The sequence below is a fragment of the Pagrus major genome, chromosome 13 (genome assembly GCF_040436345.1).
Source record: "Pagrus major chromosome 13, Pma_NU_1.0".
Lineage (NCBI taxonomy): Eukaryota > Metazoa > Chordata > Actinopteri > Spariformes > Sparidae > Pagrus > Pagrus major.
In genome coordinates, this window is record NC_133227.1 from 12,993,964 (window position 1) to 13,281,971 (window position 288,008).

General features: G+C 40.2%; 9 protein-coding genes and 1 pseudogene across 11 annotated transcripts; 3 read left to right on the forward strand and 7 right to left on the reverse strand.

Moving 5' to 3' along the window:
• Positions 1-8,771: 8,771 nt before the first annotated feature.
• slc37a4b (solute carrier family 37 member 4b) lies at positions 8,772-21,932 on the forward strand. The gene is made up of 10 exons (XM_073479550.1): positions 8,772-8,861; positions 9,764-10,233; positions 12,368-12,600; positions 15,563-15,809; positions 18,482-18,634; positions 18,723-18,808; positions 18,898-19,008; positions 19,111-19,176; positions 20,363-20,501; positions 20,604-21,932. Exons 2-10 carry the CDS (start codon positions 10,086-10,088, stop codon positions 20,768-20,770), a joined length of 1,350 nt encoding a protein of 449 aa, XP_073335651.1. The 5' UTR covers positions 8,772-8,861; positions 9,764-10,085; the 3' UTR covers positions 20,771-21,932.
• Positions 21,933-25,784: 3,852 nt separating this feature from the next.
• hmgn1b (high mobility group nucleosome binding domain 1b) lies at positions 25,785-29,112 on the reverse strand. The gene is made up of 6 exons (XM_073479348.1): positions 28,937-29,112; positions 27,429-27,452; positions 27,221-27,250; positions 27,093-27,131; positions 26,896-27,003; positions 25,785-26,804 (listed from the first exon to the last, which is right to left on the reverse strand). The coding sequence occupies exons 1-6, from the start codon at positions 28,952-28,954 to the stop codon at positions 26,757-26,759; spliced, it is 267 nt and encodes an 88-aa protein (XP_073335449.1). The 5' UTR covers positions 28,955-29,112; the 3' UTR covers positions 25,785-26,756.
• Positions 29,113-44,538: 15,426 nt separating this feature from the next.
• Positions 44,539-52,285, forward strand: igsf5a (immunoglobulin superfamily, member 5a). Its single transcript, XM_073479676.1, has 8 exons — positions 44,539-44,557; positions 45,421-45,732; positions 48,715-49,005; positions 50,428-50,547; positions 50,846-50,870; positions 51,018-51,103; positions 51,217-51,257; positions 52,193-52,285. Exons 1-8 carry the CDS (start codon positions 44,539-44,541, stop codon positions 52,283-52,285), a joined length of 987 nt encoding a protein of 328 aa, XP_073335777.1.
• A 14,691-nt stretch (positions 52,286-66,976) lies between these two features.
• On the forward strand, positions 66,977-94,939 carry pcp4a (Purkinje cell protein 4a). Its single transcript, XM_073480139.1, has 3 exons — positions 66,977-67,035; positions 87,532-87,583; positions 94,735-94,939. Exons 1-3 carry the CDS (start codon positions 67,027-67,029, stop codon positions 94,863-94,865), a joined length of 192 nt encoding a protein of 63 aa, XP_073336240.1. The 5' UTR covers positions 66,977-67,026; the 3' UTR covers positions 94,866-94,939.
• Positions 94,940-101,935: 6,996 nt separating this feature from the next.
• dscama (Down syndrome cell adhesion molecule a) lies at positions 101,936-172,296 on the reverse strand. Of its 3 annotated transcripts, none has more exons than XM_073479559.1 (31): positions 172,176-172,296; positions 135,976-136,122; positions 134,504-134,782; positions 134,000-134,275; positions 133,212-133,508; positions 131,579-131,854; positions 129,918-130,196; positions 129,391-129,510; positions 126,924-127,103; positions 118,085-118,281; positions 117,582-117,678; positions 117,293-117,421; positions 116,880-117,047; positions 116,167-116,237; positions 114,923-115,166; positions 114,371-114,517; positions 111,605-111,760; positions 111,026-111,159; positions 110,110-110,263; positions 109,186-109,303; positions 108,918-109,081; positions 108,428-108,526; positions 108,130-108,318; positions 107,407-107,697; positions 106,331-106,507; positions 106,211-106,241; positions 105,981-106,096; positions 105,705-105,854; positions 104,503-104,700; positions 104,035-104,337; positions 101,936-102,990 (listed from the first exon to the last, which is right to left on the reverse strand). In XM_073479559.1, exons 1-31 carry the CDS (start codon positions 172,279-172,281, stop codon positions 102,611-102,613), a joined length of 5,673 nt encoding a protein of 1,890 aa, XP_073335660.1. In that variant the 5' UTR covers positions 172,282-172,296; the 3' UTR covers positions 101,936-102,610. The 3 variants fall into 3 exon arrangements, with proteins under 3 accessions (XP_073335660.1, XP_073335661.1, XP_073335659.1); XM_073479560.1 differs by having other exon boundaries at positions 101,936-102,896; positions 104,022-104,337; XM_073479558.1 differs by having other exon boundaries at positions 105,696-105,854.
• Positions 172,297-225,263: 52,967 nt separating this feature from the next.
• On the reverse strand, positions 225,264-235,798 carry tmprss2 (transmembrane serine protease 2). The gene is made up of 14 exons (XM_073478966.1): positions 235,655-235,798; positions 235,197-235,231; positions 233,714-233,912; positions 232,247-232,339; positions 232,006-232,122; positions 231,770-231,899; positions 229,703-229,819; positions 229,525-229,565; positions 229,246-229,414; positions 228,802-228,974; positions 228,297-228,392; positions 227,966-228,108; positions 226,182-226,334; positions 225,264-225,512 (listed from the first exon to the last, which is right to left on the reverse strand). Exons 2-14 carry the CDS (start codon positions 235,209-235,211, stop codon positions 225,504-225,506), a joined length of 1,455 nt encoding a protein of 484 aa, XP_073335067.1. The 5' UTR covers positions 235,212-235,231; positions 235,655-235,798; the 3' UTR covers positions 225,264-225,503.
• Positions 235,799-238,325: 2,527 nt separating this feature from the next.
• On the reverse strand, positions 238,326-247,391 carry acat1 (acetyl-CoA acetyltransferase 1). Its single transcript, XM_073479538.1, has 12 exons — positions 247,284-247,391; positions 246,609-246,656; positions 246,393-246,510; positions 246,106-246,201; positions 245,489-245,589; positions 243,706-243,849; positions 243,323-243,473; positions 243,143-243,238; positions 242,855-242,968; positions 242,313-242,377; positions 241,051-241,208; positions 238,326-238,715 (listed from the first exon to the last, which is right to left on the reverse strand). The coding sequence occupies exons 1-12, from the start codon at positions 247,332-247,334 to the stop codon at positions 238,595-238,597; spliced, it is 1,263 nt and encodes a 420-aa protein (XP_073335639.1). The 5' UTR covers positions 247,335-247,391; the 3' UTR covers positions 238,326-238,594.
• A 2,312-nt stretch (positions 247,392-249,703) lies between these two features.
• LOC141007326 (matrix metalloproteinase-20-like) lies at positions 249,704-265,924 on the reverse strand. The gene is made up of 19 exons (XM_073479677.1): positions 265,826-265,924; positions 265,463-265,704; positions 265,229-265,377; positions 264,021-264,149; positions 262,904-263,068; positions 262,446-262,614; positions 262,176-262,309; positions 261,934-262,096; positions 255,605-255,708; positions 253,240-253,292; positions 251,681-251,928; positions 251,402-251,550; positions 251,199-251,324; positions 250,947-251,108; positions 250,671-250,842; positions 250,375-250,505; positions 250,093-250,252; positions 249,895-249,998; positions 249,704-249,807 (listed from the first exon to the last, which is right to left on the reverse strand). The coding sequence occupies exons 1-19, from the start codon at positions 265,922-265,924 to the stop codon at positions 249,704-249,706; spliced, it is 2,763 nt and encodes a 920-aa protein (XP_073335778.1).
• LOC141007203 (collagenase 3-like) lies at positions 255,774-258,652 on the reverse strand (annotated as a pseudogene).
• A 7,134-nt stretch (positions 265,925-273,058) lies between the features above and the next one.
• On the reverse strand, positions 273,059-275,640 carry LOC141007186 (collagenase 3-like). The gene is made up of 10 exons (XM_073479537.1): positions 275,542-275,640; positions 275,099-275,346; positions 274,862-275,010; positions 274,548-274,676; positions 274,263-274,424; positions 274,015-274,144; positions 273,794-273,927; positions 273,531-273,690; positions 273,313-273,416; positions 273,059-273,214 (listed from the first exon to the last, which is right to left on the reverse strand). The coding sequence occupies exons 1-10, from the start codon at positions 275,638-275,640 to the stop codon at positions 273,105-273,107; spliced, it is 1,425 nt and encodes a 474-aa protein (XP_073335638.1). The 3' UTR covers positions 273,059-273,104.
• Positions 275,641-288,008: the final 12,368 nt, after the last annotated feature.

Below are 288,008 nucleotides of genomic sequence, written 5' to 3' on the forward strand. Positions count from 1 at the left end.
ACCAACCACCAAAGAGTAAGGGGAAAAACAAAGGCTGAAGTAACATGGATGATGAGAGACAGGTGTGGGGGGGAAATCAGGGAGCACAGGAGGGACACAGAACACCAGGAACACTGGTGAGTGACAATGAGACACAAGAGGATATAACTACAAAATAAAACAGGAAATAACTAACCAAAAACTAAAATCATGACAAGGTGTGTATTCTTACAGAACACATGATATTAAGATAACAAACAAACAAACTCATTAATATTTATTATTTCTCGTTTGTATTTGTATATGTTTGGTATTGAGGCAATCAAAAAAGTAATGGAAAGTAATCAAGTTACATTACTTTAATATTATGATACTTTGATTATGTTACTGACTACATTTTTTAACAGGTAATTAGTAACTGTATCGGAATAAATTAACCCTTCCAACCCTGGGAGCGAAACATAAAATTACATATAAGCTATTTGTTAAGTGTGTAAGAGTGTGTGTGTGTATATATATATATATATATATATATATATATATATATATATATATATATATATATATATATATATATATATATATGTGTGTGTGTGTGTGTGTGTGTGTGGGTATGTATATGTATATATGTGTGGGTATACGGTATGTATGTGTGTATATCTGTGTGTTTTTTTCTTGTCTCTAATAAAAGTTCAAATCAATGAAATCAGATTTTTTTAAAAACTCTTTGCTAGTGTGGGTATAACATTATCTCACAAATTGTTTTCTAACAGGAGTGCTAATTACCTCAAGTCATATCATTACAGTTAGATCATTACATGTAATAGTGCTGCCCAAGACACACAGGGATGTTAATGATCATTACAGTAAATATGCACATTACATACATGCTGCATTAGCATACTTAGTGCCATTATTCTGGAGGTCCCAGCGAACATCTGGCACATCCATTGTACCTCACTAATGAAAGGAACCAATAGCCTCATGGTCGCACTTTAACAGAAAAGCAGCAGTGCCATCTAGTGGACACACTCAAAACAACTGAGGAGAAAATATACTAAATACATTAAATTAAAATAGAAACACTCTCTTTTCTAACAGGCACTGACAACATACAGTCAGAGTGTTGAGACATGTCCAAGATAAATCCACTGGAATGAGTATGAATGCTGGATTATGAGATGGATTTTCAGTCAATTGTTACAGTTCCATCTTTACCTCCATTATGTGCATATGTTGTGGTTCAGCCTGCGGCCCCTGTGGTCCTCATTAGGAGGCAGCAGCTGCATGCTGGCTGGGACATTCATAGATGGAGAGGTTAATCTGATGATCCTCAGTATGGATACTTGGGCAAATTCAGCTCATTCTGCCTCAGGTTTATGAACCAAACTGAGTTGGAGATGGGGAGATGTGCAGCCTAAACTGACCACATGAGTGTAGATGGCTGTCAGCAAAATTCAGGGGAAATCATTAAGAAAAGAAAAACAAGGAGACGATAGCTACACACAACTGAACGCGGCCATTTTGAAATCCTAGTGTCAGCAAAGCAATTGTCTTGGGGCCAGGATATCACTGTCAGAAAAGGTTAAAGTTTCTACATCTGTACATATTAGAATGTTTAAATGACAAACAGACCTGTAATTCCATTACTTTTGTAATTATGTGTCAGCTCATTTCAGCCCAGTGTCAGAATAAAATATTAGCATTTAATGTTAATGGTTGTGGTGTTATAGCAAGACGAGAACGCTGTCAAGCCATAAACAATACAATTGTGGCAACAGGACCAGGTAAGCCAAACCATGATCATTTCCTGAGCCTAAGCAGGCGCTTTTTGTACCTAAACCTTATAAGACCATAAGCCCTGTGTTGTCACATAATAAATTGAAAATTGAACCTAAATAAACATAAAGAAATGTTAACTTTCATCATATCCATCGTTTGCTGAAATGTACACTGCAAACATTTATCCAATTGGGTTGCTCACTTTCTGTTTCTTCCAGAATCTTACTGGTTTTGACCTCAAACAGTCAATGAAATGAAACCATGTGAGGAGTTAGGAGGGAAATGTGTCTTTCAATGTGAATTTATATTTCAAATCAAATGCTGGTTGAATTTGATGATTTTGTTCATTTTAAAATTTTTACTGATATATTTTACTACATATATATATATATATATATATATATATATATATATATATATATATATATATATATATATATATATATATATATATATATATATATATATATATATATATAGGCTTCAAAGAAATAGTTTAAAACAGAATCTAACATGAGACATCCATACATCCATAAAGTATAGAGAAAAAATGTCTGTAAAAATACTCACTGAGAATATCTCAAAGGTAACAGAACAGCCCCAACTCATAACATCACATTAAGCAGTAGTTCAACATTTAGACCCCTGGGAAACAAGGTCTGTAAAGTGAAAATCCAACAAGCCTCACATTTTTTTAAAAGCAGGTGATGATCACCCCCTCTAGGTGGCAGACTAACTTTTTCAATGCCACAAAACTGTAAGGTGGAAATGTCATGTTTTTCATAATTAAAGTGTATAGCAATGGGATAATCGCAGCCATTTCTATGTATGGTGCTTTTGTGTTCACTTATGCATTGTTTCAACTTCCTAGTGGTTGTACCCACGTACATTAATCGCGCACCTGATGACACTGTTTGATTGAAAACGATTTGTTTGTGTGAGGATGAGAAAAGCTATTGGTTTTATAGGTGTTGCTGCACTCTTGTTGTGCACTCTAATGCCAGCACAAAGAGCATTTTGATTAAACCATCAAAATGTTAATGAAACAATTCAGTTTCTTTGTATATTCCTGTGTCTGGTACACTACAGCCGACACAGATACTGATACCAATTCCAGAGTTCAAGTCCAGTTAAACGTGACTTATGTCAGTACCAGCTTTACCAGTACTCGATTGGATTGGTCCCAACTCTAAAGGAAAATTCAGTCGTTATCTACACGGCCCCATGCTGATGGAAAGACAGGTGAAGTTTCGTAGTCCACAAAACATATCTGGACTTCACAACATAACAGTGTTGCAGCATTTTCCTAAACAACCGAAATAGACTGAGACTTGTTTTAAAACGTAGAAAAACAATTGAAAAGAAAACAGAAAATTGGCTCCATACAGCTTGATCAGCGTAATCCAAGTCTCTGGAGGCCCCCGAGATCCCAAATTGATGTGAAAAGCAATAATTTACAGCCTTTTTTAAGATGACATCTTCACTGCAGCTGCTAAGCAAAAAGAATTGGCGTGCACCCTGTCTGAAGTGGATGTAAAAGCTAGACCATGCATCGAGGTTGTAAATAACATCTTTTCAAATCAATTAGGAATCTCGGGGGACTCCAGAGATTACGCCAGTGGTGGGGTTAGCAGATATTGACTGATTTTTCATTTTTGGGTAAACTTAACTTTTCAGGCTGCTGATATTTCACCATGGTCCAAACCAGAAAATCCTCAAACTTTAGTTCAAGGAAAGAATATTTTTAAGGTTGGATGGGTGCTTGGTTAGTAATAACACCCATATAGAGGCCCAGTCCTTAACTGCCACAGCCATTTCAGTTCCTTTTGTCCTGCCAGCTGAGTAAAGTGGGAAACTCCACATACAGGGCTACACTAATGCACACCTTATGAATGAATGAATGAATGAATGAATGAATGAACCTAATGTGGGACATTTTTTGCATTTCAGATTTCTTGAATAAGTTGCTATGTGAACCCAATACATTAAATCCACACCCAGTATCTTTTCACTTTCTGAAATCCCTATAATGTGCCCTAATCAAACCAAAAGAGATATCACACTCAAAAAATAAATAGTAGACATAGCAGTACTCTAAGTCTGTATTTTCTAACATGGGACAGTCCTGTCAGAAACATGGGACACTGAAAAGTTTATGTTACAAGGCCTCAAAAATCTCTCAGGTCAATCACACTTGAGGTTGAATATGTAATCCAATGTTCAGTTATTGTAACACTTACAATGTTACTGCTGTTACAAAAACCTACCAAGCATACATGCAACGACAAAAAAATCTAACATTTTAAGAGAGATGAAGCCCCCCAATAATTGAATATCATTTGCTCCTCACCATATGTATCTAAATAATGCAACAGAAGACTAAACTCCTGTAAATAACCATTGTTGTTTCACAATTCATGCCCCCCACATTAGGTAAATCATACTGTCCCACTTCTTAAAACATGTTTCCTCAACCGGGACAATGGGAATTTTGATTAGAATTACATATATATATGTATATATATATATATATATATATATATATATATATATATATATATATATATATATATATATATATATATATATATGTATAGTATATTTAATATATTATATTCTAATATTTTGTTATGAACAAACATGTCATAAACACATCCTAATACAAACTAGCAGCATTGTTTTATGTATAAGACATTTCTAGCCTAGCCTTAACATTAAATTTGTCTGAGCACTGTGTCACTGACCTCTGGGGGGGTCTTCAAATGGGGTGCTTCCAGTTTGAAGACTGCTCTGCCCTCATCTATGACTGGACGTTTGAGAAGTCTTGTTCTTTTTGATCTATTCTTATAACATGACAACACAGAGTTTTACTGACTTTCATTTCTTTAAGGAAGACTTCCACCCACCAGAGGGGGGCAGTAGTGAGCACTGTGAGCTAATGTTGAGATTTTATTGTATTCAATCTGTGTCTCTGTGTTGGCCCAATTGTTCTCGGTGGCCACGGTGATGGTAACCAGGGTGGTTTTGGTAATGGACTGTTTTTAATTTATTTAATTTTAGATTTAATTTAAAAGTGATTTTGCTGAGGCTCACCTCACATTATCATGCTTCTCTCCCAAAACAGTAACTGCTATCACTCAAATAAACAATAAAATATTTTTTTAATATTATAATATCTATTCATTGGATCTTCTCTAAGAATATTTGTTCAGTTTCATGGTATTTTTTTATTGCTATCATAAAAATGACAATATACACGTACACAAATTATTTACAGTTAAATGAATAATATAAATATTTGTGTTGGTATACATCACCCAGTGTTTTTCAGCTTTATTTGGTGTGTAAAATAGATGTATTCTGCCTGATAACGAGAGTATTAATTATACAAAGACACTGTATAAGACATGCACTTTTCCAACTATGTCATGTGTGTTGGGTGTACTGATAACATTAAAGGTGCAATTCGTAAGATAGTTGACTGTTGAGTCTCACTCCGAGGTCAACCTGACTGAGCACCAGTATTTGACGACCTGGGAATGAGACTCAACAGTCAACTATCTTTTTCCAGAATCACTTTTTGTACCTTTAAAAGCAGTGGAGGACGAAGTGCTCAGACTTCTTACTTAAGTCATAAAATTAAAACAATTTTTCATGGTGGAGTATAAATTGAAGGGTCTCACAGCCTGAAGAAAGAAACTGCACTAAAACAGTTTTTTTTTTGTTACATCATTGTAAGTAAAAGTAAAAGCTCCTTGTAGCTGTTTTAGGCAGAAGTATAGAAGTTATATCAGCAGAATCTACTTGGAAAAGTTCTTGTTCTGCAGTAAAATGTGGCCTGTGACTGACACACGATTCTATGTGACATTATCATATTGTTAATGTTGATGCATCAAGCAGAGTTCCCAACCTGAAGGGTCAGGACCCTCCCAAGGGTCAACAGATGGGTCATCAGATGAGTGTTGGAGTAAGGAAGAAGAAAACTAACTTTTCTCTAATGTCACTGGTTTTGGCCTCAAACAGTCAATGAAATGAAACCATGTGAGGAGTTTGGAGGGAAATGTCTCTCTCAATGTGAATATATAGGCTATTCCAAATGAAATGCTGGTTGAATTTGATGATTTTGTTCATCTTAAAAAGTACAGTTTTTTGTACTTACATAAAATGACATGACTGCCAACAACTCCGTGAAAAGTTCAGAGGAGCTGCTCAACATAAAATCATCAAGCAAAAAATAACGGCGCAGAAAAGAGCATGTTTCTTCACTTCAGATTTTCCAAACTTACCTACTAAAAAATAGGATATGAAAATAAAGATACACCCCCAGGCGCATTTAGGCTGAACTGACACACATTTTTACTCCGTGCGGTTTTAATCCTTGAAATCCAATGTCTTTTTGTGAAGGGAACTCTGGGCTGTCTTCTGGTGTCGCCTGGGTGAACTCTGTCTGTGCGCACGGCTTTGGTGTCTTGGTGACTTGCAGTGCGTCAAAAAGTGTTGAAAATTGTTTTAAGTTAAAAGTTACAAAATGAACAAAGAGGAGATTCTGAACGAGCAGGTAGAAAATTTCACTGCTGAGAAGGCCCAATATGAAAGTCTGAATAAGGAAAAGCAAGCAGAGATTCAACAGCTGAGAGCAGCGGTGTATGACCTTGAGCATCGTGCAGAGCAGGCTCAGCAAGCACACAGCAGTAAGGTGGCTGAACTTGAACTCCTTGAACGGACGACGCAGACTGAGAATAAAAACTTTTTTGCAGCAGTGCGGGAACTGCGGGACCTTGAGAACTCGCCGAACATGCAGAATAAGTACGTTACTGAGAAGATGGCCCTCCTTGAATCTACCATGGACAAAAAAGAGGCAGAGAATGAAAATCTGGGGGCAGAAGTTCATCATCTGCAGGTAAATCAGAAGAAAACATGAGTGGGACCAGAACCTGACTGCTGAGGTGGCCCACCTTAAAACTCTGACGTACAAAAAACAAGGAGAGATCGAAAGACTGAGGGTGGCATTGCAGTCTTCGGAACAAAGAGAATATTCTGAATGAGGACGTCAACTATCTCACTGCTGAGGGGGTCCAACTTAAAGGTCTAAAAGAGACAAACCAGAAATAGATTAAACAGCTGACGGCTACAGTGCGTGCTCTTAAGGAAAGTGAAGACTTTCTTAAGCAGCAGCATGACAGCACAGCCGATGAGCTGTCTCAACATGAGTCTCTGACAGAGAGACAAACGAAAAGAACAAAATCCTGAAAACAGCTGTACAAGATCTTCAGCGCCTACTGAACGTGGCTGAGCAACAAGTCTTTGATAAAGATGAGCCCATAAAAAAGCAAGACCGTGCAATTGAGTACAATCAGCAACTGGTAGAGGAACTTCACACCGACCCAGCTGGGAAGCTGAGAGATGACAACCTCCTGGAGGGTCAAGCTGCAGAACCCCGAGCTGCTGAGGTTCAGACCAGTAGTTTGTGGCACCGCTGTGTTAAAGGTCAACTGAAAATAGGATTGAAAGTTGGCCTCAGCGCTGCAGGTACACTTATTTCTGTGGGTATCCTGGCCACCTCACTGACTTACGACATGTTCATGGACCCTCTGCAGCGCTACTGCAACCCACAGCCTGTAGTACCTTGTCCCATTTAGACAGGACTAACTGCATAACCAGGACAATTTTCAACTGAAGAAACAGAAGAAGAAGTGGAGAGTAGGTCAGCTTCAAATCAGAACAACTCAAGCTGTCACATATGCCATCATACATCAACACCAAGGACCTCTCTATTGTGGACAGCCAGTAAATACCATGACAAGCTAACCATGCATTTTGGCTTGTCATGGTATTTACACTTAATATTTATGTCGGGCATGGTGGTGGTCACCTCCCACAGCAGCACACATATATCTCGCAGACGTCGGTGTAGTATGACGAGAAGAAGATGAGATGTTGACAAAAATGCAGATGTCTCTCCGATGTCTTGCCAATTAGAAATGCTCCCCATACTATGTCTTTCTGACGATACTACCATCCCAGATAGCAAGATTTTACAAGGCACATCCATGGACGTGTCTTGTGTGGGCCAGATCTGGGCCACAACAATTTGCTATCTGGTATTTGTCTTGCCGACATCTCCAAGCTGTATGTGTGCTATTTGTGCGGAGTTAATATGTCCTCCCCATGCCTGTGTGGTTTACACCGGGTGCTCCGGTTTCTCCAACAACTTCAAAAACATCAACAAGCAATTGTTAAATGTATGGATTTAATTTTTAAAAAAATAAAATTCCTGCAAATACAGCTTTATTTTTATAGTGTGTAGTAGTTGTACAGTAATACATGTAAAATGTAGGACATTGTCTTTCTTGAGGTGGGAACAAATTTTGCCCCTCAAGTGGTATTTCATTTTTTGCACATTGTCAACATGGTCTGTCAAATATCCTGGTCAAGAGGGACATACAATTCATTCAATAAAAACTAATTGGCAAAAACAACTTTGAGCCTATGCTAGCTCTTTGAAGCTGTACTTAGGCACATCTGTATATTACACAAACTTATCCCTCTCAGAATGACAAGGCTAATATGCTGATGCAAAGTTAAGTTTATCATGTTCAACGGCTAACTTTAATAACTAGAGAAGGCAAGAAGAACTTGCGGTTGCCTCCAGCATTCACAACCACTAAAGGACTCCATGTTGTCTGTGTCCTGAGAATTGCACACTTACACAATGGTATTACAAATTAATTATGGATTTTAGTGGCGTGAGAATTGACCTGCTATCACATTGAGCACATGACTCAGTAGTTGTTTGGGATGCATTCTGGACTCGTGGTGCAGTGACTGAAGCTGTGGCCCGCAGCAGACAGTAGCCCCATTCACACTGGTGCGGCTTTACGTCGGAGCTGCTCGGTTCGGTGTGAACAAACAAAGGCGGAGGAATGGCGGGCCTTCGCTGCGCCGATAACGCGGCGAGTGAAAAGGACCTGTGTGTTTCTGCCGCGGCGGCTCATTGGCTCTCCTCAGTCGCGGGGACGCGCTCAGGAGCTGCAGATTCATGAACGCGCGTCGTCCTGCTGCTGCATGGATGGGATCAGCGAGAGGGTCGCGAATGAAAGGTAACCAGCTTTACGGGCATTTCCTCAGTCAGTGTAGGAGTGAGAGGCTAAAGGGCGGTGTATGAGACGACGCAGAGCATCGCTGCGTCCTGCTTTCTGCCGGCTGTCTGCTGAAATAGGCCTGAGGAACAGTGAAATAACGTCCCGCGGACCGCCCCACAAATCAGTCCGCCACGAGTACAAGGGTATCTTAAAGTTAGCAAGAATGCTTCTGCTTCGTGATTGTTTAAGTCCATTTTTCATCTGTAGTGTCGCTGTATACACTGTCTGTCACAGCCTCTGTCAAAGTGGCAGCTCGGTGAGTTGAAGCGGGTTCAAACGGTCAAGCTAGGATATCGTTTATCGTTAAAAAGCTAGCGTTAACACGAACGCAGCATCAATGTTTGTGGCTTATGAAAGGATACTAAAGGTTAGCGGTCATGTAAGGTTCCCAGTGTGTGACACAGGATATTTCTTGAGTAGTTGACCGCAGACAAACAAGCCAGTTAAAGGGACAACTTTGATATTCAATGACCAGCTACTGGATAAGCTGAGCTGCAGGTCAATAAATTTACTTTGTCAAGGACAACCTCACAACCATTCACAGGGTCTTTAACTTTTAAAAAAAGGCAGCTCCATACACCATATTGTCATGAGAAGAAAGTTTGTAATGTGTAATTATAAAGACTCAAGTTACATACAACATTAAACCCTTTCATTTCATCACGTCTCTCTGTAAAGCACCTGATAAGTGGTGTGTCTGAACAGAAAAACATTAAATGATCTTGTCCCTGCCCATTAAGCTCAATCAAACTAACTGTCCTTAAGTTGTCCTTAAAGTGCTAATAGCTGCAGTCCAAGAATAACCAGCGGCAATTACTTCTAATTTAAGTCTCATTTTGTCATGTTGTTTTCATTTTCAGGCCGGTGTAAGGTTTCACTCCTCTGCCCAGGCTTCTACAAGCAGCAGCCTCACAGATAGACAGAACCACAAGCCTGCAAGAGGAGCACTGTGAGGACTGCTTCTCCTTTCAGCCAATGCCGCGTCTTGTTTCTTATCTCCACTATCTTGGTGCAAACAAGTAGTTGATGGCGTTGATGACAGTCCCACACCGGCTTCTGTTAACAGCACAGCTCTCAGCTTGATTGGCTGTAATCTAGATGCCAGAGGACCCAAATACAAGACTCCACTGAAGAAAAGACTTGTTTTTTCCTCGTCTGTGTCCGTTTTTGTTCGGTGTAATCATGGGGGCCACAGGCTACGGCTACTATCGTGCAGCCATCTTCTTCAGCATGTTCATTGGCTACTCGCTGTACTTCTTTAACAGGAAGACCTTCTCCTTCGTCATGCCCTCTGTGATGGAGGAGATTGAACTGGACAAGGATGACTTGGGTAAGACAGTAGCATTAATGGAGAATTTTCTTTTGTCTGGTTTAAGCAATATTTCATTAAAGGACAAGTTCACCCAAAAAATTCAAATTCAGTCATCATCTTTGAACCCCTGTGCCGACGGAAAGTTGGATGAAGTTGTGTAGTCCGCAAAACTTTTCTGGAGCTTCACAGCAAAACAGCATTGCAGTATTCTCCTAAGTAACTGAAATAGATGGGGAAAAACAACTGAAAAAAAACCTAAATGGCTCCATACAGCTTGTCCTGTGTAATCAAAGTCTCTGGAAGCCTTGAGGTCCCAAATTGATTTGAAAAGACGTTAATTACACCCTCAACGTGTGGTCGAGTTTATGCACAGACTGCAGACGAGGTGCGCGCTAACACTTTAAGTTTAGCAGCTACAGAGAAGATTGCAGCTTTAAAAAGACTGTCAACATTCCAGAGACTTGGGCTACGCTGGATGACCTGTATGAAGCCATTTTCTGTTTTTTATAGTTGCTTTTTTTTGTGTCTTGAAACAAGTCCCCATCTGCTTCAGTTGTTTAGGAGAATGCTGCAACAGTTTTGCTGTGACGCTCCAGAAATGTTTTGTGAACTAGTTCACCTGACTTTACATCAGCAAGAGAGGGAGTAGATAATGACTGAATTTTAATTTTTGGGTGAACGTCTTAAGCAATGATTAGGTCCGTAATGGTGTTATTGTTCAGTATAAACATTGTGCAATAATTCCCAAATCTTGCTTATTTAGTTGCCAAACATACACAGTGTAATTGTAGTAACATGCATTGTAGCAAACTGAAAACAGTTGGATACAGATAAATCTGCTTCCAGTCTGTTCAAGGTTATTCACTTAGAGTTGTATCATTCTTTGAAGTGCTGAATTGTCAGCTTCACTATTACCCTGCTTCACCCACCCCACCCCCTTTCTCCTGACAGCACATGAAATGTATTACTGTCTAATACAGCATTTTGCAATGTGAAGTATCTGTTCTCATAGCCAACTATGAAAGAGGTCTCTAGCACCACACTTAACCTCAATGAATAGCTGTAACGCTTATAAATAGCTTAACAGAACTGATGAACTGTGGAGGGTGTACTGAATATTAAACTAGATGCAATCCACCATTAAAGAGCACACTGCTGGGCTTCTGCATTAAACTACTTTGGCACAGTGGTGCTTTGAGCTAAATGCTAACATCAGCAGTGACACTCACGGTTATAATGCTAACCGTTGCTAGTTTGCAAAGTTCAGCTGAGGATATTAAAGAAACTTGGGGCAGGATTTGTAAAAAAATAAACATGCATTTTAAGTTTTTTAATGCTAATGGGTGATGAAGCGTTCAAAACCAAAAAGAATGAGCCCACCCATGTATCTCTCCATTGCCTTGAACAGGCTATGTGCTGCATAATGTACTGCAATTCGGTGTCCGAATTTCCCGCGCAGTCTTGCGGACATGACGTCGGATGACACTGAATGCGTGTCCTTGGATACCGGAAGAAGACAAGCGCGGTGGACCCAAACTAGTGTTTGGGTAGTAATGGATTCTGCTACGGCCAGCAAACGACCCACCACCACACAAAGTCCACTAAAAAGTCATACTAAGAAGAAAACGAAGGTTTTATCAGCGACATGTCGTGAGTCGAAATGAAATTACGACCAACGGGAGCATCTGCGGGGAGTTTCAGCACGACAACGACGTCATTGATGGATCGGCGAATTAAGACATTATCGCCGAGCTCACAAATTGCAAAAAATGCAAAATATCGGCCGATCCGATATAGCCGATCAGATCAGCGGAAAGTCTACTACAGAAGTGTTTCTACCGTAGACTAGAACAGACAAACCAAGCACTGGCTTGAGAGAGGGCCTGTCATGTATTCAGTGCATACCATATGGGAGAGTGATCAGTTGGTTGCAAAATGCAACCTCAAATGCCACTACATCCTACACACTGGACCTTTAATCACGGATGTCAATCTCATGGTGGGGTTATCGGAAAGGTCAGGGGATCACCAATGTCAGTAGAATTTGTCCTTTGGGTACTGTAAATTTCTGATGTTATTTTCTTGGCAGTGAGATGACTTGCATGAACTGACATGAACTGCTTCAGTAGTAACCCTCCTGGTGTCTGTGCAGGTATGATCACCAGCAGCCAGACCATGGCCTACGCCATCAGTAAGTTCATCAGCGGCGTGCTGTCGGATCGGATCAGCGCCCGCTGGCTTTTCTCCATTGGCCTCTTGTTGGTGGGGGGCATCAACGTAGCCTTCTCCTGGTCCTCCACTGTGTCCATGTTCTCACTGCTCTGGTTCGTCAATGGCTTGGGACAAGGCTGTGGCTGGCCCCCATGTGGGAAGGTGCTGCGCAAGGTAATAGCCAACGCATGCTACACAGATCTCTTATTGAGTGTATTTGTAATGTTCAGAGCCAAAGGAAGTCCCTGTCTCAACATTCAAGCTATCCATGACGCCTGTGATAATTCTTGGCAGCAAGTGAAAGGGTGTAACCCCCAGAGTGAGAGCCACCTGCTGCCAGACGTGTTGTCTTTACTGTTGGGGAGAGCACGCACCTGTCTGTTGGTTGTTGGAAGTGCTTGGAGAAATCCTGTTCATTGCTGTCAGACCATACTGACCTTTGGGCCAGAGGTAGCACTGCCTGGTTTGTCTGCTTGTCCAAGTCTGAATTGATTATATTGGCAGTCACAGCAGTTTGAGAAATGACAGTAACTATCTGCACAGCCTCATTCACAGATAGCTTTCATTAAAGTCTGCTGAATGGTATGCATTATAGGCAAGACTTTGGGAGTAATTGCTGTTTGAACAAAACATAAAGCATTCTACAAGTCTATGGCATAGAATAGAATAGAATAAACTTTTGGTCTCATCTCATGTCAACAACATAAAAACAGAACTAATGTCTCTCACGCTACAACAGTCAATGCATTCATGCCCAGGGTTTACAGCCTAGATGCTCATATGTAAAGATCCCCTCAAGACAAGTTTTATGATGTATTTAAATCACTCTACTTAATAATTTGTTTCTGACAACTTTTTTCCACAGAAAGTTCCATTATCTAATTAAAGTCCTCAAAATTACATCTCTTCTTTCTGTTGTTGAATATCCTTAATCTATGATTATGCAAATAATTGTGATATGGAAAGTCAATTTTCAAGTCTGGTGTATGTGCGCTGGAGGCTTCAAGTTTCCACATCCCACTTGTGTATGCTGAATATTGGACCAGGATTGGCTTCCAAACTATTTGTGATGTCACAAATAATGCTTGTGATTTTCAGTAAGCACAGAGAACATTTTACACTTGAATTTACACTAGGCCTCTGGTGTCAAACTCAACACAGATGTCCTTTTACACAGTGAAGCTCAAACATCCTGTTGGAACAAGAGGAAAAAACACATTTTTTGACTGGAGGGGGTCTTTAAGTTTATTGTGGTTTGTTGACACATAATATGTATTTAGCAGTAGAAGAGCTCTTGTAGATTTTTCTCTTTGCTCTGCATATTTATTTTATAGTGCAGCCTTGAGGAGAGCAACTGAAACTCAGAGTGGAGGGATCAACAGGTCTTTCCTGTGTACAGCTGTGCTGCAAAGATCACCTAATGGCTTTTGTTGGCGGCCTACTATCTTCCCTGCTGTTTTGTGCTACTGCATATGTGGAGAAAATAATACAAAGCCTTTTATGTTTCCAGAAGAAGCTGCATATAATCCGATAAATTCTCTCCAGTGATGTCACTCAGTGTCTAAATTGCATTATTGGTAATGTAGGCTCCAGTTTTTGAAAAGGAAGAAAAATGTCCTGACAAATGAGTGACATCACTGGAGGTTATTTATTTAAAGCTTTACACTACTTTTTCCACATATGCAGTAGTATTCCCCAAGACCATGAAACACATTTTAATTTGTAAAATGGGTGGAGTTACCCTTTAACAATCCTACTCTGCTTGTTCTTATCTAATAAAATTATTGCCCCTGCCCCTACTAGACAAAGACATTAAAAACAAGGTGCTCTCTACTAAGATGACATACACTTTTTCCAAAACATCATAACTGACCCAAAACCTCTTTTAGTTTGCTAGTTAAAAACAGTCACTAAAAACTAGCTTTCTTATTTAAAAAACTCAACATTATTTGTGAAAGTCAGTTTGTTCCAGATACTAAGAACAGTTGAATGTTTGGTCACACAGTATCAGTATGGAGTCTAATAAGTTCCTTTTTTTCCCCAACATTAATGACAATGAGCTGGACTTACACCATTCTTCTAGCTTGGAAACCTGAACAACATATGCAGAAACATCAGACATTTTATGGAAAAGACCCTGCAAAGCCATGTCATCAGCATATTTAAACTGTCATTTCTTTGGTGTACACAGAGAATAGACTGGAGATCAAACATGCTATATCTTCATCTGTCCTCAGAGACAACTTAAGGCTTGAGAGAAGCTGCCTGAGAAGTAGCAGTGTTCAAAGGTTGGGAATAAATAGGCTTTGGCAGTTGTTCCGCATGCTGAAGGGGATCAGATTACAGGAGAATGTATTTATAGAAGATCCTCAGCAGATCGTTCCAAAAGAAGTACAACTTGGACCAAAGGTGTCTTCCTTCTCCAGTGAGAGCGAACATCTTTAAAATCTCCAAGTCTGCACCATTTTGCTCCAACTGTAGAGCTCCTGTCCCCCAGCTGAGTCAACATCCACACACTGTGGATCAACATGGTGTTAAATCAGCCTGAGGGCAGCCTTAAGTGTTTGCCCAGTGGATTATCACGTTACTGGTCATTCTGTTGCGCTGTGTGAGGAATGCTTCTGGCAACACTCGGCTGTATTACAGCATGAGGGCGTGTGGTGCTGGTGCCATTTCTGCGGAAGCAGTAAAACGAGAGAAGAATCTGAACAGTGTTGCACTTTGGAAAAAGAATGTGCTGTAAATGCAGAAGTCTGTTTTATTATTAGGTCGGACTGTCGTAATGTTTCTGCTAGTTTGTCCCTCCCTAAATTGCCTCTTAAAGTGAAGCAGCATGTTTTTGACCTTGGCCTGTTCGTTGCTTCAGAAAAGTGGACTAACCGTACACTATGTCATTTTTTGGTATCTATTTTGGGTATATTCTTGAACATAGGACTTCCAGATGGTCAGCGTGTTGTTTTTGTTCTCACCCAACCATAACTCAAACTACAAGTCTGTTTGTTCTTGTATACAGGCTTTTAAAAAAGTTGCATAGTGCAACTTTAAGTATGCATTCTTTACATTTACCTGCATTATAGGAGTTTGTAAATGTTGACTCCTCTGTGCTTTGTCTTCTCCTGTGTCTCTTCTCCATCAGTGGTTCGAGCCCTCCCAGTTTGGAACATGGTGGTCTGTGCTGTCCTGCAGTATGAACCTGGCCGGGAGTCTGGGTCCAATCCTGGTCACAGTGCTCCTGCAGTATTACGACTGGAGGACTATCATGACCATGTCGGGCATCGTTTGTGCTAGCTTCTCAATTGTATGTCTGGTGTTTGTAAAGAACGAGCCAAAGGATGTGGGCCTGCCCAGCATCGAGGCTGCAGCCAAGAAGGGGGCGAAAGGAGGTAAGTAAAGAAGATGGTTACTTCAAAGCATGTCAATCACATGGTGCCAAGTTAGCTCCATTTTGGTTGTAGCATCCCAGCAGTGGGTCTGTCCCAACACTCAAACCCACAGGTGCCAAGTTGTATGATGAAGTTCTGGTTACTGCACCAGTATCCAGGTACTTGTTCAGACTGCAGTGTTTGGAGGTTTATCACAGCTCACTGGGACACACTTGATTAAAGAGGATATCCCACAGATACATGGCTGAATGGAGCTTGTTTTTTTGTTTTTTTTAGTTTTCACAAAATCAACAAATAAGTAGGGTTGACTGTTACAGAGTTAGAGCTACAATCAGATGACTGATGAAAATGAAAACACCCAGTCATGATCTGGGAGTAGTCTCATACAATTAACATTGGTTATCCAGGAGCAGGTTGGCCTAATGTACAAGAGAGAAACAAAACAGTTATCTTTAACAGTTTCTGTCTAGTATCATTGATAAAAGGAAATGCTTTTTGATCAGAGCTGAAATGATTAATCCATTAATCAGGTAGACGATAGACAGAAAACTAATCAGCAACTTGTCTAATAGCGCTGGGGTCCAAGCAAAAATGGCAACATTCAAACCAGCACTCTGGTTCCAGCTTCTCAAATGTGAATATTTTCTGCCTCTCATTCAAGTTATAGTTAATTGCATCCCTATGCTTAATATTTACTCTTAACTGCACAGTGTTTGAACATGAAACACTATGCAGTGACACTATGAACAATGAATATTAATATCCAGGCAGAATCCAGCATGTCGTGCGCTTCTTCATCCAACAACTGGACTGGTGTTGTACAGCTGACTGTGTGGGTATTGGGGCAGAGGCAGTAGCATGCGGGATTAAGATAGCTTGGAATTCATATTAGTGTTCATACTTTGTGTTAACTAAGTGGTAAAAATATATTTTTTATACTCAGCTTGGGCTGATCTTACAGAATGTAAGCATATCAGAAAACTACAGCTTAGATAAAGGTCATCTTTATACAGGACTGGACTTCAGTTGTGTTTCCCAAACATACATTAGTACATTATACATATCAAATGTATTTTTTCCCAGTCGTTTTAATGTTGCAGCCACATACCATACAGCCACCACATACTATCAAATATGTGGTTGCAGTTTTATGATGAATTCCTAAAATTTCATGTGTTTATTTATCCCTCTAAAGCTATTCTTTAGGATACCAACTTTTTTTATTGCAAAAATGTGTTGAAGAACTTCGCAGACATGTCCTTGCTTCTGTTGAATTGTAAACTCTACTTTAAACTACAGCCCCGGAGCTAACCACACCACTTTTAACAGTAATTATGACTCATTATTGACTATTCCTGTTTCTACCCTCATGGCTGTTGAGGAATTTGCCTAGTCAAGCACAGAGAGACTCAGAAAAGGCTTCTCCCCTCAAACCACCATGATGAAGAATTGTGTCCGGAGCATCTTTCCCCGACCATGTACAGTCTTCTTTTATTCTAAAATCTGCCTACAATTGATACATATGTACATTTTACATTTACTGTAAAAAAAAAAAACATTTACTGTAATGGAAATTACACTCAACCATTTTTATACTAATATTACACAAATATATATATATATATATATATATATATATATATATATATATAAATATTTTTTTTAATCTTTTATATCTATTTATATCCTTATACTTCTCATATTCTTTTTGTATTTCTTGGCTGGATATGGACTAAAAGTCAATTTTAATTTGGACCTGAATCAATATTTCAATGCACCTGATCAGATCATTGAGTGACACACTGCTATCATATCACCTCTAACACACCCTTTAGCTTCTCAAAGCTAGAGTTAGCAAGGATGGTATGAGAGGTAGAGGCTAGCGTGAAAAAAGGCATGTTCAAAACTAGCAGATGCAAATAAAGGTTTAGAAAGAAAACTGTTTAAGCATGAGTGAACAGAAAAATACATGTTCATTTTACCCTGGGAAAGCACAAGACCAATTTGTTTAATTTGCAGTCAAACTGTGGTCAATTTGAAGTGTGTTAAAGACTACTATGGCATTACAGGTGCCCATTTTCAAAGTTTTTGTACAGTAAAGACCTGGAAAACTCCACCAGCTGAAATTGTCACATGAAGCTACCAGCAGAATAAATATAAAATCAAGGAATCAACATTGTCTCATGAACTCTTGGATCGCTGTCTCTGTCTGTGTGTTGTGCACATAGTTGTGAGGTTTTTGGAACTTAAATGTCAGTTTCTTAATCCTTCCTTCCTCGACCTGTGATTCTGTTGAATTTGGCAAATGGACCTGAAGACTTGAGTTCCCATTCTCTAAAGTATGCCACGCTGCATTTTACTGCATATATAGTAAATATGAGTAAACAACTCTTTTTAAACTTCTGTCTGTAGACTGTTGTCACCAGAAGATGGCAGTGTGGATTTTTAACAAAACGTTGTGACTGTCTAAGACTGGAAATTTCAGAACTGAAATAAACAGTAGTATATGTAGTATAAATAGTTGTATACCATGACCAGATATTACTGATTAGATGGGACACCATGTGATTGACATGCTGTATAGAATAGGCAATTAAAATAGTTTGATTACCCACTCATACTAGTGCACTTACTAGTGTATTTACATTGACTCATTGCTGATGTCTCCTCAGGCAACAGTGAGAGCACCCTGAGTGAGTTCCTCCTCTCTCCTTTCCTGTGGGTGCTGTCTCTGGGCTACCTGGTGGTGTTTGGGGTGAAGACGGCTGCCACTGACTGGGGACAGCTGTTCCTCATGCAGGAGAAAGGCCAGACTGTTCTCATGGGTATGTATTTTAATAATTTCCATTACCTCGCACTCGTTTTCACTTAATCTGACAGGTCAGGGGTGCTCACAACAGCTGTGTTGTACAGGTAGTACCTACATGAGTGCCTTGGAGGTCGGAGGTTTTGTGGGCAGTCTCGCATCAGGCTTCATCACTGACAGAGCTGTAGCTCGGGTGAGTAACACAAAGGGACCAATTAAGCATAAATGACTTGGATTATTAGAGGTTAGTATTAAAAACATCTTCTCTTTGACTTCCTCCAGAAAGGATTGGGCACCCATGGCAACCCTCGCCATGGTCTGCTCATTCTCATGATGGCCGGAATGTATGTGTCCATGTACCTCTTCAGAGTCACCATCACACCTGAAATCTCGGTAATAATTTCAATTTAATTTCTGTCATTACTGTGTAAAATGCTTGAAATGTACATGTTGCCAGTATTGGAGATATCATGAGAGCTTTTTTTCTCTCTTCAGGAGGCTCCTCTTTGGGCTCAGGTCCTTCATCCTGTCTCTGTCCTCACTGGCGTGTCAGAAAAAGAGGTATACTCACACATTTTATGAGGTTCATGGCAGGTTTCTAGACTAACTTCATACACTGATTGCTCTGGTGCGCTTAACTTTTTTTTGTAGATGCACCAGCACATAATTAGGTGCACCCAATACATTTTAAATACATTTCTGAACACATAATGTGAATAAATGTGCAGATAAATGCTTTTCTTAATTTAAATCACAGCACACAACAAGAAATTGTTAACCTCAACTGTTTAAACAACAGCACTTTGTAACTTTTTAAAGTAGACATATTATGCTCATTTTCAGGTTCATCGTTTTATTTTGGGATTCTACTAGAATAGGTTTACTTGATTTAAAGCTCAAAAAACACATTCCCCCTCTTGTCTGAAATGCTCTGTTGTAGCTCCTGTCTCTCTAAGGACCCCCCTCCTGAATACCCAGTCTCCCCTGATTGGTCAGCTCACACATGCCTGGCCCAGCACCACAAACAACAGTAGAGCAGCTGTGCTAAATGCTAAATCAGTTTTTACGTGCCAAACTAGCCATTAGACATAAACTATGCAACTGTCTGAATCTGACATAGTCAGCACTGTGACCAGGACTGGACCCAAAGTCACGGAATCAAGGCCAGGCCTACTGACGGGGCGCTTCAGGAGCAGTGTTTTCTGTGGGAGAGAGGAGCTTCTGTTGATGCAGACTTTGGGCTTTTTAACTTTCAAGATCTTTTTCATGCATAAGAACACATAATATAAAATACTGAAGGAAAGGAAAAAAACAAAAAGTATAATAGGTCTCTTTTAAGGTGCTTGAGAAACTTAAAAAAAGTACATCTCAAATATGATTGGGTTCTTATAAAATGAATCAGTTAAGTTTTTCCTCTAACAGAACAGAATGACAGCTGACTCATATGAATGTGGGTCAGTCCATATTACATGTCTGATGTCTCATGAATGAATTGACTGTATCCTGAATATCCTTTTAAAAATATGATAATTTGGTCATTGGTTGCCTTTCCAGCCTATGTCAAGACTCACTCCCTCTTGTCCCTTCCCATGGCCTTCCATGCCAGACCGTTACCAGAACAAACACTGCGGATTAGACATCAGGTGGAACGGTTACCTCCTCTGATGAGGTCGGGTTGAAAAACTACTGTACTGAAAGTTAGAAAGGCTTAGAACCCTGTTTCACATTTTCATCTTGTCATACACAGATCTGGATCCTCTTCCTCGGTGCTATGTTTGGATTTTCTTCTTACGGACCAATTTCCTTGTTTGGGGTGATAGCCAGTGAAAGTGCTCCTTCAAATTTCTGTGGAACGTCTCATGCTGTTGTAGCCCTGATGGCTAATGGTAAGCTGCACATCCACATGACCAGCAGAAACATGCATCAGTCACTGTAGTATTCCAGTGTTGACTCATTCATGTGGCTAAACACACTTACTTTTGTTACAGTGGGGGCTTTTATGGCTGGTCTTCCCTTCAGCACTATTGCCAAAAAACACAGCTGGGACATGGCTTTCTGGATAGCCGAAGTGACAATGGGCGTCGCCACCATTGGCTTCTTCCTGCTACGCAACATGCGCACCAAAATGGGACGGATCGCCAAGAAAATGGACTAATGTATCTTCCTGAAATGAGCCAACTGTTGATGTCCTGTTCTGTGACAAGATGGACTGTGAACCATCGACACCCTTGTATACAGAACACTGCACATTATTACAACTCCAGTTAGACCAAACAAAACCAGTCAAGTTGAGTGTGAGGCATTCACCATCACATACTTTCGTCACATGCTATACTGAGTTTGTCCACACATTCACCAGCGCAGAGATAAATTAGAAGATAACTGGTCATCACAAGCTAACGCTTTAGTGCTTCCACATAATCCTAAAGGCTGATTTCATGTTGACACATTTAATTTGCTTTTTTACGACAGCTGGATGCTAAAAAGGACCTGGACATGAAAATATGTAAAGGTTGGATGATTTTTGTCAAGAAACGTTAATGTGTGCCGTTCATTGCATACATTGCCTTCACTGGAGGTCAGTTACACTGATCGGCCACAACATTAACTAACAGGTGAAATGAATAACAGATGATCTTGTTACAGTGCAATGTTCTGCTGGGAAACCTGCAGGGAGTGCTGTTGCCTTGAGAGGGAGTACTTCTGCAAGTGTTTGTTTGGGGCCAGGGCCAAAGGTTTCACAGCAGAACTTTGCATTGTAACGACATGATCAGTGTTATTCACTTCACCTGTCTGTCCCTTTAATGTTGTTACTGTTCAGTGTATATTTAACTTATTGAATGTGCACTAATGGACCTGTATATTCTAGGCTACTGCTAGTCTAGGAATTTGCACAAATGTGGTAGCATGTGTCAGTCATTTCACTAATACCTCAAGTGTTTGTAGAAATGTCAAAAGGTTCATCATGTCACTGAAATGTAGTAATCAGAGATCATGTTATTTTTATACACAGTTCTATGGTACATGATAGAGAATATAACTGGTGCAGACTTCTTCAGCCACGTCAGCTTTTGTGATCTGACACGTTTTTAAGGGTCAACAACAAACCTTTGCTACAGGGGTTTTGTCACTGCCAATGTAGCTGTGTACAGCAATTATGACACTGGATTATATTGTTACCTTTCTCATCTCTAAAATCTGTGAGTTTTGACAACTCCAATATGTCTACAATCAGTTCTATGTTGGAAAATTTAACTGGAATTGCATAATGAACCTGAAATGGTTAAAGACATCTAAGAAATGTGAAGACTACTTTGTTTGGTTTGTTTTTATCTGTAAAAAGGAAAAAAAAAACTGGAAGTGCCCAAAAATCCATTTGCACTAAAGATGCTTAAACTGTCCTTAAACTTACCACAGGGAACTTTTAACTGGTTGTGAAACCATCTCAGTTTAATACTGATGCCTCTATATGACAAACATAAGAAAACAAAACCATCAGAGAAAAGACAAGTTCTTACCAGTTATTATAGTTATTCTTAATTCTTGTCACCAGGTTGGATAAGTCATAACATTTCAACTTTTTTTGGTGGAGTGCTGAGGATGAATTGATGATTCTCACAGCCTGAGAAAAGAAGCTGCTCTGTAGTCTGGTGGTACGTACAGGCTTTGGTCCACAGGGTTCACCAGAATCAACAAAAAATGAGAAAAATTCCTTTCAGCTGCTTTACCTTTCCCTTCTGCCATCTGGAAGGAGAGCACGCGAAAGGGTGAGAGCCCTTTGTCTCATGGAGACACAAGGCTTCTACAAGCTGGAAGGAGTACAGAAGAGGACAAGGAGCTGCCTACCACCTGGAAGGCTCCCAGTGGTAGAGGGAAGGAGAGATTTCAGTTACCTGGAGACATCGTCTCTCTTGAATCCTTTGACCTGGAAGTGGATACGTCTCCGTCTCCTGTAGATGTCCACCTTTTTATGTGAGAGGAGTCAGAGCAGTCCACGGAAAGATTTAATTCTCCTTCGTTTAGGATGAAGAGATAGAAATACAGGAGCTCTAGGAGAAAGAGAGTAAGAATGGTCCAATGATTTGTCCAGAAGTGGGCCATGACATCAGAGAAGTGGGAGAGGAAGGAGAGGGAAAGACAGGAGAAGGAAGAGAAACAGAAATACAAGAGGGAGAAGGAGTTGTCAGTGTCCATCGAGGAGGACAATCTGCCATCATCAGAATGTGAATCAGAATGGGCACTTCAGATTCTTTAAGATGAGGTGTTTTGTTTTAAATAAGCAGATTAATGACTTTACATCACTAGCACAAAGTTATAGTAACACTTACAGAAAAACATGACTTTATTAGGGATAAAATCCAGTCCTCAATCTGTACAAAAGTATATTCTGAAGTTCAGTTAAAGCTGATGTGAGGCTTCAGAAGTCTGATAAATCAAGTGTGTATCTTCCACTTACAATCTTTTTAGCACAAAACTCCCTCTGTGCCGTCAGGCACACAAAGACTGATGAAGATGAAGATGAAGATGATATGAATCATATGTTAAAGCCTTCAGTAACAAGATTTTAACCCAGCTCATCAGCTGGCAGGTTCTCCAGCACCAAAACACCAAATGAGGGAAAATATTTTGGAAGACTTGTGAGTTGACAGACTTGAAGAATCTCTGACGAACAGCACTGAAGCTGTTCTGGAGGCTCAAAGTGGTCAAACTACAACCCTCTCTGCTGGTTTTTCATTTAATTAGATATTACATGAGAAACATTTCCTCTTCTCTGATCTGCAAGGTGACCAAAAAGAGTCATAACAGGCCTCAGTGTCCAGGGGAGGTCACTTACTTATATATATTTGACCTGGGTATACATTAAGAGCCAGGATGGAAGATTATTGTAATGTTTTATTAAAGTTAAAGGAGCAATATCACAAGGTATAAATACTGGATTACAATTAAAAGTTATTATTATTATTATTATTATTATTATTATTATTATATTATAAAAGTATTATTAGTAATATGTACTTCAGTCTCTAAATAAAAGTATTCATTATGCATAAAGTCTTGTTCTAGAGTGTAAAAGATGATAAATAACATTTAGATAGTGAATCAACATGTAAGCAGCATTCTGATGTTGTAGCTGCTGAACTCAGTTAAAGCACGTTCCTGCCACCATCTGGTGTGGAGAGTTTTACAAAAGTTACTGTACATACAGCAGCATATTGATATTGTACCTTCTTTATACACTAATGGATAGTTTAATCTAACAATACATCATATTTTATACCTTTATCATGTGTCAACAAAATGAATGTAGTCAAGTAGCGAGTATAAAGTGGAAATATTTAGCTAAATAACTAAATGTTTACCTGAGTACAGTACTTGAGTCAGTGATGTACTGGGGCTGAAATTCAGCCCTCAGCTCTTATGTTTGCACCTTTATTTTTAAAAGGTCATTTTAACAGTGACACAGTTTTTGTGGTATAAAGAGAATCTGATGCTGCTGAAGATCTTCAAGACACAAAACAAGACCAGGTCAGACAGGTGGAGATGAGATGGACCAGAGTCACAGTATACTGCCAGCTACTGCTAACTCACCAACACGTGTACATGTACACTCAGTATACTCAGTGCTTTTCACTACAAAGCAGTACCATTAAAATAATATATACATATATATACATATATATATAGCCTATAGAAAACTGCACACAGCACAAATGTGGGCCTTTACATGAACATCCTTCACATGTGAAAGTGAACTTGAAAACTGTCTTTTTAAAAACCCTGGACCAGACTGCATACAGGAGGTTTATATAATACATAATGTACACTGAATGTCGGGGTACAGTGTTACATTTAGCTGCTCCTGCTCACCAGGACGGTGCGGTGGTCAGGTGAATCTTCTGCCCGCCTCCAAACTTCCACTGCAGCCAATCACAGCAGAGCCGGAAGTGAACGTGTTGCCGCTCCTGAATCGAAGATACGTGGGAGCGCGCGATTTTATGTTTGTTTACAAACAGAAGCTGAATCTGATTCTGTGAAAAGTGTCGTGACTCATCGTGATGTCGTGACTCATCGTGATGTTGTGGTGAGGGAAACAGCAGCTGATGGAGCAGCGGTCCAACAGAAGAAGCTGTCCATGGTGCTGAAGCTGTATGATCAGCTTGTTAAAGCATCATTATCAGACTGTGTTGGTGCTGAGAGGAACATCTGGATCCCGAAGGTTTTGCAGGAGTTCAACGGTCAGTCGTGTTTCTTCAGGATCATGCTTTGACTAAACTGTAGCTGTTCTGCTGCCAGTGTTGTATAAAGTACTCAGAGTCATACTGGAGTAAAAGTGAAGGTACTACATTGGTAAAAGTGAAAGTCACCCATACCAGTGTTACTTGAGTAGAAATCTTATATATCCTATATTAATTGTACTCAAGTATCAAAAGTACAAGTAAAAGTACATTATACATATATTTACATGTATGTATACACTGTGTACTAGGAGTCGACTCGGACTATTATTAGATCCAATAGTCAGCGTTTTTGTGATTTTTGGAATCAGTGTTTTTCTTACTTTTTTATCAGGTTGCTGATAAAATATAGTTATAAATGCACTACTGTGGCTCTGAAGCAGCCTGTAATCTGCACAGAAACTAATAACGAAAGGTATCAAATAAATGTTGTAGAGTAAAAGTACAATATATAGTAAAAAAAAAAGAAAAAAAAGCAGAAAATGGAAATAAGTACCTCAAAATTGTAGATGAGTAAATGTACTTAGTTACTGTCTATTGCACTTTTTTAGCCAGACCATGGACTGAGCTGCATCTGCTGTCTTTGAACCCGTCTTTTTCACCTGTTTAATATCTATTATAGCTGGACAATAAGTAGAAAGAGAGTAAGCATAAGAGGTGTTTACTGTCACACTCTCCAGTGTGTTATTTTAAGTCTCTTTTCCATAATGGCCTTCTCAAACTGTGACTGATCAGTCAGTGACCTATCACTTATATATAATATCACTATCAAAGTGACATTTTTTCTGCTAGTATTTTTCATGAAGCCTCATTAGCAAGACTACTTTTCCCTTTAACATTTTTAAAGCTTTGTCTGTCAGGCAACAGGTCATGTTTCTACACTCTTCTGTCAGCAACCTTAATAATGAACCAACTCTTCAGAATGAAACAGCGTAACAACTACCAACCAAGTTTTATTGGTTTGTTGAGAACAATCATTACACAGGTACATCTATAAACAAATGAAAAGAAAAACTGCACACTTGTACTTGATACAGATACCTAAAACTCACAGGAATATTGCTACTGCTGGTATGCATTTGACATCTCAAATAAATGTACAGTTTGTCTGTTGGCCTTTAAGAAGCCCGTCTCAACAGTTTATTTTTTTATGGTTACACACCTCATTAGCTTGGCTAAGAAAACAAATTCCATTTTTACCATCCTTACAATGTACCATTACACACTGCATATAGAAAGATTGAAAACCTTTTTCACAGCAGCTATACAAATTTATTGCGATGCTATCACAGAACAGAGATACAACCAACACACGCGATGCACAGTTGTGATAGGGAGAGCTCCAGTACGAGGAATTTTAGCTTTATTGATCAGATTGGTTAAGAAAACTGCATGAGTACAAGAGTTAACATATAGGAACAAAGCTTACAAACATTCTAAAACACTGTTCGTCATTATAAACAATAAAACAATGAGTTGCCCTGTGACTTTGTCCATTCCCACCCCAGCACAGATTACATACACTGTCCCTTATAAAGCATATGGAATGTAATCCACGCAGGCAAGCTCTTCCGGTTGTTGCCCCAGCTCCTGTGAACGTCGTGCTTGCGTGTCGACACAGTAACCTGCCCCACGTCCCTCCCCTTCTTTACATTTAAAACTGAAATTGAAATCCACCGACAGTAACAACAATGACCGCATTTATTTCATGGCGATGCAAAATTGTGGGATGTGATGAAATTCCCGTCTCCAAATTGACTTTTTTCTTTCATTAAAAAAAAGTGTTCTCTACAATCAAACTACTAAAAAACCTGTATTTAGAAAATAGTTGATAAAAATATTCCCCTGAATTGTACAAGAAAAGAGGTACAGGGAGCACTGGTAAAAGACGTGGTTGAAGAGATGTTATTCTGCTGCCTCGTCTTTTTGTTCAGCTTCGTCTGTAGCTGGTGCCTGGAAGACAACATTTGAGAGTGTCAAAGTCCCATCACCAAGAAGAAAGAACTTAATTTCACATGTTTATATATGTAACCGTAGCTCTCACCTCTTCCTCAGCTTTGGCTTCGCCATTCTCTGCAGGGGCCTCTGGTGCTTTCTCCTCAGGCTTGGCCTTCTCCACCTCCTTGGCTTTCTTAGGCTTTGCAGGTGCCTTCTGCAAAAAAACAACATTAGCCACATTAGTCACTCTTTCAACATTTGAGTTTCAGAAATGAGTCTAATCAGAAGTAAATAAGACTCCACCTTTGGCTTGGGTTTGGCCTCTGCCTTAGTTGGAGGTTTCTGTGGAGACAAAGCATTTATGTCACCTTTAAGAACGCAGATAACAGCACACATATTGTCTGAGACAGTCTGAGCTTGTTTGTACTTACGTCTTTCAACCTGAGAGATCTCCTCTTGGGCTGCAGAGAGAGGGAACAGACAGGTTGATTACTTTTATCAGCCGATGGCTCTCAGTACAGGGCTGTTACTGACCCCTAGTGGGTGTCTGGACTAACTGTTTTATTATTTTGAATTAGAAGAAAACACAGATTCTTAAAAAAATAAATAAAAATAAATGTTAGTTAGATTATTACTTACAACGGCGTCACCTTGAGAATCTGTCTGTAAGGGAACAGAAGAAAGACAAATTAGGTTATGGAAATTGTCTGCATCTTATTGTGGCTGTGATGGCTGGGGGGGACTGTATGGTCTTTAAGTATTACTTATGTAACTGTGAAGTGGGCGTTTCCAGGTTGAATATTAGCCTATGGCTGCACATCCAGCTTCATACATGTTTTAGTTGAGACCAAGCACTCTGATTGGCTAAAATGTGTCCTACAAGCATACACAATAGAGCTCATAATCTGGGGGGAAAACCTCGATGCATATTAACCTCATCAAGGCTGAGTGAGACGCACTCAGCAGGCTGCATGTTTACAGTCATGTCAATTAGGACTGTCACGTGTTGCCTTGCAGCAAATCAAAACGAATCCTACGTTTGTTGGCAGGAGAATAATAAAACAAGGAAAAAGTGTCCTTTGACATGCACGTAGTTTATCTGGTGTCATGTGATCGAGCTCTCCCACCTCCTGCAAGTGCTCTGCCTACTGTAAAACTCCGGTGGAGGAGGGGGCGGACTCCGCCTCCTCCCGACACATCCATTCATTGGTAATAAATGGGATTGCCTGTGTACGGAGAAAACCGAGCAGTGTAGCGAGTGTTCCCGCCATGAATTTGAAAAGAGTCACTCCGAGATGCTCAGCGACTCTGTCGATCTGGTAGCAGAATCTACTAGAACCCCCAGCAACAAGAGCAGCGCTTCGCTGACGGAGGCTCGCCATTGCATAACCTACGACTGGCCTGAGCCGACAATACACAGAAGACACTCCGCTAACACGACTAATGCATTTCCACCCGGGGGAGATAACGACGGCCATGTCTTAATGAAAAACACACATGCACGCTCGGTTAATGATAAAGCGTCGTTATAAAATCGCATTAAAAGTGTTTATGTCCCACATGGAAGCCAGAAACAAAACGTAGCGCCAGCCCAGAATATAACAACACAACAGTGCAGCCAAACTCCCACCGAACAACATGCTTTTACATTTTACACTTTGTCTATGTCGGCCCCATTTTCGCTCACAGAAACTTTAGTATCCAGCGTGACGACCCCCATAGGAAACAATCAATATGCCGCCAACTTTCTCTGCAGAAAAGCGATCCATCGACAGAGAAAACGACCCCGCTTTGTCCTGCACTGCAAATCCATGTATTTACACACTGTTACAACTGTGCATGTCGCTACAATGCGGTAAAAAAAGCAGAAGATAATAACCCAGCACACGGAGAATGTTTGGCACAAAGATAATCTCTGCACGAGAGAGAGATAACACCAAGAATCAGCCACTTCACAAAATCATAACAGAGCCGACACACCAACTAACTGTCCGCTGCACGGACAGATACTGTTGACATTCACTCGGAACAGAAAGCGGACATTGGTATCAACATCCGAACAACTTAACAAGCCCAATTTCACAAACTGCAGTTGGGGGTTATAAATGCTGTATTACTGAATGCATGAAAGATGTCGGTCTACTCACACTGCTCCTTTTAGGCATGGTTGGTTTGTGTGGGGTGTTTTTTTTGAAAAAAGAAAAAAAGAGCTAAATGTTACTCAATACAGGAGAAAATACAGTGGTATATTCAAGATAAAGCTGTGCCAGTACAGTCTAACACGGCGCAGCGAGACGTTAATGTTCCATTGGAAGAAAAACTAGCTGAAACCGGATTGGATTCTCCCCCTCCCTCCCTATTAAAACCGTTATAGTTCCTGAGTGATTGACTGGGCTTTGTCCCGCCTCTGCTGCACGCTGATTGGACGACACACTGGTCAGCAACACGATTTCAAATCTGGGCTTCTACCTGTGTGGATACGTCACACGTCAGTCAACAAATATGGCGAGCTATTTGTCTGTCTGTGCAGCCATCTGGTATAACAAGGCAAAAAATGTCTTTAAATCTGCTTTCACCTCGCTCGGAACGGCTTTAACTCCACAGCAAAATGCTACACTTCAACATGTCCGAGCACTGAATCTGATATATGCGAAAAGCAGACACGTTCTGCGCTCGAAACACGAGTGATAAACAGAAAATGTGGCATGTGTATTGGTAAAAGATTGAGAGAGGGGTGTGTGCTCCCCCGACCGAGTCTTTTGTATTTTAGCTTGGGAAAATGGCGACAGGATAGTTGTGAGTACAGGTCCTAGCATGTGTGTGTGCCCCTGTGCGACCTCCTCGCGGTGTTGTCACCGTCCACTTGCTTCATTGTGAGCGTGCAGCCCAAACAGGACTCCTCGGCGGCGGCGCTCCAGCTTTCTGTGTGCTGAAGTCATTTCAGACATTTGAGCACGGAGACATTCATTCATTTCCCCTGAGTGAAGGATACAGACACTACCCTGACTGTCGTCTCCCCCACTGTCCTCATCAAAATAAAACAATGAGTGTTGTGTGAATTATTCATGTCTACTGCCGAAGAGAAGAGACGATAAATTCTCCATCTTTTACAATTTATTTTGTATATACTGATTTATATTTTTAAAAAAATCGTTAGGCTGTTATGTTAATTTAATCCCTTTCTATGAGGATTGTAGGGGGTGTAGCTCACAAAAGTAGCCTACCTGTATTTTGAAGGAGATATTTACTCACTAAGCACATCATTTTGTTAATAATTTTCTCTAAAATTTCATATTGCAGGATCAATTTGCCTTAGGACTCGTTTTTAATATTACTCAGCTCTTTTGGAGTGTATTTCTAGTATGCTAGATGAGAAAAGTGCACCATAGACAGTAGTTTTTTATCCAACCTGGGTTGACATTTTGGATATGATTATGATAATGACGATTGCAAGAAAATTTCAACCTGCAAAATTATCATAGATAAAACCTTTCTTATGTCCTTATCTGAATGGATTTATAAATGATTCCTCTCTGTGTTCTGGACACTCCAACATCCTGTTTCAGCAGGAAATACACCACATAAAAGAGGCAACATGCTCTCAAAAATGAGCTTCACAAAGTTCATCTACTTGCACTTCAAATAAGGTGAGAAAAAAGGAGGATGTGCCCGAGCAGACTTAATTTTCTACGGCTCCAACACCACAAATCTTTCTGAATTCAAAGTTGCTAGGTATCCTGCTGACTGGATGAGGTGATATTTAAAACAACTAAAGGTGGCTGCAACATTAATTGTGTTGTACTAGAAGATATATAATATCCACCAAATATTTGCTTTTTTTCAAGGTACTCACCTCGTAAAAGACACAATCACTATAGTGTAATAAGACGTTTTTATTTTCGCTCTCACAAAAAAATCATGTTTTTACAATTGCATTTGCCTGTAACACTGTCACCTCCAACGTGATTGGTTATAGGCCAAATATTTTTCACGGTATTCCATTTGGTGATATATCCGTCTTATCTTCAGGCCTTCTTCTTGTTTTAAGGTTTTTATCACTGGGACACAGCAATTCACAGTGAACTGGCATTTCCCGCAGGACCACATTCTATAGCAGTTTGACAACACACTCGTTACTTACATCTGAATGAGAAAAATCATTCCTTTGAGGACAACAATCTAAACATCTTGGCCAGAGAAGACACATGGTTTGAAAGAGGAGTAAAAGAATCCATCTTTATGAAATTGGAACGGCCGTCTTTGAACATAGGAGGAGGCCTACAACATTACTTATCACCCACCTACAATGCAGTACTGAGTTCCCTCCCCAGACAGCTTAACAACCATTCACACCTGGGCTCACCTAGCCTTAGAAACCCACATGAAGGCTGGTTTGGTCAACGACCCACAAGTGGCTCTAACGACTCTGAAACTCAGAGCTCACATGTGTCCTTAACGACTCTGTAAGAACACTCCCACGCAGAGTTTAAAAGTCTGCATCTCCCCTCCAGTCAGTTAGAACTAAAGAAGCCTCTTGGATGAGAGGTGAGACGTCTTGAAGAAACTGAAACATGTCCAGTTGCCTATCATACAGTACTTAGAATTACCATGACCTGGATGACTGAGAACCTTCATCAACACACCAAATTTAAGTTTGTGTGGAGACTCTCTCCAACCCTGTTTGTCACATTTTACTGCTAACAAATGCTTGAATACATGCAGGTCACATCTCAGGTACTGGGCTTGTGGTGCAGGCCATGAAGTAATCTAAACACAAAGTTTCATCAGATATTGGAGAGAAATCTGAACATGTCTGCTTTCATGGCAGCTTGTATGTTTGTGCATTGTAAGTATTTTTGCTGTACTTTAGGAAAAGCCAAAGACACATTTCTGCTGAGGTGGCCGATAAAGTCAATCTAATCTGATGTTCTGCTAAACAACACTTTATAATTTTGCTACAGCAGGTTTAACGACATATCTTTGATTAATTTACTTTCAGAGCCACACACCCATTATCTGAGGCCTTAATTCAATTTAATCAGATATGAAATTATATTGAACAAATTATGTTGTACAAAGGAGGTTCCTGAAAAGCAGCCACACATCTAAACTTAAATGTTTACACACAGAAGACTAGGTTAAGGATTTCTTTGGAAACAGAAGTATATGAATATATACTTCTGTTTCTGTTGCTGCCCTTATGCAAATATCTCATAAGTTAACCTGAATTCTTATAAAGGCGAGGAGAAAAAAAAAGAAGAGGATGAAATAGCGACACAGACCAGACGTAATGAGAAAATCCATTGATCTTTTAAAAGCGGGTTTCAAAATTTGCACCCGACTCAAGCGGCCCACCCCCTATTTGACACCCTATAGATTCAATCACTTTGTCCAAAAGGTTTCTGTCTGCTCCCTGGGGCCGAAGAGGTGTAAACAATTAGTCACATACTGATGCTTGCCAGTGTTATTATGGTAATGCCATCAGGAGGTTACACCCTACTGGCCCACTTGACAAAAGATTGGGAGAGGCATCAGGTACCTGTATCTGTTGTTGCCACTCAAAACAACCACTTGTATTCAACAGTTTGCAACAGAGTAACTAGTGTCAACCTTAATAACAACAACAACCAGTTCTCCTGGGTGTTTCTCATCTTTGTTTTGACTAATTAACTCAGGCAAGTATCGACAAACACAGCATTTCTACTCTGTCTTACCTTGTTTAGAGCTTCAGGGTTTACAGAGCTGGGGCCCTGCATGCCCTTCACATGTCATATTCCTAATTAACTCTTAAAATACACGAGCTTTCCTTTATGGCACAGATCTGCTAAGTTGTAATTGGTTAATATAGGTATGAGACAGAAATAATCGCCAGGCCCATGAATAATGTATATTGTCTGGTAAACACGAAGGGCCTTGTAGGATTGGTTATGACAAAGCACTGTAATAAACAGTTTTATTGAAAACACAGGTCGTCATATTTCTTGCGTAAGTACCACAGACATTGGAACATTTTAAACATTGTGTGTTGGTCCAATTCACTTGGCAACACACTCAACTCTTATTGAAACAAATACAATCTCTGCATGCATTTTAGTCTCACTTACTTACTTACTGTGTAAGAAGTATGCCAACATCCCTGCTTTGGTTTCCTGTTGTCAGTGTAATGTTATCCATTCAACTCATGAGCAGAGAAGGAACATCTAATACCAGGGGTGCACTAACTTTTATAACTGAGTCTTGATGGTGGACCACAGGCCAGAAGCAAGCACCTATTGTATTGTATTGTATTGTATTGTATTGCCTTGCCTTGCCTTGCCTTGCCTTGCCTTGCCTTGCCTTGCCTTGCCTTGCCTTGCCTTGCCTTGCATTGTATTGTATTGTAGATGTAAAATGGTACTATATGAAAGCCCTAAGAGGCAAGTGAGAATAAAAAATTCTGTTGATTCATTTTCTAAGTGTAATCTAATTGTTTTCTCTCCTATGTTTATGGCTTACAAGTTCCTTCATTTTGTTTTCACTTGCCTCTAAGGGCTTCCATAGTCCTCACAAAAACAGTATTATGTCAGTATAAACAGATACATATAACTTTGACCTGCGGGCCCCACTTTGGCAGACCTGACTGATACACACAGCAGTGCAATCTTGGCTAACTGAGAGCATTTAATCAATAACCATACATGAATACTTGTACTTGGGTATCTCCACTTTATTCACTTTATACTCTTCACTTATACTTTATTCACTCCACCACCTTTTAGAGAGAGAAATACTGTGCTCTTTACTATACCATATTTATTTGAAAGCTATACTTGCTAGAAGAGGTGGACTGCTATATCAGTTGGCTTGATATTATTGGCTGACATTGGCCTATCACAGAAATATGTTATCAGCATATACAGTATGTGGTCCATTATGAGCCGATATGAAAACATATTATTTCACAGGACATCATGCAGAAAAAGATGCTTGGGGTATTTATATTATTAATATGAATATTATTAATTTCCAGCTAGATTTACTGTTTCAGTGCACTGATGTGATTTTTGGACAATAAAGTAAATTGTTGAATTGTAAAATGTCCTGCCTCATTACAAACATATTGTGGTCACAAGTGTTCTACAACATTTGAGGAATAATTGAAATACAGTGTGTTTTTGTGTATATATTCTATGTAAATACAGTACATTATAACAGAATATCTGCAATTTTCACAAATATCCAGTGTCGGTCGGCCTCCACTTGTTAGTTACTTTACAGAGTAAGACTTTAGATACAGAATATATGATCAGCTAAAATATAATGCATTGTCATAGATGTAAAGACCCAAAAATATATAAAGTGAAAATTAGTTTAAATGTGGTTGATTAAATCCACTTTAATCAACGGCACCATAAATACACATAAAGACATCCATAATGGTGATACAATAATTTAATATACATCATTATATAACACTATGGAAGTGATAATTCTGCACAATGAGTATTTTTACTTTTACTCTATGCATTAAAACAGTGCTTTTATCATGTTGAAAGGCAGGACTTGTACTGGAGTATTGTTACATTGTTGTATTTCTTTATTTTTACTTCTCCCACTGATTGCATAGAAATGTACAATGATATATCATCTGTTCTTTGAAAGATAATTTCTTTAATATGGTACAAAAAAGTTTCAACAGTATGTGTAAACATGTGTGACAAGGAGCTGAGCTAGCCCACCACATAGAAAGAAAAAACGATACAGAAATGTCTGGATTTGAAGTACAACTGCAATCTTTTGATCATCTTTGTGTTAAAAATTCAAAACTAAGGAAGAGGGTGCAGCAGGGTTGATTTAAACCAGCTAAAACATCAATATCATTTGATTATGGAGGTCCCTTCACCATTGAACTGAACAGTAACTTGCAAGACTGTTGAGCTGATTTCTCTTGTATAACTGGCTTTGCAAGGCGTAAAAATCAGCACATCGTAAAAGAATGTCCTGCAGGGAGTCTCTCTCTCAAGATACTGTATATACATGACAGAGGGAGGGGAAAAAAACGAAGGAAGGGCAGAGGGAGAGGGACAGGCGTTAGGTAGATCTCAGATAACAATGCTGTTGTTGTGTTGAGTATGGAGGAGCCCTTCCACCACAGCTGCTGCCTGTTGCTGTCCTTTCCCTCCTTTTTACTTGCTCTTATTTTCCCTCTGACAGACGCTGGGGGGAGAGAAGAACGCCACCGAGGAGAGGACTGTTGCTACAACAACTGCTCATTCTTAACTAAAATTGTGGTTTTATGTCACAGAAAGTGATAGTATCAAAGTATTGGCACAAGTAATCAATACATTTGACTTATTGAAAGAATAAATGGAGCAGTGAGTTGTCTCAGAGGTAACTGGAACAGAGACATTGGCATAATCCCCAGGGAAGGGAGACAGGATGAAGGTAAAGGTGACCTCATGTAAAGCCTCTTTGACGGAGGGCATCATGTTCATTTATCTTCTTCACTCTCTCTCTCTCCCTCCTCTCTCTCTCTCTCTCTCTCTCTCTCTCTCTCTCTCACACACACACACACACACACACACACACATGCGCCACTTGTCAGAAGCTGCTGGTTGAGTCATGTAGACCAGTAACAGGTGAGACTGGACAGCTGTTTCGTGCATTAACACACTCTCTTCACTGGGAAAGACACCACAGTGGTGTAGTGTGTACTGTGGGCAGGTAGATGGAGATGGCTGTGAATGGATCAGATGGATGTAAGGAAAGTCTGAGTGTCTCTCCATCTCCCCCTCTCCCTTGCTAAGTGGATTTCTCCCATGCAGCGAATGTAGCCTTCCCATATGGAGCGGTGGCTAAAGCCAGATTACACCCGTGTGTGTGTGAGAGGGGCTCCAGCACGACCACAGTTCACAGCATGGACTCAGACGAACACTATACCTCGGCTCTACACAGCAACTGTGTCAGTAATCAGTTGATTTAAACTGATGAGTTCAAACAAGAAATGAAATACAGCATTAATCACATTGTCTGAGGGGCAAATCTTTCATAAAATAAGATCTTGTGTTTGTTTGTCCACTCAGCAGTGAAAGGAATGTGTTGCAGCCCGAGGAGGGGAGTGCCCATGACCTGCCTTTAACACAGTCGTTTACATGTGAGAGAGGGCGGAGGCTCGCCCCAGTGGCAACATGGCCTAATAAGCTCAGTAACAATAAACCTTAGTCGGCTTGAACCATTGATTAGCCAACAGCTGACACAACACAAACAAATCCCATAATAGCAATTAATGCATGCTCGGAAGGCGGGCCCTTTTTTCTTAGGACTTGCATTGCATTGTAGGGTCATATCTTATTCTTTCAGATAAGGGGGCAATTGAATGGAACTAATGTGTTGTTGCAAACAATGAGATGAAACAATAGGATGGTTAGATGCCCGAGAAGATGAGCACGTGTAATGGGTTATTTACTGATGATCTCTGACACGGTGACTCTGGTGGCAGAAGAGGCCTCCCAATAACTTCCAATTGCAGGCCATATGCAGGGGATCAGAGGGACTGCTGTGGCTGACCCTCCCCCACTATCTACTTCCTGTTTTTCATGGTTGTCTGCTCGCTTCTGCCTATACAATACCAGCTGTGTCTGGAGACATTCCAGCTCCTACTATACGGCTGCTCTCATAAAACCATGACTGTTGGTGGAGAGACAGATCGCATTGCATCTTCTCCGCTGCATCATATGAGATGTGCTAATCAGGAGGCGTTTCACTAAAGGCCTTTTGAAAGCTTTAGATTTCAATTAGTTCTACAGACTCAGTAGGCTTTTTGTTATACCAGGCTGTATACAGTACATATATTGTTTTTTTTGTCACACCAGGAAAATAGATACTGCAAACTAGTCGCATAAAAAATGTGCGATATAAAATGTGTTTTAGCAACGTTACAGTGTACCATAGAGCAGACCTGTGGGCTGAATGTGGCCCTTTAATACACTCACTACGGCCCTTTGATCATTTTGTTTGTGGGCTAATTACCACACTCATTAGTTGTGTCTTTTGCTTGGCACAATTTTTAATTTTTTTTAAATTTTAACCCAGGCTGTTTAAGCAGAGGGAATTTATGAGAATCAAACAACCTACAAACCTACTTCGGAGATTAAATGGCTTCATTGTATATTTCCTGTACTTTTGTAAATATGTTTCTTTATCAATCATCAAACTTATTTAAAAAAATGAGAAAAAGTAATAAGTGCTTTTTTAACACACTTAAATAATAATAATAAAAAAATTAATTAAATTAAATTTAAATTTAAATTAAAAAGTCTGGCCCCTCTGAGATCTGGCCCCTCTGAGATCTGGCCCTTCTATAAAAGTAGCTGAAAAGGTCTCCCATACAGCAAGTTGTTATAGAACTACATATTCAAAAATATATATTAACTCTTAAGGTTTTTGTTTTTTTTTTACATTTGGAAACATCAGGTAAAACAAAAAAATAATACATTTATTTTGATTGACAAGAAACACTCTGCTACTTACTGTATGAATCAGACATACAGTAAGAAGCAGAAAGTAACAAAATACATTTATTCAAGCATTGTACTTAACTCGAGTATTTTCACTTAAAGGGGCACTATGAAGTTTAGCAGAAGAAATTTAAATTTAAACTATTTACAATATTAATGAGGTTATAATACAAACTCAGAAATATATATTTTTCCCATAAGTGAATAAACAAGCTGTTCTCGGAGGAAAATAAGGTCCCAGAACATTGTTTGAAGCTAGAAAGGTGCGGGGTCCGCCACATATAAACAAAGTAAAACAGTATAAATTGTGTTGTCTTTTAATGTCAGTTTGTTTATTCAGTTAATTCAGCCAGGGAAAACAAAGAGAGTTTGTTTATTTAGTTTGTTAAAGCAGAACAAATCAGTCAGTGATCTTCTCATTGACATTTCTTCCCCAAAACTACATAATGCACCTTTAATGCTCCTTTGAAATGTCTACTTTTGATACTAAATTCATTTTTTGTTGATAATTCTGTATTTTGCACAAGTGAACATTGTAATTTACTTTGGCACCATACAACCATTAAGTTTCACAAAACCATCACATGGTCAGCTTGTTAGGGTTCATAAACAAACAAATGCAATACAATGAAAATGCAAAAGTGTAAAGTCGTAAAATTTATATTTCTGCATGAATTTGCATTTGCATTTTGTGTAAGTAGATCATGATCTTACAGTGACCTCTAGTGGTCAAGGTGGAAAACATCACTCAATCAGTAACAGCTTCTTATGAGATTTTATGCAGCTCAACTTGCAAACTGTGTCAGACCTACAGCTATATTCTTTAAATAGACGAGCAGCTTGAGTTACACACTCCAGATGACCTTGGGTGGAGCCATCCCACTGACACTCATCAAAATTTATCACAGGTCCACAGGCCACTCCCCAGTAGGAGTGTGAACCCTTGTCACACATAAACCTTCATTCATCAACCTGCTGCAGGGCCAGAGGACGACCTGGAGACCTGCAATTCCAGTCGATTGGCAATGATGTTGAAGTAAAAAGGGGGAATAAACAGCCTGCAAAGAAAAGACAATTATATTTTCAGAGAGTTTTTTAAGCCCCCCTTTTTCCACCAACTAAAATTATTTGCAGTAGATTGACTATCTGCTCATTGTATGGCAGATAATACTAGTATATTATAAATAATTAAAAGTATTTTTAAATAAGGGCTGTTTTTTCTATTTACAAAAGGTTCTCCAGTTTGGTAGAAAGTTCTGTATTTAAGGTGCGGACGGAGGATACTGAAACAATGAATGAAACACATAATAATCACATTCTAGACACTTTCTAAATACACGAGAAACCAAGATACACCCTCTTCTCTCTTTCCTCTCCACGGGGAGGTCAAAGGTCAGGTCACTGACAGGATTCCCTTATAGTGATTATGCCTTTGACACTATAAATAAGCCTGATTTGAGGCTTCTTTCCTGGGAGCTTATCCACTTTTTCTCTTGTGTGAGAAGCTTAAGTCAGTGTCAAATCACCTCCATCAACATGACTGATGTGTGTTTACCGGCTGTTAAATACAACTGTGGACAAATCCTCCAGAACAAATAAACACCCTGCAAACTACATTTCCCTCAAGTGTGAGCAGTGAAACGTTGCAGGTGTCAAATTTTAAAGAGCTCTTTAAAGAACTCTGTGGAGAAGAGGTCAGTTTACTTGTGGGTGGGGATTTTTTTTATCCTTTTGGGTCAGCTGGAGGATTACGTGCTCCTCTAAAGGTTGAGTGAATTCTCTGAAAGTCATTTGATAATGGCTGAAACAAGGATGTTACTGAGAGTTCCTTAAAAATAGTTACCGTGTGACAATTATAGATCATATTATTAAATTATTTTCAGGCTTACATTAATATCTGAGCAGAATTCTAACATTGTAGGTCAAGCTGGAGCTAATTTTAACTGTATTGTTTGGTGGTTTCAACTGAAAGAATGCATCATATTTTATATATTGATCCTATGTTTTATGTGGAAAATATTAATCCGCAAAGTAACTAGTAACTATAGCTGTTGAACAAATGTAGTGGAGTAAAAGGTCTGAAATTTAGAGTGATAAAATAGCATTAAATGAAAATATTCAAGTGAAGTATCAATACTTAAATGCTTAAATGTAGTATTCAAGCAGTAAATATATTTAATAAACTACAGCTGTCAGATCTCTGAAAAGATCATGTTTGGCTTAAAATACCATCACAGCTGGAGATGTCCTGTCTTTTATTAAAAAATATCAGTTTTTGTCATCACAAACAAAACTGAAAACTGTCCCGAGGTCTCCTTAAAAATGTCCAGTGATGTCTCCCCTGCAAATGTTTAAACACTGTCTCAAACCACGGTCACCAGCAGCCTTCTCTGCAACTGCAACTCCACCACCATCCCCTCCACCTTCCAATATGAAAGTCAGGTAATAAACATGTAATGTGAATGTGATATGACACATTATGTTGCGCAGGCTATGACAGGTACAAATGTAAACACATCAGAAACGTTAACTGCCTGGTGACTGGGCTGGATTGGTACTAAAACACATTGTGTGTGTCTTTGAGGCCTGTCACACGTCATAAAACATCACTGCCTTCACAGGCACATTACTCTGGGTTTTTTTTGTGTGTGCGTAACTGCCATTACCTGTTGACCAGTGGAATAGCATGAAACAATCGGCACAAGTCTGTATTCCTGTGTGTTGTCTGTGTGCTCACATGTACTGACCAAAAGGGGACTCACATATAAAAACATTGCTCCTGCTTCATTGCACTACAAGTGCTACTAACCTCACAGGGGCAGATTTTATGACCAAATGAGCAACAGTCAACGTATTAAAAGAAACACCTAAGATATTATTTATTTAGAGTTTAAAGGTGCTATACACAACATTCAACGACATCTAGGACATCATGTAATATTATGCACCCATCAAGTTACTTGCACATAGTGGAGAAGAAAAGCTAGCTCATAGTCAAGTTGGATCCCTTCAGCAACCCGTAGCTCACAGCTCACATGCAATAACATGCATGCACGGCCCGGCTAGCAAAACAAAGACCAGAGAAGTTCAGATTTCATCATACACACAGTGGCAGTGTGACTTCATTCTCTGCTCAGGACATCTTCACTCCACTATATCTTTACACAGCAAACAGTCGTTTGTTGCAGTAGTCATGTTTTAAATCTAATATTCAGAACCTTTAACACTGAGATACTATGTGGCTGTGGATGTTCAATTCTGATTGGTGCACAGACCGAGATGACATCACCTTTTCCTAACTGAGTCTCATTAACTTCAAACCAGTGAGATAAGCACAAAGAAGAACAAACATATCTGATGTGAAATGACCCAAACTGTTGACCTTGATGGAAATCATCATGTTCATGTGGGACCCCATCGCTCATAGTAAGAAGCTGGTTGAGAAATATGTGTTCAGGCCAGTTAAGTATGTGATAGAGATCTTTTTCTGCTCTTTTCAGATGTCTTTTTGTCCTTTATTTCACATTTTAGTTGGTTTAGTTTTTCTTCTTGTTTACTTTCTCTCTCAACAGCAAACTGGAGTGGACTGTTTATCTGATCAGAAAAAGACTTTAAATTATGGAATAATCAAGTGAAGAAGGAGGATCAAGGAAATTTTGCTTCTCCAATGCATAAAAAACAAAATAGATAAGAGTACTTCACCAAGAACATCAGGCAATGAAAACTGACTGACTCACAAACAACACTATGTGCCATCACATCTTGATAAGACACAACTACCTCAGACGTCAGCCTCACACCCACAGCCGAGCGGCTGCCTGGGACATTATTACTGACTGGCTGTACACTGAGGTGATAACTAAGGGCTGGGCTTCAATGAGCAGACCTGAACCTTGCTCCCTGTGAGGGTTTCGCAGCCTCAGGTGGAGTCCTGCTGCTCACCTGCTGTTTCAGGAAATGAAGCTCTGATCTGTTCCACACAGCACAGCGGGAGCTCTCACACAGTAAGTTTATTTCACTGAAGATGCTCTTACCTCTGAAGATTATTTAGCTATGAAGGCAGGGATTTGATCCACTGAGACAATTTGAAAGAGTCATGTGTTTTGGTATTAACTATAACTTTGGAAAAGTATGGAAAAGCTATAAAAGTATGGACGGTATCAAAACAGGAAGTAACAAAAGGAGAAGGCATAAAAATAGACGATGTAGACTTTCCTAATCCTTGTGATTCATTTAGTGTCAATTAAAGGGGCACGATGTAGTCTTGGAAAAAAATTCTGAAACTTAGAAAGGTAATATTTACAAAATTGATAACGTAATAACAGAAATATGTATTATTTCCACAACGGAATAAAGGAAAATAAGAGGATAATAAGGAAAATAAGCTAGAAAGATGGCAGGGTCCAGCAAATATAAATAAAGTAAAACGATATAAAAACAGAGTACAATTTGTGTATCCTGAAAACGAAGACAGTTTGATTATTTGGTTTGTTTAAGCAATGAAGATTTTTCTCTTTTGATTAAAATGTTTTCTCAAAAACTACATAGTGCACCTTTAATGATGGAGTGTTAAAAACCTCTACAGTCAGTCATTAACACTGTTCATGCCCCGTCAGAAATGTCGTGTTGTGTCATCTATTTGAGGATGAAAGGGGGGGGGGGCTGTGGCTCAGGGGTAGAGCCAGCGTCTTGTTATCGGAAGGTCACTGGTTTGATTCCCCTAGTCTGCATGTCAAAGTGTCCTTGGGCAAGATACTGAACCCCAAAACTGCTCCTGATGTGCTGGTCGGCACCTTGCATGGCAGCCACCGCCATCAGTGTATGTATGTATGAAAGTAAGTTGCTTTGGACAAAAGCGTCTGCTAAATGCCCTAAATGTAAATGTAATGAACTCTCCACTACAGCTTTCATTTATTTTGACATCTAGTCTTGTACCTGCAAAATCATCATAAAGTCTAATATCAAATGCCTACCAACTGCTTTAATTCAAACCAAGATATATAGCATGTATACAAATATTGTTTTCGCTTCAGTGACCAAATGCATTGAACCTGTTCTGAACATTTTAGAGGACAATTCATTTGCTGCAAATTCCCACAGTTGTCTCTCTCTCATCTTTCAGGAGAACAACACTAGCATGACTATTTCCTGGAAAGCATGGGCTGACCTCTTCTTCATCTGTTTATCGATCTGTGCAACTGGAGGTCAGTATTCATTTTTCAAATAATCATTTTAAGTCTGTATAAACATGCTGAACTGTAAGGACAGAAAACAGGAAACTAAACATCAGAGTAATATTTCTCTGGGTTGTTTCTGTGTGTTGTCAAATACTGAAGTTTTGGCTTAAAGCTGGCTGTGCTGGTTAGCCTTTTTCCTGCGTAGTGTTTATGAAAATTGAATGCATGTATTTAAAGGTGCACTATGTAGTTTGGAGAAAAAGTCAACAGCAGAAAGTTTATATTTACAATATTAATGAGGTAATAATACAAACTTACTTGATATATTTCCTCAAGGGGAATAAGGTCACAAAACATTATTTGACTCTCTTTTCTGCCCCCAAACTGCATACTGCACCTTTAATTTGTTATTGAGACAAAATTTAATTTGTTGATGAGTTGTTGCAGGGTCTTAAAGGTGAAGCAGACCATTCTGGACAAAGATAGTTGACTGCTGAATCTGTCCCAACTGTTCCAGTGGCTTGGTCCGAATACCAACCCAAAGCATGGAGATTTGGTGACTCAACAATCAACGATCTTTCTCCAGAATGTATTACCTTTAATGATAATAGCTTTAAAATACCTCTGAGGAAATGGTGTGATAGACTGGATTAAGCTTTAATAAGCCTCACGGGGGAAATTGTATTGCTGAAATCTCTTGTATCCATGACTGATGTGAAAGAATCAACTGAACCAATAACTTAAGGGAAGTCCAAATGTGATTTCAGCAACATCAGCTACTTTTAAAGCATTTTGTCAGCCCCACTTATTTTTCAACTTATACTAATGTGAATGATTTTATATGACTCATCAAATCAGCTGTGACTGTGACCTCAGGGTAGAGTAATACTTTCTGAACAGCCAAGCAGGTCAGACAGGTTTTCTTTTAATGGTGATTAATCATTACCAGGGTGTGCGTTGAAGAAAAAAAGCTGAACTTATCCAAACTGTCGTACATCTAATCAGTCATTCTAATCAAGATGTAAACAGTCTTGCTCATTTCAGACATTTAACTGTTTGAGAGACAGAGGAACACTTTTACCGTCTGCTCACTCCTCAAGAATGTAACAATGGCAGGAAAACATCCAAGTAAATGTTCACGAACTCTGCCTCAACTTTAATGCTCGACCTGAAGGATCAGTCCAGATAAATGTTGTGTTTGAGTTTCAGTCTTGTCAAAAACCAACAAAACAAAACCAGTGTCCTTTGTGATGCGTATGTACCCTGAGCAAACTGGAACATGTCTCAAGCACTGATTTGAACAAAGAGCTTTATGTGCACATTTTTACTTTATTTTCTCACATCGCATTCCATTGCATGATTTCCCAATGCTGTTGCTTCACCTTTGCAATGATGGAGAATTATTACACAAACATCTGAAGTAGCTAACTGAAATCTAACTTTGATGGCACTAAAAAGTATTTTTAATTACTTTTTTAAAGTTATTTTTTAAGCAATTCAATCCAGTAATTGTATACTTATGTTTATTTAATGTACAACTGTCTGAATGTAAAATTCTCACCACAAATTCACTGACCTTCAAGGAACAGTTCACCCAAAAATGAAAATTCGGACATCATCCACTCACTCCCATACTGATGTAAAGTCAGGTTAAGTTTCATAGTCCACAAAACATTTCTGGAGCTTCACAGCAAAACAGCATGGCAGCATTCTCCTAAACAACTGAAGTAAACGGGTACTTATCAAAACCTTAACAAAATGCTACAAAAAACCCATAAAAAAACATAAAATGGCTCATCTGGTGTCACTCATTTCTCTGGAAAGATCCTAATTGATTTGAAAAGACATTATTTACACCCTTTTTTAGGACGAAATCTTCACTGTAACTGCTAAGCTAAAAGCGTTAGCTCGCATCCCGTCTGAAGTGGGTGCACAAGCTCGACTGCACTCCGAGGGTCTAAATAACGTCTTTTCAAATCAATTTGAGACAAAAAAAAAAGCAAGTCCCCGTCTACCTCGGTTGACTAAGAGAATGTTGTAATACTGTTTTGCTGTGAAGTTCCAGAAACTACAAAAATGTCCCATCAGCATGAGGGTGAGTTGAATTAATGACTTTTGAAATGAATTTTCATTTTGTGAATTTATCCTTTAAAGTCCTTATATACTGTGACCAACAACGATCAACAATAGAGTATCACACGATCAAACAAGTATTCCACAACTAAATTAAAAACTACATGATCCATTTCCATTATTCCTTCTTTCAATGTTTTAATTATAGAAAATAAAAGGCACACTGATTATTATGAGTTAAAATAAAATAAATGTATTCATCTGTATGTTTTGTATATGTAATATATATGTAACATTTACCAGCTAATATTCATATCCCTGTGTATTTACATCTTGCTGTACTTCCTCAAATAGAACATGAGTAGGCACAATACATCAAACAAAAAGAGTAACAGCATATCGTACTCTCACAGATACCAGCCAACTAAATACACCAGATTTTTCTTTCGTCAAAATCCATGCATTGTTCCTTGAGAAATTGTGTAATGTGTTAAAACACCCTATCTGGCAATGTTATAAAAAAGTTCCTGGATCGGATCCAAGTTTAGTGGAAATCTGTTCAATAGTTTTGTTTTTTGTAATTCTGATGGCAAACAAACCAACCAACCAACAAACAGACATAACCTTATGAAACATAACCTCCTTGGCAGAGGTAGTGACAGCTGCTCCAAATGCTCAGTAGAGTTTATTTAAACCAAATCAAATCCTTCTGTAGCTCCTCCACACAAGAACATGGACAGGTGGCACATTGCAGCTGAGCATACTCTTGAAATAAAGCGGTCCGTGTGGTAATAACAAAATCCAGACTGTTTTCTCTATTTCTTCTTCAAAATGTTATAGCTCGTCTCTCATACCAGCCTGACATGTTGTCTCTTTTCTGTTAAGTGGTGTCACAAACGTTCAATCTGGAGCCGGTGAGTTCAACTGTGCTACAAGGTTCTAACGTGACATTCAACTCCACTGTGGAAGGAGATTGGCAGATCATGACCTGGTTTGTTGGAGAGATTCTGGTCCTCACTATCAATAACAAAGGTGACGTAACACCATTCGAAAACTATTCTGCTGGGTTCTGCTCCGCTGGTGACAGCAGATGTGTGGCGTTCACCATCCATTATGTCAGCCGCATACAGAACGGGACCATCAGATGCACCGTGCAGGGGCTGTTTGGATCAAAGACAGCAAATCTTTATGTACAAGGTAAGATGATAAACATCTATCAGGCTGTAATTATCATATGTTTTTAATGAATATGGACAGTTTGGTATTTGGAAAAGACACATACGGCTTTGTAGCCGTCCTCTGACCTTTGACCTCAGTGTGGAGGAAAAAACCCAGAAGAGGAAGATCACCTTGAGGGTTTAAGTTATGCTGAGCTGTACAACATCCTTCTTACAGAGCTCATTGTTAAAAATAAATAAATAAATCGTCTCACTGTTTCTACATCCACACCATAAAAGGCTCTCGGTCTGGTTGTGAGGGAGGTGTAATGACAAGTGTGTACTCTGGAGGGCAGCAGAGGGCATTCATCTGTCTTTTCAGCAGCCTCTGGTGACAACATCTAATGACATCTGATGAAAAACATGACCAAAAATGCTTTCAAGAAGGAATAAAACAGGGAAAAAATACTATTACTGTCACACCAAACACAGCGGATGACAGTATTTTAAATGTGCTATCCACTGTTGATAGCATGATTCTAGCAGATAGCCAGTCGAGGGCTCATTATCTCCGCACATCTCCAAAGGGAAGCTGTGTTACATGGAGAGACGTTGCTAATTTCTGTCAACTCACAGTGACTTTCATCGTTACTGAAACAAGATGTGGAAATATGCAAGAAGCATTACTTTATGAGGGTCTTTATGTGTGGGTGTGTGGAAAAACAACCAGCTCGGAGTTTGACAACCTTTTGTTGAGGGAGAAAGAGTAAGTACTGTTGCTTCTATAAAGAGAGAAGTTGTTCTGCTGGTGAGCGAGGACAACTGGAAATGGAATTCATACAAATACAGAATAATGAAAGAACATCAAAGAAATACGTATGTTTTCGTCATTATAAAAGCAGCCACAGAAATAATTCAGAGTATGTTTTTGTCTTAACTTGGTCCTGAGTTTTATGTTGAAAGACTCACGTGTCATGTTTTGCTCTACATTTCTTGTCTTTGTCTGTTTCTGATAGTAAAAGACAGGGCAGGTACTTTAAAAAAATGTTTGCAGGTGATTGGAAAAACCATCTGTCTGTCATCGTCTATCACAGACTAACCTCGACCAATCAGATTAACAGTAGGAGAGCACTACCACCTGTGGAACCCATCAGTGAATCAAACTTGCTCAGGCCAGTTGAGGAGGAGTGAAAACATCTTTTCCTTTAAGAAAACCCTTCAGTGTCATTTTGTATTCTTTTAATGAAATAAACTCTTCTGATGCTAGACTAACCTCTTGAGGAGCCCCCATGACATTGATGCTTCTCTCGCTGGGCGTCACACATAAATCACATCCAGTAGTTCCTCATAGGATGCTGAACATAGTTCAATGCAGGTGTTCGGCCAAGTTTTGTAAGATCTTGTGAGCTTGTGAATCCGTCTTACCTCTCAAAGAAATTGTTTAATATTAATTGTAATCACTGGACAAATTAAAACTTTGACCTGATGGTGGAGAAAGCCACAAGATCATAAATAATGGGGATTTAAATAAGTTATTACAATAAATCCAGATTTCAAGGCAACTCATCCAACAGCTGTTAAAACATTTCACTCAAACCACAGATGTCAACATGCTGCTGGTGCTCAAGGAAAAGTCTGACAATCATCAAAGTCATTAGGATTCCTCGTCTGGCAACATGTCTGCTCAAGATTTTGTGCCAATCCATCCACTAATCGTTGAATGTTGTTCCCTGGATATGTGAAAAGTTTCACTAGCTGGTGGCACCATGTAAAAAGTCAGGGGATCACCAACACGTGGAAATGTAGTGAAGCATCAGAGTATGAACATAGATGTGTACATGTGTTGTAGGATGCTGTAGTTAACATGTTGACATCATGTAGCGTCATGAATATGCAAATGACTGTAGGGGTGCTTATTGTTTTGCAGACACTTGCTTATAAATGTAGAAGAAGTGGGGCATGTTTGACATCATAAACGGGGATGTGGGGCCAGAGAGATAATCTCTGACATGAGTGTTTTGATCAGTGTGACTCCCCCTGAAACTAAACTGGGGAACATTTTGTTGTAATCGCCACAAGGAACACTTCCCCCTGTCAGCTCAACCCTGACCTCTATTCTTCAGTAGCTTCGACCTCGCCCTCTGGATCAGACCTGAGGACATACCCAATAAATACTTGTCACTAATTGACTAGCCTCAAAACAAAGCCCTACACTGCAGTATAAAGTCAATCTGACAAAATGCTCTATACAACTAAACGTGACTGTAACCTGAAGTTAATCTCACAGTGAAACATCTGGGCTCCACTCTGTGGCTGTGAATGGATATTGATTCTTACAGTGTTGGATCTCTATCTCATGCTGCTGATTAGGACTTCCATGATTGCAGTCATGTTCTCCTTGAATGTAACAAAACCTACAGCCAAAGATAATAAATCCAGCTGATCAACCTGCCAGCTGAACACATTGATTGCTCCTCCGTAAGGGGAAATGCATGTTTAAAGGGACAGTTTGTAAGATATGGCCAGAATTTTAGTTTGAAAGATTACAAAAATGAACTAATATTATCAACAGGGTGTTAAAGACAACAGTGTTGACGTTATCAAATGTACTGTGTTGTTGATATGTCTACTGAAGTTAGCATGCTAACCAGCAAGCCTGTCTCGTAATACCACTTGTTTCAGCTGGGAGTTGACACTCATTAGTCTAATAAGTAAGCAACATAAACTCAAGGTCAAGAAAGAAATATTTTGTACACCTAGATTCCTTGTTATAAAGAAAAATGTGACCATATACCGTCTAAATTCAAGTTTCTCTTTTTAACAAATTAAGATGAGCTTACCATGTGCTTCAAGATGTTTTTATTTTCAGCAATTGACTGATCATTGCCCAATGTTAGCATGGAGCACTGAGGCTAAGAACCAAATAAGTTAATGACCAATAAGCTGACGACCAGGTCCGAATGTTAAAAACATGCCATATTCTTGACTTAACCTCTCCTGCGTCTCTGTCTTTATTTCACAGAGGTCGGTACGATCAGCATCATGGGTGGGAACATGACGGTGCAGCAGGACCAGCAGGTGGAGTTTCAGTGTGTGACATCTGCTTGGTACCCCACACCTATTGTCAGCTGGACCCGCAATGGTGAAGCTGTGAACAGCAGCCTGTACAACACCACCAGCACGACTGATGGAAGTTACTCCAACTCCACCAGTGTTCTGAATTTCCAGGCGGTCAGGAACACCACGGTGGAGTGTTTGGCGACTGTGTCGACTTTACCACAGCCACAATCCAGCTCTGTGTTCCTGGTGGTTGGTAAGAAGTTCACAACTTTTTTCTCTTGATGTGTCTGGCACAGCCTCCTCCAAGCCTCTCTGCTCTGAGTAAACTGAGTATTGGACAAATGAAAATGTCGACCTGATGATGGTGCTAGATCAATAGTTAAGGGACGATCAAAACTATTACAATTCATCTTGAGTGGAACATGAATCAGTGTTCCAGAAGTCACAGCAATTCATCAAACTATGGAGGGCCGCAAGTGCCACGGAAATAGTGATAAAGTATTGAATTAATCAATGAAAAAATAAGTAATACATTTGTTTACAAATTAATTTATGTTTATTGATATTTAAATGTTCTTAACCACATATATCTCAACTACACACCAATATCAGGCCAAGCAAAAGCAAAAACATAAGTTGTTTTCAGGTATTTTTAATGGTATTTTAGAATTTGTAATATATAATGATTCAAAAAAAATGTTTATGGCTCATCCTGCACTCAGGGGCGTGTACTAATTTTGCTTCCAATAAACACTTTCAGAATACAATGTTGTAACTAATTATATACAAAAAGAAGAAGAAAAGAAAATAACTTTACAGCTTGTACAAAAACCCAACTCTTGAAGCTGGATCATGTTTAGGGAGAAACTATTTTTGGGTTTTCTTCTGATGTCTTGCTGCTAGCTGACAGCTAACTACTGCTAACCAGCAGCCGCCCAAAGGACACCTCTAAGGCTGTGTGTAGTCTCCATGTCCTGCATAATTGCGGTATAATCTGATAATATCAGGCTTTAATTGAATAAAAAACCCATTTAACACACACTCTATAGAAATGACATTAACTGCATTAACAATGAGTGTACAGTTTCAGCCAGGATGTACACACAGATAGCATGGATAACATGGGAGCAAAAGTGTCCTGCAGCAAACTGCAGTCTAGGGAGGAAAGAGAAGGACAACTGTGATGCATATAAAAAATATGTTTTACGGTGTATTTGGACACAGCCTGGATGGGAGACATACTGTGTGTTAATGATAAGGGGTTATGGCGGATGAGAGAAAGCTTTGGATAAGCAGCTCCAGCGGTTTTTCTGCAACCGCAAGGTGCAAACCACAGTATGGCCCATGTGAGATATGTCAGACTGAATGTGTTTTTCTCTCTCATTAGCATCCTCTATTCAGGCTGTAATGATGGAGTAATGACCCTCCTCCACACATTTACCATTCAAACAAAATGTATTAGAGAAAAAAGAAATGTTAGTGTATGTGCAACTCAGGCTTTCCAGTGCTTTTAGTGTACTCGCACTGTGTTTTTATAACTTTAAAGTCGATATTGTGCTTCTCCCCTCCACTGGGTTGTGTTTAGTATTTTTAATTTGACAGTTTCATTTTACATTAACGAGCTTTTAGGTCTTCAGACTCCCACTCTTAATTGTGGTCCTTCCTCCTGCAACAGTGCCCATACCCCCTGACTGGACTGTGCTGATAGCTGTGGTCGTGTCCATTGGAGGTTTTGCTCTGCTGGTTTTGCTCATCATTGGAATCATCTACTGCTACAAACACAGGAAAGAGAAACGTACGTTCTTCATCATATAAGTCCAACACAACCTTCATATATGACCTCTAAAACAGATGACAAGGAGCAGAATTGTTGAGCTCAGTGATGTACAGTACTTTTTTAAACTGGTAGAGCCGGGGAACAGATTTTTGAGAGCAGCTTGAGTCACAGTTGCTGTTTTATAGTGTTTTTTAAAGATGAATTTATAGTTATCCTTTTTTTTTTTACAAGTACAGAAATCAAACCACTGATATATCATCCTTGGTTAATAGTTGTTATACATTAATGCATTTTTCATCTTACAATTCCTCTTCAGAATCCAACTACCAAGATGAAATGAGGTAAGAAATGATAAACACAGATATATTTCATTACTTTCTTACCTTATACCACTACAACAGCATGTACTTCCATATGTTTCTACACACAGCATACATATACTGCTGCATGTTTTAAATATACTCTGTTATCGTTCATGTTTGTAGCAGGAGAGTGAGGACACAGAGCGAGATAAGCGGTGCTGGACAGAGACAGGGTCAGGTGAACACAGGATATGTGCTGGAGGGTCAAACAAGTAAGAATGATAAAAACACACACAAGCTTTCAATGAAAATCTTTCACAAATCAGCACTCTATCACCAGATACTACCGAGCTGTAACTAGCTATTATCTTGTCTCTGTTCACAGGTGTGGCTCCCAGTGATATCACTGACAGTGGCTTTTCCCAGGTAAATGGCTCCAATATTCTTGTGGTAGGGTTTTGATGTTGGTCAATAGTAGACAATGATAAGCATGAGAAGATGTTAGCATGCGGTGGTGCATAGACTATTTTAAGTCAGGGGGGGTCAAAATAAAGAGCCACCTCTGTGACACAGATGTTGTGTTTGGTGGACTCAACATTGATGTGAAGGAAACAAAGAGCAACGATCCATGGATGTAAAATAAGAACTGGATAGAGCATCAGAGCCCTGTTCATCCCTATGAAAGTTGCTCAGTGGTGCATGAAGGCAAAAAAGTTTGTCTCCCAAGTAATAAATTAGCTGGATTTTGCATCGCCTCCACATTGTGCATCCTATTGAGGGTGCAACTTCCAGTTTAGCCCCCTGCTAACTTGAATGGGGACAAAATGATTTAATCCTGCAGCTCTTTCTAGACTTTCTAAATGTTGCCAGACTGAATGGATCAAACTCTGACGGTGAAGCAATTCATTTTGTGAGGGTAGTGACGCTGTATCCACTGTTTTACTGCCACCTGACTTATATAGATCACTTTGCATGGCTCTTAGAAATGAAATAAAAACATTACCAGCCATGTGAATTTATTATCTTCAATCTTAAAGATGCTAATCATCTTATGTGTCATTTATCAGGCATGGTGCAATTCATTGCTTGATCACTTAGTTAATTTGTGTAATAAATGCGGTGCCTCTGAGACAAATATATTATTTAAGTCCACAATTACAGCCTAGTAATCCCACAATAATTGCCTTTTCAGTGGAGCAGCGCAGTTAAATAGTTTATGAGTTATATAAACTTTGTTTTGAAATAGCAGGGAAGCCAAGAAAAATATGAGTCTGTATTATTTTAACTGCAAATCTTATCTATCATTAAGAAGCAAATTAGAAAATTATTTATGTCAAATCTGTTTTGCTTTTGATTTTCAGATGCCTGATGTTTTGAACGGCAGCCAGGCAGAAAATTATCCCGACACAGTGGATCTGGGCTTTAAGAAACACAGACATGTCACCATTGTGTAAGGGCCAAGAAGTGTGCTAATGTTTACGAGTGTGTAAGAAACATGCATGGCACCTTGAAGCCTGACTTTGGTTTCTAATGACTGGAAAAAATGTGCGAGGAAGAAGAAAAAGTAAATCTGCCAGAGAGTGATGTGCTGCAGTAACGTGGAGGCTGTTGGCAGAGGAGACGTACTGGCCATTTTGTTCACCGCCTGTTGTATAAAGCTGTGTCAGCAGATTATAAATCATAGGAAATATATTAAAAACACCATTAATTAGCTATAAAAAAACTGCATGTTATTTATGAATATGTGTTATAAAGGGCTACAGTAAAGACTTGCTGTATTTGCAGCAGCAGACCGAGAGGGAGCAAAAGTAACAACGTCTATACAGCAACCAACTCTTCTGGTTGTTCTCATATGGTAGATCAACAAGAGAGAGACTTTATTTTTGTTTAATGGCTGTGTTTATGTGTGCATATATTGTTATTGAAGCATCTGTAATTCATATGTTATATGTATAAGGGTCATCTTAAACCTTGTCTGTTCTCCTACATCTGTAAATATCACAGAATTAAATCCTCCTCAGACTGTAGATGGCTGCTCTCTGATCCTATGACCTGATGAAATAATGAATTAAGCCTTTCAAATATAGCAACATTTAATTTATACATTTAGCATGTATAAATTGTTAGCCTGTAATGAGATTAATTTTCTTTTGTAAATATATTCTTCTGTTGAAATGACAGGCTGTTAACTTTTACTTTTACAATCTTTTTCACACGTTTAGCTCACCCATAAAGTGTTGAAATGGAAATATACTGTATGTTTTTCCTTGTCATCATACTTTTTTGTATTTTCTTCTTCTTCTTTATTTTCTGGAGATATTTAAGTTATATTTAATGTACTTGCAATTAGCAACAACATAAGTTATATTTTTATGAGCCAGATATTTTTATTTGCCTGTTTTTCACCAATAAAGATAGGTGAAGTTGAATCATGTCAAATACCTTTCGATTTGATTCCTGGTATCAAAATTATGTGGAAAAAGTGGCTTCATCTGTCTTTGTATGTTGTGCGGTTCAGGAACTATGAAAGTTTTTCCGCACTCGTGTGGACATCAATTCAAGATGGCTTCCAAACGAACCCTATGGCCATTAGTTGACATCGGCAACCAGCAAAATTCTCCACACCATTAGAGTCCTAAAAACACAGGTTACCAAAGAATGTCATGCGGGCACATGGGAACCTATTTCTCCTGCTGGACTGGAGTGGATAATGGATGGAGCATTTGACAGTGAGAAGGACATTAAAGTGAAATCTAATATTTGGATTTCCACTGTGGAAAATCCTCTGCTCCCCTGACACATTAAAACCTTTATGACCCACCTGAGATGTACCAGAGACTGAATGTTTCTATCAAATCAAGTGAGATGAAATGAGCCGTTCACACTTAGCTTCACACCAGGAAATAGTAATTTTCACAAAGGTAATGTAGCTACTTTCATTAAATACTATATGACCTAACTCCATTTTTTCAGATTTCCCCTTTTTAAACTGACTGAGACAGGAGGAACCAAACCCACTGCTGAACTGATGGTGGCACTGAGGAATAAGTTTGTTGTTTTCCAACCACATTTATAAAATCAGATCAAAAGGACAATATTAAGACATTTTCCTGAAGAATTTTAATTCTGATCAGAGGTGAGATGTATGAGAATCAAATCAGAATATTTCGAATACTTTTTTCTTTTCCCCCCTCCAGTCTTTGTTTCATCTGAATAACTGGATTATTTTATTCTTCAGGAGTCTAAAATATTCAGATAACACTCAAAAATTGGTCTGGGAGTTCCCAGACCAATTGTGGAGTTGTGCAGCTGATAATGCAGGGTCACATAAAGACAATTCGTCAATTTAAGGAGTCACAAACCAAGAGGGTTGAGAATCACTGATGTAGCATATCCACCACTGATATGCATTCTTTCCTCTCTAATGTACTTTAGTGGGTCAGATCAGTCTGACCACTCAGCATGGTTGTGCTGCTGAGCTGGCTGAACTCAGATGACCTTTACTTGGCGAGGAAACAAACTAAAGCTGGACTTGTTGGCCAGGATGCATCAAAAGGAAGAAAACGCACCAGAGTTGAGCTTAAAGATCAGATAGAAGCTGGTGATTGCTTACTGCGGATCAATTAGGTGATAACATGATGTTCGCTGTGCTGCAGCAGAGTTCAAGAGTCCCAGGTCTAATTAAAGGTTTAATTTACTTTGTGATTGGTTTTAATGCGACAAGTCTGAGTGGACTTTGTGAAAGAATATGCCAGGTTAAACAAGTAGCAGCCTTGAGGCTCATGTTCATCCAGTCAGCAGACTCATGAGTTCCCTGCAATCATGGACAAATTCATGCACTGGAAAACTTCCCAAGGCTCCCCATGAACACAGGTTCCTGCTGACTTTTATGGCAGTCCTGAGAGGCAAGTGAGAAAATAAATTCTGATGGTCCATTTTTTAAGTCTGATGTAAATTTGTTTTCTCTCCTGTGTGTTTATGACTTCAGGAAAGGGTCAAAATTTCCTTTTTTTTCATCTGTGAAAAAGGGTGAGAAAAAGGTTTTATCACGTTAGATTTATCAGTATAATTGTTTGTGTTTGTGGTAATACTCATTTCAGCCACAAGAGGCTGATGTTCAGCACTACCACATCTTCTAAATAGGACTAAAAGTATTTATGTTGTATTTATGTAACATTGCTGTCTTGACGTTCTTTTGGCTAGTAACGTATTTAAATCTGTGCTGTTGTTATCTGATCTGTACTTCCTGCCTCATCACTTCCCTACTGGGCATGTGCAACTCAAAACAGAGATGAGGAGGCGAGATGGCTGACAGACTTTATCAGCATCATCAGCTCAGGAAAAAACAGATTGTGTTTAAATCAAAAAATATTTTTTCAAAACAAGTTTGAACTCTCAGTGGATGCAGTCTGATGAGGTACAGTGTATAATATGAATATATACTGGGACATATATACAGTATACATCACATCTACATATACACTATATATGTGTTTTACATACTCTATCACATAGATATAGAAACATAGATATCTCATTGGCTAATACTCTAGGACAGACACGACACACCCCATAAGATAGTTAACCCTAACCAAGTAGTTTTGATGCCTAAACCAGAACAAACTGTGACCGTTTTGAGGGGTACCATGTAGTAGACGTGTCCTGCAGCACTGTGTATCTGCAGTCAGTCGTATTTGGCTATATATAACTTTGTGTTTCTGCTGTGTGGCTGTTTCGTGCTGAGTATGAGTGTACAGTCAGAAACAATGGTGATGAAAAGGTCGTGTACAATAAACAGTGAACTAATAAATGCAACTCAGTCACCACAATAAATGTTGGCCATGCTTTTAGTTTCATATGTTGAAACTTTCTTGATGTTGCAACTTTTTATGTGTTTATGTAACGTTTTCAGGTTAGGTTTCTGGTCTGGTTAGGTTTAGGCACAAAAGCCACTTGGTTAGGGTTAGAAAAAGTTAATGTCCTGGCTTAAGATACCTGACTTTGTTGCCACTAACACGACTGGAAAACGTCCTGACGTCTCGTGTTTTAGCTCTTGAATGTTGAAACACAGTCTTGAACCGTGATCTCTCACTTGGCAGCCTCTCGCCCAGCTGTCACACCACCACCACAATGCCCTCCCCCACCTGACATGAAAGTCAGCTCAAATACACTGTGTGAATGGGGCTACTGAATGTGATATGACATGTATTGTAGAAATGTTGATGTGATATGTACTATATGTATCCGCGGTTTGCAGAAACATACACTACCGTATATCCTGAAACGTGTCATAGAGCTGAGGGGAAAACCTCTCTGTAGGTTTGTCAGTATGAGCGACCTCTTTCACATACAACATATGCATCTGATCCATTGTCTTATACTGTAGCCTACTAACACAGCAACCTGCTGTGGCTGTGTTAGCAGTGGCAGAAAGTGGATATAGGAACAGCAGACTCATACAGTGAGCTGTTCTGCAGACATGTCGTACTGTCATTCAGTTTAGTGTCTCTGTGTTTGGACAAATGATGGGAAGAGTGCCGTGGCTGTGTGAGCCTGACATGCTGACAGAGTGTCTTCAAGGGGGGTGAGGCTCCACTCCTACAGCCTGCAGTAAGAACCCCTCACGTCTGGGAAACACAACACTAAATCCGATTACCTGCTGTGTTTATGTTTCCATATTGGAAATCACATTAGTGCCAGTAATGTTCGCTTCAATTTAGCTTCTTTGACAGCACATAGGATCCTCTCTTTTTTTATCCTCCAAGAGACTAAAATTGTTTAATATTAGTTTAGTTGGCTGTTCAGGTTTTATGTGAAGTGAAAGCAGTCCAGCTTTCAGCATTGTAACAAACAGCTCTCTCTTGGCTCTACTAAATATTGATACTTACTGAAGCATCAGGCTGGCAGTGGCTGAAAGAGTTAATGAATAGGACTAATAAAATTAATTAATAGAGCTGTGGTAATGACTATTGATAAGCCATATATAGTGTGCCTTGTCAAGTCATGCTGGCTTTCAGGGCCCTTCCCTAAGCAGTTTTACTGTTACATAAGTAATGTCTAGCAAATTAATCTCCCAAAGCAGACTTCAATCTTCAAATTGGCTCTGTGCAGTAAGAGGGGATGGCACACATGCCTCCTGCTGGCATAAGCCACGGCCTGGCAGAACATAATGGAAAGTAAAGTGCTTTATGTGACCAGACAAGCTCAAATTGTGAAATATTGGCGCCTTCTGATTATTTTATCTAAGTAAAAGCAGCAAAAGCACCTTCAAAACCAGTGTCACAGCTTTACACCATTTATTTGGCAAGACTTGTTCTTTTCTTCCTTCATGCACGTTAGATTATTTGTCTTTATTCAAAAATTTAAAGATATAATGTCTAAGAATTCTACATTAAAATGTCTAAAAACAAACAGACGATTTGTTTTATTTTGTAGAGTAATGTACTAACATTAACCTACGTGTTTTCAACCATGTTCTAACCCAGAGAAATCCACAAGTTTACTTTTTTAGTTAGTTTACTTTTTTATAGAGAGACCCCCTAGTGGCAGAAATGACATATGTTCAACAAAGATTAAAATATTTTTACATTGAGAGTGTGATTTATGAAAAGAAATCCTACAAAATAAAATCCTCATCAGTGATTTTATTTTGTAGGATTTCTTTTCATAAATCACACTGCTGCGATGATTTCTAGGAAATGCCAATGTGCAACACACATCAATGTTGGTTGGTGGAAGTTGCTATGGTGATGTTTCTACTTTCTCAGGCTGCTCAAGGATTTGTCTCTGGGAGCATGAATTGCAGGGTTGCACTGGTGAAATGTTAGCAGTAGTAATACATGTACATAGCTCCAGCAGAAATGTAGTGTGGAGAATTTGGAAAATCAGAATGGACTGCAGCACTGATCAAACAGGGATCTGACACATGTTTTGTTTGTTAGTGAAAAACCATCAGAAAGACTGTTGAATACCTTTCTTTCATTTATATTTTTTCCAGGTGGAATTTAAAGCTACTGCAAGGATGTGCTGATTTATTATATTAGCAATGCAAATGGGACTGATTTAGACCATACCTCATACAGTATGATGCACTAATCACAACTGTCACAGAAATTGTTAAAAGACGCTTCTTTAGAGAGACAATACCAAAAATAGAAGGTCTTAAGGTAGCAGCTATTATCTATAAATGCCTCAGCAACATCATAAGAGGCAGAATGAAGCTGGTGACTGTCAGACTGAGGCAGAGGGAGGCTTGCCATGCATTTAGTAATGGATAACCCTGAATTCTGCAAACAGAGAACATAGCTGAGTGCTCACTCCGTCAGATTGTCAATATGTCTTCATGAGATGGAGACAGAGTAGGTTTGGAGTTTGGAAAGAGTTTGCAGATTTGATCCCTGTAAAGCCAATACGCTCATCAACTGCGAGGCCCTGGGTGCAGTCCAAACTCACTTTACATTCCAGCAGTCACAAAATAACAAACACATTTCCCATAAAACCGGCTGCAGATTAGATGAGTTTATATTGAAAATGTGTTTGTTTTGATCTGCTTTCAAGAAGGTTTGGGAGCACATTCATATGTCACTATATCTGCCGCATGTTTACATTCCTATCACAATACAGCAACTGACCCTACCAAGGTCTCGTCCATGTACCTCGGCCAACTGTCTCATTCACTGTTAAACATATATGTGCTGTGTGCTTGGTTCGTCTATATTGAAAAGAAAAACATGTTAACAAGATGGTAAAAAGAGACAACCTGACACCCTGACAGTGTGGAGGGCATTGTGTTTATTCCGGTCCCGAAGACAAACTTTGTCCGATGTAAAGAATGGATTAGGCTGCGTGGTAGACCTCACAACACCATCACCAGAGACCCCTCGCTTGTTCTTCACAACACGTCACATTGCGCAAAGTCGCATCTTGGGTTAGCCAATGCGAGCATAACGCTAGCTAACTGGCTACATGTATTTAAACATGTTTGTGATATCAACAGAAGAGTGGAAAGCAAGATACAGGCAAGCAGAAATGAATACGAAGGGCTACACACTACACTTATTGACGCACCCTGCTCTATTCAGGCATGCACCTAATCCGACAGTACACTTAAGGCTTAAGGGACAGCTCCTGTGGCTGAAATGGTATTGCCAAATCTCTACTATCAAACACATTTCTATTGTCGCATGGTATTGCCCAACCCTACTTCAACCACATTTCCAATTCCCCAAGCCCATTTTATTTTATTCTTCACCTCATGCCCTCTGACTTTTCTTCTTTCATTCCAGATCCTGACCCTCCCATCTGCCCTGTAACCACCTCATTCCCATCAGCTGAGCTTCCCTGCCCATCTCCCCACCCTGCACTTCATTCTCTCAACAGCCCCTCATAGATATAATGACCCAGATCCATTGTGCTTCTGCCAGTTCTTCAGTGTTGCTCTGTTGTTTCATGTGCTTGCTTTCAAGCCTGTTACATGCACCTTTAGACTACCAGTTCGCTGAAACCCTGTCACCTCTACCTGCCTTCCTGCCTCATTGTTCTTTAACCTTATTTTTGTGAATACATCATTGATCCACACCAGCTCTGCCTTTATTGTCTGCATTCACACGCTCCTCTTCCTAAAGCCATGACACAATGTAGAGGTGATGTCGAGCGAAGATGGAGGAGACACTTGCCGGTGGGATGAGGTGTAACCTTAAACTAAGCATGGATCTGTCAGAACGATCAAGATTTATTGTGTCATTAACAAGAGATAATGACGCCACAGAGGAAAAACTATACCAGCGACCACCTTCTGGCTGCTCTGCTGTTTGTTAAATTGCCTACATTTTTTGGTATTTGCTCATTCAGTTAAGCATAATGTATTGAATTCCGCTACTTAGGGCGAAGACTGTAGTCGCAATATTAAATGATTTAGGATTATTTGGGGAAATATGCTGTCTACCCAAGTCAAAATGTTTTGAGTAATTTTCTATAATGGAGTGTACTTCATAATAACCCTACTATTATACATACTACAAGGATCACAGAAGAGTCACAAAATGACTGGGGGAACATGGTGCCATCATTCTGAGAGAACTTGTTCTGGTACATATTCAGTATTTCTGTGAGTACCTTTGGAGCAGACAGAGAATAAGCTAAACGATGCTTAAGCTGGTTGAAAAGCCGTCACAGCAGAAAAAGAAACTTGCTCTTCTGTGCAGGTATCTGGGTTCCAGGGATACCACCATACTTCTCTGATGTGACGGAGAATATGATGCAAATCTGCAGTGCTGTTTCCATCGCCTCCTTGAGTGTATGACCACGTGGCCAGAGTTTCTGCAATTACAGCACATTTCAGAGGCATTCAATATTATGGGACCTCGGACTTCCAGGAGTTCTTGGATGCATTGGTGGGAGTCATATCCCCAGCTGCAAGCCCCCAGATGCATATGATATCTCAACAGGAAGCTGTTACACAGTGTCATCCAACAGAGAACATGGAGAGAAAATCTGAAATTCATCAACATCAGTGTTGGTTGCCTTGTATGCGTGCATGATGCTGATGCATTCCACAAGTCCAGTCTGTTCATCGGAGGCTTGGGTCTTACATTGAGTGGTGAATTTCAGATCTAAGGAGATGCTGCAAATCAAGTGCAACTCTGGCTTCTTGCTCCATAACATAACCAGCTATAACGTCACCCTTGCATCAAAGCATCAGGTCATTGAGCGAGCCTTTGGTCTCTTGAAGAAAAGGTTCCCAGGATTGAGGTTGGGCATCGACATTGCAGGCATGGATGAAATGAATGCGATAATCGTATATGTCTGTGTCCTCTACAATATCGGCATCCGAGGAAACAACCCCAACCTTGAAGATCAGGATGCTTTGTTTGAGAAGGATGACACACGTGCTCATACAAGGCCAAGATCTGTTGATCCACAGTCTAGGCAGCATAAACGCCATCTTATCACAAATTCCTTTTAACCTAAAGGGCCCTGGCACACCAAGCCAATGGTGAACCGTCAGCCAATGTCGGAGCCGTCTGTGAGCATCTGTGGCCCTCGTTGTTGCTGTGTGTCCTACACCAGTGCCACTAGTCGGCCCTTGCAGGCAGCTCTTTGGCTAATTGAGCATGTAGAATCGTCAGTGAGTGAAATCACTGTGATTGGCTGTGAATCAGTGCACAAGAAGATAAACAGGAAAAGAAGGGAAAGCCCCTTATATAATAACCAGGATTTCACCAATTAAGCGTGTTTTTTCTCTATTTGCCTCTCACCAGTGCCATTTGCAAATTTACATCAGACATGTTCTTGATTAGAAGTTGCTACATTAGCGAGAGTGGTGTCTAAAAACTTAATATCGGAATATCCCACATGACTTAATCTGAAAATGCTATTTTTGGAACAAAGCTTAATTCAGAATATTCAAACTGAATATGCTGTTTACATGACCCGAAAAACACTGTCACATTCAGAATGATGATTGATTAGCGTGCATGTAGACATGTCAGTGTGGCAGACAGTCTTCACAGCAACTCTATGATCTTGTTTGTTGTTGCCACTGTAATTGCTCTAATGTATCAAAAATAAATGTGATATTAAATGCTGGTGTATGGCACTTTAATGAGACCTCACTTATTAAAATAAGACAACAGTGACTAATGTTCTTCAGTTGCCTATCTACAGGCTGGAGCCCTGACTCATTACAGTAGATCCCTGTCAGCCTCGCAGTGCCCCCTTGTTTACATCATTATTTTGTATTCTTATCCATCGCTGCTCTTTTAATGACCGCCTCGATCAATGAGCTGCAAATGAAAACGTGTCCGAGCAGTTTAAAGCAGTCCTTTGATTGCCTTTGATTCTTGCCAGCAGCAATAATGACTCTGTGCGCGCAGAATTGGATGTGTGTTTACCATAATTGTGTTCACAATGCAGCAAAAATAGATATCAGCCTGGTTCCAGACCTTGTATTGCTGCCCACACCCAAGACTTTTTCAATTACGTGAAAACAGCAATTCAGTCTCATTATCAGGCCAACTACATACTATAGAGTTGATTACTAACCATGGTCATTTTACAAAACTGTTCAGCAAGATATATTTCTATGACCAATCCCATCCTCTGCTGCATTTAATCATCCTTTAGAACGACCAATTACATCTGTGTAACAGTGGACACATCTTCTCTGACAATCAAGGATTGACTGTATCCATTCATTTCATGATGTGACCGAACAATGTCTGATCATCCAGCACAATAGATGCATTAAAGATATCCTATACTATTCAGATTTTTTTGATTGCAGTTTGAAAAAACAAACCATTCGAAGCTGGCCCCTCTTTCCTGGCTCAGCTAAACCAAGAAAGCAGCTGGGGTCAAGTGAGCTACAGTGTAAATGTGACTTCATCCTGTCTACTGATTACCTCTCTGCTCTGTGTGTGTGTGTGTGTGTGTGTGTACACCCGCCCTCGGTCAAACAGACAGAGATCTACAGCTAATGACACAGAGAAAAGTAGAGAGATGAGACAGTAATGTAACCTGGTCACTACATTTTTAAGACTTGCACTGTTATTGGCTGGAGGCTACACACCTAATGCCCACAGGGTGACGCCCAGAAACATCCCAAACACAGCATAGTACTAAGACTGGGCTCAGACTACAGGACTTTTAAAATCCTAAAGACTGTGAAATTGGGTTGCATCAAGCACATAAGGAGAATCTTCACAGATGATCTTATCTCAAACATGCAAACACTACAAGACTTGAAAGTAATGCCGCATCACACACTACAGGATATTATTAAGAGTATCGTGCCAGAGGGGAACAATGCAGCACTTCACATGATCTCTCTCACATGATCTCAAATGTAAACAAACAGAGACAACTTGCAGTAGTAGGTCTAACGTTAATACTTTGCAGTGAGAAATAAAAAAGCAGTAGAAACGAGTCTGGATGATAAAATCATCGGGGAGATGCTTTCATCCTAGGCAGTCAATTCTTCAATGAGAACATGAGGGGAGATTTAATTGTCGGTTTTATTACCCGTCAACAGTAGTATGCTTGCTAAAGTTAGCCTCAAGGGCTAGGGCTGTTCACTGTTGCTGGGCAACATTGGCAGCTGCTCCAGGATATCTCTCTCATTGACCGTTGTGAAAATACAATCGCAGTCGTCCAGATTTTGAATCCTAAATATCAAACACGTTTGATATCATATTGTGTTATTAAACACAATATCAGTCAAACACATTTGATGTTTATCAAGCAGCCCCGATGAGTCTGGAGTAGTTTGGGAGGTTTCAGGCTGGATCTATAAACCCCTCACATTAACAGATAATCTGGGCCAACCTTCAAGAGCGACCAATCGCTCTGACCAGATTGATCCTCCGATTGTTGGGAGGGGCGAATCGGGGTTAAATCCGCCCGATACTCCTGTAGTCTGAGCCCAGCTTAAGAAAATAAGAAAATACAGGCAGAGGGCAGGCTCTCTGTGGATACAGACACTGCCACACACTTCTTGTGGGTTAAAAGTGGAGAGTTGAGAGGGGTTATTTTTAAGGGGGGTCTATACATTGTTTTTTTGTTTAGTTTTTGCTGAAAATCCTGCATAGTATTCCTTTAAAAAGACTTTAGGTAATTTCCATTATTGTAAATGCAACACTGTACCACCACTCAAAAACCTTAAACCTGCAATAATGACTTTTTGTCCACTTACAGGCAGCAGAACATGTTAGCATGTTAACAGAACATTGACATATTGTCACCTTTTATGAACTTTAATGTTCATGTAGATGCTCTGTCTTCTTCTTCAGAAATTCAAAACCGGTACCGGAAATATTTTTTTAAACCGTCAGTAATAATTTCTGCATAAGTCGCCTTTTGTGCAGACTCCAGTTTGTCTTATACACCTTATCTGAACTGCATATAATGCATTTAGGTTGACATGGCAAACTTGTTAGCATACGGTTACCTATCAAGCACACACAGAACAACGTTAGTATTTATCTGGTGTCATGTTTCTGGCCTCCTGATAAATGAAAGTCCAATATTCAATCTCCTCATGACCCTGTTTTTGTCTCCACTTACTCCTAAGAGAAATATCGGAATCTTTCGTGGGTATGAAGACATGAAATACAATCCAGGAAGTCCAGCTTTAAATAACAGATCTGTACATTTGAAGACTTAGCTGCTACATGCTCCACTATGTTCACCAGTTAGTTGGTAGATAGTGAACAGTGGGTTTTAGAGCTCTTTCACTGAAAACAGGTGACGCTATGAGAGTAGTGAAAGCAAACACCAGAAAAACCAAAACAATGAACTGAAAGAGGCTAAAACGCTCCGCTGAGTTAAAGATAACTGCAGTCAGGTGATGTGTTTGTCATTTGATCCACTGTTATTCTAAAAATATGGATTGTAGCGGCTTTAGATATCTAGGCAATACACTTCTCAGTGATAAACTGGAACACAAAAAATACAGACTTCCTTTATCCCTCTGCAGTCAGACAGTGCAGTGATTGATGAAAACATCAACAGTATATTCCTCTATGGCATGCAGACATGAACAGTATCAATATTTGCATTTAAAGGCAGTAGAAACTAGAGAGAGTGTGGTCATATCCAGTAATCCTGGAGCCTTTCTTCTCTTTGAAGCATTACACAAAAATACCCTGAGCAGCTTTAAATAGAATAATGCGCTTTGACAAGCAATAAGTTGAAAGATTTAAAACCAAAATAATATTACACTGTTTTTTTTGTTGTTTTGTTTTGCTGTGGGTATACTTTGAATGAATGTTCTGGCTGCCACCTCCCAGCCTCCTGCTGCAACACTAATTAGAGAATGAAATGAGAGTTGCCTGTACAACATGTATCATGTGAAAACTGATAAATGTGTGTAACTTATTTTTTCAATTCTACGATAATGATGTGAGCTCCTGACCAAACTTAAGTGCTGCTCAAGACTGAAGCTGTAACTCAAGTAGCTGATGGCATTCTGTGTCTGTGAGCAATCCAAATAAATCAATGCTCAGAGTGACGGGTGATCAATTAGCCCCAAATGTGGATCCTCAGGGACACTGGCTCAGTTGGAGCTCTAAGCAGCAGAACACTCTGATTAAAATGTGACAGATTTAGAGTATGCCAAACACAGCTTGATTAATGATCAATGATAAATGATTAATGACTGTTCACAAACACATGCACATGTGTTGAAAGATATGGGGTTCTACGAAAAGCAAGATTTAGCTGTTCAATACAACACAGTGTTTGACACTTGTCAGGGATTAACAACCTGTTGGACCCTCTAGTACTAAATCCACTTGTCACCTTATGGGTCACACTAAAAATGTATTTCAACCAGATGGGCGTGGTTTTGCAGGACGTTGCACTGCACGCTTCTGCAAGGTCTGCGGCCGATTTTACATTGTTTTTCAATAATTGGTGTATTTGACCTCACATCTATCTATCATCTATCACACATGTACATGGAATGTGATCGTCTATGAAGTTTTCTGCCGGAATGTCTTTAGGAAGTCTGGTGACAGAGTGTAAAGATGGAGAAAGACTTCATACATAGCAATCAGTGCTGGATTAATGGATCTTGCACTTGAGTATCTCGTGAACAAGCAGGGTTTGAGATTTTTTATTGACTTTTATCAACTTTGTGAATTTTTACAGAGCTCTGGAAGGGACATGAGGAAAAAAAAGTCGGGGGAGATAATAGCAAAGTTAGAGTCTCTGCTAATACAGGGGATTGTGACCTGTAGTTTCCCCAGTAAACACACCAACCTCTTAGGCAGTCGCAATCCCTCCTAACCGACCTGCTGTTGGTCTTCTTGGGTTATATTTCTCCTTTAGAGCCGCTCGATGCTGCCAGAGTGTGTCTGGACTGAAGAGACCTGTCTGAACAGTGGGCAGCCTGGTGGTAAACCACACCTTGCAGAAACCAAGCAACATTAGAACTGCTGTGCTCTGCTGTGCTTTGTTTTACAAACCAGACGCAACCAAAACACAACCAGAGAATTCAGTCAGATACAGTTGAAATCCACCATGATGAAATATCTGCAGGAGCTCTTCTATGCAGCTGTTATTGATTGTTTCACTGTAAGCTTCTGACGAGGTAACCAATCACAAGTACAGTCACAGTTTGGTTAGGCTTAGGCAACAAAACTACCTGGTTAGGTTTCACGTTGGTAACTAACAGTGATGATCACAAGAAATAGAATATCCTCTCTGTTTGAGGTTACAAGTGACAGGACACCCAATGTGAGCCTATGAGAACACACATGAGGCACTTAACACTCAGGATTTAAGGTGCACATTTTTAAGGAGGGGATAACCATTTCAGTTTCACAGTATCGTTGTATACAGAATGAAAACAGAAGGGGTTTTTTGTTTGAACAAATGCTTCATCATAATATCACAAAATATTATGTCCTGACAGACATGAAACTTGATATAAATTTGAAATATTTACATTTCTAATAACAATAATATGGTAGAATTAGACAAGCAAATAACCATCAATTTACCACGGTATGCCTTAAAACCTGTACACTGCTGCAGTCCTAGTTATATTTATACTTAATTTAGATCATTTTTTTGTTGATCAGTTCCAATGCTCAATGCTAAATATACCCAGTGTGATTCACGGCTCTAAAACATCCACAGAAGTCCAAGTGAGGGTGAATACAAATATATATACCTGTAGCCTTTAGTGTGGGGGCTGTCCGCATGTACGTAGATGTCCAGAAACAGCAATAGATGATTCATTTAGTATAGAAGAGGATGTCTTTCAAAAACATAAAGCCTCAGGCTGTGGTGGTGCTCCAATGTGTTGTTCATTTTAATGTGTGTGCAGATTGTTCAAAATATATTACACATCCAGTGGTCAATATGTCAAGATAAATGTTTTTGTTATTGGGGATGTAGACTGTTTCGTGATTTTGCTTGAATTTTCATCACCCCCTGCGTCCACCTGACAGCAGCAACTGAAAACAAGCCAAACACGTGTCAGATTATTGAAAATATGAAGGCAGGTCCTCAGTGTGGAGCTGAGGACGAGGAGACCCGTGCCTATTGGTTTCATGGAAATGTGCTGAGGAGAGCCCGTGCTATAAAAGCGGCGCGTGTGTGAGCGGAGCGTCTCGTGGAGAGGAGTGTACCAGCTGGCCGGCGCGCATCACACATCACCGGGATCCACACAGACGCACGCAGCGCAGCCATGAGTGAGGTAGGTGCTACTTAAGCGGGCTGCAAACCTCCTTTTTTCTGCTTCGTGCGATCCTTCAGCATCACAGCAACTGCTTTAAAACAAGTCTGATCTTTCAGCGCTCTGTAAAGTTGACAGACCTGTGTGTGCGTCTGGAGGTGGACACATTTGCGACGCACAAGTGGGCTTAAAAAAATGTTGGATGAATTCGCTTCAAAATGTCGCGCTTTGTCCAAAAACCTGAACTTTAATTAGCTTCAGCTTTGACTTTTCATGCTTGAATGTTGCATGCTTCTGTGTGAGAGCTTTGATTTTGGATTCAATGTACTGTTTATTTCTAATAATAATAATAATAATAATAATAATAATAATAATAATAATAATAATAACAACAACAGGTTTTCTAATATTTTTCTGCACCTGGACACTGGACCACAAAATCAAACCTGACAGTTTCTGGCTGAGCACAAGACAATTCTTCCATGTGTCTGTCTGGCTGTGATGTGACTGATGTGCTGACTGGCCAACATACATTAAAGACGCTGACGTTTTTAGGGCAGGGTGTAAAATGAGCAGCAACATCTGAGATTCAAATCTCAAACTTCAGATGACAGCATGTGTGACAGTCCATGAGGCTGTAAATACACCCTTGTTGGTAAATATGGCTTAACGTGGCTTAACTTTGACATTTCAAACTAAAGCTCAATCCAGCATGAACACGTGCTGGATGAGGCAGAGGCACCGTTGACCTGCACGGTTAGTCCATGCATCATTTCACGAGGCTGAGGCATTACAACTTGTAGGTGGACTCGAGAGGGGAGATGAGTCCGTGATAATGTCAGAGCGGAGATTGAGGGACCCCTGCAAGAGTCCTCTCTGGAAGAAGACGGTTCACTGGCAACCAGCACATCCTATAGTCAATGAATTATTCAGCTCTTGCTGCTAACCAGGAGAAATAGTACATTCTCACAGTGTGCATGGGGGAACACTGGCTCCAGTGAGACCTTATCATGAGTTTGTCCACCCAAAGCAACTGGACTGACTCGAGGCTGATCATGCATATACTCTGTTTCCTTACTGTTTCCTTACTCTGTTGCACATGTTGATGGGTGGTGTCCAGTCATGGTAGCTACTGTACATATCGTCTCCTCAAGCTGTTGGAGCTCTTTGAAATACAAGAAAACAAATTGCTGTAATTACTAGAGCCCGACCCATACTGGATTTTTGAGGCTAATGCCAACACCAGTATTAAGGAGTAAAATAATCCTGATATTTATGTATGGGCCGGTATATATTAAACACATATCTAGTAATAATTACTTCAGAATCTTAATCAGCACTCCTCTAGCATGTACACTGCTGTGAACACCAGCTGCCACTTCAGTCCTTGTGAATCTTTTATCACCAACTCGTGATGTCTTTTTGTACACGCTCACACACACGATACACCCGTGTTGCCGACTCCTCTCCTACCCTCTCGTGTACAGCTCAGAGAGTGAAGTTAGCGTCTTATAAATAAGACATTACACACAGGAAAACTCCGGAAATTCAGCTGCATCTCATGCCCATAAAAAAGCCAGGGCCGAGACGAGGGTACGTCGCTGACTGAATGAATAATTCAATAAAAATCAATGGCAGCCTCCATCTACCTCCACACTCCACTGCTCTTACCTTTATTCTCTATTCTAATTGGCACTCTCACCAGTAGGAGAGGAGATTTACATTTCTATTGAATCATTATGATGTGTCCAGTTTGGACCGTTTTATAGAAGAGAGAGAAATCTTGCTTAATTACTGCTCACCGTCTGCCTTCAGAGCCTGAGGAATTATAAAGTGTCTCTGTCTAATAAATATACAGCAGCTTGTTTCTCCAGGGGCAATAATATCATCTCAGGCAGTATATTATTTATACTTGCTTTAATAAAACCCATAAAGCCACGTTTCACCGTAACTGCATTACAACAATACACTTAATTCATCAGCCAGAGAGTGCTGGCACAAAAAATCAAACATTAGACTGTATTGAAATTGTTTGGCTTGGCAGTATTTTAAAAATCAGTATTATTGTCAAATGAATTGTTACATTGTGGAGGATTAATGTGAAGAAATGATGCCACAACAGAGTGTGTAGTGTTAGTGCTGCAGCTGATTCATCCTCAGCTGTGCTCATAAACATCAGGCAGTTTGAGGTTCCTGTGGTGAAAGTAGCTTAAACGTGTGGTCTGTCACCATAGTGATGAACAATTCTGCACTTTGAAGCTGCACTATCTAGCAAATCATGACTACAGTGCATGGAGACTGAAATCAACAGCAAATTTGGCGACGTGCGCTCGGTTTCTAGCAGGAACCGTCTCATGCAGGCTGCATTTCAACACATATATCGTGTTAATCTAAAATGACCTATTGATCTAGATATTTCTTAAAATCAAATCATTTTACATTTTTGGCTGATTGTGATTTACAATGGTATATTATGATCATCATTCATAAACAGGTTGTTTTAATAAGTATTCCATCAGTGGAAGCTTCAGTTTGAGTTATTTTTAGAGGTTTTTATTTAGACAAGAAGCATTTTTCTTATGTAAGTGTAACCCACTGTCATTAGTGTCATTAGTTGTGCTGTTGGGCTTACATGATGATCTGGAGACTTACTCCTCCTCTGTTTAAGCCTCAGGTTGTTCAACAAAACTTTAATTAGATGGCACTTACTGGAGAGGCTTCAGCCAACTGTGCGCAGTTGCCAAGATACATCCGTTCCACTTTTCAGATTTTCTGCAAACAATAATGATTTCCTCCATACCCCATTACCTGTTAGTTTCACACCGGGAGATGTTTCACACCAGGAGATGTACCCAAACAGCAGCCCGGTGGCTCAGGCGACAGTGATGACAGAGGAGGTTAGGAGCATCAAAAGGTTGTCATATTCACCTACAGCCACAAAGCATCTTTTAATTGACTTTAAATGATATACTGTGGCTGCCAAAGAACAGCTGCTTCACTTCTGAAATGTTGAAGATGGTACAAGCCAAGATTGTATTTTATTCATATTTACTGATAATATCTTCTAAATATGGCTCCTTGTAACCTGTCAATGCACCACATGAAACACAAACAGGGGGAGGTCATCTCTAATTCACATGACGTCCCCTGGTGACACTAGTCCTGTGTGAATAGGTCTTCAGGTTACCTTGCATGATGATGACACATTGAGCGGTTGATGATGTTTCACATTGTTACACACATAATTCGCATGGTTCACACTAAAATGTTAAACACTAAACATGCTGATCAAATGCAAAATGTACCTTGCCAGGCAGCTGGATCACAAGATCTCGCGACCCATCTTGCCAGGCTTCAAGCTATGTGGTTGTGCCCGACCACACGGTGGGTCGACCAATCAGCCACCTATGAGGAACTACTGGTAGCTACAGGCGTTGCTTAGTTGTGACAAACAGCAAGAGAAGCGACTGGTTACTGCAAATATGTTGCAACAACAATTTGTGATTTCTGAATTCAGTTATTTATATTTTTAATCAACTACTCTGTCCTGGCAATAAGATTTGGTTCCCATCAGTGAGAGCAGTGGGCTGTGAGGTCTCTGTCGGTCAGTCGTAGTCAAATCACTGTGGTCCCTGGGAGGGTGAGCAGCAGTGCAGCCTGTAGGGGCCACTAGCAGGGCTTTTAGCCTCTTATCTAGATTGTATGTTAAAGTTTGTCTTCTGACTGTTGCAAGTTTAAAGTGGTGACTTTACAATGACCCTGTTTCCACACCCAGTAATTAATTAAAGCTGGGGTTGGTAAGATTAGAGAAGAAACCAGCAAGAGCAAGCAAAATTTTGAAAGTACCCAACTGAAAAATCCCCCCCTCCCTCTAGGCCTTCCTCCAGGACTCGACCACACAGAGACAGACTGCAGGCTGTCAAGCAGTGAGGAGCTATGGGTTAGTGGCTAGTTCACTAAGTTCAACAAGCTCTCTTAGCTTTTTAAATCTAATAAATACATAAATTAACAACTCTGTTAAATGCTACAGTCATATAAACACAAGCAAAATAAACAACATGAATGCACCGCAGTCTGAAAAGACTGCGTGGCCCCGTGGTTACTGCTAACTGTTGTTGTTGTGTGCTGTGTGCTAACTGTGTACTGTGATCACACCGATCACATCGCTAACTGTGTCTCATTCACATGTAAGGAAACACTTAACATTATCAAATTTAATGTAGAAAATAATAATTTAGTGAGGAGGGAGTTTGAAATGTCACTGTTACAGCCCTGAAAGGGTGAGCAGCCATTTTCTTTTGCACTGTTTTGTCCTGTTTATCCCGGGGAGTTTAATGAATGTCTTTTTGTGTGTTTGTGTCAGCGCTTTTTGAGGACAGATTCTTTTGTTTGTTTTGGCCTTCATCACCCTTAAATGATATTGCTTCAATTTATTGTCTCAAATTTCTCTTGTTTTTGTAGTAATAAATGATTTATGGATTATGATGTACAATCATATCCGATTGGAAGATGGCCAGAACTACCAAAATAAGAGTCGTGTTGTGTTAAATTGGATTTATCCCTGCACTTTCAGATTTTTGACATTTTAGAACCCTTCGTTCCATTAGTATAACTGGGTGTTATTGGACAGTATTTGGTGTCAAATTGTGTCTCACATGAAAGCTTTTAGTGAACAACCCCAGCTGCTAAAAGCTGATGCAAATAACACTCTGGACAGGGGTGGAAATATGATTTTCTTGTAATTTCTCTGTAATTCAGTTGCAGGTTAATTGCAGCACACTGTGCTTAAGTGCTGCTTGACATTAGATTTAGTAGGATTCGACTGGCCCCTTGATGTCAAGTCATTTTTATGGCGTTGAATCACTTTGTTGTATGTGTGCATGTTGGTGGGGGCTGTACAGCACATGAAGAATAAAACGGCAACGCCTCAGTCATCTGAATTAAGTCTGTTCAATGTAAGTATTGATGGATTGCCATAGGCAGTATTAAAGAGGATATCTGGTGTTAGTGACGAACTGTCCTTCAATCAATGGATCAACGTTTAAGTGGTCTCTTGCTGTGTTCACCTAGCCCATACTTTAATTACAGTGAGAGTGGTGGCTGTGGTGACTACTTGGCAAAGCCATTTGTTTCATCATCCAAAGTGGACTAGAGGCCTTTTTATTAAATTAATGAGACAAGAGTGTTAAAAGTTGCTGATCAGTGTAAAAAGGACAACAAGCTGAGTTGGAGAAAAGTGGCTGGGGATGGATTTTCTTGAAAACTCCCTTTTGCTGACTTAAGGCTGATGAAGTGATTGAGATCCGGACCAAAGTGGTGATTAGAAAGAAAAATCCTCTGCTACGCTGCAGGAAAAGTGTCACTTGACACATGTTGATTTAGTGTGATTCTTTTCACACTTATTGACCTGAAATATCAACACATTTTAATCTTCAATGCTCCGTGATTTGTTGCGAGGCATGTAGATTGACCCTAATCCCGCTTTAAACAATGAATAGAGATTACATTGAAATAATCTGTAATCCACCTAAACTGTCAGCAGGATTTGTTGGTGGTGCGTTCACTTGCTGTACCCCGGCCTCAGGGGTAATCCTGGCTTCTGCTGGGTTTTGCAGAGAGAAAATGACAAACATCAGTGAGTGAGGGATGAATGGTCAACACAGGAGAAGATATAGCAGATCACACTTAACCTGCCAAGACGGGATCAGTTCTATAGTAGCATTATCAGCTTTTGCGTAGAAGCTCAGAGATAGGTTTAGCATGAGGCTCTCAATATGTCACACATATAATTTCCCAGGGGAATTGCACATCTCACCGAGAGGGAGCTGTTAACATTCACATATGCCTAACACAGTAATACACCCGAGACCAGCACCTGATTCAATATGGTCTATAGCATAGAGTCACCTTAAGGGAATACAAGCAAAATAAGTAAAGTAAGTAAAAGCATGTGTCTCTTGTTAATTAGTCTGTTTCTTATTGCACTTTAGGATTAAAACAATGTTTAAACATCGTTTTAAAGCTGTATTAAAGGAACAGTTCATCCATAAATAAAAACAAATATATATATTAAATATATACTCAATATGTATTTACCCTCATGCTCATGATGGAAAGTCGATTTTGGAGTCCACAAATAACACCTGGAGCTTCCCAGCAAAACATCGCTGCAGCATTCTCCTAAACAACTGAAGTAGATGGGGACTTATTTTTATAAGGTAAAAAAGAAAAAAGAAGAAAAAAAAACACAATATGGTTCCATAAAGCTTATCTGGTGTAATTCAAGTCTCTGGAAGCCCTGAGATCCCGATATCGATTTGAAAAGATTTTATTTACATCCTTGAGGCACGGTTGAACATGTGCACCCACTTTAAGGCACTTTTAGCTTAGCAGCTATAGGTGTAAATAACATCTTTTCAAATCAATGTGGGATCTCAGGGCTTAGATAATGCTGGATGAGCTGTATGGAGTCATTTTATGTGGTTGGGGTTATTTTTCAGTTGATGTTGAAAAGAATACTGCAACGCTTTTCTGCTGTGAAGCTCCAGAAAGTGTTGTGGACTGCAAAACTTCCCCTGACTTTCCAACGGCATAGGGATGAGTAGGTAATGACAGAATTTTCATTTTTGGGTGAACCGAGCCAGCTAATGAGAGCAGTGATCCAACAGAAACAACACACGATGTATCTGAATAAAAAGACCTCCTCATCATTACCTGTTTGAATCGACATCCGTTTCTGTCTTTGTCACTGAAATGGTTTGCCACACCTCTCAGTCACTCACTGTCCTCCATCTGTGAGCAGGTACAAACAGAAGCTGCATCTTTGAGTGTTCTTTAATTCCACTGGGTATTGTTGGACCTGGGGAACAGGATGGAACATAAGCTGTATCTGAGATCCCTGCAGATATAGTTCTTTTGTGCAGAATAGCAGTAAAAATGTTGCTTATCCCCCTTTTTCATTTTGCCTTCAGAGTGTTTACAGCTGCTTTTTGAAAGTAAGACTACTCTATACAGTTGGCTGCGTGCTGCTGGGTGGCCCAACTCTGCCTAATGCATGCTAATGTTCTGTGGGAAAAGCATGCTGCTTTGCCATTAGTTCTACTTGAATAACTCCAGCTGGAAGGCAAACTGTACCTTCTTTATAGTGTAATGATGCTGTTGTACATGTTTAGGTGAGTGAAAGTGAAAAAGTGAAAGTGAAAATAATCACTCGCCCCTATTGGTATCTAGCCATGCAATTAGTTTTGGTTTAATTCTGTATATCTCTTTGACTTCTACCTCCACACCTATACATTAAAGGTCAGTGAGAGAATATGTGTTTTGTACTTTGGCTGATGTGATCAAACATTGCTTTCTGCAATGATCCTCCATCCTTGATACAGTCCATGATCATCTTATTTAATAAATAAACCATGAGTTGAACTACACCAGTAAGTATCTAAATTAAATTCTAGGGAAAAGCGTCTCGTTAATTTTTTTAACTGTGCTTTATCTTGCTGCTAAAGGATTGTGCAAAGGCCTAGAGAAACTAAGATGGTGGTCAAATGACCAACACCTACCCATCCTCTTACATCCCTATGCCAAAGCAAGTATGTAATCATCTATAACACTGAAACTTATTTTAATCTTACCATATTAAAGGCTGTAAATGAACTTAATTAGTACAAAGCCCTTTTCACAATATTTAAACATAGAAATTGTTCCTGCTAGAGGCAGAGTGTAATGATAATGTTAAAGCTAACTATCAGTCATTTCAGCTTCATTATATTTGCTCCCCTTGTTTTCACTCCTTTTTACCCCCTTTTCTAGAAAACTGTCCTCCTGATTTATACGACCAATTAAACTGAAGTCTGGGGAGTAACTGACTCACTTTAATTAGTGAACACGTCAGCATCAGATAAAGATGAATAAGGAAGTCAGCCAGCTTTCTAACTTTTCTGTCTAAAACAACAGCCTTAATGAGAAGAGGAAACTATACGACTGCCACATGAACATTTCATACATCAGGTTTTGCTGGGAACACAATTTTAAGCTGGACATCTCAAATATTATCTGAAGTGTCAGCCTGGTCTCACCAAATGGTGCAAGACATGCAAAGTTAATTCAGGTATTTAACTTCTATCACATACGTAACATAAGTTATGTCAAGTATGTAATGTAAGTACTTATTTTTTTGAAACATTTTTTTTCAAAACCTAACCATGTGCATTTGGTGCCTAAACCAAACTGAACAGCAACCATTTCACAACATTGACCATGTGTTTATTATTGTTACCATGACGACAACAGCGTCAAATGATGAAGGTCGCCTGCCTTCATTTTTTTCCAGCACGTCCACAAGTCATAAAATGCTAACAGTGTTAAATGACACGTGAAAAGCTTAAAATGCATGACATGACACATAATGTCACATTGAGAGTGTTTGATGAATTCAGTCCAGTGAGTTGGGCTTTGCTTTCTTTGTTTTCTATGATATTGGCATTAACGCAGTAGATGAAAGAATTAACTGCTTTGTTGTGAATTAATGAGTTGGAAACAGAAGAGGGTGTGAATCCAGTGTGACATCACAGAACTTCAACTTCAACATTACAGCTGTTGCCATCTTGTTTGTTTTTTTAGCCAAAGTGACCATCTAGTGACATCAGTCAGGTAAAGCTTTTCATTTGTGCCATGGATCGAATCACCGTGATGTTATACTAACATCAACAGTCACTTCCAGGTGACAACTAGCGGTTGCTACTAGCTACTTTGGGGTAAACTCAAACTGTCATTTTCTTTAGTCTGCGGCCCAACAGGTAAATTAGGTCTCCAAACTAATTAGTTAGTCAATTTGTTGTTTTTAATGAGGTATGAAAGCATCAAACATGCATTTTAGATGAATGAGATGTATACATTTTGTAATTGCGTCATGAAAAAAGCTAGTGCATGATGCAGAGGTTTTCTACCCAGAAGGTATTGTGAACAAACATTGTGATTCATTCTCTACTTTATGACCAAATACCTGCAAATTTAGTGACATTACATCATCCTCAGCTTTACTTTGTTCTAAATTAAGTTTGAATGCTAACATGCTAAACTAAGATCTTAGACATAGTGAACATTATAATACCTTCTAAGCACCAGCATGTGGGCATTTTGATGGTAGCTGCCAGCATTGTCATTGTGAGTATGCCAGCATGCTGATGTCGACCTCTTCACACTGACACACCGACATCTTCGGGTTCTCTCCCAGTCTTCTGCTGCTACGTCGGGGTCACTCATCCTCCAGAGCCTCTTTTTGTGTGTGTCTCTAGGCTCGTTAGGTGGAGCAAACAGGCCGGCTGTTAGCTGCCCAGAGACACTGCAGCTGTGACAGCCAACATGTTGGTGTGTTTACCGGCAGGGAAACTACCACTCACAATCCGCTGTATAAGCTCCACCGCTGACATACAGTTAGGAAATAATAACGTGTCAGTGACAGAGATTTTTGTGGCCCTGGTAATCTGCTGGACAACAAGGGGGAGGGAGATCAGTGGGACCCACGACTAAGTGTGTGTTCTCAGCTGTTGTCCCATATCACACCCCCCTGGGTGCCCTGGTGGTCCCGCTGTATGACCAGAGGGAAGGAGGGGTTACTGTATTGTTTCGCAACTGTATATAGTCAAAACATCAATCAATCAATCAATCATTATTTGTATAAGGCCAATTCACAACAAAAGTAATCTCATAACACTTTCCAAATTGAGCAGGTTAAATACTTGGTTAATTTCTTTACAGGGACCCAACATTTGCCCCATGAGCAAGCACTTGGCGATAGTGGCAGGAGGAAACTGCCTTTTAACAGGCAGAAACCTTGGAGCAGAACTGGACTCAATGGTGGGCGGCCATCTGCCTCGACATTCATTGCCAAAGACAATTCGCGGCTACTTTTATTTTACTGTGGAAGGAAAGCAGAGGTGCATCAAGTAAAAAGTAAAAACAAATTATGTACCATGTATAATAATTGCTGAATACATCACATTTATTATTAAAGGACATTGGTCAAGTCATCTTTTTCTTTGTTTTTTAGTACTGTGATAAATATCGTATCATGGACTAAATATCGTAAATATCGAGTTTTTGATATTGTTACATCCCTATATTACCATTTGTCTGGTGATGACTGGGTAAACAGTAGAAATGGAGCATTCACGTTAACAAGTAGTCCATGAAGGTACACTTGCATGTATGTTGTCCAATGCAGTGCCTTGCTGGATGATGTCACTGGTTGTGGTAAAAGCTGAGCCAGTTTCAACTTCTTGCCGTGTAACCATACCCTGTTTGGAAGGACTTAGGTTGACACCCATGCTGTACCACTAGACTGGCTCCATTCAAATATATGAAAGCGCTTCATTTTTTCAAAGTTTGCATGTGTTTGAACAAGGGCTTTTTTTTAAACAAATTAAAAAAGCTCTATTTTGAACTTGGTTGTGCTGTAAATATCTCACTGTGATGTCACATCTTTTACCCTGTTACATCATCAAAGAAAAGCAGGTTGCTGTTCATCTCCAAACGATGTTGTTCAGCTGTTTTGAAATCATTAGGTTGTTTTCATGGAAAACTCATTCTGAACCCAGTGTGTAGTCCATCATTGTTGCATCATGTTGCTTGTTCAGTCAATCATTCCTCAGCGGTGTCACTCTTGCATGCTGTCATCCCGTTTACAGTGTGGTGATGGGGAAGCTGCTCAGGAGTTGTAATGGCGCTGCGATGAGCTGTCTGTGACCTAGTTTTGCTGTCTCCTCGTTAAATTGTTAATAGATCCTGAGTGCAGCATGGAGTCTCTCTGGGGAGCCCAAGCTGCCATAAGAACCAAAAATAGCCCCCCACACACTGAGAAGGTGATTTATTTATTTTACCAATTCCCTCCCTGGCCACGCCAAGCCTTCATGCCAACTTAGTGTTTCCTAAACTCAGTCAATGAGAGAAGCACATCAGAAAGAAGTGATGAACACAATAAATCTTTAGAAACTGCACCAATACAACTCATCCTGACTGTGGGGGTAAATGTGCTGGTACTGAAAATCAGCTGCCACAGACAGACAGCTGTATATAATTCATTTGTATGGAGGCAATGTGCACCAGTAGCAGTGAGCTATACCCACATGTAGCAAACCGGTTATATGGATCAATTTAGCGGTTTATAGTTGAACAAAAAGTATTTCAAATGTCTGTCACTATGAGGTTTGGCAATAACATTTGTCTGTTTTCTTGTGTTTCTGGGTCCAGACCAATATGGGCTTTAAGGGCTGGTACTGGTGTTTTGGACACTGTCTGTGACAGTAGCTACATGTCATGTATCTAAACATGCCGCCATTAGAAAGAAATTACTCTAATGCATTCCTGGATTCTGATCCAGTAGCTCAAGGGAGAACAACATAATAATTTTGAGTGTTTATCAAGCTTTGTACATTGTTAGTCAACCGTAACAGACCAGAGCCATATGTGGCACATACTCTGTGCAGAAGGACATCATCATTAGCGATGTAATTATCATCATTGCCATCCATTTGTCAAGCTCTGTCTGTCTCCAGCATATGGGACTGAGAGCAGGCAAACACTGCAGCTTTTCCTCGGGGACTGTGACAGCACGCCATCTCTGCACAAGCTGCACACAAGCCCTGCTCAAACACCAGCCAGCAACACTGCTAGGTTCGGTTCAGTTCGCCACATTACTGGCACTGAAGGCATGTGAGACTCATGATCTCCTTATATCCAGCTTCCTAATGAGGAGCTGTGCTGTCAGGCATGGCTGAAAGAGAAAAGAAATAATATGAATGTATAATCACTATTACAGTAAATGTCAGAACGTGAACTGTAGACAGGGACATACACTGTCTGTCACTGACTGTCTACAGTCAGTGAGCCCAACTCACCACAAGGGAAAGAGTCAAAGCAAGATATATCTCTTTAATTCTTGCTTTCTACAATATCTCAGTATGGCTTAATGTTTGGGTCAACACGCTACTAAAGTAACGCGTTACAGTTATACGATAGTAAGCCATCTGCAACCCATTTAAACTAGCTCAATAAGTGTCTCATAAAGATGTTCGTGTTTTAACTTTTGTCAATATGGACGTGCTATACATGGTTAGATTGGAATTCAGTGGTGAAGTTCATTAAACAGAAACCATAAGAACCGACGAATAATTCGTTTAGAAGCATGGTAAACAAAAGACAAAAATAGTGGTGGCTCCTACCTTTGAAGAGGTCAGGAAGTCCGAATTTGCGTCCATTTCTCGAACATTTATATTCCTTTAGTCCACAAGAGTCCACTCATAAGAATCAAAGAGGAGGTTTCATCAAATAAATCCAAGTTGAATATTGTCTTGTGAAGTCCATCACACCCCATCTTCCAGCTGCGTTCATCAAACAAAAACAGAACTTCTTTCGACAGGAGACATATTTTCTGTTCTTCCTGCCCGGTGTTGTTCGGTATGTTTGTTTTCTTAATGTTGCTGCCTACAACATGAAAGTGTCTCTACCTTTCTCTGTCTAGTTGTCACCCAGGACAGCCCCTGCAGGACTGCAAGCTCCCAGCCTGATTTACCTCCACACCTGCCCTGCACCAGCCTCATTAGCCCTGCCCTGTTCCCACTGCTCCCCAGCCTATCAGCTCCTGTCCTGTTCTCCTGTTTCCTCACCTCGTTCCGCTCACCCGCACATCATCCCTTCGTCAATTTAGTTTGTATTTAAGTCCAGTTTTTAGGTCATCTGTTCACCTGTTGCTGACATTCATTTTGAATAAGGCTGCGGTCACACATATGCAAATGCAGGTGGCTGCCGTTGCTGAATGTGGGCAGTGCAGGATGGGAGACACACAGAACTCTGCTGGTTTGTGGGTCAAGCACACACACATCTGTGCTATTGGTTGTGGCTGCAATTCCTCCGTCAAAGTTTAGTTTAACATTTGAATGCAAAGGTTTTTGTCCCTTCACGTGCATAGAATAGGAGTGAACAGGAGGAATGTTTGATTAGCGTATGTGACTGTAGCCTAAAAGTTCTGCCATTGGGTCCACCTTTTACACTCTCAGTGTGACAAAACGCTTTGATTGCCTGTGTGTTATCAGCAGCCTGTATAAGTAGCAGCTGCTTGGATTCAAACTGGAACAAAAATCCAATACCACTCTGATATTAGTGTCTTTGTATGGATAACCCATTCATAGACATAGGATTTTACTGCAATGCTGCACAGCAAAAGCTTCTATAGAAAGGATGGATGAACGCTTTTGCTTGAGGCCAATTTCCATTTAGCTGACCCCAAATGACGGCACGAGGTTCAAGGACCCAGAATACCCAGAACTCATGTGTCAAAGTCAGTAAAGTTATTCTGAATGGCAGATGGATGTATGTGGTCTTAATGAAAGTTCAGTCATTTTTAGATTGTTGGTGCGTTGACATGTCTCTGGATTCAGCACTCATCCACTGTTCTGGCTAAAGACGTGACCGGAGACATGGCCCAAATAAAATCTAACCTAGCTAACCATAGCTGAATACTGAACTATAAGATGGCCTCCCTGTGGATGTAGCTTGCTGTGACACTGATGATCACCACACTAGTAACTTTGCTCTCTGAGACAGATTTATACCGTCATTCATCACATCTGCAGCACTGAGAAGATTTACTGCCATACCCTGGAAATAATTTGGAGGAAGCCTTGATGGATGTGAATCTCTGTTGGAGTCCCACTGGTTGATTGAGGCTGGTACAATGGTGATGTTTTTACATAAAATGCTCCTCAGTGCAGCTTCAACACATGGATAGTTCTGGCAGGTCATTACATCACACATCTTTTAACCCTGTGTGAACCCAGCGGGCTCCTACTGGCTGTTCCAAAGCCCAGATTAAAAATATTTGGCACCCAATTGGCTGCTCCCAAATGTAGATTAAAAAAAGTCCCCTGCCATCGGTGACCTGCCTGAGAGGCTTAGCCTGGCCAAATCTCATCTTGCAAATCACCCTTCACAACTCTTTTATAGGGGCGCACTTCTGTGTAATCACTTAGTTTCACCAAACTTCTTCTAACCGCTGCTTTGTAAAGCATTTTTACAAAGCATTTCTAATTGTGGTGTCTCTAAAAGCGCTCTGAACTTTCTTCTCCTCCTTCTTTTCTTCAGTCTGTCTAATTATATACCGACAAAGCTCCTGTGGCACCTGCTCCTTTGCCAGTGTTAATCATCATGATAGCAGGCCTCTCAGCTGGGCGTCCCTCGCCAGCTTCTGTGTTACGTGTGATCCATTAAATGAGGCAGAGATGGGTTGAAGTCAAGGTCACGGCTGACAGGTGTGAGGGTTAATGAAAAGTGGACAGCCGCAGACAGGGAGGAGTTACAGATGTGCTACACTGGCAGTTCATGTGTGAGTGTATCAGTCTGAATCATTCTCTCAGTTGTTCAACCTGTTCTTACTCACCCAAACACTCCTGCGTCTTCACTTGTACTGGAGTTTTGCAGGCACCAGATTGGATAAGTAATTCTGTTATAATCTGCAATGTAAGGCCGGTGGCACATTGACTTCAGTATAGTATAGAATTGTGTATGATAAATAGTTTAGAGAATATTATACAAGATAAAACTGACACAATGGCGGGACTTAAACAACAAGTCTGTCTGCTACTTCAACACCTTAGATTTATCAGTACACTGCACGGTTTGGCTACTGATGTTTCAGAGCCATGATCGGGGCCATGGATTCTAATTTCACAAACTTCAGTCAGATAAGAGATCAATGAGCCAGGCAGACTACACTTAACATACTCAACTGAACAACATGTATGCCCCTGCACTCGTGAACTAGCTAATTCCACTGAACTGATTGAGTTAACTGAATCACTAGTATCCGATTAGGGTTGTGCATCTTCAACACTGAGGCGATACGATACGCATCTCGATACACTGCCAACGATACGATACATTAAAGATTCATATGAGACAACCACCAATAAGATACGATACGATTCTCCCACCTACTGCGATACAGTACGATTTGATTTAACACAATGCGATACGATACGATGCGATATGATATGATGCGATGCAGAAGAATATTGTACAATGGAATACAAAGTGGTACAAATAGTTCATGTTCGTTCTTTATTTCTACAGTGTGCTTCACACTTTTAACAGGGACAATTGGACAATTCCTTAAACTCAAAGCAGTGGTGCCTTTTGGCAGTTACAAGCTGCTGAATGAATGCAAAAGTTGTACAGATTGCTGTACAGTTAAACAGATTACTCTCCATTTCTACAGTTTGCTTCACACTACAGGAAGGACAGCTCAGCCCTAAACAGAAACTGCTCTTCCTATGAGCAATTACGATAAATAACAAAACATTTTCACACAGGTACACATTACAACTTCCTCCAAGAGCAAAATGATTGAAAACGATGAACTAAGGCCATATTGGCAGTAACAGTCCCCATCTCGCAGTATAGGCTACTTAATTCAAATTCAAAAATCACTGAAAAATGTTGGTGGAGTTTGGCCTGTAATGGGGCGATCATTGAGATGGTTGGGTGTCTTTCCTCACTGAGGAGTGTGGTGGCCACTTTAAGAGGGGACAGAAGTTTGATTAGTTCTTGGATCAGTGTCATGTCCTCCTCAGTCAAGCTGGCTGCAGCCAGGCCTTCTCCCTTCTTTATCCTCCAGAGACAGCAAGGCGTTCAACAAGGCAGGTTGTTGTTCCCAGAAACGCTCCAACATGTCCAAGGAGCTATTCCATCTCGTGGAAACATCATGGATCAGCTTGTGGTTGGGCAGGTGTAACTGGGCTTGTATCTCACGCAAAATTTCAGTTGCTTGTGGGCTTTTGTGAATAAAAGTAATCACCTTCCTCACTTTCACTAAAAGCTCAGACACTCACGACGTACATGGGGCTCTAGCTGTGCACCAGTTCCAGCCAGTATCATATTTTTTTGCATTATCTGTGACTAACGCTGGATTCTTATCTCGGATGTTCCACTCAGAGCAAACATCCTGCAGTAAAGCTGCTAGATTAATTCCTGTGTGAGACTGGTTGAAAACTCTTGTTTGTAAAATTTGACTTTGCAAGTCCCACTCATTATCAATGTAGTGTACTGTTACAGTGATGTAGGAGTCAGTGGCGCGAGATGTCCAACCATCAGCTGTAATCGCAACTCTCTGTGCTTTGCTCAGAGACTCGGCCACCTCTCGTCTTACTTTGTCGTATAACCGGGACATGACTCTGGCTGAATTGGCTGATGACGGCCGTGGTGATGAGAACGCAAACAAGCACTTGGTCCTTCTTCTAAATTAGTTTATTTTAAGTATAGATACGAGTCGGTTTTTATCGATGCAGAGATTTTATACACGATATACAAGATTTTTAACCGATGCACACTTTTGTCATCAATGCAACCGCATCTTAAATGTTCATACTGATGTACCGATACGAATCGGTGAATCTTACCATCCCCATATCCAATCATTGAAAATCTTTCTTCAAAAGCTTCCAAATCATTCAGCACTGGACCAAAGCACAGACTGCATAGTCCAACTCACTGAGCTGAAGTACGGCTTATTAAAACTCTGTTCAGCTCACGAACGAGTGAACTGAGACAGGAGAACTTAGTTGGATAAAAATGCCGTTCATACTCCAAGACTTACAGACACGAGTGGGAGAGGGGCTGGCTTGAGTGACTCAGCATCTTATTAAGGGCTCATGTTCACTGCGTAGTATGTCCAGTGAATGCACTGAACATGCACTGTTCCCTCACAGTGCGTAATCCCACTTACTGAACTGAAACATGGCTGAATGTCCAGTTCATCTCACTAACGAGTGAACTGAGAGCAGAGAATTTAGCTGGATAAAGATAGCGTTTGCAAACTGAAAGCTGAAGTCCTGACCTATTATGTATCTGGTTCTGAATCTTACTTGATACTTGGGGGGGAGGTGGGTATGTGTACTGTGAAGTACGTTCAGTAAGAACATGCAGTGTTCCTTCAGAGTGAAAGTATCTGAGACAGTCTCAGGCACAGTGTATCACTGTTGACTCACAGCAAGAACGTCCTGGGTTCAAATCCTTTGCTAGGGCAGGGCCTTCCTGTGTGGCCTTTGCACGTTCTGTCCATGCATGCTTGGGTTTCCTCTGGGTACTCTGGTTTCCCCCACCATCAAAACATGGACCTATGGTTGATTCTCCAGTCAGTGCCCTCAACCATGGCACTGGCTGGCTGCTCCCTCAGGATGGGTTAAATGCAGAGTACCAGTTTCACCATGTTGTACATTGTGTGATATGTGACATTAATAAGGATTCTCCTTGTTCTCCTTCTTTTTTTATACTGCACATATTGTAAACTGTGATATTGCATTCAGTGAGTTCAATTAATGTACCCTTATAGCTGTCCTCTTTTCAAAACAGGAACATATGTGTGTGCACGCTACGTTAACTGCTAGCCTATGCATATAATATCAGTCTAGATAATGCCATCTGGAGTGCAATCCATGACCAACATTGTTGAATCATTACAGCTAAAGGTTAGCAAGCCCATATCAGTTGTGTATTTGCTGTCATGTACACACCCCATTCCACCTGTGAGCGAAAAACAGTAGCTGAGCGTACATCTCTGCATGTTCTCTAACAACTGACTAAGACCGCATCTGAACAGACTAATGAACAGATCTTTTCAGGAAGTGATTCAATTAAGTTCCTTCCCCAAGAAGTTTGAACAAAATGTTTGTGAACAGCGACAGTAGAGCTAACTCAGCATAGTTTCTGTTCACACCAGACAGGTAAGGCTGAAACAGCAAAACCCCCGAGTGTACTGAATTGAGCAAGGGTACATTTTATTGTTTTGAATTCAACTTTTTCTTTTCAAGAGGGAGAAAAAGAGAAATAGAGAAATAAATAATAGAAAATAGGAAGAAATAGCATCCACAGTACATACACTGCAGCATTGTTTTACATTTTATTGCATAACATAGATAATATTGCTGACTGGACAGTGAAAAATGTTTACCTCAGCTTTATCAACACTGAAACAACCTTCCTGCCAGGAGGAAACACCTCAAACACGGTGAAGATTTGTCTTCCTACAGTTTGATTTGAAGTGAAGAGGCAAACATCGGCATCGCTGCACACGCTCCACTACTGTTTTCTCTTTTGTCGCTCAGTATTCCTCGTCCTTTGTTAAAAAATGCCGCTGGCAAACAGAGCGACAGTAACTCCTCAGCTGCTAAAAGTGAGCAAGTGATGGGAATCAAGCAGCGTCAAGCTTGAGCAAAGACTGAGATGGGCTGTGACAAACATCTCATTTGAAAGTCACTTATTGCTTTTGAAATTCCTCATATGAATTTCTATGCAAATACTCTGTTCTTCTTCTCTGCTTGCTCCTATTTGGGAGACAAAGAATGTGCTGAAATCAGTGAGATGGGACCTCCACTGGGGGGAAAAATTGAGCCGAAGAGGGAGTAGTGAGAAAGCACGGAGAGTTATCCCCATGCACTTTAGTACTGGACTTGTTATGCAAGCTCCGACTGTATCCAGGCAGAAAGAGAGAGAGAAGGAGAGGGAGGGAGGAGGGTGGTGATGATCTAAGTACTGTAGAGAGGAGAAAGGAAGAGAAGCAGAGGATTCACTTCCTCTGTGTTTATATAAGAATGTAGTTACATTATTGTTGCCCCTCCATCACCTCCACCCTCATCGCATCTGTTGGCTTTTCTGAAAGACTGGGTAAAAAAAGAAAGCATTACACCATCACAGGTGGCAACAGTGGTTCATGACTGAGTCCCTGCCAGCTGCAGGGCTGCTGTCCAGTCGCTGACTCCTGACCTCAGTCCTCACTGTAATCTGAAAATCAAAGATTAGAGGAGATTAGATTTGCAAACACCAACGTATTTTACAGCATCAACAACAGGCGTTTTACAGGCTTTATTACATGAACGCTGCATAAATACAGACCAAATGTTCCTCCTTAGACTCCATATGACTTTTAGTCACAGCTAGAGACAAAAATAATCTTACTCAGGATACTTTTATCACAACGCAGCCTCCCACCGCAGACACAAATAGCACCCACACCTCCTCTTAGTGCGATCAGGGAGATTTTTTAACTCTCTCCTGAAGTCTATGAATATTTTCTCGCTGTAATGTGACCTAATATGGAAGAAGTGTCACTCTTTGAACTCGGACTAGCTCCTCTCATATCTGTTGGTGGCTCCACAGCCGTAGTCCATCTGCTTAAAGTGTAAGAAGGGCAGTTGAGGCCAAAGGCTAAAGCAGGAGAGGCAACAAGGGAGGAAAAGGAGAGGAGAAACGGATAAATGAGAGAGAAAGAAAAAAGAGTGAAAAGGCAGAATCAAGCATCAGAAAGTTCAGCCTGCAGCTGGTTATTGATTTGAGCTTGTAGCTCATTTGTCTTGATTTCTCCATATTACACTGCATCTTCCAACTGCGACGAGACGATCACTCAAACGTTATTGCTGCCCTGCTCACAGACGTCCGCTCTGGCTGCCACTGAATGCTCGCTTGAGTCCTGGTGGGTGGAGGTGTGATGTATGGTGCCATCACTGTGTGGCACCGGTCCTGCCCCTCTGAATACCACAGCACAGCCAAGCAGATGAGAGTCAGCGTGGCTCTGGGAATCCCAGCGGCATTGACTCACTTTGAGTTCTGTGTGTAAACAGAAAGACAGATGGCCACGCTGCCAAACAAGTTTCTCTTCCACTGGCTCTCGTGACGGCACATGGGGACATGGGAGGAAGACGGAGGATTTCTTCTGCCAGTTTTATGTTGCTTTGTTCCCATACATCAAAACTGCTCTGGCATTTCAAAATTCAATAAAAGCACGGGACTAATAATTCAGGCTGAGTTTTGTAAGATGGAGAGATGTCTCTGCTGTGAAATACAATCACTTCACACTGATAACCTTCAGTTGTATGAATCATATTCTTGTATTGTTAAACACATTGATCTGAAAAAACAGGAGGCTAAATACATAATTGGTTAATGCGATCCACAGACTAAAGCTCAGTGTGCAAAACGATCTTTCTTCAAGCAAACGAATTTAAGATCTCAGTGACGAAACTGCAGCAAACCTTCTCACACAAGCGTAACGTCTTTGCATGTGGAGGCTCTTCTTTTCAGAGCTGAGAGCATCTTGTAATGTTGCAGAGCAGCAGCAGCCTGTCATGGGGGGAACAGTCGGGAGCTGTTAGAGCAGGCGAGCATGCCTCTTCTGCAGAAACATGGATTATAGATCAACGCATCTCATCCCAGTTGCCCTCACACAGAGCAGAGGCTGTCCTCGAACATGTTCACTGTGAGGACGACTTCCTGCTGTATGATGCCTTCACTCGCAATTAAAGATCTTGGACATTAAAATGTTTAACTTCCAAATGAGCATTTTGTGGAGTGAAGAGCAAATATTCTATAAAAATAGGAGGAAAGTTTTCAGAATTCCCATAATCACATGTGGTGTGTAACAACAATTAATGATTCATTAATTCAGTGAGGGTTTTTTCTGTGTTTCCTTTGCAGAGACAAGCATCTGGAGCGACGACTGGAAGCAGCAAACCATCTGCTGGCCAAGGTATTTACTCACCATCATGATCAGTCTGAAAAGTACAAAAGCAGAAGTACGATGCAGAATATTACTGACGTGTTGTTTTCACTAACGCTTGTGTGGCGCATACAGCGTTTAGATGACACAGTAACAGGACAAAGACAGTTTTGCTCTTTGGTTACAATGGAAAGTGTGATTTTCAGTTATCATCATGATTGTTTCAGATGTATTTAAAATGTTCTACAGATCAGTTGATTTCACAGCTAAGGACCCATTTTAGATGTTAAATCTAGGGTTGGTAAGTTATTCTGGAAGCACTTTTTGTTATATTTGCAGAAAATCTCTCAACATCCCAACAGCAATCAATAATTCAAATGCTGTAACAAATAAAAATTCAGTAACTGTGGCTGTTTCAGGCCTCTAATAAGCCCATCCAGTCATCTTACTTGGCTGTCTGTCTGCCTACGCACCAAACGATTGTAATATAATAGGATCTATTTTGAATCTAAATTTCACATTCCTCCTTCTCATGAGGTTTTAAATATCAGAGGAAATTTGCTTTGGTTTAAAAGACCTTTTTAAATAAATACATTTTAATTATCAAGTTTATTTGAAGCAGTTTTTAATTCACTCTAAACCACTTTGTCTGTTTCTGTCTTGACAGAAACTTGTAAAAAAGAAAGAAAGAAAGAAAGAAAGAAAGAAAGAAAGAAAGAAAGAAAGAAAGAAAGAAAGAAAGAAAGGAAAGTTTGGTTCCATTGATTGCACTGATTGGATTAAATTTCACACATTAAATCCATAAGATCTTTTGGACTATTTTAAACAGCCATTGTTTTAATTAGGTTGCTCCTGCTTATAATGATTACAATTAAAACATGTTTTGATTATGAATGTATATATCATGACAACAATTTTGTAATTGTTTTGTTTACTATTTATAATGTTTTTGTTTTTTTTGTTATTTTGTTGTGTTTTGTGTGCACCATCTAATATTTGGTAAACAGCCATGATGTTTCAGGACCCTCTTGAAACTGAGATGATGCATCATCGTGTTTGTTCAGTTTGTTGAAACAGTCCACTTATCATACTTACATTTTCCAAAATGTCTTAATATGCCAAGATTTTCTGTATCACAGTAAGATCAGAGAGAATTTAACACAATCGTTGATTTGTATATGTCTCTTTTCTGCCTTTGCGTTTGCTTTTGCAACACACCACATTGTTTCTGGCAATAAAAAGGTTTCCTCTGCCATGGTAACAATTCACAGGAAGACCTACTTTGCAAACTGGGCCATGGTATTGTTGGCATAATAATGTAATTCAAATCCCTTGAGTTATAAATGGTAAAATTGGGCTCACAGTACTTAGCAGGATCCTTTGAAATTCATAAATGGTGTTAAGTGCAGAACTGTCATCTTGGCAAAACGAGAGTGTGCAAGAACAAAGGCCTGTTTCTAATCAAGCTCAGATTTTTTCATGACCTCAGCTCAGGTGAGACGAATGTGAATGTGAATGTGTCTGACATTTCCACTCTGCTCTGCAGAATTAACAGATGCTAACTGAGCTTTGAAAAGAGCTGATATGTCATCATGAATATACGTTTAGCAGGTTGTATCGTGTTACTGGGTTCGCTAGTTTCAACATGCAAGCAGATACTGCAGATCTTGTAAGTGCTTTTTGCACATTTACAAAATTAGGTTTCATGGCAGCAGATGATACAATACACCGAGGAATCACTGAATGAAATCTCCTCCACTGCTTGAAGTCAACCTTCTCCTAACACAATGGATGCAGCAGGTTAATAGAAGCCCATTCAGTGCTAAATGGCTCCACAAGCAGCCCTGTGTACCTGGAGACCATGTGTCACCTCTGCTCCGTCTCTGGGGCTGCTGATAACACTGTTCCCCGTGTTGAAATGGATTTCTGTCCCAACTTGTGGGATGATGAAGTGCACTGCAGCTCAGCTCAGTCCGGAGGGAAACATCCCGCCACTAATCGGGAGGATTTTAGGCAGCTTAATTGAATTTGATACAGGCGTGAATTGCATTCATTTGACATTTGTCCATTTTTTACACATTTTTCTTCACTCCATTGTTTTTGATTTAGGAGAGTTACTGAAGTCTGATTCGCTCTAATGAATGGACGGTTTAGGAAAGGCACTTTATAAAAACACAACCTTAATTCTATTCATATTCTATTTATATAGTGCTTTACACATTATCTCATAATCAACCCTCATAGCTTAGAATACAAGAGGAAAAGGGGAAGAAGTGGGTGATGGGAAAATGTATCCCTTGTACAATACAAATGTTAAAAAGGCCACATTTAGTGTGTGTAATACACAGAAACATTTCTTTGGATTAGGCAACTTGCCCTATTTTGGCACTTAGTCTTTCCAATTAAAAATATTGTGTTTCAAAACTGTATAGTAACAAATTATATTTTGTGTAAATATATTGTGTACCCATGCTGCTGAATGAAACATTTGGTACCTACTGTTGGGTCTAAGGATAGATGAGGCCAGCCACATGTCACTTTCCTGTCGCCAGGACGACCACGCCTCCCTTTGGGTGAAAACAAAACGCTGTGAAAGTGCTGCGGCCAAATTGAAAAACAGCGAGTAGCGACATGCCTAAAAGCCACTGTGATGCATTTTTCATGTCAAGCAATAAAAAATCCCAAAGGTTATGATTTTATTGACTTCCCAAAAGAATGAAAGTCAGTAGAAAGAGAAGAGATCTGTGGCTTTAGGCCATCCACAGAGAGGAGGAAAATGGTAAACTATGAGACCCGGCCAGTCCATACGTGCCCGTCTGTGCCAAACACCTCATCACAGGTTAGTTAATGATGTTACTGAGTAAATGACATGTGACTGTAGATCGAAGCAAATCAAAAAAGAGCCTTTGTAAAGTTTTAACTACAGTTTTTACCATGAAAAAATAAGGCCTGACCATAAAAACACCTGCTTTTATAAGGAGTTTGGTTTAACAGTCTGTCCGCTCGACAGACAGCTAGGAGCAGAGGCTGTTTTAATGTTAATAATACACATGAATTGAGCTGACCTACATTCTAATAATGAATCTTGTAAACAGCATAAAGTAACATTGGAGGTGGAGCTCAAACCGACCTGTTTTCACCTCCCTCGCAGCTCGGAGTAAACAGTCACGTTATTCAATACAGACGGCTGTCAAAAACAGAGACAGTGGTTCTGCTTTTGCCACAGCCATGTGAGTAGTTTACAATAAAGTCTCATTGGGCAGGTTATAAAACAAATGATGTTATTGTAATTTCAACACTATTAACCTAGTTATCCCATTTCTCCTGCTTTGTCAGCCAGCAGCATTATAACTGTACCCTGTAGTTAAGTACTCAGTAGTCTGACTTGCTGGATGTAGACTGTTGGTATAAAGTCTCTCCCCTCCTTCATTCCTCTGTCTGCGTGTTCACTGTTTTCAAAATCCCACCACTACATGTAACAGCAACAGTTCCTCCAAGCTAGCAACATACACACTGAAACTAACAAGTTACTCTCACACTAACCTGTTTGCTAATGGCACAAACATAAAACAAGTTAGCTGCTGTTACCTTCGGTTACCACGGTCGCTGCATCCTGGGTCGAACGTTGCCTCAGATGATTGTGATTGGTTTAAAGACATACAAACAAGCCAGAGCTTTTCTTTCCCCTATACCAGAGGGATAATTGGTGCAGCCAGACCTTTCTCCAGCGCTGACACTGCTGTGGAGACGGGTCTGACTATACAAGACTAAAGCCGTTTTTTTCCACCAGCACTTTTTGGCCACGCCAAGTCAGACCGAGCTGCGTGGATTAACTTTTCCATCATGAGCCCTGCTCGTGATAGACCTGCACCATGGAGTCATGTTAGTGACTGCTGGTGAAAAACACAACGTTTCCTGTAATGCTGCTTCATAATAAAAGCTTTTAAATTACAAAATAACGGGGGCTTTTATTGTGAAGAAGTTATAGGAAATGAAACATGTTAGCCACTTTGTTAGCAGTAGTACTGCAGGGATTTAGACAAGAACGTCATTATTTGAAGACACACCTTCAAGCAGGTGGACCAGTTGTGGTGAAAATGCAAAATCCCTGCCGCGCCAAGTCAAACTGAGTAGAGCCAGGCCGGCAGATGTAATGAAAAAATGCCATAAGTACTCAAAGTATGCAATGTAAACTAGAAGCAATGGGGATACACCAGCTGCTATGCCAGTCAACAAGTCCTCATTCTGAGCCATGACTACTATATTTTGATCTCATCTGCACATTTGGAAAGCCGTGTACTGTTGTGACACTATCATGACGACAAAGATCTGTCCACAAACAGAAATCAACCACCTGGCAAAATACTCACAACTGCTTCTGTGTTAGTTCCTGCTACAAAAGATACACACACACACACACACACACACACACACACACACACACACACACACACACACACACACACACACACACACACACACACACACACACACACACACACACACACACAAACACACACACACACTCATAAGGTGAAAACCTTACCAGCCGATGCTGTCGCAGCTGGTAAACATACCTTTTTGGCTGTCATGACCTGGTGGGATTGACTGAAAGGGCATCATGTCTGTATGAAAATCAATACCTTCACCTTTTCCTATAGACACAGTACCTTACACACACTCCCTCTGAGGGAGAAAAGTCTTCTTTTTTCCATACTTTGTTCATATATTAGAGTCTGAGCTGTGGTTCAGTTTTCACAGGTCACCTTTAGGAGATTTGGTTGCTCAGTGTTCTTTAGACTGTGCCTTCATCAATCATTGTCCATATACTCTTTGTCCATATACTCTTAGGTTGCTTTAAATCTCACAGGAACCAATTTGAACGTGACCTTTCACAAACCCTTTTATGGAAATAATCCCATCATCCATTGTGTCAATTTGATTCATTCATGCAGCAGCACAACACATTACTGAGACTGTGATGTGCTCGGCTTATAGAGTCTTACGTCCTCTGTGGTGTAAAGGGCATCGACCCCGTGGAGCAGGTGTGATTCAGAGAAGGAAGCTGTGTGTGTGTGCGTGTGTGTGCGTGTGTGTGTGTGTGTGTGTGTGTGTGTGTGTGTGTGGAGAGGTTTGTGTGGCCTCTGCAATCATGAAATATGAATTTATTTTCGTTGTCACATGTGTCATCCAAGGGCTCCAAGGTCAACAAAAGGTTCCAGCTAAACGTAAGTAGGCCATTTGGAAAAGTCTCCATTTATGCCAGCGTGCACACCTTTCACTGCAGGTCAGCACAGTCACGCACGGAGCACCTCCCTGCATGACAACTATGCTGCTTGAATAAACAACCGACTGTGCCACATCCCATAAACCTGGACCTGTTCACTTGCTTTAATGACACATCTGCTTTATGTGAGTTTGAGCATTCAGCGCTGACCTCAGTCTTCACTGTTTTCTTTATTTGGGCTCCTCAGCACAGAGAATGTGGCTTTGCTTTGTATGAAAATGTCTTTGTGATATTAAATATTTAAATCAGCAGCGTTTCTTTTGCTTTCACTGAAGCATGTCTCATCCTCTTCTCACAGGAGGGTAAAAAGGATGGTATACAGTATGGATATTAAAAAAGAAGTTTGATTATAAGTCTGGAAAACATCCTTATTTATAGATGGGTTATTAGAGGAGTTTGTCCTCCGGCATAAAAGACCACCGTCTTCTCTATCAGACAGGTGGTGTGTCTGATGTGTGCAAAAAATATTAGTTATGATCGGCCACTGTGTAGGAGACCGGAGGGTTCCCAGGGTAAGGCTCAGGGAACCAGCTGTGTACTGCTTTTTCATAGAAGTAAGGATATGCATTTACTAAACCAACCAGTTAGTCTTCATCCTTGAGGTCGTTTCTTCTGACCACCCCCTCCGTTAACGTTAAGCTGTGCCCCTGAGCTTTTCTGTGGGAATCACCCGCAGCTGTGTCCCATGCAGTTTTTTTTTTCCCCAGGGTTGGTAAGTCATGACGTGCCCTACTCTGCCTCTGATTGGCTAGTACTCGTTGCCTTCATTGGTTGGGTGGTCAGGTTTAGACACGAGGACAGAGATGGTTAGGGTTAGTGTAAGAATATCAGAGGCGTTGCAATGGCATGGTGCACCTGGCATGCACTTATCTCTTGCACCACCCGTTTTGTTTTTCTAACAGCTTCTAGAAGCTGATAAAATTGTAACTTTTCAGCACTGTGCGTGGAGTCACATCGCTTTCTCCATGAATTTAACTTGACTGACTCATTGTGCATGCAGCCCTGCTCCTCAGGCACGACATGCTTCTTTGCCCAAAACCCACATTTCCAAGGCGTTATTGAAGCAACCGTGGACGAGTGTTTGTGTGATCGTGTTCCATCCTTATCGCATCCTGGAGTCCCGCCGGTATTCGTGACATTTAAAAAAATGAAATATTGATATCGTGTTAAAAATAGACATATGATTATATCGTGTAAATAACTCAGCACCTCTTAAAATATTCATTTTACCATAAAAAGACAAATCTCAGCAAACAAAGTTAAGATCAGTTTTAACTGAGAGCATGTTTTTTCAAAATGTCTCTATATATCACAATGATATGGTTATTGTGAATTCTTTTGGCCATGATAATTGTCCAGGGAAAATTGGATACTAGATTGGAACTATTGTCACCTCTCATATTTGCTAGATAGCACTTAACATAAAGGTAAAAGATAAAGGTTCATTTATTGTCTTTTTACAACACCAGGGTTGTAAAATGAGACTGAGTTTATTCCCTTTATGAGACATAAGAGAATAAAAGGACAGAAAAACTAAATATTTTATACAGTGGAGTGTTGAGGATGAGTTCAGGAGTCTCACAGCCTGAGGAATGAAGCTGCTCTGTAGTCTGGTGGTCTGGCAGCAGACACTTCTGTACTGGGTGAACAGACTGCGGCTGTGTTGTACAGCACTGGGATGAAAACAATACACCATCAGCCAATGGGCATTAGATGTGCCATCTGGGCAACTTGAGGAGCATCTACAATCTGTCCAGACTGTGTTCATCATGAACAGATTGTGCATTGATTATGAACAAGAAATTCAAAAAATCCCATCTCCTGGAGATTCATACAGCTACTGAGACACATTAATCCTTCTATATTCTCACCATTCTGCCTCTCCTCTGTCTAGATGACAAGAAGAACAACCTCCCCCCGGACTTCGACATTGACATGGAGAACCCGGAGACGGAGAAGGCAGCCGTGGCCATCCAGTCGCAGTTCAGGAAATTCCAGAAAAAGAAGCAGGATGGAAAGTCTTAGAGCGGCAGCCGTCAGCTGCGTCCTCACCTGATGTGGGCCTGGTCTTGCATGTCAATCAAACTGCACCGTCATGAACTGAGAAGGAAGGGAGGGGGTGGGATTCCTGAAGGTGGGGGTCGGGGGTGGGGTGGTTTCTGGGGCTAAATGGTATCTTTGTGAAAGTGTGTGTGTAATTACTAACGTATAATGACTATTATATACATTATCAAATTCTGGGTGTAAGTATTTAAATCTTTCCTATGATTTTGCTATTTGTGTTTTTTACTTCAATGACACCTCACAGTGTAGCTGCAGTGGAGCTTACAGTTGAGTAGTTTTTCTGATGTCACACTCAGTGTAATATACCCATGTTACACCCAAAACTATGAGTCCTCTCATTAATGTCAAACAGTGATTATCTTTGATTCAGGGGGGAATATAAAGCCACATGCATTGCTGTGATTAACATTTTAACCTGGGTCATGATTTCATCAACAGTAAGGCATCATAATCAGAGGTTTCTCAGCTCTATTGGAGGTCTGTTAATGGCGTCTCCCTCTGGCTGGGTAAAACGATCCCGTACAGTTGCCAGTGCTGTCACGCTGTATCACTGTTGCTTTTAAAATCAAATCAATGTCTAATTTGTACTTCGCCGTCGGAGGTCTGCCCTCCGTCATGTCCTCTCATCTGCTGACATGAACCTCTCTGAGTTGTGTGTCTTTGTAAAGATGTAGGTGCCGTGCTGTGATTCGATTCCACTTGTGTTTCTTTCCTTGTTCTTGTTCAAACGTGATTTCAATAATGTCATTGTTCAGTTGGCTCACACATGTATTCTGTGGAAGCACACACGATTATGCATGCAAGCTTGCACAGAGGAACACATACAAACACACATGCACACACAGACACAGAGAAATGAATAAAGACATTGAAAAAAGTGTGCAAGTTAATTTACTTTCTATTATTTGGAATTGATCTGGTTAGCAGATGTGGCTACAATGAGACCTATTAACCACTGGACTATACAAGGTGTGTGCAGTGTGTAAAATGGATTTATTATGAATTATTTTTTATTACAACAACAAAAAAAAAAGAAAGAAAAGTTCTAACAAAAGGCGGACTAAGCATCTTGGAATATCAAATTGGAAATAGAGAACTTTTCAGCTTTCACCTCCTCCCTGGTGTTTCCCTGTGGTATTACTGTTGGGTTAGTAACTACCATTAGCAGCCTGAATACTTTCCAAAGCAAAAAACAACCATAAGATTCCCAAACTTGACCAAGAAACCCTGATCTCAGTCCTGTGAAAAGGCATCGTTAAACATCCAGGTGTATTAAGACGTAGGCAGGTTGTGTGACTTACTGATCTGGTAGAAAGAATGCTGATATTGAGCTGTCTCAAGTACTGGTGGTACGAGGAAACACATATCAGTGAGGGAACAGACTTTGACACAACACCGATGCCCTCCATTGAGTGAATGCCTACCCGTTCACTCTTGTTTTTCCTCGGTTTCTATCACTCTCCCTCTTCCCCTTCTTTGCCTCCTCCATCAGCGGGGTATTTTTCTTTTGTAGTGTAGAGTTTCCACATTATTTCCAGTTGTTCCACCGTTACCTGGGGACAGTGACCGGGTAAAACAATGTTTCTTCCTGTTTTGGTTGTGCAATGGCAGACGTGCTCCCTTCGTGCCCTAGACCGACCTACTTTTTTTATGGGAAAAATCCATCCCTGTTACAAACTTAATGGCATAGTGATAACAAGGTTTATAGGGAACCAATCTGTACACGGATGGTGTCATTACACTGTGCAATCAGTATTTACTTCAGAATGATAAGTTAAAGTTAAATAAGTAAAAGTTGTCTATTACCAGTTAACCGATGTGATCTTGACCAATGAAATCTATCAGTGCTGCACAGGATCACCACACACTTTAGTCAGTACAGTTACAGGATCCTGATGCATGTACTGATGGTTTTCATGCCGCTTTACAGCAAACTGCATATATATTACACATTAAGTGATTTTGATTGATTAGAAAAAAAATCTGCAGTAGTGTATTAAAATGTGTGTCTGATCTGCTGCCCCCACATGTTTGGTTCAGTTTGGGCTAATACAACATTTGGTTAAAGGGTAACTGTTCTTTTTCCAACTCCTGTGATTACATGTCTTGGGTGTGCTACTATTTGTATATTTTCTGATAAATCTCCTCCAGTGATGTCACTCAGGGGCTAAGTTGCACTGTGGGTAATGTAGGCGTGGGGTTTTGAAGAGACAAAGAATGTGTGGAAGTAAAGGTGATATCTCTGGTTCTGCTGTATCAGTTTTGATCATTTGTTCTTGAAAACAGCCATGTTTTCAGCTGCGTGGCAATTCATTTTTCAAATCATAGGAGATAGGAGAAATGTCTCAACTCACTCATCCCTCCTTCAGTTTTATCAAAAAATTCAAAAACACCAAATTTGGAGATTCATGTTTTTCACTGGACAGTGACGATATGCAGTAGCACTCCCCAAGACCTGTAAACACACTTCAATGTGTAGAATTGGTGGAGTTACCCTTTAAGGTTAGGAAAAAACTGTGTTCAGTCTAGCTTTGACTGGTTTCTGTTGAGCTTGGTACGCTCAGCCACACTCTGACCTCCTGTGCATTATACAGTCACAACATCAAATGACTTCATGCTTCATTACTGAACCTAAATACATTTAAACCAATAACCAACCGACGCTGTCATCATTCTGGAGGGATGAAATATTATCGTTTTGAATTTCACATGATTATTTTTACATCCATGTTTGCTTATTGTCAAGTCGGCGGTTTCAGAGCGTCCCACAAGGACCTGAGTCTGGTTTCACATAGATAGACCTTAACTGTGACTTGGACCGAACCAATTATCAGACTTCTGTTCAGATAGATGTCGACAATTACTGCGCAAAGCCGTCTAGTTCTTGTCTATTTTAAGCAGGACTGATTTACTCTGAATTCTGGGTAAAAATGCAGACCATTACCTTTGTCAAACCACTCAGCTCCAGTCAGTCCAACAGAAAATGTTTGCCCTCTGACTGAAAAACAGTTATAATATTTTACTAGGAAAAATTCAGCGAAGAGTGTAAGAATACAGAACAGTGTCAGTAGTGTAAAATGTGAGTGCAGTGCAGAGCTGTAGCAGAGCTGCGCTGCTGTGGCCTCTTAATGTGGCAGCACTCGGGGCTTCTGCTACTGTAACTCGTCAGTCAGACAGACAAATGCAAAGGACTGATGATGTCCTCACTGCTGTACTGTGTGTTTCCAACAGGTCACCGCACACTCTCTCTTCTCTTTACTCTCTCTACAGCAAACTACAAACCACCTGCTGCCACCTGTCAGCAGCTGTCACTAATTCATTGCCATGGAAACGTGGCTCTCATTTCTGAGAAAATAATCTAAGAGTAAAATGAAGACCTAACCCTACAGAGCAGTCTAAATCATCTCTGTGAAACTGACCACAGAACATACAGAGGAATGCTTCAGAGGCATCTCCTGGGCTCTCTAGGCTCTTCTGCCAGCTATGGAGCTGTAGGGAGGAGTGACACAAAAACAGCTGCCACTTAAAGAACAATATCCAACAAAAAACAAAATGGCAGACTGGTTGCTCTTTGTAATACAGTGTAGAGAAACATTTTGTCGGTGCTCTTGGAAAACAGGCAAAAGAGTGCTTCGAAAACAAGAGGTATCCAGTGACCCGAAGGAAGGAAATATTTAAAAAAAAAAGCCTTTATTAAAGCAGCTAAATCCTTCAAATGCAAATGATTAAGGAGTGTTTCAACATTTGATGAGCTCTGTTGACTCACCTGATTAGTTTCTCTCAGTCTTAAAGATGCTAATGCTTTGTATTAGTAATATTTCTGCATTTATAACCAGACTGAATTTGTTGAACAGGTCATACTATACGTCACTGTAGAGATTACTCAGTGCTTCTTCAGATAAAATCTAGAGGAGCTCACTGAAGTCCTTACCCATGAAATGGATCTGAGAGGAGAAAACGTGTCTTTAAATCCAACAAATGAATCATAAACAACTGTCGGCTCCAAACTGTTCATGAAGGTGCAGTGCTCATTGGTCCCGTTCTGCACTGGGACATGTTTATTACTTTACATTTTCAGAATCATTTCCCCGGCGCTGCCTGCGACAGCTTCATATTTCTCAGGCTGATCAGAGGGAAGAATTCGGGTTCGCCTGCAACTTATTTATGACAGCAGTTATGAAGCACCGAGTGTGGCAGCAAGTTAATCTCCGTTTCCACGCTTAATTTGTTGTGGACTTGAGAGCTGGATGGCAGATACAGTTATCATGCTGAGTAATACGCCCTCCTGCCAACCCCCTGTCCTGTGATATAAGACCATGGAAGCAATTTAGCAGGCGAGACGTGTGAGGCTCAGGCAGGAGATCAGAGTGGCACGTTGGAGAAGCTTCAATTACTAAAGCAGTTAGGAAGGAAATTCTTTATAACCATCAAAATTATATGACTTCACTTTACAGCTATGATAAGATTTAAATGAATATTTATAAGCACCTGCAGTGATTTCGAGAGGTGCTGACATTTTTAATTCACACTGACTTTATTAAAGGAGAGATTTACCCTCAGACTCTCTCATACTGATGGATTTAATCAACCTGTAATGTTCAGCAGTTTGTAATCGTAACTTAATCCTGCCCATGATTGCCTACATTTCCCAGAATGCCTTGTGACTGCTATGCTATAAATGGCAGCGGCTAAGTGTTGTCACTTGAAGAGGTTGTGGGTTTGTGGATATGAGATGTCATCTTACTGACTGGCAGGTGGATCTCTCACATGTCTTTAATTCCACGGTACATACTACTAAATTGTATAGACTGTATACTAATCTTTACAGTGTGCCAGACAAAAGCAGTCAAACTAAGATGCTTTATGATGCTCCTGCTGCTTCAACTTAACAAAGATCTGTGAGAAGCTGCTCCATTCCTATGCGCCAGCCCAATCACCAGGATAAAATGTTGGCATTGTGCATTTCTGCAAACCATGGATACGTCAGATTTGTACGTTTCATACATATCAGCATTTCTACATTGTGCGTCATATCATGTTCAGATTACATGTACATGAGCTGACTTTCATAGCAGGAGGAGGGATGGTGGTGGTGTAAGAGTTCGGTAAGATGGCTGCCGAGTCTGTTTGAGACCATTTCCAGATCAATGCTTGCATTCAGTTTAACTGACGGAACCAAGTTGTTTTGAATATTTTGCAGGCATCTTTGTGGCAACAAAAACTGATATTTTTAATAAAACATCGGTCTGCATTCTGATTTGTTATCTATACATCATTTTTATCACTTCTTCAGTGTGAACACACCACATACTCCACACTCCTTAGAATTAGTGTATAGCTACACCCCTGATAATACAACTTGTCTCTAGTTGCATTGCATTCTGGTCTTTTGAGGCTTTGTTTATGGGGAAACGGATTTCTCACATCTCCTTGCTGATGAATTCTCAGTGTGTTACAGCTGACAGAAAAATTAAACTTGATGGTTGATGATGTGAAAAATGTTTTCCAATGATCTGGGTAGTTTTTACTCTTCACCACTTCTGCAGTCCAGGAAAATACTAGTAATTCACACATTTTCCTCACCTGCTTTCTTTGGGTTAAGAGGGCTGCAGTTCATCTCAACATGCATTGGGAAGATGAAGGTCACAAACTGAAACGTGTTGGTGTGACAGTGAAGTTCAGGAAATCCCTACTTTGCGTCTTCAAGAAATGATTGTTGGTAGGCGAAAAAAAAAAAAGTAAAACACCGCCAAACAGCAAAATGGCCCAGAAATGCAAACTGCATGTGTCTGTGCAAGTGTTTCTCAAATGTTTAAACGATCTGGGATGAAACTTGATGGGAGAGGATGGATCAGTGAGTAATGCAACTCTTTTACAACACTGCCACCTGCAGGATCACAGAAAATGATCTGAGTGACCAGCATATTGACAAGCTTTAAGGCATCTTACGGCTGTTACGATGAAAATAAGGCGAGGATTTGGGCTCTCGTGCTGAAATTCACGACCCAAACATCCAGAGAGCAGAGCCTCCCCCTGCTCTGCATGCGTCTGCTTCATCTCCACACCACCATCAGTCACTCATGTCAAACCCGTGGAGGACACTTTGGGGAACAGCCATTTTATTAATCAAATTGGAACTTTGTGTTAGTTTCTCTTTATTCCAGTGCCACCATGGTGAACACTCATGTTAAAAATAAAAAGTGACATTTTTTTTTGTTAAAATGTATAATCATAATGAAGACAGTTCAATCATAGAAACTAATCATAGAAACTGACATAATGACCTCACAGCATTTTGGATCAAACTCTTCTCCCTTCAGGCTAACTCAAAGAAACAGAAAGAACAGAAATGGGCCAGGGTAGACAGGAACAAAAAACAGCTTCTTACGTATATCCACATTTTTTTTTAGATATTTCCCATAGACATTATAGGTTTGGTTTGAAGGGGGGATTCTGCTGGATTGTCTCACGTTTTTTTTTCCCTGTAGAGGAGCATCGCTGCAATGCAGCAACAGTAAATCTACTGAGGAGAGTGAGAGCCCTGAAGACTCTACCTAGTGCACTGAGAGTAGGGGGATCTATCTGGACACACTTGAGTTGGGGTGTTGTGAAGTGCAAACCATTAGTTCTCTAAACCCTCCCTATTCTAGCTAACATCATTTACCACCCTGGCAAACAAGCAGTGGTAAACTACACCTGAATACATAGCTGGAGAGTGTCCGGCCCTGTAAGTATACTCACATAGTTATTTTTCATCATTACAGTACAGTATAGAGCAATAGTTTTCATATACTTTTCATATCTTTTTTTCATATTGCACCATCAGAGAATGGGACACAGAGAAAGATCAACAGAGACTCCATTTCCTAATTAAAACGAGATATGTGCAAACATGACTAAGGACTTTATTAACCAAATCAATTCTTCCCTGTAATATCCACAAATAAAAGTGATTTCTCTTTTTATATATATATTTATAGTAATAAGAATAATAAATCTTCACATTGGATCATTTCATAGTGTGACAAAATGCTCGACTGGGCTGTCCAGCCACGATCGTAATCCTCATTGTCTTTTAATTGGTCAGTCCCCATGCATCCATAGGAAATAGATTTTTTTTTTCTTCAAAAAAAGTAACAATTTGAGAGCAGCTGAAAAGTTTGGACTGGTGTCAATTGCTTTCATTCCAAGATTTCTCCCAAGTTTCATTCAGTGTTTCACAAGGATATTCCATAGGAAAAAAATGACTCCAAATCGTCATCTTCCACTCCAGAAAAAAAAGATGTCCGGTTCTTATGAAAACATCGTAGCAATGGTGATAATAGATCATTTGGTAATCAATAATTAATGATCATTAATAGCTGACAACTAACAATTAATAATCACTGATTAATTATAAAGAATTAACAATAATCAAGAATAAATAATGCTCCCTCGTTACTCAATTAGTTTGGCAAAGCTCCGGCTGGAGTCGTTTCCGATGAGTGAATTTTTTCTCAAGTGAAAAATAAAGAAAAAAAAAAAGAAATACAAACAAGAGATAAAAGAAAGCTCTAAAATAAATAAAAGGAGATTAGTAAAAGTGACCCCGCCCTTAGAGGGGGGGACGTATATACAGAACTGCGTGGTGAAAGTCAGTTTACTGCACTTGAGTGTTAAGTCCAGTGTTAGAGTGAGTTCTAGTCCCGCCCTAGGTGCCCCTGCTGTTATACCAGCGTGTAGGACTTTGCGTAGGGGTTGCTGCTCTGTTTGAGATGTCCTCGCGAGTCCAGCAGGGACTCCTGGGAGGTGCTGAGCTTGGCGGCCTGGGCCAGCTCTGAGCCCTCTCTGTGTGGGAGCGTGGCTGCAGTGCCAGGTTGCCACTGGGCCACTGGGTCCCTGCTGGCCTGAGGGGCCTCTGTGGGCGTTGGGGGGGCCATGCGAGAGGGCCGCTTCAGAGAGCGACTCTTCTGGGGCTCCAGACAGGCCTGGCCCATGGCCGCTCTCTCCCCACTAGCTGTCCCCCTGGATGACCCCGAGCAGGACATGCCTCGGTTTAACAGGAAGTCCATGCGCAGGTACGGAGGAAGGTGAACCAACTCGCCCCCTGCAGGACAACACACACACGTCAGTGTTAGATCAAGAGAAAACATGCAGACACTCCTGCTCAACATCAACATCACCTGACCTCCTCAACTTATTTTATTCATGAACTGTTTCTTTTGATCAGCAAGAACTGAAGAACTCCATGTGTTGGTTTCAGCAGATCTTGTTTGAGGCTTTGTCCTCCGTCTATTGACTCACCTTTATATGTGATGAAAACAGAGCTACGTCAGCTTATCAAAGCAATAAATCAGTAGGGTTTATTCAGTATGATCACACACACATGCAGACTGGCTCTGACACTGGCCTCATCTAATTTCATGGTCTTACCCTTCATCCCTTGTCACTCCTGACTACAATTGAACTATTACATAACTATTAGACTAGACTATTTTTTCAAAATTAATATCACTGCACAGCACGGATGTTGTGCATTATTTCAATCCTATCAAGCCTGATTTTCAATATGTCTCAGATGTCTTAGTGTGCACACAATATATTTACACGTATCAAAACTACCACTTGTTAACAGCAGATCTGAATTATTTAGGTGAATTATGTTGAGGTGGTTTTCTGGATGCAGTGTCTCATTAAGAGCTGTTAGCATCTCCACAAAGTGAGGCTCATTTAGATGTAAAACCTCAATCATACATGTTGGTAAAAGTAATCAAATTTACTCTCATTCTGTTTCAACACTGCAGCCACAGTTTCCTACTTTAGTTTCGTAAGAGAGTTCTCATGAATTTTTAGGCAGCCGTGTGAAATATTAATCGTCTAATATCTGAGAATGTCCTATTTTATGTTACTCAGATTGAATTTCTGACTTAATGGTTCCCCAGTTTCTCCCCTGAAGACTTTAAGTCTAACCTAACTGATACAATCACCAACTTGAATACATATTGGACTCACGGTGGTATTAGTTCATGGTTGGATATCAATATTAGACAGGAAGTTAAAATTAAGGTATTAGTGTAATATAATAAAAGGTTAGCATGTCGTCTGGGTTCAGCCTGAGACAGCTCTGTGGCCTCTGACAGCGTGGTCTCACCCGGTCTGTGGGCCTTGGGTACGGCCATGTTCATGACCCGGCTGACGTCCTGAGGCTTGGGCGGGGAAGCAGTGAAGCGGCAGATGCCCGATTCGGAGGGTGTGCTGGAGGTCAGGCTGTCGGTGTAGTCGTTGGTGCCTGCTGTCATCTGCTCTGAGGAAGTGTCAGAGATGAAGCATTCGGTGATGGTGAATTTGGCGTGGCGCAGCTGCTCCTCCATCTTGGCGTGCTCGTAGGCTCTGGCGAGCTCCTCGTAGGTGGAGGACGCGCTCTCTGTTGACACCATACTGCTCCGCGCTCGGTCTGGACACGGGCCGGGGTTAGTGGAGGAATTAGTGTAAGAGTTAGTGGCAGAATTGTTGGGATGTTACTTTGTTAAAGTTGTCAGAAAACTGATTTGTTGTTAGAGATGACGAGTAGCATTATAGTGTACATTTTAAAACAGCTGTATCCAGATGTGTTGCTTACCTGTATCCTGAGATGGGCTGACACTGTAGCTGTCACTTTCTTTGTCCACAGAGCCTGCGACTCTGGGTGTGGGCAGCCTCCAGTCAGTGCTGAGAGTGTGGGAGGAGACAGGGGGGTGTGGGCGGTTCAGGGTCCACTGGCTGGCGTAGCGGTTGCGAGCAGCTGGGCCGGCTTTGGCTGTGCGGCGGGCTGTAGGGTCTGAGGATGAGGAGGACACAGGGTGTTTATGCAGGTCGTAGGAAGGACATGACTGAACTCAACGAAATGGTCATGGTAGTCATGGTAATAGTAACTAATTCCTTGCATCCATTATCAGTTGCAACCAAAATGTCCAAAACCTGCATCTTTCTTTTCAGGATACACAGGCTCCATTTGCAACTTCTTATCAGACATATTCTTGATTAGAAGTGGCTATATCATTGAGGGTTTTGTGAAAATGGTAGGAAAACACTACTTTCATAACAACAGTTTGAATATTCAGTCTTGGATGCACAACTCATGAGCTAGTTGACCATTAGCTGTAGTCTTCTCAGGGGAGTTTCTGACCTCTAGTAGTGCTACGGACAAACAAAAGGGTCCCTGTTTGATTTGTTATATGCACAAAGTCTCACTCGTACTAACACTTGCACACAGGTGACATGATACACAGTCCTGCCAATGATTTCACACTATTCCACTGATATACAGGTGGTAGTAATGTGCTAAGATATACAGCAATGTCCAAGATTAAGGAGTAAAGACGACTGAAAGCTAGTGAACAATGCAGGATTAAAATATTCATCTTTGTAAATGTTTTAGAACAAGTACAGTCTGGTTAGTTCAGATTATATATGTACATATAACAATATCCCAAATCAACACAGAATGTAAACATAACTTTTGTTTGTTTACAAGAAAGCTCCACAGAACACCTTTTAAGTACAAGATCATGAGGGTGTGCTGGATCTATGTTACAGTGAAAAGAGTGTGCCATGTGAGTGAGGTGGTGCCTGGAGTAGCCTGAACTAGCTCGCAGACTTTGTTTAATTTCATTCTAAAGCACTCAGCATACAGTGGAGGTAAACAAAAAGCACATTAATGGAGGAAAATCACAAATGAATAAAAGGAATAATGCTTGGGAAAAGAAGATAGCTGTGAAAACAGAACCAAATGTTTATTTAATGTATTATGAAGTTAAAAAAAAGCGTCCGTACTGGACTTACTGGTTCCTGGTCTGGCATCGGACACATCTACCAGAGGACCGGTGGCTTGGGACAGGGACTGGTAGTGGACTGTGTGTGTGACTGTGGACGACTTCTGTTTCTGGGTCTCCCCGAAGTCGTTATCAGTCAGTAACACAGTGGACCTGTCGTCTGTGGGACAGCAACAAAAACGAGCTCAGCACTTTAATAAGCATTTGCTGTATTCATTACAAAACAAAACAAACAAACAAGAGCAGCTCCCTCCGTAGCAGCAGTACACACCAGTGGTGAGCTTACCAACAGTCTCCATGGTGTCTCTCTCCTCGATGAGGAGCTGGGCTCTGGGGATGTCAATGTGCATGCGGAGCGTCTGTTGCTGTTTGTTAATTGGCTCTGCTGGACGAGTGTTTTTACTGAGGAGCACAAAACAAAAGAGAACTTCATTATCTCAAACTCCTGTCATAATAAACTTTCCTCTGACAACAATGCTGTGTGCATACTGAGATGAAGTTGTTGAACATTCTTACCTCATGAGCATCTCAGCCAAACTTTTTGCATCTGGAAAACAAACAGAAAACTTCCTTTAACTTGCTGAAGATAAGAGAATAGAGTCTTAACTGTCATGTTTGATGATTTTCTCATCTCACCTCGGAGCCTCTTCAGCCTCTGCTCTCTCCTCCTCCTCCTCAGCACCAGCAGCCCAATGAAAATTACAACAATGCCCACCAACACACAGGAAATGGTCACCATCATCTTCAAACCTTCACCGCCACCAGAGTTGTCCTCACTCACATTGGGTGCCTTCACCAGAGGTGCGATGGTACCTGTGCAGAAGTCATATGATATGAGTTATACTGTTGCTCAACCCAGATGGGCTTTAAGACATAATTTACATGACAGAAAACAATCGTCAGTGTTGTTGTAGGAATCACAAAAACAAAACCATTTGATTTATGTTGCTGAATGATATCTACTGAATCACCATTAAGATATAGTGCAAAAGTTGATGAAGACCGCCAGCAGCTCCGAGTTAAGAGTTTAACATTTGATTCCAATCAGGCTGCTGCACTCTGTTAATACCTGCACTTGACCTTTTGCAGAATTGGTGGTTGTACCTGGTTCCCAATCTGCCAAAGTGTACTTAAATGCCAATGAACTCATCCTTCATAACTAAATGCTTAGCCTGAGTTTCTTCTCAACAGCTGCAGGATGCTGATGAAGGAGGAAGTGACGTGGTTGGTCTTCAGAACCGCTTATGGCAGAATACCACTGAGCTCCCAGGGCGCAATATGAGCTGGCTGTGCCCTTTATCTCAGAGGACATCATGAAATTATTCTACTCATGTGGTGGCATTCAGTAGGCTTGTGATGGAGTGTTATAAGCAGCAACACACAGACCAGTTACAGCCACCGGAGTCAGCATGAAATGTGTCTTTTATTGTCGAATTCAATCACCTCCACCTCCGGAAAGAGTGATTTATTTCTCTTTGTTTCAAACTTCTACTGTTAGCCAGACTCAGTATGCTGAAAGCGTAGGTCTTTTATCACAGATTCTCTACTTATTCAACAGTCAGAGTTTCAGTGTTCACATCATACTATGTCTGGAGCAGCCGGTGAATCATACAGGCACAGTTTCAGCAAGCCATGACAGACATTTCAAAAACTCCATCCCCTGCAAAGAAAGAGTAGGCAACAGTTCTGTTCCCTGCTGTTGTGTTACTCACTGCCATCATAGCTGAGCGTTGCGAACTTGACTCTCTTCTCAGCGTAGCCGGCGCTGTTGTAGACCTTCATCTGCAGCTCGTACCAGGTGGCCTCCTGCAGGTCATACAGGATGTAGCTCTTGGTGAGGGAGGTGCGCTGTGCCGTGGTCCATGTGGGTGATTCTACAGGCCGATACTCCAAGGTGAAGGAGGTGATAGGGCAGCCACCGTTATTCCAGCCGTTCAAGTTGAGTTTGACCCGGGTGGCGTTGATGCTGGTGAAAAGCTCCTGTTCTTTAGAGTACTGAGGTTCTGCAGAGGGAGGGGAAGGAACGTCTCAGTGTGTTGACAATTAACCTTTGCCGGAAGTTAAAACTTGCAGGCTCCAACTAACAATTATTTTCATTATCAATGAATCGTACAATTGTTTACTTAATCGCTTGATCTAAAAAAAGTTGTAAAGAGTTGTAAAATGTCATGTAATTTGTGATTTTAACAAGTTACATTTTGCAGTGTACTGGTTCATTTAATAACCAGTTACATTTTTGTATATATAATCAGTTAATTGATGGCAACAAATATAACTTCTTAAGTGTGCAAGTGTGCTATCATTAGACTCATTAGACTCCAAATGAAAAAATAATGAAATATTTTGATGGGGCAGTGACTTCAGTTAAAAAACTCATCATAATCTAAATGATCAACTATAATATTATGCACAACTAAAAAGAAAACTGTGTATACCTTTCCCATGAGTCTTTGCTTCAATGATCTCACTAATGCGTCCTGGCCCCACTGCATTCTGGGCTGTGAGTGTGAACTTGTACCAGGTGCCACACTTAAGATTCTCCAGCCGATAGGAGCGCTCACTGGGACTGATGGCGAAGTTCCCCCACTGCTCGCTGTTATCCTCAGAGTACTGCAGAATGTAGCCTGGGGAAGAACACGTGACTGTGAATAGAGAGCCCTTCTGCTACTATTGAGAAGGAAAACAGAAAAAAAACAACAGAAACAAAAACAGTGAAACAAAAGACAGTCTGACCTCTTATGGAGCTGCCTCCGTTGTCTCCAGGGATCCAGGAGAGGGTTATTGAGGTGGTGGTGGTCTTGGTCACTGTGAGACGAGGCTGGTCAGGTGGAACTGAAGGAAAGAAAACAGACGAAGCCCACCAATAATGAATTAAAAGGACAAGTCACAGGAGAGAAGATGTTTATAATCAAGACATTTATTTCTATCAGACAAAGAGTGTTTCCTACTGTTACAATATGTGTAAAATTATAAGTGCTATATCGTAGGCAACTGGACTTGTTTCAGTTTCTTCACCTCCCATCCAAGAGGCTTCTTCAGTCTTCAAGAAACTGAAAGTCCAACTGCCTACGATATAGCACTTAGAATTACCATGACCTGGATGACTGAGAACCTTCATCAACAATGTGTTAAAAGCATAACCTGTGTGTTTAAATTCTCATGGGGACTAGTTGTTTAGAGCTGGTACAGAAACGCTGTACTTTCCACTTGTTTTATTTCTTACCTTGAACCTGCAGGTTGAGGACGATCTTGTCCGACCCAAAGCTGTTACTGGCCACACAAGTGTAGTTCCCAGAATCCTCTGCTTTCACCGTGCGAATAACAAGGCTGCCGTTACCGTGGACACTGCGCCGGCTGTCAATCACAACAGGCGCTGGGGTTCCATTGCTGAAACACACATGTAAGAATTAGCGTTATGTTTTCAGCGTCAGCTGCTGTTGGAGACGGTATGAACAACATCTGCTGTATGTTTGTATTTGTACTGTACTCACATCTCCTTCAGCCACTTGATGGTCGGCGATGGATCACCCACTGCTTTACAAGGCAGCACAATGTCTCTCATCCAGGGGGTCGTTACTGTTCTGTTGAAGGTCAGGATCCGAGCCGGAGCTGCAAAAATACACACATGCCACATCAGCCAACAGAGGAGATGCAGTAACACATGGGTGTGTTGTTGTTTGCGTAATAATTTCAGAAGACTTTCACTATTGTTGTCCTTTCATTTCCTCGCTAACCCCTCAGCTCTGAGTCTGGGCTAGATGCTAAGGGGCTACAATCTGATGGTGTTTCTCTCTCTATCTAAGCATTGGAGCAGGGAAGAGAGAACATCCATCACCTGGACATTAGACAGGACTCTGGGTCCTGACTCCAGACACCATGGAGTCTATCAGTGTATGCAATCAGCTTATCAGCTCTCACCAACCATGTTAAGTGTTGACAGGGCCAAACACAGGCTAATTCACATTCAACTGATGCTTCCCCACCCGTTGTCTAGTAAGGAGACACCAGGAATGACTACTGACTACTTTTTCGTGAAACCACATGGGTCGAGTGAGTTGGGGTAAAAAGGTGAAGCAGTGTAATCCACATCGAGGGATCCTGTTTGCATTTCAATTTACAGTACATTGGACTAAACTGACTTTGAAGAAGTTATTAAAAGTTAGCAACTGGACCTACTGCAATAACATGGTATACTCTGAATTGTAAAATGTCCTTCCTCATTGCTGTACAGAACTTGTGCTTCAACCTGAAGGAGTCCAAAAATTATGCATCCTATCTTGCACTTGTAGTCCCGCCAGGACGAGGACACCATCTACATCTTTTGTAGGCCGACAGAAGTTTTTTATTTACCAGTAAATCAGGCAGATTAAATGTGGAACACAGTACTGTTTCTACCAAAGACCAGCTCCACCTACCCTCAGCCATGGGCTTGACAGTGATGATTTCACTGGCGTTTCCACGGCCTGCAGCGGTGACGGCCACCACCCAGATACTGTATTGACGGTTCCTGCTCAGGTTGGGGATGCGGTAGAAGAAAACATCTGGGGCTGCCTCAAACTCACTGCTCACCTGGAGGAGGAAAGACATTTAGGACTGTCAGAACATTTTTTATCTTGTTTTCCATCAACATTTAATACTGACTTATAGGGTAATTCCAGTACTTTAAAATCTGGGCTGTATGTTGACATATTTTGGTGTTACAAAAAGGTTTTAGAAGCAGTCCTGCAGATCTCCTCAGTCGGCAGCTATGAGATGGGCTGAAATGGCTGAAATGTAATCTTTGTGTGTAACTGCGCCCATCAAAAGTACAGCCACTTGTTGTTGCCAGAGACAAGCTCAGATTGTTATTCTAAGTGTCTGACAACATTACTGAAAGGATCCCTGTGGAGACAAACTTTTTAGATCCTTTTTGTTTAACCAGAAACAACCTGGTGTTAGTTCTGTGTAGGCTCCTCCTGAATAGTAACTCCTTTACATCACACATAGCCTTTCCACCAATTTAAACATTTTGATTATAGATGCTTTAAGTTGCTTTTATTTTTAGGAAAATACTTTTCATTAGGAACAAACAGCCTCAGCACTGGTATGGAGGTCAGAAAGTGTTAAGACAGACTAACACATTGTTGATTCTGGCCCTTTTATGGGATTAGTTGACAATAAGAAAAATATAGAAGCCTTATCCTTGAAGTTATTTTAGTTACTAAGTCACATGGCCAGATGGCCCACATGATCAGTTTAACTTCACCCAATATTAAATGCTTAATTTATCACAGGAACTTTAATGATTAAAAATACTGACTGTCTCATTTCATATATTTTTAAACATGTTACCGTGGGGTGTGGGTTTGAGCAGAAAACGGTGTATTTCCTGATGATGCCGTTCACTTTGAGAGGAGGAAGCCAGGACACAAACACCACAGAGTTTGATGCAGCTGCTGCCTTCACACCCGCCGGAGGACCAGGGACTAAAAGGAACAGATGAGCCAGTTGATATATTTCACACATTAAGCTAATATTATTACTCAGAAGATCTTTATGGGGCTTTTTACACTGATTGTAAAGCAAGATAACAGATGGCCGAATGTCATATTCTACAGGACTTCCTGCTACATACAAGAGTTACGGCTCTCCACTTAATAAGCATATTTAAGACCCTGCTGCCTCCTTACCTCATTTTTACCACAGGGGTTCATTCACTGCTACAAAGTATTCTCAGTTTAGTAAAACTGATCTAATCTCCATGTAATATAAATATCAGACTGACATACTGCAATTCCTTGAGGCCCTACAGCAGCGAGTTAAACTTACACTTCAGCACAAGTATGAGCATATCTGTAAAACAGCCTGGGTGAGATACAAGTGAAATGTGACAGCTGCCTCTTATTTGGAGAGGTGACTTAATCTTCCTACCATCTTCCTTGGTGCGGGTGTAAATCTGTTCACTGCGAACACCGTCTCCAGCTCTGGTGAAGGCCAGCACCTGGATGCTGTAGTTTGTGTACTTCTCCAGTCCATCCAGCTCCAGAGAGGGCTTCGAGGTTGTGACATTCCTGATCTCTCCGAGCTCTGATAGATGGAGAACAGTAGAGGGAGGAGGAATAAAGTTACATTTAGTGAGGACACCTCAGGTCAAAGATGTTTTCCAATGCAGGTCTCTTACTGTAAATACTCCGGTGATGTGACAAGCTGCCACCGATCCAAACATGTGACTATTATATTATACAGCAGATCACATACATTAAAGTAGATGTCAGTCCCTGGGGTGTCATAGCACAGCCTTGGATATAATGTCATATTCAATCACAAAGCTTAAACAACCCTGCACCCAAGGTCTGCTGGGGTAGCAGGTCCTGACTGGCACCCTGCTGTCCTCAGCTGTTAGGGTTTGAATTATTGATGTCTTATATTATATTCCTTTTTTAACAATGTGTTCTTCTCCCTCCTTTCTCTATTTTCACTTCTCTCTGGAGATCTACGAGACCAGCTGCATCTCCTCTTCTCTTGCTTTTAATGAGCAATTAAAATGACTGGAATACCCATCGCACTTGCAGACATTTACTGTACAGTAAATGTGTTTCATGCATGGTTGTGTGTGTTTATGTGTGTGTGTCATGATATCCAGTTATACAGCCCAGATACAAAAATAAAACAACCTTTTAAAATCTGAAACCATTAGTTGATTAAAGGTCCAAGAAACTCTCCTGAATTTGAGGTTTTCTGGTATGTTGTATTGACACCAACCCCTAGAAATGTCACCAATTGCTGTTTATGACTTCAATGTTGTTAACTCAACTTACATTTTTTATTATCTTTATTTCCTGGTATAGATGCTTGGTTAAAAAAACAAGGGATATTACTATATGGGCTAAGGAACACTTGTAAAATGCTGTCTGTAAACAAAGTTTGTTTGCAAATTACTGCATTCTGGTGTTTTTTATGTATTACACAGCATCCAAACTTTTTCAGAATCAAGGTTCCAACAGTGAAATGAACATGTTACATACATGATTTACTGTCCCAGCTGTTAACCAGCTTGTTGTATTGGTAACTCATCTCTCTCTGCACCGGTACACACAAAATACAATGCAGCATTTGTTTTGTCATTTTTTGGTTGGTGGCTCATCCCAGTCAACAACATAGTTTATGACTGTGAGATTGTTCTGTTTACTTGACACTTGCACCTGAACTTCCACGAGAAAAATCCTTAAAAGCACTGAGGATTTTTTGTTGTTTCTGGATGAAATTTCTGGCCTGTGTCTCCCTCTGCTGGTCAATGACAATACATTCTCTCATACTGAAGAACATTATCACAGATGAACAGCTTCAATCCAAATGATACAAGTGTGTAATGTGGACCACTATATATATTTATCTACAACAACATGCCTCAAATCCTCTACAAATCATGACATTTAAATTGAACTTTGAGCATTGGCCCATGGAGCCACAGACTGTTACCATGCAAACTAATCCTGGCTGTCAGGTCCTGAGTGTTCATGTTCTATAGGCAGGCCAACATGATGTGACAGTGCAGGGGTCAAAGGTAATCGTGCTGTCACAACCCATCCCTCTGACACAAACCCAGCATTTGACAATGGCCTGGCATGCTGTCTGACTTCCACAGGACCAAGCAGAATTTTGGCCAGTGGTGGAGGTTACTCAAATACCCACAATGCACCTGGGTAACTATAAGCTATATCTTACTCTTTAGCATCAATATCAATCTTCATTACTTGATTCATTATATACAGTAAACACAGCATTACACAGCCTTTTACATTCAGCACAGGTTACTGGATAAATAAATACTGGATCACATCAAGACTGGAGTATGTAAACAGATACTATTTTCACGTAATTCTAATCAACATATTTAAAGGTAAGACTGTGGGAAAACTGCAATTGTTTTCTAAATTTATTAGTAATAAAATAATGACTGAAGTGCTGGTCAGAAAACTACTGCCCTTAAGTGAAGAGTAAATGTAAACATTCTAAATGGGATATGAATCCTGGTCCCTAACCCGCTCAGCCACGACAACTGACTCTGAATGTTAAAATGACAGCCCTGGGACAACATTAATTGTGATGTTCTAGGAACTACAGAAACACAGTGATATCAGAGTCACCATAATATATTATCATTCATGCTTTTCTCTATCTACTTTTTTTTTTTTATGTAGCAGTTTGATTGGCCGAATTGTTTTCATTTTGTATCCTATTTTACAGAATCTTTGTGATGTCTTAAATTCAGTTTGTTATTATAAAATATGAATAATTTGTCAAAGTAAAGTTTTTTTTATATTTATATTTTGGCCCTTCCAATATGCATGGAGTGTCCCCTATATATGAGTATAAGATAGTGTTGTCCAGCTCTGCTCTGATTGGTCCAGGGTAGACTCTTAATGGGGCCCTGTGGAGTTTTCTTATAAACAAACAATAGTAATGTTTACATTCAGTGACTCATCTTTACATCTAATAAATGTGTTGAAAGCATTTATTCCTCAGAAATAATTTGCAAAGCCGATCTAAATCCAGATCAACAAGCAGCTTTCCTAAATGCTTTGTTGTAAAGTGAAGATTCCTGGGGACTATGTCATAAATACTATGCACATATTAAGTTTCATATATACATATAGAGTTAATGTCTTTAAGAAGTGTACAGATATAAATGTGTACCTCCATCAGGCAGGTTGGCCCAGTAGATGACCCTAAAACCCAACAGGTTGCCATTCAGAGCGTCTTTCGGAGGAGTCAGCCAGGACAGAGAGATGACCTCTGGAGACGTAGCAGTGGCCTGGACGTTCTCTGGAGGACGACTTGGCACTGAGAGGGAAGAGCCAGGACACAGAGTATGAAAAGAGTGAACTCTCACTAGAAATAATCAGACTGACACCATGTACAGTAGCAGCACCCTCTGATCTCCACTAGGTTGTGATATAAGCTCACAAATCTCTCACACTGAGCTGAGTGCCTCTTTGAGAACAGCACATTTACAGCTGTGGTTAGCAATACCACAGTTGGATTTATTTACAGACAGGTGTAACAAAAATGTAAATATATTAAACATATCACAGCCAACATTTGTGTAGAATCCTGTGTTGGTTTTTCCAGTATCCCCTACTGTTCTTCACTCATGTTTTCTTTGTATAGTTTTATTCAGAATATTCTGCCCATCATCAGGACTCCACTGAGTTAGACATCATACTTGAGCTTCATCTCATGTCTTACCATCCTCCAGTGTGGTAGCAGCCACCTCTGTGGAAGAGGGCCCTGTCCCAGCGCTGTTGCTGGCTTGTACTACGACTCCATACTGGGTGAACTTCTTCAGGTTGTCCAGAACAAGGTTCTCTGCGTTATCTCCTGTGGTCTCCACGCTGATCACACTGAATTGGTAGTTTCCACCAGAGCTGTACTCCCTGTAGCCCACCTGGTAGCCCCTAATGGCTCCATTCTGTAGGTGCTTCTTGGGCGCCTGGCAAAGGAAAGACAGGGGTTATTCGAGACAATGGTGATGAATGTCCCTGCGTTTTTCTACTTGTGTGCAAAGTAGCACATCTGAGTAAAGAGGAAATGTGGTAAAAGACACCAATTTGCACACTTTTAACATAGTTATGTTGTTCTCTTCCCCTGAGTGCCCTTCAAGGTCCAGATTAGGTATCCTCTTTTGTTTTTCACCCATGCCCTTGACATCATGGTGCCACATATGCAAATGTATTCCTGATAGTGCTGAATGAGGACCTTGTCAACACTTAGAACAGTAGGACAATATATGAATAGCATTATAATCCTCATATAATGATTAATCAACAGTAACACAGCTGGCATCCAAGCTGAGGCATTCATACAGCAGCCAACACCATCCTCTTCTTTGGCTGCATGGTTTCTCTACTTATGAAAACATAAGTAAAGAGGAAGTAAAATTATATTACAAGTCATCGTATGTGGTGTCTATTTAGATGCATTCTGGTGCCATGTGTGAAATGAGTATGTTTCCCTTGGATTTACACACTCTGGAAGACAAGATTCAAGGTTTAAGAAGACCAAAACGTGCAAATGATGGAAAAAATAACCTGTTATCTCACCTAAACCACCAGACATGAAATGAAAGACTGATAATGGTCACAAATATTGTAGCTACACACACACACAGTTATTTTAACACCTTTACTATTGAGGAACAGCCAGCTGAGCACACATGCTGTTTTCCTGTAATATCCTGTTTTACATTCATAAAGTCAAACAGTCACACCTGGGAGCTGACCAGTACAGCTGAGCAGCTCAACTGGAGCAGCACCAGGTTAAATGTTTAGTTCAAAGACTCATTGACTTAGTTAACTAACTTGAACTGAATTTAAAACGGCATTTGAAAGAATAATCTTTCAGCCACAACTCATCGCTCAGCTCTGTCATCCAGGATTGTACCTATCTGAACTACACACTCCATTCATCGATAAGGAGTCGGAGTAACTTACCCGCCAAGTGACTCGAATGCTCTGAGAAGAGAGGGCTTCCAGCTGCACCTCCTGAGGTGGTCCATCAGGAGCTGAGATCACATCACCAACATGTCAACATCATAAAACTGTACACATCCAACAACTGTCTCAAACATATTTACAAGATACAACATACATTTACTGCTGCACAAAACTCTACTCAGCAAATGTCAAGATGTGAGTCTGAGTGTGGATGTGGTGGTTGTTTTTATAGGTGGCCGCTGAAGGTGAGGAGAAGTGCTCTGTGGGGGGTGGCAGGGATAGGAGATGAAGGGACGGGGGGCTAATTTGCAGAGGGGGTCCAGCCTCAGTCTATTGATCGTAGTGTGACATTTACTACTGAGGCCGCTAATTGAAAAGTTCTGCTTTTAGTGTGGGGTCAGCGTGTGTTCAATAATGCAACAGAGCCAATGGTGCTGATGTCACCGGGCTGTTAATGAATTGACTCAGTCGGCCCTTTACTTCCTTATGCCTCTTGTCTTTCACTCACGTCTGACTGTTGTCTTTCTCACTGTTTTGTTGGGTCACAGTAACAAATTGATTTACTCTTGTTACCATTACTGTATATTATGTGTTGCATCAAAATAAAGGGTGTGTCTCTAACGTTTGCTCCTGATTTAGTTCTTTACAGAATACACAGCAGACTATATACACATTGGTGGGAGGGTGGAAAAAGAAAAGTTCATTCTCACCTGCTTCATCAGTGGTGATGGTGAGCTCATTGCTGGCCTCGCTTTTACCGATCAGGTTCTTGGCAAACATGCGGATGTTGTAGGTGGAGGAGGGGTGCAGGTCGATGATAGTGGCCTGGTTGAGCTGAGGTGAGACATCTTTGGTCTTCTGAGCAGTATCCCAGGAGGCTGTAGAGGGGAGAGGCCGAGGTTTATTGGGGTTGCAGAAGTCAAGGGAGAGGTCAAATCTAGCTAAGTGCATTAGGACAGGCTATATTACATTAAAGCTCTGAAGCAAAGTGACTTCAGCAATAATTCATCAACCAAAACACATAATTCTCCACACATTTCATCCAAAGCTAAATGTGAAGTAGTTGTTTTGCTCAGAATATGACCATACCATCTCATTTTAGATATACATGTGGCTCTTGTACCTGACTTGTTCTTGCTCTCAATATCGAAGCCTGTTATTGGGCTGTTGCCATCAAAACCCATAGTCCAACGCAGTGCAATGGTCCTGTCCTTCACTTCTCTGATCTCCACCTCTGGGGGGTCTGGGGGCTCTACGATGCACAAAGATGACAAACACTTTTATTTTGGTGCAACTGAAGAGAAGGTTAAATAGCAATTTGCTATTATCTGTAATTGGTATGAAGGTTGAAAATGTACATCAAGGCATTAGTTTATTTTTTCTTTGAGCAGTTGAAGTGACTGCAGGTATACCTTGCACTGTGAGCTGTATGATTCCTCTGTCTTCACCGAAGGAGTTGATGGCATGGCAGGAGAAGAAGCCGGAGTCCTCCCTCACTGTGGGCATGATCTGATGGATGCACAAGAATGAGATGAGTTTAGAAATAACTGATGCAAAATATTAAATGCATTTGGATTTCCACTGGTCCATTGGTGAAATTGATGTTAAAAGAATAATGCCAATATCTGTTATCTTAGAGACTTTCCCTCTAGTTACGGTTCCCAAAACTTTTTGGCTTGGGACCCATAAAGCAGCGTATACTTATAACCCATCATCACAGGTCATGGTCAGAGTGTAGACATGAGTGGTAAACAGTTTTGTGTCATGAGAAGGATTTTACAGTCCAGAGATTTTTCAATGAAAAGAGCAAAAAGTAGTAAAACATCAGAATACAAGACAAAACCTTTAAGTATGATACTGCCTCATATATAAAACCAACTTGAATGTTACACTTCCAAGTAGCACAGCTTCCTACCTGCAGGGTGGAGATGACTTCATCGCCCACCTCCTTGACAGAAACCACGTAGCGGCTGGTCTCGGGGTTGATGATGCGTTCCTCCTTCTCCCAGCGCACCATGATGGGTTTCTCACCGTGGGCTGTGCAGCTCATCTTCTTCTCTTCACCCTGCGTGGCCAGCGTGGTGTTGGGGTAGGACGTGATCATGGCAGGAACTGGTGTGGAAATAAGATGGAGAAAAAGAGAACAATATATCTTGTTATATTTATTGTCCAGATGAAACATACTGGTGTTTGATTTGAGTTACAAATCAAACACCAGTGTTTTTATTCCCAAGTTTTATTCCCAGTGTCACCCCTATTTCATAATTTTACGTTTCATGACAGTGGGTTTTGTCACCGGCTACCGACCCCCTCAAATCTCAGAAATCTTTTTTAGCCAGCTCAATAACTGCTGCCAGATGTAGCCAGCTAGCCCCTGTTAGTGAGAGTAATAACACTGTCAGAGTACTGAATCAGTAAACTACAGGGTGCTGCAGCAACTAAACATTTACAGTTTAAACACAGTAACTAACCTCTTCTTTTATTTAACTTAGAAGTGCTACCTCCCCTGCCAGCTAACTAGTTAAGCACATTGGTAAGCTTACTCAAGATCAATGTAAGGAGCCAGCAAGTTACTGAGAAGGGCAGAAAGCATGTGATTGGCTGAAAGGTGAAAGGGAACAATGTCATAATGAAAAATAGACTTTTAAAAAAAGTGTAGAATTTCTATTATGAAACAAACCTGAAAACCAATAAAGCTCCAATAATTCAGAATCAAAATAACAGAATTTATTGGTTAATATTGTTTCAGTTTTATTATTTATGCATATGATATGAGCCTTTAAGGGCTCTGTCAAGATCATTATTGTACAAGAACATTATTGTACTACCAGTTAAGCTTTGTTTAAGTATGCTGAATAACCAAAAAGCAATCCTCATTTGTGATATTTTGTCAAGTTCAATTCAGTTGTTAAGTTGAGCTATTTATCTAGCTGTGATACAAAAAAGCTTACTATCTGCCATTTGTAATATAAAAAACAAACAAACATTTGAACACGTTGTATAGCAACTTAGTGGAAAACAAACCTTCTGTACATTTGGCACTGACAGTATTCACAGAACATACAGCTTCCCTCTAATGTTGTGCTGAAGGCAACAAGCAGCCTTGGCGTGTATCTTGTATCTGAGGCTCCTAAATGGTACAGCGATGCTCTAACAACACTCTGAAGACACAACACTAAACGCACACTAACGACATACATGCCTCATTACACCCACAGCAGAGTGTATAACAACCCTCTGCTCCCAGATGCTCACACACACACTCACACCCACGTACACACACAGGCTTGTGCATGCAGACAGATGTGTGTGCTTGCTCTCGCACTCACACACACAAACACACTAAGCGTGACCTCAGTGATGTGATGGGAAGTGTCAGGCAAGAGGTTGCAAACATTTAAGCCTCATCTCTTATTCACTCTGCAGCCATTTGGGGCTTGGCTACAGAAAAGAACGCTGATTTATTTTGCATGACAAGTATGAATTTTTTGTGAGACACACTTGGAAAAGTGGGGGGGAAAAATATAACTGCTCAGTCTTTATTTAAAACGTTATCGTTTCAGTGCACAGCCACTTTCATTTTGCCGTGTAAGAGGCTCAGAGGTGGCACAGGGCAATGTTGTTGACACTCCTGTGCAGAGGGAGATACTGTGCTAGGTGACAAAAGCAAGGGCGGTGAAAAGATCAAGACAGCTCTGCCCGTTAGGTGTGTAGAGGATGTCTGAACTGTAAACACTAAAGACATATCAGCATCCTGGATCTCGAGGGGAAGTTCAATATATTACAGTATATCTGTATTGAAAAGCACATTTTTACAGCTCCCAATTCTCTTTTTTTTTTATATCACAGGCAACAGATGTTATTGATATGCTGGACTGATGTGGCTTAGATGCAAAGTAAACATTTTAATAATACTGCACTGATCATAAAACTACTTTTTCATATTACTGATTCATATTACTGTGAATGTGTACTGAAGTTTTTAAATGGAAATCATTAGAATATCTGAATATTAGAATATTGAATGCACAAAATTCATCGGGTATATTGATATTTGGAATTTTAAATTATTGACTCTACAATGTTGTTGATAAATATATAAATAGAGCCAATTATATAAAGCCAAACTGCTTTCACTGACTTTAAGGACTGCACCTTTAAAGTTGGTTTGCAATCCCCCAATAAATACAGAGAAGAAGAACAACAACAACAAGCTGCACGCTGTTGTCGCAGTCATGACTGTCAAAGAAAGCGGAAACACAAAACCAAACAAATACTCAACAATAGGAGGGTCTTTACAACATGAAGAGGGCTCAGAGACAAGGCGTGTTTGTGTGAGTGTGTTTGTACATGCATCAGTTCGTGTCTATGTATATGCATGTGTGTGCGTTTGTGTGTGCAGGCAGCCCAGCTGAGCCAGCCCTGAGGCACACTCTGTGGCCCTGTAATTGTTGTGTTGATGTATTTCTTTAATATCCAGTGGAACTATGGGAACAGGACTGCAGGGAGGAGTGAAGAGAGAAATACAAAGAAAGAGAAAGAGAGGAGGTGACGGAGGAAAAGGGAGTCCCCTGTCTCATTAGGCATCAACTCCCCTGATATCTAATTTAACCTTTGAACACAACACACAGCAAACAGGGTTCAGCTGTTGGACAGAAGAAGGTGATTTAATCTTAAATCTTATCTTACATTAGCTCAATCACTGTGAGTCACTTTGAATCATCTCTAGTTCATCTGATCATGGAAATCTTTGTTTATGTTCCTTGCTGGATTTCACTGTTTTACTAATAACTTGCTGTATGCACATTATGCAGGTTTATAGGACATGAAGGTGACATGGGACATGGTTCAAATGAAGCATTAAAACATGGCTAAGTAGTGCTAACTGTCCTTCACACACAGAAACAGGAACAACAATACTCTTTAGAAAACAAATGGATTTGATGTGGAGGAAGAACAGTGTGTGTGCCAGTGTGCTGCAATTCCAAACTATTTCTCAATCTAAGATCATTCCTAGAAATCTGGTGCTGTGTCTGAATAGGTAATATTAATAATACATAAATAAATAACAGAAAACATCAGCATTACAGTTTTTGGAAAACCAAAGAAAAGCAGGCAGAGTGTAGTGTATGTTTACTGCACAGTACAATGTGTCTTTTATGTGAAGGTGAGGAGAGCCCTGTTCCTCCACAGCAACCCAGAGGGCAGTGATGATACGCTTAAGCCTGCAGGGGATTGTGGGGGATAGGCTGGCTGCTGATAGGCTACTCCCGTGAGACAAAAGCCCCCTCTCCCTCCCTTCTCCCAGGCTCCCTTTCACCTGGCCAGGTTACCATGCCAACCAGCATCGGACAGTCTCTCCTCTCCTCTTCTCTCCCCACCTCGCCTCCCTCCTCCCTCTCCTCCTTCCTCTCTCTCTCCAGTCTCTACTCTTAGAAAAAGGGCCATTTCTAGTATCCAGGAATAGAACATGGACCTGCCATTGATTTTCACAGGAGTATGATGATGATTACACAATCACGCCCTGAATGTCGCAATGCAGGGCCAAAAAAGAGATACAAACAGAAAATGTTTCTAGCGCTTCTAACTGGTGTTGTTATTGATGTGGAGAACAGAAGTATCCAAATGCAAGAGTCAGGAAATTTATAATAACATAAGAGTATAGCAGACTACTACTTCAGTGTGAGGCTATTCATCTATGATCAAAGAAAGAAAGCAGTGAAAATTTCAACAAGAAGTGAGAGGTGATGAAAAGGGATTACATGTTTTTTTTTATTTAAGGCAGATACATTTTTATTAACAAAAAGGACTGAAACATCCAGCTCCATTTTCAAAGTCAGACAAAAAGATTTACTTAAAGAAAATGATTGATGATGATGATCATAGTCTATAAATGAGGTTATGTGGACTCTGTTTGCAATGCACTACTCTAAATGCTGGACTCTGGATTTCTTCTTGAAGGACTCGGGTCAGATTTTCTTCAACAGTCCAAAGAATGTGACTATATGCACATTCTCGACTTCTTCGTCTCAGTGCCTCTCTCCGCCCCATTAACAGAGAGCAACAGTAGCTATCGTTAATATAGAAATGGAGTCTGCTAACATAAACTATGGACTGGCTTCCAGCACAACACAGAAGTTCTACAGGGCTCCTTTAAAATGATGTCCTTTCTCTTGGGTTTTTATGTTGATGAAGTGTGAATTTCTCTTTTCTCTCTTTACTTGATACTTCAATCAGCAATTGTAATGTCAGCTGTCTAACTTTTTCATCTATTTATCATAAATAAAACCATTGCTGCTGCTCACAGTGTTAAACCTTATACCTACAGTACACCAGTGGATTTCTGGGCTTGTCATAGTTGTATCCAGTAAATTATTTTTCATTTTTCCAAATTTTTTTAAGTGCTAAAAAATTTAATTAAAAAAACCTTCTGTTGTGTTATCTTGTTTGCAGATGAGCTGGCCTCATCACAGTATCACCCATGTTGAGCGCACTAGGATGCTAGTCTACATTTCACCCCACACTGTGTCACTGCTGCTGCAGCCACAGGGCGCCCCAGCTCAATGGGGCCATGAGGGCCAGACAAGAGAGGGCTAGCTGGGATGCATATAGCTCCCTGCCCTGGAGGCACACTGTAAGTGGGCGCTGGGGAAGAGACAGCGTGGATGGGGGGAAGGGGAGAGCTCTGTGGCGAAAGCACAAAGATGACTGGTTCACTGGCCGCCTGCAATGTACTGAAATAATTCCCTTAGCTGCACAATTGGCTTGGACATGGAGCATGATACCAAATGTATGCCTGCAGACTGGGCGGGCTTCTGTGCAGAGGAGGGAGGGAGGGAGGGAAGGAGGGAGGGAAGGGGCCTGGATGCAGATGAGTAAATAAGATGAAAGAAATAGAGATCAGAGGAAGAGAGGACTTCCTTATGGTTGTCTGAGGGACGCTGTGCTTGGGAGACTGCTCAGTGACCACAAGACCATTTACCACTTCTGTTCAGTGAAGCCTCATTAAGTGCTCTGCCCTCATCACTATGTCTGCCGACATTATGATGTCTAATAGGCTTGATTGGTCTTAATTGGCCCTGATAAACATTGAGTGGCTGTTGACTGACTCTGATAGCATCCGCTGTGGATTGGTAATGAATTGACTGAATTGCATCTGTTTTGGAGGTAGGGATGCTTGACTGGAAATTGCATGAAAACCATTTGTTTAAGCCTCCACCTGCAACCAGTGCCATGACAGTGATTACTACTCCTATAAAGAAGCTTGTGAAAGAAAAATAAACATTAACACAAGTGCATCTACGCACGCTCACACATGCAGACGCACACAACTTAATCCTGGTGCAGTGAGTGCAAGCAATTTCTGCCGGCTGTTAGTGCAGTGGCGGTGTTCATACAGGATGATGCATGGTGTATTATGACGAGACATTAGCCTATGCACAGACACTCATAACAATGAAAGTGCCAAGCTAGGACATCACAATAGCTGCAATTCATTTCCCGGGGAGTCCACCACAATAGCCTGGCAGAATGGGATCTATCTAAACCACTGCATTAGCCGCCCGGCCCATTATTCTTTCGTAATGGCTGCACTGTGCTGCACTGTATCTCTGCCTTTACATCCTGTCTTTGCATTAGCGTGTGCTGAGCCTTGCGTGCAAATGTCTTTGTGTGTGCTTATGAGCTTGTTTGCTCACCTGTGTCACACGTATGACTTGATTGCACACTGACCATGCATGTGTGTATACTATACATCTCAGAGTTCTGATTGAATCTATTGATTTTCCACAGTTTGTTTACTGATACATCAAGCCACACTAGGACAGCCAATAATACACAGCGAAGATCATACTATCCATCACGTGAGGACATCAGCATGTGTCAGCTTGTGTGCCTCCCTAATTGGCTCCTAAGCCTCTTAAGTAGCTGCCGCTGCTCAAGTGGTGTAGGCCGGCCTGGATAAACAACATAAAAGCAGCACAGAGTGTACAGAACATCACAGAGTCCAACAGTACTGAGCATTACAGCCTCGGACGTTAGAGTGGACCGCACAGGCTCAACACTACTCTGCCTATTAAGCACATGGAGAGGCTTTAAGGGTTAGTGAGCTGGTTTTCTGCACTCACACACACACACACACACACACACACACACACACACACACACACACACACACACGGGGGATAGGATGAGGTGTGGCTCCCCTGGCGCCCAGGGAGATTCAGGTTACTACAGAGAGCAAAGACACACAAATCAGGACAGAACAACTATCACAACAACAGCCTGTCACTACAGGAGCAGAGTGTGCACCTGAGGGACTGCTGACACACACACACACGTGCACGCATGTGTGCACACACACACGAAGACATAAAAGACAAAGATCAATAATCAGTTGTTTAAAATCTTGCAGTGTGTTTGTTTTTCCATGATCATATGTCTTTAATGACCTGGATAATATAAGTCTGTCATACCAGTGAAGCCAGTTCATAAATTCTCTGAGATGTTTCTTTCTCAAAATTACAATGCAGTTGCAGTTGACCACACCTAAATATGGAGAGCTTTTCATAATGTCAAAACCCAAATACTGTATGTCCTTATAAAGTAAATGTTGTTTTTTTGTTGTGATGGTTGCAGCTTTATTCTGAGCAGGATACAGAGACATTTTGCCATAAGCCATCCACTTGTTGTAGCCGTCAGTGGAGTTTGGATTTTCATTGTCAAATCAACAGTGACATAAGACCTACAGTATGAGAGTTCAATCACCTGTAGTACGATGATAGACTCCAGTAAGCTCCTTCCATATGAGGCTTTTCTGAGAAATCTGATTTTCTGATTGGCCTGTAGACCTTTAATAGTGTTGTCATGATCTTTTAGAAATTTGAAAACATTAAAAAATTGTAAAATAACCTGATGAAGTACTATGTATCAAAAGGTTAAAGGTTAAATAATTTTTTTTTAAAATATTGTGATAAAGATTATTTTACAATCCACACAATACTGTTTTAAATGTAAATACATTAAAGTAATGCATTAAGAAGCTTTCTCTGCAGTTGAGAAATGAAGAACTTGAAGAGTGAGAACCTCTTTTTCTAGTTGAAGGCAAGGATTAGAAGAATTTTAGAACATGAAGAACGGTACTGTAGCATCCTGCACTGTATTACAAAAACATCTTCAAAGGGATATCTCCAAAGATAATTGATTGTAAATCACACTTGAATGACATAAGGGACTGTACTGAGAGTTAGTGCCTCTGTGTCTTTGTGCATGTATGTTTGTCTGTGAGAGAGCATGATAGGTTGGAGTCAGGCAGGAGGGGTCACGAAGGAGCAGTAGCCTATTTGGCTGTGGCTGGCAGACAGTGAGACACTCAGCAGGGAGTACTCTGCTCTGGCTTGATAAGAGCCACGGGGGCATAAGCCTCATCTAGCAGTGACTGATCAAAATGAGCACCCAGCCACAGAGGACTGGCTAGAGATCACACACACGCACATCCACAATCACGAGCACAAGCTCAAACTCACACAACTGTATTACTGTTGTGGAATTCAGATATACATTATTTGTGACAATGTGTTGTTTGTGCCACAGCAGAAGTCTGTAGACTGTCAAATCCCTGCTTTTAGAAACTCCATCTTAGGAAAGCTGCTGTGAATTAAATCATGTATTGGATTTTCATGATTTATTTACTGTTCATTCAACCTGAAGAGGGCAGTATTCCTGTTAAAAAAACTATTACAACAAAAACACTTAGTAGTAAGTAAACATTGAAATGTGTCAGAATTTCATGAATTAAAAGAGAAACTCTGCAAAAGTAGTGCTTGATTTCTGTATCATGTATGTAATGATTGTGTTGCTTGTACAGGACACACCTAAATATTATAAACTTTAAAGTCATTTGTTTGTCCTGGTCATGATCTCTGATTGGTTCAAAAGCTGTGTTACATGTATGTGTTACATGTATGTGTGAGCATGATGGGTGTAAGCCTTTGATAACATTATGGTAGTCAGAATATGGCGGCTCAACAAATATGATATTGATCAGGCATGAAGGGAAGGATTCACAAGCGAGCATAAAAAGTGTCTGTATCTCTTGCAAACATAAAGGTAGGATAATCTATTTGGGCTGTAGGAGAGAAACAGAAACAGACTTAATAAAGGAAATAATAAGACAGATATAAGGCAGAGAAACAGACATGGATAACCTATTCCAACTCCAACCCCCTTTCTCTGTCAGTCAGCCTTCTTTTCCACATGGAAGCTCCTGCCTGCATGCAGAATTCAGGGCTTAATGGAGGGGAGTTAAGTCCTTGGCCACACAGCGGATAAATGCTGTACTTTTTCCAAGAGATGCAGTGGCAGTGGCTGTGTGCGTTGCTTTCATGGGATTCATTCAGGCACAAAGCACAGAGCAAATACCATGGCGATATGTTGCTGGTGGCCTGACTGTCACAGACAAAGCCGACTCCAGTTCAACTCACTTAACCTTTGTGCTTTATGTTAAACTTTTCACTTGAATGTTACCAGCAGCACTGAGCATGACCAGTTAGAGTATAATAAGGAGATTTGACTCAATAAAATCAAGTGTGACTTATAATTGTTTGTAATAATTGTGACTGTAAATTAATAATTTACTACATACATAACCCTAAACAGTGATAATCTAATGCTGACACTAATGTCTGCAGCCCCTTGGAAGCAAATTTTAAATTTACGGTCTTAGGTTTTAGATGATGTTTTCCCACGTGACTTACTTTTGACATTGAGATACATGGACTTGCTGACATCAGCTCCTACGTCGTTGCTGACTCTACACAGGTAGAAGCCACTGTCTTCTTCCAGCACATGCTTGATGAACAGAGAACCATTGACCAGCACCTCGATCCGAAAGCCTGAGTTGAGGGCGATGGGTTTGAACTGAGGGACCCCGGCGCCTGTCAGAGAGCACAGAGTGAGATGTTAATCAGGGCCAATATACATTCACTGACCATCTTTTACTCCATTATCACAGAAATGTCTGAAATTTTCGAACAACATTGGAATGTGATCATATCAGGGTTGCAAAATGCTATTTATCGACCTGTGGTGCGGCATTGTGAGAAAATGGAAATAATTTACACCTTTATCATTTGAACACAATATACAACTCACTGTACCTGTCTGATCTAGCCCACAGTTGATATACTGTATGTGAATTCTTAGTTTCTATGGTTAAACCTCCTGTATTATTAAAAGTTAAAATTATTTAAATTATTTAAAGCAACAACAGGGAACTTTTTTGTTGTATCTGGTGGACCCTGTGGAAAAAGCGGTATGACAACCACTGCCTAGTGTTTACAGATCTTGATCTGGCTAGCACTGCAAACATGGAAGTGAATGAGAGAAAGTAACACATTTTTAATCCTTTTTTTCTTCAAACACTGATGCATAGCAATGAGGTAATGTATCTATATGTGACTTTGTAAGATTGACTGTAAAATAACAATGGTAAAACAAAGTAAACTTTGTCTTAGGAACATCACCGTTCATACACGTACATGTAATCTTACAGCAAACAGATTTGGTTTCTCAGTAATATGACTTTTGTTGAGCGAAAACTAAAATTATCAACATTCCCTAGTCATGTTATGTCTACATGATAAGCCAATATGCCATAATGATAAGCCAAGAGCTTAGCTTGATAGCAAGGCCAATATAAAATGTTTTGTTATAGGCCAGTTGTTCTGCTGATGTCTGTTAATACAGTAAGTATCTACCGTACCACTACAGACCAGCTTCTGTCTTTAGGCTGAGACTCCTCAATTCATCCTTAGCGTTCTGCTCCTCATTAGTTTTAATTTTCAGAATCAGACCCAGTGACAGGCATAAAGATTAACCATAAAGGAATAGCCAGTCTTCTCGCTGATAGTCTGATTTGCTTATGTAGTTCACCAAGAGGCAGGGGTACTAAATTGAGCCTGTTTGATAACCAGCTGAAAACTCCTTATAGTACGTTTAATCAGTTTGTTTATTTTGATGCTGACAAACTTTTGTAGTGTATTGTTTTCTATTTATTTGTGGTGATCGAGAGGTACATGGATACTCAAAAGTTAACAAGACTCACACCCATACAGCAATTTGAGGCCGTTATCAGACGCAGTGGTGCTTTAAACTTAATGCTAATGTCAGCATGCTCACAATGACAATTCTTACATGTGGATGCTTGGCAAGTATATATTAGTTTATCATTTTAGCATTAGCTAATTAGAACAGCAGAGGCTGATGGGAATGTCATTAGTATTGGTGGTCATATACCAAATTACAGGACAAACTGAAATTTTGAAATGATGATTGAGCTGGATGAAGTTGGAGGATCGCCAGAGTTGTTTCAATTCATCCTGAGGAAAAAATGAATGTCAGTCCATCCATTGGAATTTCACTTAAAATCAAATATTAGCAAAACCAAAAAATAATCATGATGGTGTCATCAGAGGAAAAGTTAGAGGATCACACATGTCATTAGAAAGCATCATCTGGGAACCAAGAAAGTCACTATCAAATCTTATGCCAATCTGCACTGAAGATGTTGACATATTTCATAGCATAAGTGAACATTTTGACCTGCTGGTGGAGCAAGAGGAAACATCAATATGATTCATCCTCTTGGTACCATGAATATCTTTATCACATTTTATGCTAATATGAGCCTCTGTCATATAATGTACTGTAATACTGTAAGACCTGACAATAATGAAAGTAATGGATATTCATGTCACTACCGATGTAACACGTTTGTATTCAAAAGACACTGTTATTCTGTCCAGTCACGATGAGATAATGTAAGTTTAGTGGTTACATAATCGTCAACCTATTTCCTACTTCCAGAGAAAAATAAAGCTCTTCCTTGAGCTGCTGCTGTTTCTTATCTTACAGTGCGTTGGACTTGAGGTGGGTGGTATTATGCATACAACCTCAAGGCTGTGGACATTCTGTTTGCTGTGTTGGCATTTGTAAAAAGATCATCTACCGCAGAGAATAAAGTTGCCGGAGGACAAAAAATCTTAACATACAATTCAGCATGATTGTCAAAAGAACAGACAGGCAAGTTATCCAGTTAAAGGTCTTTGCAAACTTGTGGAACCAAACCTGGAAGGAACAGTTGTTTATACTACAGTATCTAATACGTGTCTGTATATGGCATACATGTACATGTTTATTAACATGTGTGTCATGTGTGTTTACCTTTAGAGTACTCCCACTGGATGGTAGGAACAGGATAGCCTTCAGCTGAGCAGTTCAGTATTACTGCCTTTCCATAGATGCCATCCTGGTCCTTAGGTTGCACCACAAATTTGGGAGGAACTGCAAGTCAAGCAGCCATTAGATTAAGTTTCTCATATCAAATACATGTTTACTGCACAACAACTCACTGTGAAAGAATTCTCTCAAGAAATTTCTCATCTATCACTCTTCAGTCAGTGAGGAGTGTACATTTTGGTTCATAGTATTTTTCTTCTTCAAGTCAAAATCAAAGATCAATATTACCTTAAAAAATAACAGCTGGGTGAACAACTTCTAGTTATTTAAATATCTGACACTTACACTGATCAATATTCTACATGTTATCAGCACTAATCCAGTTTTCTCCCAAAAACTTTTGATAGCAATTGACTGAACACATACTTTTTTAAAGCATTCATACTCCTTTCCTTTTTCTATCTCCACCACCACCTCCAAACCATTTCTTTCAGCCGTCTCCTCCTCCTCACCTCGGACAATGAGCTGGCTCTGGTGCTCCACGGCCGCAGCCTGGTTGCGTGCGATGCAGGTATAGTTGCCGTTGTGCATCAGCGTGAGGTTGGAGATACGCAGGGAGCTGGTGAAGTCTATGTTGTCTATGGTGACGCCCAGGCTGGCTGGGATTGGCCGACCATCCTTCTGCCAGGTGATGAAGACGGGTTGGTCGCCGGACATGACCACACAAGGGATGAAGACTCGCTGGCCGATGGAAAACCGAGGGAACTCAAATGGGTGGATGGTAGGTGGGACTGAGAAAGAGACATGCAAATTCATTTTCATTTACACGTTTATGATTTACGTTCAACAACATCAAATGTTGCTCACAATTCACATACATATAAAAAACAACAGGTTTATAAATGTCATGGTTGAGCTACTTCATAAAGCACTCCCAGAGCAACTCATTATACATAATTCTCTCTTTATCACCTTGTTCAGTATTAATACATTATGCTGTGATTCTGCAGGAATGACAGAAATATTTTATTAACTCTCCCAAAGTAGAGCGGCTGAATTCTCTCTCAAACAACATGCATATAACATTCTCCCTCACTCTCTTTCTCTCTCTCTGGGGACACTGTAGCCATCGTGAGAACCAGATGCTTTGGAAAATTAATGATTTAAAATAACATTGGAATAAGCGGCACTTCAGCGCTTATTTAATTCACAACAAAATAGGCATAATAGGCTCCTGGGGATTCCCTCTCGGCAGCGGTGGAATGCTAAGCAGCCGAGAGGCAAATTAGCCGAGGCGGAATGGCGGCATAGCTTTGTCTACGCTGTGTGATTTCCCCCTCACACACTCCTTAGCACGTCAGGACCCGCCAGAGAGAGAGAGAGGAGGGGGAGTTGGCCCATCCGACATTTCAAATTATGCAGCGTCATTGAAGAAAGAGAGCCATCTGAGGTTATCATAATGTGGCTCAGCTCAGCACCGCTACATATTCAGATGAGGCCCAGATAAGCTGGCTGGGATGATGGAGATGGTGCTTTGCTATCAGTGATGTGAGTGTGTGTTTTTTTTATAGATTGTGATATACAAATATTCCTCTGCATATCTGTGTTTTCTGCGACAGGGAAAAGTAGATACTAAGGTGATGCTTTAATGTATCTTTTAAATGTGATGTACAGCATGTACGCCAGATGGAAAGACACAGGGTCAGTGCGCAGAGTGACAAAGTGTTTTTGTGTTAGTATTCACAGACTGAGAGATTAATGATGGAGCACACATGAGTGTACTCAACAAACACTGGTGTATGACACAGTGAAGGTACATCTCAAGTAACTGGCCTAAACAGCTTATTTGACACTTTAGATTGGTAATAATACTGACAGAGTACCCATGATGACAGACAGCTACAGCAACTAAATCTTATGCTATTTTTCCAAAAATTAAGTCCAGGCCATGAAGTCAGTGTTTTTCCTCAGTTTGTGGAGGTGCACATATTTGACTGAGTTTGGAGGTCCACTCCCAAGAAGTTTCTACTTTTTTCGATAAAGAAAATATGCTCTCCACATTGACTTTACATTAATTTCTCTTAGGTGGTGCCAAAAACAGCTTGTGTGACTTGCCTGAGCCTTACAATGGTAAGGAACTGTAAGTGAAGACAGATAGCCCTGAGGTTCATACCTTTCACAGTAACATAGACGCTCTGGTGTGTGGAGAGCTGGGGCTGCACCAGCACATTACACGTGTACTCTCCTTCATCCACATCCTTCTGCACATCAAACAGCTTCAGGGTGCCGTTGTTCTCGAAGGCCCGCTGCCGGTGGTTGTATGGCAGCAAATTGGAGTCCTTGTACCACTTGATGGAGTAGTATGGGTAGCCAATGACACGGCAGTGGATGTACATGTCCCGGCCAGCGATGGCAGTGAGGTTTTTCATTGGTCTGATGCTGGCAGGCCCTTGAAGGACACATTGGAGAGACAACTCTCTTAAAATGATTTTGAGGCAGGGGGGGTGGAATAAAAGATAGCTGTGCTGTGTTGTGTGTGTTTTTGAGACACCACAAAGTTTACATGCCTTGATTCATTCTGATAGTAAGAAATCAAACATTACCAAGATTTATTTGGAAGTTTATTTGGAATTGCCTGACTAAGACATCCTTGTATACACTCAAGAACGGCATCCAAGCAACTCAAAAAAGCAAATCAGGCTCAGAATCATTACCAGTGGACCCATTCTGCTCTATTTCCCTCATATCAAATGTGCTTTCTGCCTTGTCAGAACCAGGGACTCATGTACCCTTCTATTTCAGACTGTAGTGAATATTACCTATCGCTCCCACCTCTTTGGTGCCGACTGTGATTGCCTCTGACAAGCATTAGAGTGGAATGTTCCCTTTCTCCACTCATGAAGCTATTATCAAAACCATTACTCATGTTGCCGGCTTTCACGCACACTTGTGAAAAACCAACAGAATAACCAATAGGCTTCCATAGCTCAGTGTCTATCAGGGAAATGGACTATTAGGCTTCTCTTTAAAGCACTGTAGAAGACAGTTTAACTAGGCTCTGTAGTGTACTTTGAGCACAAGCATATCCTGGGTTGCTACTCTCTTTAGCACGATTAAGGAGCCAACGATGTGAGAAACAGTCATTACACTTTCTCCGCAATGGCACCTGTGGAGATTTATCTTCATTGCTTGGCTGCATTCGGCATCCATGGACCCTCGCTTAAGGGCTAGAGGATCGCCCTATTTAGCCTCACAACATGCAAGAATGAACACAATCAAGTTAAACCAATCAGTGTACAGAAAGTGCCCTTCCCTCTCTGCAATACAGAAATACTAATAGCCTTGCACCAAGCATGGAAAGCTTGAGCGCTCCCGTATTACTGCTACATGACAACAATAATCCAGCCAACCATGTCCCTGTAGAGAGCAGATAGCACTACAGTCATACACTGGTAACAACACTAAATCACCCTAATGGCGTCCCAGTATAAAGCTATCAGCAGGTGCTGGCTAAGAAGCAGGGCAATAGAAAAATTAACACCAATGACTGATGATAGGAAGTGCTACTACAGGAGTGTCCCATTCTGAGGCTACAAAAGCAGGTTTTTGAATGTTAGAGATACTTGCAACACATCTGATGTCTACAATTGAAAACCTCTTGACAAACTTAGTCAGGCATTCTTTCAGCATCTGCACATCCAGACGCTTTAAACATAGCCAATTAAAAATCTATCAAAACAGAACAAATCAAGACATGCTGATGTGTGTATGTGATGGTGTGTTGGAAGAGTTGATCTGACAAGCACCTCTTACGTTTATTCGCGCCTGGTAGGAAACTGTCCCAGCCGAGTTGTTGCAGATGCAGCGATACACCCCTCCGTCAGGCACCTGGGTCTGGCTGATGTTCAGATGGCTGACCACATGGCCCTCTGTGTTGGTGTAGTGGGAGATGCGGTGGCGGCTGTCCCGTACCACGGGCTCGTCATCCAAAGTCCACGTTACCCGGGGCTCCGGCGTGCCTTTCACAGTGCACGACAGCGACACAAACTCGTTGATGTTGTAGACCTTCTCGCTGAATGAAGCCAGGATCTTGGGGGTTCCATCTGGGCAGCAGAAGGAGAAACACAAGGTGAGGTACATTTTATTAGTTTAGTCATGATAGATGATTAGAAAAACATATCTGAGGATTTTTTTAAACGAGAATCTATTCAGAATCGAGACTGATTTGCTTTCTCACTGTAATTCTTTCATGCCTGCTGTATTAAAAGCAAATTAATACAGCTCCTTTCTCTGGCTCCACAACCTCATTGATTATCAATACTCTCCTTATATTGGTGTGGTCATGGGAGGCAGACACTGCAGCAACCCAGCTTGTGTAACAGTAAGCAAGCCTCTCAGAGAAAATCTAATAAAGATAAGCTGTACTGCAGCACTCTATACTACATACACCGTCTAGTTTTGAACATGAACACAGACACACAGTTTGGATTCACATGTGCACACATATACCTGTGCACATAAAAGAAAGACAATACATTCAGTTACTGAATGATCCCACCCACACGCCTCCAGTAAGATCACTGTGAATTCTGACCTTCCAATATGACTTGAACAAAGTCCTGGGCAGACATCTTGCCATGTCTGGCGAAGCACTGATAGGCTCCTCCGTCGCTCTTGGCCATACCAGCCATGACCAGGTTCTCCCTGTTTTGGCCCGTCATGCGAACGCTGTTACTCGGGTAGATGAGCTCCCCGTTGCGGTACCAGGACAGCTGGTACTCCTCGGACCCGGTTACGCTGCAGGCCAGTGAAACCTGGCTTCCCACGCTGCCCTTCACCTTCCGTGGGCTCACTACGACCTTCAGGGGCTCTGCAGGTTGGAGAGGTAAGAGTTCATCAGCTGCTTCTAATAGAAGACTGTTTTCTTTAGTTGTACCATGGCATTATTGTTATTTTGCCAGTGAAAGATAAACAAATGCTATAAGGAGCTGAATCTGAAGCAGCATCTTTAGATTCCTAGCTTGTTCCTGTTTTGAGGCACTATAAACACTGATAAAAATCAACCCATATGACTTACCACCAGCCCATGAGCACTGACCTTTGACCAGCAGCCTGCCAACCACCTCAGCATTGCCATATCCATTCCACACCTCACACACGTATGTCCCTGTGTCGCTGGACTGGGCTCTCTCTATCAGCAGGCCTGTCACACTCTGTCTGAAGCGTGTGTCGGGCTCCAGCGGCCGGTTGTCCTTCAGCCAGCGGTATTTGGGTGCGGGGTGACCAGAGGCCTTGCAGGGCAACTCCACTCGGTGAGATGCCATCACCTCACGACGCTCAAAGCTGTCCAGGATGTGGGGCGCTGAGTTGGTGGGGTCTGCAGGGGGGATATGGGGTATAGTAGGAGGTTATTTTGATGAATTCTGATACATACCATGTAACACAAAGAGTTTAAAGTGGGATGGGTGTGTGGAATATATTTTTTTTATTTATTCCCTTAATACTGGTCTCTGGCATAAGGCTAATATTTTGTTGTGAAGGATCTATTGTGTTTGCCTAATGTTTGATGGTTATCATGGTGGCATGGAGTGGGTGAACTTGTACACACGCTTGTTCCACAACCTATGGAGTGCTAAAAGTCCCTTTAAAACTGTTGAAAGATACCACAAAATACCACATAATTACTCTATCACACAAATCTTTGTTTATCAAAAAGTTTATCAGTAAAGTTTATCACTACAGATAATGTTGAGTGACTGACAGCTGATAGATCATAAAAAGATGGTCAAAATTGAAGCAGCAGAGGCCAAGATATCTTGACTTTTAGACTTGAGTATGGTTCAAGCACCAAAAACAGTAGATGCTACAATTCCTATAATGCAACTCAATGTGTCTTTGGTTGAGATCCATCTTGCTTGGTACATAACGCAGACTTTCTATTAAAAACAAGCTCTTAGCCAGAGTTGGCTGGCTCAATCTGAGATGACCCTGATGACACCAGCAGGGTTACATTTTTACGTTCCCATCACAGCTACAGAACATATTATACAACTGTTTGACATGTTGAGTTTTACTCCTCTTGACGAATAAAATGATCTTCATCTTTAAAATCAGAGTGTCTCTTCATGGTTTAAGGAGAGAAGGGCATTTTCTGTCCTGAAGCCCTCTCCCTAACCAGTGTTGGCACAGATCTAATGACCTTTATCACATGTCATCCCCTCTTTAATTCATGTGTTATTTCCTGTCAGTCTCTGTTCTTCTCAAATTATCCGGATCTTTTCTAACAAGTAAAAATTTATTTCCATATGGTCTGCTGTCATTTTGCATACACTGTTTTTGAAACCAACTAAAATTAACAGTTACGCTCAAAATTAAATGAAATACAAGAGAACAAGGTTTCATACATATTACAGTTTGGTGTCATTTTTATGGTTCACATTAGCTGGTTTATTTGTGTCATTTATAGTCAAGTATAATATCATCTACTTCATAAATGGTATATGGCAGGGTGTTACATAATACTGTTGCTGCTGCATGATTTTCACACTGGATATTCTGTTGTTCTCTTACCTGAGACAATGAGGCGGGCGCTATTGCTCTGTCGGGTCTCTCCTGTGTACCGATGGCGTGTCATACACCTGTAGTTGTACAGCCCGTCTTCCATTTGCACATCCAGGATATACAGGGCTCCCGTGGATGTGATGAGAAACCGTGACACTGCAAATAAATAAATAAAAACTATTAAGTCACAGCACATTATTGATGTATCTTACAATTTTAAACAGTTACAGTTAAGGTCTTAATGGAACCATTTTAAAGTGACAGCTCCTCTGAACAGTCTACTACCTAAGGGCCAATCAGCACCAAATATGTCACCTTTATACTGTAGGACCTGTAAATACTGAACGTTGCCTCTGGTCAGTCAGTATAATGTTGAACACTCTTGAAAAGCATGTCTGTGAGAACACGTAAGGCCTGCAGACTCAACCTGCTCAAAAGAGTGCAGGAGCCATCAGCTCATTTCATTACTCCCCTCTCAGCTTGACTGTCTGGTGCAAGAAGAGTTTCATACAAACAAATGAAGTGCAGTCTGAATGGTTTTTTTGTTTTTTTTACAACACAATCCCCACTACAGACATTCTGATTGACAAAAAGTGACATATTGCCTTCTACTGGTGAAGCCACTCAGTAACCGAACAGTAACACAAACATCACCTTGTTTTTACCCACAACACTGGACCCCCACAACCAATCAGTGTAATCCTGAATATGCCCAGTTGGATCAAATACACTACAGTCTCTATGTTTTGCCAAAATCTAACTAGCAGTGTCGGGAACAGTGTGTGTGACACATGAAAGGAACAAACAAAGGATGAATTGCCTCCGGATTTCATCACAGGAGACAACTAGCATTTTACTGTATAACAAATAATATTCTGCAGTCCTACAGTATGAGAAGAGACCAAACTGTGAGTATTCATTCATATGCACTGGAATCACTAACTTACACATTCTAAAAGAAGAAAATACAGAAAAATCCAATTTTGAAGTCTCTTAGCAAATATTTGCAAGTCAAGTGAGGCACGCAGCTCTGTGATTGTAGTCACCAAACATCTGCTGCAGCCCATTTAGCTCAGCACAGCTCTGAGGCGCTGTGACAAGGCTGTGTGTTGTGTAGCGGTGTAACACAGCTCGTTATCATGTAGCTCATCGCTCTCTTCTCTCTCTCTCTCTGGGGGGAAACTCTCTGTCTCTCTCTCTCTCAGTTTCTCTTTCTTTCTCTGCTCCAGACTAAAGCGCAGGGAGCCAGGGATCACAGAGCGCTTTGATAAGCCATGGCTGTGCAGGTCGGATGTGCTAATATCATGCTGATGTTATGCTAATTTGTGTGAACACATGGAAGTAGAGAGAGGTAGTCAGTGTTTATGAGGAGTGATGTGTGCTGTAGCCGGTGGCTGCCAGGATATTTCATGTCACCGATGATGGAGAAGCCTATCTGGGCCTTGGATCAAATGGGGCTGCCGTACATTGGGGAATTCTGGCAATATTGGTAGAGATATCATAATGCAGACTTTATGGGGTGTTGAATTACTCTCATTTAGTCCTGTCATGACAGTTTAACACAGATTAATACTACTGGTACAGATGCTTGCATATTGCATGCTAAAGTAATGACAAGAGGTGTAAAAGTGGAACCTGTGATCACTGTGTTAACAGTCTTATCTGCAACAACCCCAACAATAAATCTTTAATTACTGCAAACATCATTAAAATTACATTTGCTTTTTACAGGCCTGGTAAGACTTGAAAAAAAATCTTTGAACGTCTTATAATCACACGCTGTGGATGCAGTGAATGACTGAATGTTTGAAAACAAAAATGACTTCCAACATGTTTACAGATTATAGTAACGGTGCAATAATAAAGGGATGAATGAGAGGATGGAGAGAAATGGGTGGAGAAAACAGAGGAGAGGGAGGAATACACAGACGAGGGTAGTGAGAATGCTATTGTGAGCAAGTGATGACCTAGTTAGAAATGAGAGACCATGGACTTGATATCCTGGAGGAGCTTTTCAACTTGTGGTCAAGATGCTCTAGTGTGCCTATGACCAACAACCAGCAGTAAAATGAGGGGGGCAGGAGAGGTAGTATTCACACATATGTGTGTCTGTAGTCCTTAATCATACAACAAAGACAAGCCGGGGAATATTCTGAAATTTGAATTTTGCTGGTAGCAAATGCAGTTCATTTTCAAGGAAGGAGACAATTCAGAGAAAGCAGATATCAAAGGAAAAAGGGAGAGCAAACTCCTTTTTGCATCTTCTTCCCCCTGCTTTCCCTCTGAAAGTTGTCTGGCATCAAAAATTGACAAGGCAGGCTTATGAATGAGAGGAATGAGCTTTCATTAGAACAGACTGCCTGTCACTGTGACAAAAAGCCAGGGTTGGGAGAGAGGGGAGTATGCCTGTGTTTTGAATGTACGTTATGTGTTTTAAGTGTGTGTGTGTGTGTGTGTGTGTGTGTGTGTGTGTGTGTGTGTGTGTGTGTGTGTGTGCGTGTGTGCGTGCGTGTGCATGTGCTTGTCTCTTATCTCCTAGCAAATCAAACTGGCTCTGGATTATAAGTGAATTTCTCACTGAGTAGAATGGGGATCATTTAGAGGATTGTATGTTTGATATTGAAAACACTACAGTTTCCAATATCTGATACCGCAGTATGCATGACCCCAGAAGTTACCTAAAAGTAAAGTAGCATCTTGTTAATGTGTTTCTGCTTCCCCTGGACAGATAATGTACATCATTATAAGCATTTGAACCTGAACTACTACCACAACTTCATAAAAAATTAGAAATTTGAAGAGCTTCTAGGTAAACTGCTGACCACTGCAGTGCCTGCAGTGACAAATGTAGAAGTTTGGAAAAGACAAATAAGATGAATGCCAGTAATAAGAGTTGTAACACTCGTAGCTTCTGCACCTTACAGTTTCCAAACACAGCTGAGCACCGTTGGAGCTGGAGGTAAATTAATAGGTAAGAATGTTTTAACCATTGCAATGAGAACAGAAGGTGGTTGGTATTAAAGGTGCAATATGTAAGAATTTGTAAGGACCAACAATTAACAGAATGCAGAGAAATAACAGTTTTGATGTTAGGACGTCTGTGTATTGTTGCAGAGATATTTACTGTGGTTAGCATGCTAACCTGCTAGCCCTGGCCCCTCAAAAGCCAAAGCGACTCAATTAGCGGTGTATAAACCAACACTCCCCTGATGCTTCGAGCTCCCAGTCCGACCGAGTTAACGTGTACTCTGGTGATATGATGCCCTGTATTGGTTTGGAGTCAGAATTCAACGTGTTGCCAATTCTTACATATTGCACCTTTAATTTTAAAAATATAAAAATGTCCTTGGTTATTGTTTTTGATCACATTCTTGATTCTTGGTTGGATTCCATTTCTTTCATCATGCTCACTACCATCAAACAGAATTGAGCGTCTCTTATAGAGCTGCAGGCATACATTGCTGTACTGTATGTGCATGTCCTTGTAAGCTGAGGGCATTTCTGTGTGTTCTCGTACCACTGCAGTTATCTCAAATCCCACTGGCTTGTGTGTCTGCATATTAAAGTCTTTGTGTGTGTGAACGCATGTGTGAGTGTGAATGTGTTTATGCAGCATACAGCTGCATGGAGGAATGGTCAATAATAACGATCGAAGGCGCTCCACTACGCTTTTCCCCGCTCTTCTCTGCTCCACCTACTGCATACTAACAGTGCCTGAGAGACAGCCTCCACTGTTCTTGCAGTGTGTGTGTGTGTATTAACATGCTAGACATATGCGCATGCATTTGTGTCCACACCTGGGTGTATTAGTGTATATTTCTCAAACTATGGCTTCACTTCACTCCAGGTGGCTTGCTGGACTATCAGTCGTCTCCTCTTCCCGTCCTCGGCCCGCCCAGCTGCTTTGGCATCGACGGTGCCACAAACACAAGTCTCTTTCTGTGGATCCACACTCAATAGCTTCAATTAATCCCCATATAAGCCACACTGAGCCTGCGAGTAGACTCTTTGTTCATTCAAATTGAGAGGCCTTGCAGTTTTTCACTGAAAACTAAATTGCTCATGAGACATATAATAGTGACAATGAGATAAGGCTGAATCTTGGCCACATTACAACACCATTGTTACACTTTTCACCAAGGATAGCACTGGCGTGGATGTGTTGTCACTGGACACACAGGTTAACTTAACGTGTGACAAGGACTAAGAGAGAAGGATTTCCAATAAGGTGGAAGACAATGACACGCGATGACATAGTTGAGCACTTTGACCTACGCTTGCTGAGTGACCATCTGCCTCAAAACAGGTGAAAGAGTTACCTCGGCTGCCTCAGTCATTTCAATATTCTATAATTGAGACATGAGTGGAGGAGAGATGAGATGGGAGGAGGGAGAGAAGAGATAGAGAGAGAAAATAAAGGATCAAGAGGGAAAGAGCACCTCTGGGATACAACCACTCTCTATCATCTAAAATGACTTACAAATTAGCTTACAGCTATGCGCTCCCAGTGAAGGGAAAAAAGACAGAACTTTCATATGCTAATTCAGATCATGGCTAGGCAGAGCAATTATCAAAAAAATGTCAGCCCTGTCTGTCTGACAGATCTCAACAGGAACCTCTCTGTTTCTTACACTGTCTGTCTGTTCATCAAATATGCTGTTTGAAAAGCAAGCACTGCACATACCACAATGGAAAGATATTGTGACATGATCCAAACACTGACTCGAGAATATCTATGTAGATCTTTGCAGCTTTGCATGCAGCACAATCCTCTAAGTATATTATTTTTCCAAGACAGAATTTTGTTGAAAACATAGGAACATTAGTAGAGAGCCCATTTCCCTACCCCTGACTCCTTTTGTTAACTGAGAAAAAAAGAAGAGACCAATCAGTTTCTCTTATGACCTTGAACAACCTGCAATCCTCCGACTCTGAAAAACTTTGAATGGTCTGACCTATCAACACCAACAGTCTGGATGCCACTTACGGGCAACCCGTGGAGTCAGCTAAACAATGCAGATAAAAATTGCTTCCTCATCACTCTGCTGGCAGTGTCCCCACTGTGCAACTGTCTTGGAGTGTATTAGCAAGTGGAGTGAGGTCCCTGGAGACAGCCAGGGCCTACGGTGTCACCGTAACCTTGGCCACTCAAAGTCATACAGCCTGACACAAAAAAGTCTAACCCATGCTGCTTGTACAGCTGCACACTAACAAACCAACACCTATCTGCATCTAGAACTCATTTAAAAAATCTTCTTCAGGTGGTGAATAAATAGAAAAAATGAGCGTGTATTGCATAGATTTGAAGAGAGATTATGACTGTTCTTGTGATCACACTGAAGAACAAATATATAAATACAAAAAAATATGACAAGCAGATGTTAACAGTTAAAATGATTTGGAAACATTAAACAGTTTACATTCTTTTTGTAAATGGCCTTCCACACCAAGAAGATCACTATAGCCAGAACTATAATGATAATGATTTCAGCATTCACACCAATGAAAAATACGATTCTGTAAACAGTAGCACCAAGCAAGCACTGAGCGCTTCAGCTGTGTCGGCAGCTTAGGAAAATAGATACTGATGAGCTGTGACAGACACCCCCCCCACAAAAAAAACCAAAAGGGTAAGGTTTTACGAAAAATTTCAAAGATGACACAGATGAAGAGAATCCAGCACTCTGTTAGTCGACATCAATTATCCTGGCAATCATCAAGAGGACATCAATAAGGACAAAACGAGACCCCATCAGCACCAAAGACTGTGTGGCAGTATGTCTCAGGAAAAAATGACGTGCTGTTATGTGTAATTTGCATTTGCCTAATATACCTTTATTTAAGCGTTTAATGAGTGAAAAAAATGTTTTTTAATTGCCAGTTGCCAATTGAGTTATTGAGTTATAAAACAATATTATAAGCACTCCTGCAAAATTATTTTAGGGGAAAATGTCCCCAAAATTAAACTAGTTGAAGGCCCTGTAAAATGAGATGGATTTTGATTGGCTGTCTGTGTTTCTATCGCTCAACAAATTGCTATCGTTATAGTTATTGTTCTTGGTGTGATCAGCCCTTAAGAGTTAAAATTTCACCAAATTATTTCTTGCATCGCTCCATCTATGAGAAGCACTGCCAAATTTAATTCCCATTAAGTAACAATAAAATTTAGCAAAGACGATCTCGAACAATCTGAGACTGCAGCCATAATAGTGCCATATGCGACGCCACATTGTTCCCCACTATGAAAATGTCACACAGTGACTGGCGCCAGAATTGCCGGTGCAGTCTGTGAGTAATAATGAGTGTATGATGAGCCCAGGAGGGCCTGTGTTGTAATTAGGCCTGGTCAGAGTTATTGGCAGAGTGACTCCAGTTTGATCAGGCTGGGATAAGCATCTCTATAGAGAGGGGGATCCCACCAATTTAGAGCCCCTCTAATAAAAATCATTTGTCATTCTTTCAGGAGCCACACTGACAGCTGCTGCGGTTGCCATGGCAACTCACTGGCCACCATTCGCTTAGCAAGCAATATTCCCAGTACTGTAAATGGTGGAGAGGTGGAAACACACACACGTATACTGTCCAGTCAAATGTTTCTATGCTTAGACACACAATAGAAAGAGATATTTTAATCCTCATATCTGTCTCACTTTAAGGGTTATTTTTTTATTTTAGTTATTAATACACATAATTAAATGTTGCAGGAATTTAACTGATTTTCCAACTTATTCTTTATAATCATTCATACACATAACATGTATGTGTTTTACTTTGTTTGTTTAAGCCTCTCAAATGTACCAAATTGCTGCTTTTCTTTCTCATTTATGATATTAAACTGAATATTCTACTGCATTTGACTTTTTTAGACCAAACAATGAATCCATAAATCGAGAAAATGATTAGCAGATTAATTAGGGATGAAAATAATTGTTATTTGCATCCATAGTGAAGATTGATATATATTAAGAATTGTGTAAAAATGACAACATGTAGTCTATTATAGTCCATAAATTAAGGTTAAGAAGGTGCAGCTTTCTATTTCTGAGACAAGCTGCTACTGATCCCATAGACACCAGACTCAACTGAACATTACTGTAAACACATCGCACCTTAAAACTGCACACAGAGATATAAAAAGGCATACATGACCATGAAAAAGGGTAAAACTCTCTCTCCCTTCTATAAGGAGTTTGGAGTATATTGGGACCCCATAAGTACACAAATACAGAACTACAGAAACACACACACAAACCAAGCAACTGGCCTAATTTCTCATCACACCTGGACTACAAACTCGAAGCAGCCTATCTGGGTCTAGACCCTCTCTGCTCACTACAGAGTTGAGTCAGACTAGAAGGCTGAGCATTTTTATTGCCGCTCCTAATCAGCGGCAGCATCCCTCTGCTCATTAACTAGACACACGCTAGCCTGAGGCTAACGGCCTCATATGTCAACCACAGATAAAGATGTCATCTTCTGCTTGACTGAATAAACCGCTATTAAAACTAGATGCAAATGGACGCTGAACGATATTCAAATCAGGAGGCAACAGGGAAGCTTAAACCCTGAGGCACTTGGCCTCAACGTTGCCCCACATTCCTCTGTCATGTTGAAAGGAAGAGAGATTTTAGATACTGTCTGTCTTCACAGTGATGTTCTGCAAGACATCTGAGATTGAGACATGAAACAATATAAAAATAAGTAAAAAAAGAAAGTAATGGTACATGATGGATAGTTCAGACGGCAAATGTTCACTAATACAAGGTTTAAGGTTGAGCATTTTAAGAATGTCACCTCTAATAGTATTAGATGTAGTTTTTTTCAGGTAAATTAAAACTACATTTTGGACATATCAGGGGCAACTGCCATGTCAGTTTAATATGAGAGTCAGAGTGTTGGCTGTGATTGTCCACCTCATGGTTTACAATTTACAATAAAAAAGGTTCAAAATCGATCCAGCAGAACCAAAAATATTTTACTTTTTTCTTCTGCGCATTCAGTAACAGCTAATGTAGCCTTGAGCTGCTAGCCTCAAGTAAAGTTGAGAGGTGGGCTACAGAGGTCGGGTGAATTCACTTCTTTCTAACTCCTCAGCCTCAACCAATGCTGACTCAAGTGACATCACAGTTTATCAGATTCTCACTAGAGCCACAAAAGGCCTTCTCCATTTTTTTTCCTACTATGCAAAACTTTGGAATCTCCCTTTAAAGTCATTGTCAGCATCTCTGTCCATTATGAAGCACTGCTCCTATGTTCAGCGAACTGCAGGCACAACTGGTGTAGACAGACCAATGAAACTCTATCTCATCTAATCTAAACAGAATCAAACAATGGGCAGTGTAAGAATGGAGTTTATTTGCACAGGACTTATTTGTCAGACAGTGACACAGTCTGACAGGATGTCTCTATTCTCCAGCAGACTGTTTGGAGGCAGCTGTGTGAGCACTTTTTTCTACCAGACAAATGTTTGTCTGCTGAATCAAAAGTGAGGAGGGAAATCTCCACCACAATAGCTTTCAAATCTGTGCCTGTGTGTTTCTATCTGCGGTGTGTGTAATGCTGCATGTGCGGCGTAATTAGCCAGTACTGGAGTCGAGCTATTAAACCCCTGATGGGTATGTGTTTACAATGCTATCATTGGCCTCTCTCTGGCCAACACTAAATGAGCCAGTGTTGAGCCTCAGCTGTATAATCATGAATATTCATCTCTGTCTGTGAGAACCTCTGTGTGTGTGTGATGCACTGGCAGGCATGAAGGAAGCTATTAGTATCTACTCCATCACAATCCGTCACTTTGTCTGGATAATAAGTCAAGCTGACAACAATTCTACTGATGGCCAAACCCAAACAGAACAGGCTTTGTTTTGGAAGCAAAGGAAGAGCCGAGCCTGTTTCCAGTCCTGCAGCTTTTCACTTCAAAGAGCAATGTGGCAGGTCAAGGTTATCTTAGTGGGTCCCGTACAATTGTTTGTTTACACACACACACACACACACACACACACACTTCATACTCCAGTTTTCACTTATTCTTGACGAAAGCTCAGAATTGAAGAAAAAACGGAAAAGCTTGAATTCCCTTTGTGCCACCTGGGCAAGGAGGTCCATAATACCTCTGACACACATTCAGAAATAATTTTTGTGCACACACGAGGGCCATTTTCAATGCAAAGTAATGTGGGTTTCATGCAAATGGGCACATCTCAACCTGCTTGTTAATTATATTTCCTAAGTGAGAACAAGACAACCCTTCAAGCCCTTGCTAAACTGTGATAACCTGAGTGTAAAAGAGTTACTCCCACAGTGCCATTCCCCTGAGACTTCATTGCACCACATTCCCGTTTATGGAAAAGGACTTAAATACAGTGCTCATTGGTGTTTCATGGTAATTTGTGGTGGCAAGTGGAGCAGGCGATGCCGCTCTGTGAGTAAAGCAGAGGGGGCAAGAGGAGGATTAGATAATCAAACAGTGTGCCACTTTAAATAATCTCTGGCTCCTCTGGGGGAGGTGAGACTTAAAGCCGGAGCCCTTCTGATTTAATTGTCTGATTTCCCCGTCATTACAGTTGAGGGCCTCAGTAATTCAGGCTTATTAAATATTCAGGAGCCACACTGAGGAGGGGAGAGAAGGACAGAGCGGCGGGAAAAAGATGAAGGTAGAGAGGAGTGAGAGAAAGAGAGTGGGAGGAAGTCGTGGCAAGATGAGGCATATGTGCACTGCTTTACACAGACGAAGGCGCTGAGAGACTTTGATCCCCACTGTGAAGAAAAAAAACTCTTTTAATGTATGAAGAAAGTCTGTGCTGGGAACAGTTTTGCAAGTGATAACTGGATGTTCTCACATCACAGGTGGCATGGTGCTACTGAACTGTCTCAAATGATGGTGTTGTTTTAACTCTACATACAGTAAACCAGTAACATCTATGCAGAGATGCCAGGTTTGTTTGTTTCCTGTAGTAAAAATAAAAAGTAGGCTACCTGTGTAGCCATATGTTTATTAACTCAAATGAAAAATAATAATAATACATTTAATTTCCATCACTCTCGCCTCCTCTTGTTCAAGTGTGGATCAGGATTTATTATTGTATGGGTTGTTATGACAAGGACATTATTTAAAGTAACTGTTTTGTTGAATCAAACTCATGCAATTGCATAGACAAATACACTTACACAACTTTAGTCAACTGAGGAAAATGTAAACCCACAAAAATGACCAAATTAGCAGCTGAAGTTCAAATACCTCAGTGAATGATTAAAACTGTGTTGCAGGTCTCCAATCTTTCATTTTTGACTTGTTGTCACTTCATTTCTTTTGGATGACTGAGCTCAATAATCAACAAAGCAAAACCAAAACTTGCTGATATAAAAACTATTTTAGTCAAATTGCAAAGTAAAAAGGGAAAACTTTATAATATATATATATACTTTATATGTAATAACCATCAATAATAAATGGTTAATTTATGGTTAATTAAACTTTGGTTAATAGTTATTCCACTGTACACAAACAATGAAATGCTTTATAAATCCTTTATTAAGCAATTGTTTATTGTAAAGTTGAAAATGAGGTTTGTATTACTTTGTAAATGGTTAATAAGGACTGTGAAGTTCATCTGTAAATATCATTTCGATGACCGTTATAAAGATGCAACTGATGTTGACAAACCTGTATAATGTCTTAGTAAATGGGGTGTAAAACATTTCATTGTTTGTTAACGGTCAAATAACTATTAACTAAAGTTTAATTAACTATAAAATATGTTGATGAAGGTTTTAACTATAAAATAGCATTTATTAATGATAGATGTTATTATGATATGTTGTAGATTTAGGACTCAGGTTTAAGTTTACAAAATAAATCCCCCCAAAAAAGTCCTGTTTTAGGAGAGTTACAAAAGCAAAATGCACAGAGCAACAGTTGTGTAGAATCAAACCCATGTAATCATGTAGACAAATACACTTACACAACTTTGATCAACTGAGAAAAAATGGAAACACACACAAATAAATGACCAAATTAGCAATAATAGAAAAATGCCTCAGTAAAAGATTCAATCTATGCTCTTGAAAGTGGAGCTCTCCATGGTGCTGAACCACACTGTTAACCAACACACTAAACTGGCCAAAATACACAACTGGTTTGACTAAAGTTACACCTTAAAAAGAAATTAATCAATGAGTGTAGAGGGGATATAAAGACAGAGAAATAGACAGTTAGAAGTCAATTATAAACATTTTCATTCATAAATTTGTATCAAACTGACAGCCCTCATCTATTAATGGATGAACAGTTATTTTTCTTACTAATAGCCTAGGCTAAATTCAAAAAGAAATCCTGACAGGTTCAGACCACTCTGACATGTTGTGAGTATGACGGTCTATAAATGAAAAGACTGAAACCACATTATAGTGATTATGTAGACGAAAGTGAAGAGACAGAGTGCTGCTCTCTAATGAGTCACCCTGTGTGATCATGGCCTGGAGCTGCAGCCTCCATCCACAACATTACACAAAGTACATCTTGACATGACATTTACTTTAGTGTTCAGTTTCATCAGATTTTTCATAAAATGATCATCAGAGTCTGTCAATAGAGCGAGATAATTTCATTAATCTACGACACAAATGAGCTGTTTTAAGGCTTTTCTTGAATGCAGAGACATTATCCTGACCTAATATTCCAGTGCATCCAATTGTGATATTGTCTCATTTATTAAAACCCTTAAAGTGACATAAAAAATACTGACGACAAGTGACATCATCCAAAAAATCTATCCACAAAAAGAGGTCTTTTAACTGAATCGCCTGATTGGACCTTGTGGGGGTGTGCACAGACTGCATGTGATTGACACCTCTCACTCTCCTGTTAATTTTGCTGTAGGATAAGTTACAACTTTCTCCTTCTTATTAGTACACAGTGTTTCATATCCTCATGTAAACCCCAACATACTGCTGCTTTGTATAACTCCCACCTGCAGGTCTCAAACACCTGTGTGTGTATGCAGGCCAGGCATATTCTGTAATTAAACATCATATTTAATAAGTGATCATATATTGTACATGTGTCATAAATGGCTATAATCAGTATTTCTGGCTGTGTTTTGCTGCTTTGTGTCGCTTGCCTGCATGGCTACATGTAATGAGTAGTGCATCTTGTTGCTGTATTACACTACTAATGTTGTGCTGCTTCCTGTTTCTTTGCATGGCTTCTGCACAGACTTGAGTCTACTCTGTTGTTGTATTCTGTATCACTTCATTGGGATCAAAACATCTGGCCAAAGGACTGCAGTTGAAAATTTGCCAGCTGGGTTACATTTACAGAAATGTTGATCAGTGTGCATTGCCCTTATAAATAAACAAAATGGAATGAAACTGTTGTCAGACAAATCTTATGAAGTAAGAAGTTCAATACTTCCCTCTGAAATTCAGTGAAGTAGAATTACAAAATAACGTAAAATGAAAATAAAGTACAAGTATTTCAAAACTTAGTACATTATTAAAATCACACTTTCTAGCTCTTTGTACTATAGTTGATTATTAATTTGAGCTGTGAAAAGAGAGATCTGAATTTAACTATACTATTAATTTTATTACTGATATTGATAGGTAGTCTAGCTTTTTTAAATACCGTTGAGTGGTTTCATTTACTATACAACAATTCACTGTATTTTACATACTCATTATGTATTTTTACATTTTTAATCTGCAAATTAAGCTGGCAGATAAATGGAGTAAAAATTACCCACTGAAAGGTAGTGGAGTTGAAGTACAAAGTGGCAGAAAATTAAAGTACTCAAGAAATGTATTTAATTAAGGAACCTCAGTTACTATACTTCTGATACATTCCAGGTGAATAATAATAAAATGCAAACCCCTATAAAAAAGGGTTAGGGTCCAAAAAAAGTGTCCAAACCCCTTAAAATAACAACTATATAATAATAATAATAATAATAATAATAATAATCCATTTCACACTTTACTATCACTGTGACAAATATGCAAAGTGAAGAGCACGACAGAGAGAAGACGGACTAAACTCCATCTCACCTCATAACAGCTGATTATCAAGCCTATTATATTGTTTATACAAAGTGCTGCCTACTTTACCTGCTTCAACATGTTTCTGATTAGTGAAGATAAACCTGTAGTTGTACAGACAGACATTATTCATGATGATCTGCTGGAACAGTATAATTTTGTATACCTGTTAGAGTGATTATGGTTGCAGATATAAACACATTATGAATCTTCTCTAATGTGTTCTCCATGAACACAAAGAAAAGACTGAGGAAAGTTCCTGCAGGTGGATATTCGTCTCTCAGCAGGACTGGCTTTTGACCAACTTCCTTGTAAAGGTTTGTGAATGTGCCGTAGCAATAATTAGATTACAAGGTCGTTTCACTCAGACCTACACTCATTTTATAGTCCAGCTGGATATTTATGGCCAAGCAACACAGATTCAGAGAACCACACACACACACACACACACAGTCATACATTTGGACAAGAACACGAAGATCTGGTGCACAGCAGTGAACAGATAATGTCCTATGTTATTTTTCAATTTGGCCATTTTTATGTCAAACAAAATGACAAAATGAGTAATGAGTAAGGATACATTACAACATATTTAGGCCAATAGTTATAATGTACAAAAGCATATGTAATTACACAACCATACGAACTACCTTCAAAGATCATGATTAATTGGCAACAAATCTTTAATAAGAGAGCAAAACTGAACCTAAATCAGCTGACTAACACAGGCGATATGACACGTCTTTAACAACCTGACTCCACACTGTTTATCCCCTTTACATTTCCTGAGGAGAGAATAAAGACACACCCCTTGTTTACAGGACGACTCGACTACCATGTAATCAAATTCTCACGGAAGCCTCTACCTTTCCTACAATGGCTCAAGAATCATCATAAAAAATATCCCTCCTTCCCTTTATATCATCACTTTTCAATTTCATCTCCCTCCCCTCCCCATCTCCTTCTTTGTCACTGTCCCCTCTGTCTCCTTGCTTTTCATCTCTTGCCTTTTCCTTGGTGCCCCCATCCCCCTCTCCCCTCTCTCTCTCCCCACAGAGCATTAGCTTGCAGTGGTCAGGCCGCTTGACAGCTGCTCCACCTGAAGAATATCAATCAATGTTGCTGTGGAGACAGAATCAGGCTCTCCTCCTTTATTTTCCACCCTTCTTTTTCTTCCATTGGTCTTGCATGTGGCTGCTCATGGACTGAACATGATCCAATGTTTGTTTGATTTGCTAAAGTGTAAATGGATCATTAAGCTCACACAAGGTGTGAATATTTGTCTATTATTTATGTTCTACAGGAGAACATTTTGGCACCCTGTTCTGCTAATTTACTTGAGGTGTGACTAATTGAGTTGAGGATGCAAACCCCACGATGTCTCAGACTATCACTCCAGATGAACCAGGCAGACAGGCGTGGGATGAAAGTGTCTATCACTGATAACACATGACAGAAAAGTGAACACTGTACAAATCATGCTGCTCAATATAGGACCACACTCAAAGCGCTACTAATCACCATTGAGGACTCCTGCTCATTCATGCAGATAAAAACTAAGGCAAAATATACTCTTGTTTAATATTTCTTGTGTATTTATCTGTTTTACCAAAAAAAGAACATGTCATTTGTAAAGCTAAGAGGCCAAAATGGCTGGAAAAAAAGGATCCCACTATTTTGAAAATAAATCGGGATTATATTACCCAGCAACAATTCCTCCTGGCCTGCCAAACTGTCAGGAGACCAATCACATTCTTCCCTCTAATTGCTCCAATCTACCTTCCCATACGGCACACACTCCCACTTTGAGCATGTCCCCAAACATGGCCCCAACCCTGCTGCTATACATAATACTAAGCATTGAAATGACTCCCCACAGACCCATCGTCAGTGGCACTAGTGCCAGGCCCGCCAGCGGAGGGTTAAGTAAATATTGGGCGAAGCAGCTGCTCTCAGAGTACCATCGTCTGCCTGTGTTCCTGCCTGGTCCCAGCCTGGTATAAATCACACACAGCAATTAGTGCCATGCTGTCCCCCTGCCCTCGTTAAACAACCCCGCCCGCTGAGGAAGCCCATAAACACCAGATACCAGCCTGCATAGGTGGAGGAAGGAGGGACGGATGGATGGACACTCAAGAGAAGGATCACTGTTTCAAAGAATTAATTGACTCAGTGTACCACTGCACACTGTGCAGCACGGACAGTGCTAATGTCAGCATCCTAATATGCTCACAATGACAATTGTAAGATTCTGATGCTAAGAAGTTTAAAGGGACAGTTCACCCCAAAATCAAAAATACATGTTGTTCCTCTTACATGTAGTGCGGCTTATTTATCAAGATCATTTGAGTGTGAGTTGCCAGCTTTTGGAGATATGAGCCGTAGAAATGTCTGCCTTTTCTTCTGGTGGTGCAAGTCTAAGTCATTTGGATTCATCCTCTGTGGAGCATGAATGTAGGCACAAAATTCCATGGCTATCCATTCAATAGTGAAGATATTTCAATCTTGAAGTGGGTTGGCAGACCAAATGTATGCCACTATCATCAGCTGGGAAACGCAAACCTAACGTAACAGGTCTGATGTACTACAGTTGCAAAGAGGTGGTGTTAGAAGAAACACTTCAACTGTTGCTTTTGAGCTACAGTAGGGTGTCCACTACGACTTGGAGTTAGATGTACCACTTTGGCTGGATGTGTGGATATTGAGGAGCTTCTGTAGCAACAGTTTGATGTCTTGGCAAATATGTCCTATTCTTTACTTAGATAAGATGAAGGTGTCACTGAGGTCCGTACAAACTCACCTGAACAGTTCACCGGTTGCTTATGGAACACAACAGAAACATTCACATGTCTGAATAGTTGGTGTCTATACTGGTGCTTCTGTAAGTAGTTCAAAGCTTCAGAGTCATGTGTTTCCTATCCATAAAGAAAAACTGGAACCAAACTGTGACGATAAGGATAACTAAATCCAACAGCAGGTGATTCTCCCATGTATTTTTCCATTTTTTTCAGACCCATAAAGGTGTGCAGCCTTCATCGAAGAGGAGAGTAGTGTCTGGCAAAAGATCAACTGTGCAATTAAAGCAGTGATGTGTGGGCAGAGTGGCTGCACTTTGTTTAGTAAAAAAAACCTTTCAAATCAGCGTACTCAGAGAGAAACTGGACCAGATCAGGAAGGTCTTCTGTGACGACAGGAACATGAGATGACATAACCTAAGTAAAGGAAGAAAGGGACGTAACTATGTTCCACACATAATGTAAGTTAAATCATTTACATGTATTAAATTACTTTTGTTACATAATTTTAAAACAAATTCTTGATTGATATTGGGTCACAACGAGTTAAAAAACAATTAGACTCCGAAACGGACATGAAAAGAGACAGCTCTGGACGCGGAGGACACGTAGCAGCTCTGTTTATTCTACTGAGTCGGCTTGAAGGAAGCATTCTTATATTGCTTATATGAATCAAACAGCAAGAGCCAATGGTGATCTAATTTATGATGCATGCTCTGGGAAGTGATAATCAATGATCACTGAGCTGATTTTTATCATTCATCAACTGTGATGCCTGTGATCTAAAATAGCCAATTAAACCTTCAATGTAATTTCGCCGACAACAGCTTATGAAAGGACAAAAACAGCGTCTGGTGAGAGGAGAAATAGCCATCAGCACCTCAATTACCATATTGCTCTAAATTACCACAATCACCGGGGGAACATTTAACATGCCACCACCCAGTGGAAAAAAAAAAAAGTCCCACAAATAATGTCAGAACAAATGTAGCTGATTTACATTCTGCTCTCTTTGTGATTGTGCTACCAGTTGCTGTTGTGTCCAGGGTAATTAGGAGGTAATGAGAGTGTAATTGGGCACTGGGCACATTTAGAGACAGAGACGCTAACAGACAGACAGACAGACACAGAAATTTACAGACAGACAGACAGACAGAAATTTACAGACAGACACAGACAGACAGAAAGTGCTCAGGTGCTAAATGACATGTCTAAGGGACAATGCTTTATGGGCAGACTCTCCAACACCACCTGACTGCCCCTCACAGACGACAAGGCAGAGGAGAGGGGGATGAAGGAGGTGGGAGGACTGATATGGAGGAGGGGGATGGGGAGATATGGCTGGAGCAGGTGGAGAATGCTTGTTAGCAGTGGTGCTGGTGCTGTAAATGCTACAAAAAAAGGTTGTCATTCTAGGAACGCTTGGTTTGTACACATGTGTTCTCCCAGTCTTTATGTCTTTATTCCCTCTTGTTTGTTTTTTCCCTGCTTCTTTTTCTGCTGCCTTGCCTTGTCTGCTGTGCAGTGCGTGCATAGATAAGAATTGTAAAAAGGAAGACAATTGTGCAACAGCAATCTTTCTGAAATATGCCTCCCCCCAATTTCCCTTCTCTCTGTCTCTGTCAGACTGAGACAGATTCTCCTGTTTAGGTGCATTGTGAGAGGGAGAAAGAGAGAGAGAGAGAGAAAGAGAGAGAGAGAGAGAGAAAGAGAGAGAGAGTGAGAGAGAGAGAGGTGAGCTGGTTACTGTGGCAACCAGGAGAGTGACTCTTAGGCAATGGCATATGCATAGGGAGGGAGAGAGAGAGGGATAGAGCAGTGGAGGGAGAGGAGGTGGAGAGAGGAGAGTGCTGGTGAAGGGATGTAGTAGAGGGAGGGGGGGTTGGTGGTGGTGGTGGTAGTGGCGGGGGGTGGAGGAGGTAGAGTGCAGGAGGCAGATCAGAGGGAGGTGTCAGTGGGTTACTGCGCACAGAGAGATTCACCCTCTTTTTCTACCCTGGCAGAAGAAAGGGAGGCAGAAACAAAAGGAGCTGTCTTTTGAATGGTCGCTGTGCTGGATTGGACTGTCAGCGCTTCCTCCTAACAACCTCACTTAGCTGGCTGCTCCCACTCCCAGACACTTCCTTACTCTGTGTCTCTCTGTTTCTCTTTCAGAGCACCACATGCTGTTGCAGGTGGTTCTCAGATTGAAATGTATCACTGATTGGGATTCACCTGCAGGATTAAAAGCATTAAAACTAATAAAATATGCTTTGAATTGATGTGCACTTTGACTTGATAGCAATGAATCGGTTAATTGTTTTTATTCTACAAAACGTTAGAAAACTGTGAAAATGCCTTTCACATTTTCCCAGAAGCCAAGCTAGTGTCAACATATCTTGTTTTGTCAACCAGTATTTACAAATGCAAAGATATTCAGTTTATTGTAATGTTAAGAGAAGAAAAAGCAGCAAATTCTCACATCTGAGAGGCCAGAACCATCTAATGTTTTGTATATTTGTCTGATAAAGACTTAAGTGAGTCTATAAAGCTTTTGAAAGAAGCAATAACACATTCTGTCTACAGATGAAAAGTGGAACTTAAAGCAAAGAAACTCACCATTACTCAGTTCAGTACATTTAAGGTTTCTTCTGTGTTAGATAGTTTGGTATTATTAGCATACCAGACTATAATGGGTATAGTGGCTAGAATGTTAGCTAACTTTAGAGAGATATTGTTGTATACTGTAACTGACATTGCTGAATCAATTCAATGGCTTACTTGTGCTAACGTTAAACTTTTCAGATGCTATTATTCCAAAAATGTAATTTGTGGCCACAGTGGCAGCTGTTCAACAAACATAGCATAGTCTCAGTTTAAAGCCAGAATAAGTATTGAAACATAGTGTAACCATAGCATAAGTAGGGACAAATCATTATGTTACTAAATTGTCTTACTAATGTTACTTACATAGAAATATCCACCTAAATTTGCTCAGGGGTAACATTAGCCACAATAGGCTATTTGTCATACCCATCAAGTACAGCTGCAGCAGCCAAACATCTCAATATACTGAACTGAGATACTGAAAGATGTGTTAATGGCTCCTGAATTCATGTTTATTACTTATCAGAAGGAAAATGTTTTATTTCCTCCTTCAAAAGTGACACAATATCACTTCAAATGATAAATGAATTGTAAAAAAAGGTATTAATTTCATACGGATGTAGTAATTAACTGCCTAATCTTTGCAGCTCTAATTTCAATAATCTACCTGTATCTTGCTGCATCGGCATGCAGGACAGATTTTTCCCACATTTGTCACTGTAAACTTGGCATTTTTGTTTAAATGAGGCCAATTACCCTTTTAACTCTTTCCAGAGGCATTATGACTTTCCCGGCCTGTTGAGAAGACAAGAGGACGATGATAGTAAGTACCCTCTGACCTTCTGACAGGAGCCCACAGAGAAACAGACTGCCAGAGACAAACAGAGCCATGGGGTGGGTGTAATGAATATGCTGCCCCCTATGGTGGGGATGACCTTATAAACAACAACAAACTGTCACTATTGCCAGGCCTGCTGGGAGCTGCCCTCTGTGCAAGGGCAAATGGCCTAGAATTCAGTGGACAGGACAGCCAGAGCTCGCAGAGGAGACTGTTATTAGATGTTATAACACAGGACAAGCTCTTTCGCTGCCGGGGTTTATTTACACTCGTTTAAGCAATCAGTCAATCACAGTGAGAAATGAAACATTAAAATTCATCCCTCATAGCTGATGAGACCTCATGAGCGCTATTAAATGTTGTACACATCGTTCATTTTCTCTTTCACAATACAGTACATTACAAACTGAGAATGGAGCATCCTAAGTTATTTGTTGTATTGACGCAGGTAGATCAAAAGTCTCATATATGATGCTGTGGTAAACGCGCTCCTACTGCGTTGTGTTGTGCTAAGTGACTGCTTTTATTATACAAGACAAGCTACGCCTACAATCGCTGTGATCTCAGCCAGGCGTCCTGAATCAAACAGCAGAGGAGAGACATCCTCGTGTTTCAAGGGGGACTTTCATGTCACCATGAAGGAGACAGGGACGAGAGGCGGCAGAGGGTTAGAAGTCAGAGCGCGGCATATGGCATCTTGAATTTTGGGCAATGAGAACTGACAGGTTAACTGAACATTTGGCGGGGGGTAGTGTTGGTAGGGGTGCAGGGGGAGAAAAAGCATAGAGGAGAAGGTGGAGAAGAGGTGGAGGAGGTGTGTGTGGGTTCTGGCACACGTGTGTGTGTTTTGGGTGGGAGGGGTGGGTGGGTAAGGTTGCTAAACACTCCCATCTGTTCGTATCCCGAGGCGCTACTCGGGCAGTTAGCTACTGTCTTATGCAGATGAGGTGTTGCTGTGCCGGCTCCTTTCACTTACAGCGGATAAATAATGATATAAATATATAAATATATTTGAATAATAGGAATGGCAGGATGGGGAAACAAGGAGCAGCAGGGTCAAGCTGTTTCCTAGGGAGCGTTTGCTTTTTACCATCCAAAGATCACAGCTCTCTCAGGATGTGTGAGTGCCGTAACTATGTCCTCATTAGGGTTAGCCTTCCTCTGGGCCCCGACACTGTCCCAGGAGAGAGATCTGCTTAACAGGGGTCCTCTATGCACACTGACATGCATTATATGAGCTATGAAGATATGGTGGAATGCTAAGCAATACTGATAATGTCATTATGTACTTTTGTACAGTGATTTTTTTCAGTTGATATCAATGTTCAAAGTATGAGCAAAACGGTCAAATACACAAGATGTTGAATATACAGTAAAGAAACCCTGCTTGTTTTGTGGTACACTGTAAACCAAGGCAAAGTATATTACAATTAGAGCTGCAACAATTAGTGGATTAAGTGATTGGTTTATCAGAGGGCAAAATTCTGGTTACAGCTTCATATAGGTAAGGATTTGAGCTTTTCTTTGTCATTTATGAAATAAAGAGGATGTTCCAAACAACTTGTTTCCCTGATGTTTAAACACAAGTTTAAATGTAGAAGACTCAACCACTCCAAAAAAGAAAACACTCAATAGTGAGCACAATTTTCTCTATCAGGTCAAACATTGTCCAAAGAAATAGTGCCTATATACATGTAAGATGCAACAGTTATTCGGTATTGTAACGATGATCATTTTAATCAAGCACCATTCGACTAGGAAGACAGGACATTTCAGGGCAAATTTTAATGTGTGGATTAATAAAAAAATAACAATAATAACTGACTAGTATTACTGGTGATGACAGCCTAACGATTATTCAATTAATAGAGATATTAACTGTCAGATTAATCAATAAGGAAAATAATTGTTTGTTGAGGCCCTAATTACAATTAACCTGCAACTATTTAATAAAACCATTCACATTGTAAACACTGGGTACCTGGTAACTAAATGTTGTGATCTGGAAGTGATGCATTTGGTTTCTGGTTTCTTTCAAATGAACAGTATTTAGATTGCCAGTGTGCCAACTGGCAGCTAACATGTTTAAAGGACTAGCTCTAACCTCAGACACAGAGCATTTGCAGGACAGAATGTCAAATAAAAAAAGCTATTGATTACCAGTTTCCTTTAGAAAGCCTCTGTTTATCAGACAAGTAAAAGAGAGCAAATGTAATTTGTATTAACATACAGTGAGGCAGCTTGCATTTGTTTGTTTATTTTATTGGATCTCCATTAGCATCTGCTATAGCAGTTGCTAATCTTCCCTGGGTCCACACTGTCATCTTATTTCTCGTCATAGTCCAGTAAACACTGTTTCAAACCCTCACTGTGGAGTTTTCATATTGAAAGAGGGGTTTTAAGGGGTAATTGAGTGTGATTCTTGCATCACCCACGTCCCTGTTCTTAGATACAGTCATGTCATGTGTGCGCTCCCACTAAATGATCGCATATTCAAATGAGGATAAGGAGCTTTTGATGGAATGAGGGGGATAGGAGGGGAGAGAAAAATGGGTGAAGAAGTGGAGGAAGGAAAGCAAAGCCCGGACTGATTTGAATCTGGTAAACTGTCAGAGAGAGGGATTACCCCACCAAATCCCTGGCGAAAATAGAGGCCCAAGTTATTTACTAGCCTTACAACCAGCTGCAAACCATCTGTACTTAATTGTAAGACACAAACTTTATGAAGATCAACTGGGGATTTGGCCACAAAGCCTCTTACGCCGCTGAATTGGTGTCCCTGCTTCGAGGGAGAGTATGGGAGGGAGCTCGAGACATGTCACATGTGCTTTGGAGGACATGGACTCCAGTGCTCTCTCTAGTCTCTATCAGGGCCACGTCCTGCTAAATACATAGACAACAGTTGTGTATTAAAGTAAAGTAAGGTCAGTGTAAGAGCAGGGAATTAACATGTGATTTACAAAGCATACCGGCATACAGCTCTGCTTCCATAGACAAGAATCTATAAAAAACAAACACACATACATAAACTTACACACAGATATACACGGGATTTGCTATGGCCGGCTTCAAAACATTTAATTGGCTTGAGCTTGACTGCCTTTTAGCAGGACGCCCGTCATTAGATCCCAATTAGGCATGCAAGTGGCCCAGTGACCTACACTTAACAGGGAAATCAGCACAGAGAAGACAATACCTCCACTAACCATAAGACACAGGCCGAGTACAAAACCTGCGTGTGGCATTGTTTAATGTAGGTCGCCGTGCATTATGTTGTTCTTGGCAGCCATCTGAAGACAGGAGATAAGAGGTCCTGTCCAAGCCACTGAATGGCAGGTAGCCAGCTTAATCCTATTTAACAAGATCTGGGCTGAATCTGGGGTGGGGCGTGTTGGTGGGGTCACGCGAGGAGCCCGGCAGGGTCAGGCTGTGGCTTTGTGGGAGGTGTGGTCCCGAATATTGTGCATCAACAATGCACACCACACTCCTCCGCCTGTGCTTATCCCTAATCACTGAGATAAATGCACATTAAGTGCTTGTGAACAATGTAATCAAACTTAAGTACATTATATGCTAAATGTGTTTCTTTGCTTTTGTGTTGTCACTGAACTGCGCAGACAAAATAAAGGAGTAAAGTCTTTCCTCCACAAGTGCGTCACTTCTAAGAAACTTACAGATGGGTCACCCAAGAACAAATATTGTGGGATCTAAGCTGCTGGCCGCTTTAACTCATTTATTTTCTACCACTGCGCTAATTCCTCCCATCTCCATATGTTAAGGGGTGGAGAGAGAGGGGGGAGTGCTCGTGTGAGTGTGTGTATGGGCGTTGGGGGGGGGGGGGGGGGGGTGTTGTCAGGGATTAGGCTATCCTGTCTGGACATACGCCTGGTGTAATCACGCTGGAAGGGCTGGTCATTGTGCATCTCTGTCCAGTATGAGTCTGTGGGCCCCAGGATCCCCCGCCATAACCTCAATGAGCACCCCCCAAAAAGAAGAAACACTGCCTCCCACCCACTTCCACACATCGAATCTGACTACAGCTGCTGCTGTGAGCACCAGCCTGTTAACACAGGATGAATTATGTTGTAGTAAATAAAGAGCTACCTAAAAAGCCAAGATACATTAAAATACAAAGGAGACCAAGAAGATAAATAAAGAAATAAAGTAAAGTACATACAATTGTATAGATATCACATCAAAGACAAATACGCTCTCATGAAACTGTATTTTTGTGTGTATTTTTGTGAAAAACTCTCTCCAGAGTTTCAATGCGAAACAACCTGCATCACACAAGCTAGAAACCATCTAGTCAACGGCCTGTAAATCACACATAAACTCAGGAATACCCAGTAAAGAAATCAAAATTTATGAACTGCTGACCTGAAAACACATCTATTCATGTGAGCTCCATGAATGACCAGTTTTGTCCTCCACTTGGTCACATCATACAGCAACTGGTAATACACCTGCACCCCCCTTACCCCCCACCCTCTACCCTCTTCCACCTCTCTTCATTAGCAGGTATAATCCCTGATGGCCCATCTGCCAGACGCCAAAGCCACAAAACCGAGCAAACAAGGCTAGAAGAAACTGGCCATTATGGGGCCTCTTTGAATGGGCCGACTGATCACTTACATAGACGGTGTGTTTGCTCAGGCCCTGCACAGACACACTACAGCACTGCTATTTTCACACAGATAAGGAACTATTTGCGCTCGATTGTACCTGATGAGCAGTGCACCTGCCTCTGGAGAGGATAGGTGGGTGTGTGGAAGAGAGGGCTTATCGTCACAGACCCTCTCACCTCCAGCTGAATATACAGGCTTGATGCTGTAAAATGAAATAAAGTGAAGCTAAATCTTGATAGTATACACTGGATCATAGTTGGATCACAACTGTTTTAATATACCTAATGTTTTCAGTGAAACTAGACTTATACAACCCAAGCCTTCAGCATCACTTTGTCTTTTTACTAGCCTGTATCCAAAGGGCCTCAGCCACATTAATAATGCATCATTTCACTAAATGCTCTATTTCCAAGCTGAATAAATGCCTTTCTTGGAAATAAAAAGGAATTGTGCTTTTTTGTGATCAGCTTTTCTTTTCAGTGTAAACTGAGAACCAGCACTGTTCCAGCAACACACACTGGATGACACAAAATGGCTGCCTTGGACTGAAAGAAGCAGTAAGCCAGAGCAGCAGCAGCAGCAGCAGCAGCAGCAGCAGCAGCAGCAGCAGACAGAGCAACCCTTTTACCGGTCTCCCTCTTTCCTCACTCTTATTGGGAGCAGATTAACAAATCACCAGTAAACCACAACTTGATTGATTTTTCCCCCCTCCACGAGTCCCACAGTATCACCGTCACACCAAGACATTTGGGGGCTGCAGTGTGACCCCCCCAGGCAGCCCAACCAGGATTATATAGTGGAAATGTAATCCTGGTTTGGGGGCTAAAGGGATCAAGGCACTAGAAGACACAATGTAATCAGGAAGAACGTCTACACCCCAAGAATCAGACCACAAGATAAATCCAAGCAGAGGTTTATCTACAATGTCAATTAGAACATATGTCGGACACATTAATTGATGCATGACACGCTTACTGAATGTTGGTCAGTCACACAAGCTGAGAACAACACATGTTACATTTATGCAATTAATAGATTTTTTGCAGTCCCATCCAATTCTTTATTTCTTTATTAAGAAAAGGAAATATGCCAGAATAGATTCTTTTTTCTTTTTAATTTAATTGTTGCATGAATATACTATATGGATGTGTCAAAGGCAATTTAATCTCTCAGTGTATTTTATACTGAGACATTTTACAATAAATGTGTGCTCACAAGTGTAGGAGGGTGTCAAAATTAGTCAACAAAGCTGATGAACAGAGGAAAACGTGTGTATTTTTCTGTGTGTGTATTTCCCTTTGTGGTTGCACAAGGTCACATGACCTGGTCTCCATTTTGGAGTGCTGTGCATGAGTGCAGGTACAACAGCTTGTCAGACTCACCTGGGACACACAAAGATAAACACACACACACACACACACACACACACACACACACACACACATAACTTTAAACCTGCACCTCTCTGACACAGAGTGCACTGAGGTGACAGCTTAAAAAATCATGCTTGAGTGAAAAAAAAGAAGAAACTGGCTAACATACAGTCAGCTTAATAGCTGCTGAGAGAGAGGAGCTTATCTTCCCACCACAGCTAATATGAGCTTCTCAATTAGATGAAAGGCTCTCTCCCTTTCTCTAATTTTTTGTTCAATTTCTCCAGGCAATTTATTTAGGGTGGGGAGAAAAAAAGAGGAGCAGAACCCGAGCAAACCGTATTGGCTAAACGCACGACGAGTCATAGCGAGCTCCAGCCAATCAGGCGGAGCTGACAGCGTCAACTCAGGCCCTCAGCAACAACATGACTATTTACTGTATGCAAGAGAAAAATCTATTTGGGGTTCATCACTGCTCGTCCAACCAACCACACACAAAAAGACACAGAAAACAATACATTTAATGTGTCTGTATGCATGAATATAGTAGATTTATTTGATTTTAGTTGCATGTGATATTTTTTCTGCACTCTTATTCTTAGTAATTTTGGAACAATGTAAAAACAAAACCTGTAATAGCTAGATTATTTTCAACGGCTGCAGAAAGAACGGCAGCGAACATGCTAATTAAACATGTTTCCTTAGCTTTGTGAAGGCAGTCAGAGATATTTTTAGACAGTTCACTCTGTATTTTGCATTATGGATTATGTCGGATTATGCAAAGGACCCATCACGCGTTCACTTATCAGTTTAATTTCTTTGTCCTCTGAATTATTTTTACACAGACTCCCTCGGTATTGTATCTCTCTCTATAGTTGCCGAGTGGAACTAAAGGATTATGCAAGCATTTCCAAAAAATTAGGTTTCCTCACCTTAGACAATATAATGTTAAGCGTTAAAAACATTTTCTTTTAATGTTTTCAAAACCAGGAGTTTGCATGTACAATTAAATTCTTTTAAGCTGTTCAGTTCAAACATATAAATATATCTTGAACGAAATACTGCATAATTATTTCAAATCTTGCAATTAAAGACTTAATTATTATCAAAAGAAGGAGTCCTACAATAAATATAAATACAACTTTTTAGGTTTGATTTTACTAAATGAAAAAAAAAAAGATTTAATACATTCCTAAACTATTAGCATTTTTTTTTTTTTACTGCTAGACATTTAAATATGACGAATGCTACATTTTAGAAAAGCTGAAAATATAAAGCTTTAGAATTTACCTTGACTGTGTAACAAATTAGCTTTTCATTTTTTTGGGAAAACATTTATATCATAATCAATTAAATTACCACTTTTATTTATATTGTCATTTTTAGATATTTCTTGCCCATATATTTGTAATTAATCTTTCAACTCACCATAAATAAGTGAACAGAATGAAGATAAAACATATTTTTGTTTGTTTTTGATTTAAATTAATTTAGTTATTAAATTAAAACTATAATAGTGGAAAAAATGTTACATTCAAAAAAATAAAATAAAAACCTCCTTTAATAAACACATGACCTGTCTGCAGGCTTCCCATATCAAACTGATTCTTAATCATCCTTTCTCACCATCTGCTCCCTTCACAGTCAAGGTTACATATCACAGCTTGAAAAATACTGCTGCAGGAGTGTAGCGATACATGACAGGGCACCTGGGCAAAGATGGGTGAGATGGGGGGGTTTACAAATCCCAGAATGCACTCTGCATGCAACATGCATTGCTTGGGGATATCACTTCCTTGCTGCCTGAGACGTCCATCTATCAAGGTGATTTCCCATGGTGGCTCGTCTTGGAAATACCTTTCCACAGGTCACCTTTATACCGGCACCGGCTCCCCACTGAATGAATTCACTTCATTATTCGTAGTTTTGATTAGCGTCATGGAGCAGGAGGAGGAACCTTCACTGCTATTATCTTCTGACTGACTTGTGGGACAGCTAAGGTTGGTACCTCGTTCTTTACAGATTTCACTTTTAGTTATTAAAATCTTAATTATGCAGTGCATATTCCTCACCTGCTTGCAACTACATTTTTTGTAGTAAAAAAAGAAACAAGGCAATTTAACTGTATGTTTACTTCTTCGCAGGAAAAAAAAACTGTGAAATATATAATAATAGCACAAGACACATTTGAGGCCTGATGAGTTTTTGCACAAAAACAACCGTGATTTATTGAAACGTTAAAATGTCTGTGTCAACAAAGGGGGACACCGGTGTGCACTCGCACAAACAATCACACGTCAGTCGGGGCGATGTGCTGATGTCCAATGACATTTAATTTCTTGCCTGTCCCTTGTTATAAGAATCATCCCGAGGATGTGAAACTGAGGGCCTGCACGTCATGAGTCTGCATTAAAGCTCAAGTCATGTTTTTTCCCCCTCGTTGTTTCGCTCACTTCCTTGCCGTAAAATGCAGCACAGACAGGGATAGATCGAGAGAGAGAGAAGGCTATAGAGAGGGAGGGAGGCTGTGAATAGGCAGAGTGAGTGGCATGCATGGACAGCCCCTCTGTCTCTCAAAGACACTGCAGCAGCTGCCTGCACGCGATAAGAGCAACCATTCACAGCCAACTCCCCCTTTTCCTCCTCCTACACACAAACACACACCAATACACTTTTCTCCTCTCTGTCTCTGTCTCTCTATCACACACACACGCACATACACACACACACAAACACACACGTTTACATGCACATCAGCCTCTCTGCAGGTTTCTACAAAGATGCAGCGATTTCAAGCAGCCTTTGTCGCCAGTCAAAGGTCTTCCCTGCAAATCATTTTGTTTTTGTTTTTTCTCTCTGATGTCAGAAAACAGCAGGGTTAAACATGGCTGAGATGGAGAAGTGTGGGGGGAATCACCTTTCTTTTTTCATCACTGACAGAGAGCAATCACGTGGCACTCACCGGGCAGCAACACAGGTGTTTCTACAGAGCTGTGACTGACGCTTATTAAGCAGTCCACCACATCCACCTCTGAGTCTGATTTATTTCAGTTCAGTTTGTTTTTTTTTTATCTGCCATCCTCTGATGATTTTACATATAAAAGAAAGATTCTTAAACGGCTGAAAATCCCTGTCCCATAATGACAGCAGGATGTTTAAATTACCGTCCTGTCCTGTCATCCCTGTGCCATGTGTGTCGTAATTGGCCATAAGATCAGTGTCTTTGCACCAAAACCGCAATTTGCATTATGTCACCTTGCATTTCAAAGATATTTAGGCCTGAATGCATCATCCATGTCATATTGTCTCCTCTCACTCAGACAGGAAGTGATCCCTCCAAACAACATACTCAAATACACACAATCTGCCCCAGCCCAGCCCTCTCAGCAGTGATTTACATATAGCTGGAACCTCAGTGCCTTATCATACACACACCCACACAACAAATCTTCTTTTTTTTCCCCCAATATGCTCCATGTGAATATATCTAACTGCCAGTGACATCCATGCCAATCACTTTGATCCACTGATAAAATCCAGCCTCAAATCCATCCAGTCCACTGAATGTCTAAGTGCCAATTAATTGGTGGCTCCTTCCATGATTAGCTCATGTTGCGCTTATAGCTAATCTGTATCTTGGCAGGGAGCCACGCATGACCTGGCTTCCATCCAGGTCTGGGAGCCGTGGAGGCAGCAGCCATGAGCTAGCCCTGCACAGTGCTGAGCAGCCCGGAGAAGATGTGCCAAACTGCAGCGGCACAAAGGAGACCTCACTGTTTATCAAAGATTAAGCAGTGTTTAGTATCTCCCCCCGACTCTCCTCCTCCCCCTCCTCCTCCTCCTCCTTCCTGCGCTCAAATATACGCATGCGTGCGCACACACACCACCACCTCCAGCTCACACCCTAATTGTTCCCAGCCCCGAGAGTTTAATAAAGAACAAATTGCGGTTATTGGTGAGCAAACAGCACAGTACGGAGGTGGGAGTGTGATCATTGCAGCGCCAGTGCAGTAAAGGGAGAGAAAGGGCATCAGCCAATTTAATTAATATCTCTGTCAGTCTCGGGCTACGACTGGAGCAGAGGCTGTGTGGAGAGGGATGTAGTGAGTACACAGAGCATAATCTAATGCTGATGCTTTATAGTGCCACTGGACACTGGTGACACATTTGTGACACATTGATATGCATGCCATTAAAATTGCAAACTCATATATATGGTCAAGCATCCGTAACAATGCTTCACCGCAAAGGAAGGTTTGACACAATCATGATACCTTGGTTACATACCAAACATGACTACAGCGGTTTGGATTCCGATATAGCTATTGGGGCATTGAAGTAAAGTAAACATTACATATGCTTTGCTGCCAGAAAGACACTATATTTTCTTTATGGAGAGGGGGACATTGGCAAATATTACATAATTTACTGACACAAATTCACACTTGTTCACTAAATGTAGTAATAATGCAGTATCTCAATGATTCATTTTTCTTCATCCTTTTAACTCTGATCTTTACAGTTTCCTGATTTTAAGTCCTTAGCTGAGCACTGGGTAACTTATTTAAAAAAAAAGTAATATGTAGGGTTGAGACGGTATAACATTTCCACATTACGTTAACGACCTGAAGAAAATATCAGGGTTTCACTGTTGTACGGTTTACAGCGTAATGTAATTGTTACTATGATTATTATTGTTATTAGCTAAGAGAGACCCTACAGGGAATGAAAACAGAAGGGCTTTTTGGTTTAACAAATGCTTTATGATGATCTAATAAAATATTATGTCCTTACAGACTTGAAACTTAATATAAATGTGAGATATATGTATTTCTAATAACACAAATACAGTAGAATTCCATACTGTATATAAGTACAGGCTATGATTACTGTCAGGTTTCATCCTACGGTAAATCTTGAAAAGGTATATGACTGCAACCCTAACAAGTTTCATCACCATCAAGTCTGGTGAAGACCAGACAAATTCAAATTCATAAACCATTATTGCAGTTGCCCATGTGATATTAAAAATAAATAAGATCTAAAATTTGTGACAGTTAGTCATCGATGTTTAATCAATTACAAATAAATAATTATAACCAACAAATACTTATAAGAGCCTCTAATCACACACTTTAGGTCAAGAAAAGGCTAAAATTAACCAATTATTTTGACTCATTTTATATTACATACATTGTAATGGGGCTCAGTGGGTTTGTATGTATCTGTTTTTTTTTTCCCTTACAGCCTATCATGCTGCCTGCTCACTGCCCAGCCCAAGTGTATCTACCCGTCATGTTCCCATAATGCTTTGTGGCAGCTGCAGCCAGATTCATGCACACAGGTATTGATTTTCTTCCCAGTTTTTTTTTCCTCCAGTGCAACCCTTTATTTATCTCGCTAAGCCCCTGCCACTGGGTGTGAGGAGAGAACCAGCTCGCAGCTTGTGAGAGAACACAGTGAATTCAACATGAGAGACGCTTACCACATAACCTGGATTTATTTTCATTTATCTGTTATTTATCTGCCACTGCTGCTCTGCTGCAGAGTATAATCCTGCTCTGTGTGGGATGCATGTGTAGGTATGCGCGTGCATGCTTGTGTGTTTGTGCTGTCCATCCATCCGTCTATACAAACACTCCATTCTCCACAGGCCACCTGACCCATTTTTCTGCGTGAATAACAAGACTCCAGCCAATCATGGGCAGACAGAATGGCGAATGCTGGAAAAAGACTCTACATCCAGCCTGTCACACGTCAGAGTCCCAACCCTGCCTGTCGACAGAGTGAGGCAGGGATGGAGAGAGAGAGAGAGAGAGAAAGAGAGAGAGAGAGATATCCTCCCTCTTCACTCCCCCTTCTTACCTCCCCTCCCTCTCCCATCACATCTCAGCCACACAGGGACCAGTAAAACCATTACCCACCCACCCTAGCCCCCAGCTCAAGGTTTTGCTGCGCCAATGGCTGCGCTTCCTACATAGCATTCTAAGAAAAGGGCAAAACCGACAGCGAGCAAGCTGCAAGGCTGCTACCAACAAAAGACATTCATTATACCACAGTACCTGTAGGCTACAACACACAGTATATTGCAAACGATAGCTTGCATTCTGCCCTCCAGACAAATATTTACAGTAGGGCCACAGTGATATAGGAAAGTCGCTATCCCTCTTGGAGTGTATTTAGTCTTCGATGCAGGAAGGCAAAGAATTTAAATATATTCAGATACATAATCTCCTTTTTATTTCCATTTATGCTGCTATCACATATTAATGAAACATTTCTGTAAACATATTTTACACCTGCCTCAGGACACCTCGGGGTTGACTGAGTGTACCCCGTCATGACAAGGCTGAGTTGGGAACACACAGGTCAGCTTAGTTTTGCTCACATCAACTGCCATCAACTGTGCGACCCTAAACCCTCAGACATTTGCATGGTTCCGTACCAGCCCGGCTTTGTAGCTGCCTTGAAATGGAGGAGGAGGAATGGAGGAGAAACAGTAGGCACTGTGGAAACACATGATAACGTCCAGCAGCCTTTTGATAGTAACTCTTGATATTTACTTCAAAGCCCCATTATACACAGCCAATTAAACCGACATAGTGTGGCTGGCTCTTCTCCCTCTCGGCAATGGCTGCAGGGATCAAGACTGGCTGCAGAAATAACTCCAACACACATTCCAAATGTCAACAAACATGAAAGAAACTGTGAAATGCACAAGACAGCTTAGCAAATGACCAGACTGAAAGTGTTAGGGCAATCTGCGATGTCCTTAAACAAATGTCTGTACATGCTACCCAACCCAGCAGCATTAACTGGGAAACCTATAATCACTAGTGTTCTTTTAACAGTGTAGTGGAAGACATAAGTAGATCTTAGAGGCATGATTACCCATGTTATAGTTCATATGTGTGAGAGGTGAGAAACAGAGTGCAAAGAGGCAGCATGAGCAGAAAAAGAAAAGATTGAAACGGAGGAGAGATGAGGGAGGCTGAGCAGAGCAAAGAGAATCTGTGTGATGGCCGACGGCCCTTGTGCTTAGCTCGTGTGCTGAATGAAAAGAAGCCCCTGTGTGGGTGTGTGTGTTTTTGTATGTGTGTGTGAGTCTCTGCAGTAGTGCTGGGGGGTCGGCCCCCTCTCGGCCCTACTGGTGCTGAATGCAGAGCAGGCAGCATCAGGCCGAGGCAAATGACTACAAGGCCTCCTCAGTGACTGCAGCACAGGCTGCACCTGGGGAATGGCCCTGCACAGCAACAGAGCCGCAGCCAGCCACAGTCCATCACAACGCATCCCAGAAAGCAACCCAACAGGACGTGCACACGATTCGACCGGCCATAGCAAAAGTACAAGGTGCAAGATTATTTTTCTTCAAGGTGATTTTTAAATCTCTTCCTGCAGGTGAGCTTTATTCATGGTAATCAATCAAAATCTAATCACACTGATCATCTGGGCCTCCCCATCTTTTTTATGAAAGTCCAGTTGTCACACACATACTAACACCAGCCATTTCAGAACAGCTCTGGCATATGACTATATATTTACTATATAGATTCTCAGCACTACCTCAGTGCTACATTAATCCTATGTTTTGAATCACTGCAATTCTATTCTATTCTTACACATCTTCTACCATACACGATCAGGACACACCAAATGTCGTAAAAGTATATTACCACAAAACACAAATACATCAACTCTTTTCTCAAATTACTTTCTGGCCATTGTTTTTTCTTTATGACCAAAAACAAGAACTGTTGTTTCAAAATTACATTATATGTTTCCTGAACCTCCATGTTTGTTCATTGTTTGTATGACAGATTTAAACAAATCCTCTGTTCATCATCCTGCTGTGATGTCAGTTTACCACTGCTTCACACAGTACACTTTAATGGTAAATCAATCTGAACTTTAAACTGCATTAACACAGATGATGAAAAGAAACAAATATAAACCAAAACAAGATATCCACTGATATAAGCTAAACATAGGTATATCTAGATGTATGAAAATACTTTTACACTGTTGGGAAATAAATGGAAAACACTCTGCTTCTCTCATTTCATCCTCACTGACCTTTTCAGTTCTCTTCTTTTGGGCCCTGACTTCTGATTACTGCTTGGCATCTTGACAAGGATTAACTCTGCTGGTTGAGCAGGAGGCTGCAGTCAGATGCAGATTCAGTTCATGTCATTAAATGGAAGTGTTACTGATACTTAGTTCTGCGATTGTGATTGGCCACATGAGGTAACTGCACCATGGTTACACCAACAATGGTAGAAATAGTAGGATTATGAAGAGAAATGTATATCAGGCCTCTACAAATGTTGTATTGTTGGTAAATTGAAACAGTGTAAACAGTGGCGCCAACCATTTAGGACAAGTTGAAGTAAACTCTGGCATTTTCATCCCTCCTGACGACGTGACTTATTATACAATGACAGATTCCCCTCTATTGTGTCCATAAATTGTAGTAAACCAGTAAACCCATCAGGATCAGACTGGGTCCTGATTGGTTCCCTCTTGAAACAATTGCTAAAATCCTCTTAGTCTGGACAGTTTTTGAATTGATGCATTCCCCCAACTTGCCTTGATACTCACTCTTTTATATTGTTATACAGATGCAAGAAGCAAATGACACACAGTAACTTTTATAGTCAGTCACAGCATAGAGTACTCCTCACTGTTTCAACCCACTCTGTACTTTAATTGTATTCCAATCACAATCTCAGAGTAATTTCAATGGACAAAATGATGATGAGTTTAGCTGTACACTCACAACTAACAAGAGTTTAGCCTAATCTAGTTTAGAACTGTTTTTATAAGTGGGTGGCAACAAGAAATGTGTCCAGTTCAGTTAAATAATTAAACTTATTCCCATTAAAATGGACTTAAGGGAAAATACATTTTATAAATAAAACTGCCCTGCCTCATTAGTAGATGCTGTAGTGTCTTTTTGTTCTTGGTAAAACAGGTTAGAGTCAATATTGGCACATGAACTGTACATTTTCTACAGCCATTCTCTTAAAACCCCTGACCACTATACAACCACTATACCCGACAGCTATACTGCACTGTTATTTTTATTGGATGTCCTGACCGAATGCATTTTTCATCATAATTTTCTATTCTTTTCTAATGGACACCAGGGTTCTTTAAGTGGTGCTTTGTTAGTCTACCCTGCAACAACTCAAAAAGGTCTATGTCCAGTGAGACTTACAGAGGGCCTGTCTGATGGGCCCTGCACATCATGCTACACCTTCCAAACTGAAGAGCCAATTCAATTATTCATGCCAAAGACAGAAAAGCTACATTTCACAAACTTTTTTGTTTCCAGTCGAAGTGTTGATATTATTTTTGTTCATTAAAAATTAAGATGTCGAAGCTCAGTCATCGAGATGAGGGGTTAAGCCATCTTGCGTTGAGCTGTCAGTTAGTGTGCATATAGGCTCACAGACATGGATACACACACACAAAGTGCACTTAAAATGTGTGTAGTAGAGGATGAGGGGAATGGACGGTGCGTCAGTAGGATGCGTGCACTGAGACGTGAATAAAGACCATTTGCTCGTGGATTCATAGGCTTCCGTCATCCATTATTTAGCATGGAGAAGAGCAGTGGATTGGTGGCTGGATGATTTTTCTGACAGCGTTTACATGGCTGACGGCTACAGATGTGATGATTTTTATCGCTCAAGATAAACATTTTGTTTTGACGGTGCTGAAACTTTTTTCCTCTCAAAATTCAGAATTCCACAATATTTCAGTTAAAACTAGCAGCTGTACTGTAAAACAATTAAACAATTCAGTGATAAGTTCAAAATACACAAAAATCTATTTAAAATGAGAAACTTATAGCACAGTAAATATTCAATCAGCAATATAACCCTTGGATATACACATATCTGAAAACATGCTTGCGGCAAATCCATTTATGGACAATTAAGAGATTGCTATAGATTTCAACATGGCCGATTTCGCCTCAGCGGACAAATGTGAAACGTCAACAAAAAAAGCAGTCGCTAGCCAGCATTTGCCCTCCATCCAAAAGCAAAATGACATTAGCTCTTGTCTATTGAGTTTGCTAAATGCCCCACATAAAGTGAATTTGCCCCCCAGGGCTGGGAAACAATCACGCAGGCGAGCGTTCCATTTAAGTGATTTGAATGATCGGAGTGCTGCAGTGCTTCCTATCAGCCACAGAAATGGGTCAATACACTGAGACTAAGTGACATGGCTGGCAGCCTGCGCTCTCGTGGAAGACCAGGCAGAGGAAGAGGAGCGGGACCTCACTGTCATTGGGTCAGACAGACGTGGGTACACAGACACACATACACAATGGGCCTGGCTAGCTGGTGTAAGCTCGGCCTTTGTGTAGGTTCAAGTCAGAAGAGTTGTACAGTTAAGTCAGACCACACACACACCTCTGCTGTCACAAAGCTCATCACATGACAGACACCTCTTGTAATTGTCATTGATGATCTTGATCAACAGAATTGGGAACCTCTATCTCACTCTGGCTGTACTCTTAATTCTGTAGCGTTTCTCAAAAATAAGACCATGTTTCTGATAATCTAAGGAACATGTAGCAGTGACCCGTCTCTTTCTAAGACTGGTACGTATTTTTGGTTTTAACACCAACTTTTCACTTATTCCATTGTAATCATGGCAACATAGCTTTATCTAGCAGCTCACTTAGAATAAATCTCCTTTTTTGCTGTGAATCCATTCAGGCAAATTCAGACCAGATCTGACCTGATGCTCACAATGATTTGTTCTCTTTTGTTGTGGTATGTACACCATTATCTAAACGAATAAGACTAAGAATCAATAAGAATTTTACAAGAACAACTTGGCAAATAGGGAAATAGGATCTTCATCTGTAACTATGATCTACCATATGTGTTCACTTGGAGAGACTTTGGTTACTGTAGTGTAAAAGTATGCCATGACTTACTTTCAGCGTTGATTGACATTGTGTCTTTCTCCCAGGACACAACAGTGATGTAGGCCTCCACTGAGGCAGGGATAATGCACTTGAAGACCGCCACATTGCCTCTCATGGCTTTCTGGTCCTCCACCCGGACAGTGTAGGGCTCTCGTAGGACTGGGAGGAGGAGACAGACAAGTGTGTTGTGTATGAGATGGAAACCTGCTAACACTGGGATCATGATTGTTTGGGTTGCAACAAAGCACAAGCATAGATGACATTTATGAGCAGGGAAACTGACCAGCCTTAATGTGGACATCTTGGCTCCTGATTCTCCCTGAGGGGTTCTCCGCTGTGCAATAGTAGGTGTTGTCGTGGATGAGTTTGCTAAAGCTGGAAGGGGGGATGTGGAAGATCTGAAGGGTGCCATTGGGGTGCACATGGCGGATCCCTGGCACATCATAGATCTCCTCGCCGGTGGCCAGGTACCAGCGCAGTGAGACAGGGGGCACGCCTGCGGCGGGACAGGGCACCGATGTCCCTGTGGTGCTGGCAAACACTACCTCTTGCACAGATGCATTGACAAAATATAAGCTGGAACGTAGATCTTCACAGAAAACTGCAGAGAGAGAAATGAGATTACAAATAGAAATGTTAGACAAGTTATTCAAAATTGTTGTTACTTCCTAAAACTTGAACACTGTATGGAGAAGTCTTTGAATAATTAAACTGACAAGCTGTACCCACTATTTTTCAACCCCACCACATAACAGAAACACTATCACATTTGACAGAATTGTGCTATCCTGCATCTCTGTTTTCCTCTGAATTTAGGCCGAGTGTATTTTTCCCTGGTTGACCATTGTGTTCTTGCTCACTGCAGCAGAGGGAGGTTGCAGGAGTGTGTCTTGTTGTCTATGAAGAGACATTGCAGCAAAGCTCTGGGAGAGCAGCAGTGGATGGAAATAACAGAGCCAGCAGAGCGCCAGACCTGCCTACACATCATGCATGTCTGTAGACACACCCACTAAAACATGCAAAATATCAGTGTACATGACATGGAACACTAAAGGGAATCGATTCATCGATTGATAGTTAATAATAGGATGTAAAATAAAAGTCATGTTTCAAGCAAAAAAAAAAAAGCATTCATTGCTTTTCTATGTATATGACTGTACACTCAGTATTTTTGGACAGTTAGTAGAAAAAAACAAAATATCTGACAATGTCTCCTTGAGCTCCGGGAAGCTGTGATGTGCATTTTTTCCCGCTATGTTGTTTATGGGCTTAACGATTCATTGATTAACAAAAAGCTCTAACGGCAAACACAACCCAAGATAGTTGAGGGGTAATTTTCCAACAATTGAGATATTTCTAGTTAAACCAGGAAAACACAGATGAATATTCCTTCTAAACATACGACAGTATGTATATAACAGAAGTGGCTATATCATAGTGTGTGAGCAAAAATGTTCACAAGATTGTTGTTTTGAAGGCTTTATTGGTCTTTGTTTTTATTGTCTTTGTGTCACACAGCCAAACAACCATACAGTCTCTGGACAAACTAATTTGCATCTATGCTTTCATCAGAATTAAAAGCTGTCATAGCTTCTGTTGCCTTGTTTAATCTCAGATCTAAATAAGTGATCTATCACTGTAACAATTATATTGTTGCAACACTCACTGAGAATCAGTTTCCATAATTACAATTTGGATATCATCAAAAAAAAATAGCACTAAAAGCTGCTATGCAGTCAATTTGTCATGTTCATCCCCACAGTGTGCAGCAGACGATATTTCCAAGTCTCCTTAACTAATGAAGCAAGTCAGTGTAATGTGATGCACTTCCTCTGTAGTAAGTTACTGTGTTGGATAAAAACTGACAATGCAAGTCTTTGCTGTAATGGACAACCCACACTGCTGGCATGAAGCCAGGATATGTATACTGGCTGAATCCCAAGGAAGGGTGGAGGACGTGTTTCATACATCCACTGCCTTTTAAATGTTTTTCCTGTTATTTGAGTTGGGGAGAAAATAAACATACATAATGCGAGATAACTGCAGAACCCCGACTGTAGCACATTATTGGAAACCTGCAGTTTCGAGGACTCTTTCTGTAATATCTCTATCTGCCTTCTGCATAATCTGGACAGTTTCTGCACAAGAAGAGAGATAGTAAGTGTGTACAAATGAGTGATGACATCCAACAGCAGCATTGTTACTACTGTTCAGGCAGACTTCTTACATTGCTTACTCTAACGTATTAAGTGGAACTGAGAGCTTAATGCACTGGAACCAAAAGAAACAAAAACACATGCAAATAGATGAAAAGATAATCCGGTGAAAAAAACATCTTCACCTATAGATTACCGCAATATTTTTGAACTATTTTTGAGTACTCCTAATATGATTATCCTTTACAGCTAATGGCTAAAATACTGTCATCATCATTGGAGAACAAAGCAGGTGTTTTGGACTAAGAGCAGCGAACTTTCAGACCATCACGGCCCATGGCGTCTTCTGACCATCCAACTTGACTGGCTGGACAGCTCCAGGGAGGGAGAGAGTTGGAATAAGAGCCATGCTAATCCATTTTGGTTTAAGGCTACTCCTGGCTAATGTCTGGTCACAGGACAAGTAAATGGATGAAATGGGACTCAGGCTGGCAAAACAACGTGAAATCAGAGACTGCTGTGCCCACAAAGACCTGTCTCCACCACAACATCTCAGATCAAGCTGTTGTACTCGAGGGGTGGGCCGTATTCTGTCTGTTCTGACCATGATGTCTATAACCAAACATTAACTTTTCACTTCTGGTGGTTGTATTTACACTTTAAAAATCATAAAAGTGCCTTTCATCTGTGAGGATCTGGCTGAACAAAGTTAGAAAGTATCATAAACTTTTGTTTACCACAGAGCTTATTTTCTGCAATAATCCAAATTGACCAATCCCTTGGGCGTTTCGTTGAGGGAACCAGAGTGATGCTAACTTTATTTCCCAACAAAAAACTCATCCCTGTGGCTCTCTGTTTGAAAATGCCACATAACAAAATGAGCTGTAAATAGAGAAAACACAAGGAAGAACAGAAATGCAGCAAGTTGAACAGAACATAACGGCATGACTTAGCCTGATATAGGCTATGTTACACTATAGACACTGTAAAAGTACACTCAGTTGCCAGTTTATGGGTTTTTTAGATATCTAAAACTAATGTAGTCTAATGCATTTATATTTAGCCTATCCTCACTGATGTAAATGGGGCTGATAAAGTATTAGAACTACCTCAGTATAACATAATAAAATTTAACAGCACAAACTGCAGTCCTTAAAATATCTTCTCCAAGTTGAATGAACACCTCTCCTTGGAATAAAAGCTGAACATTATAACTTTCATGAAGGCTTTGATGCTCAGTGTTTATAGCTCTAATATCATCTGAATCACGCAAACAAAATGTGAAAAGTTAAACTGCTCATTTGACTACTGATGGGTAGTTAACTTGTGTATCTCGCGTTTTATTTCTTTGCAGTGTTTTAGAAAACACTGCTCCTGAAGTGCCTAAAACTACTCATCAGTAGTCCCACCTTCAATTCTGTGACTTCTTGAAATCACACTACATACAGAGATATATTACACATGTTGGTCAGTAACATTTTGTGCTTTAAAAGATTAGATCTGAGTAAATTCTGTCTTTACAAGACCATACAGGGATAATAGCAGATTGGCGCTATGTATAATGACAATGCGAGGAATTACATTTTAGAAACAGATTTTTGTTTGATGCTTGCTGAAATACTACAAATTATGGGTGATGGAGAGCGGAACAACTTAGCATTAGTGTGTCTGCATGGATAAACACAGTAAGGACTGTTAAGGAGATTTAAGTTCTTTGCATTAAAATCAGTTAAATCTGTAGGGCATACCAAATAAAAAAAGCTAATTGCAAATGATTATTCCACAGTGAACAAAAAAAATGATATGGTTAAAGAATCGTACAGTGTGGACCTTTAAAGCTAATGTAAACAGGAGTATTCTGTGAGAAGCCACTGTCAGTCACCTACTTTAATATTTCAGACTTCTCTACTGTATCTCTACAGTCTCTATCGTGGGCTCTCCCCTCCTGTCGCCAGCCTGCCTGCCTGTGCGACAGCTGCCAATCCCCCCTCCCCGGAGACCAAACATTTTAGCGCTTCATAAATTCCTAATGAGCGCGCTCAAATCACCGGCCACTTCCACCCACTGGTCGTTCAACCTGTTACGACAAACAAACACCGTGGCGTACACATGTTTCCGCACATTTCTAGCTGCACTCACTTCACACATGCAGTACTCTGAGGGCCAGGCCTGGAGGTGTTGAAAGGCGAATGGCTGTAGTTGTCAACACCTACAAGACAGTAGTTTCTTATCCAAGGAGAGGTAAGAAAAGGCAGAAGAGCCAAGGCACACATCGATTCTGAGGGATTTCTACTGACGTCCAGTTTGGCCATGACCTCAAAACACTGATCGTCTGGGTGTTTGGATGTTTGCAGAGTCAAACACTGAGGTGTCATTTAACCAATAAATGAGTAACCTGACAACAGTCAAGACCTCAAAAACAAGTGCGCTGATAAAGCCTGGCAACACACACATGCGTTTGTTTGCCTCCAAGTGTGCATGTATGAGGTTGCATTTTCTGTGTACTGTGTGACAGTCTATCCTGTAATGTAGCTGACAAGCAGATACATAAACTTTAGCTTTATTGTTTTGTCATCACATGACTTTACTCAGATTTGTCTCGATTTATACACATAGTTGAGGACAGCTGTATGATTTCTCTCTTGGCTGCTTCTACACCAATCAATCATTAGTTTGCGAGGTTCATTAAAATTGTGTTGCGAAGACCAAGCATGGGTACATACTACCAACTGCATTAACCTCAATAAAGACTGATTACTTATAGCTATTATGACACATTTGATAAACACATTTGTTTGTCATAAAAAAGGGCTTTAATATAGCTGCAATAATGCAGAACATACTGTACTGTAGATGAAACAAGCAGCAGTGAAAAGGCAGAGAATCATGGGGTACAGGCTCAAATAAAACAGTTTACATGGCTCACTACCCATAATGACACATGCAGCAGAACTTATCAAGGGTTAATTTATGGCCTTGTAATCACACAGAGTAACAGCCTGTCAGTGGTTTTCTCAAGTAGGAAAATCTGCCATCAAGATGATCATAAAAAATCTCAGCATCTGTTATGAATAGCAGGCAGCTACTGTGACTGTCTGACTGATCAGCAGACGACTCTTTCACCACGATTTACTCCATTTAGCTCTAAAATAGACCTTTCTTCCTCTGCATACATTTCTAATGATGATCTCCCAAATACCTTGGTCCTTATCGAAACCACACTCACTCAAACACAGTGAGGAGGATGCTGTTTGTGTGACACTGTGTGACTCCTTGTAGGTACAGGTATTATTCAGGTATCCATACTGTAGTATGAAGTATCCGATTTGTATTAATTTAAGGAGAAGACAGTGGCGCAGTGATTTAAGACTCCACTGTGACAATCTGTATAATCTGAAGCCCGCCCAATGTGGGGCCCACGGGCCAAGGTGGGCCTGCAATAAGGTTCCACTTTTCCAGCCTAATGAATTTAGAGATTCATTTTCTTAAACTTACAAACCACTGTTTCTAGTATTTTTTTAAGCAACAGTTGTCTTAAAATATGGAGAATCCTTTATTATTATTATTATTATGAGTAGTAGTAGTATTATCATTATTTTTATCATTATTATTTTTATTATTTTCATGATCTTAGAAAAAGCAGGCAGGAAGTCGGTCAATAAACTGGGGATTCTAGAACCATATCACACCTTAACAACCCAAAAAATTAGGCATGCAGGAAACAGATTTTTCTCAGCCAGATAACTGATAATTAACTGCTTTTCATGACCGATAACGATAATTTGACATTTTTATTCCTAACCTGTTGTTTATGCATACCTGAGGGTAAAAGGTTACGATATAGTGAGCAAACATGGATGATTGAATATTTCATAGCTCTGATGAGATTTATTGTGTTAAAACTGGTAGACTTTTTCCCTCCTCTCTGAACCCTTACAGAACATATACTGCAAATAGCCCTACTGTATCAGTGTGTGTAGACACTGCACTTGTTCAGTCAATTAAATCAATTTGGCTTCATATTATCTGCTCTATTCATCAGCAAAAATGTCATTGATGCCATTAAATAGCTGATAATCTAAATTTCCCAATGTTGGGCCAATATATATCGTGCATCTCTTAATAGCCCGGGCCTACCACTAGGTTTTTAGTTTTGTCTCTTCAAGGGAAAAAGTTTAGGTATCCCTGACGTAAGGCTCTTCTTAGTTCATACCAATATAATGCAAATATGTAAAATATATGGTGCCAAAAACTGTTGAAAAAAAAGTTGAAAAGCTATTAGCAGAAAATGTCCCATTTTAGCTCATTTGGCCACACTGCAGGATTTTCCACATAATCAAAATAATATTATGCATGGAATAAGAGGAGGTTCAAGTAAAAATAAAGACAAAAACAACAAAAGGCTCTTTTAGCCATTTTGCATGCAATTTAAGTTTTTTGTCTGCTGTCAAGTCACTAAGGTGCTACGCTTCAATACTACATCATGAGGTAAAAAACAGCTGTACTGCATCAACCAAGCTTTATCCTGCACTGACCAACAACTCTTGAGAAAAGGTCAGCAAGGGAAAGAAAACAAATAAGACTACAATGTGTGGATGCTGTTTGTCTTTGTTCAGAGGGTATTATCTGTTCATACTGGAATCATGTATTCATGTTCATGTCCATCCCTGGCACTGTACTTTGTATTTTACTGTAATCATCCATCAGGGACATCTATGTAGGCAGCGTGATGGTGCTGCAGTGGCTGACACTCTGCAAATGAGGACAAACAGCCATCATGCAGCCTCTGGTTTGAGTGTGTTTGAAAGGTGACTGAGTGAAGAAGAGAGGCTGCCTCATAACTGCTTTTGTCTCAATCCCCTTTGCACCAACTCATAAAAAATTGAGACCCCCACCACCCCCACTTCCACCACCACCCATTTCTAGGTGGTTGATTCCTTAAGAGGAGAAAGCCTGATGGACGCAAAACCCTGCCAGATCCCAATAGTTCAGATACATACAGTTGGAGTGCATTTATTTTTCAGTGCAGTGCCAAGGAAAACAGTGAGGGTGGGGCTTGAGTGGGGAGGCGGGAAAACTGGAAAGCACTCCAACAGTAACATGCAGGCATCTATTAACAGATAGAGACCAAGAGAGAATGTAAAGAAAAGGGAGGACAGGAGAGATGCCATGACAGAGGTCAAAGGGATGCTCCAACTCTGTTGTATCCCACCATCACCTTCAAATAAATACTTATTCCTTTTCTCTTCATACTTTTCCTCCATACCTCCATTTCCAACTCGGCTCTGTCTGGTTATATTCCTTTCTAACCTTCATCTCTCCTTCACGCTCCTCTGACCCTGTCTCTTACATTCTGACTTACTCCACCTTAACACGAGGATGCAGGTGCAAAAAACAATGCATGTGAAGGGAGAGCCAGAGAGGAATTCTGGGTTTCACCCTGCACTCTGCTGCCCACTGACTGACTCTGCTGATGTGTATTTATCATCCACTGAGCCTTCACACGTCCCTGCAACTGAAAATCAGTGCAGCCCAAAATCTAAATGCTGGAGGAACAAAAAAAATACACACTGCTGTGTCCTGGTTAAAGAGTAAACACGATTGCTGGGCCACAGGATTTCATTTAAAAAAAAATCCTACTTCATCATACGTTACTCTACTTGTACCACTTGTCCAATAATGATTTCAAATCAGTTCAATGGTAGAAACTCCTTGTAGTATATTTCCTTTGACTCTTGACTGAGAATTATCTAATAAAGCAGAAATTACATAAACATAATTTGTATTTTGGGGGGATATTATTTGAATGTTCAGTTGTAAATTAATATTCCAAGACAAACTGGCCCAATTTATCATAATGCTTGCTTGCAAGCAAAGGAGACAGTATGTGGGTGGCTGTTGGCTGTCATCAAGTGTTTGTGTACAGCACCGTTAAATAATAATCTCATTAACGGCTGTCATAAAATAGTAAGATGTAACACATACAAATGCGCATCTCACTGATATGTAACGCATTGTTTTTGCAGAGGGAAGAGGCGCACTTTTGAGGATCTATTGATAATTCTGGGAACACAGGAGCAAGATCAAAACAAGAGCAGGCTGAATCTTGAAACGGGAGATGAAAGATTTATGTGGACCCTATCGATAGTCGGTCAGCCGTCAGCTTGGTTGGCAGATTAAGGCTGCAGTCTGCAACGCTTTGGTCCACATCTCAAAGGATTTCTGTCTCCGGTGATAGCGCTGGTTCTCCGAATCTTACTTTAAAATGAATTATCTTCATTAGATGTTGCAACTGCTTATTGAATAGACCTGAATAGTGTTATTGGGCCGTTTCTAAAAGTTTATTCTTGTGTCCTGTCTCACACGGCACACTGAAGAGATTTAGGATAAAAACATGTTGTTGTATCCTTATTTTTACATCTCAATCCTCAAAAGTACAAATTGTACAAATCCTTACAGTCCTCCTATCTCAGTCTTCTTGATATGGCTTTGGCATCACACACATACCAGCACAATATTCTGCTGAACACCAACGCACTCCCATGCCTATCATGCCCACACACACACATGCTCTCACTAACAGTCAACATATGCCCGCCTGTGCTGCAGCCTGTCTTAATCGACATTGGTTTTCAATGAGCCAAAACCACAAAGAGGAAAAAGTGATATTGTTCAATTATGAATCACACACATGTATAATAGATGGACACTTTCTTCTGTGTTTTCTGTCTTAGCTTAGAGGAGGGGCAGGAAGAGGGGTCCTGTTGGGTTACTGAGGTGGGTCCCATCTTCTTACTGTGTAAAATAATGCTTGGCACAGCCCCAGATGTCAGCACCTATTGGTGGCAGGCCCTGCTGAAGCCTCTAAACATGGATTGCAGGTGACTCCTAATGCAATCCTCCCATAGTGAAGCCTCTGCTACTGTGTTTGGAGCTCAAGGGCACCAGACATGCTTCGGTCAAGGAGAGTGCATGCGGGCGTGTCAGAGGGATGTGGGGGGATGAGCGTTAATGTCTAGGAGCCCACAAACACGGAGGCTGACATGGGCTTGGTTGACAGGTGAGACTGAGCAGTCAGTGCAGCCAGTAATGTTTTAGCCTCCCCCTATTACAGAGAATATTTCTTATTAACATATTTTAAGTATGTGGAACTCAAACATCAAGACACTGGTTTGAAGAAGCACTAGTTGCAAAGAATCTCATTGATATTCTCAACGAATAAACATACAAACCTTTTATTTTTCCTGTAACGTGTTTAGTAGAAGCCGTGAACCTCCACTCTGACAATGCCCATCAGTGGTTGCTTCCAAATCACCCAGGCAATTTATTTAAGTAAATGTCTGATCAATACAGGTCCCACTACACACAACATAAATAGGCCTATGCATTAGCCTGTGCATTAGCCCACTGATGTGTCAGGGCTTTTTACTGGGCCTGTGTTTACCTCAACCAAACACCATTAATCAACCTCAGATGAATGTGGTCAGGAGTCTCTTGTTTTCTTGTTGAAATGATAAAAAACTCACTGATGCTTCACATTATTTCATAATGTCCTGGTTGACTGCTTGGCTTTCTGCAACAACAGCCCGATATTCACCCTTTCTCCAACGATTTTATCACATTGAATTAGCTATTAGCCACAACATGTCTCCCCTGCCCAAGGCCGCTAATGTATTTAAACATTACAGTCCAATTGGCTCTCAGCCACAGTGTGGCCCTCACCAGGTCAGGATCTCTGTGGTGCTACAGTGGGCACCCGGGCATCAAGACATTAGGGCAACTCCACTGGGGCAAACAAGCATTGAGCCACACTGACAGCTCATGGCAGGCAATGCAGGTAATTAAGGCAGGGCTCTGCAGAGACCGCCTAGGGAGGGAAAGAGTGGGGGTGGGGGAGTGCAAAAAAGGGGAGGGAAAGGGAGGGGTGGAGATGGGGTGGAGGACAGGACGGCCTCATGATGACAGTGAGTAAGCATCCAAGCCCCCCCCCCCCCCCCCCCCCCCCCCCATCCCCACAACCTCCACCCCCTCCTCTCCTGCCCGAGGGGTTTACACAATAAGCGGTAAAGAGAAGTGCCGCGCTGATCCGAGATGCAGATCGAGAACAGGGTCCCCTCACTCTCCCAAATCACCGGCTCCCATTTTGCCCTCATGAATAATGTTGAGGGGTGCGCTCAGTGCCATGGAGCCGCTATGTAAAACAATGATACCCTCCTCTGATGTCAACTCTCTGGAGGGTGAGACGAGAGTCACTGTGAAGTGGGTTAGTTGATGCATATGAACGCTCATTTACATGAGCGCCAACAGCAGAGGAGGGAGTTCCCATGTACTGGGTACTTTGAAGACCTTAATCAGTTACATCATCAAGGTGGAAATGGACAAATACTGCAAAATGACCGACACAGGGGAGAGATGGAAATAAAAGAGTGAGATGGCTAAGAAGTGCAGAGGAGAAATTCCTGCAAGTAAGTAAACAAATTCTAGCTGCTGCCACTGAAGCTAATATGCAAAGGCACATCAAGAGAAAGAAGCAAAAGAGGTAAAAACAACCATATGAGACATTCATAATGCTCCATTAGCCTTCCTAAGTGACACAACATTGAAATGACAGGATGTATCCAACACAGCAACTTCTAATATTATCCCACATGAATATCAAAGTGTGAATCAGAGCTTGATATAGACGCCGGTTACATACCAGAGCTGTGGAGCCACAGAAGTTAGCTCATACAGTATTAGAGAGCCAATTCAAACCCATACAATAGCCATGTGTGCCTGTTTTTGTATCCATGGGACTATAATCTTAAGGCTGAGGTAACAAACTACTCATAAAGAATCCCTGTGTTCTCCTCAAGCAGGTTGGAAGCTATGCTAGTGGTGTGGCTCTATGGATGGGGATGTCAGTCTGTCTATTGGTTGGTCCACCACTTTTGTCCACACTGAATTATCTCAACTACTGCATGGATTGCCATGACATTTTATACATACAAGGTTCCCAGAACTCTACCAACTCTACTTTGGTGATCCCCTGACTTTTTATCTGGCGCCACCAGCAAGTCATGGTTTTCTCTGATCTAGTGACGTATCTCAACATATATAAAATGAACTGTCATTAAATTTAGTATTGACATCCATGTCCTCATCAGGTTGACTTGTAATCATTTTGATGACTCTGACTTTTCATCTAGTGCCATCATCCAATTCAATTTTAATTTGTTCTTTAGTTTATGACCAAATACCTGCAAAACTAATGACATTCCCACTGACATCAGCTGTACTTTGTGTTGAGTGCTAATTACGAAATGACAGCATGTTAACACAGTAAATTGTTATGGTGAACATGGTAAGTGTTCACTCACTATACTTATACTTACACTACACTTATACTCACTAAACATCAGCATGTTAGCATTGTCATCATAAGCATGTTAGCATTTTTATTTTAACATTCAGCTATTAGTACTACTATGCCCCACAGAGCATGACTTGAGACTTATTTTATAAGACTGCTTTTGTGATTATTGATCTGTATTATGACGTTTGCATCTTAAAAGTAACATTTGATATTTTGGGATGAACAATTTAGCTTAGCCTTGGTCTATGCCATTACCATGACATTGCCAGGGAGTCGGTGCAGTCACTGCACCCAGCCAAGAAATAGCTTGGCACAAACTGTAATGTGTTGTTTTTACATTTTGGTTTTAAACAAACAATGTTAATAAGTGAACCATAGGGGTCTAGATAGTTTTTGTTTGTTTGTTTGTTTGTTTTACCTTTGGGCAATACTAGACAGTTTTACCCTGTTTCAGTGTTTGTGCTAAGCTAAGCTAACTGGCTGCTAGCAGCAGCTTCATATTTACCGTACAGAAAGAAATATGTATCAATTTTCTTATCCACAGCAGCTCCATGCAAAAAATCATCATGAGGCATACTTCCAGTATGTATATTTATTTAGCTTGAGCATTTTTCTCTGTTCCCTTCTGCTTTAACATAACTAAAAATCATACTTATGAAAGAACAATAGCATCAGTCATTCACATCAGTGAAGGATTGACTGTCTTAACATGAACCTGTTAACATGAACAAAATGTAGGTGGTGTTGATGATGTAAAATTTGAGTTCTTGTCTTGTCATTCAACAAAGTGCTGGAGTATATTTTTAGTGAGAGCATTTTTAGTTAAAGCTGATAGTTATTGACTTTCTTGTCTGAGCAGCTCTACAGTACTTGACTCAAATTTGCATGCAATTTATCCCAGCACAATATACACTGTGCATGCTTTAGAGGGTGGAAGAGAGGCATTATTCCTTTTTCAGTAAAATTCCTCCCACCTTTGCTTGCTATACTGTCAAGTGCAACTCTGACTGAGCTGATAGACGGAGAGAGGGAGCAGGGAGGTGGATCTCAGGTGAGCTGAGAGGGAGGACATTAAACCCAGCAGGGAGGGATGAATGAGGAGATTAGCTGAAGTAGTAAGGCTGACAGCTTGAAGATCATTTACATATTATACTACAGCACAGCACAGGAGCCTATAGCCAACACACACATATACGTATATATACCATATGCATCAGAATAGAATAATTACAATGTTAAGTACAAATCTGACCAGAGTTTTATGTTATTTCCCCAGAGCGCCATTAGTGCAGCAGGCCATCCTAATCTGCATTAGAGGACCCATCAGATACACTTGGTTTATCATCAAAGCATTCTGCTAATGTGAACTTGTATGAAAAACTTTATAACATTATAATGACTAACCCATTTTTTAAAATAAATTTGACTAGGTTTGACATATGACTGAAGGCGAGTGGTGACTAAACATGTTGACATGAATGACTGAGAGCTGAAATGCAACATGAGCAAACCACAGGCCAAAAGTATGACTTTAAAATGCTTACTGTTCAGACAGCCCGGATATATTCAGCCTGTCTGCTATTTGACTTGTTTTTACATGAAAAGTATCCATTTAACACACAGGTGGTATTTCAATTTCTGCCAGATGTGTGTCCATTTAGTAAGGATGAGTGAGTACACCATTATCTTTATCTGTATCTCTTCAACCAACATAATTAGCTGTATCCTTATCATACTCAGAATGGTTTAAACCAGAAGTAGGTGGTACTATAACTGGAGGGACGGGACTGATGAGAAGTTGTTAATTCAAGCCTGAAATTGATACTTGTTGATCAGAAGTGTCTATATTATTATTTATTAGAAAACTATTTACAGAAGAGCCTCAGAATTTAGCTTCAGCTTCAGATTTGTTTTTGTTCACAAGGGTGACAGAACTATATACTTGAATGAATAAACTTCAGACAGCTACCCAATGAGGGTTTTCCTCCATCACAACTATTGATATAGAGATATTTTACTCAGTGATACTCATACTTGTAAAAAGCAAGTTATCTGTATACTGATACTACCTGTACCTGTATCTGTACCCAACCATTTATACATTTAAAAAATGATGTAAAGTATGAACTGGAAAAAATAGTTAGTTGGTAAAACTGCATCTAATGAATTCCAAAACAAACAAAGAGAAAGCAATGCTCTCACTCATATTTCTGTCCGATCAGTGCAGCTGCACCATTAGATACTCCATGCAAGGCACCATTCCACTAACACAAGTGAGTTGGGATATGAAGACGCTGTTTATATAACAAACACACATACATCAGGTTCCTTGGGCCTTGTTTGAGGTTATGAACCAGTAATCCACATTGGGGAAGCCATGAGATGCTGTACTGTACAGTATAAATAGCCCATTTGGATATCTAGAAGACATTCACAAAATATGATCACAATTTGGTTTTTGATAAATAACCATCAGTAATGTGGATATAATGACTAAGTGGTTAAAGGCGAGTATCAGAACAAGTGGAACAGTCTGGTAAGTTCAGAAAAATCACTTTACTGTAATGCAGCCTTTAAAACCAGGAAAAGTCTTAACTCATGATATTACGATGTCCAAAATCTTAGACAATATATAGTCTCATATCACAATAATGATATAATCAATATACTGAATTGATATATGGCCCAGCCCTACAAGAAGAAGTATTTTCCCTTAATTGTTGCATGCATTACTTACATTTTACAGGCCTTATAGAGATGAACTTAAAATAGATTTGCTTACATCTTAATAATAGTGATGTTTAATATGCAATGTATTAGCAAGTAATTTAAAAAAATATCTTTTGGTTTAATTGCATCACAAAGGATAAACCGAACATAGTATTGTCTAAATCACTTATCAGAATGAAACCTTAGCTATTTTTGAATACTTTTCTTTCATCAGATCTGTTAAAAGCTACAACAGCAAGGAATTTTGCTTTATTGCTACGTTGTTTTGCATCATCTCGGGGTGCTGAAAACAAAAGCCATTTTTGCAGGAGAGAAACAAAGAGGCGAAATAAGCTGGCAGTTGACAGTGGAGGGCAAATCAAAGTCCTGGGGTTAAATGGGATTGTGGGTCAGATGACTAGACATCGTTGCCTTTCCGCTCACAGCCATCCTCTTGTGCCTCAGAAAAATATCACCCCCACCCACCAACACTCACTCCCTCCATCCCTACCCCCCCTCCTCCCCTCACAGCCCTCCATTTGCCTCAAAGGCGAGAGTATTTCATCTTCAGTAACCCCACTGCACGAGAGTCCTCCCTTATTGCTGCTATGCAAACACATAGTGAGCCAGTCTATTATGTGGATCTGTTTGTGATTTTTAGAAATCTGGAACTTTTTTGCATCGGATCACTTCAACTCTTAAATTGACCTTCAATCAAGAAGCATAACCAGACTGAAATCATAGAGTAGTCATAGCAGAAATACCCCTTGTGATGCCAGAGTGGCACTGAATCCTATAGTGGGCATATAATATAGGAACCTCATTATTTAGTCCTACAGGAGCCTGTCTATACAGCACTATCATAAATCACTCTGACGGATACACAGTCAATTGAGAGTAACAAAGACAGGCAATGGCTGAGAAAATGGCAGCGATCTGCATTAGAGCTGCACTCAATCTGCACATGGACGAGGCTGAGCCTATATTAATCATCATGTTTTCAATGATTACTAGACCACAGTACATCAAAAACAGTGTTGCGTTCATGTTCATTACAACGTCCCAATGCAGCCTTACATACATCTCTCCCTGTCCTTCATACCTGGACTGTGTGCATCAGACAGCCTGCCTGGTGACAAGGGGGCTCTGCAAACACTGCCAGGCAGCAAAATACATATCAACGTATTCAGAGCGTTTAGTGCCTGGGATTAATCAAATTATAATTTAATCATCTGATCAAACAGCAATTAGCATAATCACTTCTGGGGAAGGCCTGATAGAGTGGAGACTGGAGCGGAATGGAGCTGGGGGCTAGCAACACTTTAATGAAACATTTGCCTGAATGTTTGAAAATGTTACACATTTCGGGCTACAGGAACAGAGCAGGATTTTGAATGCTAATCAGCACGGCTTGGTTATGCCTAATGAATACGTCCAATAGTCAGCCACAGGGGAAGAAATTGCCAGTGAGGTCCAGATATTGTAATTTCTTGTAGGTCTTTTATGGTTTAATATTCCGTTTTTCTTTATAAAGACAAAATAACATATATTGTTACTATGTTAATAATATTATGAAAGTTGATTGTTCATTTATATTCTTATCTAATTCCTGTTTTTTCTCTTCCATCTGATGAAGCCAAACTCTTATAGAGCAGCATATTATGGGTTTTTATTCATACCAGTGTTTGTTACTGTAGCAGTCATCTCTACCTATTTTGTTACAAAGACTGCAGCACAAGGACCAGACCACTTGAGTGTCTCAGGTTCAAAATGTTTTGTGCTTTCACTAATTACATTGTACATATCTTGATTGATGCCTTTTCTCCTTGTTTACCACCCACAGAATTTAAATTTAGTTGTTAACATAATTTCATAGATTGTTGAATTTATTGAGTTTACCAGCCATGCTGCCCACTTACACAGAGAGGACAAATGGCTTGTAGCCACATATCTTAAGTTTGAGGGCTAGTCTTAATTGAATATCCAAATTTAGCATCTAAATCACATTCTATACAATATATGAATGAAGCCAGGCCAGTGTATTATGAACTGGAAACACAGGGAAGAAATAGGTGGGTTGCTCTATTAATGTTGGTCATTTTTGGTCTTTTTAACTAACTTTATCTTTGTGGTTGAGGAACAACGATTAAGTTATATTTACTTAACAATATAAGCTCAGCATTACATATTAGAAGTAATTTATAAAATGTATAATGTCACTGACATGAAAATGTTTCACGTTTGATGTTGATTAAAGGCGCCTCTCCACTAAGTGAAGCACCATCTTACTGTACATCTAGTAGTTTTAAATGTAAAGAAAAGAGTTGGGGTCTCTGTCAGTACATTACCCACTTCTGTCTTCTCTACTCAGAGATATACATTAACAGTAATAAACTGGCACAAATTAGACAGACAGGTATCGATATCCAAGAAGGACATCAAGTTAGACCCAGCAGCGGTCGTTTGGCAACCACTCCATCACCCCAGTGACCAACCTTTTCTATGAAGAATAACATACGTTGTGCAACTACAGTACTTACAGTACAGTACAGTTCAAAGAACTTATTTAACATTTTGCAAAATGTCCACTGCAACATATTTTGCAGATATGTTAACAATGTAACAATTTGCCAATACACCACCATTTCTCAATATTTTATTTCCAAAACAATCTACTCGAGGCAACTAAAGCATTATAAGAGTCTATACAACTAAAATCAATTGGTTTAACTCTGGTTAAATATTTAAATGTCATTGCTGACTTTTGCAGCACTTTATGAAGGTCAACCTGCTTCTGACTACATGTTGCCAGTAAATAGAAATCATTATTATTGCAAACTAGTTGTAAATGAACATGATGCATAATGTGCGGACAGCTTTAGAAAAATCCTCCTTTCATCATTTTTTAAATATTTTTATACCTGACAACAGCAGCTGGGCAGATCTCTGTTCTAACTTCTGTGAGCACAACAAGTCTCATCAACTCTTTTATGACTCTATTCTGACTGCAGTTATTATGATCTCAGAAGGGGCTACGGTCACAAAAGGTAAATACGTAAAAAAGTCTGTGATTATAAAGGCTGTATAGCAGATAATACATTTACACAAAGCTGAGGTCAGTCTTAATGACCACTACATCACACAGAGGTCCCTCTGCTATTGGATAGTTACAGTGGGTCATCTTAGCAGAGCCAGAGCTGCCAACCAGCCCCAACGTGTCATTGTATGTGTCTGAACAAACAATGTCACCATCTGCTTTTTGGTTTCTCCAAATGAAAAATAGAATTACCGTAGCCTGTTGGCACATCTTATCCGTCATGTCAGACATCATTTGTAAACTCGACAATGAGCAAAGAGCAATGGTCGGGGCCTTTTCTTATACAGTAGCCTGAGCTCAACCTGGCTTAGTTCTTGCTGTACCTGCATGACTGCAGCATTAACCTACTGCCCTATTTTACATTGAAAGCATACAGACACAAACAACACAACTAATTGTTATCTTGTTAAGTCACCAGCCCAGTTAACTGATGCCAGAAACTGTGGTCAAGTGTTACCTCTGCCAAGGAGGTCATGTTTTCACCTGTGTCCATTTAATGGTGGGTTGGTTGGTTGGTTTGTCAGCAGGATAACACAAAAACTACTGAACGAATTTCCACGAAAATTGGATGAAGGATGGGTCTCGGCCCAGAATAGACCTCATTAACTTTTGGTGCGGATTCGGATAAACAGACAAATCCATTTTTAAATTGGATCTTGCATGGATCTTAGTGAAAAAAATGAAGCATATTTAGGTGGCCGGTATCTGTGAGTGAATACAATTTAATGAAAAATATGGATCTGGCGGATTCAAATATATTTCATTTGATATTGGATTTGTTATAGGGGACTGTTTGGCCTTGGCGTAGGTATGCACTCAATGAGTGCCATTCTAGTTTTCACATAGTTTACTTACCAATACTGTATCACTGTCTTATCGTGCTATTATACATTTATACAGCTGCATGCAATGCATGGAAATTTTGCAAGAACACTGCAAATACATGTCACACAAACTGTCAAAGGAATTCTAGCAATAAGCTTTCTACCTCACTAAACTGGGGTATCAGCCAAATACAGCCTTATTCAAACAGAAAATATTAATTAGGGCTGGGCGATAAGGCCTTAAAATTTAGGCTATGTCTATATAACTCAATATATATGGTACATAAGCACTTAATAAATGTTATGACTGTGCAACAAAATCAAATATCACAATATTTTTAACCAAATACCTCCATCTCTTCCACAAAGCATTAACACAACAAGATTTTGATGAAGTCTCTAAATAGCTGTTGTAGTATTTGGCTTTCTAATGACTACAAAGCATGTTTCTACCCCATTTGCCATGACCTTATTAAATTCAACTTCATATTTTGCTGACATTTAATAAAGCATCACATTGTCCACATGTCCGTTGCATTTCACCAGCCAAAGCAATTAAAATAATTGTTTTAACATTATCATGTACAAAAGGCTAAAGCATATTCTATATTCTTTTCTACTTAGACCAATAAAAGTAGATTGTGGCACAACAGCACAGTTATAGTACACAGTACACAACTGTGCACTATAGCTGGAAAAAAAATCACAAATTGCCAGTTGTATCTTTTTTCTATTGGATGTACAATAAAAACATTATAAGTGTCTGGTCTATTAGAAAGTGCTTAAAATAGCTTTGTTTCTACATGGAAAACCAGGCTGATGTGATATGATTCTTTGAGCTTTAGATACAACATAACACAAGCTGACTCTGTGTTCCCCCTCTCTTCCTCCTCTTTTTCTGCCTCACTACACACTATCATCTCCTTAAGCTTTCTGGTCTGGGTTAAATGAAACCTTTAACAGTTCAATGTGCATCCATTAACATATGCTTGAGTTTACACTCGCCTCAACAGCAAAGCTAAGACGCAAGCAAACACAGTGAAAAGACACCAAAAATCTTGACCCAATGGCACTGACAAATCCTGGTTTGATTGGTGAGTCCATGAAAAATGTCTGCCACTTATACCTTCTAATGTTAAGCCTTATGCAAGATGAAAAAAATCTTCCTAAACCTGACTTGAAAACATAAACTCAATAAAGAATTAAAGCACTGACCTAAATTCAAAGAATCAGAAAACTGCTACTGAATGAGTCTGTGTTACAAATCTTTTGAGAATTTACTATAAAATGTTTTAAACTAAAAATAGATCTCTCTTTTAATTTTGTGTTTCCAGTCTTGTCACATACAATCTGAAATGCCATATATATATAATAAGGCCTGTGATGATTACAAGTTAAGCTAAAATGTGGGCTGAATAACTGTATTAAAACTGTACCATATTCAAAAATCATTATGTGATCAATATTCTGTGGCATCAGTAAATAAAGAAGCTCTGGTCAGAACTGAAACATGTCAACACAAAAGTATTACTTACTTAAAAAGAATAATCACAGTGTTTCCAGTGGCCTAGATTGTGTTGACTGTTGTTTCGATATTAATGTGCGACTGAGGAGCTGAGCTCAGTTGTTGTTTGCTGATGTGTGTTGCTGTAACTCTGTCAACCCATTCTGCCTCTATGTGATGTGACAGATGTATACCAAAAGACACCAGTCTGCACAGACCTAGTTTCCCACTGGCCTTAATATGACCTCTAAGCAGTGCTGTTTTGACCGGAGATAATTGGTCCAAATCAATAAAATAGTAACAAACTTGGTGTACAACATCAAATTATCAAGCTCCTCTTGAAGACTAGATAAATGTTTCACTTTTAGCACTAAGAAAGATATAACATTGGATTATAACCCCAACCCTGTCTCCTGGAAATAACAATCATACTGTAATATGTAATATAATTGATTCCTGTATTATGTACACTTGCAACACTTGCAATTTTTTTTTTTTTTTTTTGGACTGTTACATTGTTGTATCCTACAGTCGTACGGAGGTGGTCAGGGTGGATAGTGGCTGAGCAATGGTTTGTTAGGTAGGTTAGGTTTGGTTACAATTAGGCAACAAAAGCTTGTCAGTTTAGTTTATGGAAGATCATGGTTTCAGTAAACTTGGCCTGCATCGAGCTGTAAGTTACTTTTGAGCTTTTTAAACATTCAACCACATTCAACCAACGTCCACCATTTTTCCCTCAACATAACCATATAAAATATGTTAATCATGCTTCTGTTGCTGCAGGATGATACTGTTGTGCAAGAGCTAATATTGGTGGAAAACTAATGAAATAACTGGTCGGTAATGGTTTTGCAAATGCATTCAGTATATGACCATTCTGCATTTGGCAGATACTTTTATTATAAAAACAGTAAAATTATATGAATACTAGGGCTGAAGTTATATCACAATATACAGCAATCCAAAATCTAGGAGATCTCTAGTCTCATTACGATAACAATGTAATGTCGATATACTGACCAGCCCTAATGGATACACACCAATGAATGATGTCTGTATGTGTGATAATTTCATTGCAAACCCACCTCTGCTCTCTGTGCTTGATTTATTATAATCTCTGTACCTAGCAGGGTTAATAGTATGCCCGCATCAGTCCTGATTAAAATTAGCAGTTTAACTGCTGATGACAGGTATCCAGATGCTCGGGCGTTTTGTATCTTTAATCCTCCAGAAACGTTGTTCAGCATGAAGGAGCTGGGGGCAGTTTTCGCATGCGATCAATTTGTTGCTATGATGATCTGAACTGGAAAAAATAAGTAAATTTGGCTCCTAAATTAATCCTTCTCAATCAAGTCTGGATAAAGTCATACAAAAATGCTTATGTTTTAATAAGAGGAGATACCCTTTCTCCAGCAGCCCCTTGCCATCCTAAACCGAAAGCTAAAAATACACATGCACAGAGTGATACTAAGAGCCAATTGAGAAGCTTCGCTGTATATTTACACAGCTTATTAGTGTCCAATTGAGCATGTGTCAGATCCCCCCCACCCCCGGCGTAGCCCAGCAAAAACAACATTATGCCATTTCCCCAATTTTATCTCTTCATAACTGGAATATGTTGTTCCCATTCCATTTAGATTTTAATAGACACTTCTGCAAGAGCACTTTATAAGCTCAAGCACCGACGAAGTGAACTCTACAGCAGATTTTACTCTCTACAGCAGTGAATTGTTTATATCTACTGTAGATGAGCTTGCAAATGTGTCCTCAAATTGCCAAATGGCAATTCAGTGCAAAATGGAGTTTGTATGGTTGATACTATTCATAAATGACCACTGCAAAGCTAGAACTGCAGTTGTAATTGTTGAAACATATATTCTACATACAGGCATTGCAAATATCAATATTTACATAAACAGCCATAAAGGGATAAACTCAACCGAAAAATCAATTGAAGCATTTGAGCAATCAAGCATTTAAATCAGATCAAGTGCTGAAATGAAATGTGACTCCCATAACTATTATCAGGAAAGAGTGACAGGCTGAAATCTATCAGGAAGCATTGCCAGGGTCACCTGAACAGAGTGCAGTGTTGCTCAAGCCCAAAGCCCACACTGCAGCAACACTCATTACCCGGGTCTCCATAGAGACAACCTCAGCAGCCTGTGCTGGACCAGAGCCCTAAAAGCCTTTATTTCAGGAAGCAACATCTCTCTGACCAGAAGAGGTGCAAAATGTACGATTCTGATGGAAGCTGCTCATTAAGACTAATCTTTGCAGGTCTGTTCAGGGAAAACAAATGTGCAGCAGATAGAATTCTGTTAAAGATGAACAATCATGGCCCTTTTTTTCTGCCTACAGTCAATTGAGCATGGTACAGAAAGAAACAACATACAAAGAGAGGATTGTCAAAACGCACTCTGAGTAAATCTTATTTCTGCAACAATAACAACACTTAAATCTTTGAATCAATAGAAAAAGTCAGTGTCGAATGAACCGAGTCTGTTGATATGAATGGCACTGCATCAGCAGCGACCACAAACGTAGCATTCATCACAATTACAAGTGCTGTTGCTGCCATTCAAAGTTTGCATGTAGATGTCTCTAGCAGCAGCCATTTTGCAACGCTGTTGCCTGGACCAAAGAGACTGAAAAGCCATTCAAAAGCAAAGCAAGAGATTGTGCTCAGCAAACAGAGATTTCAGCACAGCATTGAGTGAGATCTGAAATGGACATCAGTGTCCTCTGTTTCTTGAAATTGTCTTGCCTCCGTTACAGAAAGGAGTCCTTGCTACAACACCATCACTGCTTTTACTCCATTCTCTCCTATAAATAACCACTGCCTTCATTGAACCCTTCAGCATGGCCACAAAATGGTTTTCCTGTCATCTTTGCTTGACGCATCGCCCACCACTCTCAGTTTACATTGTGTCCACTTTTGATTTTTTTTAACCCCTTTCCCTCCGTCAACCTTTCAAAAGATCCTCTAAATACCCCAATTTTCTTGCGAGCTGATTTCTGCCCCCCAACAAACGCACATCCCACCCCCTACCCCACAGCCCCTTGTCCTCCCCATTGCCCCCCCTTCCTTACACACCCTTCTTGTATTCGCTGTAAAAATCAGTCACCTTTAGTCCAAAATCAAACACAATTGGCACTTATCAAACCTATCTTGTGAGGAATTCAGTGCGAACAAAACAGAATCTGGATGCATTTTGCAAGACATGCACTTGGGCAAGGGTGATAAGGGCTTGTCTCTTTTTTTTTCCAATCCAAAATGACTCCATGTCTGTGCTTCTAATATGGCGGGTGCAATGCCAGAAAAAAGCACAGCAGTCCTATTTAATCCTTTTTCAAGAAACTGCTCGATAGAATTAACAGAAAGCATACAAACATGCAATCACATGTGCAAGTGATTTAATTTGCTATTAAAATATCAAAACATATTTACTTATACTGTATCATGCAAGTAAATATATTACATTTTTCATCAACATACGTCTTGCTTGAAGTGTGGATTTCTAAATTAATTTTAGTGACTATAAAGAAATTGTTTTAGCTTCATTAAGTAAATAATTGCTCTGTTTGAATGCAATTTCAAAAGCAGGATTGAGATTTAAACAAACAAATGGTGAATACACCATGTAAATATGCAAATATGTTACAACACAATTATTTACTAAAATATAATTTTTCATAAGCCAGATATGTGAAAAAGTGATTTAAATCTGGAAATATGCAGATTAAGTATCTAAAAATGATGTAGGAAAATGCACCCAGACTGAGGCCCAATGCAGCTGGATGAGAGAAACTAAATAATCTTTTAAAGTACAAACTGGGAATGACACAAATGAATCATCGTATTTTATTTTAAGCCTCGAATTTCCTAAAAATTAATTGTACACAAAGTGAAATGAAAACATTAAAATGCCTTGTTCCTCATGCAGTACAGGCTGCACCTATCACTCAACCTACATTTCTCCTCTCTCTCTGTCTCGTTCCCTCTCTCTATTTGATAAAAGGGTGATCTTAAATGTTGACAATACTTGAGTGGTTAAACGTTCTTATACTTAAACTCTATAAAGGTTAATGTTGATACCCCCCTACCCCCAACAAAAAAAAAAAAAAAGGAAAAAAAAGAAAAACCCAGTGCCTGTGTCAGGACATAGCAACAGCCTGTTCTTCTGATCAATTTTCCAGAACAAAACACACATCAATATGTTCAATGTGGAAACGCTTGCAGACTATCTAGGATAATGTTTAAACACTGGGCCGGGTGGTATAATTAACATAAACTTGAAGTTTAACGTGCACAAACGCATCACCTACCATTCAAGATGCACTGGGAAAAGATGAGAGCCAATATCCACATGCCCCGCTCCGTTCAATATCCAAGCTTATGCTTTTTCTTCTTCTCTCCCTGCACTCTTTCTTCTTGTTATTTCTTCCTTTTATTTCTTCAACAAGTCAATTGCAATGAAAGAAAAGGGAGCTTGCAAATCCCTCTCTCTCCCTGTCTCTCTCTCTTTCTCTCCCTCTCTTTCTCTCAATCCTTCACGTTGAGAAGAAGATGAAGAGGAGGAGGTTTGAGCTTCTTCCTGCTGCTGATTGTCTCCTGGTACGGCGGGAGATAGTATGTGATCCACAACTGTGCGTCTCCCCTTTTTTGGACTGACCGCACCGCACCGCGCGGGGCCTCAGTGCAGTCGTCCCCCCGTGTCGGAGCGCTGCTCTGCGTGGAACATGAGGGAGCTCGGCTCGGTGCGCTCCGGTCCAGGTGAGCTGTGCCGCTGCTGCTGCTGCTGCTGCTGCTGCTGAGTCAGAGGCTGGAGACGCATAGGACAAACTGCCTATGCGCACACCCAACTCCACGTTTAAACAATTAAAACAACAAACAAAAAACAAAAGGCTCCAAAATCGGAATAAAGAAAAGAATCAATAAATAATAAATAAATAAATTAGAAGTCTATGCACTGAGAACAGCCAGACGTGTCATCTCAGGTGTATGGGAAAAAAATGCGTAAAAGTTGGATTTTTTTCGTGGATTAAAGAGCGCATGGAGTTGATTGTTAGCTGCGCTGAAAACTCATTCTCTCTTCGCCGCCTCTCTCCGTCCGGCGAGCAACAAGCACACGCATCTTCCCCCCGCAGCCGCACACACAAACTGCGCACACTAGTCCCTGCGCTTAAAACCTGCCCTGCCTCAGAGCACTGTGGAATAAACCCTCGCCTCCTTCTCCGCAGCCGCTGTTCTCCCTCTCCATTGCCTTAAAGGTGCAGGGGTGGGGTGGGGGAGTGAGGGGGTGCACAGCTGAACCTCAGAAGGAGCCTTTAAAAAAAAAAAAAAACTCTTTTGTTTTATCACAGAGAAGACGGATCACGGTGTCCCACTCAGAGAAGGAAAACTGCACATTAACATAAGCAGGAGAGAATTAGCCCATGCAGGACATCCTTCTAGGGTTTGCCGGCACTGCTGTGGTGTAGCAGGCTGGAGGATGGATGCTGAGGGAGGGAGGGAGAGAGGGAGGGAGAGGGAGTGATGTAGGCTACACCTGACTGGATACTATGTAGGCATTTGGTGAGGGGAAAAAAATGCTAAATTATCTTAATTGGAGGAGATCAGATCCTGTCTTTTAATGTGTTTTCTGGATAATTTATGAGCCCCGGGGGCGTTTTGGGGATCCTGCCAGCCTTACCCCTGCATTCATTAATTGACCTTGACAAATATAAGCAGCGACCCCCCCAATGCACCAGGGGGCATCAAACGGCGGCCATGTCAGGCATCCACAGCCCCCTGCATGAGTTCACCTCCGTTCAAGCCACACAGGAGGAGGAGGAGCTGTGGATTAACATGTGAAAACAAAAGCAAACATACACCATGCTAAAGACTCGATAGTGTTAATATATTTTATTTGAAATGATAATGTGTGACCTCCATATTAATAAATAACAATGAACAATGAACCTGAAAATGTCAACTGTAGACCTCATTAATTTTTTAAAGGATTATTTTGACTATCTGAAGAGACATGAGGGGAGCAGGCAGGATAAATGTTTCCTTTTGAGTCTTCAATGAACAACATCCATGTTATGTTTTCCAGGCTTAGTGTTGTGATAAGAAAGTCACATTTGCATTATATGCTGAATGCGAAATGATTCTGAAGGCACTGACACAATGGTAACTGCAGTGACATCCGCTGCCATGTGACTGCTTGAATTTAGCGTGGCCCATTTATGTTCAAATAATGTAGCAGGCGAGCCATGCTTTAGCCCTGCACCCAGATACACTGTCTGTCTCTTAGACTTAGCATCCACATCAGACCTGCACATGAACATGCTATGCACCAGGAATACAGGACCTGTCACCGCCTGTCTGGGGCCTGCATGTGCTTCCAGCCAGGCATCCCTAAAATAAAACAGATCATTATCACCGACTCCAACCATCCAACCAAGATGGCAGGCAGGAAAACATGCGCTATTTCTCACACATTGAATACAAAGTATTTTTTTGTTTGTGTTCAATTTGCCTAATCCCCCTCCCTGTCAGTCTCATTGGTTCCCAGCAGTGAGGGGGTTTGTTGTTCTTACAGTTCTGGTGTTGTGTTCATTCTAATGTGCACGCCTCCTCTTCTCCTATTTGCCACTGTACAACACTGGTCTGCAGCCTGGCACTAACAATACCCCACTACCCTTTTCAAATGGATTATTATTAGAAACCATAGTGTACAACATATTCTGCTCCAGTTGCAGGCAGTACAGTACCTAAGACTGCCTGCAAAGATCAGGAACTCATTAGGCTTACACATCAAGACCTATTGATATTTAACTAGATACTTTATACATGTTTAGATTGCCACATTTATTAAGTGATATCATCTATTTTTTGTCACAAAATGCAAGTCAGGAAATTTGCTTAAAGACCCAGACAGACATATTTAATAGCTATTTAACAAGCTAATTTATGAGAATAAGCAAAATCCCACCAACTAAATGTAACCTTTTTACAACAGACACATCGTTGCTGGTTTGTGCTGTTGACAAAATACACACACAAAGCCAAGACTACCAATTAACTTGGCACTGACCCATTTCCTCACCAGTCTTGTTGATTTGTTGCCATTTTTTTGTCTTGCTATGTCCAATCATTCAGCCATATGGTGAGTGATTCTCTTCACTGTTTATCCCAGTGGACTGTTTAGGTACAGAGATTGGATTAAAATCACTGGCTGCATGGTCATGAAGAGCTCAATCCCTATTTCTCTAATCCTCGCCTTAACTCTATGATATGTTGTGAGGTTATGATCAAATCAAAGGTATTATCCTCTTTAAATCCTTCTGTTATTTAAATGTTAAACCTTCGCAGACATTTCTGGGGCTTCTTTTTCCACTGATAAAGGGGTGTACTGTGCAGTGACTCTGAGACAATAAGTTGAATAATGTAGAAAAATGACAACTCTGAATATTTTAACGATCAATATCACGTTACAAACATTAGTTTGATTAGGAGTGAATGCTTCTCTCTGTATTACAACACAGGCCTCCAGTATGACAGTGTATTGAATGTTCTTACACTGTGATTCAAAAATATGATATGTATATCAAATAATGTATAATTTGTTGAGTTGTGTACTTACATTATCCCACGTTTCCAACAATGTTCAGTGAAAAACATGATTTTATCACTATAACTTCCAGGAAAACACAACACCTGATTATATATCAGAGAGTGAGGAGGAAAGCAGGCAAACAAGACTAAAACCTAGTGAGTAAAACTTTAATTCATTACCCCGTCTGCAAACATTTCTGACTGAGTCACGTCAGATAGATTTTAATCAGCAATTGTGGCTGTTCAACAATGAACAAAAACAACTCCTGTGATCCCATGCTACTTCAGGATGTCATCAAGCTACATCTTTTGTTTCATTTATTTGGCTGAGAGACCCCTTGCAACAGAAAATGAAAAAAAAAGTCTGAAAATGAAAAACATTTTGTTGTCTGATATTTCTGTTTCATGTATGAACTGACAATAGAGTTTAAATTAAACAGGAGTCCACGGCCATGCTAGCAGCTCTGCACAAAGCACTGCTTTAGTTACACGGTAATGTTAGCATGCTAACATGCCCACAACAACAACACTAACATGTTCATGCTTAGCAATTGAAGGTTTGCCATGTTCAACATCTCAATTTAGCATTTTAGCATTCTAACTTTGTTAATTACCACTACATGCTAATGTTAACAAGGTAAAAGCACACAATTATAATGCTAACATGAAATTGTTTACAAGTGTAAGGTTTACCATGTCAAGATCTTAGTTTAGTGTGTTAGCATTCTTACATATGCTCATTAGCTCTACATACTGATGTTAGCATGCTAACATGCCCACAACAACAATGTTAACATGTTAAAGGTTAGCAATTGTAATGTTTACCATGTTTACCATCCTAACATTTGCTAATTAGCACTAACTTGTACAAAATTAACCATAGGTCTATGTACAGTATATTGATTTATCCAATGAAACAATATCTTAACAATGTAGAACAGTGCTTGTTTAAAACAAAGAGAGAAAGTTTACTAGAGTTTGCTTATACTGTGAGTAAAATGTGAGTACTGTACTCGTTGAACACAGAAACCAGAGCAAGGCCTATAAATACCCCACACCGCACATAGTGACAAACACTATTTGTTATCGATGTTCAAAATAATATTCGTACATGTTCAGTTAAAGCTTTTTGTAAATTAATGTTATCCTCTTTATTTCCACTCCTCTGTTTAGTTCAGTTCAGGTAGCAGCTCATTTACAGCATAATTTATGCACTGTATAGTGTACGGATTCAACAAGAAGCCAATGTACAGTGGGGAATAATAATATCCATTAATCTTGACTACAAAGAGCCAAATTCCCCAAGGGAAACTTTTATGGCTCTTATTAACAAAATACACTCAAGTACTCTGATTATATTCAAACAATAAAATATATATCTGATAATGTCTTAAAGGTGACCAATAACGGCAGGTTCATCTTAATCTGTGACTCATAAGGAATAGGGGAGCTTTGCTGCCTGGGTCAGACTGCTGAATAATTCACACCACGTTATGAGGTAGAAATGGAGGAACAGTAGTCTAACGTACATCCTGAGACCTTCATTTTATTAGATCATCTTTGAATCCTTCTCTCTGCCCATAAATTCTGAACGGAACGTGAGACAAAGTCACAATTCAAGTTTAATGAGTCGACATGTCTCCAGAATAAAGAAATGGAGAAATCGTGTTCCCTTTGAGAGTAATTCCTTGCCATTAGAGGGAGGAAAGTGCTGTGTCTGCTTGAACATAAGCTATGTGGCGTAAGCTTTCCACTGCAGGTTTTTTTGTAACAAAAACTGATAGTCTGCTCCCTCTGAAGCAACAAAGAATTTTTAGGACAAATTCAGCCTTGGATACTCTTAAACTGTTGATGTTCCTCCAATCAGGAAGGAGGCACATCTGCATTTTCTCCTCAAACCTCTTGTGCTGTGTTTTATTATCCTACTGAGGCTACTGCTAATGGAGAACTAGGTATTTCTGCATCTATGAAATGGGACAACCCTCATATAGTATGTCATCAGTTGTCGTTGATGGTGTTTATGTAAACAGACACAACTGGACATTTGCAATATGCTGTCTTCATCTGTGGTGATCTTGTGTTAAAGAGGCAATCCTGGTATTATCACAATGCATTTGCCATTTATCTGATGGAGATAATAAAACATAATGCTCACAATTCTTCACAACTTTTTAGCAATCAAGTCATCAAATAAAATTAAATTAAAAAAACACTGCTTCATTAACATTAACAACCTGTGCTCCTACCCTGTCAGTCTGCACTGATATTAGAGGAGCCTCATCAACCTGCACAGAGCAGATCCAGCCAGGCAGGAAGTCAAACAACAGAATGGCATAGAGCATCCGGGCAATTCTCAAAATAAAACAAGAGACTCAGGATCTACAGCACAACAAAAACAGTTGGACAGATTGGCAATGAACACACTTAAACAGACAAAAGAAAATAACATTTATCTCCTGTATGTAGTCTAGTCACCCATGGTAGAAGCACAAAAATCAAAGAAAAAGGATGAAATAAACACCATCTGAGCAAGTCAACAATAACAGGCAGGCAGGACGCTCTGCTTCTGAAGCGGTCCCAGTAGAATATGAAGCCGCATGGAGGACAGAACAAAAAAGTGTCATACATGCGAGCTCACAGAGACGTGACCGGTGGAATCAAGGCCAAAGCGTCAATGCAAGAAACGGAGGGTTAGGGCTAAGTAGTAGGGGCAAGGGGTGTATTGGGATTGGGACACAGTGTCTGCGCTGGACATGTCTCAATGTAACATCATGCTTTCTATGTTTGGCCAATTATCTATGGCATTAAACTGCACAATTAACACTGAATAATGTGCTTTTAGTTTCAAAGTATTATTTTTCTTTTGCATGTTGATCGACTACTGGAGTGCCAATCAACTCCTGGGAGGCATTCACAAATTACTCACTCTGCTCCAGATGCAAAGACTTTCTATTTTCCTTATGTTAGCTGCAGTGGTCCTAATATGCATGACAGTTCTTTAAGGAATGGACGACTAACTAAATGCCTGGTAGAGCCCTGGTTAACAAGGCTGAAAAACACTAATTCTCCCTTATTGGTTTCCATAATCACCCTGCCTCATAAGGTAGCAAGCAACTGAGTAGACAGAACAGAGCTCCTTGATGGCCCACCTTTGTGGATCTATATATTGATTCTCCTCATTGATTACTTTGCATCTCACGGCTCAATGCACTCCTGTTCACTCCTGATTGAGTGGACAGCAGGGTCATCCAGAGGTAATTCTGGGATTTTAGGGCTTTTGATTTTAAGTAGCAGAATTCACAACTTGCATATTCTGAGTTGATTATTGGGATTTACAAAATGTTGTTAAATTTTGTGTGCACAGGGTATTCCTTTTCAGTTTCTATCTCCAGGAAGTTTGTTAATCCACAAACACTGTCATGAAAATGTCACTTTAATGTTCTCAGCTGCTAAATATAGCACTGACTTCTGGTTTTGTCTTCAATGTGAATGTGTACAATTAGCATCAGATGGCTCTGCAATAGTCACGGCTATTTCTCGGCTGCAGCACCGATGGGCTCTGATGAAAACACAACAGTCTGTAGCCTTCATTGCACTTTGCATTTTGATCAAAATCTATCTTACTTCATAATCTTTAATGTCATACTAATGTACAATGTTGCTGAAATTAAACTATCAAAAAGTTGTCTGTTCCACTTTATGACTCATGACTAGCTCTAGTGTATCTGATGACTTTAGGGCTTTGTTAACTCTTATCTGGGTCATTTCAGCTCAGACCCAGTACAAACTAGACTGAAAAAATAACACACTAATAAACAAAATATTTCATCATAAAATCACTTACATACAGTAAAAGCAAAGTTAATTATTAATGTTATAGTTCAACACATTTTTCAGGTTAAAAAACCTAAAACAAAATTAAAGGGGCTTTAAGTGATATTCTTTCCTTTCCTAAAGCTTCCTATTTTGCATTTTCTCTTGGAACATCCAGCGCTGGGTGTTGGATTGTATAGTTGTAGTTTTTTCACCAACAAAAAAATGTGTTTAAAAAAAATTTGTCAGAAGTTGGAGGTCATATGACACTTACAGCCAGGATGGCTGAATATCAAAACCTATCTTGTATTTCCTGGAAAGCCTAAACTAAACATTGGCCACCAAGTTATTATTTTCATTGTACAAGCTGACATACAATTATTTAGAACAGCTTTGAGGCCTTGTATAAAAATCATGTATAATGAGGCTTTCTGTGGCTTTTTTCATTTCTCCATGAATTCACTGAACTATCTGGAGACATTTTGCTGCAAATGTTTTCAATAATTTGGTGCAATACAGCATCAGGATGAGTTTTATATGTTCATGCTGTTTGTGTTCATTTTATTGTGACTATGATACTACGCTGACCAGAGATATCTGGGAAGCAAGAGGCTGGTCGCCTGTCATTCACAGAGCAATAGTAAACATATTTGAGTTTGACTCAGCTGGTCCGTAACTGTCCAACATGGGGTGGCAGTGTTGCTTAGTAACCACAGCACATGACTGACCTTATCGGTACAGTCATAAAAATGTATGAAGTCCTTTTATTCATTTTCCTTCTCTCCTGTGCCCCCCACCCCCCACCCCCCCTCCACACACACACACATAGATACACACAATTCAGATGAACACATCCACATCCTATGCATTGTTCTTGTGTGTGTGTGCGTGTGTGTGTAAGAGAGCGAGGGAGAGCAGCAGGGTGGTAATGAAGGGCTCTACCTGACACATGCCACAGACTGCATCAAGCAGCATGAAGAGGGTGAGGTGGGGGAGAGCATTCAGTGACAGGAAAATCAGCAGCCAGGAGTCACACAGGAACACAGGAGAGGATTTCAATGAAACACTTTTATCATGCCTCTAAAGATATAAACATGCGAGGATGCAGATTTAACAAACAGAATGATATTTGGATTACATGTTGTGTAACCTATGATCTGGGGTGTTTTCGGTATCGCATCACTGTGATCTACTTAGTTGACGTAAATCTGTCTAGTTTACAGTGTCTTAATCTGAGTTTAATCCCCAGAACATATTTATGGAACTGACAAAGTATTATGCAGTGGTGGCACTGAGCACGACGGGAGGGACAGGGGGTTCCAGGAGCAGTGCTGATGATTCCACACAGGACGTTAAGCACCACGTCTGTCAGCTCATTGACACAGTATCACAGCGACTGGCTTTCTTGCAAAGTGCTGCTCTGTTGTTCCCACAGGGAGCACAGATGTTAGCCTTGCTGTCGCCGCCGTCGCCATCTTTTTGCCCTGACAACATCTGCACAGCTGTGTTGTCGGCTGCCACGTACAGGCAGGAACACCACAACCCGCTCTTGAACTGTTGACAGCTAGGGGCAGGTCGGCACAGATGGCAGAAGGGGGTGTCAGGGGACTGGCACTGGGTGGAGGGGGGTGGCAGGTACAGACCGGGGCTCCCATCTGGCCTCGGTGCTGGCACTCTGCCCCAGGGCATCTTCAACGTTTACTCGACAGAAAGCCTGTCAGGAGTTGGAAGTCACCTTGCGCAAAACGTTGTACTCTCTGGGCGGTTTCACTGGAGTTGAAGAGGGGATGAGGATGGTGGTGGTGGTGGGAGGGTGCAGCAGTCTGAGCTAATTTCACCAGACAGCGGAAGGAAAAGAACGGGAACTAACTAATTGATCCCAAGGCAGAGCTTGCCCAAGTTCTCGTCTGATTCTGGTCAGGTTATATGTTGCTGACACAACAATCACGGGGGTTTCATCTAATTAGCTGTGTTTTGTCACATTATACTCAGGCAGACACCAAAGAAGTTGAATATTTAATCATTCAAAGTGGCTTTTGCTCTCTATATAAAAAGAGAATCCATTCCCGTATGCATGGAAGAATGGCTGCATATTGTCCTTGAGCCCATGTTTCTCCTGTATATTCTCTTCTTTACAATAAATTGTTGCTGTTCATAGTGTGCCTTGGGATTCAAATTATGAATAGGAATAAAAATCAATCTGTTCTGTTCAACAAACAGACAGAAATAAGTTTTGTAGCACTCCTGTTGCATAGGGACAGAGGTGAACTCTGTACTGAATTATGTGGACAGCCAAATATCACCAAATCTGCCAGAATAATAAAAATGCTCAGTGCTCAGTGATGCTCAGCATTCCAGAAAATGGTTGGTTTGGATATTGCATGACAATTTTGAAAGCAATACCAGATATAACTGTAATAAGTTGCACCTGCAAGGGGTGTTTAACCTTTGACCAAATTGTTTACCATTTATAATTAGTGACAGCAGTGATATTTATTTATGTTAAAATGATATGAAAAACTATGTTGTTAGCATTGTGCTTGAACTTTATTCAAGAAATGTATTAAAATGCAGTTTTCACATGAATAGCTGTCCATATGCTTTGGGTTACTGGACACTGACAAGTTTTCCTGTCAAATGCCTTCACCCTCAAATTAACACTTGACTTGTGTTTTGTTGACCGTGGCTTTGGTTACTCATTTATTGGGGTCCCACAGATCTGAATGCTGTATTTAGAGCTGCAACACTTAGTTGATTAATCTATTGACAAAAAAAGGTTTGGCAGCTATCTAAAATTGTTTTTTTCAAGTAAAAATTTCAATACATAATTTTTCAAGTAACAGTGCAAGATTCCCAGGTCTCAGCATCTCAAATATGAGTGATGTTCTTCTTTACCAGTTATAATAGTAAACTGAATATTTTTGAGTTGGAATGTTGTTTAAATGAAAAAAACTATTGAATACATCACCTTGGCTGTATGAAAAATAATAATTGCATTTTTTTAAAATTATTTGAAGCAAAATGATTAATCAAGAAAATATTTTACAGATTAATCAATAATGACATTTTTTTCTTTTCTTTTCCTATAGCAAGGAAAGTATTTAATTGGTAACTTCCCATTGACACAAGCTGATAATATTAATGATATGTAAAAAGTACTTTGTAGTAATTACACCAATTACAGATATGCTGTAGAGCAAATAAGAATCCATTGTGTTTTACAGTCGGGCTCACTGAAAGCCCAAATAGAAATAGTTATTTTTCAGTAGTTCAGTTTTTCAAACATGAACTTGCTGCATGGTGTTCATACTTTGATTTCACATAGTTTAAGGTTATAATTATAAGTGTTATTAGTAATAAAAGTTATGTTAGTATGTAATGTAAAGTATGTGTTTTTTAAGGATGTCACGATTTCAATTCTAAATCGAAAAATTGGTTGAAATGACTTTTCAATTTCAATTGAAAGTTTGAGTCACAAAGTTTGAGTTGATCAGAGATCCTTTATTGATTTGCTGCTGAAGGTTTACTCATGACACTTTTGAGAAACTGAACTTTGCAACCAATGAATTCCCTTTTTTTTATATATATAAATATATTTATTTATTTTTTGTTGAATCACCAAAGTGTGGTATTTTCTCTTTTAAACTTGTCGAACACTGACCTGCAAAAAGTCACCAGGATAAAGTTAAGCTGTTGTTGTAAAATATCTCTTCTTTTTAAAGAAGAATTTGAAGATGTACATGACACGTGTCAACCAGTGATCTGTTGATCTTTACAAATCTAGATGCAAGTCTCACAATAGCACAGCTGTCAGTGCTAAATTTAAATTGAATCAAACGGAATCGTGAAGATGGGGAATCGGACCACCCCAAGTATAACTGTTTTTAGGTTTGTCTTCTACCTTTATGGCTGCCAAGTGACGTTGCAGTTCTGAGTAAAGAATTAAGCTCCATACCTCCCAATACCCTCCCCAACCTGCATCATCAGCCTGGAGAGGCCGACTGGGCAGACCTGCAGATCACAATGCCTGTTGACTGCAGCATGGGGCATCGCCCAGTGGGGGCTCTGGCTTTGACCTGGACTGGCTGTCCAGGGCACAGGGCCAACACAGAAGAAAAGCGCTTTACGGATGGAGCATGTGGTCAGGTCATCTCTACTCCTTCTCTTCACCCCCTTCACGACTCCCCCTTAATCCCAGCCTGAAGCTCCCTCCCCTCTCCCTTCCTCCCTTCCTCCCTCCTCCTCCTCACCTCAACCCCCCCGTATACAGCATATCGCGAGGAAATGCCAACAGATGCCCAGTGTCTAAGACAGGCATTATGTTCTTAGAGGATGTCCTGGTAATTCTGGTTTTTGCCAGGCTGCTGATTATTACCACGCTGTCTAGAAGTGGTGAGGAGAGGCAGCACAGAGGACAACAGGTAGCCATCTCTGCTGGCTTGGTCACGTGGTGCTGCAGTCTATGCAAAACAACATCTTCATGACCCAGAGGGGACATATGTCTGTTTGTAGTATATGACACAGTGATGGGATTAACATTCACAGAATAAACACATGCAGCTTGTTAGATAATTATAATGTTCAAGTCATTTTTATTAGTAATATTATCAATGGTACTGAAGGGATATCTAAATGGTATTCAGGGATATCTAAATGAGAACGCACCAACAGGAGCGTTTAGTGTTGTATTTTATAACATGTTACTCATCAAGAATTTAAAACCGGAGGAGCAGGACTTCATTTGCTATAAGAAAATGTGTCAATCATGGGGACTCGGGGAGAAAGTGGTTTGTCAGACCCTGAGGGGGCCACACTGACCTAAATACAAAATTGTCAACAGCAATCCTACACTGACCAACCAAAAGAGAACGCTGGGGACACAAACATTTAACTCTGCAAAGATGGCATCAGTTAAATTACCTCAACTGGGAATCTCCAAAGGCAATTTTAATGTTTCATAGGACAAATTCACCACCATGGTGAACTACAGCAGTACAGAAATACAGTTGATGCTTTGTGAATGCAAAATACAAGTATTCATCTTCAGTAAATAAGATGGCCATGTTTTAAATGTACAAGGAGATCAGGTTATTGGTAACTAGCTGGCTTATTTGTGAATCCCTTTGTTGTTCCTCTTGTTTACTTGTCTGAGGGGTTCACACAGATGTTTTTTCCTTATTGTTATTGACGTATGTTTTTTACATGAATGGTGTAAAGAGATTGTTAAGATTAAAGTTGAAGCCTTCCAGTAAAGAGGATTTCTCTCCATTGAGCTCATCAGTGGTGCTTGAGTTCATGGATTAGTCAGTGAGGGCTGATGCCACCATGTGGTCATGGCTGGTGTTGCTGCTGGAACGCAATTTAAATCCTGCTATATCAGGACTGTGGTAATCAAGCTGTAATTTGCTGTGTCTTTACATTTGGTTATTTCTCAAGTCCTAGTTTGCAGTATTATAATATTTCTATGCAATACTGTCAGGAGTTTATGTTTATTGTCAACGTCCTCCAGTGGACAAAACTAGGAATGTATTCTTGAAATTGTATTTCTATTTTACTTAATCACTACAAAACATATTGAAACATATTTTTTTAAAAAGGCATATATTCAAGTACTGTACCTCTGTGCAATTTTGAGGTACTAGTACTTTACTGGAGGATTTCCATCTGATGGATTTTAAACTTTGACATTTCAGAGGGAAATATTATTTTCGTCGTCATCACGTTCACAAAACCAGTGCTGTATCTGCAGTACTGTACCATCAGGTACACCAAGTTCATGTCATCAATAATATATAAGGAAGTTTAGGGGTTTTAATGATGTAAACGTTCTTCAAATGCATATCCTATATTACACATGTTGGGTTTTAAAAGGCTACCTCTCATAATTTCACTGTAAATTTGATTGTTTTTAGTGTCCTTCTTCAGCATTACATACCTGGCACCAGACCGTAATTCAACTGACCATGATCCAAAACACAAACACATTTAAATTTACAAAGAACATTTTCACGTTTCAGAAGCTGGGTTGAGAAATTGTTGGCATTCCTGCTCAAAACTGATTTTAATAATTACTCAATTGTCTGTGAATCGACTCAAATAAGCTTTGGTTCAAGGAACTACAGCATTCAAATTCTGCTCACACATTAATGCATCAGTAATATACAGTAAGAGCATGTTTGTGCTAATATTGACTTTTAATTAAGTCCAAGATTTCTATACCTCTTCCACTACTGATAATAGACTAACATATTATATAATGAACAGTGAGTAAATGTGAATATGATAATGTGTGGATAAATTGTAATCTCTTGTCAGTGATAATCATTTGACAGGGATCCACCAATAATAACTAAAAACTAATAATTCCTTATAGAAAGCATTGATTTATATTTTCATCCTTGATAGACGTGATTTTAGTTGTTTACAGTGAAATTAGAGAAATTAGACTCGCAGATTATTGACAAAAAGAAATCAATGGAGATTTTCCTTCACCAACTCTAGCCAATATTCTGGACTTTTGTGGGTAGAATTTCCTATATGACCTTTGCTCTGAGTGTAAAAGCTGTGCACACAAGTACATGTGTTGTGAGCTGGGCTGCACCCGTAGCTCAATACTGGTTGACCTACAAAACCAGTGAGAGTGCTGATGTTCATCACAACCGCAGGACCCTGGTGTGTCGTAAAGACTCATGCTGATCTGAGAGTCTATGAGGCTTGACGCGTGACATCGACCTCACGAAAGAACAGGGGGGGAAAATAAACACATAACTGCCCAGTAACAAGGGCTCTCTCCTCATTGGCTGCTCAAGAATGTTGCATTGATCATACTCTTTGTGCAAAAATGACACATGTGGTTTTGATCCACGTACACACAGGCAGGATTACAGTGAAATGCTTATACACACAGCATCTTGTGAGTGTACATGCACGGTCTGAGGCTTAGATGTGGATGTGCACCAACACACACACACACGCAATTACCCTCACACACATGCATGCAATTACACACACACACATCTCACATTCACACACTGACAAAGTACTGGTGAGAACTAGGGCAGAACCACACCAGTAAGCCTCTTTTTGACTTAAATATTCTCTGAGAATTCAGTTTTTTTCCCCACCCAAGATTAGCACTTAGCCCTAGTAACAGTGCTGTCATTTTGTTGTTACACATCACCCACCATGGTTCATACTTTATGTAAACACAGTGCCCTCTTCTATAATTGGCTGCCTTTTGCTACAACACACATTTTATGCTTTTAACCAAGAACATTGATTTTGGCTTAAATTTTCAATTACATGAACATTTTTCAGTCAATCTCAACTAAAATATCTTAAGTGATGTTGACCATGACTGGGTGACAGCTCACAGAGTATTGAGAGGTTGGTTTTCAATTTTGATAAAAGGATTTTCAAAGCAAAATATTTGCTGTTAAACTACACTCAGGAAAATGATGATTTTCAGATTACAAAAAATGTTTTGTCCACAACATCAGGCAAAATGTAGGGTTGCAACTTATTACTGATTAATAATAATTCATTAATATTCACATTAATTCATTCATTAAAATAAATAAATAAATGCCTATTGCAACTTCCCAGAGCCCAAGCTGGCATCTTAAAATGTCTTAATTTGTTGTTATCTGTCATTTGACTAATAAATTAATCGACTAATGGTTTCAGCTCTGAAGAAATCACTTCCATTAATCTAACTTAAGAGCTTTAATGCCCCATAATCATCTTTGTTTCTTCTACATTACCCAAAGTATATTACACAGTATATGTTTGGGACATGTGACAGTAAACAGACAGCCATGATTCACAATGATGAATGACTATTGTGACCACATGTGATCCATGCAGGAGTTTTCAAGCCAAAAATGAAGGAAGACAAGGCACATGGCATTTTATCACAAATATATTGATATCAGTGAGTTAAAAAAATCAAATCCATTTAGCCTCAGTGGATACTGGCTGACAGGCAGTACTACAGAATGTGGTTCTGCTGTATATACCATTGCAATGACTATACTGCAGTCTTGATGTTGAATAGACATCATTTGAAAAGATATGCTCAGTGTGCATGTTTTTTGTCCTGCAGTGATAATCTATCAAGTTTCAAGATACAAAATACCTTAAAGAGTTTATAAAAATTATGTAACAAAAAATGATAACTAAGCTGGGACCATAGTAGTCCCCTATCCCCTATCATGTGTATATATATATATATATATATATATATATATATATATATATATATATATACATGTATTATACATAATTTAGTAATCAGAAACAGGACATGATGAAGGTCTCCATTTTAGCTCACCACAGTGTCCTGATTTGATTACATTTTTTAAAACTATTTGATGGTGATCATAACTACGGAAGCCCTAAAGGGCCATGCATTCATACATTTTATGTATCGCATCGTTGTGCATCTTATAATCAAGAAATTCCAACACTAAAAAAGATTTAATGAACTAGTGAAAAATTCTTAAAATAACATTGACTTTCTCCTTAAGTCCAGAGTCTATGAATATAAATATTGTTCATTTCAAAATTAAGATGTTTCCTACTTCACTGTAAAGTCCATTTCTAGTGTTTGTGTACTGAAAGTTTTTAAGTTTGCACATCACACTTGTGTAAGTTGTGTACTGGATCATTATTGGCTTTCAGACTAGTTTTGATGTCACAAAATTATGGCTGTTATTGATGTGTTAAAGTGAGATATATTGAGTGCAGATATATGTTCCTTATTTAGCAGATGAATGTGAAAACAGTCTTGTGTCAAACTCTGCGCATCCATCATTCTGTACAGGAGAAGCACAAACATCACAGTGAACTCACAATAACTTCACACAGTTTTGAGTGGAGGGGGACTTTAATATGGGTTAAAGGTAATGTAAATGTATAATAGTTCTATAAAAATAGTGTGAATGTAAGTTGTTATGTACGGAAGCCCTAAAGGGCCATGCATTCATACATTTTATTTCCTGCGTTTTCCCGTGATAACGAGTGTTATCTCGAGATCTCGAGAAAATTATCCCGTTGTCTTGGGAAAACGGCAGTTGTTATTTCGAGATAATAACTCGAGATCTCGAGAAAACAAATGAAATTAACTCGTTTCATTTGTTTTCTCGAGATCTCGAATTATTATCTCGAGTTATTATATATATATATATATACATATATATATATATATGTATTATACATAATTTACTAATCAGAAACAGGACATGATGAAGGTCTCCATTTTAGCTCACCACAGTGTCCTGGTTTGATTACATTTTTTAAAACTATTTGATGGTGATCAAAACTAAGGAAGCCCTAAAGGGCCATGCATTCATACATTTTATTTCCTCCGTTTTCCTGTGATAACAAGTTAATTTCATTTGTTTTCTCGAGATCTCGAGTTATTATCTCGAAATAACAACTGCCATTTTCCCGAGATAACAGGATAATTTTCTCGAGATCTCGAGATAACGAAACTTTGTTTTCCCGAGATCTCGAGATAACGAAACTTTGTTTTCCCGAGATAACGATATAATTAATTCGAGATCTTGAGAAAACAAAACAATAGTGTAGTATATAAAATCATTGCAGGAAACATCATTCAGTGTAGCAATGTCAGAGGAGCAGGAGCATATCGATCACCGCGTCACATATCTTTTCAATCAAGGCCTGACACAGGCTGAAATAGCATTATGCCTTGCTATTACAGATAATATACACATTAGTGTGCGCAATCTAAAAAGACGGTTAGCAAGGCTTCAGCTATATCGGTGGCGCAATCTAAGTGAGCCTGATGTCGTCGTTAACTACATAACTGACCAGCTATGAGGTCCCGGGCGTCTCCATAATCTCAGGCCTATCATATCACAGTCATTATCTCGAGATCGCGAATTAATTATATCGTTATCTCGGGAAAACAAAGTTTCGTTATCTCGAGATCTCGAGAAAATTATCCCGTTGTCTTGGGAAAACGGCAGTTGTTATTTCGAGATAATAACTCGAGATCTCGAGAAAACAAATGAAACGAGTTAGTTTCATTTGTTTTCTCGAGATCTCGAGTTATTATCTCGAAATAACAACTGCCGTTTTCCCAAGGCAACGGGATAATTTTCTCGAGATCTCGAGATAACACTCGTTATCACGGGAAAACGCAGGAAATAAAATGTATGAATGCATGGCCCTTTAGGGCTTCCGTACATAACAACTTACATTCACACTATTTTTATAGAACTATTATACATTTACATTACCTTTAACCCATATTAAAGTCCCCCTCCACTCAAAACTGTGTGAAGTTATTGTGAGTTCACTGTGATGTTTGTGCTTCTCCTGTACAGAATGATGGATGCGCAGAGTTTGACACAAGACTGTTTTCACATTCATCTGCTAAATAAGGAACATATATCTGCACTCAATATATCTCACTTTAACACATCAATAACAGCCATAATTTTGTGACATCAAAACTAGTCTGAAAGCCAATAATGATCCAGTACACAACTTACACAAGTGTGATGTGCAAACTTAAAAACTTTCAGTACACAAACACTAGAAATGGACTTTACAGTGAAGTAGGAAACATCTTAATTTTGAAATGAACAATATTTATATTCATAGACTCTGGACTTAAGGAGAAAGTTAATGTTATTTTAAGAATTTTTCACTAGTTCATTAAATCTTTTTTAGTGTTGGAATTTCTTGATTATAAGATGCACAACGATGCGCACATTCTGCATCAATGCAGAGACAGAGCATAATCGGTAGATTGCCGCCTATGTGGATTGTTGATTTTCCAGCCTCGGCTGAACAATGCCAACGTTACGTGGCTCTCTTGCATTGAATTGTGAGCAGACATTAGGCTAACGTTACTTATGTCAGGAGATATGTCGGAGGGAGGCAGGGATCAGCAGCTAGTAATAAAAAATGCACCTACTATTTTGAAAGAGGACAAATCAGGGCACATGCCAGATTTTGTGAATTTGCTGGGAAGCACAAACTGGATGAGAGACGCGTTTCTGCCTCATAATAATTACTAATACAGGAAGCATCCAACTCTGAGAGATGTACATGCAGCAGAGTCATGTTTGTGATGCCTGCCTAGGAAGTGACCTGTCTTTTAGCTGCTATGTGAAATTTATAGTTTTGTAGATACCAGCATGCTTGATACTGGCATTAAAAAGATGCAGTTTTTATAAAGTAGACTGTTGTAGTCTGATTGTTAAAAGGACTTTCTAAATAAAAAGGGACTTTGGATTTTTCTAACTGCTGGTATTAAATGATGAAAGAGTAGCCATGTGCAGTAATAGATAAAACTGAGGATGAGATACATTGAAATGCATCAAGATGTATAAAAAAAAATTGTGGTTCATTAGAATCGTGATCGAATGAAATCCTCGGGCCAGTAAAGATTCACATCTGTATTTGTTTGTGTATTTAAAAAAAAACAGTAGTTACCTGGATGTAACTCCAGTTCTAACTGTTTCACTGTTGGTTATAACCTAAGGTGAAGGCCACAGGGATGAGATGTACTTGCAACTGAGGCCAAACCAAACACGACAAGCTAAACACAGAAAATAACAGCCATCCACCGGCCAAGTGCCACCCACCTGAGGGTGTCAGTTGGACTGCACCAATCTGGCAGAGCTGGGTGCCAGAATAAAACACCTCAGCTTGGCCCGGACGAAGTCCCCTCAGTCGATGCACCAAGCACCGAATGAGACATGGAACCAGCTGTCACATCTCTGAGATATGACTGCACCAAGGTCAAAATGGTAGACCCATAAGGCCATCTGGAGATCCCATTGAGGAACAACACGCCACGTGGGGGGCCTTAACCTGTGGGCCCCCTGTAAAAAGTGCTCCACGAGCAGGTGACGCCTAGCCATGAACCTGTCAAGGCCATCATGACCCGCTGCACATGAGGGAAAATCCTAAAACAATTTTACTCCAACACTTGTTGGTGAATGAAGCTTGCAGGAAAAATCCTTTTCTCAGGGTGGCTGAGTGACAAAGGGAGACAAGAAAAAGTCAAACTTCAGGAAAACTTGCATGGTTCTTGTTTTACATGACTAATCTTCAGGAGAAGTCTGTCTTATATTGCAAATGTAGTCCGATCATGGGAGTTTGTTGTTTGTTAGTGACATGCAGGCAGTTTGTATTTTTAAAATGCACTTTCCAAGTAAAATTACTCCCATCATTTTATAATGATAAATTCTTTCAAAATAGAGCTATCCAAGTTATCTGAAGGAAATTCATGCATTTTTTCATATCACAATATTACACAGAAAACCAAACTACATACAACTATATACATATACATCGACCAGCATGGGCCTTCAGTGTTAATATGTTTGTTATTATTCTTAGAGGAGTCCTCATGGATTTTCACCCAAATTGGAAGGAGGATGGCTCTTGGCCGAGAATAGACCAGAACTGACCCTATGAACTTTTGGTGCACGGATCCAGGAATTATTTCAGTATGTTTTTTTCACATCACGTCACACATGTCATTTTCGTTATTTTCTCAGGGAATAATACATGGATCTTGATGAAAAAAAAAATATGCTTCATCAGTTATGGGTAATTTAAAATTTAGAGTGATACAGGGCTATTCAGTTTGATATTGGATGAGGCTTGATTGAATTGAAGAGGGCCTTGGCAGAGGTATGCACTCTACTGAGTCCCACTAGTTTCTATTTTGTCACGTTGTGGATACTGAAACCCTACTAACACAACCACTCAGCCAGTCTTCAGCTATAACAAATAAACTATTCCTTTCTATGCCTGACACCATTAGGGATCTTTGTAGGTTTAGAGTTTGTTTATTTAATCCAAAACCACCATACATGAAAAAACCCAAGGTTACAGTAACAAACAATGCTTAAGTAGACTTGTAGCAATGATCTTCTTCTTTAGTGTGTATTCCTGTTGAGTAAACACAAGTTTATGCTGTAAGAGAAGAATAAAAATAAATAAATAAATAAAATAAACTTTAGAAAGGAAGGTTTTTAGTATGACGCTAATGACCATGCTCATGTTCCATACAAGATACTAAGCACATCGCATAATGCACATAATGAGGCTTCTCTGGCAACTTATGTGAATGCAGTAACTGACACCCACCACCAGACCAAGCAGGGGCTGTCCCACACTGAACAGGAACCTTCAGGCCACCTCTGTCTACAGGTTCTTGGAGCACAGATGTATCTGCTGAGCTTGGCGAGATTAGGTACTCAGAACAATATGCAGACCAACCAACAGAAGTTCAACACGCCAGAAGTGGGTCAAACATGTTAATGCAAGACTACTGAGCACCTCCCCTTTCATGTGCATTTTGCATGCAACTCTACAGCTACTCCTCAGCTGCAACAGAATCTGGAGAGCTAATTTGGGGATCTGGTGAAAGGACTGTTTGCTTAACACACCGGGGTTCCCTGGCCTTCCCACGCCTCATTTGAGAGGCAACAAGAAAAAAGGCAAATGGATGAAAGGCGGTCCCCACAGTTGGAGATGATGCACCAAGGGTCCTCTCGCTAAGCAGGCAGCTATTCAAATGAGTGGCTAATTGTGGCATCTGTTAACCCACTGAAGAGGTGTCACTGCAGTATCATGGGCCTGTTAATTGGTACAAACAGGTAGCAGATGTAGGCTCTGAGATTGAGCATCTGCCATTTAGTGAGCCAACCTCCACGAGCAGTGATTAGACAGCCAAGCTGATGGAGAGAGATCAAAGAGGAGAGGAGAGGAGAGGAGAGGAGAGGAGAGGAGAGGAGAGGAGAGGAGAGGAGAGGAGAGGAGAGGAGAGGAGAGGAGAGGAAACATTGATAGATGCAAAAGAGAAAGACAAACCACTGACTAAATCCTCTATCAAGATAAGTATATCTTGCTTACAAAAGACACGTTCCAGGTTATTTGTGTCCCCTCATTTTTGCAAAAGTAATGTATAGATTTCTTCTCTTTTGTAATTATTTGTGCCATTATTGATTCATTGGTTGCGGAGAATCATAGAACCAGAAACAGGTAGACATATTACTTAAATTATTCTGTGATTATGAATCTTTGAACCAAATAAAACTCTACTACCAATTGCACAATACACTTCTGAAATGTTCAAACACAGAGAGGTAGGTTTTGTCCGTTTCTGCTGACCAGGAGTGGAAAAAAATGTACAGTTCTCGTACAACAGAAGTCACTGCTCATAATCTTGATTTAAAATATTTTGTCTATGCTAATGTTGGTTAACTAATACTTGGTATGAGTTGTACGATGCCTTTATATTCTGACTAGCCTGTATGTACTCTCAAAATGGCTTCACATAAAGAACATTTGACATTTACAGCAAAATTATTGTGATGGTACAGTGTCTTGTAACAGGGTGAATGGTGTCTCTGTCTCAGCCACTCTGCCCCCATCACTTGTTTCTGCACTATGTAACTTCAGTGAGAGAGTAGGATCACAAAGTACATACAATTTTTCAACACATGGCATTCTTATGACATAATGATATTTTTTTTTGTAGTTAGCACCTTCATTACGTCTGACAAACTGTTACAGACCTGGGATTTGTATTTCCAGCAATGGTGTTTCACTCAGGAACTGTGGGGGGCGCTGAATCGCACAAAATGCCAGTTTCTACATAGTGTTGCTTGAACATTGGCTTCAGACTGTTTATTAGCTTTTTACATTAACATGTATTGCTTCTCAGTATTTGGGCATGTACAAAAACATATCCTCTCCTGTCATATATATAACACAGGTACCTGGCTCACTCCTCAGTTCATCCTGGAACTGCTCTGACATTCCTTTCTGTCAGTGACGCTCTAGGTTCGTCTCTCCTGGATGGACCACTGCAGGGATCTTCCTCTTGGTTGGCTTGTCAAAATGAGCACTGATAATGAAAATGAAGTCACATAGGCTTAATGTTGTACTTACTCTTTAATTGGTTTTCTGCAAAATGTAAAAAAAAGTGTTAATTTTAATAGCCGCCGATGCATTTTCTCGGTCAATTTCATAAAGACTTAAAAGGCCCTACACTCCCACGGTTCAACCACACAGGTGTTTAAGAATTTGCTTGATTAAATATCTTGTCAGGGCAATGGAAGCATGTACGAAATGTGCTTAAGGAAACAGTTGACACAAAATTGAAAATGTAGTCATTATGTACTCAGTCCCATGCTGATGGAAAGACGGGTGAAGTTTCGTAGTCCACAAAACATTTCTGGAGCTTCACAGCAAAACAGTGTCACAGCATTGTCCTAAACAACTGAAGGAAAGGGGGACTTGTTTTAAAATGTAAAAAATACACTGAAAAAAACAACAACAAAGACAAATGGCTTACAGCTGGTCCTGTGTTATCTAAGTCTCTTGATGCCTAGAGATCCCAAATTGATTTAAAAAGATTTTATTTACACCCTTTTTTTTAAGAAGAAATCTTGCGGGTCGAGGTTGCAAATAGTGTCTTTTCAAATCAATTTGGGATGTTATGTAGGGTTTCCAGAGACTAAAATTACAGCAGACAAGTTGTATAGAGCCACTCTTTCTTGGTGTTTTTTTTTTGTTTGTTTGTTTGTTTTTTTCACATTTCTTGTGACCAGATGCATCAGTTGTTTCAGATGGTGATGCATCACTGTTTCGCTGTGAAGCTCCAAAATGTTTTGTGGACTACGACAACTTCACCTGACTTTACATCAGCATGATTACAATTTTCAGTTTTGGGTGTACTTATCCTTTAACTGGCATCTCCCTTACTCACTAGCTACATCCAATAAGATGGGATACCTTTTAAACAGATTCATCAATACAGAGGACATTATTCTGACTTGACATGGCGTGTGAGCACATTGACTCTGGCTCTGTTCCATTTAGGTGTCTTGGTGAGACAAACTTGTGAGGCAGCTTAAACAGTGCCATGGAATTGAAACTTGTACAGCTAAATGGAACAGAGTCATCGTTAGTGTTCTTAGTCACACCTGTGCTTTTGCTACCAACATGTGTGTAAATGTCTGCTGTGAAGAAGGTGGTGTGTTGACACTGGGGATGATAGACCCTTTTCAAGGCAGACATTTTGACTCCTCAAAGCAGGAAAAGCCCAGGCGGTGACCAATTAAGAATGCAGCCATCCTTATAACACAACTTCAATGAATAATGTTTAATGAAAGTACTTACAACAGCCATGAGCCACTGCTAGTACAGAACCAGGTGCTGCTACCCACTTGCTTGTGTTTGGCTAGCTTGCTAACATACATATTCAAAAACTTTGTGCCAAGAAAACTCACACAGTAAAGACATACAGCAACAAAAGTAGAGCAACTACCATTTCTCTAACACATAAGACGCAGTTTATATCACCAGCTCACCTGTAAGATGTGAAAACCATGTTTTAGTTTGACAGCAGTGACTTCAGCCTTTCCTCCTGAGCTCAGTCAGTTTGAGTGACCGCGGACACAGCTGCCTCACTCAGTTCATTCATGCTGCTCACAAAGCGACAGTGACACCTGCTGGTGATTTACCGGTACTGCTGTCTGAGAATAGCACTGGTGATCCCTACAATACAATCTTACAATGAGGAAATAACCTACATCTAACACTCTTTCAGTATGAAAATCGTTGAAAACTCATATCTTGCATTCACATATATTTTTTTTTAATTCAGGACAGGGGAAATGAGTAATAAAATGTCATTGTTCATGAGTGTAAAATATCCTGGACTGCTGACAGGACTGCAGTAGGTTCGAGGTGAGGGTAATCACTATGGTTATTTGGTCAAACTACAAAATAAATAAATAAAAACTACATCCTGATGACAGTTTTATTGCAGGGTTTGAATATCGATGATGACCATTAGGTGACTGTTGGTTGACTGATTTTATCAGAACACACACAGCAAAACATATCCATGTGAGGTACTTGCATACATGACTGCCTATATAATCAACCTAATATGGCTAATTGTTTTGGTGAAGCGTCCAATACTGGGGGAATCCCGTGCCCTCGCATCAAGAGACACCCCTGTACCGTTAATTAATTGAGTATCTGAAAGTGTCAACATTTGTGGGTTAAATTTTAGTCTTTAAACAGCCAGAAAGCCAAGAAAAAAACTTTCTTCTCAAACTCATCAGTCCATTTTTCTTCTAAGAAATGTAGCCTATTCCATTTGAGAAATTGCCAAGAAACTGGTTAGAGCCAGTTTGTGCTGTACTTTGTAGTAACCTACACATGAACACATGTATAAGATCTTCAGTTTTATGTGTCCCCTGTGAAATTACTGGGAAACAGAGACAACAACACACTAACCAAAATAATTTCAGTCCAAGTAGAGGTGAATGAAGGGGATTTATTTTCTGCTCAACATGATACTCACACAGGTCCATAGACAAAGTGGTTGCAGTAAACAAACAGAAATGAATGTGACAGTTACTATTTAGGCATGTACTATGTGTTGTTCTGCATACAGCTCAGTTCTATACCAACCATATGCATCTTGTGGTGGTCTACTAACATGTTGTTGCTTTACTGATATTCACAAAAGTAGAACTTCTCTTGCACGAGATTAAAAGTAAGCTAATTTGAAAATGTCCACTTTAAACTATAGAAATCATTGCTGGGTATGATTTCTCCCCTCAGAAAAATCCCAATCAGAACTAAATGTTCTCTGCCCAAGTAACGATAGAGAAGGTTAGCAGAAACAAAAGGCTGTCATATTCAAGTACAAGTGTCTGTTTCTTGATCTAAATGTACGACAAATGTGTATTTATGCTTGACATCTTGATAATGTCAGTAAATATGAATAAAATACAGACTTTGCTTATCCTGTGTGAATGCGTGACACAAAACCCAACGTGGGGATGATGTCCTAACTTCTAGGTCAACTTGTTTTATCACAACTGCTCATGGATCAAACCAACTCATTGCTTATTGTGATTAATCATGAACCTATCATTTTGTTTTCCTGCTTATTTAAACAGATATTAATTTATAATCTTTCCCCCTGATATCAGATTACTGACTCACCGGAAGTACAGGCTGCATTCACAGAGGATGATCTTGTGGACAGGAAACTCCACATCCTGGACTTTGATGACTGCATCACAAAAGTGGCCTTCCAGACGGAGATCATTAAACACGGTGTCTGGCTGGTGTGAAGTTGCGCCTCTGTCACTCATCTAGAGTTTAAGTTTGAAGATCTTTCCCTCAGTATCTAGGTTGGTTTTTCTTGAGTGTCTCAACAGGTTTGATGAGTGAGGAGAGAAATCTCTACGCATCATGATGGAATTATAACATCCTCATGACTACAGTCAATTCAAACTGTGGAATGTTATGGTTACAACCATACGACCACTCAAACATGATTTAATTTGTAAATTTAGTTTTTATTTAAAACAGTCTAGTTGATCAGTAGCTGGATAGTGTTTAATCAAAATGGCCTCTTTAGTGGGTTGAAGGAAGTTCACAGAACACATCATAAACATGGCTGTTTTGTATGTATACTAACACACACTGTAAAAAGTTGCACAATTTTGCTCATAAACACACAAATAGGTGTAAAAACCCTGACTATGATTCATGTGATAAATATTTTTAAGTGAACTAAAAATGTTAATATGCAAAGTAGATAGTTTGTGTGTACTGTAATCACATTACATTTGTCTCTAACGCAGTAACGTCATTAGTTACTGCTCCTAATTTAAGCAATTTAAGGACTCCTCCTCATGATGTATAAACACTGTGTGGAGCTGTGGAGTAACACAAAAGTAATGTAAATTACTTTCTACAGGGAGTAAATTAGTAAATAAAATAAAACAAATTACTTTTTATAAAACGTAGTGTGTAATTCATTATTTCTTTTGAGTAACGACCCCAACACTGATCTTCAAACAGTTTTTCTCACAGAGGTCCACCAGTAAAATAAGTAATCACTATTTTTACTCTACTTATTTTACTATACTTTTGCACTATACCATAAATACAATTTGTAATGCAATCCAACAGATCTGCCACAAATTCTAGATGAAGATGATAATGTTTTTGTTTAAACTTTCAGAAAGGTGTTAATTTGATATGTTATATAAATAATTGAGTTTTTTTTTAGGTTTTGGTTTGCAGTGAAGTCAGATTGCTTTATACAAAAAGTTTAAAAATGTGTCATTTACTTTAATTTAGTCTCGTTCAAGTACACCCTCAGTAATACACATATTATCAGGTATATAAAGCTGCAATGTGTGGTAATTGGCCACCTGTTGAATTTTTACTCCAAACAAATAGGGGGCAGCATATCACCGAAGTAGTAAGGTATTTATGATTTTTGTTCTTTTGTAGTTCGACCATTTTATACATGATGCGGCAGCTGGAGCTGTTTGTCATCTGGGACACTGGACACTCCATTGTAAGTAATCTCATATGTTAACAGATTTAGACACCACACCATGGGGGTCACGAGGGGTTGGCTGTAAGTATTATTAATTGCATTTCCTTATATCAAGTATCTTTAGGAGAACAGGGCTTTGCACTTGGACCCATTTTGAGCCACACAGCAACAGATAAAAGACTGAAGAGATGTTAACAGGATAAGTAAAGTGTCAGCTTTAATACTCATGTATTCAAACAGCTCGGATCATATTGAGGGAGCAACAAAGCATATTGCACATTAACCTGTTTGACAGTAATCTGAGGTCTGTTTCCCTTCCAGATTGAGTGCACCACCTGTAGTATGTGGTACCACTCTGTGTTGGCCATCCCTCCACACACAGGGAGACTATTTTTGTAAGGCATGTACACTGAAATAAAATCCTCCATTGCTACTGATCGTTGTCGTCCTTCCTCAGTCACAGCAGTGGGTCACTCTAGCTACGGGGAAAGGTCTTGTATTGCATCTTGGATGTAAATTTGTAAAAGTTTTTGTTTTAACAACGCGTTGTTGCTCTAGTGGTCAAAGTAAATGATCTGATCATGGTCACAGGAACTGTCTAGCAGGTGCGGTAAACATTTCCATGGCAAGCTTCACGAATCAGACATCACTATTATACTTAAGGATTTTTATTTTTGTGGAATTTGGGGATAAAATAAATGACAGCGTTTTCTGCAAATTTGAGGAGGACTGATTGATCCTCATGGACTCGCCAAATTTAACTGCAAAACTTCACTGTAGGCTGAGTTTAAAATATTGTATGTCAGGTTGTGTTGATTTTGGACCAAAAAGCAGGACTCTGACAAAAGGCTTGCAAAAGTTCAATGGATTTGTTGTTTTTTAGTTTGGAGGCAGACAGACAGGCAGGCAGAGATCTCAAGAGGGTAACGGACTCAAGGCAGAGGAGAGGAGTGGTTTGCAAACTGCACACATACAAAGAGAAACAGATGGGGGAGCTCAAGAGACACGAAGGCAGGGAAAAAACACGAACAATCACAGGAGGCATGGCTGTGGCCATGATAGGTTTGTGTATACAGTATATACAGTATGTATATTAAGGGTGAGTAAAAAAAGAAGAATCGATTTTCTAGATGTTAATCAGTAGCGTGATGTTGACAAAAGAGGTGTAACTAAAGTGCGAGGGTAGTGCCGGACCCGGACAATTTACAGCACGCACACGTTAGTTATCTTGAAGTTCATCTTCAAACAAGGAAGCGGGTACAAGCGTTTCTTTTATTAAATGACTGGATAATCACCTTTATTTAACTTCCCAAAAGTACTATTTTTTACAAGGTATTTAAGAGTTGATCTCCCTTCCAACTCCTCATCACTTCCATTTGCCATCCATTTATCCTTTAGTTCCGGCTTTGATCCGGGCTTTCCCAGAGCTGATGATAAACATCTTGTTTCGGTACAAAGACCATCATCAGGTTATCACATTGTTTAGTAAAAGTTTAACCAGACTGATGTGGCACAGAAAAAACATCACAAGGGAAAAATAAACACAACGTAATTCAAAACATGGAGAAAAAAAAGTGAAGTTACTGTCAGTCTACTGTGCACCTTCAGCTGCGTTTAAAAGGTGTCCACAGATTGTAAGTCCAAAGGGATCCATAAAAGGTGATTGCGCTCAACCAGCTTTGGTTGTAGTGCTTCGTTACCACTAAAACTGACCTGAAAGGCCGACTCAGTTCTGGAAAAACACGTCTCATCAACTTGATGACTTCCTGGTCAAACGGTGGAGCGCTCTCAGGAACAATTGTGTTTCATTGTGTTTTTAATGTCTGTTTAAGTCTTTATAAATAAAGACAATATAACATCCAGTCCATCAATGTACAAACCCAAATTATTCCAATTTCATAACACGAACACCCAGATAATTCTAATTAGGAAGGAAACGTGGGTGTCTGCAATATTGTTTCCAAAGGTCACTGTTTCTACCCTTCAAGACATGAATACTGAAGAGTTTCATTCTGCGAGGAGTTTTCCAAAAGGTCTATTTTAATGACATGAAATTCTGTTCGCATGTGTAAAAAAGGCCAAAACACATTGAAAAAGCTTTGTTTCAAGAACAGTGTACGTTTCGAGTTACACATCACATGCAGACATTGATAGTGCAGATTCATGCATGCTTAAATGCTTATTGTCAGCAACATTTCCTACTGCTTTGGCTTCATATTAAAAGCATTTAACTGGTGAAATGCCAGTTGACCTTTATTTTTAAGTAGGCCAGTTACAGTAAATGTGATGTGTTGAGTGAGTTAAGGACCACTATCTCATCAAAATGCTACAGAGCAATACAACGGGTTAGTTTGAAGTTTGAGTAGTTTTATACAGTCTGGGAGTAACGGAACAAGAAAGAGCTCCAACTCCTCAGCAAGGTAATGTCCAAATGATGCAAAATATTGCAGAATAAACAGGTGCAATTGCAGCGTCTGTCATCCAAGTAGGTAGGCCTAATGATTAAAAAAATGCAAAAGGATGATGGTGGACAAGTAATGTCATTGATGTATGTCTGCAGTCGTATAACTCCCGTAACTTCTTGCAAAGGAGGATCTGGATATGTATTGAGCAGAGTCAAACTTGAGCAGAACAAAGAATGAATAGAAACTCTTTGTGCAAAATTTGTTTTATTAAAACAAATAAATAACTTGATTTTGTTCAAATATAAACATTCAATCTGTACTAATAGGTAGTATATAAAAAATATCATCTTCATCTTTTTATTTTGTTTCTTAAGAAAACCTTCCTGATCAACAAGTTCCCTCAGAGCTTCAGATTTAAAGTGCAAGGTGTGTGTTTAAAAGTACTGCTGATTAATAAAAGGGGGAGGATTGTCTTCGCTGAACGCTGTCACTCATTCTGTGGAGATGAAAAAAAAAAAACAGAATTAAAACCTGCAGTTGAAACCATTACATGTCACTCATGCCTAACCCTCTACATTCAGATAGGGTCACCTGCTCTAACTTAGTCTTCTAAGATTTCACAACTCTTTCTTAACTCCCGTTGCTTGCTGCAATATTAAATGAGCATTTGTTCAGCACACCCTATGAGGCTCATGGCTCTATTCATATATTGTTTTTCATATTGACATGAGATGGGATAATTTCATGAATGAAAAGGTTGCTGGTTCAACTGATCTCACTGAGAATCAATGCTTCAGTCTGCTGCTTTGTGCAGTTCATCCCATTCTCCTGGTTTGCAGGTCCACATGGTTGAGGTATACTTTTAGCTTTTGGTTAGTGGACCAAACTAAGGCTAAAATATATGAAAATATTTATTTTAAAAAATATTGATATAATAGACAACAGGTAGCGAGCAAGAGTTGCAAACACATTCCTCATTGAAACTTGTTATACAAAGAGTCCATGTTGTGAGTTATTTGCCGTCTATCTGATACCTGTTAGATAAAAAAGTCAAAAAGCTGAAACAATAATCAACTGTAAAAGAGAAGAGCGATGTCTTTGTAAAATTCTAATCACATTTGTATAGAATACAAACAAAATGACATCTCTGTTGCAGTTACTGTACCTGCATTTGCTCATACACCCAGTTGATAAAATAGGTCACATTGCCGTAGACTCCAGGCTTGTTCCTCCAAGCACATCCAATTCCCCAGCTAGTGTCCCCTGCCAGCCACCATACATTCCCTTGTTTAACCACCAGAGGCCCTCCACTGTCACCCTGCAACACACAGAAGGAATAAGGTGAGGCTGAATCCAAATGTCCACCCTCTGGACATGCTGACTGACAAGCTGCTGACAGACAGGCCACAATAATAATGTGCTTTTTAATTTATTTTTTATATATTTTTTAATTGTATATATATATATATATATATATATATATATACAGCCTACACTTCTACATGTCTGTTCATGATGAGGTTGACTACATGTTTCAAGTAATGTTCTAATAAAGTCATTGTTTGACACATTCATAAAAAGTTGTTTTTTGTTGTTGTTTTTTTTCCCAGCATTTGGAAAAACTATGTCACATCTGTATTGCAATGAATTTTGGGTAATTACATCGGTGAGGTCTGATGAAGTATCCACCAAGCCTGAAGGACAACCGCAAGGCTCTGAGACAATTTGCATAGTGGCCAAACTGTGTAATTACAACGTCATGTGAAGCACAGAGGCATCTTTTTCCCATAAGCTTACATTGTGAAAGTAGATGCTGTAAAATGGTGGCTACATGATTGTGAGCATCACAGCTCCCACAAAGTGACTCATTTCACTATGATAATTAAATCCATTCAGTCTGAAAGTCAAGTCTGCATGTTTTATGGAGCCCACAATGCAGAAGATCTGGGTCATTTTATATCTGAGAAGTAGAACTTTTTTTTGGCTTCATGCTTCATAGAAATAGTGGGGCTCTAACTCTGAGGCTGTATCCAGATCTCATTATATGTCCATGGTCTGCATTCCAGGCGGACATCTGTAAGTCTGCAGAAACCCCACTTGAGGCCGATTGTGGACTGGATCTGGATGAATTGTGGGTTTGGATAGCCCTCAGCATATCGACATGCAAACATCCCAGTAACATGCCCGCAAGGTCCACAAGAGAGGTGAAGTCCAGACATTCAGATGCAGCCTTAGAGTGTGCGTGTATGTTTCTGACATAGGCTACTTTCTGGGACAAATTCCAGACTAAATAACCATCACCTGGGGACGGCATGTCCAATTGGGGACAAGAACCATGTCATTAATTGGGAAAAAGCTCATTTGTGGGTAGTGATCAAAGTCAGGATAGGGGAGTGGAACCAGACCCCACCTAAATGACATGAGAGGCACGGTCCCTTCCCCAGTAGCCTTTCCCTCTCTAGCGCAGGCATGGTGGTCCCAATATCCATAATGGCTTTGTGGTCGGTTATCATAGTCCCACAGGGACAACCACGTTTCTTCCCCTGGTGTACTGTCCAGCCCTCATCATGGGCAAACCTCATGATTGAGTTTTTTTTTCTCTCTGTTTAAACTTAAATGAACAAATACATTTTATGAAATTAAATAAATAAAAAAATTCAGCTTTCAAATCACTACAATGTTGTAATCCAACGGTGTCCATGTGTGCAACATTTCAACCACTGTGAGTCTTCTTCTGGTAAATGCACAACTGAAAAAAAGCTAAACAGAAAACATCACAAGGTTTGTATTAGACTTTAGAGATGTTGTCTCTTCACTGGTGGCGGCCACTGGTCAAGCTGAGGGTAAGGGTTAGAGAGAGAGAGTGTGTGTGTGTGTGTGTGTGTGTGTGTGTGTGTGTGTGTGTGTGTGTGTGTGTGTGTGTGTGTGTGACAGAGAGAAAAGACCAACCTGACATGAGTCGACTCCTCCCTGCAGCTTGCCAGCACAGATCATGGTCTCTGTGATCGCTCCATCTAACACCTCAGGTGTGTTGCATGTCTCTCTGCTGTAGATGGTCACTTGGGCCTGATTGAGCGTGTCAGGGGATGGTCCTGAGAGAAAAATTGATGGTTGTACATCCACAGTTAGCTCAGCGAAGCATTAAAAAGCACAGTTACCTAACTTGTACTTTAAACCTTAAAAAGCAGGTGACCCCTGAAACATTTCAACAAATAATCTACAGGGAGGAATGAGAAGTACATGCTCAGTCAGCATGATAGACATGTACACTTCGGCTCACCAGATGAGCGCAAGGCTCCCCATCCTGTAATCCAGGCTTGTTGTCCAGCAGAGATGTCCATACCAATGTTGGGGAGACACACAGGCTTCACTGTTCCTGAGACATAAACATAAGATAAGATAAGATAAGATAAGATAAGATGTTCCTTTATTGATCCCCCTTGGGAGAAATTCACAGGTAACACAGCAGTACAGAGGGAAATAAGTAGCAGCACAAGATTAAGTCCAAAAAATAGAGACAATAATAAGGAGAGAATAAAATAACAATTTGAATAAAAATATAATAAAAACTATTTGAATAAACATAAACATACTATATACAGTAACTGTCCTTGCGTGTACATGACGTGTGCATTATATAATAAATGTGCCTGTGCAATATGTGCAAGGTTCCTGAGATATTAAATAACAACAGAAACATGTATGTTACTATCAGTGTAGAAGTGACACTTTACAGCATATAATCATGCAATTAATGAAATATGAAGTATGAAGAAAGTACTTACCTGTGTATGTCAAAGGTGTATTGAGCTTTAGAAGAGCAATGTCGTTGTTACTAGTTTCTGTGTCATATCCTTTATGACTAATGATTTTGTTGACTCTTTTGCCAGAGCCAAAGCTAAATGCCGACAGGCGCACTTTGCCAGAGTATACCATCCACACTGACGGGTCAGAGTACCTGCCAGGAGATAAAACAGTTAAACACATGGAATGTCTATCAAAAGCGAGTGAAAAAATAATGCCCTTTGTCTTGTTAAGTATCAAGACAAAGGGCAAGAAGGGTCTAAAATGAAAATTCAACATTTAAAACAAGTACCCAGCTGCTTCAAGTTTTTCTGGACTGCGAAACTTTACCTGACTTTCCATTAGCACTGGGGTGAGTGAATAATGATTAAATTCTCATTTTTGAGCAAACTTATCCTTTGATGGTATAAAGACAAGGTACTCACTTTTGGAAGCAGTGTGCAGCAGATAGGATCCAATTAGGGCTGATAATGGAGCCTCCACAAACGTGCTGACCATTAATTTGGAGACTGACCTGCCACGGCCAGGCCCCATTCACTGCCTCCGTACCACCCACGATACGAGTACTGGGAGCTGCTGAACTTTCTCCACATTCTGAGGATGAAAGAAAAGAGAATCCCATTTTCAGGACAGCACTGCACATATCTCTTCAAGTCATACATATTTCAGTGGTAGTAGTAGTTGTGTCCCAACCAGTAGCTTACCAATACAACGAAGTTTGACTGCTCTGGCTGAGCAAACTGGGCTGTAAAGGAAAGGATGAGGAAAAAGACATTCAGGTAAGTGAGAAATGAGATTGACTCAGCTCTGAGTGTGGTTGTAATCACTGCTGTACTGTGTATTAAGTGTTTATCCAGTGATACAGTAGGTGGGCTGTGATACCTGTAAATGAGCTGTGACTGTATGCGTGATTCATGGTTACTTCCAGCCATTAACTTCATGTACCCCCTCAAGGCAATAGAACCTGCACTGGTTTGACTAGAGGACACGTAATCCTGCCTGTTGGATAGACAGACATGCAAAACAGAGAGGTAAGTGCAATATACCATACTCAGATGGGACTGATTCTCTAAAAAAGGATTGGATATCAGCCAGCAAATGTTGTCAGTTAACGTTTCTGCAAAACAAGGATACATTAAAATTTGTGTGTCATACATAGCATGTTGACATTTCTACAAAGACTGTTATATCACGTTTGCATTACATGTATGTAAGTTACATGTAAGCGACAAGGCTGCCAAACCAGCGACTAAAGTCTCGACATTTGTAAGTGCGAAACCACTGGATATTTTTTAAGAAGACCTTGAGACAATTCGCAGCCGTGTTTGTGGCAACAAAAAGCAGATATTTTGGACAAATGTTGGGACTTCTCCAGCCGTGTATGTGGTGACAAAACCAGATATTCTAATCCAAAACATTAAGAAAGATATGAAATAAATTATTATAATTATATGAAGATAAGCACAGCGTTGTCACAATATAAAATTGAAAACTGAACCTGAAGAAACAGAAAGTTGTAAAAGTTGTTTTTTTTTAAGAATTAATTTTGCAGTTCAAGCAATTGATCTATCAAGTATCCCCTAAAACTACATATGAGTCGTGGGACATAATGGTTTACATAATGTTGCTGCTAATCTCCAACTTATCTCAGCTTTCCAATAAGTTTAAGCAACATATCAAAGTCTACATTCTGTTTTAGAGGCGTTGACTCTCTGAAAATAATAACATTACAGGGAAAAACACTGTAAACTTGTAGGTACCATTAAAAATATAAGCTCTAGCTTTTAGAAACCCATTGATCATTCTGTATGTTTCAACTTTTATACAGCAGTAAGAAAACACAGCAGAAGTGGGAGATGAACAAGTTTCTATTTGATACCTCCATGTTGATGTTGTTCCTTGAACATGATTTCAATTTACCACAAAGTGAGAAAATCTGCATCTGGAGCCAACTGCTGTGGCTGACTTATGTCTGGTCTTTCACCAGAGTATCTACTGGATTCAAACATTTTATTAGTTATCTTTTTTTCAGTTTTCTGTTGCTGTTTGGCTGTTTGTTTAGGCAACAAGAATACTCGGTTAGGTTTAGGCAACAAAAACACTTGGTTAGGTTTAGCCAACAAATATACTCGGTTAGGTTTAGGCAACAAGAACACTCGGTTAGGTTTAGGCAACAAGAATACTTGGTTAGGTTTAGGCAACAAGAATACTTGGTCAGGTTTAGGCAACAAAAATACTTGGTCAGGATTAGGCAACAAGAATACTCAGTTAGGTTTAGGCAACAAAAACGCTTGGTTAGGTTTAGGCAACAAATACACTCGGTTAGGTTAAGGCAACAAGAATACTTGGTTAGGTTTAGGCAACAAATATACTCGGTTAGGTTTAGGCAACAAGAATACTTGGTCAGGTTTAGGCAACAAAAATACTTGGTTAGGTTTAGGCAACAAGAATACTCGGTTAGGTTTAGGCAACAAAAACACTTGGTTAGGTTTAGCCGATTTAAATACTTGGTTAGGTTTAGGCAACAAAAACGCTTGGTTAGGTTTAGCCGATTTAAATACTCGGTTAGGTTTAGGCAACAAAAACGCTTGGTTAGGTTTAGCCGATTTAAATACTTGGTTAGGTTTAGGCAATTTAAAGACTTGGTTGGATTTAGGTGATTTAAATACTTGGTTAGGTTTAGGCGATTTAAAGACTTGGTTAGGTTTAGGCAAACATGGTTTGGGTTAAAATAGATCCTTCCACAATGTTATGTAGACTAACTTCTCCCATTTGTGTATTGTTCCAGTCTTTTCCTCCGAGTTGCAAATCTATGACATTACCAAACATAGGTGGTCAGTTGCAATGATGGTGCTGCAGCACTGCCATGTTGGTGTTGTTCCGGGAACAACACCAACATGGGTGATATCAGATTGTGCAGTGAACAATAGTGAGGCAGACAATCAGTACCTCCTGTATCCCATTTGGTCACACACAGCTCTCCCATAGTTGTTGTCCCAATTGTCAGCACACACCGGCATCCAACTCTGGCTGTCAGTTGAGTAACTTTCCAGGATGAAGTTGGTCCCATGGAGGCGAACTGTGGAACAGAGAAAACAATGCTATCCAGCTACAATGCTGCTCAATGATGTGATGTACAAAGGCACATACACATGTTTGGAAGACTGGGGTGTTGTATCTCTTACAGCACTGAGCTTCATCCTCTCCATGAGAACAGTCCTTAACACCATCACACCACTGGGAGGGGCTGAGACACTTCCCACCACGTCTGCACGACTTCCCCAGTAAACACTGATAGTATACTGCAAACACACACATACATAAGGTAAACAGCACACATACAAGGGCAAACAGGATCAGCAAACTAAATTGATGTGATGACAAAAACAATTTTATGAAGCTACAAAGATTCTCAACTTCACTTACAGAAGTACCAGAGCAGGATGCCGACCACTGCCAGTATAGCAAGCACAAACAGGGATCCACACAGTATGTTTTGCCACGGACATTTATTTATTCCTGCAAGGCAATGCAATAATAAAGTCATTCATATAGCTTGATTATATTTATATGCATGGCCTCGGTAAACTGGGTTATGTTAAACTAAAATGCAAATTGCTTTAGATTTACATAGTATCATACAGGCAAATATCAGGCTTGGCAGATATTACAGTATGATATCCTACTGCAGACATGACAAAAAACTAAACATACTGTCGAACTAAAACACAGCAGAGAACTAGCATTATGTTGATTAAGAATTCAAATCTTAATGGTTTTTCTCACCACAGATGTATAGGTAATTTAAACCTTTTACTATTCCATGTTTGTCATAAATTCTAATGTGAAATTTCATTTTGAAAATAAATGTTCTATTTACAAATTAAGATAGGGCACACCATATCTTGTGTTTTTAGGATCAAATGAGCTTTACCAATTCAACAAATCAAACACTTGACACACACATGTCAAAATAATGTACTTGACTTTATCCCAGGGGAAGATCCACTGAAAAAAAGTGAACCATAAGGTACCACTGCCATCCTTACCCCAGTCATTTCCATACAACCCCATTCAAGGCCCTGTGTATTAGGTCACCAATAACGTCATAATGTGCTTGAAACATGGCCATAATGGGGAATGAAGCGGAAGCTTAAAAGTAGTTTCCTCTCAAATTATTTACTAGTTTTCCATCTGTTTTTGCTGACATTTGAATCTTTGTGGTAAATTCATTGTATATGCCAGCAAGTAGTGTGTCAGTGGTTTAAAGCAAGACTGTGCAACCTTTTCTGAAGAATTGGAGTAACAATTCTACAGTCAAAAAATAATGTCTAAAACAATGACTTGAAGTATTTTTACTCCATGTACATTTCTGTCTTATTCTATTACATACACTATTACTATTACACTTCAATGTAGAGGGTCACACGTAATGCAAAGTTAAATGTTGAGTCATAAATTGTATAAAGTGTAGAAATTAGATGTTTGAATTATTACAGGAGACATAACTCATTTGAAATGCATTACTATTATGTATAAAACTTGAATAATAAACCCTGTATGTACTAACTGAACACAAGGTTTATGAATAACTCTGCATTAATGTAATTTAAGTTAATCAGACTAAGTTAATTAATTTATACACAATGACTCAACATGACCGATTAAAGTGGTACTTTACAAGAAATAAGACTGCAGCAACAAAACCTCAGACTGTATTAAACTGACCAAGGGTGTGTTTTGATTTTGTAAAACCACAGTAGATGTTTCCGTTCATATGACTGGATATTTCCTTATGACTGACTGGAAGTCAATGTTTACCCTCCTCTTTATTCCACACAGTATCACCTAACAACAGGCTGGTGACAACACGTTAATCAAATATTACTGTACCTTTCTTTTGTTCTGTGTTAGGTGGTGTTTCAGGAGTTGTGGTCTGGTGGGTGTTGATGGGTTTGGGAGAGACAGCAACATAGCTGGGGGTCTCTTGTGGGAGGTAAGGGTATGTACCCTGCGTTTGGGAGTATGGAGGGGATCTTCCTTCCTCATGCCGAAACCCTGCGTTGTCATAGACGGGACCATTTGTCTGGAGCTACAGCAAAGAGAGGAATCAGCGTTGTAAAAAGTACCCAAAAGTCATACTTGGGGTAAAAAGTGTAAAAGTCTTTAAGTGTTGGATATTAAATGTACTTAAAAAAAAATGTTTTACCAGAAAATAATTTTTGATACTCAACTCACAATCAATGTTTTGTTTTTTGTTTTTTTTGTTTGTTTTTTTTGCTTTCATTTATAATTCTGAAGTAAATACTGATGTCACAGTGTAATGGCTGTAGAAAAAATGACATCATCAGCATGTAGATTGGTTCCCTATAAAACTTGCTTTTACTATGCCAATTCAGCCTGCTCACAAACTGGATTTTTCCCACAAAAAAAAGACGAATTACAGCACAAATGAAGCGCGTCTGCCATCATGCATCCAAAACAGTAGGAGACATTGTTTTCCCCAGTCACAATCCGCAGTTAACGGTGGAACAACTGGAATAACTGGAAACTCTACGTTGCATAAGAAAAAGATCCTCGCTGATGGAGGAGGCAAAGAAGGTGAAGATGAGAGAGATATAAACCGAGGAAAAGACAAGAGTGAATGCACAGGCATTCATTCGATTGAGAGCACGCCGGTGTTGAATGACAGTTCAAAACTGTCATTCTTTCTACCAGATCAGTAAGTAACAAAACCTGCCAACTCATTAATACAGCCAGGTGTTTTTCTTTGCTTTTTCACAGAACTGAGATCAGAGTTTCAGTAGCCAGACTGTTAGCAATAGCCATGTTGCTAACGCCGTGTAACAACAGAAATACTGCAGGGAAACACTAGGAGGCGGAGAAGTCGAAAAGTTGTCTGTTTCCACTTTACGTATCGAATGTAAATTATTAATATATTTATGTAAATGTATGTATATACTGTATACTACAACCGATTATCGACTTGGCTGATTATTGGAATCCAAAAGTTACCAAATACTAAGTTATATAAGTTTTGTGGAGTTAAAAGTCGATATTTCCTCCAAAATGCAGAGGGGTGGAAGTATAAGGAGGTAAAAAAAAAATGGCAAGTCAAACTCAAAATTATATTAAAGTACAGTAGTTGAGTAAAAGTACTTAGTTACATTCCATCACTGATAGTAATAAAGATATTTTCAATAGATAACATGAGCTAAATGTGATCTAGCTTTAGTCAGAAAAAGCATTAACTACATGTTAGCATATGTGGTGAGCAGTGTTATCAAATAGAGCTAACTGTTAAACGGGAGAACAATGTGTATGTGTGTGTATCCAGACATCTAAATGTTGCCCTTTGCCATGAAACTGAACTTACCTGATTATTATTCATGCTGAAACTGGTTACACTGCCTGAGGAGGTAGACCGTCAAACAAGGTAGAGGTTACACAATTTCTTTTTAAATGTAGTATTATCAAGATAAATGAAGTACCGCTCATAAGTAAAGTATATGATACACTGTATGTGGGATTGATTGAAGCAATATTCATAAATAAATACATGTAAAATATGATTCAGCAGCTTGTTCATTAGAATGTGCAAGAAGTAAAATAAAAACTACCTTAACACAGTAGCCTCATACACATGAAAAATACTCTAACCCTAACCTAAACACAGAGAATTTGTAGTTTTTAACAAACATGTCACAAGCTCATTTGACTATTCCACATTTCAAAAGTACAATACTAAAAATGCTCACACGTTACCCAAGTAGGTTGACTTACTTTGATTTTACAAAAACAGTCATCCACATTTGTCACTAGATTTCCGCCTACCTTGAAATTCCCACAAATTCCCTCAGCGCTCTGGTTGTGTCCGTCCTTCCACTCCCCGTTTCTCTCTCTGTTTCTCATGTTCAGGCAATTCTTCCATGTAATCAACAGCCGTGACCACACCTTTCCCACAGTGTGGACAAACCAGCCTGTTGTGTGCCACTTGCTTTATACGGCACTTGACATAGACAAACATTAGTTATTGATGATACTCATTATCTTCTGTTTACAGCCAGGATTTCAGATAAGGTGAATGAAGGGAAAACAGTAAGCCATGGGCTTCATTGATCGAGCCATCCACTGATTTGTGACAGGAGAAACCTAATTTAGGAAATCAATTCAGCAGTGTAATATATGTGTACTATGATTAATATGCATCAATGATCTGTCTATTTCATTGTATAGGCTTGAGGTAACTTTGTGAACCGATAGTTGCATCCCCCATCCTCAAAACCACACACATCAGGCCACATGTCTGAGCAGCAAACATCTGTACAAGTGTAATCTAGTAAAATCTGATTTTTCTTCATGAAACCTTGAAGACTTCCTCTTCAAATTATAGACATTCAAAACCAAAACTGCTGTATCACTGTACAAAAAACACAGCAGCATAAATGTACCAAAAATAAAGTGGCATTTTCTTGTAATTTCTTAACCCCTCCCGTTATAATCATATGTGACTCAGAGAAGGAATGAGGGGAGTCAACAGGTGGTAAGTGGTTTCTGTTTGTTTGACATACCATTCATTCAGACACAGCTGTATAGGATAAAAAAGATTTTAGTCAAAGGAAAAGGCATAATAGACTCGGGTCTTAGTTCACGCATGCTATTGTTTGTCTTCCTGAGGAGAAGCGCCCGCTGTGTTTAATCAGTAACGTCCAAACAAATGGGCGAGTGGGCTTAAAAAAATACTGAGGGCTGAAGGACTTTTACACCCTGTTAATATTTAACCCAATGTTTGACTGTGTCAGCCGACAGGAAAAGGAAGGAATGAATGACGAGAGTCACCCAGTAAGAGACTGTGAGGAACATAATGTCATCCTGAGTCACAGCAGCTTAACCTTTGTATAACATGTTTCAACATTTACATCATTACAGTGATCTAAAATTACTTACTGGACACACCAAAGACATGTCCTGACATGGAATATACCAACTAAGAATCATTTTTCAAGTGTGTCACTAGATCCCCATCACTTCATTATGAAACAACATAGAAGTAGATGGGGACTTAAAAGAACTAGAAGAAAACATAAAATGGATCCAATATTTTCAAATCAATTTGGGATCTTGGGGCTTCTGGGGACTTTGATTACACTGGAGCCATCTTTGTTTAGTTTTTTTTCAGCTGTTTTTTTTTTTTTACATTTTTAAACAAGTCCCCATCTACTTCATTTGTTGAGGAGAAAGCTACATCGTTTTGCTGTGAAGCTCCAGAAATGTTTTGTGGACTAAGAAACTTCACCCACCTTTCCATCAGCATGGGGGCGAGTGGATAATGGTTACATTTTTCATTTCTGGTTGAATTTATCCTTTAAGATAAAAATAACCTACAGAAGTATAGAATATTGTTGGTGTGTCTCTTGTGTCTATTGTTTTTATAGGATCATTTAATGTTAGAAAGTCTCATCTTGGACTCAACCACATTTTCGCTGGACCTCGTCTCTCCAGATAAAGAGGACTCTGACTCGTTTGATACCTTCTGTTGTCAAGGATAGTGTATCAGACAAGTCAACTAGAAAACTTGATGCTTGCACAAAAACTTTTCTTGTATTAGGTGGATGGTAAAAGATGGAAAAGGAGTGTTGATTAAAATGGTTACATTAATTTCAGCCCCTAGTGTCTGTTTTATTTGTTGCTCAGAAAAGAAAGTAAAATTACCAATGTCGATATTAGGGAGTAAAGAATTCCAATATTGATAAATCGATAGATACATTTATTTGTAGTGATCGCTCAAATCTGGTTATCAGTCAGTTGTGACAAAGATGTGTAACAGAGGCAGGATATTTTACAGTTTCACAATATCCTTATTGTCTAAAATGACATCAGAGCACTGAAACAGTGAACTTCACTGCAAATTTAAGAATTAAAAATCACCCCAAGTATATTGATCTGCATCACACTGTAGAACCAAGAAGTTTCATATCGACCGATATCGGAAAACATATCCACTGATACTATTTACCAATCAAGACATCGGTCAGGCTCTCATAATATACAGTATATACAAATGAAGATGAATTTTCATTCGTCTTCTGTGGGTGTTGTCATGCGAATGTAGATCTTTCAAATCAAGTTTAGGGGTCCTTCTGGCTTTTTGCAGGTTCTACATTTTGTTGTGTGTCATGCAGTGTGGTACTTGCGCAGTTCTTGGTCTTGACTCGGTCTCAGTTTAAGTGGTCCTGACTACAACACTGGGGTCAGTACATCCAAATAGCTGCTCTGTAAAGGCAGTATGAGCACAGCTTAATATTCTGCTAACATGTTTTCTCCTGCAACATGAACGAGTGTCCTTAACATTACAAGGAAAACTGCAGCATCTACTGGCCAACTTGGAAATTACAGTGACTGTTAGAGTAATCTTTACCGGTTGTGAAACTTGCATTGCTTTAGATTAGTGTAACCTTTAGTGACCATTAACTTCAAAGTCAAGAACCAATCAATTACACCACACTTGTTTCGTAAAAACTATTTATTCAACCATTCACTTCAGATTAAATATTAATCTTTTTTTCTTGCAGAAAAAGGTTTGATCAAACAAAAGGAGTGTTTCAATCACTGGAGTCATGAGGTCATGTGAGTAGATTCCTACTTTGCTGTTTGAGTAAGGCCACTGTTATGTCAGTTGAAACAGATTCTTCACAGTAACCATTTGGAGCCAACAAGGAGTGAACACAGATCAACTTAGAGTGTTGGGGAGAGAGAAGCTTCCCATCAAGCTGCCTACAGTTTCTGGATCACGATAGATGAAGCTCCACCACCTCCATTGCAGATGCCTGCCAGCCCGTACTGGCCTGACTTCAGGTGGTGCACCATGTGACCCACGATTCTCGCTCCGGACATCCTGATAGGAGAAGAGAAAGAGAATATAAATACAAAGTAATCTAGAATATTTTTTTGTACATAAATTTATATTTTGCCAAATCCAGTTCATTAACTTTTTTTCTAAAATGCTGTTATTGAATACATATTTTCAGGGAAAGTGCACAGGAGGAGAGACATTTTAAGTTGTTTGGAACAAATAAAGCTCCACAACAGCACCTCACCCGTCCTCTCTGATGCAGAAGCCGATTTTAGTGGTTGTCAATTGGTCGCTATTTTAGAATTAGGGCCACTTCAAAAACAGCAGGTATGGGCTGAAAGTATCAATATGTCTACACACATCGATTCTGAATATTTGACATAGTTTCAGTACGCATTTGAATTCATCAACTTGTACTGGCTGCTCGTTCCCTCTCTCTCGAGCAGCAAGCATGCACACGCACACACGCGCACACACACACACACACACGCACACACACACAACATTGCTTACTCCCACTCCTCTAAGTTCAGAAGTAAATTAACTTAAATGCTGTTGTGCTTAACACACAAGCCTTTTTGTATTTATCTTCAAGTTAAAATCAAAAAAATGTTTGCCCTCAATGTTGTGTCAACTTTTCCACATGGTATGGAATTAAGAAAATTCCAGTATCATGACAACACTAAAAAAACACTTTTTGGTAGAAGGTGTTGGGACCCACAGATGAAGTCATTCATTGTGGATTTCAAAATGGACTCTAAACTGAACCCAGTGTCCCAGAATCCCCCATTCTTCACACCTAGGTGCAAAATTCAGCTTTGAGCTACTATTGGTCAGGGTGCCGGCCCCCCCTCTGATCAGATCCAACTCCAGCGCCTTCCTTGTTCTCTCTCTCTCTTCTCCTCAAGTCTCTCTTACTCTAACGCCCTCCACTCCTTCGACTTCTTATCCTCAAGGGCTCCTCTCCATCTTCCCCCCAGGGGCTGCCTGCCCTCAATATCTCTTCTTCTGGGCCTAACAGCTGTGGAGAGCTGCAAGCTGCATTTGCAGCAGGCCCAAAGAACTTCTCCTCACTGCAGCGACATGAGGTCCTGCCAGTATTCCTGATCAGTTAGCACCAGCAGCTGCGACACAAAGCTTGCCAGCTAACTTCACAATCTGAGGAACACCAAGCAAGTTAGCACCGAGCTGCTATCCTTGCAAAGGAAAGGAGTGCCCAGTTCATCAGGCCTTGCACAGCAAGAACAGCATTCAACATTGGAATCCCAACGTTCTCCTGCAACCACCAGCACCTTTTCTTCAAAGACTGGTAACGTTGAACTGGGCTTAGATAGCATAGCATAGCACGGCTAAGCACAGGACTTTAAACTCTGGTTGATGTAATGCATATGTGTTCAATTTATGTGTGTCCACTGTTTGAGTGTTATTGTGATCTGAGGTCAGGTTATTGGTAGTTTGCTTTCCTAGACGGCTAATTCCACGTTAGTCGAATGATGGTATACACAGACTCAGGGTGTTTGCATGCTACCAACCATCTTCTACAACCTGGCCCCCCCCCCCCACACCCACACCCACACACACACACACACACACACACACACACACACACACACACACACGATATCAGTGACCACCATTGTTTCTTTGTTCTGCCAGACACACACATACAGACACACACCTGTATATAGTACATGTTAGTTAGTGTGTTTTCATCTTTGTGTAAATAAAAGACTTTTGAACCTTCAAGCTGCCTATTTAATATTGTACAATAGTGAATGTTGCCAACCTCTACTCTGTCAAGAACTCCAAAATCCTTCAATCATTACTAGCTGTTATGGTAATATTGGTTGTACTTATTAAGTTAATTATTAATCAGTGACAAACAGTTTAGCACCTTTTCCGAGACTGATTTGGTGAATTGGCTATCTTTTCCCTTCTTCAAGGGTGGTGCCCTGAGGTGATCTAATGTAAATTGGATCTTATTATTAATCATAATAAATAATTATCCCTAATAATCATTAATTATTACTGATAGCCAAATTTAACCCAAAACTCCCTATTACTGTTGCACGAAGCACTACATAATGGTGCCTCGTTTGAAGTGAGCACAAAGGTATGCTAAAAGGAAATGCTGAGAGGCACAGAGAAGTGTTGCTAAGTGAAGGCTTCCTGTTGTGGTCACTCATGGTCAAAAAATCATAAACTGGCATTATAAAAATAAAAAGCCATAATTCAAGATCTGTTCAGAGTCCAAAAGATGTGTGAAAGCTGTAAAGTAATACAAATAAGGCAACCCAAAAACTACTTCCTCGAAAGGTTTAAGGTCCCATCTCAAAACTCTTCCTTAAGTCTGTATGAGTCGCTCTTAGCTACTTACCCAATGGGGTGTCCCAGTGACACAGCTCCCCCGTTGACGTTGACTTTTGCAGGGTCAATATCCAACATCTTGATGTTGGCCAGCGCAACCACGCTGAAGGCCTCGTTGATCTCCCACATGGTAATATCTTCCTTCTTCAGTCCCGCTGCATCCAGGACCTGACAAACACACACCAAGGAAATGTTTTCAGAACTGCATCCATAAACTATGTTAGTGAGGTTCAGAATGAAGCACATATTTTGGTGACATCTCTTTTACCCTTTTGGGCTTGCAACCAAACTATATTTCAAATCATCAAGTTATTGTGTATAACTACTGAGTGGATTATATTTTGTATGCATGTTTAACCACAATACACATATAAAAAGACATTTAAAAAGTAAATATAAACTGAGGCAGAACCCTGAAAGCAGCTCACAAAAGTGCCTAATTACTGAGGATGTCCTGAGCTGATTGCAAGGATCGGTCTCCAGGCAGATCCAGGCATAAATTAATGGGTCTGTGTCAGGTAAAATCAAGCTCATCACAATCTGATCCTTTCTTTGCTGAACTTTTTTACACCTCAGCCTGCTGGTGTTACATAGCTGGGTTCTACACTGGGAGCAATCTGCTCCGTATGTAGGTGAAAATAAGAGTGTGCAAATATGAAAAATGATTTGATAGCACTATTGAGTGAGACACATTAGGCAAAATACACTGATTAACTAAACTCAGAAGCAAAGGAATGTGTTATCTCTCCTCTCTTATCAGCAAAGAGCTGTATACAAAACAAGACAGCTTCATTTTGAGCTGGTGCTGATCGCTACTTTGACCAATTTAAATGATAAATATCACGAGTGGCAGATCATATCAGCTGTCAATAATTAACATTATTTCTGTAAGTAATAAAGTTATATCTGTCAGTAACTCGATCACAGTCCAACACTGAACTTGGCTGTTGTTGGTTTTATGGGCCACAGTCGAGCTCTCCACTCTGCCAAGCCTTCCAAACACTCCAACAAAGTGATACATCCTCTCTCCATAAGACCGTTTCACATCAGTTTCAGAAGTGACATTCTCCCATTTAAACTTTTATCCATCATTAACTTAAGCTTATTAACTATTGTGTGGATCAAAATGTGTTTAGGTGTTCGAAGAAAGATAGATATTTAATAAACATTTGGGTATCACAAAGTATCAACAAATACCCAATATTTAAGGACTTGGACTAGGGACAAAAATCTCGATTGGGACATCCCTACTAACTACATGCCCATACTCACCTTTGGTACAGCAAATGCAGGGGCAATGGGGAAATCAATGGGTGCAACAGCAGCATCAGCAAAAGCTATGAAAAACAAAAAGACAATATAAACACATCAATCAGTCAATTTAACAAACTATGACAACTGTAAAAGTTTAAAAAAAAAACATAATTTTTCGATGATGTGGTAACAAAAAGCTAATCAAAATAAAAACTAATGAGGATACCTCACAAGCTCACAGCTTGTTGAGAAATCTGTCGCACTGAAATGTCTAATAGAGTGTTAAATCCATTCTTAATTTTTCTGTTTTAACCTGATGACGGCTTTTACACTGTACCTGTTCCCTGTGACTTTATAGGAGAGTGCAGGAATATTTTTTTTGTTATAACTGCCTAAACATAAATCTAATAAAGCCAAAAAAACCTATTACTGCAACTACAACTGGCATACTGATTTTATATTCTTTTTATTTGTATCGCTGTCATGTTTTAAAAATTAAATTCCAGTTAGGCTAGAGTTAAGCACAGTCTAGCATGTGTGTGTGTTTTTGTAAAGCTTACAAACAATTCTTGCCAGTGGAGTGACGTTGAGTCTCTTTGCAGCATCTGCTGTCATTAAAACGAGCGCTGCTGCGCCATCGTTCAGGGTGCTGGCATTGGCTGCGGTCACCGTTCCTAAAAAAAAAAAAAAGCAAGTGACCAATCACAACAAAATATATTAAAACAGAGATTCAAGTATGAAGCATGGATGTTTTACTCTTTTACAAGTCTGTCTAATTAGAAAAAAGTGGCTTAATATCATCACCATGATGAATTAGTTAATATATGTAATGGCAGCTACATCATTACCATTCTCTTTTTGGAAAACTGCCTTCAGTTTGGGAACTTTGCTGAAGTCGACCCGTCTCCACTCCTCATCCTCGGACACGACCACGTCAGGTTTACCTACAAAACCGCAACAATATCAGATATGCTGTGCTATGTAAAGTAAATGACCAAGGTCACTGACCCTAGAGCAATTTTCTGTACCTCTCTGGGGAATGCTAACAGGTACAATCTCCTTAGCCAGGATGCCAGACTCGTATGCTGCTTTGCTGCGGCTGTATGAGCCGATGGCGTAGGCGTCCTGCTCCTCTCTGGTGATGCTGCTGTTCTTGGCTGTGTTCTCTGCACAGTTTCCCTGTTAAAGACAGAAGAGGAGGTCAAATATGAGACTGATGAAATGACAGAGACATTTGTAGGTCCTCTTATAGGTCCAATGCATGAAAATACATGTTACTAAATGCACATTCTGTTTCACACAGAGTACTGCAGCAGCTATGTTAATGTGTGTTTAGGATATACATATAACTTCCATTTCAAAATTAGTTATTCAAATTATTAAACATTCAAAACAGGCAGTTGATAGTCACCATGTGGAATTTGTTGTAGACATCAGTGAGTCCGTCCTTGACGATGAGGTCTTCCATCCTCACTCCTCCGTAGGCTGGGGTGTCTCTGGACATCACATAGGGTACATTGGACATGCTCTCCATGCCTCCGGCCACCATCACATCCTAAAATCACACGCAGACAGCCATCCATTAATCTGTAGTGACAACTATAGTCTATTGTTTGTCTGACACTAAAAGGTCACTTTTCTATAGCTTATGGTGTTTTACAGGATTTAAACCATATTCACAAGGCAGCCATTTTCCTCTGACATCACGCTCAGGGTTTGAAGGTCAAATGTCATACTGCTTCCTTCCAGTATGCAAGTTGTATAAACATAGGGAATCTGACAAATTGTTGACAATGGATAATGAAATGCGGAGCGACATTGGACCATATTTCAAGGTAAAACAGTATATTTGATGACCCATAAACTTCCATTAGACAACAACTAATCTTAGCATTCAACCACTTAATAGTGAACAGTACGTCAGTGTGTGAAGTCCGGAAATACACAATCTGAGCTTCTGCTGTTGACAAAAGGCTTGCTGACCATTTTTATGCCGATGATTCCATTGTATATTGTATTGCAGACTCTGAAAAACTAGCCAAAAACTAACTTTTATAGCAATTTTGGATTATGGTGACATAATTTACGGACATGCTGCTGCCTCCATACTTAGGCCCTTAGACTCAGTCTACCACTGCCCTGAGATTCATTACTGGAGACAGCTACAATACTTACTGCATCTTCTATGATAAGGTCAGTTGGTCTTCTCTGTGTCAGAGACGTAATAATCACTGGTATCAGTTTATCTTCAATGCCCCAATTGGACAATTACCATCATATATTAGATCTAGGTTACACTATGGAACTCTAGTCAATCTTTAACTCGCTCCAGTGACCGGCTTTTGCTTCAGGTGCCTCGTGCCAGAACTAATCTTGAGAAAACTGCTTTTAGTGTTGGTGCTGCGGTCTCATGGAATCTCTTGCTAAAACTGAATTATTTTGTATCACTTGCATGCTTTATGTCTTAGCTAAATAACCATCCACTATTGCCTGTAACTGCTTTAACTTTTACTGTTGTTGTTTTGTATGTTTGTGTTTCTATTTTAATCTGGTTTGCTTTTGTTTGTTTGCTTGATGTCTCTGTTCATGCTTGGCATCACTGAAAATGAGGTCCGCTGTCCTATTTAAAGGTTCAAATGAATGAATGAATGAATGAATGAATGAATGATTTGATAGGAAAGGCGTAACTTAATTCTAAACTATCAACGTATATCGTGGACACATTTATTTCAGCCAGGAAGTGAAACGCATGAGACGTAATCAAACGGTATTGTTAGCTAGGAAGTGGTTGAAAACTAACATTAGCTAATGGGTAATCAACTACGCTGTTTTACCTTGAAATACGGCCCGATGCCCCTCCAGATGTCACTATCCATCACCTTTTGAGTTGCTGATCAATCGAGAGGCCATGAAATGATAACAATTTGTCAGATTCTTTAGTGTGACATCAGAGTAATGTCTGATATGGTGTTTATAAGATTTGTAGTTTCAGTCTCAAGGTGAATCTGTTAAGACCATATTGTAATCCTGTATAAGTTGTCAGTGTATGGTAAACAAAGTTTATCTTTGGTTTTTCATTATCTTGTCAGATTGGTGTTATATATAATACTTATGTACAGTATTATACATTGTCACTGTACCTTCCAACAGCATCTAGCAAACAGAAGAGCGAGTGTGTTTGATTTTTAAGTTACCTGGTGTCCACACATCAGACTCTGAGCTGCCATCATGATGGACTTCATCCCCGAGGCACAGACTTTGTTGATGGTTGTTGCTGGCGTGCCGAGGGTCAAGCCTGAAGATACAATCAGAGACATACTGTATTTGTAAAACTAAACTGAATTCAAATCTCCTGAATTTTGTAACTTAGTTATGCTTTTGTGTGTCATCCCCGTACAGGAGAACTGTATCGTTGAAATTCAACAGCTGTTATGCTTCTAATGTATTTTCACATTAGTTTCCAACCTTCCTGGAACTTTTTCTATTAATAACGATACCGGAGGCCTTTCTAAGCTGCTGGAGACAAACCTTGTGCATGCTAGCAGCTGCAAGCTTTCGGTTTTCATATCTTTAACCTTTGTCATGCATGTATAATGTGTGGCTTTCAGATTATGAATGCATACAAAAACACTTGCTGCTCTCAGACAATTTTTAGGTAGAAAAGATGACAATCCTGATCTTCGTAACTGTTTCAATCATTCCTGATTGGTCAAAATAGCACGTGTGGAGCTGGATTCTGAAAATCAATGTTTTGGTGCATTGCCAATATGCAGAATGAGGATGAAAGTACTGTATACCAGTGTAGTCATACCTGCTCCCAACAAGGCTTGTCTTGTGGGGGCCTGTCCTTCTCCTGCCTGTAGCACATTGCCCATGTAGACTTCCTTTACCTCTTCAGGGGCGATTCCTAAACACAAGAAACATCAATTCATCTCACAAAAACACACATCTATCCACTACCAAGTGAAACAGAGAGTGGGGAAACTCAAAAACACTAAATGCACATATCTGGTGAAGAGCATGACCAGCTGGGTTCACATCAAGCACTACATGGAGGGAAATAGTCTTCTCTAAACAAAGTGAACCATCTGAACACACCTGCTTTGTCAATGGCTCCCTTGATGGCAATAGAGCCCAGTTTGGTGGCTGGTACTGCTGCCAGGCTGCCTCTGAAGGAGCCCATTGGAGTGCGGACCGCACTGACAATGACGACTTCCTGAAACCATGCATGAAAAAGTCTGCATTATAGTGTCTGCAGTCCAAACATGTCACTGTGATAACAATATCAAATTTCAGTTTCTGTAACTTACTTACATTGAGCGAAGGGCGAGATGTGTATGTTCTTGAGATGTACTTGTGAGCCTACAATGGCAGAATAATGATGTGATTAACTCATCTTACATACATGACAGACACAATGTTCCGAAAGCCAATCAATTTCCACCTGAAGCCCATTAAAATCAGTTTGGGCTCAAATTAATCGACTTCTAAGTTAGTAGAGAAGCGTTAGCAACACGTTAGCTAACGCTATGCTACCGAGAAGGGCAGACAAAAGGGTAGCATTAACTTGCAACCTGGTGACGACATATGGGCTAATATTGTTATTTAAGGCAGCTAGGTGTCGTGTCATATATTCGTATACCTTTCACCCGTAAACTTGACCCTATTCAGGTTTACATTTACAGTTAAGCTAGCTGTTGTTGTCGCTCTTATTGTTTCTGCTCAGTTACTGTGTTGAGGAGCAGACCTTGCTGTTATATAAGATATCTCGACTAAAGCAGCCGGGTCACCTGCAGCCGTTATCACATATTTTCAGACTGTACTTTGGCCAAGGACGCTACGCAGACACAATAGGGTTAGCTGAGCTGCTCCAAGTTAACCCAGGCCTTCTGTTTACAGCCATTCAAACAAATGCTACAACTAGCATTCCTATGCCATAACAATAACAGACAAACCTAAACTGACTGTGTTTCACACACTCTCACTTACCAGGCGTTTACAGATTTGAGCGTGCATGTTTAAAAGTCCACTGGATGACATTTTGGACTGAGAGACAGGGCTGACTCACTGAGTTGGACCCGCTTCACCTTCAGACATGCAGCGAAGAGATAAATACATCAGCCAATCATAGTGAGAGGTGTGTTCCCTTCTACGTCATCGCTGGCTGGGCATCATGGTTGTTGTAGTTTTACCAATGAAATCATGATACGTGTTATATAATCGATTATATAAACTGCACCAGACATTTAACTCCGAAATATAAGCTCTTATACACATCTAGACATGAAACAACTATTTAAATAAGTAAACGTTCATAAATTGATGTTTTTATGTTAATATATTTAAACAAATAATTAGTAAAGGTCAGCAACCTTTACTATCAAAACAGCCATTTTTGCAAAAAATCTGTCTGGAGCTGCAAAACATATTTGTGTCTTATAATGAAGGTAAGGCAACCTAGAAAGTCTAAATTAGCCAATCAAGATTTTTAACTAGGCCTGAATGAGCATTCATTTATATTTTCACATGGTGTGGCAACTGTGCAGTGGGCTACTTATGCTTACACTATAAGGTATTTGAACTTTGCATTTCCATTTCAATGATGCCATGTTTTGGTGCATTTATGAAATAAAAGAACTAGCCTCCAATAAATAGAAATAGAGTAGCAATACAGAACTATACATGCAGACCTACTAAAGTCCTCCCTGTGTTTGTGAAAATGTACAAAATAAAAAGTAGCCTCATTTAATAATAAATAAAACATAGCAGCAGCCTAGATTTAAAAAATAAATGAATAAAAAATAAATAAATGAAAACACAGGAGAGTTTAAATTTTATTTTAGTCCATTTCAGTGTGAGTTAATCCTTCTTTTTTATCCCCAGCCACAGCAATCAACCCTCAGGCTTGATCATAAAACACAATCATATTAACTCAGGATCATTCAATTAATCACAACTTGATAGACCAGATAAAATTTTGTGTAGGTTGCACATTTTTACTGTCAGAGAATGCAAGAAACACTTTAGGCCTAAAACAATGATGATGATAAAATAGAAAATATATATTATTCATTTTCATGTAAAATGTCAAAGCCAGAGGGAGCCACTGCAGAGGGGCAAAAGAGCCGCTGGTTGCAGAGCCCTGGGCTAGACACTGGACTGGAATTGCAGCTCCTGGTTCTGAGTGTTTTGCTTCAATGACAGCTCCTGTTGGAGTTAAAAAATTCAAAATCTGCACCCTCAGATTGATTGACTGTGCACACTGTTCAGACATGTTCAGACATCAGAGTGAGAGGTCATGTCTTTTCCTTGTAGGTTTTGAAGCTAGCCTAATGTCTACATATCATGTTAGCATGTTACTAGCTGGTAAACCTATTGAATAAAGGAATAAGCAAGACATCTCTCTTTTATTAGCTCACACCACCTATAGTGCTCTTGTCCAGTTAAGACACTAACAGTGTGTGTGGGAAGGATGTGCTTGCAACTGCTATTAGGGCATGGTGGAAAGATAAATAGTCTACCAATTTGCCTGGGTTCAAACACATGCTGGAAATTCCAGATTCCCCTTGAACATGATCATCATTCTATATTTTATTTTCACTCTTTGAATTGATGCATGTAAGAAGAAACATTGAAAATAGTTGTTGCCTACAGGTCGGTTATCTAATTATTTTTTCAAATAATGTATTTCTAAGGTGCAGGTCTGTGGTAGATAAGTTCGGCTGGGTCTGGTATTATGCATTTTGCTTCAATGACAGTTCCTGTTGCTGTGAAAAAATCAAAATATGCACCCACAAATTAGTTAACTGTGTACACTGTTTTTCTACATTCCACATTTGTCCACTACATCAAAGTGAGAAGTCACATCTTTTCCTTATTGGCTTTGAAGGCAACACGATTGCTACAGATGTTACCATGTCACTAGCTGATAAACCCACTGTATAAAGAATATGAACAAGACATCCTCTCTTTTATTAGTTCCTAACTCCTAAAACACTGTTGTGATTTTTTTTTTCTTTTTTGCAACACCTCCTCTGAAGTCATCCTGTTTTCTGACTCAACATGTCTGGGTTCAAACACACATCAGTCTCCAGATCTTCATTACATGTATTCTAGTGCATCCTAATTTACAAACACAGGCATGACGAAGAAGCATTAAGACTATTTTATTTTTACTTTTAAAGTTTAAGATTCATTAAAACATATATTATTGAAGCCTGCAAGAAAAAACTTTGACAGCAGTTGTCTCCTACGGGATTATTATGTATTTCTTTTTCAAATAGTGTATTTCTATGCAGAAGTCTACAGAAAAGCCCCCAAAGATACACAGGATTAGTTATTAGAGTAGACCATTGCTATTATTGTGTGCGCACAGTTGTGTGCACATGCTTATGTGGGTCATTGTTTCTTCATTTGCAATCCATCCATGCGTAGTTCAGCAGAGTGCGCATTGCTTTTCTACGCTGGTAGTGGTACTCTGTCTGCCGGGATCCATAGGTAAAGTAAAGGTAACCTGAAAAGTAGGTTGCATCACTGTTATCACCTTAAACAGGAACACATAATGTCACTGCAAATGGACTAACCGTTGACTGTTACCTACCTCTGTTTGCAAAGGCAGCGTCCACTCTGTAGCCAATCCCAGGGAGCTCTCTGTGAATGAATTTGGGGAACCCACCATCCATTCTGCCCCTCCTTTCATTGTAGCTATATGAGTAATATGGGGAGGTGTTCAGCAACATGTGGTATCTGTCTATATCTGAAATCAGCATAGAAGTTTATGGCTATTGATGTTACTCACCTCCAGTATTTGTTCCTCACAAAGATCAGGGTTCTGCCTATGAATTTCACATAGACAGCAGCGTCGACCTTGGTGACAGATGAAGGCAAGCCAAAGTCGCTGAGAGGTTTGGGATAACCAGGCAGGACCGTGTTCTCTCTGACCCCCCAGTAATGATCCCCTGTGATGTGAAAAAGGCGAGTTATGTTCCTGACGAGCCCCAGTATTCATTTAAAGCTTTTGTCATTTGAAATTAAGGACAATTTTTTTGTGTGTATTATTAACTAAATCAAAGAAAGAAACCTTCAAAGAAAATGGCAGTATTGCTTCTCTTGTACTCATAAGCAGCATCAACTTTGCTGATTCCAGGCCAAGCAGATTGAATTGTCTTCATAGTGATGCCGTCCCAGGAGCTGCTCCTCTTCCAGAAATGTCTGAGAAAGACACACAGAAATGATAAGCTGACATTGACCACACACTGAGAAAAACATCTGTACTGTACTGTATGCATTTAACTTTAAAAAATAACAGCTCTATCTAATAAGGCAGCATGCCTCTGTGAAACTTCAGGACGCAGAACAAAAAATAGAATGCCTCACCCATCTTTGAAGAAGTAAAGATTCCTTTGGATGTTCGTTGCGGCATCAAAAATCAGGTTCCTGCTGCACCTGTCTGGAAGAGGTTCTGATGTGGGTTCAGGTGTGGGTTGTGGTTTTGCCTCAGGTGTAGGCTGTGGATTTGGATCAGGTTGAGGTGATGTTCCTCGGACTCCTTTGAGAGGCAAAAGACAAGGAAATAGCGCTCGTAAAGGTCTCAGGTGGAGAGTTTTTCTCTGTTTCCTGCCAAAAATCAGTGTGAATTAGTTGAGCTCTCACCGTAAAGAGCCTGTACTCCCTGTCTGTCATCATCTGGTAGCTTGTACCCCGCTATGGGAACATATTTGTAGGTGGGATACATCAGGGCTGTCTTGACCTTAGAGTGGTCTAATCCAAGTGCATGGCCAAACTCATGGGCTGCCACCAAAAACAGGCTGACTCCTGCAGACACATTGATATGGTTACTGCTGATACGTAATCAGCTATAATATCATATCACCTCAGTAATAATGTTTTCCTTAATGTCAGCACCTGCTGAGGTCAGAGTCCAGGTCTCATCTTCATCAAAATGGGTGTCACCTCCGAGGCCTTCTCCGGGGGAGAATGCATGGGCCAAGATCCCCATTTCCCCATCAAATGGAGCAAAATCTCCATGGGCTGGTTTTTAGAGGAGAAGAGTAAAGTTAACACTAAAATCAAACATTTTCTCAAAAGCAATGAAGGCGCTGCATTACCTCTCCTGCTGAACATGATCATAATGTCAGCAGTGCCGCTGTTGATCCGCTTGAAATCCAGAGGGATTACGTCACTGTAGAGTCTCAGGGCCTGGGCTATGGTGGCATCCACAACAGTTGGACTCAAGTCGGGTGTGTAGTGACTTATCCTGTGGCGGTGTGAGACAGAAACTGGTTGACAGACTCTCACAGCAGGAATCTTAATGTGCTTTATGTTTAGGTGAGCTGCTCGCAAAGACTTTTTGCTCTTTATTCTGACGTGGAAATCTCGTTTATTACCTGTATGTGATCACAGACTTCTCCCACTTTGGTCGACCAGCATAATGACCATATCTGCTCACATCTGGGACACCACAGCGGGGTTGAATCATCACCTCCAAGGTGTTGGAATCTAACTGGCCAGACACCTCCAGGCCAAAATACTCCTGCATTTTCCTGAGAGTTTCGTCAAAGGAATCCAGAGAGTTGCGCCAGATGCTGTTGGGGGCATTGACACCCACATCAGAGTAAAACCGAGACAGGTAGTCCTGTCAAAGAAAACAGGAACAAACGTCATCATCATACAGATATAACTCCATATACTGTATGATTTTCTGATAGTTATTCAAATTTGAATGCATAATTAAAATAAAAGAATGATAAAGATTATTTTAAAATAATGATCTCATCCAAATTCAAATCTGTGAGATTTTTATGAAATAAAATCAAACATTTATACTATTTATGCTTGGTATTTTTCTAATATAGCCAGTCAGTTTATTAACCCTCTGTAACTTCCTCTCTATATAGTTCATTTTAGTGGCGGGGTCCGCCTTTCCTGCACTTGATCCAGAACACTGCATGAACATGTTTGTAATTTTACCTCAATGATATTTAGTCCCACTGTTTACTGCTCACTCTCCTACAGCTGTGTAAGAGCTGTATTAAGATAGTGCTAATGCTAAACCAACATCTCCGTCAGCTGCTGCTTCACATTAAAAGTGTTGGTGAAACACAGGGTGGCTATTATTTTTGTATCACTCGGGCTATTACTATCAATGATGGTTCAATAAAATGCTTATGCACAAATATTACAGTGTATCTAATGAAAATGCCATGTAGAAATGCCCCATGCCAGTAAAACCCCCCACATTAATCATTTTTGCATCACAAAGTTGATGTCCTGGACAAAGAAAACATAAAAAAATTCTAATATGCAGATAAAACTCCACATATGATTAACCTGACTGATGATAAATTTAGCTATTCAAATTTAGATGCAGAATTCTGAGAAGGAATGATTGAAAAAGATTATTTTAAAACTGTAATGTAATTAAAACTTTCATGAAGTTCATGAAAACTTAAGTTTTCATGAATTATAATACACTTTTTAGACTTTTTTAGACACTATTTATTTATGGCTGTTATTTTATTGCAACAGGTAGCTAGTGTAATTACATTCTGTAATTTTATAAGAAATTAAATTAAATTAAATAAAAATACTCAATATCTCCAATTTGAAGTCCTGGACAAAGAAAACATAATAAACAAAGAACCAAAGGGGTTTATGTAATGTAACACAAGTGTGCATACCTTTCGGACTCTCATGCTAAGCAGTAAATAGGCAGTTTCCGAACTATACTCGGTTACTTATTGTCTTTAAACCTCAACTTTGAGTTATTTAAACCAATTTTTAATGTCAAAAGCTCGGAAATGAATATTTCTAACAATTAGAGTTACATTTTTCCTTTTCATGTTGCAAAAATGATTGCTCTTTTCTCCCCAGCATCACCAGGTTAATTAACACCAACAAACAGTGCAACACTTTAACACAGAGAACACTTCATGTTTACCTGTGCTTTAGAGATCTCTTCTTGGCTGGGTGAAGTGGTGGGCACGGCTCCACAGTTTGCTACCACTAAAACTATCAACACAGTTTTAACAACCAGTGCACCTTCCATGATTCCTTTTTTTCTATTTCAGAGAAGAGGGAACAGCTCCTGAGTCTTCCTCCCAGGCTCTGCTCAGATGTAGAGCTGTACACTAGTTCTGTACTAGTTGGTTATTTCCTGAAACAGCCAATTTCAGTGTTTTGATAGTGAGGTAAAGGGCAGAGGGAGATGCATGATGGGGCAAATAAAAAATTCCTGCAAGTGTCTTAACAGGCCCAATCACAACAACAAGAGCGATAATGAGTGTAGTGATGTGAGAGGATATTAGGGGGAGGAAGAGGTGAGATGAGGCCAACATCTGGAGTAACTTGGGCCTGCATGAACATGATGTAGATTCCAAATAACACAGTATGAGGCATCAAAACATGTAGTTTTGATTCAGACAAGAGTTAGCATTGGACCTGTATGTGTAGGATTTTTTTCTCACAAAAACTGAATTTAGAACATATAGTGGGCAGTATTTCCCCTTTGAGTTAGGGCCTGCATTAGCCGCCTTAGCAATATTCCAATAGACAATATGCTTATGTTGTTTTTTATCACAAACTGAATATTTACTTTGGGGTGAAATCTTCTTGTAAAAGATCACTTGTTATGTGAAAGATAATGCATCAGTGAATGTAGTTAGCAAAGATACCAAGAGAGGGAGCCACAGAAGCTTTAAATTAAGATAATACTGGTGGACAGACTGGCACTGACATACAGTGCTGTAGTTTCAGCCTGGTACTGAATGTTTTTCTCTCCGTTTCTTACTGTCAAAACTCACAGGGTTCACTCAAAACCTTTTGGTTTGCTTCATCTGATTATGACAGATTATGTCCCAATGGAAGACCATCTTAAGGGACAGGTTCAGTAACAAAATAACACTTTGCAATTTGTGTTTATTTATATTCTTTACAGCTCCTTACTACAAATATAACTGGAAAAAGGGTTAATCACAGACATTTGATGATGAACCCCTTTAGGACTTTATCCAGTTAAATATCCGCTACTGAATGATGACCATGAGAATTTGATGAATTTCTTGGTATGGAAGACATTTTTGGAGTGTGTATGAAGAAATTGCTCATAAATAACAAAAGTAAAATCAGTTAAATCTGTATAAGTAAAAGTTGTAGTGGGGGTATTACTGAAAATTATTGGGTAGTTACAGAGTTAAATTAAAGCAGAATGGAGTGGTTTGGTAGGTAATTATATGGGAAGCTACAAAACAGTTTGTTTTTACTGAGTGTTAGCAGGTAATACCAAATCATGAAGTCTCATATTTAAATCGTCAGCATGTCAACTTTTTTGTTGCAAAAAATAAAACAGTTTCTGCAGCATAGCAAGGTACTTATAATAAATCTTATGTATTTTTAATTTTCAGTCTTACCCTCCATTTAGCCAAGAAAATGGTAGCCAAGAGTAGAAATGTCACTGTACTTAACCCATTTTGTTCCACCTGTTTGTGAATGTAAAAATCTGATAATATAAGCAGGGAAATGGTTGACAACAGCAGTATGATTTTTTTTCTTGCGAACATGAATACGAACTTAAGTTATGACAGTAATATAATAGCATTTCATTCCCGTACTTTGATTCCCATACAATTTCTGCATTGATGTAGTATTCATTGTATTATTTATAAGAAGAGGTTAATCCTGCTAATATTGTCTAATTAAACATATATTGATGAATTGCTTAATGGTTTCATGTATTTTTTGACAAAGTGAATTCGTCACTAATCAGAGGCATCATCAGCAAGTTCCTAATGTTAGAATCCCTTCAGATTGAACCTTTTATCCAATCTATCCAATTCTCAGATTGGCTGAAAAGTCTCTTACACACCATTAACACATACATACACATATGACAATATGTAGACTACAAAACTAATATCAAATTTTATTTATACACTTTGAACACTATATGTTTACAGCTGTAAATACATTTGATAGAATTTAATATTGAAAATATAATATTTGGAATAATACACATATTTAAAAAGTATCATTTTAACAAACTAATGTAAATTAATTCTGATTCACACTGGCTTCATAAGCAGCTTATCTAGTAAACTGGTCTAGAAGTTAGTGCAACGCAGAAAGTAGCTGTTTCTCAGCACACGGAACAACCCCCCTGTCCTCAGGTTGTACTCAAACATGTAGGGTCCACTGTAGATGTAGGTAAAACCTGCAGAACAGAGGCTCAGTGTTAGTTTCTGTACTAGCTTCAACATTTTGGAAAGTACACATTCATTTTTTGCCGAGAGTGTTAATCTTAAAATGTTACTCACCTCTGTACTGGAAAGCTGCAGTCACCTTGCCAGTCAGGCCGGAGAAGGTCTGATCCACCCGCTTTGGGAATCCTCGGTCCATAGTCCTTCTGGCCTCATCATAACTGTGAGATACATTCAATGAGGATATAAGATAAAGAACAGCTCTCTAGCCTACTGAAATGAGAAATTAACATATACTCTGAACACACCTGAAGTAATAGTCGCCCACAAAGAACAGAGTCTTGCCAGATTCCACGTCGTAAAAGGCTGCATCGATTTTCCTCACGCCTCTTGGCAGACCAATTCTGTGAAGTTTTTTAGGATAGCCACGGACAGGGTCATAGCCAGAATAGGCCCACACTCTGCGACCTGCAGGAAGGAAAAGGCTTACAGTTGATTTAGGCAAGATTTGAAATGGAGCCTCGGGGAGTTAAGGAGGACACATACCTTTAAAGAGAAAGATTCTGTCTGACTGTCGGTTTTCATAAGCAGCGTCAATGTTGATGGGGGCATTGGGCCAGAAGTTTGTGATGAGACTCTGCTGAGGTGTATTGCTCTGAGGGTAGCTACGCCAGAAGAAGCTGAACACAAACCGATATAGCCATTTTGTAAGTTACTGTTAGGTGACTTTGGACTCAGATGTTTTAGCACTCTACCGTATGTAAGTCTGTCTGATACCTGTCCTTGAGGAAGAGCATTTCTCCTCGCAGGGTGGTGACAGCATCCAGGACCATGGTTGAGTCACAGGCATCGGGGGTGGTGGGGGGCTCAGGTCCAGGCTGAACAGGATCCTTATCAGGGTTTGGACCTGGAGGTGAAACAAAATGAGTCATTAAGTCTTTAGAAACTAGGTCAACTGCTGTTTGCACACACAATGAACAGAAAGGTAGTACTAACCATAGAGAGACTGGATGCCGTTGACATCATCCCGGGGCAGAACGAAGGTGTCAGGGTTTCTGTATGAGTACGTAGGGTACATGAGAGCACCAGGATCATCAGAGTGAGACAAACCCAGGGAGTGGCCAAACTCATGGGCAGCCACCATAAAGAGGACTTAGCCTATAGAAGATACGGATACACTCATGTTTACAGCCTGGTACAAAAGAAAATAAGTTTGTGTCTTTATAGCTAATTTTCCTGTTAATGGCGAAGTTACATGAGCTTCACCACGCTCCACCTTTCTCCAAATTCGTTTTTTTAATATATTTTTTGAAATTAGGACTATTACTTAAATAAGACAGTGTGCAAACAAACAAACTCACCTCTGTTTGAGTGTAAAGTGAAGGTTTCATCATCGTCAAAATGAGCATCTCCTCCAATGCCAGAGGATGGTGAGAAGGCATGAGCAAGAGTGCCATCAGGGCCATCAAAGGGGTAATAATCACCATGTGCTGTTAGCAAGAACATATTCATGTCAGGAAACTAAACAAACAATACTTGCTCTGACAACTGTACTTTCATAATGTTGTTCTCTCCAACACTTTCTGTATTTTTGCAAGAAAACAACAAATCAGAACTGGATTTCCCAAATATGTCATCGTTCCATTTGCTAAATAAAACACAACCTTTTCAACACATTCCTAAACCTTAAAAATGGGAAAGGGAAAAAAAGCAAAGCTTTTGCAAAGCAAAAAAACAAGCTCTAAAATTTCTGCAAGCTGTGGCATGCCAGCACTGGAATGATCTAGCTCTTTGTTATGTTGACTGATATACTTGACATTATGTAACTGCACTGTTTGTTGTTGTTCTTTTGTTTGTTTTTTTAGGTCGGATTGCAGGTCTAAACAAATTAATTACAAATGTACAATGTTTGTCTCAAAAAAATGGAGTGGAATGGAAATATTCAAGTAAATTACCTCAAAATTGTACTTAAGTACATTACTTGATTTATGCATACATTAACAGAAGATGTTATCTGTGGTTAAACATGAGTACATTTTACAAAGTTCTGTACTTCAAGGTACTTGTACTTTACTTGAGTACTTTTATTTTATACCATTTCCATCTTCCATTAAAATAGTATAGTAGTAATAATATAATATACTATAATACAATACAATATAATATAATATAATATAATATAATATAATATAATATAATATAATATAATATAATATAATATAATATAATATAATATAATACAATATATATAATATAATATAATATAATATAATATAAGATAATATCCTTGCTGATAATACTTTGTACTTCACAGAAGTCACATTGAGTATGTAGGGCTTTTTTTTTAGATCCTGATATTTCTGCATTTACTTTTACTTGAACGTTATGAGTACTTATTCCACCACTGACAGTTATTGTGTACTCACATAGGCGGCCGAAGGAGATCATGATGTCAGCGGTGCTGCTGTAGATTCTTGTGAATCTGAGAGGAGTGACTTTGGCCCAAACCTGCAGAGCTTTCTCTATGGAGTAATCCACCTCTGACACAGACATGTCAGGTGTGTAGTTCTCTATCCTACAACACAGGGTACAAGTCAAGAATAATATTAGTCTTCCTACAATGGCACTTTCTCACTCTTTCTCTCTTGAGATCATTCACCTGTAGGTGAGGCTGTTTTTCTGCCACTTGAGGCCATTTCCAAATGTGGAGAAACGTGCGATGTTGCCATCTGGAACGCCACAGCGGGGCTTCTTCATCATCTCCAAGGTGTCAGCGTCTAGCATTCCAGTGATCTGGAGACCAAAGAATCTCTGCATCTCACTCAGCTTCTTGCTCACCGGGCTGATCCCCCGTCCGATAGTAGTCTTCTCTGTTAGGTTGAAGAATTTCTTCAGGTAGCTCTGTTTAAGAAGGTGAGAATTTAATAGCTAGGAGTTGGTTGTAATCTTTAGAATTTGAGGAACAACAAACGTTTCCAGAACACATATAAAGATGCAAAATAGTGAGAACACATGCAAAAAAACAACAACAAAACAAACAAACAAACAAAAGCAAAACATTCATACCTCTGCAAAACCCTCATCTTGCACAGTAACTTGTGATACTGGTGCGCAGTAAATTGCAACTGCCAAGCTCAGTACCATGCACAGACTGCAAGACCTCATGCTTCGTCGTTGAACGCGATTTGTGTCTCTGTGCTGGAATCAGCTGTTATATAGGCTGAGGAGTGGATGCATTGAGGAGGGGGCATGTTGAGCAACTACCTTCTTGAGTCACTGTCTCAAGAATTTTTCCATATTCGGGTGACAGGAGAAGATTGGCTTTGATTGCTCAGCTGACAACAACAACATGAAACTAAGATGGTATATAACATGATAAGTCCATTCAGGAACATATGTTAAAATCAAATATCAATATTTTTGGTGCTAAGAGGGAAATCAAAAAAATGATATGAAGGGCATGCTTTGAACATATTTTCAGTTTCTTTTCCCATCTCTTGCTTAAGATTATCTTGGTTGATTTATATTCTGATATTCTCGTTAGATTTTAATGCAGCCTGGATTCAGAGGTCTTGACTAACAAACCTCTGTCCTCTCAGTCTTCTCTAACCCTCAGGCTACTGTTGCAACTGAAAAGACCTGTGTCTTGTGAGCAAGCACAGACAAGCTGCATCATGTCATGAACAAAAGTCCCTCTGACATGTTTACGGAGTATTTGTAGTCACCACAGATCATCATGTTGTACAATGTTACTCATCAAACACTTCCGCTAAACAGCTGTATCAGTTAAGTTTATGGTTGTGAGTAAGCATTAATCATTTTGGCATCACTAGCTAAAAATATCAGGAGATTGTGTGATAACATTATGGTTATTTATTCTGCATCATATTTATGGCTGCTGTTCTGCAAACAAAGGACCTCATTGTTTTTCAACTGACACTGTTGAGGTGAGAAAACAGTGGAAACAGAAAACAAACTACAGTTCCCATGATGCCCCACTAGCTCAGAGACCAGGCTGCTTATTGACACTGGACTGGGAGCACCTTGAGGCACTGCATGCATGTCGGCAGTGAGACAGAGGAGCAGGGTTCAGCTCTTGGTTCTGCTCAAAGACGCCACTCATAACAAAGACTTTTGATATTTATACTGGACTTTGCTGTTGATAGTCATTTATAGTAAAGTATAATTGATGAGCTCAAGCAGCATATTAGTTTGGGTTTTGTTATGTGTGTAATTTGCTGCTATGTTATATTGGAAAATTATTTGAAGATTGATGTGTCTTAATTGATCACAAATGCTGCTGATAGAAGTTTACAAATTCTTCATTCACTTTTGATTAAGAGACAGAATTTTGGTCCATTTTTGAGAGTACACTGTAAAATTGTCACATGTAATGTAGGTGCTAACAACAAACCAAGCTCATTACATCATAACAATGTTAGGTGTTGAAAACTTGTATGTTGAAGTAAACATGTACAGTATGTAATGCTGTGATCCTACCCTCTGACTGAAGTTACATAGTGCAGAAACAAGTGATGGGGGTCAGAGTGGCTGAGACAGAGACACCATTCACCTTATTACAAGACACTGTACCATCAAAAATGATTCTGAAGCTGTTATTTTAAGATAAAAAGTTACATAATGTTGCTTTAAATGTGTGTGCTTTCATTCTTTTATGTGGTTTGTTCACAGGGGGCATGTGCATAACAGATATGGCTGTTATACAAGGTGTCACTGTATTCACTCACTACAAATGAACTCTATATGTCACCCAAAACAGCATCAGACTGGTTGAGAAAGCAATTATTTATTTATTATACTTTAAGCAAGAACTTCAGCAATGGCAAGAACAGCACACTTTTTGATCTCCACCAAATTTAATTATTTTGCGAAAGAAAAATCAAATGTGTAAATTGAGTGTGATACATTGTTTAAATTTTTCACCTCTTACAGTTTTAAAAGCCATACATAGAATGATGTACGCAGTGTGGAGGACCCTGAGAGCCATGACAGTAGTTGATTTATTGCATTGATGTATTTAATGTTGATGTTTTAATGGGGCCTTTGTCAGAGGTTAATCCTTATATTGTCCCATTATACATATGTTGATGAATTGCTTTACAGTTTAATGTATCTTTTGACCAAGTGAATTGATCATTAATCAGAGGCATCATCAGGAAGTAGAACCCCCTCAGATTGAGCCTTTTATCTCATCTGCCCATTTTCCAGATTGGCTGAAAAGTCTCATACACAGCATTAATGTGGACATACACACATATGACAAATATGTAGACCATATGAACAACATCACTTAATATTATGTACTCTGAATGTTTACAGCTGTGAACAAATTTGATATAATTAAATATTACAAATATAATATTTGAAATATGAGAAATGCTTAAAATGTACATTAATGTTAATTCATTGTCATTCAAACTGGCAACATGAACACCTTAACTAGTGAACTGGTCTAATAGTAGTAGTAGTAGTTGTAGCTGTCCGAAGAGTCACTCCCTGTCTTCAGGTCGTACTTAAACACTTCGGATCTACTGTAGAGGGAGATAACACCTGCAGAACAGAGGCTCAATGTTAGTTTGTGTACTAGTTTAATGAATAGTTAAGCATTTTGTGAAGTACACTTATTTACTTTTTGAGATGAGAAGATTGATACCACTCTTACAACTGGCTGTTGAATAGGAAGCTGGAGCCAGGAGATGGTTATCTTGGCTTAGCTTAACTTTGCTTAGCTTAGCTTAGCTTAGTTTAGCATAAAGGCAGGTCTAGCTCTGTCAAATGGTAACAAAATCTCCTGACTAGTATCTCTAGAGCTCACTAATTAACCCATAACCATCACTTATTTACAAGCAACCAGCAGACATTGCAGGAAGTTACTGTGTTAGGCCAAGAAATGGTCCAGCACACAACAACTTGTTGTGTTTAAACTTTAGTATAGATTAAACAAATGAGATGTAATGTGCTAATCAGTGATCTTTAGAGGAGCTGGTAGGCAGATTTTGTCACCTCTGAACAGAGTTAGGCTAGCTTGTTCTCCCATTTCCAGTCTTAATGCTAAACTAAGCTAACTGTCCCACTGTAGGTATGTGTTTACTGGTCAGACATGATGTGAGAGGTGTTGATCTTCTCTCAATAACTCTCAGTCAACTCTCAATAAGTAAGCCCATAACTGCTTTTCCCTTAATGTTACAAATGTAACTGTCTTGACTCAGATCTCAAGTCAGCTTTAAATGTTACTCACCGTCGTACAGAACAGCTGCAGTCACCTTGCCGGTCAGGTCGGGGAAGGTCTGATCCACCCGCTGGGGGAATCCCTGGTCCATAGCCCTTCTGTCCTCATCATAACTGAAGAAACACAGAAAGTAATTAGATACATTTTATGAGGGTATAAGGTAAAGAACAGCTCATTGGCCTATTGAAAAACACACCTGTAGTAGGAGTCGCCCACAAAGAACAGAGTCTTGCCATATTCCTCATCATGAAGGGCCGCATCAATTTTCCTCACTCTTCTTGGCAGACGAAACCTCTTTCTTATTCTTTTAGGATAACCACTTACAAGGCCATGGTCAGAGTAGGCCCACACTCTGCGACCTGCAGGAAAAAAAAAAAAAAAAGCTTACAGTTGGTAAGTTTTGAGATGGAGCCTCTGGGAGTTGAGGAGGACACATACCTTTAAAGAGAAGGATTCTGCCTGACTTTGGGTTTTCATAAGCAGCGTTGATGTTGATGGGAGCATTGGGCCAGAAGTCTGTGATGAGACTTTTCTTAAGTGTATTGTTCTGAGGGTTCTTGGCACAGACGAAGCTGAGAACACAAACCAACATAGCCATTTTGTAAGTTACTGTAAGGTGACTTTGTATTCAGATGTGTTAGCGCTCTCCTGCAAGTAAGTCTGTCTGTCTGTCAGATATTTGAGCGTCCCACTGTATGTCTACAATACCTGTCCTTGAAGAAGAGCATTTCTCCTTGCAGGGTGGCAACAGCGTCCCAGACCATGGTTGGATCACAGACATCGGGAGTGGTGGTGGTGGTGGTGGTGGTGGGGGTGGTGGTGATGGTGGTGGTTTTGGTGGCAGTGTTGGTGGTGGTTTTGGTGGGGGTGTTGGTGGTGGCAGTGTTGGTGGTGGTTTTGGTGGGGGTGTTGGTGGTTGTAGTGGTGGTAGTGGTGGTGGTGGTGGTGGTGGGGGGCTGAGTTTCAGGCTGAACAGTTTCTTTATCAGGGTTTGAACCTGGAGGTTAAACGCAATGTGTCATCAAGTCTTTAGAAACCCCTGCATTCAATTGCACCAAATCCTAAACAGTTGAGTAGCACCAATAAGGATTGTGCAAGAGTTTGTCCAAGATTTATGTCAAGTGCTGTTTGTACAAACATTAATTATTGAACTGAAAGGTAGTTCTAACCATAGAGAGACTGGATGCCGTTGACGTCATCCTGGGGTAGAACGAAGGTGTCAGGGTTTCTGTATGAGTACGTAGGGAACATGAGAGCCCTGCGATCTCGAGAGTGATCCAAACCCAGGGAGTGGCCAAATTCATGGGCAGCCACAATGAAGAGGTTGATGCCTATAGAAGATACAGATACACTCCTTAAAGATGATCAAGATATTTCATTGTTTCATGTTTCATGTCAAAATACACACAGTGGAGTTAATTTTTGCTAATTTCAGGCTGAAATATGAAGCCAATACCTAAGTGCCAAGCCCTGCACTACCTTTGAATGGCCACTTGAGGCTGGCTTCAAAAGCAAGTCAATCCCCGCAAGACCCTCATATTTAATTGCCCAGCATTTCCGGCAGAAATAACATCTTTACATTCTGGTCAAAAAAAAGGTTTTGGTATCTTTAGTTAATTTCTCTGTCAGTGGCAAGTTATGCATAATTAAGGACATGCTCGCTTTCAGTGACAATTGCTAGGTTGCTAATTCAGTGTTTGGCAGATCATAGTTAAAACATGACACTTTTTAATAATTATATACAGTTAGCTAGTTTAGACTTGTGGTTCATTAGGGTACTACATAGGGTGGCCATACATGTGATGAGTTATCGTAAGATGATTAATGGGAGGGAAAAGAAGAATATTGTTACACAAATGCGTGGTCAGTTTGGACCTTTCTGTTTTGCTTTGTAATCCTTTTTAGATTAGATTGGTTCCCTATAAGTCTTGCTTTTCTTATGATATATATAGAGAGAGATTTCTCCTGGAGAAATAAAGTTTGAATTAGGAAGCGAAAAAAGAAAAATAAGAAAGAAAAATTATTTTAATTATGTTGTATTTTATATGCTTCTCATATTTCTTATGTAAAATCTAAATCTGAAAAGTAGCAGTAATACTAGTAGTACTAGTAACTACCGTAAACAAAAGTATTGTAGTAAAATGTACAATAACTCTCTGAAACACAATGAAGTGGAAGTATAAAGTAGCACACAATGGAAATTCTCAAGTGCCTCAATAATGCTTGGCTAATTGTTCTTAGTTACCACTATTGTCCCATGTTGAGCATAGGTAACAAACTCACCTATGTCTGCCTTTGAAGTGAAGGTCTCATCTTCATCAAAATGAGCATCTCCTCCAATGCCAGAGGATGGGGAGAAGGCATGAGCAAGAGTGCCATCAGGGCCATCAAAGGGGAAACCATCACCATGTGCTGTTAGCAAGAACATTTTCATGTCAGGGGCTAAAAACTAGAAAATTAAATCTACTTTCTAACCTGAGCTAATCTACTTTTATTTTATAGTATAAGCTTGTGGCCGTACTGGCTGTAAAGTCCTTACAGGACAGCCCAACCTACATAAAAATATAAACAAAAAACATGTGAAACTAGGGGAATGCCCAAGTAAGCTACAATACCTATATTAAAATTCTGCTTTAATATAATATAATATAATATAATATAATATAATATAATATAATATAATATAATATAATATAACATAACATAATATAATATAATATAATATAATATAATATAATATAATAATTGCACTACCTAACTCAACAATGTCATTTTCAATAATTTGCACTTTCAGTATGTTTCTGTTTTTGATATTTATTATTCTTGTGGTATTTTTTTGATATACTTTCATATTTGAATTCTAGGCTGAGCCTCTGAAGCGAAATTTCATTCTGTGTTCACTTGTTGCACACTGAATGACAAAAAAGTCTGTCTAAGTCTAAGTCTAAGTCTATAATATAACATAATAAGGCCTACTTCTGTATGGAAATAGTAATAAAGCTAATTGTACAATTAAAAAAGGCATTCAGAAATTCATATATGTTTCAAGAATGTTTCAATCTATTAATAAATAGATTAAATAGAAAGTAATTCAGAATTTGATATTTTAATGGGCAATTCAAAGAGGAATTATGAATAGAATTAACAAATGAAATATTAATTCATCAATAAAAAGCTCAAATTAAAAAAGGGATTTACAAAAACAACATTTAACATTCAATAAGTACATCATTTAAAAATACATTAATGAATGGGGTTGCACAATTAATAAATTCATTTGTAAACTAATTTATTAATACCTATATTTATTGCACAATTAGTTAAATGCTTTATTACTATTTACGTGACACTTGTGGTCCTTCATACTTCTGTACTTCACTCAGAATGTAGGACTTTTAATGGAGTATTTTTAGATCCTGGTATTTCTACATTTACTTTAACTTGAACGTTATGAGTACTTATTCCACCACTGACAGTTATTGTGTACTCACCTCCGCGGCCGAAGGAGATCATGATGTCAGCTGTGCCGCTGTTGATTCTTGTGAATCTGAGAGGAGTGACTTTGGCCCAAACCTGCAGAGCTTTCTCTATGGAGTCATCCACCTCTGACACAGGCAAGTCAGGTGTGTAGTTCACTATCCTGTAGGACAGAAAAAAAGAATAAAGAATATATTAGGCATACTGCAATTACTCTTTCACACTCTTTCTCTATTTAGATCATTCACCTGTAGGTAAGGCTGTTTTTCTGCCACTTGTCACTATCTCCAAATATGGAGTAACTAGCTGTTTTGGTGTCTGGATTGCCACAGCGGGGCTTCTTCATCATCTTCAAGGTGTCAGCATCCGGCTTCCCGGTGATCTCGAGACCAAAGAATCTCTGCATCTCTCTCAGCTTCTCGGTCATCTGGCTGATCCCCCGTCTGAGAGTAGCCTCCTCTGTTAGGTTGAAGAATTTCTTCAGGTAGCTCTGTTTAAGAAGGTGAGAATTTAATAGCTAGGATTGATGAAAGTTTATAAAATACATACTCAGATGCAAAATAACGACAACACATGCAAGTCAAAGCAAAAGAAAAAAAAAACATTCATACCTCTGAAAAATCCTCATCTTGCCTAGTAACTTTTGATACTGGCACGCAGTAAACTGCAACTGCCAAGCTCAGTACCATGCACAGACTGCAAGACCTCATGCTTCGTCGTTGAACGCGATTTGTGTCTCTGTGCTGGAATCAGCTGTTATATAGGCTGAGGAGTGGATGCATTGCAAATTGGGCATGTTGAGCAACTACCTTCTTGAGTCACTGTCGCAAGAATTATTCAATGTTTGGGTGACAGGAGAAGATTGGATTATCTTGGGATTTATATTCTGAAATTGTACTTTGGATCTTAACGCAGCCTGGATTCAGAGGTCTTGACTAACAAAGTGTCTTCTCTAACCCTCAGGCTACTGTTGCAACTGAAAAGACAGACATGTGTCTTGTGGGCGAGCACAGACAAGCTGCGTTGTGTCATCAAAAAAAGTCCTTCTGACGTGTTACGCAGTAATTGTAGTAGATCATCATGTTGTACAATGTTACCTATTAAACACTTCAGCTGAACAGCTTTATCAGTTAAGTTTATAAGTCGGACACAGGGAGGAGCAGCACTGTCTTCCTTGTGCAACTTGTGCCTCAGGTAAAAACCAACACTGGTAAGTGCAGACAGTGTGGATTAAAGTGCTGCAACAGAAAAGCCACATCTACATTGTTTAAGTCAGAGGACGCCTCAACCGGTACACCTATGTGAGCTTGTTGGACATCTCATTTTAAAATGATGGTCATTAATGTGTTGGACCCATACTTTGAGGCTATAAAAGCTACTACTCTTCTGGAAATGCTTTCCATAAGACTATGTTTTAAGTGTTTCCGTGGGAATTTGTGTCCATTCAGACAAAAGAGCACTTGTGAGGTCAGGCACCAATGCTGGTTGAGAAGGCCTGATGTGAAATCAGTGTTTTAATTCCATCCATAGGTGTTCAATAAGTTTTTCCGAGCTCCTCCACACAAAACTCGTCTAACCATGTTTTATATGGACCTTGCTTTGTGCACAGGGGCACAGTCATGCTGGAACAGCAAAAAGCCGTCCTTAAACTGATGCCAAAAGTGTAATCGGCTAAAATGTATTCATATTCTGTCACATTAAAGAGACCCATTACTGTAAATAAGGGGCTGGGCCCAAACCCTGAAAAACAGCCTCAGAACATTATCCCTCCTTCACCAAACTATACAGTACATTTCGGCAGGTTGCGTTCTCCTGGCAGTAGCCAAAGCCAGGTTTGTTCATCAGACTGCTAGATAGTGAAGCAGGATTCATCACTCAAAAGAATGTGTTTCCACTGCTCCAGAGTCCAGTAACAGTTTGCTTCACACCACTCCAGCAGGCGCTTGGCATTGCACATGGCGATATGAGGCTTTCATGCAACTGCTCTGCGAAGAAAACCTCGAGGGGGGTGGCTGAAACACCTGTACTCAATAATTAGCACAGGTGTCCACTGACCTCTGGCCATATAGTGTATGTATTTGTATACTGCTCCAAAATGTAAACTCTGTGACCAATTGAGCGAGATGACTGTGCTGCATATAAAAATAAAACCCTTTTAAAAGTGAAATATTAAATGGTATTTTTGACCAATGTGAAAAAGACTCTTAAAGCATTTTCAAAACATTTGCTCTTTACACAATTTGTAACATCAAATCAACAGAAAACACACAATTTGATTTTTAATTAGATTTTTGATAAATGAATAACAATCCTCTCTGTATCCAGGACGGAACATAGAATACGTTACCTCTTTTATTTCGTTCATAATGTTGCTTAAAGTGAACATTCATGTTTGGTGTCCCAGTAAAAGTTAGCTCTTTTGTGTTAAACTGTTTTTCGTGTGTTATAACCGGCAGCATTGATGCTATCAGATCTAAATGAATTTGCAGTCAGATTTTACCACAACAAATTCCTCACTGATCTTGTCTTGGGTAAGACAGCTTGATTACATGCAAGAATCAGCACGGCTGTTTCCTAAGGCACATTTTTAGCTGTTGGTGGTTGGAGAAACCCCCTCGGAGACTCTTCCTCCCTCTTTATATTAGAAAAGCTCTCAGTCGCTTCTCCAGTCAGTATTTTCGGCCATTCTAGCAACATGGCTCTTTAGAGGGCAATGTTTGCCTGTTGCTCAGTCAGCTGGTCCAGACTGAAATATCTCAATATCTCTCATAACAATTATTCGATTTATTGCAATGAAATTTGGTACATATTTTTGTGGATGCATTATAACAATTGCCATCACCAAGGAGGTTATGTTTTCACCTGTGTCTGTTTATTTGTTGGTTGGTTTGTCAGCAGGATTACACAAAAACTACTGAACAGATTTTCACAACACGTGGGTGGAAGATGCGACTCACTTTTGGTGTGGATCCGCATAAATGTACTTCAGTTACCTACCTCCAGAAACTGAGGAGTAACTACTTGGAAATTAAGCTGCAACAACTCAGTTCAATTCAGTGGCCTGCTGAGGGGAAGTTAGACAGAAACTAGTTGGAAATTAAAATGGCATGATCATCAGAAGTTAAGTAGAAACCAGTTGGAAGCTGCCTGGAAATGTTTTAAAGAGATTTCCAGCCATTTATTAACTGCTTGTATGAAAAATAGCAGAATACTATTGCTTTATCATTTTGGGGTAGTTTTCAATACATTTTGAGGTGATTATTGCGGTAATTGGGGGGTAATTTTAAAGAAATTTCAGAAATGTTACTTGGTAATTATCTACTTACCATGACATTGATGGATTTTGTAGGAAATAATCATTAGCCTATTTTTTCTTTGCAGTTTTCAGCTAAAACAAACACATGTGCATGTTACACAGTTGAAAACAATGATATGACCCAGACTGGCAGCAGAAGCTGCATGTCAGTGTCTGGTTGACAGTTGACAGTAAGCTTGTTGACTGTCAGTAAAATAGACATTATTGTCTATTTTACTGTGTGGCTCTATCAGATGCACACAATTGTTCCACAGGCAGCTCAACCATAATCGTTACCAAACAGCAATTTGTTCAATGTGATGACTCACAGGTTATTAGTGAGTTTGCATAATTAGGTAAAGTGATTCTGTAATTGTGGTTAATGCAACACAGTGCAAAAACAGACCCACACACACTCACACCTACATGCAATCTTACTTATGTGACTACGTGGACATTAATTTCCTGGAACCACAACCACTATGTGCCCAACGCTTACCCTAACCTAAAAGTGATAGCTACAGTCTTTTTTTATTTGTAATTCTTTTTATGAAGCTGTTATTTGTTAATAGCTGTTTCTGTTGTTTTATTCTTTAGCGGGAAAAAAAATCCATGTCCAGGTTTCTCCACCTCTCTGTTCTTCTTCTGGCCTCTCCCGCACAGTTAGCTGTCTTATTGAGAGCTGTCAGTTTAATATGCAGAGACAGTGGGGAAAGAGGTGGGCAGAGTAGCCAAAACTGTCCTCAAGTACTGTTACTTTGCAAAAACAAGTAGGCCTACTCAAGTAGAAGTAAAGGTGGTGATCAAAATAACTACTTAGAGTTGAGTACGAAATTACTTATTGAGAAATTGACTTGAGTCATGGTTTACTTCAGAAATAAAAAAGAAAAAACACCAAACACACTACTGCCTTTTGTTTGATGTGGATCTGACTGATAAGATTATTTCAACCACAGATGGTCTTCTTCAGGTAGAGGTAAAAAGGTGAACGACATCATCATCTCCTGATAAGATAAAATAACAGATATACACCAGAACCATAATCCTAGTTTGTATCTCTCAAGTGTGAATGAATTATTTCATTATTATCATATTGTATTAAGTTAAAATTATATTAGTTGCTTGTTGTCTATATTATGATCTGGAAAAGTAATTAACAAATTGTGTGTATGTGCGTAATAGATCATGTCTGTTCAGCCAGAAAGTAAATACAAAGAGTGTCAACATGTTACAGTGTCCTTACGCTTTGATAAATCCAGTATAGATGTCCCAAGTCCCAGTGGGACCGCCCCCATATCTAGCTCTGTCCAATAGAGAGCCAAAGTCACGCCCCTTTAGGTGGACCCCATGGGACCTTATTTCAGAAAAAACTTTGTATGGTAGTGAATGGAGAGAGACAAATCATTTTTGGCAAAGCAGCCACATCAGTCTGTTATCTTTCTGAAAATGTCTCATATCATGTGACTCATTTGACTTCATGACTTCACTTTGACCATAAGACCCTCTGTGGTTGAAACATTACTTCAGCAGTTTGTCTTTGTTTCGTGTGCATAATTTGGTCTCTGCTTTTGTCTTCATCAGGCTACACCAATGAGCGTGACTAATTGAATGCACAGGTCGCTACATCACGGCAGAAAGCAGGAGTAATTGCAGTTGTGAAGCATGGTGTGCATACATTAAACGTATAAGTTTTAACACTACAGACGCACTGCTGTTCTCTGTCAGCCCGCTGCTCTGATGCCTTCATCTTACCTCATCTGTAAATATTAGCGGTCAGCTTGATTTGAAAGCCATCCTTCTGCTGCAGCTTCTGCCATCATGCTGCTTTGATGCATGCAATATATGTATAATATACAGTATGTATAGGCCTAGGTCTATATTAACATATTAATTAACAAGGTCTGGACCTCGGTGACCTCAAAGCTGGCTATGCCCATGCTTATCTCTAGTCAGTGTTTGTGCGTGCAGTCGATGACCGTCAGCTCTCTGTGTGTGTGTGGAGAAGCAGTGCATAGCACAGACAGGCAAACAGAGCATTGAACTACTGTAAACGGCACCAGCAGCTATGTATTTCAGCCACCTGAAACAGGGCCCACCTTAAAAAAAATATCCATCCATTAAAGTGTACGCTATATTTTGAAAATGTTACATTGCCCTCAGACAGCCCTTTCCTTTGGCACTACATTCCCTCAACCATCCAACTTCCGTATTCCTACACACAAGCACAGCTGTGCCTGCTGCACACTGAATTACGCTACAGATCAGCTATTTGAGTCAGACTTTCAGCAGCTCTCTGAGGCAATGTAAAGCGCAAAAAAGGTTCAAAATATAGCGTACACCTAAACACATTTAGGTGGTACCCTGCTTCTCCACACAGAAGGAGAGCTGACGGTCTTCTACTGCAGGTAATACACTGACTGGGGATAAGTTCTTCATAAAACCCAACATAAACCCAACTATCCCTTAACTATTGACCTTACAGTATAAGTGTCACTGCATTCCCAAACAGCTGCTATCACATACTGTGGCTGCACATAGCTCTCTGACCAGAATATAACAATTTGTACAACAGGAGTTCAGTTCAGCACCCTTAATGAGACATAAATAAGCAACCTGCATGGCTTTATATGGATGGCAATGTCAGCCAGTAGGTCAGCTGGTCCTCTGACTGGACTGCCATGAAATTGTCAGCTATCCAGTCAAATATCTCAACATCTACAGGATGAATTGATACAGAATTTTGTATAGATTTTTGTGGTTCCCAGCCGATATAACCTGTGACTTGATGATCTCATGACTTTTCCTCTAACGCCACCATGAGGTTCACATTTGTTGTTCAGAGTGAAAGAGCTCAACAACTATTATTGCCATTATGTTTGGTACAGACATTCCTGTTCCCTTTTAATCTGGCACCATCATCTGGTCAACACTTTAATTTGTTCAGTACTTTGGTTCATGACTCAATACCTGCAAAACTAAAGACATTCCCATCATCCTCTGCTTTGTTTTCTGTTTAGTGCTAATTAGCAACTGTCAGAGCGCTAACATGCTCAACTAAGATGCTGAACATGGTATACATTATACCTCTATTTCGTATAATTAAGTATCAGGGTGTGCATGGTTCTGTAAAGTATTAAAAGTTAAATATGTTCCTATGTTTCTTACATGGTAATGTTGTTCCCTCAAGTAAAATCTTTATAATGCATACATGTTTTAAAAAAATATTCCCATATAATTTAATAGAACAAAATGGTGATACATAGTTCAAGTGTAAAACAATCAGTATTCATTTTCCAGTTTTACAAAGAGTTATCAGCCCATACACACTTTCCTGAGTGAGTAGCCGGAAGGATAATGGAGTAAAAATGCACAATGTGAGTTAATACATTTAAATTAAATTACTTTAAATTACGTAATCACAGAAAGCTTAATAATGAGAGTAATTAGCAATTCGTATGAGTGAACAAAGCAAAAAGCAAAGTTGGTCAAGGGCTTCCAATGGGAGAAAAAAACCTCGGATTGTAAAATTTATTTTGTATTTTGAGTACCTTGCAACCAGACTTTAAATGAGGGTGGCGAGGGTGATTTCCACAAAAGAAAATTTTTCCGAAGGCTGCTGTGGTGACTTCATCTGGAGGTTTACCAAACATAGATGTATAAGTGGGGACAGATTTTTGGTTCTAAAATTTTGGAAATTGTATCAAAAAAATGATTCCAAGAAGCATGAACAGAAGATGTGGGTCAGGTCACAGAGGGTCTGGGAACATCTATTACATTCCTCATCCAGTCTGCCTAAACTTTGGCAAGTCTGGCAGTGCTGAAATTGGTTCTTTGGCGTACTGTGATTTGTATGAGGTTGAATTTAGCACAGCTGGAGGAAGAGTTAACAGCATCCGGAAATCACACGAAAAGCTAACCTGCAGTAAATTCTCCCACTTAATTTTGTTTATAACAGAGCTAAAGATAAGATGTTTGTCAGATTTTTATTGCTAAAAAATAACTTTGAGACAAAAAGTATTGAGAAAATGCACAAGCACTATCCTGGACATTATCTTCATTTGCAAAATAACAACAAAACATAAACATTTTCTTAGACAATTTTTATTTGCTAATTCATATTGCCAATTTCTTTTCACATCTTTTTTTATCATGGGCATACATAATAACATTCAGAAGTTTTGTCACAGTGGTGTACAAATCTATGTAGACATGTACAATTAATTGTAACAATGTGTGAATTAATTTATGTAACATGTTCCGAATTTCACAACTAAACTTCATGAAACACAAATTAAAAAGTAAAACAAACAGCGAAAGAAATAATTAAACAATGAATATGATATAAATAAAATATGATTAAATAGAGTTGTATTCACTTAAAATAGCAGTGGCTGACATAAAAAAAATAAATAAAAGCACACGATTTAAAAACATAAGGTGCTGTTCTCAGGAAGGCCATATAACCAGTGTATACCTCTTAAGTGTATAAAAATGTCATCATATATTATTAAATATACTTTAACATATTATGGACATTTTAATGCTGGTGTCTTCATCTAATTCAAAATGGCTTCATGAGCAGCTTAGCTAGTAAACTAGAAGTTAGTGCAGCGCAGGAAGTAGCTGTTCCTCAGCACACGGAACAACCTCTTGCTCCTCTGGCTGAACTCAAACATGTAGGGTCCACTGTAGAGGTAGGTGAAACCTGCAGAACAGAGGCTCAGTGTTAGTTTCTCTGCAGGCTTTTCCTCATTTCAGTCGTCTTGACTTCTAAAAATCGAATGATCTTTAAATGTGACTCACCTCTGTACTGGAAAGCTGCAGTCACCTTGCCGGTCATGCTGGAGAAGGTCTGATCCACCGGCTTGGGGAATCCCTGGTCCATGGTCTTTCTGGCCTCATCATAACTGAAGAATCATGGACAGTACTTAGACTGATTCACCATCTTGTCAACCAACATCTTGTCTATCATTATTATTATCAATATCAGATTTATGTTACATCACGTTATTTGAACACACCTGTAGTAATTGCTGCCAACAAAGAACAGTGTCTTGCCAGAGTGGGCATCATAGAGGGCCGCATCCACTTTCTTTATGGTTTTGGGCAGACCAAAGCTGGAGAGTGGTTTAGGATAGCCACTTACAAGATCATAGCCACTGAAAGCCCACACTTTACGACCTGGATAGAGATGAAAGGAAAATGTTTTTTAGTATATGCATGTTGAGGTAATAATGTGGTCAGATTTGGCACGTTAGGTAAATACAGAGAACAAACACATCACCTTTAAAGAGTAGGACACTGTCTAGTTGTTGGCTTTCATAAGCAGCATCGATGTTGATGGGGGCATTGGGCCAGAAGTTTGTGATGAGAGTCTGCTGAGGTGTATTGCTCTGAGGGTAGCTACGCCAAAAGAAGCTGAGAACACACAAGAACAGATAGAAGTTTATAAATCAGCTCCAGATATTTCAGATATTTGAGCATTCCACTGTATGTCTACAATACCTGTCCTTGAAGAAGAGCATTTCTCCTCGCATGGTGGCAACAGCATCCAGGACCATGGTTGAGTCACAGGCATCAGGGGTGGTGGGGGGCTCAGGGTCAGGCTGAACAGGATCTGTGTCAGGGTTTGGACCTGGAGGTGAAACAAAGTGACATCATCAAAGATTGTGGAGGAGTGTCTTTTTTCCAAGGATTTAGGTCAAGTGCTGTTTTTGCAATCAGGCATCAATGAACTGAAAGGTAGTACTAACCATAGAGAGACTGGATGCCGTTGACATCATCCCGGGGCAGAACGAAGGTGTCAGGGTTTTGGTAAGAGTACATAGGGTACATGAGAGCACCAGGATCATCAGAGTGAGACAAACCCAGGGAGTGGCCAAACTCATGGGCAGCCACAATGAAGAGGACGTAGCCTACAGCAAAAACACAAGGTCACTTACAGTTCCTCTCCATGTACAGTGTATATCATGTCAAAAACTGACAGAATCATAAGTAAATAAAAGAGACACTATGCAGAGCATAAATAACAAACTGACCAGTATTTGAGCGGAAAGTGAAGGTCTCATCGTCATCAAAATGAGCATCTCCTCCAATGCCTGGGCCTGGGGCGAAGGCGTGAGCAAGAATCTGACCAGGGCCATCAAAGGGGTAGTAATCACCATGATCTGTATGATCAGCAAATCAGAGCTGGGTTTACACACTAAATCTGAGTGCTATGACTAATCAGCTGTCTGACCAGATTCAAGGCACAGAAAAAACACAAAGTTAAAGCTGAGATGGCACAACCAATAGACTGAGCACATGGAGAGTATATAACTGGGAAAGACAGGAAAAGTTATTGTGTACTCACATAGGCGGCCGAAGGAGATCATGATGTCAGCGGTGCCGCTGTAGATTCTTGTGAATCTAAGAGGAGTGACTTTGGCCCAAACCTGCAGCGCTTTCTCTATGGAGTGATCCACCTCTGCCACAGACATGTCAGGTGTGTAGTTCTCTATCCTGTAGGACAGAAAAATATACTACATCAATTACATGCATTACCTAAAGGATGTTTCTCTCACACGCTTTCTCTCTTGAGATCATTCACCTGTATGTCAGGCTGTTTTTCCGCCACTTGGGGCCATTTGGAAATGTGGAGAACTCGCCGATGTGGGCGTCTGGAACGCCACAGCGGGGCTTCTTCATCATCTCCAAGGTGTCACCATCCAGAGTCCCGGTGATCTGGAGACCAAAGAATTTCTGCATCTCACTCAGCTTCGTGATCAGCGGGCTAAACCCCCGTCTGATAGTCGGGCCGGTCTCGTCCGTTAGGTTGAAGAATTTTCTCAGGTAGCTCTGCAAGAAAGAACAATGAATACTTAAAAATGTGTCAGCTGTAGAAAGTACATAATATTTGTAAGAAAAGGGATGTTTGTTAATATGCAGAGATAAAGCTACTTCATTTTTCCCTGTTTACAGCGACAGAACAACAGAGTTCCACATGCACTTGCAAAATAGCGAGAACACATGCATAAAAACAGGCCTACATACCTCTGCCAACTGTTCATCCTGCACAGTAACCTGCTGTATTGGCACGCAGTAAACTGCGACTGCCAGGCTTAGTAGAACGCTCAGATTGAAAGTCTTCATGTTTCGTCGAATGCAACTTCTGTGCTGCAGGCAGCTGTTATATAGGCTGAGGACAGGGCTTGTTTCGAAATGTCCTGCTCCACTCAATGACTCAATATTCCTTTTAATGATAAGAGAGGAAGTTGGGCTCTGATTGCTCATTCAACAAAAAGTTTTCCAAAATGAGACACTGTCAGTATGATGACGTGACACAGGAGGGGGTTATTACAGTAACAGAATATGCTTGGGAAGACAATCTCATGAATCTACCTCTACTAAAGTAGTACTATTTCTATATATTTTTCAGATTCACTTGCAGATTTAGTTTTAGTTGTTTTGTATAATTGGTTTCAGTTGTATTTCTCATGGAAAAATGTACTTGCTGGTTGGGCTATCTTAAAACTTCATTTCACAAAAATTAAATGAAAGGACAAACATATTTATAACCAAATAAGATATGAACGTGTTTAATTAAAACACTTTTTAAAAAAATTGTATCTGGATCCAGATCTGTTCAAAGATACCGAGACAATGATAGACATGCATAGGATACATGTAGTGAATTCTTTTATATGTTATAATGGCCATCATTAATAAATGGTAAATGTATAGCTAATTATACTTTATACTTACAGTAATAGTTAATTGATGGTTAAATAACAATGAAATGCTTTATAAACCATTTATAAAGCAATTGTAAAGGTTTATAATGTGAGATGTTCCTTCAAAATGGCCATCGAAATAATGTTTATGGATGAACCAAACAGTAGTTATTAACATTTACATTTGAAGTATTAAGCATCAGTTGTGATGTCACAAAATAATTCCTTAATACATGGTGTATAAAGCATTTAATTGTTTGTTAACAGTCAAATAACTATTAACTAAAGCTTAATAACTATAAATGTACCATTTATTAATGATGGTTATTAAAAAGTGTTACCATTCATTCCTAAAGATATCTATACATTCTTAGTCATGCGGTTGGTTTTAGTGTCGCCTCTGAGAGGTCTGACAGCATTGTTTGTCATATTGTCTCAACTGACCTTCACATTTTTACAAGTCTGTCATCAATAATCTGACCATTGACTCATAAACCCTCATGCTATTGTTGCGTCTGTGCCACATCATGATTAACAAAAGTCCCGTTACTGTACATTTCAAATGGAGGTCAAGGACATGTTGTATGGTTCCTGACATATAGGCTGCAGATTATTGAAGATCAAAGGTCACAGGGGGTAAAGCTAATAGTCACACATCTTTGAATACTGTTGGAATAAAGAATTTTATACGGGGGATAACTGTGTGTGTGTGTGGCAGAAAGGCAGCGAAGCACATGCCCAATACAGACAGGCACAAGATGGACCATTACCATTATACTGGTCAACATAGATGATAAAAGGCTTCAGAAGAGCCACTGAGTGCAAACTTTATTTTTTCCACCCATGTGAAAAAAATATATACTAGGTATACTTAAGTATACTTGTAGCCAGATTAAACTTTAGTACCCTTCAAGTATGGCAATGATTAGTTGACTTAAAGTTTGCTATTTTGGAACAACTCATTTAGCACTGAGTATATAACAGATCGGTGCTACGAGCGGCAGAGAGAAAATGGAGAAAATCTCATCATCCTGATGACCTTGCTCACTACCACCACCTCCTGTCTGACTTCTCATCAACTGTTTCAGCAGCTAAATCTGCCTTCTACCTGTCTAAGATCAACTCCTCTGCCTCCAACCCCAGGACACTATTCTCCATATTCTCTTCGCTCCTCACCCCTCCTACCGCTCCCCCTCCCTCCTTTGCAACTTATTTTACTAAGAAAGTAAAAGACATCAGCTCCTCATTTACTCCTCTGCCCTACCAGAATGCACCTCCCCCAACCCTCACCTATAACAGCCTTACCTGCTTCAGCCCCCCCTCCTCTGAAGATGTTCACACACTAGTTACGTCTAACCATGCCACCACCTGTTCCCTCAACCCGATTCCCTCCTCTCTTCTCCAAAACATCTCTCACGACATCTTGCCTTACCTCACCACCCTGATCAACTCCTCCCTCACTTCTGGCCATATTCCAGCTCCTTTCAAGACAGCTACAGTAAAGCCACTCCTAAAGAAACCCACTCTAGACTTGGCTGACATCCAAAACTACAGACCTGTACCTCTTTTCTCATTTCTTTCTAAAACCCTGGAACGTGCCGTCTACAACCAACTGTCTTCCTACCTTTCGCAAAACGACCTCCTTGACCCTAATCAGTCAGGCTTCAGGACTGCTCACTCCACTGAGATGGCCCTCCTCACAGTGACTGAGTCGCTCCAGGCCGCCAGAGCCTCATCCCACTCATCAGTCCTCATCCTCCTCAACTTATCCTCTGCATTTGACACAGTCAACCACCAAATCCTCCTCTCCACTCTGGCCGAACTTGGCATCGCTGACTCTGCTTTAACCTGGCTCGCATCATAACTGACAGAACGCACCTTTCAGGTCATGTGGAATGGCTCCTTGTCCAAACCCTGCTCCCTGGCAACTGGTGTCCCTCAAGGCTCAGTACTAGGACCGCTTCTGTTTTCACTATACACTAGATCACTAGGCTCTGCAATCAGATCACATGGATTCTCTTACCACTGTTATGCTGACGACACCCAGCTGTTCCTCTCCTTTCCCTCATCCTCCAATATCCACGCTGCCACGCGCATCTCAAAATGACTGGCAGACATCTCCGCTTGGACAACTGCCCATCATCTCAAGCTCAACCTTAGTAAAACTGAACTCCTCTTCATCCCTGGGAAAGACTGCCCTCACATGGACCTGTCAGTCACTATTGAGGGTGTCACGGTATCGCCTTCATCGACTGCGAGGAACCCGGGTGTAATCCTCGACGACAGACTATCCTGCACCCCCAACATCACTGTGGTGGCCCGATCCTGCAGATTTGCCCTCTACAACATCCGCAGGATGCCGGTCTTTCCTCACAAAGGAAGCAACGCAACTCCTGGTTCAATCGCTGGTCATCTCCCGCCTCGACTACTGCAACTCGCTCTTGGCTGGACTCCCAGCCTCTGCGACTAAACTGTTGCAACATATCCAGAATGCTGCAGTGCGCCTCGTTTTCAATCTACCCAAACTCTCCCATGTGACCCCCCTCCTCCATGACCTCCACTGGCTTCCTGTTGCGGCCCGCATCAGATTCAAGACCATGGTGCTGGCCTTAAAGGCCGTCAACCGAACTGCACCCATCTACCTCAAACACTGGTCAGACCACACGCCCCTGCGCGAGCACTTCGCTCTACTATATAAGCTGGCCGGCTGGTACCGCCATCGCTAAGAGCAAACAAAGACCGCCCAGTGAAGTCGCGACTCTTCTCTGTTCTGGCACCTCAGTGGTGGAACGAACTCCCGACCAATGTCAGGACAGCAGAGTCACTCGCCATCTTTCACAAAAGACTCAAGCCTCACGTGTTCAGACTTCACCTCGACCCCGCATAGCAAAAAAACAGAAGGTTTACACAGTACCAGGGGGGATCAAACACAGCAATACGCCAACAGCACATCAAGATCTAGAAATGCATCCTGAAACCTCAGTCCATGCCAGACCACAGAGACCACTCCGGAGAGCCCGGGCCCCATCGTCTCCAATATGTTCTAGAAAGGGGTCCCAGATTTGAAAAAACTTAAATGGTTTATCATTAAGCCAGAAGCTTATAGCTTCTAGGGGGAGAAATTCCATAACACTCCGGATCCAGTGTGAGACTGTGGAAGCAGAGTCTGAAAACCACTGTAGAAGAATACATCTCCTTGCATTAAACAGCAGCACCTTAAGCAGCTTCAGTGAAGGGGGGCTGAGGTTCAAAGCTGCTGGTTGTACTCCCAGGATACAGGAAATAGGTTCCAGGGCTAGTTTCCTCTTGAAAATAATATCAATTTCTTTACACACTTTGATCCAAAAGTCATTAATAAGAGGGCATTCAAAAATACAGTGGAAATATGAACCTTCGGTAATTTTACATTTATTACAGTATTTTGAAAGCAGAGGATTGAATTTGTTACGTTTCACAGGAGTAATTTGAAGCCTGTGTACAACCTTAAACTGCAACTCCCTAGCTTTGTTGGTAAACAGGCAGCCTGCGGAGCTCGACCAAACACTGTCCCACTCCTCATCTGAAATAGCCTCTCCAAAATCGGCTTCCCAAAGAGCCCTAACATGAGCCATACATACGTTATTTAGGCTTGATAGGGCCCTATAAAACCTGGAAATAAGTTTTCTGGAGCCTGGGTTTTGGATGGCCTCCTCCACAGCCGAAAAAGAAAACCCATTAGGGTGTAGTTTAATAATAGAGGTGATAAAGCTATGTATTTGTAGGTATCTAAAATGATGGTTCTGTGGGAGATTATATTTCTCTCTCAGCTGTGCAAAAGACACCACAACATAGTCTATCAACAAATCACCCACAGTCTCTATACCCTTACATGAGGAGAAGGCGTGGTCTATCAAGCCAGGGCGGAAGTCTGGATTTAAGCAGATAGGTACGCGGTGAGAAATGAAGCCCTCCTGGCCCTCAAGTTTTCTTGCCAGTCTCCAGATCCTTATAGTATTCTGTAACAAAAAGTTGCCTTTTACATTAGGCTGTGTCCATTTCTTAGACACATATAAAATGTTACGGAGAGGAATAGGGGCCACTGGGGTAGCTTCTAGAGTGAGCCAAGTAGAATCAGGGTCACCTCTGAACCAATGCCATAAATAACTACAAAGGCAAGCAATTTGGTAACGTTTAATATTCGGCACCGCCAGACCCCCTTCCTCGAAAGGGCGATGTAGGGTGGTGAGTTTCAGCCTAGCACGTTTATTTCTCCAGAGAAAGGAAGATAGAGAGCTATTTAAAACTGAAAGTGATTTCCTTGTTAAAAGAACCGGATCATTTGAAAGGGGTATAACAACCGAGGAAGTATGTTCATTTTGAAGAGGTTTACTCTCCCCAGAAGAGACAGTGGAACAGCTGTCCAGCGGGCTAAGTCTTCTTTAATCCTATGAATTAGGGGCACAAAGTTTGCTTTGTACAGGCCAGAGAGGGAGGGAGTAATATGTATGCCCAAGTAGACAAAACCTGATGGGGACCAACGAAAAGGGGCAGAGCAATTTGAAGACCACGACACATTAGGGGTCATTGGCATTGCCTCGGATTTAGAGTAATTAACCTTGTAGCCTGAAAATTTTCAGAAAGATCTAATTATCTCCACTGCTCTTACAATAGAAGCCTCGGGGTTACTCAGATAGAGAAGGACGTCGCCCGTGTAAAGCAAAATTTTGTGCTGCAGAGGACCCACCTGTATGCCAGTCACTAATGGATCAGTTCTAATGGCCTCTGCCAAGGGCTCCATGGCGAGAGCAAACAAAAGAGGGGAGATTGGACAGCCTTGTCTAGTGCCCCGCCTCACTGTGAATGCAGGGGATCTCATGCCATTTGTAATAACCGAGGCACGAGGGGCAGCATATAGAAGCGATTGTGGGAACTAGTTGCAGCTTCTATGAAAGAAACGAAGCAGGACTTCTCGATGTCTTTTTCGGGTTTTTACTGATGAAAAGACTATCACAGTACAATAAAAAACGACGACTAACAGTACATAAAACAATCTCTGACTTTCAACGTTTTCCAACTGACTTTTTCTTCTTCTACGGTTCGAACTTTAACCTCCTCTCAACTGACGTGTAAACAAACAGAACGCCCCCTTGTGGTCTAAATGTGTAACATCTTATACTGAACTCAACTGAAATCATGTATGGAAATAACTTTACTTTTACTCTGTATCTTAATATTATCTATCTGATATATTTAAGCTATCTGAATGTAAATCATGAAATAGAATACATAAATAAATAATGATTTCTAAATAAATAATAATGAACAAAGGATACAACATCCTCCCCCCCATGAAGACAGTTCATGAAATTAAAGCTCTAGGGGGTACAGCAGTTGAACTGGTCTTCTTAATATTGTCCCATCTGATGTGCGTACAGCACAAGATCTCACAAGTCCATCTCTTCCTGGAAAAAGTTCCTTGATGATCCCAGTCTTCCAAATCTGGCGCGGCACTCTCTCCTCTCCAATGAGCACCAGATCACCCTCCTTGAGAGGGGTAGAATGTGAGTTCTTACTGGTGTGGGCAGATCTCAGCTCCAGTAAGTACTCCCTTTTCCATCGAGTCCAGAAGTCGTTGAGAAGACGCTGGCGATATTTCCATCTCCGTGTTAGCTCCTCTCTGCTGGAGCGGGGGGTGTGACTGGCAACATGGAAGGGCTTGGGTGGCAAGGAGCAGAGTCGACTTCCGATCAGAAAGTGAGCTGGGGTGAGGGGCTGAGGCTCTTCAGGTTCATTATAGACAAAGGTGAGTGGTCGTGAGTTTATTGTTGCTTCTGCTTCTGCTAATAGAGATGTCATCTCCTCAAAGCTCAGTGAAGCTCTCCACATCACTTTCCTTAAACATGTTTTAACTGATCTAACCAGTCTCTCCCAAAATCCCCCCCACCAGGCTGCTCGTTCTGCGATGTACTTCCATGTGATGCCCTTTTCAGTGAAATATCTTAAGAGCTCAGGCTCCTTAATGGCCGTCCAGAGTTCTCTGAGGTCTTGATCAGCTCGTTTGAAGGTCCGTGCATTATCTGAATACACAATCCTACAGAGGCCTCGTCTGGATATGAATCTCTTAAATGCCAGGAGGAACGTCTCTGTTGACATGTCGGACACCAGCTCCAGGTGGACTGCACGTGTCACAGCACAGGTGAACAGTGCTACATATGCCTTTTCCACTTTGTCTTTCTTAGTCTTGACGTATAGAGGGCCTGCAAAGTCCACTCCAACAGTCTCAAACGGAGGTGATTCTGTAATCCGATCTCTCGGCAGGGGCGCTGTTGACTGCTGCATTGCCTTTACTCTGAATCTTTTACAAGTAGTACAGGCTGTAATGATTGTCTTTGTCATTTGTCGGGCTCGTGGAATCCAATATGTGTCTCTTAGTTGCATTAAAGTGTCTCTCATACCTGAATGCATCACTTGGTCATGACAGCGCCTGATCAACATTTCTGATAGTCTGTGGTCTGAAGGCAGGATGTATGGATGCCTCTCACTGAAGCTCATGTCTGAGTGTTGCAGTCTTCCTCCCAGACAGATCAAACCGTGCTTGTCTAGAAACGGCTTCAGGTCTCTAATTCTCGAGTCTCTGTGAATGTCTTTTCCTGCTCTTAATTCACTTTTCTCCCTCTGGAAACCTTGATTTTGCGCCTCCAGAATCCAGTATCTTTCAGCTTCAGCCAACTCCTCGGCCGTCAGCTCTCCTTGCTTCCTTTCACTTGAGCGTAAGTTGTGTGTGAATCTTCTAATCCATGCTGTGACTCTGAGAACTGTTTTTAACTTACTGTAGTTTTCCAGCTTTAACAGTGGATCTGTTGATGTTGGTTCCATATTGTTGAGCTGGACTGTGACATGACTTGGCCTAAGCTCATTCTTTACCTCCTCTTCACAGAGCCTTTCATCAGGAAACCTTTGCTGCTCTGCTGAACTCAGGAACTGTGGCCCTGACCACCAAAGCTCCTTTTCCTTCAGCCTTGTGACTGTCTGGCCTCTTGTAGTGAGATCAGCTGGGTTGAGTTTCCCGCTACAATGGGACCAGGTTTCTGGTGTGGTCAGGGACTGAATCTCCATCACTCTGTTGGCAACAAACTGTTTCCATCTGTGTGGTGAGCTGGAAATCCAATGAATCACAATCATGGAGTCTGACCACATTCGGATTTGGTTCGGCTGCATATTCAGTGCCTGAAGCAGATTGTTTCCCATTCTTGCAGCAATCAGAGCCCCCATTAGTTCAAGGCGTGGCAGTGTGAGTTTCTTAATAGGTGCAACTCTGGACTTGGACATGACCAGTCTAGTCATGGACTCTCCCTCAGCTGTCTGTCCTTGGAGATAAGCTGCTGCACCATATGCTTTCTCACTTGCGTCACTGAAAACATGAAGAACTTGAGCTTGACTGTTTTGCAGCGTCTCAGTTCCGTACCACCTGGGAATGACAATCTGATGGAGCTGAAGGAGCTCAATACACCACTGCTGCCACCTTTGTGAGAGATCATCTGGCAGCTCCTCGTCCCAGTTGATGCCTCTTTGCCACATGTCCTGGAAGAGACATTTCACTCTTATTGTGAATGGTGTCAGAAAGCCCATGGGGTCGAACAATTTGGCTGAAGAACGCAGGACACTCCTTTTTGTGTTCTCTTTGTCTTTAAAAATGTCCATAAGGTGCTTCCCGTTAAAAACAAAGTCATCAGTCTCTGGCCTCCACACAAGGCCGAGCACCTTTAACACACAGCCGCTTGTCTCAGGATCCATGGCGAAGTCAAAGTCACTTTGCTGCCACTTGGCTTTCAGTTCAGGGGAATTTGTAGTCCACTTACAGAGGTTCATGCTTGCGTCAGACATTATTTTCTTTGCACTTGCTGTCAATGTGTAAGCCTCATCAACACTGCTTGAGCTGGCAATAAAGTCATCAACATACAGAGAGTCTTTCAGGGTGTTAATGACCTGTGTGTGACTTGTTTGATATTTCTCTAGGTGATTTCTGATTGTGGCTGCCAGCAAAAATGGACTTGATGACACACCAAACACCACACGAGTCATTCTCAGCACACGCAGGTTTGTGTTCTCAGCATCAGGGCGACCAGTGAGCCACAGGAACCTCAACACATCTCTGTCCTCTTCTGCGATGGATATCTGTAGGAAAGCCTTTGTGATGTCTGCCATGAATGCAATGGGGTGCAACCTGAACCTGACAAGGATGTTGAGGAGGTCTGGGTTCAGGTTCGGTCCTGTGAGCAGACAGTCATTAAGAGATGGACAGCCATCCTCATGTGCAGAAGCATCAAAAACGACCCTCAGCTTGGTTGTTGCCTTGTCCTCTTTTATCACAGCATGGTGAGGTAAGTAGTATTGGATGTTGTTATTTTCTGCTCCAACTATGACTTTGGTCTCTGGGACGTCTTCACATATTCCTTGTTGAAGGTAGTCGTCTATTACATCATTGTATCTCTTCAACAGTGTTACATCAGCTTTCAATTTTCTTTTTAGACCTTCAAATCTTCTCTTGGCAATTCTCAGGTTGTCTGGAAGCTCTGTTCTATCTTGATGCCATGGCAACTTAACTTCATATCGCCCTTTGCTGTAGCTGACTGACCTGCTGAAGTGCTCTTGAGCTTCAGTGTCCGCTGCCCGTTCTTCACCTTTGCAGGAGATGCCCAGAGACTCTATCTCCCAGAATGCGCGCAGCTGGTTTGAAACCTGTATGATCTCCTCAGTACAGATCTTCATGCATGAAGTCTCACTCATGCTTAACATGGACATTGGGCCCTGAACTGTCCAGCCAAACATGGTCTCTATGGCAACTAAGGGGTCTGACAGTCTCTCAACTCTACCAGAAACCATTTTCCAGTAGACATCAGCACCTATCAATACGGACAGTTCCAGCTCCTGGTCAGTGCTGCCTGAGACATCTGCTGATGTCAGTCCTCTTCTTTCTAACTGTTGCTGGATTTGCTCTCCTGGAACCTGCATGATGGCAGAGCTAACTTGTGGTGTTTCAACAGCTTCAATCTCAAGGGTTTTCTCTTTGTCACAGATGTTTTGCAGAATTAATTTCACAACATTTCGTTCCATTGTTACTGGAGTGTCACTGCCAAAGGTGTGGAGCTTTAAAGTCTCTTTTCTCACAACAGGTAATCCTAATGCCCTTGCCTGCTTCTCCAGGATGAAGCTCCGTTGACTTCCTCCATCCATCAGACAACGTACCTTCTTCTTCCCCTTTTTTCCCTCTGCCAATGCTGTTACTGTTTGCAGGAGAACTGTGTTCTGCTTGGCTGTGCTTGTCTTTACTGTGTGTGGGGCCACAGATGAGATGACAGCCTCAGTTGTTTCTTGAGCGCTGCTCTGGGTTTCACTGGTTTCACCTTTGTCACACATTGTGGGGTGGTGTCTCCATCCGCACACACTACATGACACTCCCTTGGTTTTGCAGAATTTAGCCATGTGTCGCTGTCCTAAGCATATGAAACACCGTCCCATTCTCTTCAGCTTTTCCTTTCGCAGGTTAAGTGTGTTGTCTGTACACAGTTCAGATTTATGACTTGTGCTGTCACAGAATATACATCCTGGAGGGGACTGTGAGCTGCTGGTGTAGAGCATGGCAGCTGATGGCAGACTTGGCTTCCTGAACCTTCCGCTAGCTGAATCAGGCTTGTATCTGTGCTGGTTGGGGGACTGTGACTCCTTGCTGTGGCTTCCTGCTTTGTTCAGGTGCATGGCACGCTCTCTGCTTTCAACCTCCTGCTGTATAAAGGCAATGAGCTCTGGAACTTTCAGTTCATGGTCTGAACCTATTTTACGTGTGTAAGCAAGAGCAAGGTCATCTGGGATCATCTGCAGTAATATGGGGCATAGCAATCCTCCATACGTGTCTGACACTACACCCATTGCTTCCAAGCCTCTAACCTGAACCTCACACTCATCGTAAAGTCTTCTGAGAGCAACAATATCTGAAGATCTTTTAACTGGTGTCAAACTCAACAGTTTAGACATGTGTGCACTCACAATCAGGTCCTTTCTTCCAAATCTCTCCTTGAGCATGTCTATGGCAGCGTCATAATTGCTCTCCGTTATCTTTAACCCCGCGATGGCTCTGGCTGCTGGACCCACCAAATAGGACTTCAGGTAAGTAAGCTTTTCAATTTTGCTTAGCTCAATATTCTCATGGATAGCAGTCTGAAACTGGTCTTGACGATGTCCGCCTCCAGCTCGTCCATCGGTATCTCCTCTTCGATCTCCTTTTCCAGCTCCAGGAGATTCGCTTCCTTCACCGATAACATGGATAGCAGCTCTCGTACACGGTCACAACTCACATCGTCCTTGGATGTCTCCTCTTCGATAACCCGCAGCAATTTCGTCGTGGAGGCTCTTACAACTCCTCGCCTTTGTTTCAGTCTCTGTAGCCGCTCCGTCATTGTACCGGTTCCTGCCGTTGGTCGGTTAGCTGCAGCTATCGGCTAACGGTTCCCGTCTTCACTCGTTAGTCTCCCGTTTCCCGGGTTTCGGCACCAAAAATGTGGGAACTAGTTGCAGCTTCTATGAAAGAAACGAAGCAGGACTTCTCGATGTCTTTTTCGGGTTTTTACTGATGAAAAGACTATCACAGTACAATAAAAAACGACGACTAACAGTACATAAAACAATCTCTGACTTTCAACGTTTTCCAACTGACTTTTTCTTCTTCTACGGTTCGAACTTTAACCTCCTCTCAACTGACGTGTAAACAAACAGAACGCCCCCTTGTGGTCTAAATGTGTAACATCTTATACTGAACTCAACTGAAATCATGTATGGAAATAACTTTACTTTTACTCTGTATCTTAATATTATCTATCTGATATATTTAAGCTATCTGAATGTAAATCATGAAATAGAATACATAAATAAATAATAATGAACAAAGGATACAACAGCGATATCCATTTAATAAAATTATTACCCAAGTTAAATTTAGAGAGAACATATAACAGGTAAGGCCATTCAATCCTGTCGAAGGCCTTCTCTGCATCAAGGGAAATCACAAGAGATTTGACTTTTGACTGTGTGCCATGTTGTATAAGATTTAGGAGTCTCCTTACATTATTATAAGAGTTACAACCTAGAATAAAACCAGTCTGGTCTAATGAAATAATATCTGGGAGGATACTTTCAAGCCTTCTGGCCAGTATTTTAGCAAGTAATTTTCGGTCCACATCCAGCAGAGCAATTGGCCTGTAGGAAGCACAGTCATCCGCAGACTTTTTTTTTTAAGGATTAATGAAATATTTGCGTCCATCATAGTATTGGGAAGAGCTCCAGATTCAAAGGAGTAAGACAGCATCTTGAGCAAGGATCACTCAGCAGGTTCTGGAAAGGTTTATAGAATTCAGTAGTCGAACTGTCCGGCCCTGGGGCCTTGTTATTTTGTAAATTCTTGATAGCCTGCATGACTTCCTCTTTTGTAATCGGCTTGTTCAGCAGCTCTTTTTGTGTATCAGAAGCTCGAGGAAGATTGATGGATGACAAAAATGTATTCATCAGGGTCTCCGAATTACTACCAGATTCAGAATTATATAAACATTCATAGAATTTTGAAAATTAGTTGTTAATATTCTTGTTATCATAGACTTTTTTGCCTGATCTGTCTTTTATAACTGGGATGGCCTGAGAATCAGCCCTTGCCTTAACTAAATTTGATAAGTATTTACTTGATTTGTTCCCGAATTCATGCATCCTTTGCTTCGCAAACAAAATGGATCTTTGAGCCTCTTTAGAGGGTAGAGTGTCAAG

What these genes read in the sequence shown, in the direction of transcription:
- slc37a4b (XM_073479550.1), top strand. Translation starts at nt 10,086, where the DNA reads ATGGGGGCCACAGGCTACGGCTACTATCGTGCAGCCATCTTCTTCAGC. An exon ending in ACTGGACAAGGATGACTTGG is followed by an intron (nt 10,234 to 12,367) that starts GTAAGACAGTAG and finishes GTGTCTGTGCAG; the next exon opens with GTATGATCACCAGCAGCCAG. An exon ending in AGGCCAGACTGTTCTCATGG is followed by an intron (nt 18,635 to 18,722) that starts GTATGTATTTTA and finishes TGTGTTGTACAG; the next exon opens with GTAGTACCTACATGAGTGCC.
- hmgn1b (XM_073479348.1), bottom strand. An exon ending in ATTCTCAAGGTGACGCCGTT is followed by an intron (nt 27,251 to 27,428) that starts GTAAGTAATAAT and finishes CTCTCTCTGCAG; the next exon opens with CCCAAGAGGAGATCTCTCAG. An exon ending in AAGCCAAAGCTGAGGAAGAG is followed by an intron (nt 26,805 to 26,895) that starts GTGAGAGCTACG and finishes GTTGTCTTCCAG; the next exon opens with GCACCAGCTACAGACGAAGC.
- igsf5a (XM_073479676.1), top strand. An exon ending in CAAACACAGGAAAGAGAAAC is followed by an intron (nt 50,548 to 50,845) that starts GTACGTTCTTCA and finishes ATTCCTCTTCAG; the next exon opens with AATCCAACTACCAAGATGAA. An exon ending in AACTACCAAGATGAAATGAG is followed by an intron (nt 50,871 to 51,017) that starts GTAAGAAATGAT and finishes TGTTTGTAGCAG; the next exon opens with GAGAGTGAGGACACAGAGCG.
- pcp4a (XM_073480139.1), top strand. An exon ending in CAAACCATCTGCTGGCCAAG is followed by an intron (nt 87,584 to 94,734) that starts GTATTTACTCAC and finishes TCCTCTGTCTAG; the next exon opens with ATGACAAGAAGAACAACCTC.
- dscama (XM_073479558.1), bottom strand. Translation starts at nt 172,281, where the DNA reads ATGAGAGGCAATGTGGCGGTCTTCAAGTGCATTATCCCTGCCTCAGTG. An exon ending in CATACAGCTCACAGTGCAAG is followed by an intron (nt 117,422 to 117,581) that starts GTATACCTGCAG and finishes TGTGCATCGTAG; the next exon opens with AGCCCCCAGACCCCCCAGAG. An exon ending in TGTCAAGCCCATGGCTGAGG is followed by an intron (nt 109,304 to 110,109) that starts GTAGGTGGAGCT and finishes GTATTTTTGCAG; the next exon opens with CTCCGGCTCGGATCCTGACC.
- tmprss2 (XM_073478966.1), bottom strand. An exon ending in AGAGGATGAAGCTCAGTGCT is followed by an intron (nt 231,900 to 232,005) that starts GTAAGAGATACA and finishes TCTGTTCCACAG; the next exon opens with TTCGCCTCCATGGGACCAAC. An exon ending in GGGAGCCTTGCGCTCATCTG is followed by an intron (nt 228,109 to 228,296) that starts GTGAGCCGAAGT and finishes TTTTTCTCTCAG; the next exon opens with GACCATCCCCTGACACGCTC.
- acat1 (XM_073479538.1), bottom strand. Translation starts at nt 247,334, where the DNA reads ATGTCATCCAGTGGACTTTTAAACATGCACGCTCAAATCTGTAAACGC. An exon ending in ACAAGCCTTGTTGGGAGCAG is followed by an intron (nt 245,590 to 246,105) that starts GTATGACTACAC and finishes TTGTATCTTCAG; the next exon opens with GCTTGACCCTCGGCACGCCA. An exon ending in TCCACTGGCAAGAATTGTTT is followed by an intron (nt 242,378 to 242,854) that starts GTAAGCTTTACA and finishes TGTTTTTCATAG; the next exon opens with CTTTTGCTGATGCTGCTGTT.
- LOC141007326 (XM_073479677.1), bottom strand. Translation starts at nt 265,924, where the DNA reads ATGAGGTCTTGCAGTCTGTGCATGGTACTGAGCTTGGCAGTTGCAGTT. An exon ending in GATCTCCTTCGGCCGCGGAG is followed by an intron (nt 264,150 to 265,228) that starts GTGAGTACACAA and finishes TCTTGCTAACAG; the next exon opens with CACATGGTGATGGTTTCCCC. An exon ending in CATCCAGTCTCTCTATGGTT is followed by an intron (nt 262,615 to 262,903) that starts AGAACTACCTTT and finishes CCAACACTGCCA; the next exon opens with CCACCAACACCCCCACCAAA.
- LOC141007186 (XM_073479537.1), bottom strand. Translation starts at nt 275,640, where the DNA reads ATGAAGACTTTCAATCTGAGCGTTCTACTAAGCCTGGCAGTCGCAGTT. An exon ending in GATCTCCTTCGGCCGCCTAT is followed by an intron (nt 274,677 to 274,861) that starts GTGAGTACACAA and finishes CTGATCATACAG; the next exon opens with ATCATGGTGATTACTACCCC. An exon ending in CACTTTCCGCTCAAATACTG is followed by an intron (nt 274,425 to 274,547) that starts GTCAGTTTGTTA and finishes TTTTTGCTGTAG; the next exon opens with GCTACGTCCTCTTCATTGTG.